Source organism: Balaenoptera acutorostrata, chromosome 6 (assembly GCF_949987535.1).
Source record: "Balaenoptera acutorostrata chromosome 6, mBalAcu1.1, whole genome shotgun sequence".
In the NCBI taxonomy this organism is placed as follows: Eukaryota; Metazoa; Chordata; class Mammalia; order Artiodactyla; family Balaenopteridae; genus Balaenoptera; species Balaenoptera acutorostrata.
This window is the reverse complement of record NC_080069.1, coordinates 84,324,059-84,612,416: the sequence shown is the minus strand read 5'-3', so window position 1 is coordinate 84,612,416 and position 288,358 is coordinate 84,324,059. Positions and strand designations below refer to the sequence as shown.

At 40.8% G+C, this 288,358-nt stretch overlaps 1 protein-coding gene across 6 annotated transcripts; it reads right to left on the bottom strand.

The window, feature by feature from the left end:
* Positions 1-73,737: 73,737 nt before the first annotated feature.
* Positions 73,738-221,956, bottom strand: TLE4 (TLE family member 4, transcriptional corepressor). 6 transcript variants are annotated; one of them, XM_057548757.1, is made up of 20 exons: positions 221,038-221,956; positions 220,108-220,205; positions 218,952-219,015; positions 217,712-217,756; positions 188,349-188,411; positions 175,022-175,096; positions 149,830-150,034; positions 148,549-148,565; positions 101,174-101,293; positions 99,632-99,685; positions 99,018-99,170; positions 97,339-97,471; positions 96,771-96,964; positions 96,184-96,260; positions 81,499-81,748; positions 80,164-80,411; positions 78,209-78,356; positions 77,605-77,755; positions 77,175-77,251; positions 73,738-75,420 (listed from the first exon to the last, which is right to left on the bottom strand). In XM_057548757.1, exons 1-20 carry the CDS (start codon positions 221,080-221,082, stop codon positions 75,313-75,315), a joined length of 2,325 nt encoding a protein of 774 aa, XP_057404740.1. In that variant the 5' UTR covers positions 221,083-221,956; the 3' UTR covers positions 73,738-75,312. The 6 variants fall into 6 exon arrangements, with proteins under 6 accessions (XP_057404740.1, XP_057404741.1, XP_057404742.1 ...); XM_057548758.1 differs by having other exon boundaries at positions 149,830-150,031; XM_057548759.1 differs by lacking the exon at positions 221,038-221,956 and adding an exon at positions 220,512-220,833.
* Between the last annotated feature and the right edge of the window lie 66,402 nt (positions 221,957-288,358).

Here is a 288,358-nt window from a genome sequence, read left to right as displayed (position 1 = left end):
TTCACAGTGAATTAAAGGTATTAATGGTTATAGGGGCACGATGCATGCAAATTATTCTCAAAGGGTTCAGAAAAATTTAATTAGAGAAAAAGGGAACGATAAAGGATTTGTGGCAAAATGTTAAAAGTTAGTGAGTCATCACAGCGAGGCAAAATAATTCTTGTACATAAATTCTGTCAAGTGGAGGTACAGCTGACTTCCTTCCCCCTTTGTGGAAGAAGCCAGTTTTGCATCCATTTGCAAATTTATTTCCATATTTCTGATCTATAAATGAACCTTTGAACCGGTTGTGACATTGCCTTTTTCCCTCATTCATAATGAGTTAAAATATTTAACGTGTTCATTCAAAACAAAATTGGTGAATTTGGGTAAAAGCTATATAGTTCTCTTAACGAAGATTGCAGCACTTCTGTAAGCTTGAAATTTTTGCAAAATAAAAAGTTTCGAAAATCACTATAAACAACAAATGACAGTGGGTGGAAATTGGTGCAAGAATGAACCAATACCTGCTGTGTGCACGTACTAAGCAGAGATGTTCTTTACAGGAGACAGTGTGTTCAATCCAGAATCGCGGCAAGGGTAAGGTTGAGCAAGCCACCATCAGTCTATTTCTACCATTACTCTCTTCACAAATAATGAAGCTCTGTGATTTGTGGCCTCATTGGAACTCTGAGATGTCTGGTTAGATCTCCCTGTATGCTATGCCTTGCTTCGTCTCACATCTTTTATATTTAAGAAACTGGAGTATAGCAGCTTCACATTTGGCAAAAAGATTAAATTTAATCTCAAATGGAGCAAGATATTTTTATCTTGAGGGAGATGAAAAGTCACACTGGGTCTGGCCTCGTGGTCCTCATGGTCCATCTATGGAGGAGGGGTCTTTTGTCGCAAAATACTGGTAGTTGCAGTTACGGAAGAGAAGCATTGGCGGTCGGGGTGAGAGGCAGAGAGAATCAAGCAATAGAGGCGCCAGTCCATGAAGGATTGAAAGCAGGACATCTTATCGGTGATGAAATAAGGACACTGTTCTGTCTTTTAAATGCCACATTTTCCATTTTAAGCAGGAGTACTTTTAATATAACTGCTCAAATATTCCTTCCCCAGTGATTTCCAGCCTTGCTTCCTCTCTAAAGCAATAGGTACGGGTTGAAGTACAGTAATGGCTATTGTGACAATAGCCCATATATTATTTACACTGAGCCTTTATAATTTCCCATACACTCCATACACAATATCACATTATCCCCTTTAACTCTCACAATTCTCTGAGCCAGTTAGTATTAACCCCATTTTACAGATGGGTAAAAAATTCAGGGAGCCGATGTAACTTGTCTAAGGACACCCAAAGATATCTAGTGGCAGAGTCAGATTTCATATCAGGTTAAGTCTGGTTCCAAATCCAGAATGCTTAACCTCTACACTAACAACCTCTAGAGCACAGATTTGATGATAACAAGCTTAGAAATTGCTTTATTAAAAGCTCATTAAAAGAAACAATACAGATTCAGTGTTCACAATATGGTACTGCTCGTGTCATGGCCAAGTGTGATCAATTCTCCTGTGTAGCATCATGCTAATGAAATAACTAGTTTAAATAAAGCACTTAAACTATTTAGAGCAAAAAAATGCAAAGCAGGGTCATTTTCTTAGATTATTTAAAGTTACTAAGAAAAGAAATGAGGAACTAAACTTTAATTTTCCATTTTGAATATTTTAAAACTCTAGTTGGCAAGACCTCATACTTTCTAAGAGTGTAAAACAAAACTGTCTAACTGTGAGAGATCAGAAATGCACGTTTTAAGTAGTATTGTTTTCGTGATGGTAATAAACTATATCAACGTTTTCTCTACTAAAAGCAATAATTTTTCTACTTCAAAACATCTTACTTTAAATGGTTTCTGATAGCCAAATCATAACTAGAAGCATTTGGCATCTGATATTTTAAATAAATCAGTTGTATCTTAAATATTAATCCCCTTCCCCATTTTCTGTGAACTCCAATCTCCCTTAATCACCGGAAAATATCAAGTCTCACTAATGAGGCTTTGAAAAGGTCAAAAAGAACCTTTAGTCCGTTAAAATGGTAACTTTGGGTGCTATTTCATTTGTTATCTGCCTGATAAGTCCTTCACTGGGCTAACATTTATTGAATCAGCTAACATTTATTGAATGTGTGTTGATACTTGCCCTCAAGAAGCTTAGAATTAAAAGGGTAAGATATACTTGAACACTGAGTTACAACAAAGGGTAAAATTAAAATACCCAATAGAGGATGCAATAAAAATCACTTTCCTCTTGACTGCTTCTTTCTCACTCTACAGTATTCTGGTGTATCTGTCCATCACGTGGCTCCACCTCCTTCACCAGAAGGAGCACAAGACTTGGACTGACCAATGAGAGAGCCCAACTTCCCAGAAACAGTGAGAGAGCCCAGGTGGACAAATGACCCAAATAGGGACAATCAGTGTCCGAGGGGGAAGAGGGCTGACATCAGTGCTGTGGAAGAGGGTTTCTCTCCTTCTGAGATTAAGAGCTAAAAATACCACGTAAATCTGGGGCTTCGGAGAACCACTTTCCTATCATGCTGAATGAAGGGTCTCTTGAAGACTAAAATCAACAGGGAGGAAACCAGAGCCAAGAAATGGGACAGATCCCTGAGAACACTAGCTGGGCACTGCATTCAGCCAGCTCCATTTTTGGTTACGTGAACCAATAAATACATCTTTTATTTACCCAAATTTATTTTGTGTTTCTTTCATTGAAAACTAAATAATCTAACACCAAGGTGATTCCTGAATGAAGTTCAATTGAACTGTAAAACTTATTCCACCTCTAATATATTAATTTACTCCAGGTGCTATAGGAGGGTAGCGGAAAGAAGGATTACCTTCAGCTGCGGAAGGTACTCAAGGCTTCATAAAGGGGTGATATTTGAGTTGAGCTAGGGTTTTCCATGTAAAAGCAGAGTAAGGACATTTGGGATGAGGAATCAGTGTGAACAAAGACTTTCACAAAGAAATGTGGAAGCTTCTGGTGCATCTGTGGAACTCACTGATACAAAATATATATATGCATAGACGGAGGAAGGAGAAGTTGAGGCTGGGAAAGTATTTGGGAGCTAGATGATAAAAGATCTTGAAGCAGTTCAGACTTTATTATGTAAGCAAATGAAAACCTGGAAGAAAAAAAAAAAAAACTCATGATTTATCCTATTTCTTCAGAAAATAATCCTTCAGAAAATAATTCCCTGCCTAAGGAAACAATTAAATTAGGAAAGAGTGGAACAGAAGTCAACCCAGGACCCAGTAGCAGGCCTGGTGAGAGGCGTTCAGAACATAAAGACGATGTCTGCGGCAGAGATAAAAGGGGACATATTCAAGAGACATTTTAGAAATAAAATTAATAGGGCAAGGTGACTAATGATAAACTGTTTGAATAGTAATATCTACCAATAGGGAGTTTTAAAAAAGAAATGATGATCTGATAAAGTTTTGATGAAACAGTTTTCAATAGTTCAAAACACCATCTTTGAGGCAAAGTGGAACTAACCTTTGAGAAATGCTTAGAAATGATCCAAAACAGGCAGATGTACTATGCTCACTCTAGTATCAGGAAGTGAAAGAATTTTACTTCTAAGTTTTGACTTTATAACACATTTTAAACTGCAAATGAGCTGGCATAATGATAGAGTTACAAAATGAATTGCAAGTTGAATGTTAAATGATGCTTGCTTCCTTTGGGTTTTTGTGTGGTCGGGCTTAATCTCAGGACAGCAACCAAATGTGAATGCAGACTGTCTTCACTTCCTTCCTTCTCTTTTCTTCCTCTTTCCCTTCCTTTTTTCCCCTTATTTTCTCTTTTCTTTCTCAGTCTTTTTTCTTCTCTTACGCCTCCACTATATAATTAAATTTTTAGCTAGGTTTAGAAGGAAAATTTTCTTTTCGTAATGGAAATAAATCAGTATGCTATTTTAAAATGGCAAGAGAAAAATTAGAAAAGCTTCCTATGGTTTGGGGAGTGGGCTAACTTTTACATTTTAACACGACAAATATTTATTGAGCACTTACCATGTGACAGGCAGAGTGCCAACTGTACTTTTTCATCCAAAGTAGCCATTTTCTCCAGAGATGCAGTGCTCAGAATCTGTGCTTGAGGAACTGTGACTCTTCTAATTTAATAATTAGAAATTTTCTCTTTCAGCCAGATTACACTTCTAATCATAATATGAAATTTTATCATTTCCTTTCCTGGATTGATTATATTATCATTTGAAAACAAATAGGGAGTGTGTAGCTATTCCAAAAATTTCCATAATAATTTTCCCTGAGGTAGATACAAATGTTGATTTTCAAGTTGTAACCCCTGGGGTGGGGAAGGTGAGGCCTCATAGAATGTTTTAACTATCAGATGGATATTGATCACTCATCATTCGTATTTAGTTAGATATTGAACTCAATAGCAACCTATGGTATTCAATGCTGAGTATGAAATAATGTGTGCTCGTGTCAGGGAAGGGAAAGCAGATGGTGACTGCAGGATGATAGGCTTTGAAGATAAGGGGAAGGCAAAAGTGGGTAAAAAATGGAAATCTAGATATAAATGCCAGGGACTTCCCTGGTGGTCCAGTGATAAAGAATCCACCTTCCAATGCAGAGGAAGCGTGTTCGATCCCTAGTCAGGGAACCAAGATCCCACATGCCGCGGGGCAACTAAGCCTGCACGCCACAACTACTGAGCCCACACCCCTCAACTAGAGAGCCTGCCTGCCGCAAACTACAAAGCCCACACGCCCTGGAGCCTGCGTACAACTAGAGAGAGAAAACCCGCGTGCCACAACTAGAGAGAAGCCCACGCGGCACAACTAGAGAGAAGCCTGCATGCCACAACAAAGAGCCCATGCGCTGCAACAAAAGACCCCACATGCCTCAACGAAGATCCTGCATGCCACAACTAAGACCCAACGCACCCAAAAAGATAAAAATTTTAAAAAATAGTTATAAATGCCAGAAACCATTGGCAACAAGAACATGAAGCCCACCATCCAGAGTACCTCATAGACATTTTCTGAAGGTACCCAGATTAAAAACCATTTAAAAGGAAATCAGAATCAAATTTCTCTTAATTTATAGCATCCTTTCATGTAAATACCACATGCCATTATTATTATCCTACATAATAATCTAGGAGTTTCTACAGGTAATGTTTTTTCATCTTCAAAATGCAAAGAGGGGAAAAAAATAAATACTTGTGACCATCTCCAAATCTGCCCCACACAGAGAAAGTAGGAAGTTAGGATATAGGGCATAGAGATATAGGAAAATCTCATTTTATAAACTAAAGATCAAGTGTAAAGGCCAACAGTGAATAAGGCAGCCTTAAGGAGATCTGAGTCTTAGAAACGATTCTGAAGAGCTTGAATATGGTTTTCTTACATATAAAGTTGAACTTGGCTTAGCAAACAAAACTATTAAAGCCACTTCCAGTAAAATATAACTTCTAAATTCTAATAACACACAGACAAATGCATTCATTAAAAAATAAAAGATATAGGGCTTCCCTGGTGGCACAGTGGCTGCGAATCTGCCTGCCAATGCAGGGGACATGGGTTCGAGCCCTGGTCTGGGAAGATCCCACATGCCGCGGAGTAACTAGGCCCGTGAGCCACAACTACTGAGCCTGCGCGTCTGGAGCTTGTGCTCCGCAACAAGAGAGGCCAAGACAGTGAGAGGCCCGCGCACCGCGATGAAGAGTGGCCCCCGCTCGCCGCAACTAGAGAAAGCCCTCGCACAGAAACAAAGACCCAACAGAGCCAAAAATAAATAAATAAAATTTTAAAAAAATAAAAATAAAAGATATATTTCACAGAATCAAGGATACTTGAGTCTTCAGATCTTAAAGAAGAGTATGTTCTTATAATTTCCTTTTTAAGCAATAAAAGGAATTACTGTCGGAACAATAACCAACTAACAATTTAGCAAAAGGGAAAGGGAAAGGGAAAGAGATCTGTAACATATACTAAGCTTTAGCTTTTGATAGCAAAACAAACATCAAGTGAATGTGCTTTTAACACATCTGCTTAACCTTGGAGACGCACGGTTTTGCTCCCTCTTGCTCTGGAAGTTTTAAATGGCAAAAACATTCCTGGTCTCATGTGCAGTCTGAATGCGTAATGCAGTGATAATAGTGATATCTGAAATATTTGTGATTTTGTGTAACATTTTGTCCAAGAATTATAAATAAGCCCAAAACACTGAATAATGCAAAGGGGACCCTCATTGAGAACTATAGAGGAAAACAAGATTCAGTGAAAAAGTCATTTATTTTTGCAGTGTAGCCTCATACATAGTGAAACTCACATGACCCAGACTTGTCTTTTGACCAATTAACTCATTAAAAATAAATTTCATTAAATATCAATAAATTGGCATCTAAGTCTCCACTTCCCAGCTAGTAACAATGTTTATTCAGTAATGGTAGAATTCAGGGTTTGTCTTTTAGATTTAGACTTATGTAGGTTCTACAATATGTTCACAGGATACAAAATGATTATCAAATAAGTTTTTATGTATATATCTTTTATTGTCCCCTAGTTAGCCAACATTTAGGCATAAGGGTTAGGGGGTGGTATGTAATGTTGTTCTAATTTAAAAGATATTTCAATAAACTAAGCCTAAATCCACTCGTGCTGTATGTAGGCATATATTTTATGTGTGCACACAGTATTAGTTAACCTTCCACACTGTATGTTTTCAAATAGTAAGAATTTAAAGTAACTACAAATCTTTTATGAATTAGCCAGGCCATTAGCCACAATGTCAAAACACTTTAAAAGAAATTTCATAAAAATACCAAGCTTAAGTTGTTTCCTTTACTTCTGGCTAAATGAAATAAAAAGGAGATTTGTCCCAAGCCAACACATAGGCAGAAAGCAGAAGACTTCAGAACTCCAAGAGGAATGGCACCATTGGGTTTTAAATTAAAGTCTTAACTAAAGATGGTTCTAAAAATCAATGTGCTTGGGGCTTCCCTGGTGGCGCAGTGGTTAAGAATCTGCCTGCCAATGCAGGGGACACGGGTTCGAGCCCTGGTCTAGGAAGAGCCCACATGCCGCGGAGCAACTAAGCCCATGTGCCACAGCTACTGAGCCTGCGCTCTAGAGCCCACAAGCCACAACTACTGAGGCCCATGCACCTAGAGCCTGTGCTCCGCAACAAGAGAAGCCACCGCAATGAGAAGCCCGCGCACCGCAATGAAGAGTAGCTAGCCCCTGCTCACCGCAACTAGAAAAGCCTGTGCGCAGCAACGAAGACCCAATGCAGCCAATTAATGAATTAATTAATTAAATCTTTTTTAAAAATCAATGTGCTCTGCTTCAGGGCAAGAAAGAAAATTCCAACACAGTTCCAAGTACACAGCAGGTGCTCAATAAATTGTTGATTAACATAAAAGCAGTGACAAGAATCTCATGTTTTGCTAGAAATAGAGGCAGAATCTAGGCTTTCTCTTTGTCTGGAAGTCCACTTTTATTCTGTGTACTGTGGCTGATTCAGAGAGTGTGACTTTATAAGGGCAAGGAAGTAAGGAGACACTCATAAAAAGGTGTGAAAAAGAGACGTTAGGATTGGCAAAGACAAGAAGACCAGCTTCTCATTTTCACACCATCTCAAAAAAAGAATTTTTTTAAACTGAAGGTATTTTTTTCTATTTTCTCCTTAATATGGAGAATAATTCTGGGAAGGGCCTAAGATCTCCCTAATCAACTGGTCCTCATTGTTCTAGGAAGTAGGTGGGATAGAAAGAGATGGCTTCCAATAAAAAAGAATGAAATAATGCCATTTGCAGCAACATGGATGGACCTACAGATTGTCACACTAAGTGAAGTAAGCCATAAGGAGAAAAGACAAATACCATACGATGCCACTTACATGTGGAATCTAAAATATGACACAAATGAACATATCTACAGAAGAGAAACAGACCCACAGACATAGAGAACAGACTTGTGGTTGCCAAGGGGGAGGGGGCGGGAGAGGGATGGAGTGGGAGTTTGGGGTTAGCAGATGCAAACTATTATAACAGGGCTTCCCTGGTGACGTAATGGTTAAGAATCTGCCTGCCAATGCAGGGGACACGGGTTCAAGCCCTGGTCTGGGAAGATCTCACATGCCACAGAGCAACTAAGCCCGTGCACCACAACTACTGAGCCTGCGCTCTAGAGCCTGTGCTCCGCAACAAGAGAAGCCACTGCAATGAGAAGCCCACGCACCGCAATGAAGAGTAGCCCCCGCTCGCCACAACTAGAGAAAGCCCGCATGCAGCAACGAAGACCCAATGCAGCCAAAATAAATAAATAAAATTAAATTTTAAAAAACCCAAAAAACTATTATAACATATAGAATGGATGAACAACAAGGTCCTACTATATAGCACAGGGAACTATATTCAATATCCTGCGATAAACCATAATGGAAAAGAATATGAAAAAGAATGTGTATATATATATATATATATATATATATATATATATATATATATAAGAGAATCACTTTGCTGTACAGTAGAAATTAACACAACATTGTATATCAACTATACTTCAATGAAATAAAATTTAAAAAAGGAAAGAAATGACTTCCAGTTTTGATTAATTATTATTCCTTCATCTCTGCAGCTCCTCCTCCATATCCAAAAAGTAACCAAAATGAGGTGACAGTGGGACGATCTGCGGAACTCTCCCACTGTTCCTGTCACCTCCAACTGAGTGGCATCTTCCACTGCCCAGATATATACCAATGCTCCCTGTGTGTGCTTTGGCTATATGTACAGAAGGTATAACCCTGAAGAGACTAAAGTACAGAGAAGCTAAATGATTACTGTTCTAGACAACACAGAAGATTACAGGTGGTACTTCCATAAAAATTAAGGCATTTTTTCCAAGTGCACTGTTCAAGCAGGTGACATTATGTACACATTCATTAGCTCCTATGCAAAACCACCAGTGTCTCCCTATTTTAAAGCATCCCCATTAAAAGGGAATTAGCTTACTTAGAAAAGAGGGCTGAGTGTATTTAACTTGAAAATGAGATTTGACAAGGTGACCATCTGTTTTCCCTTTCCCACTTAATTACAAAAGGAAAAGTACTTGAAGCTAACCAAAATACCCAAGAAGTAATTGATATTATGACCTACTCATTTTCTCTACAAAGTGCAAAAAAAGGGTCACATTGAGAAGAAGCAGAATTAGTGCCCCAGCAACTGATCTTCCACCCCAACCACCTGGCTTGAAGCCAATCACCCTGAAAACAATGACATTACTCAAGTCATTGGTAAAGGCTCCCTTTGGGAGGGCCAATGCCCATTGGGTGACACCTTATTCTACCAGCTTGCCTGGAATCATCCCCACCCAAAGTCAGAGTTTCTTCCTGCAGAGTCTGTTTGGTGTTTGTGTGTTTTTAAATAAAATATGCTTGAATGCAAAAGTGGAGAAATAGCTCCTAGTATGGAAAGCACAACGGATAAGAAGTCCAAAGATCTAGATACCAACCCCAGGTAAGTCAGTCCTTATCTGGGTGACCCTAGGCAAATCACATAACCTCTCTGAGTCTTAATTTCCTCATCTGTAAAACAGGAATGGTAATACCAATCTACTTACCTTACAGAATGTTTGGGAAAGTTTCATAAGATAACTGGAAACTGGTAGGTAAAATATAAAGTACAGGATTAATAACAACATCAACAAGGGACTTCCCTGGTGGTCCAGTGGTTAAGACCCTGCGCTACCAATGCAGGGCGCCTGGGTTCGATCCCTGGTCAGGGAACTAGATCCCGCGTGCCACAACTAAAAGATCCCATGTGCCTCAACTAAAAGATCCCATATGCCACAATGAAGATCTTGCATGCAGCAACGAAGATCCCGCATGCCACAACTAAGACCCGACACAGCCAAATAAATAAATAAAATATTTAAACTGTAAAAAAAGAAAAAATAACAACATCAACAAAAACACATCACAATAGACCTAAGAAGAATCCCATAAGGGACTTCTCTAGATCATGAGTAAGTAACCCATATAGTGGTAAGATAGTTTTCTAGCTGCCCCTTCTTGTTTAAAATTTGCTGACCAGCTTCCAAAAAGCCATGAGAAAAGTCAAGTTGTCTCAGAGAAGTAATTACTTCCGAATATTTGCAATTGTGGAGACCTGACTTTTGCAAGCACAAAAGTGAACTCTGTGTCCTCAACTCTTTAGAATTATCCTGAGACTATAGTGACCTTCATTCTAGTGTTGCACTCTCCAGTGTGGGAGCCACCAGCCACATGTGCCCATTTAAATTAAAATTAAAGTTAAATAACATTAATTTTAATTGCTCAGTCATACTAACCACATTTCAAATGCTCAATAGCCCCAGGAGGCTAGTGACTGTCATGTTGGACAGCACAGAGAACATTTCCATAATAGAAAGTTCTATTGGACAGTGCTAATAGTGCATAAAAACATAAGGTTTACCAAGAGAGAAGCAGGGAAGTAAAGATTCTATGTGCCTTCAAGTTCAAGCTTTGACTCAATTCTGCCTTTTCCTTAGGCTAATGACTTAAACTCCCCAAGACTCAGTTTTCTTCATCTGTAAAACTGAGACAATAACAGCACTGCTTTATAGGGTAATTATGAAAATTAAGTGAAATAATATAGGTAAGGTATCTAGCATATTACACACAATTGATAAATGTTATTTACTACTGTATTTCATCAAGTCTAAGATGCAGAACTTTTCACATTTTAACATATCTCAAATTTGTATGTAATTTACAGTCAGTGCCAACAGAAACTTGGCAGAGAAGTGAGTTGTGACATAGATGTCAATGCCTGCACATGTGCAAATTAGCACGTGTGTAGAAGGTTATAGATTCATCTCAGTCTCACCTAAGCTGGGAAAGAAGCCTTGTTTGCATGGCATGTAGTTGAACCTTATTTTAAGTTTGGATTCCAACTGTCCTTGAAAATGTCTTCGAAAAAGAATGTATTAAAATTTAACAGAGCAACAAACAATAATTGTCTTTGCAGAATATTGTCAGGCTCTACACAATACAATTAAAGGCAATAGAAATTGCCAAATCTCTTGGAATAGGAATAGGTTTCTCAAAACTATGAAGGTTTGATGATATCTTTTCTTGAATTCTAGTGATCATTCTGGTACCAGTATCCATCTATCAGAAATACCCAGTTGATTCTTAAGAACTGTTTAATGTCCATTAATATATAATTCAGAGGGAAAAGTATAATGATGATTTTAACCACACAGGAATTGTTCATCAAGCCTGAATACTGAGATATGCCTTGAAATGTCCTTTGTTCTTAAATATGCTAAAGAGGAACAGATTATAAAAGATAGGTTTTGAGGTGGGGTGGAGGAGGTCACCATGGTGCTACAGATACTGTCCAAACCAAAATCGACTCAGGAGAACATTCAGACTTTTTTTTTTTTTTTAAAGCTTTTGCCCGAGACTGACTCCACATTATTCTCAGCCTGAATTAAGTCAGCCTTTTGATCTTTTTTTTAAAATCAATTTATTTATTTATTTATCTATTTATTTATTTTATGGCTGTTTTGGGTCTTCGTTTCTGTGCGAGGGCTTTCTCCAGTTGCGGCGAGCGGAGGCCACTCTTCATCGCGGTGTGCGGGCCTCTCACTATCGTGGCCTCTCTTGTTGTGGAGCACAAGCTCCAGACGCGCAGGCTCAGTAGTTGTGGCTCACGGGCCTAGGTGCTCCGCGGCATGTGGGATCTTCCCAGACCAGGGCTCGAACCCGTGTCCCCTGCATTGGCAGGCAGATTCTTAACCACTGCGCCACCAGGGAAGCCCCAACATTCAGACTTCGACTGTGAAAAAAGCTTAGGCTCCAACCAAACTTATATACTGAAGAATGTATGTCTATCAGGAAAAAAAGTTTTGTAATTTTATAGGTGCTTCTTTTTTCTGAAAAGTTGTTATAAAATTCATGATGTATCTAACAACTTATGATACCTGGTATCAAGGAAATATGGGATTATCAGCAAGAAGAGACATATGAGGAGAGAAAAGACAAATCCCCAATCCCCTAAACTCAGCTCTAGAGGACAGAGGTTTTTTTATTTTATTTAATTTTATTAGTTTTATTGTTAGTAATGCATTTCATTGAATCTGGTAACTTAATTGAAAAACACACAATTATTTTCAAAGTGACTAAGAAAAAAAACCCTGCCAATTAAACTGATACAAGTACCTTCTTCCTATCATTTAGAAGTTTTTATTTTACATTTATTGGAATGATTTCTTAAAACTTATTTTTAGAGATTTATATCATTTATCACTCCCATGTAGTATCCACAAAAAGGAAAATATTAGCAAAAATGCCAATGATTAAGATGCTACAAAAAATTCTTCAGCTGAAGAATCCAACAGACCTTTCTGAACTCCAAGATCATCATGAGAACAACATACTTGAGCACTTCGGGCAAAAATTAACAAGGATTGAAGAACATCCCTCACAGACAGCACTGAAACAGTTCCAGGGTCAGGATGGATGGGGCACCTCCCAAGCGGGGAGAAGGCAGTGGTCCATCCACAGAAAGACTGCCAAGAGCCTCCAAGGTCAAGAACTAAAATTCATCTTGCAGCCTACAAGCCTGAGAACCTCACAGCCTCCCTACAGAAGCCATCCCACAATCTGGCTTGTCACTTCTCTGACATGGTGCTTTTACAAGAATAATATTTACTGGGTTTTTTTCCCCTTGATTTTAAAAGGTATTCTTGTTCATTGTAAATAATTCAGGAAAACAACACAATAACAAAATATAAAGGAAAAATGTATGCCCCAGAATCTCATCAATATTGATAGCAATTTGATGTATTTCCTTCCAGTCCTTTTCCTGTGCCTTAATTAGACTAATACTAGTGATGTAATTTTATTAGTTTTGTTTTCACTTAGTATTTCCTGAAGCCAACAGAATATTCTGGAAAAAAAATAATAATCCAACAGAAATCACTTTTATATTCAAAGCCACTGATCTCTGTGTTTTTCCACACTATTTTATTGAAGGATAATATATATCTTGAATAGAACTTTAAAGAGTGCTCCGCTACTGACTATGGAATTTTATTCCAAGGGACTGACGCTCTGTTGGCAAATGCTGATGTTGGTGCTTCCTTGATCCATTTTGGACAACATCAGGACTTCCATTCCTTCTTCAAATGTCCTTATTTGGTTTGCAGCCTGAAACATCAAGGGATTTTAGTGGCCCAGTCATGAATGAATCAAATTTAATCCCTTCTGTTCTGTTTCCGTGTTTTCCTGCACTTGCAGAGACTTTTTCTTTCAATGCAAAATCAAAATGTAATCTTCTTGAAAACAAATTTAAACAGCAATTAAACTCAACACATGTAATAGGAACAATGCACATAATTCAACTGAAGTGATAACAATATAGTCAAGACGAGTTTGCTCATGCTGAAGCAATGACAACAGTATCATAACTGTCACCTGAGAATTTATACAATGCCTTTGATGGTAAGATGCAACTTGATTTCAATGTGTAAATATTGCCATCTTAAAATCAATACTTATCAATTTATATGGAAATATTAGGAAGGTGATAAACTTTAACTCAGGAATCCAATCAGCAAAACTCAGACTGCAGGAAACTCTACAGGTCAAACAAGGTAGCTGTTTCAAATAAATTACAAGGAAGGAAAAAAAGGAGAGAGAAGGGGAAAACAATAGATTAAAAAGGAACTTAGAAGACATTTTAAAATACATGACTACATCTCAATGGATTACTATATTCATGAGACAATTGGAAATTTGAACACTGATTGCATATTTGAAAATATTAGCAAATTATTATTAAATTTTAGGTGTAATAATGGTGCTTTGGTTATGTATTTTTCAAAAGAACCCTTATCTTTTAGGAATACATGTTAAAACAGTTACAGAAGGGATGATATGAAATCTGGGATCTGCTTCAAAATAATCTGGGAGGGTAGAAAGAATGCGAACGTGTATGTGTGATGGGCAGACTCCTAAAACAGTCCCTTGTGGTCCCCACCTTCTGGTAGTTACACCCTTATGTAATACCTTCCCCTTGAGTGTGGGCTGGACTTGGTGACTTACTACTAAAGAACAGACTTCAGCAAGGATGATGGGATACTTCTTTTATGATTAGGTTCAAAAGACTGTGACTTCCCTTCTTGTTCACCCTCTCTTGCTCTCCTTCTTGTGGGCAATCTGATGAAGCAAGCTGCCATGTTGTGAGATGCTCTATAGAGATGTCCATGTGGAAAGGAAGGAGGGAGGCCTCCCATCAACAGCTCTCGTAACTGAATCCTGCCAACGACCACTTGAGTAAGCTTGGAAGAGGACCCTTCAGGTGAGATCTGAGATGACTACAGTCTTGTGAGAGACCCAAAGCCAGAGGATCCAAATAAACCCCATCTAGAGACCTACTCCACAGAAACTGTGAGATAATAAATGTATGTTGTTTTAAACTGCTAAATTTGGGGTAATTCATTTTACCCCAGTAGATAACTAATACAGTATGTGACAAGACTGGCCATGGTTTGATGACTTTTGGGGTGACTAAAAGTGTATGGGGGTTCATTTACCAGGCTTTCTACTTTTGTATATGTTTAAAATTCTCCATGATAAAGAGTACTTGGAAAGCAATCAGTGAAATACGGTAATAACAATTCACGGCCTTCCTGTGCCCCACCACTTCACGGCAGTGTAGTTATCCGCCACGTGGCTGCACTTTTTCTGTATCTTGTGTTTTGCTGTGTTTCCTGCTCTGATTTGTCTACTGGGCTCCATAAGACAGTAAATGTTTACTGAGTATCTGCTAGTGCTAATCAAAAAATGGTCTAATGCACTGACTTAAAAAAAAAAAAAACTAAGAGAAAAGGCTCTTTTTATATTATGTCTATGATCAATTTGGGGAATGGCAACAGAAGAAGTGAAGGTAAACTAAAGTGATGATTAAAAGGATATATAAATAAAGAAGGGGAAAAAAGGACCTCTGACAATGGACTAAGAAAGAATAGATGAGGGCAAATGTGTTAGTTCAGTTTCCAGGCTGTGAATTAATAAGTGTCTCTGCTTTTGTTTCTTTTGGTTTTGTTTTGTTTTGTTCAATCTGCCTGACTTTTGAAAATTTCACTCGTTTTTAAACCTCTACCAGCAGGGCAAGAGAAAAAAAAAGGGATGTAGTAGTCACATATTTCCCCTTGTCAACACATGTAGAAAATGCTAAAGATGATGGAAACAAAAAGAAAAAATTAAACACTGAGTTAATTCACACAAATTAAATACTGAACGTGGATTCAAATTCCCATGGAGCATACAGCCTGCCGAGACATTAGAGCTCTAAGTTTATAAGGTCACATCTCGAGGGACTTCCCTGGTGGTGCAGTGGTTAAGAATCCGCCTCCCAATACAGGGGACACAGGTTCGATCCCTGGTCCGGGAAGATCCCACATGCCATGGAGCAACTAAGCCCGTGTGCCACAACTACTGAGCCTGCACTCTAGAGCCCGCGAGCCACAACTACTGAGCCCTCGTGCCACAACTACTGAAACCTGCATGCCTAGAGCCCGTGCTCTGTAACAGGAGAAGCCACCGCAATGAGAAGCACGTGCATCGCAACGAAGAATAGCCTCCGCTCGCTGCAGCTAGAGAAAGCCCACGCACAGCAACAAAGACCCAACACAGCCAAAAATAAATAATTTAAAAAAAAAATAAGGTCACATCTCGATAAAATTTAACAAGTGTTTTAGAAGAGATATAAAATGTTTTTTATCAAACCCACACGTAATTTTCTTATCTTCTTTTGACAGGGATAATTTTAAATTAGCTATTTGCCACTTCGTTCTTATAAAACGATTATAGGATGTGACTCACTGAGACCTAAATTATGTGAAAGTGCTAGAAAGAAATCTGCTGAGCGTCAGCTGTGGAGGCCCAGCGACCTGTAGTCCCTGGAAGCAGCTGTAATCCAGTCCACAAAGGGAGAAACAATGTATAAGTAGTTCATTTTACAAGTTCTGGGTGGGACCACCTGAATTTAAACACAAACTCTTTTTCTTACTAAGGGTACAAGTTTAGGCAAATTCTTTAAATGCCCCAAGCTTCCCTGTGCTCATCTGATAAGAGAGTATGACAACGTAGTTAACGTAGTTAACGTCTACATTTGTTACAAGGATCAAGTGAAATAGCACATGACTTAGCACAGGGTGGGGTACTGTAATTACCCCTCCGTAAATGAGAGCTATTATTGCTGTTATTATCAAAACCACCAGAAGATAATCTTAGGCCCTTGGCTACCCAAACCCATACTTTTAGGATGTATGAATGTGAATTACTGTACGGAGTGTAATAAAATTCCCGCTCCTTTTCGGTTGATATTTTGATATTAAAACTGGGGAGGTAAAGTTAGGAGGATGGGTTTATGCATGTAATTTGCTCCTTTATGATACTGCAATGTAATATACTTCTAGGAAACCAGTATCCAACTAAGTCAGGGTTTCTCATTCAGGGGCAGTTTTGCCCCCAAGTGAGTTCCAGGGGACGATAGGCAATTTGGGACATCTGGAGACATTTTTTTATTGTCATGACTGGGAAGGTGCTACTGGCATCTAGAGGGTAGAGACTAGGGATGCTGCTAAACATTCCACAGTGCACAGGACAGTCCCCCTCCCCCCAAAGAATTATCCAATCCAAAATGTCAATAGTGTCAAGGTTGAGAAACTCTGCCCAAGCTAAAGCCAAGAACAGAATTCTCCTTTTAGTTGGCCTTTAAAGGTTTGGAGCAAGCATTTAACAACACCTAAGACTGACTTTAAGCTCTCTTACTTTTAGCCAGTGGAACTACTCATGATTCTTTCTTCATACTGACCAAGACTTCAGAAAGCTTCTTCCTGATGCTGTCAGCTAAAACAGACTTCACTTTTTGAGAAGAAAGAACAGATATTCCATGAATAAATAAGAATCTCACATTGTTCCTTAATACTGTGACCCGGAAAACTGATCCGTACTATATTGCATATGATATATAAATATTTGACATATAAGTAAATATGATGCACTACTTTATATTTCCCTATAGCAAGAGTTTGTGGCCCAATGGATCCAACACCAGTATATGTTACGGGTGGGGAGGAGAAGGCAGAAATTGAGCATCTCTACAATTTCTTTAGTGGCTCTGATCTTCCAACCAACCCTCCTCTCCACTCCAATCAAAAAACTTCTAACAGCCTCTGTGGATATTTCCAGTAAAAAGCAACAACAGACCCCCACCACCCTCAGGTACCTTGGCATTTTACACTACCTATTATTATTTGAAGAGCTTGAAACCAGAAGCCCTATTTTTTCCACAGTGAAAATATTTGAACGGGCTGTCAAAAAGCCTCTCAGAAATACGCCCCATCCAACAGCAACAAACCCTGTGCAAACAAATCAAGTGGTGCAGAAATCCTCTGCACGAGATGATAGGGGAGGCCTCCATGCTGACACTGTAGGCGAGCCAAGTTTTCATGTACTTGGATGGCTGACCTCCAACTTCTGACATATTCATTATATTCCAGCATGTCGGTTGCAGATTGCATTGAAGTGATGACAGCTACAAGACAGCCAATGAGGAATATGGCCATTCTGGCAACAGGTGGCCTTTCACTTGCACTGGGAAAGTTAATCTAGTTTATCATCAAAGTATATTATGTTCAAGGAGTGTCATGTTTTGAGAGCTCTAGTGACAGATCAAACAGAGAAAGCATTCTTCCGTGGAACGTGCCATTTCGGGGAGACCAATCCTTTCAAACCACTTCATTGTTTATGCTTGACTCAGGTCTGTTAAGTTACTTTGTTGTCTCAAGGTTTACATTACAGTTCCCAAATTATGGTTTGTGTCCCCTGTCAAAGGCTGACGGAGGTATCTACAATCTCACTTTAAACAATCAAATACCTCTATTGCGAGGAATTTTTAATAGCCCTAATTTGTCAGCACAAAATAACATATTGAAGAATAGGTCAGCAGCTAAAGTATATTCATCTATTCAAATTGACCATCACACTTCTAGATGAATTTTCAAATTATACATGTTCAAAACCAGCTTTGCCTACCCCCATTCAAAATACAATTTTTTAAAATAATCATTGAAATGAAATCATAGCCAAGGCTCATAATGGAGAAAAAATGGCCCCTGGAGGGTACTAACTTCTCTTCGGGTTTAACCTTGGATTCTGGCAGGAAATCCTTCCCCAACCTCTCTCCCATTCGCACTAAAGCCTGAGATAAATGATGCTAGATGGTAATATTTATTCAGTCATCCCATTCCATGGCTGCCTTCCAAGTTGGATGATTATGTTTTGCTGCACTTTGGACCTCATTTGAAGAACTCTTAATAGTTCTAAAACATAGGGAAGCAATCAAAATGCTCATGTGCCTTGTGGAAAATAATTTTAATTTGCTTCAAAATCTTCTAGCCTATTGGATCATTCTTTATGAAGAGCCTTAGAGTAAGAGAAATAGAGTTACACTATTTATATTTTCTTCGTTCTATGTGAACTCCTTTTTGCCCAGGGATAGTCCAAGACATTTAATCTCTAAAAGCAAATCAGTCTCTCTAATCCACAACTACTCTTCTGCACTAGAAAGGATGGCAATAGTCCCATAAACATATATAGAGAAGGTTACCTATTCATAGTACTTCTCTTGTGTTCTTGGTGGGGTTCTACTAAAGACTCTAAGATAGGCATCAGCTGACTCACCTCAGATTTTGATGATTCGGAGTCATTTACGTTTCATCCTAGCAATTTGGCAAGTACCTCCTTGGGGACTGGTCAAATTGAGCACCCTTCAGGCCAACGACCTCAAAGCATGCAGTTCCTCTGGTTACTGAACACTTCAAAGAAAAGGAAATATTACACATGTAAGGAAACAAAAGCGACATGATTTAGTTTTGCTCTGTAACTACTTCACCCACCTATTACTTAAAATATGGATCAGGTATTCTATTCGATTTAAACAATCACACATACAGCACTTGCTAGACATTGTTCTCAGTACTTTTCATACATATTACAATAATTGATCCTCATAAAAATCCCATGGGGTAGATGTTATTATTATATCTCTTTTACAGATGAGAAGACTGAGGCCCCAGAGGATAAGTGACTTTCCAAGGCCACAGAACTAGTGAGTGGCAGTCCAGGTTTGAACCTAGGTAGGCTTACTCCAAAGTCCACGACATTAACCACCATGTTGCGCTATCTCCACCAGCAGCATAATAACACCATAAATAATACCTAAACTTTAATGAGCCAGGCTAGAGACTGTGCAGGGTGTCTGTAATCCCTGCCACAACCCCTGAGAACAGTACAGCCATCATCCCAGTTTTACACAGGAGGAAACTGAGGATTGGAGAGGTTCACCATTTGGCCAAAAACTCACAGCCAGACAGTGGTGGAGCGTGGACTGGATATTGGGGAGATAAAATAGATGAAACAGAAAATAATTCTACTTCTGAAGTTTCTGATAGTTTATAAAAGGAGATGCTCATTGGTCTGAAAGCGTCAGGGACATTTTTCGAAGTACAATTTTTATTCTCCCTAGAAAAGTGAAACTGAAATTCTGGTTAGCTAGTCTTCCTCAGACATTAGAAGTTTATTCCTAAAGAACCTGGAGATTTAGTTGTTACTCCATTAAGTTAATAAGACTCTAAATCTTCAAAAATACCCAAAGCTAATTCACTTATGAAAGGAAGTAAAAGGAAAGTTAAAAAAATTCAATCCTTTCACAAAGGTAAAATTACATTGCATTTAACAATCGCAGCATTCGGGCTTCCCTGGTGGCGCAATGGTTAAGAATCCTCCTGCCAATGCAGGGGACACAGGTTTGAGCCCTAGTCCGGGAAGATCCCACATGCCGCGGAGCAACTAAGCCCGTGCGCCACAACTACTGAGCCTGCGCTCTAGAGCCCACGTGCCACAACTACTGAAGCCCGCACGCCTAGAGCCCGTGCTCCGCAACAAGAGAAGCCACCGTAATGAGAAGCCTGTGCACCGCAACGAAGAGTGGCCCCCGCTCGCCGCAACTAGAGAAAAGCCTGCCTGCAGCAACGAAGACCCAACGCAGCCAAAAAAAAAAAAGAATCCCAGCATTCATAATTCTTCTTTTTAAAAAATAATTATAGTTAGAAATATAAGACATTAACTTGAGAAAATGTAATGATATCAAGAAAAAATAATACTAGCAAATGTCATTGTTTTTTCAGGAAGAAAATGAGGTTTCCAGGAGAAAAAAGAAATAGCACAAATTTTAAAAACAGAATAAAATATTAAGTTGAAAGCACATGTATACTGAAATATTATGCAATCATTTAAAATTGTGTTTATAAAGATTTTTATGAGGTTGGCATAGTATTTATTTGTATTAAGGAACAAAGTAGCATAAAGTCTGAATGTAGAGTATAATCCATTTCTTCTTTAAAAATGTATTCATTTAGTCATTTACATACACATATAAATTTCAGGTAGTAAATGTACCAAAAATTAACAAAGGAATTCCCTAAATGGTAGGATTACAAGTCATATTTATTTTCTTTATACTCTTTATATTTTTTAGACTTGCCACAATTCAGTACATATTTTATGTTATGAAAAAATACCACTAATTAGAAAACTGTGGAATAACTATCTCACTCTGTACAGATCCCCACCTCAGACATCTATCGTCGATATTGTGCTTCCAAAAGCCCAGGTCACAGCTGGACTGGAGACAGGTTCTCAAACCGGATTGAAATCTAACTAAGAGGGCTGTTTAACTGAGGAAACACAGAGGATAAAGGAACAATGGAAATCACTGCCATAAGAGCCAGAAAACAAATGAAGTCAAGTCCATGGATATGGCAAGATCATATTTGGGAGCACAACAGTATCTACCCCACGGGTTATGTGGAGCAAAGTCAGCAGCCTAGAGAGCTAAAGCAAAGTGGGAGGAAGTTCGGAAAGAGGACTAGGCATTGCAGGAACCCAACAGGGCTTCCCTTTGGTGCCTTAGGCCTTACTTCTGAGGTGGTCACATTAGCTTAAGGAAGGCACACAAGGCTAGACCAACTAAATTGTGTTGGGTTCCCTAACACAACCACATGAGCCAGCCACACAGTGGGGAAGTACAGCTCATTGACACCTAGTACAAGGATAACCCAAACTCCCTGTTTCCTGCCATAACATAAAATTCAGAACAGCTCTAACATCCCAAGAGCCACCCAGACTCAGGCCTAATTAGAACAAGCTTGGCCAATCCAATAGCCATAGCTGCTTTCAGGATGCTAAAAAGATAGGGATTTTAGGACAACGGAAGGAAGGAAGGAAGGAAGGAGGGAGGAAGGAAGGAGGGAGGGAAAGGAAGGAAGGAAGGAAGTAGGGAAGGAAGGAAGGAAAGGAAAGGAAGAAAATCCTGAGATTTAGAGATTCCAAGGGAAGAGTCTACCTTTAAGTAAATTTCCCGGATCACAGGAAATCCTAGGAAGTTTCAAAGAAGACCAAAATTAGCCTAGTTCAGCTCCTGACTAAGAACCAGGTAAGATGTAAAAACTGTCCCAGAAGTATAACCAAAGACATTGAGCTTGTCCAGATGTAGCTACAGCTTCTCAGAAATGTAGTATTATTTGTGACTACATGTAATGAATGGTCAGATGGTCCAATTCTGCAATTAAATTGAGGCTCAGATAAAATATTTAACTTTTTATATTTTTATGCTCTGCACTTTTTCATTTAAATTATTCTTTGAATGCAGTGAATTTACTCCGTATTTCTTTGTATTCCACACAACACAGATTATTAAATATTTGATGAGATGTCAAATTAAAACCTAAGAATGATTTACTTTCCCAGTAAATTCCCACTCTCTAGACTTATTATAAGATTTCTCAAAAATTAAGCTAATTATCCATTCTAAATGTAATAGTTTGCATCTACCAACCCCAAACCATAATGGAAAAGAATATTAAAAGAAGAATGTCTACATGTATATAACTGAGTCACTTTGCTGTACAGCAGAGATTGCCACAGCACTGTAAATCAACTACACTTCAATAAAATTAATTAGTTAATTAAGCCAATTTAAAAACCATGTGGGGATTAAAGCATTTATTAGAAATGTTCGTGGATATCAAAAAAAATTGAAGGATAATAATTCTTTTTATTTTATAGATAATTCAAAATAAAATCTTTATTTTTACACAAATTGCTTCATATTTTGTTTTTTGGGTTTTGCTTTTTTTTTTTTTAATGAGATGGTGCTTTTTTTTTTTTTTTTTTTTTTTTTTTTGGCCATGCTGCGTGGCTTGCGGGATCTTAGTTCCCAGACCAGGGATCAAACCCAGGCCCGTGGCAGTGAAAGCACGGAGTCCTAACCACTGGACCACCAGGGAATTCCCAGTTCATATTTTGAAATCACTCATTGGTGTAATCTTTTGGAAGAAATTTTAATATAATACGTATTTGTTAGCAGTTCAGAAAATCTATTCAAGAAAGTAATCACATAATTCAGTTTATTTCTTCAAATTAAGGCATTTCACTATTAAACTGCAATATTATCTGACTAATTTTCAATTAAAAGAATGCACTTTTAATTGAATAAACAAGAAATTCAGTTTCACCAACATGTTGTACTAAATTGTAACATAACACACAAATAGGAAGAAAAGACGGGAGGAATAAGTACATATATATCCTTGGTATTATAATGAAGAAATATTAGTTGGATTATTTTTAATTACACAACACCAAAAAAAGAATTTTGTAGATTTCAAAAAAAAATCAACAAAAAGAAAATGATAAGACTATGTGTTGATAGGGCCTCTTTTTACAGAAAACTTTTTCTTCTAGAATACTACCTTAATCTTAAGTTCAGAAAGCTATATACCAAGTTATTCATGGTAGTCTTATTTATAATAATTTAGTTGACCGCAACCTAAATATTAGCTATGGTTTGAAACATTAAGCAAATTATTTAACACAGATGAATGGGATAGAACCAGAAAAAAATGTTAATTATATACTTCTAATGTATAAAATATTTATGATGAGCATTATATTTGTGGGATAATTATCCTGAATACTCATGCACCCTTTTGCATAATTACCAGTCTAGAGCAGTATTCTAGAACCTCCTATGGCTCGGTAAAATGAGAACTGGTTGGGATAGGCACCCTTCATGGTCTGTCCATGTAGGAAAACTTTGTTCTACAAATACATCTGTAACAATCAGTCCAAAACAGCCAGGACTTAATTAATAACTGACAGCTTCCCTAATTTTTGTCCCTGCTTCCAGCTTAGGATCAACCAGAGAAAGCCAAAAATATACCTCTAACCAGTCACATAGGATACCCTGCTTCTGGTTATCCGACCTCCAGCTTCACCATGCCAACAACCGCCAAGCAGGGCATACCTGAAGCCTTCGCCTTTTTCCACTATAAAGCTTTCCCAGGCCTCTCCCTGCATTTGAGTCTCTGCCAAACACGAGTGATGGTGGCTGACTTCCTTGCTACAGCAAGCTCTAAATAAATATCCTTTGTTTTTCTCATTTGATTGGTTTTATTTCCACACCACGGAAGAACCGAGAAAATGCCATGACAAACTTGTAAAAGAATTCATAAAAAGGCAAAGTCATTTAGTTATTGCAAAGTGTGTATCATGGAATTTATACCTAAATATGACATACAAGGTAAGAAATACATGTAAACCTTTAAGAGTACCCCCTTTGAGAATCTCTGTAACATCTTTTTAATACATTCTCACATACAGTGATCTCCAAGCATTTTTTTTTTTTTTTTTTTTTTTTTTTTTTTTTTTTTTTTTTTTTTTAACAAGGTCCCAGGGCTTTGCTGCTCCCCCTGCTGGCTTTTTTTTTTTTTTTTTTTTTTTTTTTTTTTTTATAGCTACTTTATTTATTTATTTCTTTATTTTTGGCTGTGTTGGGTCTTCAGTTCTTGCGAGGGCTTTCTCTAGTTACGGCAAGTGGGGGCCACTCTTCATCGCGGTGCAGGGACCGCTCTTCATCGCGGTGCGCGGGCCTCTCACTATCGCGGCCCCTCCCGTTGCGGGGCACAGGCTCCAGACGCGCATGCTCAGTAGTTGTGGCTCACGGGCCTAGTTGCTCCGTGGCATGTGGGATCTTCCCAGCCCAGGGCTCGAACCCGTGTCCCCTGCATTGGCAGGCAGATTCTCAACCACTGCGCCACCAGGGAAGCCCCCAAGCATTTTTAATTTTGTACACCATTAATAAATTTTGGCAAGCACTCCCAAAATATAGATACTTATTTATACATTTGTACATGTAACAAATTTAGACAATTTAAAGGATGAGATAAAGTGAAATAAAACTACTTTTAAACATTTGGTGAATCATGATGACTTCACACTATCAGTAGCTAATGCCTTTGTTGTAGGTGTAAATTCACAAAAAGCTTTTTAAATAATTTCCAAGTTTTATGTCTAATAATTCGATGATTAGATTGTTATTGCTTTTGTCTCTTAAATGGCTAAACATGAACTCATATTAGGGGTGGGTAAAATGTCAGCTCTGACATGTTCTAAATGCTTGCCTGTGCTTAATCACTGTTATTATTATATTTTATCTGTGGTGTCTCTGCCAGAATCTTTTTAGTCCACTTTCCATCTAAAGACTGAAATGCAAACAAGATAATATCCTCTATACAACTACTAAAACAGGCCCATATAGTCTATAAAAGTTTGCAGGATGCTGAAAGCAAACAGTCAACTATCTACCAACATCCAGTTTTTTTTGGAACACCCCAAAATAAGTGTCAATCAATAAATTAAATATTAGTAAACTTATTTCTCATTTTAGATAATATATTAATAGCAAATTAATAGATAAATAGAAGTTCTAATATTTTCCTCCCACTGCTCAGTGGATACTTGTGTGGAGATATGCTTTGTAGACCAGTCTACTACTATATGATGTCCCTGAATTTAATCAGCAAACAGGTTTTTTTCTCTCTTTTGAAAATAAAGGTGAAGAGGAAATGAGATGGCAACTGTGTTTACATTTCCTCTTAAATTCACATTAGAAAAGGGATTATGCATAACTTTTTGTGACTAATGACCTTCTGAGCTAACGGAAGGAGAGGTAGATCTGAAGAATAAAACAATAGAGCCTTCAAATATTTGTTATTCCAGCTTTCCTGTTTTCCTTCTTTGAAAATTGGCAGCTCCAGAGTTCAAAGCATTTCAATATTTAGTTCATGTTAAATCCGCACAATTATCTTATAAAAATTATGCATCATAAGTGGCTTGGTAAGCACATTAGCTGATTCTCACATTACCCAAGAGAAGGCATGTCAACCAGATGTGCTGATAAATCTACGTTCAAAATTTCTCAGTAAGAACAGTCACTTATCTGCATTTTTAGTAGCCATGTTTGCGATTCCCGTCATTAGTGCTCTAAACTTCCCTTCTTTATTTCTCTCAGTAATGACAGAATTTAAACACCAATATCTCAGCCATTTTTGAGTCATTCGTATTATGCATATCTCTACTGATTACTGAACTTTTAAAAAACTTTTATCTACTTCTTCCCTGATATATTTGTGAAAGTTCCATTATCATTATCTTTTTCTGCTAAAAAACTCTGTTTGCTCTTTGGCTATTGTCTTTTCCTTGTCAGTCATAACTAATGGGACAGAATCTTGTTTAATTTTTTTCCATCTATTCTATTCCTGTCATGCTTTTATTTCCCCCTACATATAGATCTTAAAATAAGTCAAAGGAACCAGTTCATTAAAAAATTATTTGAATGCCTCTCACAGCACACAGGCTTTCATTGTGGTGTCTGCTCGGATTCTTCATTTCATTCTACTTCTCCCAACTGGTTCTCTCTCCTCGTACAGAATACAAGGAAACTCTTTAAAATCATCTTTCTTAAAGTCTGATACCCAATGTTATGATCTGTGAAACCAATTTGCATGATAGTCAGTCTTCAGTTAGCCATGGCAACTGGGGAAATATTGGCCTGTTATAATTAATTGAAAGCTCTGGAAAGGAACCAGAATTCACGTAAGGCACAGCTCTTCACCTTCCACCAAACCTGCTCCAATATTCGAGTAAATTATATGCATTTGAGAAGTAGAATCCTGAACTTTTCCATCCATTTTCCAGTAGGCATGCTAATAGATATTAAATTAACTAAAGGGAGAAGGTCCAAAACAACAGCCCAAAAGGCAGTATAGACTATTGATACCAATTCTTAAAAGTGATTACTTCTGGGAAGGAATGCATGATTGAGGAGTAGGAAAGACGGTGAATGAACATTCAATTTCTACTGTGTCCCCTTCTGTATCAATTTAATATTTTATAGCAAGCATGTATATTCTATAATTCAAGATGATAAAAAGAAAGTATATGAAAAATAATCACCTGTTTAAATTAACTGCATAAACAACTATAAAAATAAATTAACTAATTGCCTGTGTAAGTAATTAGCTATTTCCAGCAAAGAATATACATTAAAGTTATGGTCAAAGCACTATTTATTTTTGTGAGTGAAATATAGCTACAAATATATCTTAAATATATTAAATTTATATTTTGAACATATTAAGTATACTTAAAATATATCAAAATGTATGTTTATAAGTCAATTATATCTTTTATACATATTGCATATTATATCTTCAGACCTTGTATGGTTGAAGTCTGTATAGGCAGTAGTTAGATCCCCAGATGCCAGTTCTACCCTAGGCATTCAGTTCTCACCTATTCCACCCAGGAAAGAATGAAGAGGTTTATCCCGAGCACTTAAACAAGCGGCTCTGGAGTTACTAGCCAGGCACAGCTGATCACTGGGATCACGAAAAAAGCTGAACAGTGGGAGATTACAGTGAAAATGTACATACTAAACAGTGATCTCCCAGTCCCTTTCCTGGTTGCCTTTCAGAATGATGGCAAGCAGACTCCTAATCCGTCTCACACTAGCAGGAAACTGGAGAAATGTAGGCGACCCAATGACAGTGCCAGAGAAGCCACCAGCAAAGGCCACCAGTTGGCAAAGCTCTATCACACCCCAGAGCTTCCATTCACCTTGAATGCCTTGCTCTTAAACATGATCACCAGGGTTCGCCAACAACAAATATTAAAGTCTAAGATCAAAACAAAAAAATAAGAAAAAATTTGCAGGAAAGTAAGAGAGAAGAACACTTTTAAAATTATAATTAAATTTCCAGGACATTAGGGAAACTCATATCCATGGGACAAGAACAGAACACTATCTATCTATCTATCTATCTATCTATCTATCTATTTATTTATTTATTTATGGCTGTGTTGGGTCTTCGTTTCTGTGCGAGGGCTTTCTCTAGTTGCGGCATGTGGGGGCCACTCTTCATCGCGGTGCGCGGGCCTCTCACTGTCGCGGCCTCTCTTGCTGCGGAGCACAGGCTCCAGACGCACAGGCTCAGCAATTGTGGCTCATGGGCCTAGTCGCTCCATGGTATGTGGGATCTTCCCAGACCAGGGCTCGAACCCATGTCCCTGCATTGGCAGGCAGATTCTCAACCACTGCGCCACCAGGGAAGCCCCCAGAACACTATTTTTAAGAAGGAACATGGAGAGAATAAGAAAAAAAAAAATCTTACAAACTAAAAATATGATAGGAAAAATAAAATGAATGATCTAAAAATAAAACTCCTGTGCTCATTTTCTCAGAAAGCAACTGGATGATATATTCCACCAAAATGAAGAAATAAACTAAAAATGAAGAGCACTTGTCAGATAATTCATTTTTGCCCTAATTTACACCAATCTATTTATCTATCTAGTATTTTATGTACTGTCTTGCAGGGATGATATCACACTTTGTACACCATTTTATAATTAAGCTCTCTCACAGAATTACATATCAACATCCTATCATGGCAATAAATACAGATTTATACATTTCCATCATTATTTTTAAATCCTGTCCAATAAGGCTTATAAACATTATCACTTATTAATCCCAATTTCATTTACATACATGAAAAAACTGTAGCATATACATTATGGAAATGTATTTAATTGGGTGTCCTGGTGGACCTGGATGTTTCGGGACACAGGGATCACTGCAATACCTCTGCTCCATGACTTCTATGGTCCACACGTTGGAAACCACTTCACAGGGAAAAACAAGCCCTTTAGCAACAGGGAGGGATAAAAGTCCCTTCGTCACGTGTGTCATTTACTCATTCAACAAATACTCACTGAAGACCTACTGCGTAGCCAAGCATGGTGCACTTCAAGGTAGTTGGACCTACAGGACAGCAAGGCACCATGAGGAGCTAGGAGCACGTGGAAAATGGGGGTGGGGGTGGGAGTAGGGAAAAAACCCTACAATAACAGCCAAAATATTACTTGTTTCAAACTTCTGTGACTTGGACATTTTACTAAGGGCCAGACCTGCTTGAGACTTGCCACAAAGCCACCCAAAGAGACATTCCCTAGACTTCCTTTCTTCCTCAGAGGAGACAGGCGTATGTTTGGACCAACCCTGGTCAGAGACATGCTACTGCTTGTGTTAAGGAGACCCTGCACATCACGGACTAAGGTCAGGATGTCTACAGCTCCCCTGTGAAGATTTTATGGGCCGTTGGTATAATCAGCAGTATCACAGAAGGAATTTTTTACGCTTCCTCACATACCACTATTCTCTTCTTTGGGAAAACTTTACAAAGTAAATTGGGGTCGGGGGGAGAAAATGAGGGGGGGTTGATAAAAGAAACTCTCCTACTGATGATTGAACTTTTCGAAAATATTGTCAGACCTGATCACAGTCCCCAGACAAAATGCTTTGTACACATACTTCTCAGCAAGATAAAATAACAAGAACAAAGTCTAAGTCAGAAGCACCATGGAGCAAAGAGGGAAGCACTCCTGCCTCGCTCAGAGAGATTAAGTTCTGGCAATTCTGTAAATTCATCCTGAAAATGTCATCTTTATTTTGATGAGGGACAAATAACATCTTGAGTCATAAGATGTATATGTATATGCTCCCAGGATTAAATTGTTAAGGGTAAGGCATTTGAGAATAAAAAAATGTGCATCTCAGCCCCATGCCTCCTAACTGAAGTCTAATCCAGTTGAAATCAAAACTTCAATCCCTCAACCAAGTAACTTCTCCCCTCCTGTACCCTTAATCCTAACCCACAATTTTACAGACCATGAGTGAAGAGGGAGAAGTGGCATGGTCTCGTCTTTTCCTCCTTTTAATCCAAAGCCTTTCTCACCTACTCACGGTCAAGGGCAGTAGGTAGAATAGTGGTAAAGGAGTAAAAGCTTCTTTTCTCAGTTGATGCAGTTCATGGTTCTCTTTTTTTTTTTTTTAATTTTATTTATTTATTTATTTATGGCTGTGTTGGGTCTTCGTTTCTGTGCGAGGGCTTTCTCCAGTTGTGGCAAGTGGGGGCCACTCTTCATCGCGGTGCACGGGCCTCTCACTATCGCGGCCTCTCTTGTTGCGGAGCACAGGCTCCAGACACGCAGGCTCAGTAATTGTGGCTCACGGGCCTAGTTGCTCCGCGGCATGTGGGATCTTCCCAGACCAGGGCTCGAACCCGTGTCCCCTGCACCAGCAGGCAGATTCTCAACCACTGCACCACCAGGGAAGCCCCCATGGTTCTCTTTGATATGACTGATAACCTTTGCAAAGTAGTCATCAAATTGTGGCTCTTCTATGGGGTTCATTGTACATTTTTCCAAGTCCTCCTCAGAGACCTCCCAGTGTACCATTCTCGGGGCAGGGAATGCAATCTCAGGCTGACCTCTTTAATTTCACCTTAATTCCCGCCCTCTCTTTGTACTCTTCATGCAACCTCTTTCTGTCAGGGCTCCCTCACCTCAGCAAACCCCACTCCAGGACAGGTTTCTTCCAGCAGAGTTCACTCCTGGTTGTCCTGTTCATGGTCAACATGGCCTCCAGGAAACATTGTGAACGCCTGCCCGGCAAACCATTAAAGTGCAGGTCTCTCCCTGTCTTAGCCTAAGTGTCCAAAAAGTAGGGCCTAAGATAGAGCTTTGCATACAGGTAGTTTACTTGGGGTAATGATCCCAGGGAGCAAGAGAGCAGGAGAAGAAGACAGAAGCAGAAGGAGGCGAAGCCAATACAGGTACACGTTATCAAGCTGGCCACCATGAAGGACGAGGATGGGGATCCTGTCAGGACAGACTGCAGACCTGTAAGAAATGCATCTGGGGGTGGGGTGAGGGTGGGGAGTTGGAGGTGCTGAGGAAAGTAGGAAGCGTTTATCTACCGTTTCTCCTCCCACATTGATCAAGTGTGGCCCTGCTGGTATTAGCTCCCCACAATTTCAAGTTGAGTATGAATGAATTCAGGGCCACTATATCAGAGAAGCCCTAGGGCAGAAAGGGAAGACTATGCAGTGTGGGCCTGGGGCCAGACCCTCTCTCATTGTACTTACACAAAACACCAGCAGTGACTTCAGTAGGAGGTGAGGGGCCAAGAGAATTGTGAAGTGATGCACAAAAGGTGCCCAACACACTTTCTCTAACACCCTCTCTCTCTTCTCCTGGATGTTAAAAGACAAAGTCATGACTCTTGCGCAAATATAAAATGAATGTTTATCAAAGATGACCTTTAACTTATTAACTAATGAGGGAACCAGTAAGATGTCAGAACCTGTTCAAAGGAGAATTCAAAGTGCAGATACATAGTTAGGCCCTTAGGAATACCAGAATGAAAGGAATTTGCTTAATTGATATAAAACTAGCTTCTCTGGAGAAAAAAGAGGGAGGAATCAATTGCATCTCCCTCAGACAAAATTCACTTGCATCTCTATGAACAGGAATAATTTGCATTACTATCAATTTTCTATAATTTACAGAGTTATAAAGTAACTCAAAGAAAATAAAAGCTGCAGTCCCAGAGAATCACATAACCAAGGAGAGTGTTCTAGACAATGCCTAGCTTCCATTTAAAAAGACCCAGTTATCTTTTTTGCCCACTTCAAAGTCTTTACCCATTTTTCTTGAGAAGGCCATCATGGGATACCCTAGCTTTTATTTTCCCATATGCTCATCAAAAATTCTGCTAGGAATTCACTTGTGATCCAACCCAAAGAACTAAAGGGTGAACCTCTAAGTCAGGGGTCAGCAAACTGTGACCCTCAGGCCAAGTCTGATCAGCAGAATTTTGAAGATAAAGTTTTATTGGAATTCAGCCACACTGACCTATTGCCTAGGACTCCTTTCACTCCACAACAGCACAGTTGAACAGTTGCAACTAGGACTGCATAGCCCACAATGCCTGATATATTTACTATTTGGCTCTTTATAGAAAAAGTTTGCTGACCTCTGCTTTAGGTCATCAAGCAAACAGCAAGATTGTGAAATGTCAATTTTCCTTTCCATCAGATGGCCCCTGTCTCTAACAATGGTTTTCCAGGGTTTGAGGCCAAGAAGGGAGCACAGGAGAAATACCTGGCATTTTCTAATCCTGTTCATACCCTTCAAAGAATCCCCTTGTTCTCTATCACACCATCTAACTTTCTCTGATGTACACTGGAGCTGGGTAATGGGGGCCAAGAGTTCAAAGACTAGTTTTACCACTTCCTAATAAAGTCTACAAAGAAATGTCTAGACCTCTCCTTACAAAGTATAGGCACTTACCACCCATTGTCTTCAATTTATGAGCCTTAATTAAAATTCCAAGATCACAGGAAAGGTCTTGCCCCATCACTATTCCAAGACAAAGCTGCTGGTAAACCACTGGGGCCGAGATTCAAATCCAGGTCTGACCCAACTCAATGCTTGTTCCTGCCCGACTCTCAGGTTATGCATGATTCTTGGGGACTCACCTCACATGAATGCCATCTACTTTCAGAGTCATTTTGTTGTTAGTTTTAAAGACACTGGATGTGGCAAGAGCAATGCGGTGAGAAAAAATGTTTTAGGCAGAATGCTTGATACCTCCTTGCTGCTTCCCCACCATTCAGATGGGGGAGGAAACATGGGTCGGCTTCCACACCAGCCTGGCAGAGGAAACAGACATCTGTCTCAAGACGGTATTTCTTACTCTTGATAGCAGCCAGGAGTGCTTTCTGATCCAAAAGAAAAAGTGTGCCTCAGCTAAGAAATATGAGATTAAAATTCAAGCATATTGAAACTAAACTTTGAATTAAGTTTCTTTCTTTCTTCTTTTTTTTAAAGAACTGCTTAACAACAATGAAAAAAAACTTCATATTTCTAAAGCACCAGGTAGGATGTTTCTAATTAAGACTTGGAGGAAAAACATTCAGAAGTCAATTAGTGGAAGGTAAAGGGTGAACCATGGAAAGGCAGCATCTTCACAGTCGCCTGATCCCTTCCTTTCAACACACAGAAAAACCAGCATAATGCTTCCCTTTTTCTTCGGTTATAACAGGAAAATAAGAGACTCAGGTTTTCATCTCTGATGGTATAGACAGGGATTGTCAATCTGAGTGTCAAGACTGTTTCTTGAGCTGATGTTTGCAGACCGTAAACTGTTTTCCTCATTTTCCGTGAAGGTCATCCCTCTGGTTGTTTTCACTTACGGAGGTCAAGTGTCACATTTCAAGCAATTCTGAGGATGTCTTGGCCCACTCTTTCTTGAGGCATCATGCAATAAAATAGTTGATGGATACCAAATATAGTTTGGTGTTCATAATATATTGGGAAAAAGCAAAGCTTCTGGATTCAAATTTGGGTTCAAATACTGGCTATGTCCTTTACTAGCTGTGTGATCTGGCACCAATGCTTCACATCTTTGAACTTTAGCTTTCTCATCTGTGAGTTAGGGAGAATAATCACTTCCTAATTTTTGTTGTGAAATTTAAACAAGAAAGTGTAGGAAAATCTTAGCACGAAGCCTGACACACGGTAGGTATTTCAATAAGTTTTCACTCCCTCCCACTCTACTCTGCTATACTCAGCAGTTACCATGCTTCAGAGAAATTTTATGAGTTTTGATATTGCAACTACCCAAAGATGCACTCCACTATGTTATTAATTTCTCCTGTCTATTTTCTATCCCATACCTATCACAAATGCACTTGTGTTTCTCCTCAGTTTAACTGGTAACTTCTTGACGAGGCAGAACAAAAGGAAACTCAAACTAGCTGTCTGCAACAAAACCCATCACTAAGGTTGGGTGTGATTTAATAATTGGCCTGTAGGTCTTTGTTACTAAAATATCAGAGTGCACCTCAGGAGACAGCGTGACACAGCTGAAGATAATTAGTAATGACTGGCATTAGAGAACAGTAGAACTTGGATGTAAGAAGAGGGTGCTAAGCTTTGTAAAAGGTAAGCACTCTTTTTGTGTGTAACAGACCACCAGCTGCTTTGGTGGAAGACAGGTTTAGAACAAAGCCCTTTGGTGTCTTGAATTCAAAAGGAAAAGGAGTCCTAAACAGCATTGTAATAAAAAATAAAAAATACCCATAAAGTCTAGGAAAGACGTTGGCTTTTTATTTTGATGTAGATGGACTTTTTTTTTTAATGAACTGTTGTTTTTTTTTTAAACAGTACCAGTGGGATGTGGCTTCGTGTTGACTTTCAAGCTCCTCAATAGATTGAAAGTAAACGTTACATAACAATTTAAAATTTACTTTTCTGCATCTTTCCAAACCAAATAATTTTGCAAATTACATTAGGGTTAGAATTTGCTGGAAGCCAAGAATGTCCTTCTATACAACCCAAAATAAGGCACAGTCTCTGCCCAATATAAATATCACCAGAGATATCTGCTTTCAACTGCATGAATGGTTTTATGGTATTTTCCCTAGTTATTTCTCTGGAAAGTCCCTATTAGTACCATTACCAAATAACTTCAGTCCAAGAAAGAAGTCAATCAGGATAACCTAAAGTCTGGAAGCCTGGCTCACAGTGATCCAGTGCAATCCACAATGTCTGAGAGCCAAGGAGACCAGAGTAAGATGACACTTCCTAAGTAAGATGACTTCTTCCCCTCTTGGCATCTGCCTCAAACAGGCTTTCTGCCATTAATAACTGTCATCATTGAGGACTTCCCAATTGCATCCGACCCAGTGCAATATGTGTCAAAAGGGAAAAGTATTTTCTCATCAATCGTGCTACCTTGATTCCAAGGATAAACAGATACGCTTTCCAAGTTAAGAGGCAGGAAGAGTCTGCTGGCTCAAGCTGCTAACCAGCTACTCATTCTTTCCTAAACGCTCGTCATCTTCAGAACCCATATTTTACGTTAATGTAAATGTATACGATAATATTTGAATTTCTGTGGTGATCACTACCAGTTGAAAATAAAATTCACAAGCATAAAACCACTAAAAATGTTAAGCTATAACCGTATCCCCAGCTCTTAGATGAACGCCTGGCACACAGAAAGCACTCAATAAATGTTTGTGGAGCTAATGACTATCTACAATAAATGGTAGTTTTTAAGCCAAAAGAGGGAATAAGATCATCCCTGAAGATGTGGGGAGGGAGAAAGGAAGGGAGATATGGGAAGAAAAAGGAATAAAAAGGAAGGGAAAGAGGGTCTTGGAAGTAACCGTGGAAACCACCAAAAAGTAAGAGGTGGACAAAGCCAAGGAGGCTACCAAAACACTGAGTAGGAGGAGCCAGAGGGAAAGAGAAAAACCTCAGAAAACATGAGGTTATAGAGGAGTAAACATCAGACTATTTTAGGATAGGTACAACATTCCCTCTTTTTCACCAGTTCTCCTCCTTCTCAAGTCTTCTTAATAAACAAATGGATCCATTTTCAACTTCAACTTTCATTCTGATTCTTTGTATAAACAAATTTCACATATCCATAATTTGACTCCAATATTAAAAGAACAAATAGTAGGATAGAACTAATTGCAATAGAAACATTTTCTCTTGTATTAAGAGAGAAAGATAATAGATGATAGATGATTAGATAGGTAGATAGATGGATCAATAGATGGATAGACAGACATAGATACATGAGAGGGAGAAAAAAGATACATAAACAGCTTAGTTCATCCTTAACAGTATAGATTTCATTTTTATAGAAAGTAGCCTGAATAAAGAAAGAGTGTTCCAGCAAACAATGCTGCCTTGCCTTTTGTGACCGGTCTTGGGAATCACACAGCCGCTCTTTTGCATACTCTATTGGCTGAAGCAATCACAAGTCTGGAAGAAGAATGAGACTCAACCTCCAACCTCTTGACAGGCGAATAGAAGATCACATTGTAGAAGAGCATGGGGACAAAAGATATTGTTGTGGCCATCTTTAGAAAATACCATGTGCTGCAATGACTTTCTGAAGCTCCAAGTGAGGTCCAAGGTCTGGAGCCATCTCCTCTATAAAGCCTTAACTCTACTGCCTTTCCCTGGGAAGGCTCCTTACTCCCAGACCAAGAATTCTTCAATTGCCACAGACTTTCTTGCTCAGCTGGAGTTGTCGTATTCAATACTATCAACATAATTCCTCAATCACTCAGTCTCTTGACCACAGGGGCTGGGGTAAGGGAGGATGGGGAGAGGAGGGACTTCCTTTTTCATATACAGGTCTGTGGAAGAGAAATACTGTCATGGATCAAAACTCCTTCTCCTAAACACAAGAGCTTAAAGTCCTTCCCACTTCCACCCCTGACAGAATTAGGCCTTCCTTAGTGCCTCATTTAATCGCTCTTATTATTGTCCTTACCAAATCTCACTGCAAGGGTTTCATGACTTGTCTGTCTCCCCGCTCCACCTCTCAACTAGCTTTTGGAAATAGGGACAGTGTCATCCATCTTTGCATGCCCTAACCATAACTAATCACTGCTGTCTTGAAAATCATAGTGCTATAATGTAAAAATTCAGGACTTAAAAGACAGCAAACCTGGATTCCTATCCTGGCTCTTCAGTGTACCAGCAGGATGACACTGGTTAATTCACTCAACCTCTCTGAGCCTCAGTTTCCTCATCATTAACATGAGGATGTGACAATCCGACCTGCCTGCTGACAAACCCCTGACAAGGGCTGAGAATCAACTGAGATAACAAATGATAAAGTTACAAGACATTATTTTCTAATAATAGTTTCTAAATGAATAGAGACCTTTACCCTTTACTGCCAAAGCTTATAAAATTTCAGTACTTTGCACTCAATATTCTCTCCGCTCCATCAACCATACCAGACTTGACATGCTGTTGACTTTAAATGTTTAAACAAATCTATGCTGCACGGGAACTCTTAAAAATGCATTTTTATGAACCAAGCAAGAGTTTAAAACATATATAAAGTGGCTGCTCCACAGACTATTTCAATTCAAAGCAGAAAAAAAATTCTAAGTATATACAGAAAGGATTCCTAAAGAGCACGAAAGAAACAGAAGGGCACAGTGGGTCCCTATGAACTTGCTAAAAAAAATTCTCCTTCCCAAGATTTCACTCGGCATTTTGCATTTAGAAACAGTCTTCTTAAAAGGACTTGTCAAGGAAACATATCATCAGCCCTCACTCATTGTATACTACATTTTTTTCAGCGAAATAAAATAATTTACCCTCAAGTCAATGAATTTTTGCTACTTCAAAAGCAAGAAAAATTAAATCATGCTAATAGCAACGCTTTATTTCAATCCTCATATCTTATTTTCACAAAACCAAAAGTTAAATATCAAAAAAACTGTGACGTTACTGCATTGAACAAAAGCAAGGAACCAAATTCTGAATATTACACACTAACACAGAATTGGTACGATATCTCTCTGGGACAATTTGCAACTCAAAAATGTATGAGACTATATGATGAATCAAATATAATTTTTGTATTCACTACCTCTAACGCATAGAAATACTGCTTATAAAATTAACAAGATATAACTGAGAAAAACAGAAATTAACTAATTTTTATGTGCAATTAATTTTCATGCAGGAAGGTTTCCAACCAATTTTAATTCTATCAAGGGGCATCGTCCTGTGCTCTGTGGTGGGGTCAGCCTGCAACCTGGGCTCACTGGACAAAGGATCATGGGAACTGACATAAGCCACTCCAGAGAAAGACCCAGCTCATCCTGTCTTTGGTCCTGTGCAATAGGGTAACACAGAAGGTGAGAAGACCTGAGTGGAAGGAGTTGGAAGGGTGTCACTGGATCCCTACAGGCTGAGGGAGGAGCTACAAATGGCCAGCTGAAATAGCGAAGAATCCGAATAGCTAATGGAAGCTGCAGGAGGAAGACTTCAGCAGAGCACCTCAAAGAGCCCAGAAAAGCAGCCGCGGGGAAAAGGTCTGTCTTAATCATCAGTAACTAATTAGGGACGGCAGCTGTAGGCTCAGGAATAACAAAGTTGCCAGCCTAGTGAAAACCAAAACGTTCCCTTCTCTCTCCTCCTATCTTTGACCTTGGTGAGGAAAAGTGTGCAGAGAGGGCAGGGTGACCAGGGAGGGGCAGGGGAGGAGTGAAGACTTGGAGGACCACCCCTGAAGCAGGTCAGAGCTGAAGGAAGGCAAACTACTGAATGCTGTCACTTTCCAAGTTTTGATTAACATCTTTGCCATGACATTCTAATTACTGAATTGAGCTTGTGTTTGCAACCTAAAGTGACCTTGGAGTATCTTTTCTATAAGACTGGAGGCAAAAGCATAAGATCTGCCAGAGTTGACATCCCGGGGCAGGGGAAAATTAATCCCACTGAATCAAGCTTAAAGGTAAGATGGGTGAAACACTATAATGCTGTGTTTTGTTTATGTCAAAAGTGAGGCTTGTTAAACTCACCAGTTACATACTGTTGAAGCTGCGTTTTAGACTCTTGATGATTGATACACATTTTTTCCAGTGTCTTGCCCACACTTAGGAATAGGTGAAATTCTTCTGCTTTCAGTCACTAGGTCCTGGTCGTGACCAGAGACTGTAGAAGATGAGAATTGTCAGGAATCAAAGAACACTGGAATCTAAGATAGACAAGGTATACTAGAAGGGCTAGGGGACATTTCATGCCTCCTTGCAAGTTTTTACTGACCACGTGGACTGAATGAGATGTGGCCACTCCAGCCACCCGCTTCCAAAGTCCTCTCTTCTCACGTGTCTTCCCTACCCAGATATCCCAGCTGAGTTGCCAGGAGCTGAGGACAAATCCCTTGCCCAGGCCCTCATACTTTTGTCTCCATGTATTTTTATAAGACTTTACCTATCACAAGAATTCTGTTAAATAGCTAAAAGCCAGGCTGTCTTGAGAAAGTAGAGATGGAAATTGGTATCAAGATCTAGAGACTGTCTAATACTTTATTCAGCTGGGGGCCATCACAGGTATAGAATATTTCCTAGGTTTTAAAACAAATGCCCCCGCCAAAAAAAAAATTAAAACGGAGTAAGAGCAGAAGAAAAATCTTTGTATTCACCTTTCATTTTTGAACTATTGGGCCCTGAGCTTAAGATATACAAAAATGATTAGGGATTATTATTTTTAAAACGGCAATGGCAAGCTTTGTTTGGGGCTGGTGAGGCTGCTCCTTGAGCAGCTGATATTAAAGGTAACTTGTTGGTTACATTATCCCATGATCTCCTCAGGCCACACGAGTCCAAGCCTGGTGGTCAGATGGGAGGCGCCCTCACAGGCGGAGTAGGAGTTGGCCTCCCTACTCCAGACTAAGGTTAACAGAGAGGAGAGAGGAGAAGAGAGGAGCACAATGTCCCTACTGGGAACCAGAGAGGTCCTCCCCTCTGCTGACAAACAAAGCTCTCCATAAAAGCAAAGGAGATGCTAGCGAGATCTTTAGAGCATGCCACCGAAAAATAAGGCCATTTAACCTCTGCAAAAGCAAGGACAAAGAGACCACTGGGTAGGCGGGAACAATGAGAAAGATCCGTTGCTTAGGGAGGAAAGCGATCAGGACTGGCTTGGTGCAGAAATACTTGGACCTGCAAATGTCTCCCCTCCCTGGGAGGGCTCACCTGCTGCTGCCTTCATCTGCCACACAAATCTTAGCATTTTTTGGAAATGTCTGATGTTCTCAGTTCAACCTGGACTATGGAAGATTTTTAAACTACTACAATTCAACAAGAAGTTATTAAGCATCCACTTTGTGCAAGGCACTGTGCAAAGTGATATGGAGGCGGCTATGATAAAGAAAACATGAAACCTACCCTCAGGGAGCTTTTGGTAAGGGTAAGACAGGAACAGAAATAATAAAGATAAATACAAGATAGTCTTTGGTGCATGCTATAATACAGGAAGCACAAAGGAGAGAAAGGTTAAAACCAGCTCAAGATAGGAGGAAACAGAATGTTGGGGAAGCCTTAGAGACAAAGCAGCCTCTGAGATGCACACTGAAGTGTATAAAGGATGTCAAGAGACTGGGGAGAGAGGGAAGCAAGATGCAAGAGGTAGTCAGACTGCCAGAGAATATCTGAAATACCAGCACTTCCAACCTGCACTGGACTAACCCATCCTAAGAGGCCAAATGGACAGAATTCCTGAAGATCACAGCATTGGGGGGCGGGGGATGGAAACACATAATGCATTGTCACTAGGTCATGGGGTAAGACTAGAGCAGAGCATCAGGCCCTGCTCCTTCTCCACCCTTAAAGCGGTTGGTTGTTATGCATAACTAAGCATTTCTTTGGCTCATAATGAGCTAGTCCAGTGCCGTTCCGCCTACTTTCCTGGTGGTGCTCCGCCTACCACTACGGTATATGCCAACTACTAGAAAAAAGAATGTGGTGACAGCACCTGGAATTAACAGCCTAAATTGTGAACCACTTGCCTTAATCAATTTCACTTGCCCTCCACATCCTTTCGCTTTACTTCAATTTTCCAATATTGTCTGCCAACAATCCCCCAATAAGCCCAGTTTATCATTATGTATCATACAGTATCCTCGGTGCTTTGATAATACAGTCCCAGTTCAACCAGAGCCTGGCTCTGGGCCTCCTATTTCAGTCACATTTGCAGTCAAATCTCACACCAGATTCTACTGAGTTCCAAGGGCAGGACTGGATCTCAAATGCAGTGTGAGAACTGCTACCATCCTGCCCAAATTATTCCTCATTGCCAATGGAGTAATTTTAGATATTTAATTCCATTCTTAATCTCTCCTTATTTGTTTTAAGGTAACCATGACAGAAGATACAATACGCAATTTGGAATCTGCAAGGGTTATCGAAACCCCTTTAAAGAGTCAGTTCAGAAGGGGTGCAGGTTGATGCCTTTGCTTTGGAAGGAAACGTGAGATGTTTTATAGAACCACAGGCCTAAAGTCAGAGACTGATTAAAGATCTGAAAACTACAGGTGTCTCCTATAAACGCGGTTACCCAGGCCACCCGCTCCGTGGCATGAAAGGGTCTAATATCAGTGATACCTCCCCACAGGGCTCTCCCTGGCCCCGTCTGGTTCGTCTGTCATTGTCTGAAACAAACAGTTGCTTAGTTAGCAAATAGTTCAGGCCAGATCATTTAGGAAAAACTCTCTGGAAATTGCCACCTTCAAGTCAATAACTGTAAAACTAAAACGATTCCTAATAATAGAAGGGCACGAAGACAGCTTCGCCTCCCTCTGCCTCAGTTTCTTCCTTTGTGCAGCGGGGTTAAAATCGGTGCCCACCTCACAGCGGTGCTGCGGGGAAAAAATAAGACCAGCAGAGCGCTTAGAAAACAATACATGGCACATAATAAGGGCTCAGTACGCGTGCACACGGGATGAATGAATAAAAGGTCAGCCATCAATCTCTCCGCGGCAGACTTAGATGCAGAATTAATACCCAGCATCCTGCAGACTGCCCGGCCTGAGCCACACGGGGCGATGGAGGCTGACCAGAATCCGATTTCCACTTCTTTGCAGCCAGCGAAAACCACACACTGAGAGAAACGGGAAGGCTTTCTAAAGAGAGGACCCTCTCCGGTAACAGCTTCGGCCTCACCTTACAGCCACAGCCACCGCTCTGAACCGTTGCGGTCTCAACCACAGTGTCGTTAGAAGGCATCTCCAAGGACCTCAGCCCAGCCAAGACGGTCCCTGCGTGCGCATGCTCCGTGACCTAGCTCGCGACCCGTAAAAAGACACCGGAAGTCTCGAGAAGTCTCGCGTGGATCCACTCACACACTTTGCGGGGAGGGGGGTCAGCCTAGACAGAATTAAGTCGGTGGGATTTAGCTATAGCCTTTCTGTTTGAAGGAACTATATATCACTACTCGCTCTAGGAAGGAAAGCCCGACGTTCCGAATGCCCTGCATGGGGATAGGATACTTTTCACCCCTCTTCCCTGATTTCCTTGGGACTTAACGCCTGGAATCTGGAGATGGAGATGTGACCATCGGGCTCCGCAGAGGACTGCTCTAAGGGAAACCAGAGGAGAACCAGCCTCCTGAAGCTTCCACCACGCGGCCGGCTCCCCCAGCTCTCTTCTGTCAATTAATGCAGCTGAACTTCACAACTGCACATTATTAGAACATCTCTAGATTTTGATACTAATTTCTATTACTGCTTTCTTAAGTGGTCCAGCTTTTAGCTATTAAATAGAACACGTGTGGTGAATCCTTTAAAAACTATACGGAGACTAAGCATGAGGGGGAGCCCCTAGGGAAGGGGTTTCTGTTGGCTCCTGCTGATTCATCAGGGGGACATGTGTATACCCATTTTACAGATGAAACTGAGTCTCAAGGGAATTAAATGACATCTGAAGATCACACAGACACTAAGCTTGCAAACCAGGAGGATTAAAATGACTGGCTTCGAGTTCAAAGCTCTCTCCATTCCACTCCACTGTCCTCCACCCCAAGGGTGTCTATGGTTCATGCAGGAACCAAACAAAAGGCAGAACAGAAAGTGGTTACCAGATCCTTTGCAGGGGTCTGTCAGGCAGAAAAATGCGAGCCGGAAACACCTGGTCTGTGGTTAGATGGAGTTCTGCTGATCATTTATGAAGCATGGAGAGGAGTTGCTTGAATTTTTCTCGTGTCTTCTTTGTCTGGCGTGAAGATAGATGGAGGCCGGAGATGGGCCAGCAACACGGTGGCAAGAAGAAAAAGCAAAGCAAGACTTCAGAAGTGAATCTGAGAGAGTTTTCTCTGCTTCTTTCCTCCAACTGGAGGGCACTGTAGTTCAGCAACAAACATGGGGAAGCCAGAAACCAGGCAAGCAAAAGCCCCAATGCAGATGTCCACTGGAGTCTTGGAGAAGTCTCAGAGGACTCTGGCCAGGTCAGGGCTGGGAGTGTAAACCAGCCTTGGATGGGGCAGCCCTGGAAAGGGAGCCTCCTGCTTCCCAGAGGCAGAGAGTGAGAAGAATGGGCTGTAGAGCAGATATTCTGGGCAGAAAAGAGCCTACAGATGTAAAAGTTGTTTGTATACTCATACATCACTTGTATCTATGTTATGGTTTTCCTCTGCTAATTGCATTTCTTTCTATAAACTTGCATTTATCAGAGTACTGATAAAAGATTTTCTAACCCCTGCCTATCTGGAGAAGATGCTCTCTGGAATGGAAGAGAAGATAATACACCTGAACGTGGACTCCAATAGTGGTTCTGAATGGTCCACTTGTCCTGGCATGATCCAGTAGAGATGGTACTCAACACTCTTTGCAAACGTTGGTTTTCTTGCCTGGTGTGGGAACACAGACATTTGCCAAGGCCTTTCCTACCCCGCAAAGTAGCAGCATGAGTTGCAAATGGGACTAAAGCTGCAAAGCTGATGAGTTATTTGACTTCTCACAAAAGTGGACTTCTGCATAGACTCATGGAAATAGACTTAGAGACTCATGAAATATGCCACATTCAAATACAGAAAATTTTCTTCTTAAAGAAAAGCAAGGGAGTAGATCATTAAAGTAGGTTTTTTGGGGGGTTTGTTTTGTTTTGTTTTTTTAAAGAACTCACAATGAAAAGATAGCTCAGACGAGAGGCTGGCTTCTCCTTGTAGACACTTTTTCTATTTCTCTGTATTATTAGAGGTTAAAGCTGTTAGGTATGAAGACTGGCCTACTTCACAAGCTGGAGGTCTTGCCTTAAGGGATCATATTTATTTTAGTTCCAACCTTCTGTGGTATCATAGCTACAGTGTAAGAAGGGAAAGTGCCTAGACTTGAGATTTTTTTTAATGACATTAAAAATGTACAAGGTATAAACTATAAAGTACACAAGGTATGAATTCTAAAATGTGAGAAAAAAGGATGTGTCAAAACTGTGGTAAAACATAGCAGGAAGAAATGAGGAAGGCTTGATCTTGTGCAAACTGGAACACCATTTTCATTCCTTTATTATTTCTTTAGAAAATATTTCTTGGGGACTTGCCTGGTGGCGCAGTGGTTAAGAATCCGCCAGCCAATACAGGGACACGGGTTCGAGCCCTGGTCCGGGAAGATCCCACATGCCGAGGAGCATCTAAGCCCGTGCACCACGACTACTGAACCTGTGCTGTAGACCCCGCATGCCACAACTACTGAGCCCGAGTTCCACAACTACTGAAGCCCACGCATCTAGAGCCCATGCTCTGCAAGGAAAGGAGCCACGGCAATGAGAAGCCCGTGCACCGCAACAAAGAGTAACCCCCACTCACCGCAACTAGAGAAAGCCCACACACAGCAACAAAGACCCAATGCAGCCAAAAAAAAAAAGTTTAAAAGAAGAAAATATTTCTTTACTATTCTTTCGGTTATTAATACAGTCTGTTAATGTCAAAGCAGAAAACACAATGCTGTATTGATAAAATTCCATCTATTTTATTCAGACCCAGGATGTGTCTTTGAGCCCATGTATCCCACTTTATGTAACAGACAGATTAGGTGAAAATTTGAAGTAATTTGGGCGCAGTATTATAAATGTGTAAGGAAGTGTCACTAAAAGTATTTAGGTATTCAGTAAATTATTAGGTGTTCAGTAAATTATTTTGTAATGAGATCAATCTTATTGTAGAGGCATTATCACTTTAAATGTATCTGAATATTCACACACTGAGATTTCCTACAGTGAGGCAGGACTGTGTTTTATAATCTTATTACCTCTGATTGGCTTGATTTTTTTTTTAAGTCTTGTACAATTTGCACTGCTAGTATAAAACACATGTACAGACCCTGTAAGTGAGAAGAGGATAAACTGGAGGCTACTAGTGTACAATTCGGTACATTAACTCACCCCTGATTTCAATTTTAGCCTAATAGAATGAAGTCACAGCTGGGTGGAGAGAAGAGTGGTTTCCTGCCAGTCTTTGTAGCTGCCGAGTCAGAAGAGAAAGGAACCACTCGCTCCCTCATGGGAAGAAGGGCTAAAGTTCCTTCATGTCACACAGAGCCACAAAGACCCACCTGCACACCAGCCCTATGCATTATTTAAAATATATATACAGTTGTGAATAGCAAAGGTCCAAAATAATAGGGGTTTCAAGAAAGCAATTTATTTCTCACACATAAACAGACAATTCAAAACTCTCTGGAGGCTCCTCATTTATCTGGGAATCAGGATGCTTCTAGACTTTCTCTGCTCTATCACTGGGAAGTGGCTGCCATCCTCGTGGTCCAGCACAGGAGACCAGCAATCATTCCATTTTTCAAAAAGCACTGTATTATAGAAGAAAGACTATGGAAGGAACTTCAGGTTGTTTTCCAATATCTACTCTCCCTTTCCAAGAAATTGGAAGTCACTTGGACGCTTGGGATAAAAATTCCATTCCCAGTCACTGTTGTAGCTAGAACTTCTGGTAACGAGAGGTGAGAGAGGAGAGATTCCTGGCTGTGTCATTAAAGGCAGTGGCAGTGTACCATCTCTTATTCCCTCTTCTCCATCGTAGACAACGAGGTCAAAGGCCACTGGGACACCCAGTGGAGCCACTACACCAGCCTTGCACTGCCTGTTAAGACTTTTACATGAGAGAGAAGTCAACTTTTATCTTTTCAGCCACTGTCATTCCGGTCTCTGTTAAATGCTGCTGAAACTAAGGCCTCCCTAACATATCCATCTTAAGGGATATTTCATAAAGGGGAAAAGGTCACTATTTACCAGCGTCTAAGAGTTAGCCCCAAAGTCTCACCCTAGCCCTTTCATTTGCACATTTAATAAACATTTATCAAGCATCTCCAGTGTTCCAGACAGTGTTCCAAGCCCCTGGGGCAATGCAGCATGAATGTGCCCTGATCCTTCCCCGAAGGAACTTACTATCAAAAGAATTAAGGGAACAAATATGACTGAATGCTGGTAATATGCCAGGCACTGCTGTAGTTGTTTTCACATGTTTTGTCCTTGGCATCTCACAAAATTTCTATGGAATCCTCATTTTATAGATGTGGACATCGTAGCTCCAAAGGGTGATAGAATTTACTCAGGGTGACACCTAAAACAAGTCATGGAATCAACATTTAGGTTTAGATTTCTAACTCCTGAGTCAACCAGTGACCAGGCTGCTTCTTGGACATGCATACAAGAAGCAAGAATTCAAGGCTCCATGTGACAAGGGCCAAGCACTTCAAATGCTTCAGTTGATGTGTCACTAACTCTTCTTGAGAGGTCACCCAGCCATTATAGTTTTCCCAAGGTCACTGTGTGTCCTGGACCAAGCACAAACTTATTCTTCCCCTTCTGTAAGGAATAGTAAACCCACTTAGGGCCACCGCATCTCCATCATGGGCACAAAAGTGTCACTTTATAGCTCCCATCACTGTGACTACAATCTGCATTTTATCTTCTTTTCTCACTGCCAAAAAAACAATTCACTGGGGCTTCCCTGGTGGCGCAGTGGTTGAGAGTCTGCCTGCTAATGCAGGGGATGCGGGTTCGAGCCCTGGTCTGGGAAGATCCCACATGCCGCGGAGCAGCTGGGCCCGTGAGCCACAGCTGCTGAGCCTGCGCGTCTGGAGCCTGTGCCCCGCAACGGGAGGGGCCGCGATAGTGAAAGGCCCGCGCACCGCGATGAAGAGCGGTCCCCGTACCGCGATGAAGAGTGGCCCCCACTTGCCGTAACCAGAGAAAGCCCTCGCACGAACTGAAGACCCAACACAGCCAAAAATAAATAAATAAATAAATAAAGTAGCTATAAAAAAACAATTCACTGGATAACTCCCTTCGTGACCACCATTTTTGTCTGCTCATCTAGTTTGGACTCCAGCCTTTTCCCCTCTGGGCATTTCTCTCTCCATATTCCACATAACATAAAATAGCATTTGGAGCCTGTATCCTCCATCCAAATGGGCTTATTGTTCCCAATTGACCCTAAAGCATATAAAGCAGCCTGTCCAGACATTTATAGAATTATATCATCTCAAATTATATCACACCTTCTGCTAAAAATATCCAGCTCTTATATCATCTGCAGAGGTAATCCAATGTTCAAAATCCCAGACAACCAGAATGTCTAAGTGGGACTGAAATTTTTTGTCAGTTGAAGCATTTATATGTGTTCAAATTATAATACCAGCTCAATGAGCACCCAACACATGGGCAAAGCCTGGCTTGCCTATCCATTTTGAGGGTAGTAAGAAAAGATGACAAGCCCCTCTTATATGACAGGAGGACTTGTCCCAGATAATTATCTGAAGTCATTATGGTCATCAGGTCTGTTCACAAATATTAAGGTTCTCTTTCCAGAGACAGAGTAAGATTGCACTTCCCTAATACCTTTGATGTTAGCAGGGCTTAACCTGGTCAATAAAATGTGAATGGAAGTGACCTACCATTTCCAGGGAGCAATTTGAGGAGCCAGTGCTTGACTTGTCCTGTCCCTTCTCCTCCTTCCCCTCCTCCCCTTAGTGATGATCTGGTGATAATTTTTTCCCACAGGCAGTAGTCCTAGATGCTCTTTTCCATAGAAACTCTGTCAGCCAGTGTCCCTCAGTTACCACAATAATCAGAGGCCCCTGATGACTCTCATTGGACATGTAGCCATGAGAGAAAAATAAACTTTGCTTCATTAAGCCAGTTGGAGATGGTTTGTTACCCAGAATAACCTAATGGGACCCAACAGATAGAGGTCTCACAGTTTGTTTTTAGGACATACTCTTTTTCCATTTACTTTTATTTTGTCATGAATAAGTTCATGCTTGCAAATTGTATATACACCACATCTGTCTGATTTTTTTAAATAGGTGGTACATAACTACCCACGTAACTACCACCCAGCTTCAGAAATAGAACATGACTAGCGCCTCCAGATTCCACTGTGACTCTCCTCCATTGATTGCTCCTCCTTCCCCCCCGAAAGATGACAATTACCTTATTTTCTGTTAAATTCATTTGCATTTCTTAATCATTTTATCTCACATGTATACTGCTTAGTTTTGCACATTATTTAACTTTATTCAAATGAAATCTTATTGTATGTATGTTCCTGGAACTTGCTTTTTTATCTAATTTTATGTTTTTAAGATTCATCTTTGCTGACACATGTGGTTATATTTTATTCACTTTGCTGCAGTTGTATGAATGTAACAATATGAATTTATCCCTTCTCCTATTAGATGGCCACCTGAGTTTCCTATTGGGAATTTTTGCCATTAGAAACTACATTAATAAGAATAGTCTTGTATATAGCCTAATGCACGTATAAAAGAATCTCTGTAGGGTGTACACCTAGGAACAGAAATGCTGCGTTGTAGAGTATTCATATGCTCTACTTTGCTACATAGGGTCAAATTGTTTTCCAAAGCGGCTGTACCAATTCACACTGCCACAAGCTTGTATGAGAGCTCTCTCTGCCTCATGTCCTCATCAGCACTTGCTATTGTCAGCCTTTTCTTGTTTTGCCCCTCTGGTGGGTGTAAGATAGTATCTTATTGTGGTTTTAGTTTGCATTTTCTTTAGGGCATACTTTCATCACATGTGAATTCAAGAAACCAAGGTGAGAAACCATTCAAAATGATTTGCCACAGGTATTTCAAACAGCCAGATAAACTTCACAAGCCAGGGCCCTTCATATAGAAGAGGTCAAATCATTGAAAAAGGCACAATTATTCATTTTTGGACTTAGAAAATACCAAAGGGTTTATGCTACTGTTTGTGTTATAGGTTAACCAACTATTTCATAAATGGCTCCTTTTAGGAGTATTATCTAAAGCCATGGGAAAAGCAAATACATTTCAGGATATTATAAACATTTCTTTTACCTTACCAGATAAAGAGATTCAGTATTAATCCTAATGCACCCACTTGGCTGTACACAATTTATAGCAGATGAAGAGTTTGAAACACTTTCGTGTAAACAATCATAGATTTTTTTTGGAAGGTTGCTAAAAGGCTGTTTGACACTCTTTGTAAGTGGGGAGCATCTCAGGGTAAGAACTCGTTCTGGATAATATCAGAATTCATTTCCCACTGGCAAAGCAGCTCCATTAAGCACTGTTTTCACCTCTGAAGCCTTTACTTTTATGTAATGTTTACATCATTGACACCTTCTGTTACTGATTCCCTAGTATAAACAAGGGATGTAATAAGCCCTAATGTATTTTAACAAAATTTTAAGAGATGTGGCTATGGGATGAGGATAACCAAATGGAGTACAGATTAAAGCAACATTTTTACAACACCTCAGTGTCATGTGATAGTGACAACTCTATAATCAAGTCCAGGAGAGAAACATTCTCCCTGTGTTTATTCATCAATTAGAATGTGATGAACTCCAAATGTCATCTGACCAGCCAAATTCTGTAACACAGCCTTTCAGTAGAAAATTAGAAATTCAGCCCTATGGGAAGAGAGATACAAAAAGAAGTTTACTTTGCTCCATAACATCTACGGACTCATGGCAACTGTGAGTTTCATGAACCACAGCAGTAACACTACATGAAAAGCAAATCTTTGCAATTTACCACCTTAATGCAATAACATAAGAAGGCGATCCATCCATGACCAAACTTTGCCTGATCTAGTTCAGCTGAAATGGGTTATTTGTAAGTGGGTATAGTAACTGTATGACCAAACTAGATAGAAGGGGTGGTTCCTGATTAACTCTCATCTCCATGTCTTTGTTCTCTGTGAGGCTCACCGGTGTTCCGTGGCAAAGATGCATGAGTTCCAGGCAGCAACAGTGATCATTCTGGGCTGAGGAAGGCTGGTGTACCGCAGAACTATGGCTTAGGTAAGTGCTGCTTAGATAAGTGTGGTCCATGGACCGGTGCATCCCATGAACTCATTGTTACCGGTCTCCAATAAGAAAGGTCTACAAGCTGAGAGTAAGTGTTTAAAACTTCTGTACAAGCAAAGGACATTGCTGCAACAGCCCAGGGAACGATTACTGAATTTGTCTCATTGAACAGGATGTTTTACCAAAGAATGAGTTAGCAACAAATTAAAAAAACTAAAACAGAACTTGTCTTTTGCCATAGATAGTTTGAGAAGCACTGGTCTAGGGGTATCGTTAAAATGCATATTCTTGATCACCAATCCCAGAGATGCTGATTCGGTAGATCTGAGGTGAGGTCTGTGAGTTTGCATTTCCACAAAGCTTCCCGGTGATGTCGATGCTGCTGGTCAGAACCACACTTTAAGTAGCAATGGTCTAAGACTCTCCCATGTTATCACCTTCTACCCTCTTGAGGACTGGCACTAGGGTGACATTCTCCTGAATTTTTAGAGCTTCCTCTTTTACTGTTTGAAAACTTTGCCAATGCATTAACAGCCTGCACATGCTGGGTCTCATAACCACAGCAGGCAATGCCTTCTGGAAATAGACATGGATTATAACTGGCATTGGTACTAACCCGAATTTTAAGGCATATTCATAAAAGAGGGGAAAGGCTTGATCCCTGGTACTGAAAACCAACAGTGCAAGCTGCTCAAGTAACTTTCTGACAACTCACCTGAGTTTCTTTGTTGCAGTTTCTGGAACACCAGCCAATCCAAGTTCTCTTCAAAATGAATAAAGCCTTGCACTTAGGAAATTAACTGCCTCTGAATGTAGTAGTCACCTTCACTCCTTCTGTGAATACTTAGGAAGAACAACCCAGCAGTTCCTGGGCCTCCTCAAGACTTCCATCAGCATCACCGCCATAGAAATGCAGAAGATTTCTGCAAGGCAATTCCATTGCTAAGTCAATTATCACAGGATGTGGCAGGCTTTTAGAGAGATTAAACTGCCCTTTCTCCTGAAAGAAAATGACGAATTCTCAAATGGGACCCCTCTAATACCCATTTGCTCAGCTACAGTGTACTCCTGTTGGCCAATTATCTAGTTTGATCCACATTGTTTGAATAAATGCCTTAGAATTCTGGGAAGGGATGCACAATTCAAAGAGCTGCTTGTGCATGGAAAAGGGGCCAGTGTCCTTGGAGGAAAATGTTCTCCAGAGTCTGAGAGATTGAAAACAAATCTCTAAATCGAAGCCATTTAAAGAAAGTTCTGAAAGGGTAAGTTTTAAATTCTGAGTGTATCTTAATGGCAGTGGTTCCATTACTTTGATTTAGCTGCAACTAAATATCTGTGTATGCACTCCTGTGCCTCAGTTTCCTCATCTGTAAAATGGAGATAATCTACCTCATAGAGTTGTGGTGAGGATTAAATATCCTTGAATGTAATAATGTCAAGACTTGAAAATAGTCCCTGTTTCATAGTAAGTGCTACATAAAATTTCACAGGATCTCACAGTTACAAAGGGTCTTTAGTGAGTTGGTGCACACCCATCCCACCTTACACCACTCCACCCCCACTCCTGGTAATTTGCATCCCCTAGCCTTAATACGAATATTATACATGCTGGGGTACACTGGTAAGAGTATATGCCAACTCTGTCCAATAGAAATATGAGTCACATATGTAATGTTAAAAGTTTTTAAAGTAAAAACTAATTTTAATATTTAAAAATTTAACCCATGCATCCAAAATATTATCATTTCAACATTTTATCAATATAAAAATTATGAATGAGATAGTTTACATTATTTTTTTCACAATAAGTCTTCAAAATGTGTTTATTTTTCATTGGGAATATTTAGTAAGTATTTAGAATTCATAAATATTACGTTTGAAAAAATACCTTCAAACATACTTGAAACTCTTCTAATAACTGAAGTGAGTTTTCTAATAACTGAATTTAATTTTTTCAGCTTAAAATTAAATAAAATTATAAATTTGGTTCATCAGTCACACTGGCCACATTCCAGGTACTCAAGAGCCACGTGTGACCAGTGGGCACCATATTGGATAGCACAGGTGCAGACTTTGAAGATAGGCCTGCCACTTAATCATATGGCCCTGGGCAAGCCCCAGTTTTCTGATTTACAATTTACAAATTTAGTAATTGACAACAAAAGAAAATATAATATCTACCATAAATTGTTCTCTTCAGTATTTGTGGTAATACATCAAAAATGCATAGCACGGTGACTAACAGGTTGTAGTAAATCTTCAATGAATTGTGAGTATTTTTTCCTTAACATTTAATTAGGAAAAAATTGAAACATCAAGAAAGCTAAATAATTGTACAGTGAATCCCCATATACTCACTACCTAGATTCTACAATTGTTAACATTTGATTACATTTGCCTTATTGCATTTCTATCTATATATCCATTCATCAGTCCATCTTACTTTCTCATGTATTTCAAAGTAAATTACAAACATCAGTGCAGACACCCCTAAAACTCCAGCATGTATATGATTAACTAATGTTCAATATTTGTCTCTTTTTCTTTCTTTCCTCCTTTTTCTTTCTCTTTGACTTTCTGTCAAAGACAAAATTAAACATGCTTAAAGGTGCCTTATTTATTCCTGCCTTATTTATTTCTAGATGAAATATGTATATAGTGAAATGTACAAATATTAAATGAACCATTGGATGAATGTTGACAATGCATATATCCTATGTAAGCCAAATCTCTATCAAAATAGAGAACGTGTCCATCATCCCAGAAAGTTTCCCTCATACCCCTTCCTCATTAATCTTAGCCCTCACTGCCCTGCTCCCCTCCCCAGGCAATCATTGTTCTGGGTATCTGCTATAGATTAGTTTTGCCTAATCTAGAATTTCAAATAAATGGAATCATACAACATATAGTCTTTTGTGTAAGGCTTCTTTCACTTAGCGTAATGTTTCTGAGATTCATACATGTGGTTGCATGTCTACTCCTCTTTATTACTGAGTAGTAACTGTGGCTACTTTTAATCCAGAGAACCCCTGACCTGACCCACTCCCCTCCTGCTCCAAGCAGCCTATTCCATTCTTTCACAACTCAAAAAATTCTGCTTCCTGTCCATCCAACATGGATCTTACTAAAGCTTCCAGCTTTTGATGCTAGCTCAGCTGCTTAGAATTGATGAAAGAAAGTACTTTTTCATGTGAAATTCTTTAAAATTTATGTAGGTGTTAAGAAGTTCTTCTGAGCCTTCCATGGAGAAGGCCAAACCTTCCTAATTCCTTCAACTCTTCGTACAACCATGTTTTAGGTTCTTTCAACTTCCTAGTCATTCTCTGTGTACATACTTATTTGTTTTCTTGTTTACTGAATATCTCCCCTATTGAACTACAAATTCCATAAGGCAATATCATGTCTATTTTATTCACTAATACACACCCAGCACCTAGTACAATGCCTGGCAATTAGAAGGCTCTTAACAAATATTTGTTGAATGAATAAGTGAATAAAAGAAAGAAGGAACTCACCTTTAAGCATGTTTAATTTTGTCTATATTTTAGTATATATGGGACAGCAGGCAGATGTTGGAGAGAGGCAGATCCAGGAGCTTGAAGAAAACACCAAATTCCAAGAGACACACCTCAGGGAATGCAGCAGCCAAGTACACTGACTTCATTCCTGGCCAGTAGTACAACCTTGAGTCCTTGTCTCCATCGCTTTTCCAGTGAGTTGAATGGATAGCCTAGACCAAAATCTGAAATTTCCCTTAAAAACTAAAATCAATTTGCTATATGGCCCTAGAGAAAGAGAAAGAGGAGGAGAATTCCACCCTCATGCTCCTCTCCATCATGGCTGAGATTGGATTTTCTTGCCATTTGGGAGGGAGGGAGCCTCAGAGATGGATTGGATTTGATTTCACAAAAATAAACAAAAATTGCATTTATTAAGCACTTGAGATGATGCAGTAAGACTTATAAAGCCAAAGAGGAGAGAAGAGAGGAGTAAGAGAGAGAAATAAAGGTGTATCAAAGGGAGGAGAGAGAAAAAGAAGAGAGAGTGAGGAGAATCAAGACAAAATGTGCCAAGTGTTCAAACGGAAACCCACAGGCATAGATCTAAATAATGATAAGACTTAAAACAAGTTAAACTGTTCAATGATACATAGTCCACCCCCTCCCTTGACAAATACGTATTCACAATGATAGAATGAAAAACTTTGTTTAAAACTATGGTTTTCATATGACGGAAAGTCAGCAAACTCTCAAAGATGACTGGATTTAATTATATTGCACATGTCTGAGTGTTTTCTTGATGGGCTAGTGATGTTTGACAAGTAAGATCTCTCTCATTAATTCACAAATATATTCTGTAAAATTTGTTTTTCTTGCCTTTGTTTCAGCAAAACACTAATTATGTTATAATCAACGCTTTCATATATTTTATGTTCTATTGACAGTAATGCTAAAATAGACACATTTCTTGAAATATTATAGTTCTAAGATAATTTTTTTTTTTTTAATTAATTAATTTATTTATTTTTGTCTGTATTGGGTCTTCGGTTCGTGCGAGGGCTTTCTCCAGTTGCGGCAAGCGGGGGCCACTCTTCATCGCGGTGCGGGGACCGCTCTTCATCGCGGTGCGCGGGCCTTTCTCCATCGCGGCCCCTCCCGTTGCGGGGCACAGGCTCCAGACGCGCAGGCTCAGCAATTGTGGCTCACGGGCCCAGCTGCTCCGTGGCATGTGGGATCTTCCCAGACCAGGGCTCGAACCCGTGTCCCCTGCATTAGCAGGCAGATTCTCAACCACTGCGCCACCAGGGAAGCCCTAAGATAATTTTTTAACTATTAATTTCCATGTAGAGAACATTCACTCTGCTAGGGCAGTAGTAATGGGAGTTTTTAATAAAATTCCTTTATATATCATGAGCAAACATTGTATTTGGCTGTGTATAATAGATTATCGTTACCACAAAAAATTACAGAATATTTTAGTTTCAACATATAAATTGTCATATCATGATTTTCACCACCTTTTAAAGCAATGTCTAGAGCCATGTAATAATGTAACACTTCTCCCATTGTAGCTAGATCCACATCTATACAGACTAGTAGTAACTGGGAGTATTTAATTTTGGAAAATGTTCCTCAGACTCCGCACAGCAGTGCTCTGAGCACTGCTCTAATTTGTAAACACCTCTGGAACCACAAAGAGAAATAAGAAAGTGGATGCTCAGCAGTACTGGGAAATGATATCTGATCACACGAGACTCCATCACATTCATGCTATCAGAGAGAAATTATGTGACAAGTTAATTAATTCGTCTTTTCTCTTACCTAAGAGCTTCTGCCGCTCAAATCTTTTCCCACACTCCAAAGTAGTGCTTGTTTCTGATGTAAGTAGCAGTAGTACAGCCGTAAGACTTCATGGCCTTTGGATGGAGTCACCTTTTTTATTTTAAGAACAAAGGGCAAGGAATGAGAAGTAATTCTCTGGAGCCTGAACGGTGTTCGTTCTGAGGGTGGATGTTTAGGTGGTCCCAGCACTGACCACTGGGTCCCAAGAGACAGAGATGCCCACGTGTTCTTGAATGAGTTCATTTATGTCTCTTTGTGATACGTAGGGCCCTCTAAAGTGTGAGGGCAGGGAAGGACCCCTTTTGTCTGGTACAAGCTCAGTACTGAGAAGGGGGAATGAAGAGAAGGAAAACGACTAAAAGAAAACACATGAGAAAGAATCGAAAGCTACCTCTCACACCCCACAAGAAATTAAAGCTTCTGCCCTTAACAGTCTCAGTCAAAAATACCCCGAGGGCTTCCCTGGTGGCGCAGTGGTTGAGAATCTGCCTGCCAGTGCAGGGGACACGGGTTCGAGCCCTAGTCTGGGAAGATCCCACATGCCGTGGAGCAACTGGGCCTGTGAGCCACAATTGCTGAGCCTGCGCGTCTGGAGCCTGTGCTCCGCAACAAGAGAGGCCGCGATAGTGAGAGGCCCGCGCACCGCGATGAAGAGTGGCCCCCACTTGCCACAACTGGAGAAAGCCCTCGCACAGAAACGAAGACCCAACACAGCCATAAATAAATTAACTAATTAATTTAAAAAAAACACCCCGAGGCTCAAGAGCACACAATGAAAAATTGCCAGCTCACCTACATTCAAAGAACTTCTATAAACAAATACATATAAATATGTACATATATAACTTACATAATATATAATTATATTACATCATTTAAATATATAAATATGTAAATATATATTTCCTTTTCTTGTTTTTCTATAGCAAATGGGATTATTTTCTTCTTCCCAATTCCTTCTGCTTTAACCCTCTTAGAAGCTCTCCACTGATGGAGTTTTCGAGGGAGGCAGGTGTAGGATGGTGGAGACACAGACATTATATTTGGCATTACTGGTTCCCAGATTTAGGATTTCAGGGAACAGTAGGAATTTTTTTGGTGGGGGTAATTTTAGGAATCTATATGGAATTAACCATTTGCCAAAGGGGAAGGGTAAAATAGGCCACTGAAAATTGACATCAACCATCTGTGTTTTCCATCAATTCAGGAAAAAGACATTTCTAATACATATACACACAATCATGAAGAACATAAACTTAGATTAAAGACGATTTCTTTAAATTGATTCATTTTTAAAAACTTATTTTTGTATTTATTTATTAATTTGTTTGTTTGTTCATTCACTTGTTGCCAAGATTTAGTGAAAGCCTCATCAGGAACATGGACTTATCCTTGGACCAACTTTCAGGATCCAGTGCCTGGGCATGTTCAACCAGGCTGACCCAGTGGAGCTCTTGCAAGGTCTCTGCTGAAGGACACTGCAGAGCTCCGATACCGCAGGACACATGTTTTTGAGAACAGGTTGGTGAGGAATTTATTACCAAACTGATAGAAGTGTAAAAATCATTGTGTATGCATTAGCTTCAAAACACCCCTGTGATTGCATCAGCTAATCAAGATGGTTTTGGCTTATATAGACATTAAGCATAAGAAAACAGTAGTATATTCATCTAAATTGAACCAGGTGCTAGGGAAGGAAAGAGAAAGGAACACAGATGTTGCTGTGAGAAATATGGCCAAGTGAACAGCACAAACTTTGTGCTCCAAGGGTCCAGATGACAGCTGGATGACAACAGTCCCAGAAGAATGAATAAGGACTTTTTGCTCAGCCTGAAAATTGAAAGGCTCACAGAATGTTGACAAGTGGTTTATAATCCTCTCTATAAAGTAGGTCTGGTGTGGAACTATGTGGCCTCTGGACAGAACTGCCAGAAAGTGGCTGGCCACTGAGCTCCCACTGCTCCTCTGTAGAGGTGTGAAGACCTAAGTCATCCCCAGGTTACAAGGCAGAGGCACACTAGTCTCCTAGGATAATCGGGCTCTCGGTGCAGCCCACAGGTGCGCTTTTGTCAGGGGGAAGAGGTGAAGCAACTGATCACGGGCTGTCAAGGTCAAGTTGGGTAGACTGATCACGCCACTTACTGGTTTTAGACTTTGGGCCAATCCTTTCACTTCCCTGAACCTCCATTTCAACGCATTTAAGTTGGGCTGATGCCACCTGCATAACTGTGTTACTGCAGGAATTAAATAAAATGCTATAAATGCAGTAACCTACTCAGCAGATATTGTTTCTTTTTTAATGATATATATTCCTACCTGAATATGAACATCCCATAATTCTCTCAAAATTTCTATAGGCCCATCATCTCATAAAATGACTAGCACCAGCAAAAAATAAGGAAGAGGAAGTACATGCCCGTCATCTTGAAAGACGAGTTGTCGCCAAACGGCTGTGGGCATCTGTGAAGGCCTGTGAAACTCCAGAACTCCCTCGGCCGCCTCTGTGACACTCCAGCCAGCCCCAGCGTCGTAAGTCAAGCATGAGGATTCCTGCTACAGGAAACATCCCGACTCATCAAGGAGAACATTCAGAGAATGGCTATTTGCTGGGCCCCTTTTTCCCTTCTGTCGCTACTTGCCAGCTCACGACAGCTGAGCGGTCCTATCAAATACACACTAGCTGCCTTCACACACATGCAAAACAATCAAACCGAAGCTCCCACTCTATGGCAGAACCAGATTCCTTCTATTTATAAGCAGCAGCCCAACAGGCAGGCTTCATTCTATAACTTGCATTTCTCAGCAAGCTGCACCAGAATAGAGATGTGTTCATACTTTCCTGTCACCCAGATTGCCACTTCAAAAGGAGAGTGATAGACAAATATGGTGCAACTCGTTTATAACATTTTCCCATGTTTAACTTCCAAATTTGAGAGTCTTAAGCACAGTTGCCAAAAGCAATTTTTTTCTAAATGCAATATTTTTTTTCTTGGTCTCTTAAATGGTAACTGAATTTTTTCCCTTACTGTTTCTTCTTACAGGCCAAGAGTTTTTCACTCCCGGTCTGCAATACCCTGCCTGGGCTATCGCCCAAATGGCTTTCACACTTAAAGTGAGAAAGAATTAAGTGCTTCTGCAATTGAAAAATGGTTCTGTCTGCCTTGGAGTCACAAAGCTCTTTTTCCTGAACTAGTGCTTGGAGACTTCAAAGCTAAGTGTACCAATGAGCCTATGATGGTGCCAAGAAAGTAACTAGAGAACGAAGAAAATCCCATCATTCCTCTTTCAGGAGCACATCCAGGTATATTCACCTAGTTTTTACCCCAAATGTTTTCGGGGAGGGGATTTTCACAGCTGTTTTCCTATGAATTTAATGCAACCTCAAAAATTGCCATTTTTATATCATTTCCACACTAGTAAGCTGGTTGTTGACTACATTTTCATAATACATTAGTTAGAAGATTTCACCTGTGCTTCCAATAGGGTATTGAACTTACCTTAATGCCAGGAAAAGGCTGTTACACTGATCTCTATCATTGATTATTCTTTTGAGAGGGCTAAACGAACCCCTTGCAGGACACCTGGTCCTGTCCAAAATGTCCATTGAGACATTTGGCCCATGATTCATTAAATAATACAAACATTTAATTTTGTTAAAATTTTATTTACATTATTTTTATTGTAATTGGAGAGGAAGTTTGGATTTCACATTCATTCTTGTTCTTCCTCATCATGAAGTTTAGCAAGGTTACTCTTAAATTGATAAGCAATTGCTCTTAAGTATATACCCACCTGATTATTGGCTTTGCGTTTATTTGTTAACAGTTTCAGTTATATGAATTTGATTTTGTCTGTATTGCCGTGAAGTTGGTGGCCATATTTGAGTGCGACCACCAAGAACCTGGGTGATATAAATCGTTCATTGCTTTGCTGTTCACCTTTTAACACTTCAATAAATCTCCAAATGAAGGATGATGTACTACCACCAGCTTCTGAAATGTGGTATGCCAGATTTCCAGTGCATTGTTTGTCCTGTTGCTCAGTACTGATGTATGAACATTCCTAGTTTCTGGTAGAAATCTTGGAGCTTCTGATCTTCTTCTGCCTCTTCCATGCCTTCTATGAACACATATCCTCTCAACATAATCCACTAGGTCATCTAAATTTTCTTCTGCATTCTCCACAATGTACTCAAGAGTTTCATTTACATCTTCTAAAGTACAAATGGAAGTCCAAACAACTTAGATGCACACTTCTGGGTGTTAGTTTCCATTCTCACATACTCGTGTGTTAGACCCAAAGAAGATATTTCTTGCCAGCGTGATGGTGAAAAGTGAAACAAGCATCCTTTTAACTTGTGCATTTGGTAGGAGTAGTCAAATCGCATTCACATTTGCAATCTCAAAACCCATCATGCATATATTTTCTTTTTCAGATTATTTTCCCTTATAGGTTATTACAAAATATTGAGTATGGTTCCCTGTGCTATAAAGTAGGTCCTTGTTGGTTATCTATTTTATTTTTTTAACATCTTTATTGGAGTATAATTGCTTTACAATGTTGTGTTAGTTTCTGCTGTATAACAATGTGTGTGTGTAAATGAATCACTGTGCTATACACCTGAAACTAACACAACATTGTCAATCAACCATATTTCAATAAAAAAAAAACCCATCATGCACAATGAAGGGTTAGTGTCAAGATTTCTTTCCCGTGTAAATGTAAGTACTTTCTCAAATATGTATATCTGTAAGTATCGTCTCGCCTTTTCATTGTTAGTGCATAAATTAATGACATAATATAACCCAATACCACACTGTGCACAGGAAATAACTGAGGGAACTGTGTTGGTTGCCATCTTGAAGGCGCCATCACTGAATAATGTGGAACTGGCACTCATATCAAATATTGTCAAAGCTGTATAAATAAGAATTCTTTTGTCATCTTGAGCACAGGAATTGTGCATAAGAAATGGTTCTCTGCATGTGGTCACTTTATACTCCTCTGAATTTCAATTCCATGCAATGAAGTTGGGTTTGGAGGTTGATGTCTGCTTTGAATTCTATTTACTTGCCTCTTTAATGAATTTCTTTGTGGTAGCATTAATGGGACCTCTTCATCCTGCATGTCATGGAGATTTCTTCAAAGTACCTGCAACGTTGTTGCATTTCATTCTTTCTGTGCATCCTTTTAACCTCTTCTGGGTTTTCCTTACTTCCCCTTCAACACCAACATTGTGTTGATGTTTTTCTGTCCCATCTCGGATGATTATGTTATCCAAATCCTGACAGGTTGTACACTGGGCTCTGCAGATTCTCCTCTCTTCACAGCACCAAGTACCTTTTACTCCTATCTCTGTTAAAGGAATGGAAATGGTAAAAACCATTATAATGCGACACTGGCTTTTCTTCTTGTAAGTATACTATTTCTGCCATATTCTACTGAGAATTTTCAAATAAACATGTCATATTGCAAAGCAACAGAAGAATGTGTGTGTGTGTGTGTGTGTGTTTTCTTTTGTGACTGTCTGACCAGTGGTCACTGCTTTATTGGTAGGGGAAACCTTACTAATGTCTTATGGATTCAACACCTGGTTCGCCGGGCAGGATCAGCCAGTACGTAGGCACCAGCTGAGGGCGTGGGGGCAGCTGAGGGTGCACGCTGATGGGCAGTCACTCCCACTAAAATCTCTCCAAAGAGAGGTACACACTCCTTGAGGTCTACCATGATTGTACCCATCTAGGACATCCATTCAAGGGAAACATTGCCCATTAACCCTGGGTGACAGGATAGCTGTAGGGGGGTTAATTAGATGCCCAATATCCCCCTCGTGGTGGTTCTTACACCGGACAGCTGTGCGGTAGGAGAGCCATACCTGCCCTCACTCCTCCCGAAAAAGCTAGCTTCTCTTAAAGTGTTTATATCAACACGTTCTCTGCCCATTTTACAAAGTGGCTTGACCAAGCTCCTCCTTTCAAGCTTTGCCCTTATTGAGCAAACCAGCCACATCCAACCAAATGCCCATTAGTTAGTACCATTAATGTATTAATAGCAAACGCATTAACGTACCTTTCATCGTGAGATCCATCCTTGACTTGTTGTCCTCTGTGCACTTCTCTAACTTGGGACTCTTCCTCAGTTTCCACAGTTAACATAAATCCCGCTCTTCTACAAGATTTGGACCCTGACCCATCCACCTAGCCCCGTGTGCCATTACCAGCTACACTATGGAGGCAAGAAGCATTATTATTGGCAATACAGTCACAACACAATTACTGGACCAATAAAACATGATAGTATTTTTTATGTATTATTCCTATAAACCAAAGTATAAATAAACATTATGGGATATTTGAACCCAGGGATGTCTTCTAAGCATGGATGTTTTGACAGGACCAAATATCAAGGACCATTTGGCATGAACCAAATATGCTCATGGATGCTTTTGATAGGACCAAATTTCAAGGACCTTTTGTCATGGCCAAGTTTCTCAATGGACGTTTTGGACAGGATCAAATGTCTGCTAATCAACAAATCTCTTTACAGCTCAAAAGTATACATTATCCTGTAATCTGTATCTTTTACAAAGCGAGCTTGCCAAGGGGAAGAAATATTTGAATTAATTTCCTTAAACATCCTTAACTATTTCACTAAGCATTACTTATTGCTTTGCCCCTGTAATGGTAACCTTACGAATTTTAAATTTTGTTTAAGGCCAACCTTAGAGCTGTGGATGGTGGCCTAGTACATCTTTTAGGAGTTTGCCCATTTGTAAGAAATTCCAGATTTTAGTTTTTTGTTACTGTGTTTTCTTTAAAAAAAAAAACAACAACAAAACTGTAAATATTCGAGTCATCATTTCCTTTAAGTGTTTCCCCTTACATAACTTTTAAGCAAGCCTAATGATGTTTTACAAAAGCAATTTAAAAAATTCGACAGGGATCAGTGAGGCCACTAAACAGTAAAAAAGTAGAGATAAGATCTTGTATTTGAAACTGAGAAAGGGACAGCCCTGAAAATCATAGAGTAGTCAATTTAGTTTTCATACCTGGAAAATACTAGAACAAATCATCAAAAAATCAATTTGCAAACACCCATATGCTCACAGAATACTAGGTAATAATCAACATTGCTTTGTGAAGAACAGTCTTGTCAGAACCATCTAATTTCCTTCTAAAACAGAGTGACAGGCCTGGTAGATCAGAGGGATGAAATAGATGTAATAGAGCTTGAATTTTACAAAGCTCTTGATTCTGTCTTCCATGATATGCTTATCAACAGATGACTTCACACCAGAAGAAATTTGCTATACAGGTTTACTGGAAAGCACGGCTCTCAGCGTTCCAGTGTTGTTGGTGGTGGCTGGGTGGGGTTGGGTGAGAGCAATTTGGTGTGATACTTGGCACAGGAATGAGTTGCTCCTGGACCCTTCACTATGCTCACCAGTCCCAAACACAGTCCTAGCCTGTGCTCAACAACACTTGTCCAATGGAGGAATGGCAGGTACGATAGCTGCTGCTTGGTGCATTATCATGACTCTAAGAGGAATGGGTGGTCAGAGACCAGAATGTTGGAGAAGAAGAATATTTTCCCCTCCCTATGAAGAGCCAACTCTCTAAGGACACCTGAGACAATACAGGTATGGAATTTACATTGTTTGGGATAGATTCCGTTACAAATTATTTTGACAGGTTTTATAAATATGCAGAAATGACACTATACATTTTATTTTGGAGAAAATCAAACTTCATAAACTCAAATGTAAAAATTTGAAGAGAAATAACCATGTTTTCTCATTTGCTTGCCATCTTGGCCACACCAATCCATCTAAATTGGGTACTTAGGTCAATAGATGCCAATCATCACCACTGCAATTGACTATTCCATGGATGAGCTTCTGATCCAGACTGAGCCTTCAGAGTCTTTCCATAGAATTGTTCTGAACTAGAACTCATGGAGTTTGAGATCAGTCAGCCTCTCCTTTGTTAAGAACATCCATTGGACCAATGCTTCCCACCGTGAGGAAAAGCCAGGCTGTCCTAGAAATAAAAGAACGCTCAGAGAGCAGCAGATAAGGGTGATAGGACAAGACCTGGCAACATTCAAGCCCTGATTCCAACTGTTCCTGACCCAGCTGCATCTCTGCCCTTCTGCGCTCAGTTCTTCAAACCTTCAGATTCTCCTACCCAATAAACTGCTTTTGCTTATGCCTTTTCAGGTTGGGTTTCTGTCGTTTGTAACCAGATTTCAAAAAAATTACCACAACCAAAATCCTTTTTAAAAAAATCTTTGATCATATCCTCAGATACTTAGAGTAAAATCATAGAAATTGTATTTTTGAGTCAAAGCTAATGTACATTATTAAAACGATTGAAGCACATTTCCCAAGTCTTTCAGAAAAGTTTTATTAATTTCAACTCTCATCTGCAGTACATGAGAATGTACTATTACCTACCTCTCTCTAACACTGGATTTAAAAAATATATTTTCCAGCTTGATAGGTGAAAAATATTATCATCCTTTAATTTTTCTTTATTAGTAATTTGGAGGGAGATCAGAAATGAAAAGTGATGCAAAGAGAACTGAATTAATGGAGGAGGAAAAACATCAAGAAGATCCAAGCTACAGAGAGCCTGCATACTAGGTATTTATTGCTGTAAAACAAACTACCTCGAAAGTAGGTAGTTTAAGGCAGCAAAAATTTATTATCTCAGTTTCTATGGGTCAGAAATCTGGGAGCAGCTGAGCCGGGTGGTGATGGTTCAGGGTCCCTCATGAATCTACAAACAAGATGTGACTGGGGCTGGAGGATCTGCCTCCAGCCCCCTCACAAGGGAGTAGCCAAGGACCTGAGACGCTCATCACATGGGCCTCTCCACGGGGTGCTCACATCATGGCAGCTGGCAGAGTAAGTGGTCCAAAGAGGCAAAGAGAGAGCAAAACAGGAGCCCCCGTGAATTTCATAACCTCCTGTAACCTAATACAACATTACTTCTACACAGTCTATTGGTTACACAGATGGATTCTGGTAGTGGGGGAGGGCGGCTACACACAGGTGTGAATACCAGGAGGTGGGGATCATCGGTGGCCATCTCAGAGCCTGGCGGCTACTGCCTGTGTTCAACTTATTTTAGTCCCCTTTCCTTTTAGATCTACCCATCTTAATTCTGAGAACAGTAAGTCCCCTACATACGAATGAGTTCTGTTCCAAGAGTGCGTTTGTTAAGTCCAATTTGTTCGTTAAGTCCAACAAAGTTAGCCTAGGTACCCAACTAACACAGTCGGCTATATAGTACTGTACTAACTTATGTGACTGGACATGCAAATGCACATTCGCATCTTTGAAAGTTTGCAACTTGAAAGTTTGTATGTAGGGGACCTACTGGATTCTGCCCAAGCCTCTCTTCCCTGCATACTACACACTGTCCTTACACCATCTCCTCCATTCCCATGGATTCTATTACAGTGTGAGTACTGAGGACTATCTCCTCAGCCTAGATATTTCTCTCCTGATTTGAGACTTGTATCTTCACTTTCCGACAAGATCTCTTCATGTGTATGCCCAGTACTAAATGCCACTCCCCACTGCCCCCTTCACACCTGCTCCTTCTCCTCTCTCAGAGGATGGTACCACCATCCACTCAGTCATCCAGGCAAGGGATCAGGGCCTACACCTGACCCCTCCCTCTGCCACCCCCTCGACATCGTTGGGGTTACTGCTTTGGTTGGCCCTGCTCCTCTTCCTTCCACTGTGCCAGTAGCAGAATGTACCAACCCTGGTTGCACAGGGGAATGGGGTGGGTCTAAGCCGGTGCATTCAGATTTTCTCTCCTGAGACTGAATTCTGAGTGAATATATCTGAGAGACAAGAAATGATTAGAACCAACACATTTCATGGCAGCACTCTAGAAAAAATGGCCCCTTGGACTTTTGAAGACTTTGAAGAGATAAAGTTTTCTGCTTTCTGGATCCCAGGTTGTTGTGGCCTATACTGATAGCTTTCCAAGAAATCCCTTTGTTGCTTATGTTAGTCAAGGACACTTTCTGTTGCTTGCTAACCCAACAGAAAAACAAACAACCACCTTAATTCAGTGGGCAATAAATCGCCCAGTCCTGGTCAATTCTATCCCCTTCAATGTCTCTAGGGCCCTTTCGTACCCCCATTGTCACCATCCTTGTTCAGGGCTGGCCTCATGTCTCACCTGAGTTGCTCCTATAGCTTCCTAAGTAGTCCCTGCCTGCAGTCCATTCTCCTTCTGCTCTATTCTTCACATGTACCTGGGTGATCCTCTCAAAATAAATACCTGACAATGCTACGCCTCTGCTTTAAATCCTCTATAGGTCCTCATGGCCCTTAGTGAAAGTCGAAGATCTGTACATGGCTCACAAGGGTCTTAGGGTCTAGCTGTCATTGGTTATTAAGCCCCACCCCCTGCGCCCTAACCACCAGCCAAACCACAGGGCTCCCAAGTTTTTGGAAGTCCCCATGCTCTCTGTTACCTCTGGGTGTTTGCACTTGTTCCCTCTGCATTGAGTATTTTCCCATATACAAAAACTCCCCATTTGACCAATCCTTATGTATTCTTCAGGTTTTGGCTTAGATGTCACTTCCTTCAGAAGCCTCCCCTGACCCAACAAGTCTGGGTTATGTTTCCTTCCATGTGGTCCTATAGAGTCTTGAATTCCCCTGGCGTCCTATGCATCCAACTATGCTGTAATCACTGAATTACCTACATGAAGTCCTATTCTATCCTAGATTCTGTGAAGTCAGGGACTGTCTCTGTTCTGTGTGTATCTGTATCCCCAGCGTCTAGCTCAGCTCTTTAAAATATAGTAGTAATAAACATTTGTTGAATAAATGGATGGGTATTTAACTCTTCTCAGATTTGTTCTCAATTATCTACCAACCTAATCATAGAACCTAATCACTTTCCTAAGTCGCCATGATGGCAAATACATGGGCGATAGGATTTTTACAACTCAGCTTCAGCAAACTTTATGTTTTAAAGTACGAATTTAATTTGAGCCACATGTAGAATGCTAAAAAACAAACTTCTCTCTCATAAAGATATGTAGCAAAAAAGGCCAAGATTTTCCCATCAATATCCTTTTAATATTGGTAGCCACACACATCTGATAGGGTATGTATTTGCTTGGACATTAAGACTTGGTCTTCGAAAACATTGGAATGGAAATTTTTCCTTTAGAAAAGTTTCCTTCATCTGCATCGTAAAAGTTCCACAAATTTTTCTTTTTTGACAGAGTTGCTAACCAGCTTGATTATTGCCACATTTTACATGGAAACTTCTATACACATAGGTTAGTCCTATAATAGTTCAGAGAGCTAATAACACTCACTACTGCCTGCTGTGCCCACCAGTGGCATCGTGTACAATCCCTATCTCCAAAGAGAGGGTGACATAAGGCGTCAGTGTTCGATTCTGGACATAGTGATACCTCTCTGGATGGCTGGAGATTTCAGGAAAGATTTGTCAGGGACCACAGATGAACAGGATTACAATTTTGCAACTTCTCTAAAAGATGACCCTGAAAACACACTTAAAACACTCATAGCTGCCCAATTCTCCTCAAGGAACCAATTACGTACTGTCTAAACAGCTATGCATCTCTGCACTGGCTCTGGCAGCCCTTGTTTTTTCACAGGAAAGCAATTCAGACAGTAACTTAACTGGTCCAAGTTCTGTGATGAGATCTTAATTAAAACTCTACAAAGTCATCTCTTTGAATTCCCTGAGAGTTCCTTTCTTGGCGATGGAGAGAATCAACCTGTTTCATACAGATGTGTGATAGCAAGCACGCAGGGTACATAATCAAACTGTCCCCAAACTATAACATTGGATCAAAACGCCTTTGTGGACCCAGAATAGTGGCTCCCATGATTTCAAGCAACCTCTGTCCTTTGCCTCACAGCTCAGTCTATCCTGTGAGCTGGGCCTCCTGTTATCTCAGTGCAGTAAACAATTTTGTTTTAACCACCATGGTTGGGCTTTTATGAGCTCATGAATCAAAACACGCACTAGTAATCAAAGAAAATCTTCCTGTGTGACCCATCTTTCAAACAAGTCTATTGTACATGCTACAAAGTACTTTTCAAACAAAGCAAAACAAAACAAAAACAAGGCCAAAACAAAACACAGCTTTTTATCAAAAGAGTAATATGGAAAAAAATAAAGAAAAAAGCTAAGCATGTTTGAAGTTTGGAAGAGGAAAACAAAACATGGATTAGGACATTTCCAATCAGAAAATTATTTGAAAGATATTTCGATGCTTCATGTTTTTTGCTGATGTTTTTGTTACCATTGAAGCATATTGCTTTTAACAATGCCTCATGTCTAAAGATCAGACTTTTCATCATATAGAAAATAGCATCAAACCAAGAGGTAAGCTTCTCAGAACTGAGGACACTATAGCAAAGCTCAGGGCCTATTTTCTTCTTTTTAAGGAAAAAGTATGGAATTTTGCTTGGGCATAATGAGAGTAATTTTCAGTGACAGATTAGAAGAAGAGATGCAGAAGATTTGGAATATGGGAGATTTGTATATGGGAGTAAGACACAGCAGTATAAAAGTGAGAGCCAGAAGAACATCTGGGCAACCTCGTTCCAGTCACTGACGGGCTGACACTGGCTCTGGTGCGAGACAGAACAAGCATCTGTCATTCAAGTCACTTGACCTCTGTGGATCTGATTTCTGTTCTATAAAATGGGGACAACACGAGTACCGGTCCACAAATCCCTTATTTCCTATTCCAAGATGGAAAATTTGAAGAATACCAGAAGTTTTTTCATGATGCCTTTGGGGCAAAATTGCCCTGAACTGAGATGTAGAAGTTTATAGTCATCACTACTCCACTTAGTATGAACATTTATGTTTTGCCCCAGAGATATTAATGTGCTTGATTATGGAGTGCCTCTGGGCAGGATGTAATCAAAAAACAATAAAATGCTTAGGAATAAATTTAACCAAGAAGGTGAAAGATCTCTACACTGAAAACTATGATGAAAGAAATTGAAGAGGACACAAATAAATGGAAAGATATCCTGCGTTTGTAGATGAGAAGAATATTGTTAAAAAATCCATACTACCCAAAGTCATCTATAGATTCAATACAATCCCTATTAAAATCTCAATGGCATTTTTCACAGAAATAGAAAAAACAATGCTAAAATTTGTATGGAACCCCAAAAGACCTTGAATAGCCAAATCTTGAGAAAGAATAACAAAGCTGGAAGTATCACACTCCCTGATTTCAAACTATACTACAAAGCTATAGTAATCAAAACAGTATGGTACCAGCATAAAAACAGACACAGGCCAATGGAACAGAATTGAGCCCAGAAATAAATCCATGCCTATATAGCCACATAATATTTGACAAGGGACCTAAGAATACACAATGGGGAAAAGATAGTCTTTTCCATAAATGGTGTTAAAACTGGAAAATCACATGCAAAATAATGAAACTGGACCCTTATCTTATGCCATTCACAAAAATTAACTCAAAACGGATTAAAGACTTAAATGTGAGACCTGAAACTATAAAACTCCTAGAAGAAAATACAGGGGGAAATTTCCTCACAATGGTCTTGGCAATGACCTTTTTGATGTGATACCAAAAGCACAAGTAACAAAATCAAAAATAAACAAGTGGGACTACATCAAACTAAAAAGCTGTCTGCACAGCAAAAGAAAAAAATCAACAAAATGAAGAGGCAACCTATGGAATGGGAGAAAATATTTGCAAATCACATATCAGATAAGGGGTTAATATCCAAAATATTTAAGAAATTCATACAACCTAATAGCAAACAATAATTTTGATTTAAAAATGAGTACAGGACCTAAATATTTTTCCAAAGAACACATACAGATATCTACAGGTAAATGAAAACATGCTCAACATCATTAAACACTAGGGTAATGCAAACCAGAACCACAATGAGACAGCACCTCACACCTGTCAGAATGGTTATGATCAAGAAGACAAGAAATAGATGTTGGTGAGGTTGTAGAGAAAAGGAAACCCTCATGCACTTTTGGTGGGAATGTAAATTGGTGCAGCCACTAAAACAGTACTCCCATGTTCACTGCAGCATTATCCACAACAGCCAAGAAATGGAAACAACCTAAGTGTCCATCAACATGTGGGTTAAAAAAATGTGATACATACACACACACACCACACACACACACACACACAGGAATATGATGCAGCTATGAGAAAGAAGGAAATTCTGCTATTTACAACATGGATGGACCCCCAGGGCATGATGCTAAGTGAAATAAGTCAGACAGAGAAAGACAAACACTCTATGATCCCACTTATATGTGGAATCTAAACAAAGCCAAACTCATAGGAATAGCATAGGATAGTGGTTTCCAGGGGCTTGGGGATAAGGGAAAGGGGATTGCGGGGAAATAGGGGAGACATCAGTCAAAGGATACAAACTTCCAGTTATAAGATACATAAGTTCTGGGGATCTAATGTGCAGCACGGTGACTCTAGGTAACAGTACTGTATTATACACTTGAAAGTTGCTATGACAGTAAACCTTAAATATCCCCACCACACACACAGCGATTAAGTGAAGTGGTGGGTGTGCTAACCTTACTGCGGTAATCATTTCACAGCATTATATGCGTATCAGATCATCACGTTGTACACCTTCAGCTCACACAACGTTACTGTCAATTATATCTCGGTAAAGCTGTGGAAAAAAAAGAGATAAACCTTTATAAGCTTGAACACCACCAACTTGCCTTATCTTATGCACTCCTGCAGGTCTGGGGTCAGGTTCCAAGTTTCTATGAGTTCCACAAATCTAAGAGCATGTATTATGAAAAAGACACCATAGTGCTGTTCTCTGTAACTCATGTGAAAACAAATCTTCGGCGAGAAAAAGACATATTCAAACAAACAGAAGAAGGCTGTGGGATGGAAATGCTGTCAGCTAGACGTCTGAAGGTGTTGAACGCAAGTCTGTTTGGTGCTCCTGGCTCAAAGCTGCACGCACAGCAGGATGTCTGCAAAGCCAGCATCGGCCCAGGGCAACTACCTCGTGCTGAGCCTCTTGATGGCAATGCAAGCCCACAGCCCCTCAGGGATTGAAGCTAAATCCTTCACTTTTAGGCAGCTTGAGTATCACTAAAATTCTCACTAGGGGCACTTTATGCTTTAAGACTGTCACTCAGGAACAGTTGTCTGTGAATCAAGGCCTTTGTCCTCAGAGTAACCTTCATAACCACCACCTTGCGCCCAGGAGGCTGGTCTTGTTCCCACGAAAACTTTGAGGCCTAAAGGTGTGCATGCAGTGGGGCTGACTGACCGTCAGCGTGGAAACCCTAACTTCCCAACCCAGCCATAAAACCTGAAATCACATTTCTTTAACACTGATTGTCTACTTGGGAGAAAAATTAAAGGGGCTATGAGTATCTGCAGGAGATTGACGAACAAAGCTTAACAGATGACTCCTTCAACTAATCCAGAAAGTCTTGTTTTCATTCATCTGGGAAAGATGAACAGACTTTGGGGGGTGGGGGGGGAGGGTGCTTTGTTTTCAGCAGCACCAAGCTTCTCCAAGTTGGATGCATGATGCTAAGACTTGACCCAGTAAAGGTTGAGGCGAGTAGTATGGGTTTCAGCTGAACTCTTTGGGGGCACAGAGGCATCTGACTGAAGTTCTTCAAATAGTGGGTAGTTGTCCTAAGGAAGACTCTGCTCTGCTCGATGCCTGGTGGTCGGGGGGGTCTCACGCCATCCCTCCTGGTGGTTCCTGATGGGGTCGCTTCCTCCATGTGCTGCTGTCCACAGGTGGAAGGGCACATGCTCGCCCTGACGGTTTCCTTTAATTCCCACCACTAACTCATTCTCCTGCTACTTCCCAGACTCCTGGAAGAACAAAAATAGCGAACTCAGCTCATTCTTTCTGCCACATGACACAAGACATGGCCAGGGTACCACCTATGGTAGCTTCTTTTAGAAGTGGCTGTGGAGGCATCTAGTAAAGATTGAGAAATGGCCAACTACTACCTAAGTCTGGGGAGAAATGCTGGGCCACTAGAAACCATTTGGGCATTAGTTTGGACTCCACCTGAAGAGTCCAAAAATTTACTGCCTAAATTCTCAAAACCCAAACACCTCACAAGTACCTTTTAGTGTGGGTACGTTTATTTGCTGCACCCGAGTCTAATAAAGCATGACTTTTATGTGAGTTTAAGTCTTCTGCCAAAATAACAGAAAACTTGTTAGTTCCAAATATTTTCATCAAACTACAGTGTCAGGTTAGCGGGGGAGGCTCCCTGCCGGAGGCAGTGAGATGCCAGGGTCAGGCGTGGGGAATTCTACGAGCCCATCGTGGATCTTTGCCTCATGTACACAGTGAGTACACACATTGCAAGAACTCAAAAGACAATCTGTGACTGATTCAAGGAGTTTTCAAGAGATGCTGTGATGCCAAAGTCTCCAAAGCCAGTTAATTCATGTGAAACTAAGGGGTGAAAGGCAGCAAGGTATAAGCATCTGGAACACTCCCTTCCCAATTTTCTTCTAATCTGCCACGCTGGGCACAGAATTCCAACTGCAAGTCCAGAGCCTTGGGGTTTAGGCTGACTTGTCTTCCCTGGGAGATTAGAGAGTTTGGGAAAATCACTGTTCTCCTCTGATGCTTTGTGCCCTTTAGTGTAAATTCATTATTCTAGTATCCAGCCTGCCTAGGCCTGCTGTGAGATCAGACAGAACAACTTTTGTGAAAGCACTGTGCTCATGGTTTTCCTCTGGACTAAAGGCAGCCCTGTGGGAATTCTCCTTCCCTGTAGGCCAAATACCTAAGATCCCAGCTGAGAACTTCCTTCCCTGGGGAGAGGTAAACTAGAGCCCAGCTCCGCTGCTACTTCCTATTTGGGACCAAAAAATTCTGTCACTTGCTGCCAAAAACCCAAACTAAAACTAAAAGAACTAAAATAAAATGTTAACAGCAGCTTGTAACGAAAGTTAGTTCCTACCACTAGAACAGCATTGGTGTTAAAATGTTCCAACACGAGAGGTTTTCTGATGTGCTTGGGTTGTCAAAAATAAAGTATTTCCATTGTCAGTTCTGAATGGAAGCTTGAACTGAAAGGCAAATAAATGCAATTAGTTAAAAGCAAAAGAAACAAAAGAACAAAAAACAAAACAAAAAAACAAAAAACAGGGATGGCGGTGAGCCACTGCTTCTGCTGCTGATGACCCAGTGGGAAACTGAGGGGTGGCAGGACCAAGAGCTTGTTGCTGATGCCACCCTACAGGTTGCCCAGGAGCTGGTAGCTACAGAAATGTACATCCAAGAGTGTCAAAAGAATTTCTTTTGGTACCCACATCTCTATAATTTTGTAACTGCCTACTTAATGCTGGGCAAGGAATTCCAGTACAAATCTCCTTACAACTGCCAAAAGTATCAGTTGACAAATCCCTTGAGTTATATGATGCCAGTGCAAGAACGTCCAACTGAGGATACAGAAACCGGCCGTATGGACGGCTGAGAGCATCACGGATGGTCTAGCTGCTCAAAGTCTTGCTCGGGGACTGCACCTCCGTCCAGAAATTGGGACATCAATTTCTCCTGCTCTTGGCTGTAGGGTCCCAGGATTTCGTGGCTACGAGAGGGCCTGAAACTGAGTTTCTGGATATCCCATGGCTGCGGAACTCCAACCACTTGCAGGTGTTACAGGGCTGCGGTTCAAGCTTCCACACGCACCATTCCAGGGTAAGACCGGTCTTCTGCAGCTCACTGGCCAAGAAGCCAGTAAGCAGTGACCCACGAGTGAGGTGTGTATCTGCAAAAACTTGAAGAGGTTAGCATCTATCACTGTACATTCGACCTGCCAGTCTTGGAAGGTCTTCAGTCAGGGATTCTTTTTACTTCTTGGTAGTTCTACGTAAGTCAACCTTCCGGTCCTACACACCATTCTCTTCTTTCACTGGAACTAAGTTTTCCCGGGTTCAGGGTGATTCTATCTTTGTCGTTCTTCAGACTCTGCAAGACCATACTTGGAGTAAAAGCTATGGCAGACCATGTTATAATTAAAACAGCGACAACATCTAGACTGCTGTGCACATCAATCCAGGCCTGAGACTGATATCCGAGACATAAAAATCCAATCTGATAAAACCTCAGCAGTGAGAGGAAATAGATGCCCATTTATTTTAAAAAGCTAGGTTTATTCATGCACTCGCCTTGATTTTTAATCCAGTGCAACGGCCAGTGTTTTGGCTCTCTCTAAAGAGAAAACTGAAGGGCATCACAGACTTGACCGACCAGGCACCAAACAAAAATCCTAACTCCTTGAGGCAGGCACTTCCCTTCTTCTGCAAGTGTCAACACAGTATGCCAAGTGTCATAGTCTTTGTGTCAAAATGATTTTTCTTTTACTCCAATTCTCTATTACTTTATAAGAAATGTTAATAAGGATAAACAGAAATTAATTAAGCTAATACTTTAAGAACGTTATCATCTGATGTAGCAGCACTCATAGCACTCACGTTTGAAGTGCTGCTTCCATGATGAACACTGCTGAACTCTTAGCACTTAAAGACTCAATACCTCTCACAGCTGATCACTGGGACACTCCAGACCACCGTGGGGCTCCCAACGCCCAGCCTTCTTTCTACCCAGTGGATGCATAAAATGTCAGGTTTTTGAGTCCCAAAACTTTAGAATTCTTTAAGTGCCTTCTTATGCTGAAGCTTCACAAAGCCAAGCAGTAGCAGCCCGAGGGACCTCAGGCGTTCAAAGACTTCAGTGTATCACGTTGGAAATGTTTCCCAAACCCCAAAGGCTGGAAATGGTATGCATCGGCTAACTCTAAAGCAGCATTGGTCCCACAGAACCTTCTGTGATCTTGGAAATGTTCTATAAATTTATGTAGTCCAACATGCTAGCCATTAGTTGTATGTGGCAAACTGAACATTTGAGATGTAGTTAGTATGAATGATAAACTGAAATTTTAATCAAGTTAAAATTAAACAGCCACAAATGGCTAGTGGTAACTATATTGAACAGCACAGCTCTAAAGCATCAAGGCTTTCAGTAACACGACAATGCTTTCACAAACTAAAGAGTCACGCAATAAATATTTGCCATCATCGATAACCTTTATCCACCCTCCCTTCTAGCTCTTCTCAAGTAAGAACACAGAACTAAAACAGCAACAATAAAAAAGCCCACATGACTTTTCACAGCAATCTCCCTTGAATAAAACTAGTAATTTTTAATATATACGAGTGGCATAGTCAAAGATGAAAAATAAACTAAAGCCAGCAAAACGAAGAATTAGAAATAAGCATACTAGAAGTTATTTATGTTTAATGCTTAAAAGTCTGAATGCACAAACAATCTACCATTATAGAAGTACTGGTGGTCAATACAATGCATTAGAACTATGTACAATGCACAGTTTAGTATCAAAATCTTTCTACACTGTAGAGTTTTACGAAACTGTTAAAGACATCAAACACTAAGCACTTAAGACACCATTTTTTTTTTCCTGCTACCACATTAGGAACGTCAATGGACAATCCATTTCAACTTGCAGCATCCATCCATTTCTAGTATGAAATTAAGTAATTTTCTACTTATACAATAAAGTTTATCTACACAGTTCTCTTGATTTTGATCCATAGCAGCAAAGGCACTGTACATCAGCAGATCCACAGACTTAAAAGATTTTTAAAGCATTCAAACAAAAAATAATAATAAAAAAAAGGAGTCACATATCATAGTTTAACAGCAACAACAACAACATAAAAGATAACAACAATGTTTCTGGCACAATGGCACGGCCTGTGTCCATTTCAGGGACATCCAGCTAAGACATGGAAAGAACCGGAGGTAAAGAAAGCAAGTCCTCATCCCAGGTGAGAGTCCATTCTTTCTGATTTTCACAGGGAGGTCCTTGCAAATCCTCCTCTGCTCCTTGTCTTGTAAAAGACTTGACTTGCACAGTGGGAGGAATCCTCCCCTGAATCTGTGCGGTTCCCAAAGAACATGCCAAAAAATAACCCATCATTTCTCGTAATGACAAAACTGCCCAAAGGTATACATCTCCCTCTGCAAAGAAATGTGGCAAAAATACCCAGAAGGGATTAAGTTCTCCCTTTGAGGCCAAATTTAATTTGTTCATATGTCTATAATACAATAAAAAAAAGGAATTAAAAACATATTACAAAGACACTTGTCAACAAGTCAAAAAAAGAAAAAAAGAAAAAGTCCAATTACTTTTATCGAATATAATCTAAAGCTATAGATATATTGGTTAAAGTTGTCCAAATAGACTCAAATGAATATGACATGGTCTGTCACCTTCTAATTGTTCAAATTTCCAAACATCTTTAAAATAAGTAAAAAACAAAAACATCTAACAACACAGCAACATATTGCTTCCATATGTAATTATACATTTCACATCTCTATACAGTCATTAGTCTACATTTAGTGACATTTTTAATCAGTTATTTTAAACCTTCCTTTCCCCTCCTTTGCCAAAAAAAGGGGGGGAGGGGTATCAAATACAACGCATCTTCATTATCAATGCAGGAGCAGACAGCTTTATTTAGTCAGTCATTGTTAGAAAGCCTTCTTTAAACAAAATAAATATATTACAGATATAATACATAATTAAAGATTCCTTTCACTGTTAAGTAGGGTTATCCGTGTTCTTCCGAGTAGATAGCTGAAGATTTGGTATCACAGGTTCTTAACGAGTATTCACAATTCAACAGCAGGGAGGAAGTGGGGGAAGGTGGGGACTGAGCTCCACGACTGCAATGAGTACTGGAAATCCTTGGTTTCGGATGCGGGGGAACAGAAGGATGACAGAACAAAGTGCTACAAGGAGGAGTCCAGTTTGCATGAAGATTTGTCCTTAATAAATAACTTCATAAACCGTGGCCTTCTTATCCCCAGAGCCAGTGACAATGTATTTGTCATCCACAGAAATGTCACAGCTGAGCACCGATGAGGATTCTTTGGACTGGGAAAGAGACACACAAACACATTAAAGACTGAAAGGAAACCCACGAGTACCGAGAGGCAGGACTGGAGGATCTGGAGCAAAAAGAAGCATAACATGTTCCCTTGACCAAAACAGGAGCCCAAGCGAGGAAAGGCAGTCCCGACAGCTGATGAAGGAAGGCTCTACTTCAAAGCCTAGTCTCCAGCTAAGAGCAGAGGGTTCTCAGTGTGAAAACTCTCGCCTTCACTCAGATGGCCTGGATGCAGACGGAGCTGCAGAATGCTAGACACGTCACTTAACCTGTCGTGGCCCTCACTTTCCTTAGAAGAGGTAATTAGGTAGAGACAGCTTACCTGTCTGCCACGACAGAAGGTGGCCTCAGAGTCCAGGTGAGGTAATAATGGGGAACTGTATTGAAAATACTATAGTTCTTGAGATAGGGAATGCAACAATATTTCTAACATAAAACCTCGTTGTTCCCTATGTAAAAATAGAATGTAAATGTGCAAGTGGGGAGGAGTTCAATAGTTAGGAAGAAAAATGTTACCACTCTTGTTAGAGCTCCAAATACCATGTTCAACTACACCCACTGCAAAGCAGTCACGGTTAACTTTTAACTAAACTGTGCTAAACAAACAAACCCCACAGGATTTTAACTGGGACTTTGAACAGTTAAAAAATAAACGTTTGACATGCAGATGCTAACCCACTACCAGTGTTTCTCAAACTTTTGGAACGCAACCTGTAATAAATACATTTTACTTCACAACCCAGAGACCCGAGACATAATTTTACTTCATAACCCAGAGAAACGAGATATAATACTTATAATACTCACTACAAAAAATATACTCTTAACATTTTTTATTTCATTTTTTAAAAAAGTGCTGGTTGGGACCATCTGCAAGGTTGTGATCGACAATACAAAAACCACTGTATTACATTATAAACTTCATGACAGTAAGAATCTGCTATTTTTGTCCTATTATCTTGCACAGTACTTTCACTCAATATATGCAGTTTTAGATTCAAATGAATTAATCTCCTCTACGACTTAGTACCACATGGTCAAGAAAACTGCAACGCTGTTATGTTATTCCTAAAAAAAAAGACCACCACCTAGAAAATAACATCCTAAATACAGAAGGTTAAAAAGGAAATCTTCTTTAACTTGCCTATGAAATTTTCACCTACTAGCAGGAGAGAAGAGAGAGATTTGTATGTGAGTGTGTATCATGCCTACAATCTGGTTCTCCTGCAAATAATTCCACAAACTACACAAAGTACCACTGAGTTAATAAGAATAAAAGTTCATAAAATTAATCAAGATTTATTACACTTTTCCACAGCACTCTTTTGGGGGCGGGAAATCAGGAATAACAACACGAATGAATATTCAAGCAAAATGCTCAAATTTTAAACAAAAATTTTAAAAGCCATAATTAAAATTAAATAAATAAATAAATTTCACAGAAGACATGAAACTGCTACTCTATCATGTAAAAAGGGATGGGGCGTGAAGAGCTAGTTAGGGCCACAGGCACGGCACCTTGGCTCTGAGCTCAGAGAGAACGGGACACACCTCCTGGCGGCACGGCTTGCAGCTGGGACCCTAGTCTCCCCCTCAGGCACAGTTTTTCTTCTCTGTGCGATGGGAGTGACACTAGCTCCTACCTCCTAGGACACGTCCGTGCGTTATTAACCTGCGAGAACGCACAGAGAACCAAGCAGTGAGCGCACAGTGAGTGAAGGCTACGCAAGTGAAGTGTTACCTGGAATATACTGGCCCCGTAAGGTGTTCTCCAGGCATTCAGAAGGTTGTCCTTTCCCGTGCTTACAAACCATTTGCCTATAGGAACAGGGTTTCAAAAAAGGTAGTGTTTATTCCTTTGTCAGAGTCCCGAGACTTGTGTTACAGAGCATCAAATGATACACGGAAAACTCACCTAAATCTGCAATAAATAAGAGTTTCTTTTCACTGGAAAAATAAAGCCCACTCTCCTAGATTTAATGAGTCATTTATACTTAGGGCAAGGATAAAGTGGATAAACTGCAGAAAATTACATGGTATTAGGGAAGTAGGCATGTGTGAGGAAGTAATATAATTCTGAAGAGGGACACGCCAATGAACTAAAGACCGGACTTGAAATGAATCAGGAGGAAGGAGGAATGACAGGCAGTGGACGCCAGGGGCCTGCTTACCACAGTGGGCGAACTTGAGTGACAGGACGCAGCTCTCGTGGAGATGGAGCTGGTACTTGTCGGGCTTGGTGACGTGCAGCACCTCCACGTTGCTGTTCTCCATCCCCACCGCCAGCCACTCTCCAGTTGGGCAGTAGCCCAGAGAAAAGATCTAGAATTAAAACAGGTGACGGTGATGATGGCTACAGAGGACACACTTCCTTTAAAGGGGAGGCACTGCTTCCTCTGGGGATACTGCTTAAATAATGAAGGAAATCAAGATATTGTGAATTGTACAGGAAGAAATCAAAGTCAAAGGTGTGATCCCAAGTAATGAGTCAGATCTCCACAATCTAACTTACTAATCAATTGTGTGAAATTCAAAGACCTATAGGGTAATGGCCATTGAAATAAAAACCTGCTAAAGCCTGTAATAAATGAAATTTTTTCTGTCCTTCAATAAAATTATATACTGTTGTATTTTGACAGAAAACAACAAAAAAGTTTTAGTTATCTAATTCTGAGTCAAAAGTGACTCTGTCACATGGTCAATGAATTGCCGCTGAAGTCTCTCATATATTTCACAAAACCAGGTCTCTAAAATGTCACGTGCACGAGTGCGCACCTGGGAGGTGAAGTCATGCTGCTGCAGCTGCCGCCCTTCGCGCAGGTCCCAGGACCGGACCGTGTTGTCCAGGCCGCCGGTCCAGAGCTTGGTGCCATCGTTAGAAATGTCAATACAGCTGGCCCCGTCTGTGTGGCCCTGGAACTGCCTGAAGATGTCAACATGGAGAAAAGTCCTTCAACAGGTAATTCTTAGGTGAACTCAGTTTAGAATTCCTCAGCCATCAATTTCATTACAGGCCCTACTGGCAGATTTCCTTTTGGTTTATTATATTTTCTATTATTCAAAGTAATAACAAGGCGTATACGTAGAGAGATGAAAGTTTAATTGAGATGCTGAATCTCCCGCACGTTTATTTTCGAACACTTAGGAAGTCCTCTTCAAATTACTCTTATGCTAAAACACAATTGAAACAACTGATGGAAAAAATATCTCCATCTGAATCAAAAGAAAACACAGCCACATGAAAATGAACTAATCAAAGACACAATCTGAGACCTATTCTGTCAGTGTGATATAAAAGGAGGAGAGAATTTCAGAGGATGTAAGGAGTCGTTTCCCTTCTAAAAGCCCTGGGGATGGGCACAGAGAGCAGCAGAACGAATTCTGCCAGCGAGCAGCAGCGCAGCTGTAGGCGGCTGTGCCAGGTGAAAGGCCGCGCTCTCAAGTAAGGAGTGTGCAAAGAGCCTCCGTGTCACTCAGCTGCCCCAGGAGCAGGCAGAATGTACGAAAGACACGGGGGCTGGGGCTTAGAAGCAGTTCCTCAGAAGAGCCTTACCCAAAAGGGGAAAAAGTGATAACTATTTTGTTTTTGGAAGCATTTATAGAGCTCCGTCCTGCAAAATACGTTACAGACGGACAGCAGGGGCCTCTTCTCCTTCCACCCTCCCCTGAACCTGTAGCTGGGCTCCATCACACCCTCTGCACACCCGTTAGTGGATCACACCTCTGGCTTCCTGCTGTCTCAGGTGCTGACATCTGGAGACACACGTGTTTCAGGGCTTTTCCTATCAGTGCCGATCCTACGCAACCTCATTTCTAAACAGACATAGTTATGTCTATCCATCCTGTAAGGTGGGACAACAGATTACGTAGATCATTTCAGGGTGAGGCGCACCCAACACAATGCCTGGGCCCAGGGTAAGAGCTCAATGATCATTTGTCGGAGGAAAGAATGTGTCAGATACACACAGCACCAAGGACTGCACCACGCACTGTGAACCTTCTCAATGAGTACCTACTGACAACGATGGTTTGTTAGCACAGGTGGCAAACGACATATGTCTAACGAGCTCATGAGGTCATGGGCACCTTATGTGCATTAATTATGTAAAACTGACCTCTTGGGACTTCCCTCGTAGTGCGGTGGTTAAGAATCCGCCTGCCAATGCAAGGGACACGGGTTCAAGCTCTGGTCCGGGAAGATCTCACAAGCCGCGGTGCAACTAAGCCCGTGTGCCACAACTACTGAGCCTGCGCTCTAGAGCTCGCGAGCCACCAACTACTGAGCCCGTGTGCCACAACTACTGAAGCCCGCGTGCCTAGAGCCCGTGCTCCGCAACAAGAGAAGTCACCGCAATGAGAAGCCCGCGCGCTGCAACTAGAGAAAGCCCACGCACAGCAACGAAGCCCCAACACAGCCAAAGATAAATAAGTACATAAATAAATTTATGAAAAAGAAAAATAAATAAAATTGACCTCCTATTTTAAAACCTGAATTGGTGATGCTTCGTATAATTAAAAAAAAAAAAAAAAGAAAGAAAGAAAACAACCCCTCATCCGATAAAAGTTCAAATGGTGCAGAAGACAAGATTTTACAGCATCTTAAAATGGCGCTATTCTTAACAATGTTTAGTAAGACAGCTGTGTTTCATTTTTTTAAAAAGACACACACACAGCTCTCCAGCACAGCACAGGCAAATCCAGTGCCCTGGTCAGGGACCCTGCTGACCCACCTCACCAGCGTCTGGTTGTGCAGGTCCCACACGGCGATGTTGCCGTCGCTGCAGCATGAGAAGCAGACCTTGGAGTCGGGGCTGATGGCCAAGGCGTAGCAGGCGGGGGCCGAGGACGTCAGCTCTGCCTTGATGCGCGGGGTGGGAGCCGCCAGGTCCCAAATGGACAGGGTACTGGCTTCCCCTCCCACAATTAGGGTGCGACCATCAGGGAGTAATCGGCAGGAACGGATGTAGTTATCCCTGTTCTGTACAGACAAAACCCATCAAGAGGTTACTCATGAGGAAAGGAAAACAGCATTAACATGAGAGCAGAAATCCATAAAAGTATTGTGTTCCCTCCTGGTTTCAATGAGCTATTTTCACTTATGACAATGATAAAGTAGATTAATGCTAGTAAATTACATGAAATTAAGGAAGTACTTAAACTTGATCTACAAAATTCAGTACCGAGATATTTAATCTTAATTAGCATGAGAACGCAAAGATCTAGACCCACTCTCGGCACCAGCAAATCACCCAGCCGCCTGAGTCATCTGCACATGCAGACACAGCAGCCCTCACAACCCTGGAGGGGCCACACCGGGAACCGGGTACACTCGGCCTGGCTGCTGAAAGGCCCCGTTTCTGCCACCAAACAAGTGCCAGGGAGTTAGAGACCTTGTGGTCCCTTCCGTTCGCCTGGCCCTGCATTACCTGGCCAAGGGGCAGCACGGGCTTGATTAAGCAGCACCAACTGGAGGCAAGGCTTGACCAAGGCGTGTTACGTGACAGAAGACACCACCTCCTCCCAGCTCGTGAGGTTATGGGAATCTTGTGCAGTTACCTTAAACTGACCTAGCATCGTGCTGCCGCGAAACATTCTACTGCTGGTCCAAGGATGAAAATCAAACTGAAATTTCCTAAACAACCCGAGGACGAATACCCATGAGACAGCTAATGGGGTAGCTAGTGTTTGCCACGTGAAGTATTAAGTTACTCTTGTCTCATAATGTGACAGATTCTGATACTTGGGTGCACTCTCACAGAAACCACCGTGGGCTTGTAGTTTTCTTAAACTCCTTTATCAGATAGGAAAACAAGTGGTCTGCCTGCTCCCATGCACTGGGCAGGGTGAATGAAAACTGCACTGGAGCAAGTGCCACACGTGAAGAACCGGATAAATCCACCTTAAGTAACTGAAAGAAGACACACCTTCTCGTCAGCGCTCCAAGTCAAACAGCACAAACCACTGAAGACAACTACCCACTTGGGATCAATTCTGTGTGTTGCTGGTACATCCAGGTCCTATTTTCTGCATGAAGGCTTAAACCATGTTCATCCACGTTCACTCACCAGACAGTCGAGCTGAGAGACGGGGCTCTTGTTGCCGGGGTGGCTGATGTCCCAGACCTTGACGCAGCCCTTCCCACCCGTGTATACGTGTCGCGTGGGGTTGCTGATGGTCACCGCGCACACCACCTCCCCGTGGTTCAGGGTGTTGATCTGGCGAGCGTGTCGGGGGATGCCGGGGCCAATGAGGGCGTCCGGGGGGAAGGGGACAGGCTGCATCTGACCGTCTGCAGTAACGTGGAAGGAGTATGCTCTAAGGCAGTGGCGAGGAGAAAAGACAGGAAAGGGAGAATGCAAAAAATGTTACTTAACTGATTGATCACTGTAATGAGACGAGAAATAAAACATTTTCAGTGCTACGTATGATTTGCAAACAAGTCAAATTTACTGCATATGGTGGAAAGAACATAACTTTCAGAGCCACAGAGCTAAATCTATGATCAAATATCGTGTCAACTCTTCGCTAGCTGCTGTGTGACATCAGTAGTTACATAATCTCTCTGAACCTTACTTGGTTCTCATCTTTAAAATGGAGTGAATGCTACCTACGCTTCTTAGAGAATTAAATAAGATCACCAAAGCCCAGCATAGTAACTACTCCTCCAGGGCACTTGACAAACTTGCATTGCCTTCTACTTCGGGTGATTCAGAAGGCTGTGATAAGATTTTAACCTACAGATCACTTCACTCCAATCAAGTGACTTACTAATGAAAATCAGTAAGCTAAAATTTTGAAGTTTTAAGATGATAAGAGGATCTAGGCCTAGATACTGAAATGGCATATGACCCACCAAAAAATGAAAAAAAATTTTTGGATTAAGTCCCATCAGACTTGACAATAACAAATCCTAGTAATCCCATTCCCAGTGGAATTAGAACCTAAAAAAAGCATCCTGTGTGACTGCCCCAGAGGCCCACCTGTGAGTTCCTATCAGTACCTCCATCTCCAGGTCATTTCCAGGGAAAACCCTCCAGTTGTGAAAGCACTTGGCTCTAAAATGCAACTTAAGTTAAAGCATCTCCCTCAACAGACACCTGTATTCTTAAGGCACTGAAGTCAGGGAACAGTCAGCAAGTGAGGCCGCTGGGATGCATGCTGGGTTTCAGGAGGCAGGAGATGTCGGTGGTAGGCAGGAGGGAGCAGGGCCTGTCTTGGGGAACCATCACGGGCAGTAGCCCACTTTGGAGATGATGGCATTGTCTTTGGCACGGAGCTTCAGAATGTGCTCCGTTTATGGGAAGAAGTTTATGAAAGACATACCAAGGGAAAACATTTGTGGGTAGACAAAGCACAGGAGCTTGGACCTATCAGGGAAGTTTTAGAATCAAAACAGTTTATAGTTCCTTAACGCAAAAATCTACAGGCTAGCCACACGCATCAAAATTCAGCCCACTATTGAGGGGACATCATCAACAAAGTCCCAAATGTCCCCAGAAAGGATGTGGCTGTGGCAGATTTGGGGACCAGAGGGCAGAGGGCTTTCTCTCTCTGTGTAGATTACGCAGAGAAGTGGGTTAGAACTGGGCTGTAGAAGAGAAGGAGTATGTCGGACTGCTGAGGCGGAGGTGGTGGGAAGCTAGGAAGACAAGAGATATATTCCTGTGGTCGAAGCAACGGACTTGGAGACATGTTGGCTGCGTGGCCTGGGAGAGAGAGATGCGAGCAGGGTTCTCAGGCTCGGAACCCAGGTGGCTAGGTAGGCCACAATACACTAGTGAAGGTGACAGGGAAGCATAACCGAAGGGTACACATGCGGGGAGGTAAATGGTATGGTTTTCTTCAACCTGAGGGCAGGTGAGAGCCCAAACATCTCAACCAGAAGTTGAGCACTCGGATTCACAAGGGAGTTCAGATCAGAAAGATCAATGTGCGCTCATCCACAAAGAAGTGATAGTTGAAGCTAAAGGAGCAGAAAGAATAATCCTGGGGCAGATTATATAATGAGTAGACTAGATGCAAAATTTAAGAAAATGCTTACAACATGTAGGGGACCTCCAGCAAGAGCAGCCAGAGAGGTAGATAATCAGGAGAGACAATAACATGGAAGGGGGAGTAGATGGTCAGTCACATATTTCTTGGGTTATCCCAGTGCGAGAAGCACTTGGGGATGCAACAGAAAGGACTGGGGATACAAGAGAGAAAAAACCCCACCTACCCCCTATTCTCCAAAAGTTACCTTCTGGGGGCTGGGGGTAGGTGGCAGGTGGGCTGAGGGGCTGATTCATTAGTGAGATACTAACATATATAAAGATTAAAATGTCAGATGGTCAATGCTATGAACAATGGACAGGCCACGTACTCTGGGAATCTGACAAAGTGAGAAGAACAGGGAAATTCATGGCAATGGGGCTGCAATATAAAGAACAGGTATTAATTTCCTTGGCCAAGAAAGGAAGATGGTATGAGGAGGAGTATGGTACACTGAAGGCCAGAGGGAGGTAGGACGCTTACACTATTCACTTACTCAGAAAATATTTATTAAATACCCAATATGAGTCAGGTACTATCAGATGCTGGGGAATCAGAGGTGAATAAGATATTCAAAGTCCCTATCCTCCAGAGTCTACATCCTAGAAGGGAAGAGAGCTAATATATAAGCTGATAAATCAGTAACCTCAGACGGCAGTAAATGTGCTCGCTCTCTCTCACACACACACACACACACACACACACAGTTTCAGATAAAAGAGACGGAAGGCACGCAGCAAGGTCCGAGGCGGTGTGCAAGCTGAGAGCTGAGGGAGGACCTAGTCTTGCACGCATAGAGAAGGGAGGGGGCAGTCAATGCAAGTCTTAGAAGCAGCAGCAAGGGAGAAAGCCAGGGGCACTCAGGGGAGAGTGACAGGCTGCAGAGGGGTGCAGCCTGGCCATGTGAAAAAGGGCCTCATAGGCTGTGAGGAGGAGTTTGGGCTGTTATTCCGAGTGGAGTGGGAAGTCACTGGAGACTTGTGTGTGGGGCAGTGAGCGCCATGATTCAGTTCATGTTTTCAAAGGATTGCTCTGGTTGTTGGGGGAAGCATGGATTGTAGGTGGCAGAATGGAAGAGGGAAAACTAGTCAGGGGGCCAGTGCAGCAATCTAGGGGGAAGCTAGTAGCCAGGGCTTGAGAGACAGTTAGAAAACTGGGAACGGATCTGCAATTCAAGATTTCTCTGGGTAGAGGCAGAGAAGGCTGTACTGGATGGCATGCGTGGATCCTGGAGGTGACAGTGAGGGCTGATGACAAGGTCTTCTTTGGGGTCTATAAGTAGGTAACTGAAGTCAAGAAGGGCAGAGGTTCACTAGAGGTGATGTGGCCCAAGCCCTGAGATGATGTTACTGGGGGGCTGACCTTGTGAACAGCAGTGACACCCAGGATGATGGCAGGCTCTGAGTGGACCAAGTGTCAAGTTTTTAATTAATTGGGAAATCTCCCAACAAGGCTGAGGAGGGAGTAGAGACCCATGGCACAGGCCTGAAAGGGGTTGGGTTTTCACAAGAAGGTAGAATGAGTTCAGTTCTGGAAGAGACTGGAAAGGAACAGGAGGTGGGGGAGGGAATCAACTGTAGCCATTATCAGCCCTGCCACTGGCTCCGACTGCTGATGTGAAGTAAATGAAAGGGCACCCCTTGGAGGGCTGCAGGTGAAGGGGTTCCCTTGGGAGAGAGCCAGGCGTCAGTTCAGGCAAGGAGGGGAAGGCAGTAATGCTTGTAGAGAAAGGCTGAGATTCTGAGGGATGACGATGGAGACAAAGGCTAATTGATTTAGCAATTAAGAGGTCATGGACTAAATCTTAAAGAAAGAAAAAGGAAGATTATTCCAAGTTTAGAGATGGTGTTATACATTCTTAATGATAATCTCCTTGAAAAAACATCCCTTCTCTCCCCTCTAGAATAACTAAATGGTTTTTAAAGAGCCTTGAGAATTTAAATAGTTAAGAAATCAGGCACACCATTTCTTTTGAGGTTTTCAATATGACATTATTCAACTCAACCACAACCACTCTGTGAGCACCTACTATGTTCCTGGAACTCCCTTATTAAGAATTTCAAGAGCCTAATTGCATTAAGGATATAATGTAACCCCTTGTTTACTATTAATATATATAAGACACTCAAAACTGGAAGAAAGAAAGCTCTAGTACATACTTATCATCAGATTTCAACAAACTCTTTGATGTGTAGCTAGCAAAGAGTACTGGAATGTGTAATGAAAGCCAACCTTCCTAGAAATTAGGGAGGCCCAGGCTTGAAAAACTTTTCTTTTTCTACCTAATTAAATGCATCAGTACTCCTTATCCACATATTCTGATTTAGACATCATGCTGAGATACAGTATCAGGTAAGACACTTGCCTTGCCCATAAGTGGCTTGTAATCTAGGAAGCATGATGAGAAAAAGTATAGAAGTGATTACAATACCAGGTGCAAGATGGGAAGGATGAAGTTCTGTGGTGGTTCCAAAACCAAAAATAAAGCTTATGTTTCATGAGAGACACGGTACTGGAGATGGGTTTTAGAGAATGGAAGGATTTTACCAAAGAGGGAGGAAGATGGAAAAACCATTCCAGGTGGAGGGAGCAGCTCTAAAAGGAAGAGGTGAAATGATGTGGGAAAGTCCTGGATTGGTTGTTTTTTTTTTTTAAATTTTATTTATTTATTTATTTATTTATTTATTTTTGGCTGTGCTGGGTCTTCGGTTCGTGCGAGGGCTTTCTCTAGTTGCGGCAAGTGGGGGCCACTCTTCATCGCGGTGCGGGGACCGCTCTTCATCGCGGTGCGCGGGCCTTTCACTATCGCGGCCCCTCCCGTTGCGGGGCACAGGCTCCAGACGCGCAGGCTCAGCAGCTGTGGCTCACGGGCCCAGCTTCTCCGTGGCATGTGGGATCTTCCCAGACCAGGGCTCGAACCCGTGTCTCCTGCATTAGCAGGCAGATTCTCAACCACTGCGCCACCAGGGAAGCCCCTGGATTGGTTTTAATTGGGGAATTCATTTATTCAACAATGACCCAACACAGGAAGTGGTTGAAGGAGCTGGCCCGAGCACAGCCTGATAAAATACACTGCGCGCACACGTGCGCGCACACACACACACACAACGTATAAAAGGGAGGGCCTAGAAGGTCAGCCTGAGAATTTCACAAACAGAATTTACTGAAGAGTGTTTTTAGGAGGAGAAGGAGTGGGACGTTACTGGGGCAAAGCCACTCACAGAATAAATTTGGTGGCAAGGAGTACAGTGGATAGGAGGAATAAGAGACAATTATTTGAATAATCTAGACGAGAGGCAATGGGGGCCCTGAACTAGGCACGGAGAAGGATGACACACTAGAAGTAACTGGATATGAAACTGCGTAGGACTCAACTAATGAGATGTGAGGAAGAAGCCAATAATAGCTGAGTTTCTGAACTCAGGGAACAAGGAACGGAGTACTCTGAAAACCAGGCAAATTGGGAGGAACATCTAGTCTGGGGAAGCACTTTGTGAATATGATGAATTTGTAGTGCAAATAATACACACTCAAGATGCCTAGCTGAGATGTCCAACAAATAACCAAAAATACAGGGTTGGAAGGAATAGGTGCAGGGAGCCAGAGAAATTCTCTCTCGGCAGGCAAAGCTACTAAAAGCTAAGAGTGATCTCCAAGGGAGATGGTGAAAAGAAAGGAAGTTTGGACTTTCTGACAGAACTATACTTCAAACAATTCCGACATCTGCAAATCTATGTTTAAAACATGTGTATCGAAGTTGCTGTTTTATTTGGATCATCATCTTTCGATGAAACCCAGGCATAGTCGAGAAGATTCTTGGCCTTCCCACCTCCACCTCCCTCTATGAGAGGCCCACTTCTGTAATGCCATACTCATCATTTCCATGCTTTGCGACACCTTGCCCAAGTTTCCGATGTCTCACGAGATAGAACTAGACCTTGAATTCACAATGAAAGGTCTGGCTGTTGTACTGATACTTCATGCAGGAGGACAGAAGACTGGGTTCTAGTAGCATGTGAACCCACTAGCAGGTTAGCCAGCCAACAAATACTTGAGGGTTTGCTGTGTGTCAGGAATTGTTCCTATTTTGAAAAATCTTGCTTTATAAAAACAAATAAAAACAACAACAGAGAAGAATTTCTGAATTCTGAGCGGCCTAAAACCCATAAATCTGAGATTTTTTGTTATGGCTGAAATCACATGTTATTTCCCATAATATAATTAGTGCAATGGTTTTAATCAAATACTTTTACGCTATTTATAAAAGTCTCATATAAGTAGCAAGTGAGGAAAAAAGTCCACTTTTGGCTTGTGTTGAAATTGAACTCTGCTGTCATTCTAGTTAGTTACTGAGTGGAACCTTTGCTAATTCACCAGCATAACCAAGTGGACCCAATGTGAATTATCAAATAAATGCTATTTTATTAATTAGTTTGGAACATACATTTAATTATAATTTTTGATAATATCTAGCAATTATTCTGTAAAAATAATTAGGACAGAGATGTGCGACTGTTGTAAGTCTTTCTAGAGAAAGGCAGTTACTTTGTGTGTGTGGTGAGTGAGGCCTTTAGGTGATTTATTATGTTTTATGTTCTAGCACAAAAAATAGTTTTCCTGTTGAAAAACATGTAGAAGTTTCACAACTCTGTAAAAATCTTTAATGAAAGTATTTCTCTCTATATGCATAAATGAGTGTGAATTTATATGCCTTGGTGCCTTGGTAAAGACATACCAATGACAGGAACAGAGTCTAATTTACTCAGTCTAATCTCCTTGGGCCATCTCTGCCTCCCACTATGTTCTACTGCATGAGCAGTTGAAAGACGGGTAATGACCTGGGCAAAGCTCAAGGGGAAATGATGCTGCAGTTGACTCAAGAGCCACTGCATATCAAACACTGTGCTAAACATATACCATATCATCTCATCCTCATGCCCTCCTTATCAGGCAGGTGCCAGCCCTGCTTTAAAGATGAGCCAACTGAAGCTCACAATAAAGTCACTTCCTTCCTAGTGTCAACTGGCAGAGTCAGAATTCACACTTGGATCTGTCACACTCCAGAATTCATATTCTGTTGAACACACCACGCTCTCTTTGGGGTTCTTGATGTCATTTGCCAACTGCTTTCGGTGTGTCTCTGTCACTCCAAGAACAAAAATTCTCAGCCATGGAGATTGGTTCAAGATGGCAGATCAGAAGGACGTGCGCTCACTCCCTCTTGTGAGAGCACTGAAATCACAACTAACTGCTGAACAATCGTCGACAGGAAGACACTGGAACTCACCAAAAATGATACCCCACTTCCAAAGACAAAGGAGAAGCCACAGTGAGATGGTAGGAGGGGCGCAATCACAATAAAATCAAATCCCATAACTGCTGGATGGGTGACTCACAAACTGGAGAACACTTATACCACAGAAGTCCACCCACTGGAGTGAAGGTTCTCAGCACCACGTCAGGCTTCCGAACTTAGGGGTCCAGCAATGGGAGGAGGAATTCCTAGAGAATCAGACTTTGAAGGCTAGCGGGATTTGATTGCAGGACTTCGGCAGGACTGGGGGAAACAGAGACTCTACTCTTGGAGGGCACACACAAAGTAGTGTGCGCATCGGGACCCAGGTGAAGGAGCAGTGACCACAGGGGAGACTGAACCAGACCTACCTGCTAGTGTTGGAGGGTCTCCTGCAGAGGCAGGGGGTGGCTGTGGCTCACCATGAGGACAAGGACACTGGCAGCAGACGTTCTGGGAAGTACTCCTTGGCATGAGCCCTCCCAGAGTTTGTCATTAACCCACCAAAGAGCAGGGTAAGCTCCAGTGTTGGGTTGCCTCAGGTCAAACAACCAACAGGGAAGGAACCTGGGTTCCTTCCATACATATCACCCATCAGCAGACAAGCAGATTAAACTTCTACTGAGCTCTGCCCACCAAAGTAACACCCAGCTCTACCCACCACCAGTCCCTCCCATCAGGAAACTTGCACAAGCCTCTTAGATAGCCTCATCCACCAGAGGGCAGACAGCAGAAGCAAGAAGAACTACAATCCTACAGCCTGTGGAACAAAAACCACATTCACAGAAAGAAAGACAAGATGAAAAGGCAGAGGGCTATGTACCAGATGAAGGAACAAGATAAAATCCCAGAAAAACAAATAAATGAAGTGGAGATAGGCAACCTTCCAGAAAAAGAATTCAGAATAATGATAGTGAAGATGATCTAGGACCTCGGAAAAAGCATGGAGGCAAAGATCGAAAATATGCAAGAAACATTTAACAAAGACCTAGAAGAATTGAAGAACAAACACCTAGAAGAATTAAAGAGCAAACAAACAGGGATAAACAATACAGTAACTGAAATGAAAAATACACTAGAAGGAATCAACAGCAGAATAACTGAGGCAGAAGAACGGATAAGTGACGTGGAAGACAGAATAGTGGAATTCACTGCTGTGGAACAGAATAAAGAACAAAGAATGCAAGGAAATAAAGACAGCCTAAGAGACCTCTGGGACAACATTAAATGTAACAACATTCACATTATAGGGGTCCCAGAAGGAGAAGAGAGAGAGAAAGGACCTGAGAAAATATCTGAAGAGATTATAGTCGAAAATTTCCCTGACATGGGAAAGGAAATAGCCACCCAAGTCCAGGAAGCACAGACAGTCCCAGGCAGGATAAACCCAAGGAGAAACATGCTGAGACACATAGTAATCAAACTGACAAAAATTAAAGACAAAGAAAAATTATTGAAAGCACCAAGGAAAAAACAACAAATAACATACAAGGAAACTCCCATATGGTTAACAGCTGATTTCTCAGCAGAAACTCTACAAGCCAGAAGGGAGTGGCATGATATATTTAAAGTGATGAAAGGGAAGAACCTATAACCAAAATTACCCTGCAAGGATCTCACTCAGATTCGACAGAGAAATCAAAAGCTTTACAGACAAGCAAAAGCTAAGAGAATTCAGCACCACCAAACCAGTTCTGCAACAAATGCTAAAGGAACTTCTCTAAGTGGGGAACACAAGAGAAGAAAAGGACCTACAAAAACAAACCCATAACAATTAACAAAATGATAATAGGAACATACATGTCAATAATTACCTTAATTGTGAATGGATTAGATGCTCCAAACAAAAGACACAGGCTCACTGAATGGATACAAAAACAAGACCTGTATATATGCTGTCTACAAGAGACCCACTTCAGACCTAGGGACACATACAGACTGAAAGTGAGTGGAGGGAAAACATATTCCATGCAAATGGAAATCAAAAGAAAGCTGGAGTAGCAATATTCATATCACATAAAATAAACTTTAAAATAAAGAATGTTACAAGAGATAAGGAAGGACACTACATAATGATCAAGGGATCAATCCGAAAAGAAGATATAACAATTATAAATATATATGCACCCAACATAGGAGCACCTCAATACATAAAGCAACTGCTAATGGCTATAAAAGAGGAAATTGACAGTAACACAATAATAGTGGGGGACTTTAACACCTCATTCACACCAATGGACAGATCATCCAAACAGAAAATTAATAAAGAAACACAAGCTTTAAATGACACAATAGACCAGATAGATTTAATTGATATTTATAGGACATTCCATCCAAAAACAGCAGATTACACTTTCTTCTCAAGGGCGCATGGAACATTCTCCAGGATAGATCACATCTTGGGTCACAAATCAAGCCTCAGTAAATTTAAGAAAACTGAAATCATATCAAGCATCTTTTCTGACCACAACACTATGAGATTAGAAATCAATTACAGGGAAAAAAACGTAAAGAACACAAACACATGGAGGCTAAACAAAACGTTACTAAATAACCAAGAGATCACTGAAGAAATCAAAGAGGAAATCAAAAAATACCTAGAGACAAATGACAACAAAAACACGACGATCCAAAACCTATGGGACGCAGCAAAAGCAGTTCTAAGAGGGAAGTTTATAGCGATACAAGCCTACCTCAAGAAACAGGAAAAATCTCAAATAAACAATCTAACCTTACACTTAAAGGAACTAGAGAAAGAAGAACAAAGAAAGCCCAAAGTTAGTAGAAGGAAAGAAATCATAAAGATCAGAGCGGAAATAAATGAAATAGAAACAAAGAAAACAATAGCAAAGATCAATAAAACTAAAAGCTGGTTCTTTGAGAAGATAAACAAATTGATAAACCATTAGCCAGACTCATCAAGAAAAAGAGGGAGAGGACTCAAATCAATAAAACTAGAAATGAAAAAGGAGAAATTACAAGAGAAACCACAGAAATACAAAGAATCTTAAGAGACTATTACAAGCAACTCTATGCCAATAAAATGGATAACCTGGAAGAAATGGACAAATTCTTAGAAAGGTACAACCTTCCAAGACTGAACCAGGAAGAAATAGAAAATATGAACAGACCAATCACAAGTAATGAAATTGAAACCGTGATTGAAAATCTTCCAACAAACAAAAGTCCAGGACTAGACGGCGTCACAGGTGAATTCTATCAAACATTTAGAGAAGAGCTAACACCTATCCTTCTCAAACTCTTCCAAAAAATTGCAGAGGAAGGAATACTCTCAAACTCATTCTGTGAGGCCACCATCACCCTGATACCAAAACCAGATAAAAATACTACAAAAAAGAAAATTATAGACCAGTATCACTGATGAGTATATATGTAAAAATGCTCAACAAAATACTAGCAAACAGAATCCAACAACACATTAAAAGGATCATACACCATGATCAAGTGGGATTTATCCCAGGGATGCAAGGATTCTTCAATATATGCAAATCAATCAATGTGATACACCATATTAACAAATTGAAGAAGAAAAACCATATGATCATCTCAATAGATGCAGAAAAAACTTTTGACAAAATTCTACACCAATTTATGATAAAAACTGTCCAGAAAGTGGACAGAGAGGGAATCTACCTCAACAAAATAAAGGCCATATACGACAAACCCACAGCAAACATCATTCTCAATGGTGAAAAACTGAAAGCATTTCCTCTAAGATCAGGAACAAGACAAGGATGTCCATTCCCACCACTATTATTCAACACAGTTTTGGAAGTCCTAGCCACGGCAATCAGAGAAGAAAAAGAAATAAAAGGAATACAAATTGGAAAAGAAGAAGTAAAACAGTCACTGTTTGCAGATGACATGATACTACACATACAGAATCCTAAAGATGCCACCAGAAAACTACTAGAGCTAATCAATGAATTTGGTAAAGTTGCAGGATACAAAATTAATGCACAGAAATCTCTTGCATTCCTATACACTAATGATGAAAAATCTGAAAGAGAAATTAAGGAAACACTCCCGTTTACCACTGCAACAAAAAGAATAAAACATCTAGGAGTAAACCTACCTAGGGAGACAAAGGACCTGTATGCAGAAAACTATAAGACACTGATGAAAGAAATTAAAGATGATACCAACAGATGGAGAGACATACCTGTTCTTGGATTGGAAGAATCAATATTGTGAAAATGACTATACTACCCAAAGCAATCTACAGATTCAATGCAATCCCTATCAAATTACCAATGGCATTTTTTTACAGAAGTAGAACAAAAAATCTTAAAATTTGTATCGAGACACAAAAGACCCTGAATAGCCAAAGCAGTCTTGAGGGAAAAAAACGTAGCTGGAGAAATCAGACTCCCTGACTTCAGACTGTACTACAAAGCTACAGTAATGAAGACAATATGGTACTGGCACAAAAACAGAAATATAGATCAATGGAACAGGACAGAAAGCCCAGAGATAAACCCATGCACATATGGTCACCTTATCTTTGATAAAGAAGGCAAGAATATACAGTGAAGAAAAGACAGCCTCTTCAATAAGTGGTGCTGGGAAAACTGGACAGCTACATGTAAAAGAATGCAATTAGAACACTCCTCAACACCATACACAAAAATAAACTCAAAATGGATTTGAGACCTAAATGTAAGACTGGACACTATAAAACTCCTAGAGGAAAACATAGGAAGAACACTCTTTGACATAAATCACAGCAAGATCTTTTTTGATCCACCTCCTAGAGTAATGGAAATAAAAACAAAAGTAAACAAATGGGATCTAATGAAACTTAAAAGCTTTTGCACAGCAAAGGAAACCATAAACAAGACGAAAAGACAACCCTCAGAATGGGAGAAAGTATTTGGAAACGAATCAACGGACAAAGGATTAATCTCCAAAATATATATGCAGCTCAATATTAAAAAAACAAACAACCCAATCAAAAAATGGGCAGAAAACCGTAATAGACATTTCTCCAAAGAAGACATACAGATGGCCAAGAAGCACATGAAAAGCTGCTCAACATCACTAATTATTAGAGAAATGCAAATCAAAACTATAATGAGGTATCACCTCACACCAGTTAGAATGGGCATCATCAGAAAATCCATAAACAACAAATGCTGGAGAGGATGTGGAGAAAAGGGAACCCTCTTTCATGGTGGGTGGGAATGAAATTGATACAGCCACTATGGAGAACAGTATGGAGGTTCCTTAAAAAACTAAAACTAGAACTACCATATGACCCAGCAATCCCACTACTCGCCTTATACTGAGAGAAAACCATAATTCAAAAAGACGCATGCACTCCAATGTTCACTGCAGCACTATTTACAATAGCCAGGTTATGGAAGCAAGCTAAATGCCCATCGACAGACGAATGGATAAAGAAGTTGTGGTACATATATACAATGGAATATTACTCAGCCATAAAAAGGAACAAAATTGGGTCATTTGCAGAGACGTGGATGGATCTAGAGAGTGTCATACAGAGTGAAGTAAGTCAGAAAGTGAAAAACAAATATCGTATATTAACGCATACATGTGCAACCTAGAAAAATGGTACAGATGAACCGGTGTGCAGGGCAGAAATAGAGGCACAGATGTAGAGAAAAAACGTATGGACACCAAGTGGGGAAAGTGGTGGTGGGTGGTGGTGGTGGTGGGATGAATTGGGAGATTGGGATTGACATGTATACACTTATGTGTATAAAACGGATGACTAATAAGAACCTGCTGTATAAAAAAATAAATAAAATTCAAAAATTAAAAAAAACAAAATTCCTCAGCCATCCCAAAACCCATCAACCTTCCTCCCAAAAGGATCTCAACAATTTTATAATGCTATGTGTCAAGACTGGGGGAAGGAAGGGAGCCCAGCTCAAGGCTCCGAAGTGCCTCCTGAATCAGACCAGCTGTGATTTTACAGTGGTTCAACTGGCCCAATCCCCACACTGAGACTGTTGTTGTTTCTTTAGATACACCTAACACACTTTCACCCCTCGGGGCCTCTGGGCAGCAGCAGAGACGAGAAGCACCACCTCATCTGGTAGTGGTTACAGTATAGTTCTGGGTGCAACTGCCGGTTAACTAAGTGGTAACTCTACAGTACCTGAAAACGGGATGATACCGCTTCCCTCAAGGAACCTCTCCATCCCCACAGGTTCATATGGTACTTGTAGGTATTCAGTTTATTTGATGAATCCTATGGCCTTGTTATTTAGTCACTGCTTGAAACAGACCAAACTTTCACCTTCAAGTACACCAGGGTTCTTGGTCAACAAGACTTGTCAGTCAACAAGTGTTTGCAGAACACACACAAGTGCACTGAATTTTACAGTAATTGATATTTACACCTTCAACTCTCAAGGAACTCAAAGTCTAATTTGCCTTGCCTCCCTTATTAATCTGTCAAATACTTACTGAGCCCGCACTGTGTTTGGTGCAACAGGGAAGTTTAGGGTAGAGTGTGTAGAGAAGTTACAGAAGGAAGGGCCAAGAACATGATCTATCAGGTGGAAAGTAAAGGAAGGGTCAAGGTCAGGCATGTTTAACACTTGGAGCCAGCAACATGGAGAACAAAGAAGACACACAGGAAACAACAGCGTGACAACTAAGTGCCTGAGTGTATAGCAGTGAATAAATAAGCAATGGGAGGTCAGTGAAGGGAGAGATCGGCACATGTCTTCATTCATTCATTGAACAAGCATAAATTGTGAGCGCCAATTGTGAAGATGAAGCCAAAGAGCCAAGAGAACTGTGCACAGGTAGTAACAGAAAGGTGCACTGGATTAAAATGCAGGATGAGGAATGACATACGGGGAGAGGTTAGAACGTACAAGAAGAGGCTGGAACAACTGATGTGTCTGTCTTGCCTTCATAGCTCCAGGGGGTCATGAAAACAGAGGCTCCAAATACCCAGCTTACAGGACAAGAAGCCAACTGAGCAAGCCACCTTTTCCAGAAACACAAATGAGCGTAAGACCACACTTCTTTCTTTTCAGCCTTTGAAGTTTGGCACGTCTTTTCCTAACATGCTCAAAGTTTGAGCATCTAGGTTTGCACATAAGACGACTTCTTCTTTCCAAGGCAACAAAAAGAATTGCCTTGAAATCAGTAACAGATGTAGAGAAGACCTGACTGCTGGAGATGCCTCAGCAATTTGCATTTCCATATTAGAAGCCTGAGATTTTAGATTGAAAATACAAAACCCCACCTCATTACCTCTTCCCTTGTGCTAAGAGAAAATGAAAAATACTTTGCAAAAAACAGCAACAAAACCACCCCACAAGCCGCAGGCACTTGGCAACACTGTCTAGCAGTGCTCAGAGTCCAAAGGGCCAGCGAGGGCCCAGACACACAGCGAGCACAAAGCACAGAGGCAGGTACTCACGGTTTTCCTCCTGGAATGCCTGTCAGGTTTGGAGGTATTGCTGGCACACGCATGTGATGGTGCGGATCAAATCCAACCTAAAATTTTTCCCAAGCAAGACAACAAAAACAAACATGGTTACATCAACTCACTGCATCCTACTCAGTATCTTTCCAAATCCTAGGAGAACAGATGCTTTAAAAATGTGATTTTAGAGATAAATACACAAGTACTGATTGATGAAATGACAGGATGCTCATGATTTCATGGTAACATACTTGGGGGTGGAACAAACATGAAAAAAACAGTATTACTATTGAAGCTCATGATGGAAATGAAGGGTTCACTATATTTACTATATTATTTGCTCTACTTCTGTAGGTTTAAAAATTTCTTTTAAAAAAGGAACATAAAACAAAGGAATTCCCTCACCTTACAAAAGAAAATAAGTCTCACAATATGATTACATGCAGTTTAATTTATAAATACACACAGGTCCCTCTATAAATCCCTCAAATTTCATAAACTTCCTTAAAAAAAAAAAAAAAAAACGTGTGGCAACCCTGAGCTCTGGAACACTTTTATGCTGTAAAAGTGCACAAACATACCACTGGCGATCTCCCGTAGGCCGCGGCTGCGGCTGCAGCGGCCGCGGCCGCGCTCATCTGCGGGGAGATGTTGTGCAGCCCCGCGTAGGCAGCTCCGGGGCTGGTCAGCTCCCCATTCATCCCAGCGTGAGGCACAATCCCAAAAGGGGTCGGATACGGACAAGGTACTGCCATTGGGGTCCTTAGGCTCGAGGCTACAGACCCAAATGGAAGGAAGGAGAAAAACCAATGATACACACATGAGACAATAATGAAGTATATAATGAATATCAGGAGCAACACATTCTTACGTACGTTAAAAAGTAGGACCCATAGTTCAAATAAGCTTATTTTAATATTCTCAAAAGTCATTCAAGCCTTCATCAGGGTTCATGTCTTCCCCTTATTTTACTGAACACTTACTATGTGTCAGACATGGTAAGTGCCAGGCGCTTGATCTGGATTAAAGAACCTACAGCCAGTCAATGCTGGTCATTACTACTCTTAATGTATTAACACTCTTTAAATTGCTTTGATTTCTTTAAAAACAGGAAGCATAAATATGTAGAGAAACTTTTTTCTCACTAACCCAAGGGGTCGACTCCTGGCGGTTTTCCGGGGACAGGCCTCAATCCGGGAGTGGAATTACTGCCTGGGGTGGGTGCATCGCTTCGTGGAGTAGGGGTATTGGACTTCGACACAGGAGTGGTAGATTTTTCATTCTAACAAGAGATGTAATGGAATACACTGCTAATTAGAACACAATTTTAACAATTATGTTAAACCTTTGAAAAGGTAAGGTAAAAGAAAAGGAAAAAGAAATGGAAAAGATTCTTCAGCATGGGCCTCTATTGTCATTAGTTAAAAAGAGCTATCAAAGAAACAAAAAGTGTTTCCTGAGACCACAAAACCAATGTTCAAGAGGAAATAAATCAAAGCTGAATTTGGGGCAGAGTAGACCATTTCCAGGAAACTGGTCTGAGTTAGACAGACGCTGACAAATCATGACGTCCCGATGTGACTGGCCACTTGCTGGCTGCTTTAATACTGAGTGGTTTGAGTTGGGTTCCTGATGGATTGTTCGTGCCACAAGAGGCTCCCCTGGTTAACAGGTCCCATTAAAAAAGATCCAAGCCTGGGGCTTCCCTGGTGGCGCAGTGGTTGAGAATCTGCCTGCCAATGCAGAGGACACGGGTTCAAGCCCTGGTCTGGGAAGATCCCACACGCTGCAGAGCAACTAGGCCCGTGAGCCACAACTACTGAGCCTGAGCGTCTGGAGCCTGTGCTCCGCAACAAGAGAGGCCGCGATAGTGAGAGGCCCGCGCACCGCGATGAAGAGTGGCCCCCGCTCGCCACAACTAGAGAAAGCCCTCGCACAGAAACGAAGACCCAACACAGTCAAAAATAAATAAATAAATTAATTAATTAAAAAAAAAAAAAAGATCCAAGCCTGAATCATCACAGAGGTCAGCACAGAGGAGCTGCCATTACAAGGCCGGAAGGCCAAGAGAAAACAACAGAAAAAAACTTAATCTAGCCCTGTGCCAGACACATTCTCCAAAACTGCAGACAAGCTGAGGAATTTTCTTTCCCTCAGCTGGGAATTCAAAAGGTTATTTGAAAACGGAATTCGTCTTTTTTTTTTTTTTTTTTTAATGTTATGTTACAAGGACACAACTGGTGAGGAAAAAGGAAGGCACACTACATAAAAATGCAATTAACTACACAGCCACAGAAGAAGGGGGTATGGGGAGATTACCCGGACTTGCAAGCAGTTTTATTTGTGCATTTCTGATTTGTGGTGTGAGTCAAGGTAGACTTTTATAAATGACAGATTACTTTTTAGATAGGAAGGGAAAATTATTGCAATCATATATAGCTTGGTAATTCCAACAAAGCTAGCAACAAAATCACATCCAAGCCAAAAACTAAATTTACCATAAACCACAGGTGACAAAACCATCTCTGTAACCCCAGTATATATTTTTCTTCATCTTCGCTGAGACTTGTTTCACTCAGTTTCCTCATGTCCCTCCCCTATCCTTGCAAAAAGACTCACAAAGCAAACATCCATCATCAACAAAGTCAGTGAACCCACTCTGTTCCAAAAGTACTTTTGTCAGTTCAACTTGAATACTGAACATACACACATGCTTGGTGGTAAAAAAGTCCTATGGAAAAATGTGGAAAATACAAAATTTTAAAAACAATTTAACCTAACCATCTGGAAACGGGCAATGCTAAGAAAGATGGTGAGGAACTGCTTACAAGGCTAAGTTCTTTGGATTTGGAGGAAGGAGTACTGCTGGAGGATGCGATCGAGGCTGGACTGATGGGGGCATCTTTCTTGAGAAGGCGTGTCTTGTCCAGGCCATTCTCTCTTGGGGAATGTGCAGGGCTCCCTCGAGGTGAGGATGGATCCTACAAAGGAACATCAAGGGTATCAAATGCAGCACAGCGCATTCACAGTGCCAGAGTACTTGGTGTGGACGTTTCTAGCCAAAAGTCTTCAACAGCTTAGAAGCAAAAAATGTTCTGGAACAGATCATAAGACTCATCAAGTTGCTGAAGAAAATATTCAGTATAGAGGTCAATGAAAATACTACAAAATTTATAGTACTTATTTAAAACAGAAACAAAAATCAAAACTCTACAAATTTGCAGGTCACTTGCCAAGGGGTGTGCATTCATGGTGGTAACAACACATTTGCACTTCATAGAGTAGAGTAGCAATAAAAAAGGATCAGTAATATAAATTTTTCAGGTAAATAAAACGTGGGCCCCTTCAGAAATTCAGGAAACATTGTGGATACTAATTGTTGGGACACTAATCATTGTTATAACTGGTTAAGAGCAGGAAGTCAAATGAGCCACAAACATACCTCATTGGAAACGTCAACCACCAAGTTGTCATCACTCTTCTCACCATCGCTGTCCTGCATTGACAATTGAGAAGCATTATCTCCTCCCCCAGCCAAAAAAAGAAAAAGAAGAAGAAGAAAAAGGCAGCCAGATTTACCCTAGGTAAGTCCAGAGTCATTAACTCCTCACATTTTATAAAAATGAACTGGGCTTCCCTGGTGGCGCAGTGGTTGAGAGTCTGCCTGCCAATGCAGGGGACACGGGTTCGAGCCCTGGTCTGGGAAGATCCCACGTGACGCGGAGCAGCTGGGCCCGTGAGCCACAATTACTGAGCCTGCGTGCCTGGAGCCTGTGCTCCGCAAGGAGAGGCCGCGATAGTGAGAGGCCTGCGCACCGCGATGAAGAGTGGTCCCCGCTTGCCACAACTAGAGAAAGCCCTCACACAGAAACGAAGACCCAACACAGCCATAAATAAATAAAAAACAAAAAACAAAAAACAAATACTTAAAAAAAAAAAAGTAAAAGTCTATTAACTAAAAAAAAAAAAAAAAAATGAACTGCACCAAACAGTGCTAAACACTCCTCAATGAACTGTGTTCTTTAATCTTCATGACAATGTTACGAGGTAGGTAATAGGAAACACAGGACGATTCCACTGTAGTTTAAAAAATTGAAGCTTATGGCTTATTACTCTAGTATCAGGCGCCAACTGGCAGGCCCACGCTACATAATCCAGCCTACAGAAGGGTGGGATTTGTTCTGTCAGTGTCTTTCAAAGACAGATAAAGAGCGACAATTTTTAAACTGGGACGTTTCACATGCAATTTCAAGTTCTCAGCTTCCTTCGAGGCCTGCAGTCTTGCAGGGCACCACCAGAGGAAGCCGGGTGGAGTCGGCCTGCCTCCACACCAGTGAGTCCCATCCCACTTGCCCCCTTCACTGTGTGATCTGAAGAACCAGCCACCGAAGGAAAATGAGCTTCAACTCATGCTAGGGACACACCTGGATGTTTCTGCAAGTTATATTCCACAAAACGTGCTACATTCCTCAGCACAGGAGGTCACCTAGACATTTTAACAGGTTGTCTGTGATTTCACCTTTTTCCTTAACATTTCTAGCTGGCCACAGAAAATTCGACCACCTTGAAATTTATGGAGGGAAGCAAATACGTCTAATAGAAATAATATGGAACACAAGTCTTCTATCGGTTGCAGGATAAAGCACTGTTCTGCGGCTCACAGACACATGTGCACTCACTTGCAAACACAGACCTTCAGCCAGCCACTTGAGACACAGCTAGAACTGCAATAACTATTTTTCTCTCCTAGGATGTTGGTATCTTGTGTTCTAGTTTTGGTTGGTAATAGTAAGACGGTAAAAAGGCCGCTGATCAAAAAGCAAGGTAGGGCTTCCCTGGTGGCGCAGTGGTTGAGAATCCACCTGCTAATGCAGGGGACATGGGTTCGAGCCCTGGTCCGGGAAGATCCCACATAAAAAAAAAAAAAAAAAAAAAAAAAAGCAAGGTAAACTGCCTCCCCCAAAGCAAAGGTGAGTGAACCTACATAACGAGCTGCGATCTCCTTTTCTTCAGTTTTCTGCTTTTTGCTATCAGAGGAGTAGTCTGTGGAGTTTCTGTGCTTCTCAGCACCTCGGAAACTGGCTGACGGGGATACCGAAGAGCTCTGGAATTAGAAAGGGAAGCGGGACTGAGAGATGACCAGCCATTCAACAATGTCATTTTTAAAAATCACTTGAGACTTGATCTCCTTTTCATTCTTTAGCACACACTCACAGAGCTGTTAAGAGGAGACAGGAGAGAGGGGAGGAGGTGAAAGGAAGATGAGAACAAAGGTATAGAGAAAAAAGAAAAGGGGAAAAAGGAAAGAACAAGACAGAAGAAGTAGAGATGGGACAGAGGGAGCAGAGGAATAAAAAGAGGAGGCAGGGAATAGGTTAAACGCAAAAGGCAGAGGGGGTTTGGTCTAAAGGAGAAGTTTATATTTTATCGAGAAAGGAAGCAGATACAAGAGAAAGAGGAGAAAGAAAAGGCGGCCCCCTGCCCACCCCTAATTTGCCAGCTGATGAGAAGCCAGTATTTCAAGCCTCTATAGAGAAACTGAATAAATTAGAGTCCACCTTGAGAGATAATTACTAATTCTTCAGTGAACAAAGAGAGGTACTCCTTGGGGATTTTAGCACCCAAATATGGTGACACAAAGGTCATGCTTACAGAATTTTGCTTTAGTCCCACAACTTAAGGGCCTGGGAGATGCAGAGTGGCAGGTAAAACAACAACAACACGACAACAACAAAACCACACCTACAAAAATGCACTTTATTATTTTTCTGACTCCTAGAGTTTCCATGATCTGCTCTTTTCTTTAACCTCTGGAAATCCAGGAACCCCACCCATTAGGACCAGGGAATAGAAAGATGGTCCCTCCTTCTTGGAATCACAGTTGGGGGTGATCTGTTTGGGCTCAGGCCATGTCTGTCATCTCTGCTCTTCCAAAGAGCTCTCAGCTGGAGGAGTACCACACACAGAAAACAAACACCAGTGACAGAGAAATTCTCTGAAGCACAGAGAATGAGTCTGCCATCGAGGTCAGGTGGTTACTGGGCACACTGAGATGATATGACAGCTTAAAACCATAGATGAAGAAGAAAGCACTGATGAAAACTGTAACTAACTTCAAGGATTGGCTAGTGACTCAGTCCCACACAGACCAAGGAGAAGCTCTAAAGTAAAGGGGAGGTATAAGGAGAGGGAGCAGGGATGAGTGCAGGCCTAACCTGTTGAGGGTGAACTGAAGGCCTGCAGAGCCAAGTCCCTCCGGGGGGCACCAGGGCAGCACTCCCGAGTACTAGATTAACCCAGTTGGGGTGGGAAAGGGCTGATCTTGGAGGGCAGAGACAAGGAAACTTGGAGATATGGGAAAAAAGTTCTAGCAAGAACAAAGAATCACCACCAGAATCTTTGCCTGGCATCCAAATCAATTCAGAAAACTGTTCAGTAAAGCTTTTCCTCATTTATAACTTTACTCATCTTATATAAAATTTACTCCTTGTACTTTTTTTTCTTTACCTTATTAGTCTGTTAGCAATAATTAAGTCTTTTTTCCACCCCTGTGTCGGTAAAGCTACCAAAAGATCACCCCCTAGTGGTCAGCTGTGGTGATGGCAACTCCTCCACTAGCTCCAAAGGCAGGGGTGCAGGGTGGGAGTTTGGAGGAGGAGGAAGACTAAGAAGGATCAGTGAGTTCCCATTGATAGAGGCTGGAAAACCCTAAACCCTTCCTTCCTGTATCAGTCCCTTAAATGTAGGCACCAAGCCCTCTAACTATCCTTACTCAAACATACACTCTTATGTTTGGTGGCAGAAAAGATGGCAGGCATTATTCATTAAGGCTGAAGACAGAAGCAAAACACTAGAAGCCAAACAATTTTAAAACGCGGATTGATTGCTTCTTGACTTTCATATATGTCCGCTGAGTTCCAATCCTCATTCCCAAGCCATAAGACTTGATTCAATGCTTCTGCTTTGCTTTCCTACCATGACCCAAGGCAATCAGTTTTTTACAACCATTACCTCTCTTTGAAATCATGCACACAAACACCATCTGTGAGCTACTACCTAACATACTTAATGCCAGAGCCTGTATCTAGTTTCTCCCCTCTCCAGTCTATCCTCCACATTTCTGGGATTCGTTTCCCAAACAGAGATTCTCACCCTTCCTTAAAAATGACAAGTGGTGTCCCGTCGTCCACAGGAAAAAAGACCAAACTTCTGAGTATAGCTGTTTTCCAAAGCCCTTCACTCCCTGCCCCAATCCAGGGCCTGGGCCTTGTCTCAGAGCTCTGAGCTTGTTGCTCCCTGGTGCGCCGTCTGTTTTCATTGCATTGGCAGCCTTTTTTCCTGGCTTTCAAGAATGCCCTTTCCCTCAGTATCTTCCTTTTGAAATCCTCCCTCACCATTCTTAAGAACCAGCTCTAAACGTCACTGTTCAAAGCTCTCTCAGACACCGTCAGGCAGAATTAATCACTCTTTGTTCCCTTAACATTTTGTTCACCCAATGAGTGGAGCGCTCCCAATCAATTGATAGCTGTTTGTTTACAAGGTGCTTCCCACTCCAGGCTGTGGGTTCCTGGGGGCGGGGGCACCCACCCAGCGCAGTGAGTGGCACAGAACTGCCAAGAATTTTTTTCGAACTTAAATGACTGAAGAACCCCTCGGCACTCCTCAATCTTAATCCAAAATTCATATGATACATTCCTTTTCAGAGGGCCTCTTGGCCAAACAAATCCACAGGAAACCATTCACTAGAGTAGGATCTGAGGCATTGGCACCCCTTGGATCTGGCAACTTGGCAGCTCTGCCCCCTTCTTCACCTTAATCCTCTACCTACTTCTACATGCCTTCATCCTACTACTGTGATATTTTACAAAAAGAAGAAAAACTGTGTGTACATGTGTATGATTACTGATACTACACACTTAACATTATTTTCACTCTGTCAAAAAGGAAAACTGATTTTTTTTAACATCTTTATTGGAGTATAATTGCTTTACAATGGTGTGTCAGTTTCTGCTTTATAACAAAGTGTATCAGTTATACATATACATACATCCCCATATCTCTTCCCTCTTGCGTCTCCCTCCCTCCCACCCTCCCTATCCCACCCCTCTAGGTGGTCACAAAGCACCGAGCTGATCTCCCTGTGCTATGCAGCTGCTTCCCACTAGCTATCTATTTCACATTTGGTAGTGTGTATATGTCAAGGCGGAAGGGTAAGCTGGGACAAAGTCAGGAAAACTGATTTTTAAACGATGACGAAATATTTTCTTAAAACTTAATACTGAATGGTAATGCTTATTAATTGGCACACATGTACAAAGAGGTTTTTTTTTTTTTTTAAGCCGGCTGTTTCAGGCACTGTGGACAGTATTTTATTTGTGAATTTTACTGCAGAACAGAGTTGCATGTTGGAGTTTCCTGGTAGAATGATCAAGTAGTTAATTATCACTAGCATTTAAAGGTTAAGCTGCACAATAGGCACTGGGGCAATCAGCAATGTTCTAATAACATAATTGCTCTAGAATCAAATTGGACTTGGCACGGACTCTCATCATGAATCTTACAAGTCCACCATTCTGCCACTGGAAGGCCATTTGGATCTTTGCTACTAGACATGCGAACAGGAGGAATGAAATACTGATAAAGACAAAGTCACGCTTTTACAAGAAAAGCTTATTTTTTATTTCTCTACTGTTATTTTAAAAGCTTAGCTAGGTTAGATATTTCCCTAACATTACATAAGAAACTTACTGGAGCTGCATTATTACTCCTTAGAAATCTACAGACTTAGAAACATCAAACATAAATCTTTCTCATTACAGTCTGATCATGTAAATATACTAGCAAATTAGTTATGAACAAAGAGTCACAATCAGAAAGCGGTGGCCGATGTGGAAAGGGCAAAATACCTTAAATGTGAATTGTTAGTAAAAACCTCTCAAAAATAAAGTAATAACCTAGAATTAAAAAACAAAAACTTCTGTATTTTTAAAAAATAAACACATATTGGGATATTGAAAAAACAAGGTAGATGTCTAATAAAAGATAAAGAGGAGGGAAACAGAGCGAAAATAAGAACAAAATAATATATCTTTATGAATCTTACATGGAAATCCTAATTGCTTTGATAATAAAAGATAAGCTTTAAAGTCAGTTAATTCCTAACATTATAAATCATGTTATCTCAAAATAAGAAAAATTCTAGATCCTAGTTTGAAATCCAACCTGGACTTTACTAAAGGCTACTGTTTAAGTCAGCTGCAAAACTGCTACTCTAACAGTAATTCATTCAGTACAGGCATTAGTTTGGGTCAGGGACACTCAGGAGGAGTTTATTTATGGCGGTGGAGGTGGGGAGGATGGAGAAGGCAGGCTTAAAGCCCTGTAAGACCCTTCACTGATGTCACACCAAAGCCCTCCAGCAATCTAAACGGGTGAGCCCACCGTCCCCTTTGCTGTGACTCCTCTGCCACCTCAAGATCAAAGATGACCAGGTATGAGAAAGAGCTCCATAAAGCATTCTCCCGCCCCAAAAGAGGCAGTGCTGTTACAATCAGCTAATTATAATAACAGGTAGCACAGATTTTACTAGCAGGCAAGAGCATCTCTCTGGAGTCCAGACTGCCTGGGTTAAAAATCTTCCACTTAATATCCCTGTAGCCTTGAGGATGTTGCTCAGTCTCAATCAGTCTGGAGTCTGCAGTCAACAACACCCCACCCACTCCGTCAACCAGGCTGCTCTGAGGGCTAAGTGAAAGAAGCCACATAAAGCATAAGGCACAGCCCTTGGCAAATAACTGAGCCCCAGCAATAGCAACTCAGCCCTGTGACTGTGTGCTGCACACTATTTACTTACAGAGCTAGTGTGGATCTTCTATTTTAAGCCTCACATAAGGACTATTCTAGGTGTTTGGGTAGCACTGCCCCTCAGCATAGATATGCAGATAATCCATAATAATGGTTCCAATAGGCTGCTATTACCAAAACACATCTCCTTTCAACAATTACAATAAGGTTTTGGTTCAATACTGCAGTCAAGACTATAAATACCACCTCCACGCTGGACTTTCTAATTTGATTTCAAATGCACATCAAACTAACTCTGCTTTCCACTGGCACAGGTGCAGTGCTCCGATGTCCCTGCCCACTTACAAGATCCCAAACGGCAAGAATATGCTATAAAGGTCGAGTGGACAACCATGATCAAGAACTCTAAAACTCATTGCTCATCAGCTGCGGCCTTCAGACACCCCATCTACCTGGCACCAAAGGGTAAATCCACTTTCAAACAGATAAAGAGGATAAGGACAGGGAAGGGCACCACGAAAATCTGGCCAGGGTGACTGCAAGTCCCGGATTGTCCCCACTTCACAACTGTTGTCCAGGTCTCTTCACCCTCAAAACCAGCCCACTTTAGAAGATGAATACACTGCTACTCTTAACTGTAGTTCTTTCAGTACAGGAATTAGTTTGGGTCAGGGACAATTCAGGGGGACTTTGTTTATGGCAGTTGGGGCAGGGAAGACAGAGAAGGCAGGCCCAAGAGCCCTGTAGACTCTTTTATTGATGTCATAATCAAAGTCCTCAATCATCATTTCCTCTGCAAAAGAGTGATATCTAGAAGAGAAACAGATATTGGTGACTTTCTCGAATACAGAAAGGCCAAGGTACTGCTGGAGATCAGCCAGGGACCCAGCCCACTCCTCCTTCCAAGCGGAGGGCCCTACCATCCTGAGTCACCCGGACTCAATTACAGTCATTAGTCCTCAGGGCATTTCACGGTTGTAAAACACTTTCAACAAGTTGTGAAGGAAAGGTAATATCGTGAATAAACTTCTATACAAAACTAACCATACCATATCCCACAGCATTTCTGATTAAGGTTTTATTGTATAGCATTACATAAAATGTTTATATCCTGTTCACAGAGCTCTTTTTATAATAAAACATTTTAACATTTATTATCTCATTTATAAGGAAATAACCAGGAGAGATGGAGAAAATAATCCTCAATTGGGGAAAATTAAGTATAAAAATTTTAAAATGAAAATTATTTTGTCAAAATGCACACATCTTACATACTGACTCATAACACATGCAAATTTATGTAAATTAGCTTAAAATTTATAGCATGCTGGTGGTGAAAAGCCTGAACATGGTAGGGCTCTGAGCCAGTCACTGGTTGTCAGTTTACTGCTTGTTACAGTAAGACCTTTTTTTTTTTAAAAATAACCTGCTTGATTAAGGAAGTCATTAAAAACACAATCTGTATATAATCCTCACAGAACTTGCTTTTTTCAAATTAACATAAATCAAAATTCACCTTCAAAAATGACTGGGACTTTCTGAAGGCCTGCCCTTGATAAAACAATATTTAATATAATCTCCATATAAAGTAATGAGTCTGTTCTTAATAAATGTTTCACCTTCTATAACATTTTGTGAACAACATGTTCTTTAAAATGGTCTGTTGTCGTCTTTGTCTTTCTGCTTCTCTCTGGGTAAGGAAAACTCAATTCAAGATAAATTTCTTTTGTAGATAGTAATCAAAATTCTATCAAACCAGAGGAATGATTAAGGAGAGACGAAGTATTTACAATGGTCATGCTATGGGTACCCGAGTCAAACAGCTATGGGTTCGAGACCAGTCTGTACCATCTGCTGTGTGACCTTGGACAAGTTAATGAACCTCTCCAAGCTTCCATTTCTCCAGTGGGTGTCGAGGACAACAGGAGTACTTCCTTAGTAGGTGGCTGTGAGGATTAGAGGAGAGTGCGTGTTGTGAAGAACAGTCTGGAGCATCATGAAGAGCTTTACCTCTTTGGCTAATGTGGAAAACATGACATAATCTTAGTCCACTTATGGATACGTACCCACTAAGTATGAAATACAGAGATGAATGAAATATACCCCTTGCCCTCCAGTAGGGCTCCGTGAGTTAAATATACTTAGAATACACAAAAGTCCTACATATTTTTTTCCTTCATGCAGTAGAATCTACAGCACTTCAATATTTAGTCATTCATGTTTTGCTTCCAAGGCTTCAGTGCTATCTATTACTTGGTCAGGAAAAAATGCCATAATAATTTATAAGGTATCAATAAAATTGATTTTAAATTAGAACATTATCTTAATGTCCTCTTGAGGTTTCTTGACTGTTATTTCCTCTTCCTGGAATAAAGCTGTTGGCTCCACCCCAGAAATTTCATTAAATACAGCTCCTTTAGCTGGCAAGCTAAGCTGCGGGAGCACGATGCTTTGACACTAAAGGTACAGGTTTGCTTCTTATGTAGGCACCTGAGCTTCCTCTCTTGACAGCCACAGTCTGCATGTGGTCCAAAGTGTGGGTCACATGAGGAACCAACTGGGGGGATGAGGGGGCCAAGTACATCCCATGACCACTGATGGAGACAGCCCAAAGCACAGGCTGAATTAACCAAGTAGCCTCACTCCTGATCATCAGAGATGACATAGTATGAACAGTCTCCCAGAAACTGTAATAAAAATTACCAAGTGCACACAAATATTGCACAGAAGTCACTTATATATCTTTTAAACTGTCTAATCACCCCAAAGTCACTTCATGCCCTTCAGTCCAATGAATATCCTCAAAGTTTGCAAGACCTAACATTCCTATGTGCATTTGTCCTCCACCCAGAATTTCCTTCCCCTCATTTCTACAGATTCTATAAATCTTATATGCAGACACTATGTAAATTATAGTCACATGCACCGGCCACCTTCTTCCGAGATTTTTTTTTCAGTATGGTACCTATAAAATATATCTTAAATCATTCATTCTCCTAATGCCTTATAATCAATGTTACTAAGTCTTACTAACAAATATAATCAATGTTACTAAGTCTTACTGACACATCAGATGTGGTACACTGAGGCTGACTGCCCTACAAACAAATGGGGGAAAGCGGCTGGCAAAATTTTCCTTCCTGCATTTTCTGGGAAGGGTGAATTGGCTTTAGACTCATTCTTGTGCTGTGCTCTGTTCTTGAATCAAAATATCAACATACTTCTAACAGCTGCTTGGAAAGAAGCTGAAGTAGGGTAGGTGCTCAGAGAAAAAAGTGACTCAGCTTTAAGACTTGGCAAGCTGTATCTTAATGGACCAGAACCCTCATTTTAGTAACTATTAAAACTTATTGGAAAAGAAAATCTTTTCGTGTTGCTATATTTTTTTTCCAGTAAACTGTTTTAATCTATTTGAAAGGCTAAACATTTTTTTTTCCCAAGAGTGTTAACTCCACAGAGCCTCATATATATTCTTATGCATTATGTATGCAAGTATACTCTATACAATATCAGAGGGTAATTCAGCAGGAACAGAGAAGGAAACAAGAGTGTATCAATTTAAAGGTAGGCTTCCTAACAGTTTTAATGTCGCTAATCAGAAATGCAAACTCTAGGTCTTCTTCATACCACCTCAAAAGGGCAAAACAGTTTTCAGTGTTCACTCAGCCAATTTGGTTACTGTCATTCATTAAAATATCAAAGTGAATTGTATTCCAGAACAGAACTGACAAACTGAAATATAACGTGAGCCATATATGTATTTAAATTTTTTCTAGTAGCCAGACTTTTACAAAATTTAAAAGAAACAGGTAAGGTGAATTTTAATTGTATATTAATTTAACCCAATGTATCAAAAAGTATCGTGTCAACATATAATCAATATCAAAATTATTAATGAAACATTTTATTTTTTTTCATTTTTATTTTTTTTAAGTACTGAGTCTTTAAAATCTGGTTTGCATTTTACACTTACAGCACATCTCAATTTGGACTGGCTACATTTCTGGTGCTCAGTAACCACATGTGGTGTCTGGCTACCATATTAGATGACACAGGTCTAAAATTTCTTGAAGTCACAGTAGGAATCAACAGGAATTAACACAAGCATCTGACACTTTACAGACACTGTCTACCCTCTCTAATCCAGTTGCAAGTCTCTTTCTCAGAGCGCTGGACACCCCCTACTCTTTCACCCCTCAGTGCAGGCTTCTGCCAAGAACGCCCTTCCCTGGCCTCTGAGCAGCTAGCATCTTTTCGCCTTTTATTCCTCAGCTGCTTAAATGCCACCTTCTCAGAAAGATCTTGACGGTGATGCTATCCAACGTGATCCCTCCCGGAAATCCCTACCACAGTCCCTTGTTTACTTCCTTCCTAGCCAGTATTTTGATTATTTGCTAGTCTCTTCTACTTGACTAGAAATTCTACGAAGACTTGGTCTGCTGCCTCAATTAAGGGCTGCTGTACAAATCAATGAATACAAAACTTGATCTGCTCATGTATCGATACTCATGTATACGTCTTACTTGTTCCCATCACATTTTTACTATCTAGAGAGTAGAGATTATACACTCCTAAAGGGCGTGTGCCCTTGGGCTAAGTATTTCTTTGTGTTCCCAGCCCCCCCTATGACGCCCGCCATGGTCAGAAGAACAGCTGGAGTTGGGGGTGGGAGGCCTGGTGCAAGCACATGCAGCAGGCACATCCAAAGGAGGGAGGGAGCGGGGCAGCCCTCAAAAGTGGTAATTTGGAAAGTGATGTAGTGACAAGACAATTTTCAGGACAATGTTAAAAAGACAGCAAGAGGAAGCAGAGTAAAAAATACAATGGAAACAAAAGTCACAATGGTGGCAGGCAGAGAATATGGTCAAAGGCGGTGCCTTTTCCCTGTTTGCTCCCCAACCAATCAAGGGCACAGGCCCCCTCCCCCAAGGTCAGCACCAGGCTTGACCCCTGGGTGGGCAAGCAAGAAATATTTGTTGTTGTAAATGTATCAAGTCCGCCAATTTTTCTTATTCTAAAAGAGATACATCTTCAGCATAAGGGAGACATTTTTCAACTGGCTCCCCTCTTCCTCGGCTCTCATCATGTACTCAGCAGCTGTCTGCAGCCAGGGAGAAACAAATCTTACTCAAGTCTGACCACTGAAAAGGCAGGACCTAAATGAACCCTGCCTCACAGACCCACCAGTGAAGAATGCAGGCGTCAGCAGTTCTTTCTGAGGCCACTCATTCAGAGAACAGTGATCCCTGGGGATCTCCTTGAAATGTTTATCTCCCAAGGAGGTTATGTGGTCAAGGAAAAAAATCCTTAGCGCTCCCATTTCTTTTTTTTTTTCCGGAGAGGAAGTCACCACACACAGGTGATGAAAGAAAAAGCCAAATATAGGGCAGACAGATAGCATACTTGTTTTTTTAAAAAAGAGCTTTACATTGGTTGATTTTTAAGTCAAAGATGACTATCTCGAGTTTTATGTAAATTTTTAGTACGTAAAGCAACATAAAGCATATTAATATCAGTCAGTTCAAGAAAGTGACTTCAGTATACTGAGGACTAAAAACAAATGAGACACAGATACTCAGAGACACAATTTCAAATCTGTCCAAAGAAGTGATTTCAAGCAGTGGCTTTTATTTGACAACTAGGTCTAAAGATGCAAGGGTTGATTAAGTATGTAAAATACTGGAAGAACAAGCATGAGCTAAGCTGAGACTACTCTAGGCTAAACAGGAAAACAGCATTCCACTAACTGGGGCTGAGATGTTGAAAGGGGGTTCAGGTCACAGTCTAATCCCACCCTGTCCCCCATCTCAAACGATCGGAGGTCAGAGAGCTAAATTATAAGGGAACTACAGAGAAGGTCTCAGAGCTCTGCTTGCCACCCCTGACAGCTGTGAGTGCTGCTGTGTGCTCCTGCTGACCTTGCTTCCCTCCTGCCCTTCTCTTCCCCGACCACCCAGCCCTGCCCCACCAGCAGTATCTCTATCAATACTGTCTTCCCCGTCGCACTACGGGCTAAGGAGGTTGTTGACCCTTATTCTAACATGTCCTTTTACGTTAATTACTTTTGTATACTCGGTGTACCCAGTGACATTTAATCACTACAGCGCTACTTGGGTAAACAGAACTGAATGGAGCCAACTGCAATTTGGCATCGAGCTTAAATGGTGCGGTAATAGCAGCATGCTGAACACCGGAAGAAAATATTCTCCCTCATCACCCTGAGAAATGAGGGGGATACCATTCCATCAATCACTATTGTATTAAAAAGGAGGAACCCTAGAGCTCAGTAGTATGCTTCTGCTATTTAATACTAGATATGGCTTGAAAGAATCCTGCACTTTGCAATGTAAGGACAGTAAAGTTTTTGCTGAATGAATGAATGAAGATCAAAATAACTCAGTGTAGGTACGACTTCTGTGGTATGAGTGTCTCCCCTCTGACAGCCTCTCTCTTCACACGGGTACGCACACAAGCACACAAAGTCCATCTCAGGACAGCCCTCTGCTAACAGCCAGCACTCTATCATCCTGCTAGTCTTTTGGTTTGTAAGCATCCAGGGCACAGGAATCTAGATGCAGAAGATCCCACAATCTAGTGTGTACAAGAAAGCATCCAGGAGCAGGGGATTAATCAAAGGTCACGGCACAGACCTCTGAGCCACTGAGAAGCTTTGCTCAAACACACAGCCATGAGCCTCCTTCCAGCGGGAAGGGAGAGTGGGGCAGAGCCAGCCAGACCCCACCGGAAGCAGAAGTGCTTTCAACACCAGCTGGTGGAATGAGGCTTTACTCCTCTGTCAGAAGGGCTAACAAAGACTTCGCAAGCAGGGCCTGGTGTTGTGACTCCGTCGCAATCCTATGACTTGAGCTGATTGGCTACTCTGTGTTGGCTGTTCTAGACACTGGGGACACAAGGGGAATAAGGCACCGTTTTGCAGCGCAGTGGAGTCTGCAGGGAAGGGGTGGGGGGATGAAATAATCACAGGCTGCAGCGTGAGAGTGCTCTGGTTTCAAGTCTCAGCTCCAACACACACATATCCAACACGTGTGTGATTCCAGCACTTTAACCCCTCCAGGCCTCAATTTTCATGCCTGTAAAACGGCGACAAGGATATCTGTCCCACAGGATTGTAACAGAGATTAGATGAGCTAACTAGGAGAAGTGGCAGGTATACACTGCCCTTTCTTTCACGCTTATTTCTGGAATCTGCCCTAGAGGGCCAAGGCCAAGCCTTTATCAGCAACCCAATCCGGGCAAGTCTCCTCTTGCCTTCCTTTGAAAGAGAGTCATGGGCAGTTAGTTTCTCAAGTCTCAGATTCTGGGGAAAAGCCACCCTATTTGTCCGTATTCAAACATTTCAGACAGCCTATTCTCCAGTCTGGGCACCTACCTGCCCCCTTGGCTTGGTGCCCTCTTCAGACGTTCTACTCTTTTTCCTTATTTGTAGAATTCATGCCAAAGGTGTCAGCGTGGCCTTGAGTCAGGGTAACAGAGTGAAGACTAGACGTGCACATCAACTTCACTGGAGCGTCACAAACGACTCTACAGTGAGTGAGGTGTGAGGACTAACGGGGTGGTGGGAACACAGCACAAACCCCCTGGTTAATAACAGAATACCATCAGCTACTGACTCGAGAACCAACTAGGTGCCAGGCACCCTGCTGGGCCCCACGGCAGTGACTTGGATCACAACAGAAAGTGAGGATGAGGACCCTGTCCTCAGAGAGCACTCTTTCCAAGTAAGGGACATAAAATAAAGTAAATTAAGTTATTATTAAGAAATTAATAAATCAATAATACAGTAAGTGCAAATGGCAACATGCTACAAAGGAGATAAACCGGATGCTGAGACTAATGACAGGTGCTCAGGGACGGCCTCTTCAAAGAGAGGACACACTCAGGCCGACGTGGGAACTGGAGCCCAGCACGTGAACAGCCAGGAGAACGCTGCTGCAGACAAGGAGAGCACGTGCACAGGCCCCAAAAAGGAACAGAAGGGCTGGGCGTCTGCTGGGGAGGGAGCGCGTGAAGGGGCCGTGTTGCGAGGAAGGAGGGCCGGGCTCTGCGGGCCCAGCAGGCCATGGTGAAGTCTGTGTTTTATTCTAAGTGCCCTTGAAGGGGACTAATGAGATGGCACATACGTTCTAAACATTGTTCAGGAGATCCTTGAAAAGTTCTATGTTAGAGGGGGCCAGAGTCAGAGTTAAGACTTTTAGAAGCACTTAAGAGCAGAAAAGATTATGCTGCCTACTTCCACGCTTGGTAATTAAAAATGAAAACAATACTAAGTGTACAATATAAACCTCACATGAATGCTAAATTTAAAAGAGCAAAATTCTGGGCTTCCCTGGTGGCGCAGTGGTTGAGAGTCTGCCTGCCAATGCAGGGGACACGGGTTCGAGCCCTGGTCTGGGAAGATCCCACATGCCGCGGAGCAACTAGGCCCGTGAGCCACAATTACTGAGCCTGCGCGTCTGGAGCCTGTGCTCCGCAACAGGAGGCCGCGATAGTGAGAGGCCCACGCACTGCGATGAAGAGTGGCCCCCGCTTGCCGCAACTAGAGAAAGCCCTCGCACAGAAACGAAGACCCAGCACAGCCATAAATAAGTAAATAAATAAATAAAAATTAAAAGAGCAAAATTCTGAATCAGATCATCAAAGCTGAGCTTTCATCATTTTTGGTGTCCTTGCTTTACTAGTGCTGTTAGTGTGGGCTTAAGTGAGCCTGCCAGCTAGTAGAGCTTTGGAGGGGAAACAGTGGTCCAGGGGGAGATGCTGGTGGCTCGGACTGGAGGGAGTGCTGGAGAAGGGGAAAAGAGGATGGATTTCAGAGAGATGTAGAGGTATAACCCAGTGTCTTACTTCATATTAACATATATGTGTGTGTGTGTGTGCACGCGCACATGCAAGTAAGGATGCATGTATTCCTGAGTGTATGTAGGTAGAGACGCCTGTATATAATTAGAATGGAATCAAGTTTGTCAACATACTGGTGTCGTCTTTATGCATCTGCAGTCCGATCTAGGTTTGTCCTGGAAAAAGAAAGGCGTAAGCCTTAGGTGTCCCACAGGAACACTCCCGACCTTAAGGGGCTCATGGGACCACGTGGCGCATGTGAGCAGCATCTTCCAGGCTTATCACGGAATGGGGGGGAGGAGAGGGTTGGAAACAACTGATCTCACCAACCAGAACTAAATTCCTATAAGGTGGCATATCAGGTATTTAAGACAGATGCTAAAGAATAAATGCTGATTCTTTTTTTTTTTTAAAGGCATGATGGCATATTTATTTGAAAATTTCAAGACAGGGTACAATGGCGACGTAAAAACCTCACCTTGTGCTGTCAGCATGTTAGTTAGCCACAAGCCATATGTGGCTATGTAAAAATTTACATTAGTAAAATTAAAACTAAACTTTCCAAGTTGCACTATCCATGTTTCAAATACTTAATAAATGCTGATTCTTACTCAAAGAAACTTAGAAGGAAGGAAGGTAAGACCCATTTCTGTGATCATCAGAAAACTGGATGATAAGAGTACACTGACCGTTTCAGAAGGGGCGGGATTTACCCACTGAGACGTCCCATGGGAGAGGCAGGCTAGGCACTACTTGGGAAGGAGGAACAAGCACTGTTAGGGTTCAAACCTGCACTGGGGCCACTTCAGGCGTGTGAGGAGGCTAGGCTAAGTCTGGGAGGAAATGGAAAAGAACAAGGCACAGTGCAGCCAAGACCCCAAAAGGTGTCCTTTCTCTGGGATGATGTCATGGGCTGGGATGAGACAAGTGGCAGGGAGCAACCAATTCAAGGACTGGTCGGCGGTTCTCCACCCTGGCTGCCATCACCAGCGTCAGAATCACCTGTGGAGCTTAAAAACAAAGCCCCACCTGGGCCCCACCCCAAAGCAATGAGGCAGCTTCCGTCAGAGGGGTGCGACTAGGCAATTTTAAAAGCCCCCAGGTGATTCTAATGTTGAGACCTACGGCATATTCAGAGAATCAGCTACTCCTGTGATCCGAACTCTTAATCCACTAGACCCGCCTGCCAATTAGTGCCAGTCACCTCCAGCCCTTTCAGAGAGCACAATTAAACTAGCGGCAGTGACGGCAGCCCAGACTTTATCTCCCTGTGGCCGTTCTCCCCAGGAAGAACCACATTTAACTGTAAAAAACCATGTCTTTCAAAATCACAGTTTGGAGTTGAGAGAGAGAAAAACCACGACCACGACCATGTCACTAGATGAACCTAGATGCTCTAACACATCTCTGAACGCCTGAATGTGGTGTTCCCACACACGGCTCTACAATGCTGACAAAGTGATGTATTTTGAGTGCCGTAATTAAAACAGTAATCTCAATAAAGTGCGTATTATGAGATAATTGGCCATCCTCAGGTATTAAGCAAACTGTGGTAAAAGCCAAGGATACTCATCACTGAGGTCAATTACAATAATTGCTTATCTGAATTACATTATTGCTATTGTAAACCCCGCTTCATTTTTAAAAAACAATAAAAACTGATATAGCACACACTACAGGGAAATGACCCAAGAAGGGGTTCTTATTGCTCCTGTTGTTTGACTGCTGCAATGTCGCTCGGTCATTTGAGAATTCACATAACCAGCTTCTCGGCGCCTCCACTTACACCTTATCCCTTTAAAACAGGTATGTGTCCTCAGCTTTGCAGTCGTAGCTCATTAAGGAAATATGCCTGTCAGACACTGGAGAAGTGGCTCAGAAGGGCAACATATGGTTAACATATAGGAAAACGGAGTGGCTCTAAATCAATAACAAAATTAGAGAGTACAAGAGAAAACCAAGTACCCATTTCTCTGTGAGTTGCATTTTCCCTCATCAACAGATTACAGAAGTCTTCACTGCCTTTTGCAGAAACTGAGTCTCTCAGTTCTGCCGGTTTATAGCTTGTGGGAAGAGATTTCACCCTCCACATGCCGCTGTCAGCTTGTCTAGATTAGTACTTGGGCTCAAGTAACCAGTAACCAACCATCAACCAGAAAAGAGTCAGGAAAAGCTTTGAAGACCAGAGGAGGGAAAACAGAATTTCTGACCTTCCTTCAGTTAATTGAAATGTGTTTGACAATTGAAGAGTATAAAACTTCTTTTTCGAGCTGTGATTAAACATCAACACTTTGAAGTTTTATACAGTATTCTTCCCCAGTAATTAACTGCACTAATGAAGTTAATCAGTAGGGAAGAATGCCGTATAAAACATCAAAGTCTCGATGTTTAGTGTCACCATCAGTTCAACTAAACAGTAATAAAGAAATCATTTCTTAAAGCACATTTATGCATGCTCAGCACTTCTATTTACAAGCTCAAATTGTATGATAGGAACATTTTTCAAAATATCCAAAGATGTTTATCCACAATGCAATCCAACTGCACTGACAGCAGCAACATACCATTTAATGTAGTGTAATTAAGTGGCCAAGAACACCACATAAAGCACAGGAACTGAGACATTTAATCACAGTTATGAGGATGGTTATAAATCTACCATTACCGTGAGAGGAAGGAATGGGGGAAACCCAAGGCAAACAGCCACAAAAAGAACTATGTAACCTGAAGGCTAATGCTAATTATGCATTAGATAGTGGGTTTATCTTCAGTCTGAGAAAAAAAAAAAAGGGCCAAGCTATAAACAAGAACTCCAGACATCAGGCCCTTTCAGGCACTACCAGACAGCACCGAGTGTGTCCCTTGCCCTTTCCATCGGAACACAGTGTGCAGGGGTGGTAAAAATACTGGGAGGCAAGATCAGCGGTGGCCTTTTTGATGTGAGCTCATAGGTACAAACAGGCTCTCCTGAACGAGGCAGGAAAGCTCCCATCTTGAGCTGGGAGGGACCCGAGAAGTCAGCTAGTCCCCTGTTACTCAAGGTATGGTCCACTGTCCAGCAGCAGTGAGATCTCCTGAGAGCTTGTGAGAAATGCAGCATCTCAGGCCCACCCCATACCTACTGAATCAGAACCTGCATTGTAACCAACATCTGTGCTTTTTATGCTCGTTACAAGTTTTGAGAAGCACCTGTCTACTTCAACCATCTCACTTATACAGGAAGAAACCTGAATCCCGAGGGCTGAAGTAACTCGGGCAAGCTAATACAGGGCAGATGATACTAGAAGATGATCTTCTGATTTTAATAAGAGGCACAGGAAATGATACCTGCATACTGTGAAAACAAAACAAACCTGTATACAGGGCAGCAAGGCATCATCAATAAAAGAGGACACAAAAGGGGTCAAGGGAATGACAAAGGGGCTTGCTTCATTAGGTCTGACAGATCTGGATGGCTTTAAAACCTATATGACTTAGGCCAAGAATTCCATCAAACACGTATGAAGTGAAAACTTAAATTCTGTAAATAGGAAAGATGAAAAGGACATTAAAACGTGTAAAAACAAAACAAAACCCACAACCCAGAGAAGGAAAAGCTCTGAGGTCTCCACTCTATTTTTCTGAAGGGCGATGGAAAACAAGAGAGAAAAACGTCGCATCTACGGGGCCACCACATGTGACTGCAGAGGATGTGGACTGCACAAGTCCAGGGAGTATAAATCGCACTTCTGCACAACCATGCGTGGCCAGGCTAACCCAAGCCCACAAGGAAGTGAGAAGCATGGGCAGGCTTGTTGGATCACATAAGGTTGGATCCAAAGGTCAATTAGGATTCCAGAGGACGAAAAAAGGGGAACAAGAATGTAGGCTACATAAAAGCCACTGAAGCAATTTCATCAGAACTGTTAATCGTGTAACAAATGTCTCTCCCCCAATGAAATATGAGCCCTGGGAGGGCAGACATTTTTTATCCTGTTCACCACTATATTCCCAGAGCCTAAATACTGTGCCTGTACTGGGCTAGCCACTGCATAACAAAATTTTAAAAACATTTAACAGATAAATTTTGTGGCTTATTATATGTAGATTGGCACTGTATTAAGCATCATACAGCAATTACTAATGACACTGATGATGAAACAGAACTGACATAAATTTAACTCTTGGGAGCTACATTAGTTACCTAGGGCTGCCAAACAAATTCCCACAAACCAGGTGGCTTAAACAACGGAAACTTATTCTCTCACAGGTCTGGAGGCTGAGATCAAGGTGTTGGCAGGGCCATGCTCCCTTTGAAGGCTCTAGGGAAGAATCCTTCCTTGCCTCTCCAGCTTCTGGTGGTTGCTGGCAATCCTTGGTATTGCTTGGTTTGTGGCAGCATAGCTCCAATCTCTGCTTCTGTCTTTACATGGCCTCTCTCTCTCTCAGTTTATGTACTTCCCTGGCCCCAATAATGATGACAACATCACTGAAGTGTCTCAGGAACTATTTCTTCTAGATGACCTTCCCACCACATCCATGTGGCTTCAGTGTTAAGGCAGAGGCACTGGCTTTTTTAAAGCTAGGATCTCCATACAAAAGTTCCCCCAACTCCCTTCTCATTTCTTTCAGAGTCCTGCCTCATCCCCACCTTTGGAAGTACTAAGGAATTCAACCTGTAGCACTTCTCCAGAGGAGTAATATTTATGATGCAAAATGATGAACCTGACCCTCCAAAACATTCTCTGACTCAAGACCTTGAATGAGTGAGGGCAGCAGCAGACAAGATGTGACAGACCCACAAAAACACACCTTATGTAGTGGATGGCCCCTCGAGACACAGGGCTACTGGGATGGGGATGAGCTAAGAACACATGTACTTTTTCTTTAAAAAAAAAAAAAAAAAAAAGTTTTTAAAAGGTTAGTAATATGCCTAAAAGATGTGACTGATACATACATACATTTCCTTAACTGTACATATCTGAAATCAATAAAAGTCTCCACCATGATGTTACTTCCAACTTGAAAATACCTTTTCGATAAGTAATAAGCAAACTCAAGACATTTTTAATTCAAGCCAAAGTAGCTAAAAAGCAGAAATCACACTCTCTTACATCCTAATATTCTGCCAAGTAGTTAAGTGTGATAAGTGACATTCAGACATATGACCTTCTGTTCAATTCAAATGAGTTATCTTTAGATATTCTGTGACGACTCTTCTTTTGATTTAAGTACCTCGTAATACAATCCATCCTTCGCTTTGCTGTTGTTTAGGAAAGGCTTGAATAATCACCCTACAACAGTGTTCTGGCAAACACTCTTAAGTTATGTAATTCACCAGGTTCAAGTCTGCTGGTACAATCACATTCAAAGAAGATGGTTATAATACATTATCGTCCAGCTATACAATCCAAGTTGAATTTTCCTTGGCTGAATTTCTAACATTTTAATGCTGAAACTGATCTGTTTTAAAAACATCATGTGAAGGGTTTTTAAATACCATACATGCCCAAGCTCTTTATTTTAAATGCTTTAGAAATGAGCTTGCATAAACAGAAAAAAAAAAAAATCTGCTCTTTAATCTAGCATTAACCATATTTTAAAGAACAACAGGCATGTTTTCAAACAAACTACTGAAGTATACAAATTACCCAGCAAGAGATAAGGATAGCAATGCTTCTTATGTGGGTTTCGAGCCTAGAGAAAGCTGACATTTCATCAAAGTTGTCTTGGAAACAATATTCTTTGTATTATTTAAAACACAAGAGGTGCATATTTGCACGTGGGCTACTCCTTGCAAAACAGGCAGATCGTAAGGCTGCTATGGTTCTGGTATAGTGATGGGGAATGGGAGTGTGTAAGCGCTGAAATTATGCAAGGTGTTTTCAAGAACAGAGGACCACCAGCACTCACATGCCAGGTTACAATCTGGTTCCCACTTGGGCTGATTTTCCTTTACCTCTAAGACCATTGTGTAGACTGACTACAATAGTGGCCACAGTTTTCACATGTCCCTGTAGCCACATTTGGTCATGTGACTTGCTCTGGCCAACAGTACAGTAGCAAACTCGATGCAAACAGAGGCTCTCTTGGACTCTGCTGCTGCCAAAAGAACAAGCCTTAGCCTGTCGGAGGGGTGGGTACAAGAGATACGTGGGGAAGAGCCAGATCGCCTGAGCTGAAGACATTCTAGACTACCCAGCCGACTGTAGACACATGAGCAAATTCAGCCAAGATCAGCCAAGCCCAGCTCAGGTAGGAGAACTCTCCCCAGCCCTGCAGCCAACACAAAGACTAATGAGATATAACAAATAGTTTTCACTTTATACCACTAAGTTTTGGAAAGTCTATTACACAGCAATTGCTAACTGATATAATCATTTAACTGAGTATATGCACTATAGGAAAATATGTCCCTTCCCCTTCTTAAGCCACCCATGTTAGGAATACATGAAAATAATGTAAATTAAAAAGCAAACTCATTCCTTTCTGGTTCTCATCCTGATGACTTCTAATGCTTAAGAAATGAGTCGACATGTATAAACAGTAAACTATCATAAACTTGTTACTGCTTCACCAGCCCCACTAACATATTAAAAGCACTCTATAATTTTCAAATCATTTCTACTTATATCATCGTATCTGCCCTCCCCCAAACTTTGTTAGGATAGTATTAACACCACCATGTTAGCGATGAGAAAATAGAACTCGAGCGAGGTTAAGTGACTACTTAAGGTCACACCGCTATAGAGAAATAGAGCTGGTATTAGAATACAGGACTTCTGACTCAAGACCTCAAATGATTTTCACTAGTACTCTGACCCAAAATAAGGAGGATATGACAAGGTCAGTGAGATTACTCACACTTTATCAATTCATGGAGTAAAAAGGCAAGATATAAAAAACTGTGTATTGATGTAACTGAAATAATTTAGAAAAAAATAGAATGGCTCGCAGTTGGAATCCTAAGTTACATTGATATTCCAGTATTACATAATTTAGATATGGTTATTTTTACAATATCATATCTTTAAAAAGCAATAAATATTTTCCCAAGTCTATATTTTTGAAATCATTCTCGGTATTCAAATTATGTACACAATTTTGTGAATCAAAGGAATTTTGAAGATAAAAGGACCAGAGAAATGATACCTTCATGAAATTAGTCAGGACAGGCACCATGGAAGCTCCGTAATTGGTTCTCTCCACATGTGAGTATTAAAACAACTCTCAACTTCATGTTTATTTATGCTTAGCTTAATTCTACATCTCATCTTCATCTAAATTTCCTCCTGAGGAGATTTTAAAAGGGGGATAAAAACCATCTTTAAAGGTTATCATTTCATGAACAAAAGTACCATGTCAGACCTAGAAGAACGACCATAGAGTCAGTAGATGCTTGAAGGGAGAATAGGGAAGAGAAGGAAAGAATTCTTCCTAAAGATAGGGAGAAGTAAATTGGGAGTTAAACTAATGGTCTATATCAAAGGTTAGTCAACTTTTTCTGGAAAGGGCTTGACAGCAATTGATTTATTAGGCTTTGCAGGCCACATAAGGTGTCTACTGCATATTCTTTGTTTACAACCCTTTAAAATGTAAATACCAGTCTTAGCTCACAGGCCACACACACACACACACACACACACACACACCCCAGGAAATGGATTTGGCCTGTGGGCGAAAGCTTGCCCACCCCTTCAGGTCTGGTCTATATAACTGCAAGAGAATGTGCTGTATTCCCATACTTTTTATAATCTAAAGACTATCACCACAACAATCACATCAAGTTTGCGGCATTCTCTCCTCAGGGTGCACTCAACAGGAGCAGGAGAGGAGAGAGGAGGGTCTGCGTGGTGGGATCTGCAGCTCCACCTGCGAGGCAGTGCACCACTCTCAGACGCTGGAGCGTTTTAACTGTCATGATTTTAAGTGCAAGAGAAAGGTCATAAGTTGTCATCTGATAAATTCAGTTATCAGTCGGCTCAGTTTCACGACTTAACTTGCGCCTAGGACACTGGACAAGAAATTGCTAGCTGACTGATTTGGCGGAGAATGGGCTAAAGTTGTCTGAACATTCTTCTCTCCCTTCCCTGATTTACTCTAGAGTGTAACAAATGACTACTGTAACAGAGGCACCCTGACAGGAATACAGGAATGTTCAAAGCTGAAAAGGACAAGGTCTTTGCCCTCCAAGCATTCTGTCCATGAAAAAGTCAGAGATAAGATAAGTACACAAGTTCCAAGGCTGCACTTAGAGACTGCACGTCAGAAGATACTTCGGGGCCAGATGTGCTTCGGAATTTAGTATTTTGGGAATTTGAGAAAGGCAGTAAGATACATTTACTGTAGCAGGGTCTGGGATAACAGCCCATAATCAAACATTAGTATTTCCATAGTCAATTCTGTTGTTACCAAATGAGATACCAAAAGAAACAAAACAAAACAAAACACCCCCAAAACAAAAACTCACTTTATTTCCATACATTTTTGGATTTCAGAGTAGTGGACAGGGGAATGTGGGCCTGCCTAATCTTACAAGAGTCTGAAAGTTCATTATACCTTTCGCTCTTGTTTAAAATAAAGTTTTAACTTAAGAAAAACCATAGACTATGATGATTCCCCATCCAAACTAAGCAACTGCCAACTTCTGCTGCACTAGGATGGCCTCCTGTACAGCACCAGGTCTTTACAACAACAGGTTACCTGAGATGCAGGTGGGGTGAGTTCAAGCTAACCAAGATCTGACACTTAATAACATTTTCTTATACCACCCAAAAGTCATATAAAAATCAAATTTAAAAAATACATAAAATAATCCCTAGTAGGCAGTTAATGAATCCTTGGAAAGTATGTAGCATGACTTTCTTAATAAATTACCCATCAAATCACTAAATACCTGTGGCTATGTGGCTAGAAAAGGCAATGTGCTTTTAGAAGGGCCACCTTAACATGGACATTACATCTTCAATTCCCAAGAGAACATGCTCCAACACCTCATAATATGAAAGCTAGAGATCTTCTTGTGTATGTCCTATCACTTGGAGGAAAGAGTCTGTGCCCAATTGACCTTTGCTTCTGCTGCAGCACGCTGTATGAAGCAAGCACTTTATCTAACAAATACCTAAAAATCTAACAAGTATACAAAAGCTATTTTCATTTGTACACCTCAACATGAAAAACAATATAATGTTTATCAGATTGGCAGATGGAGAGTTCCTTTCACCACAGTGGATAAAGTGTACTTAAAGACTCCTTCTAACTCATCAATACATAATTTTCCCCAGATTAAATCTGAATTTTTACATATAGACACACGCTTGGAGAGCTCCTGGTCCAACTACTTTGATGTTAATACTAAGTAAAAAAGCAGGTGAGGGACTTGTCCGAGGTTCTGCAGCTAATAAGAGAAGCTAGGATTAGAACAAGGTCTGCAGATGGTTTCCAATTCAAGTTTGTAATGGAATTCTGCTGATAAATAAGTATGTTTACCCAAGACAATGTATACAGATTAAAGCCTACATATTATTTTTGGCCTTACTATATTAGGCGCAGAGTCAGGATTATAAGGAAACAAAGGTTCTAATCATCAAAGAGCCAGGTGCACACACATAAGTCGATGAAAGTGATCATCCCTGGACCCAAGTGTCCTGGATCCTTGGTAAGGCTGTGCATGATTTCTTCTCTGCCTCATTTTTCATGTGTTTCAGAATATAGTTCACATATTTCCTACTAATTTCTATAACAGACACAGGGACTGTATACAGTATAAAACAGCTCTCTAACTTGTGTAACAATTGCATCCTCACTACTTGCTTTGCTCACAAGTTACTGATTCGATACTCACCTTTATATACACAAACAGGAATTCAAAAGAGAAGTTTTACTAAGAGCACCCGGTTAGGTTAATCTTTCAGTAATCTTCCCTCTGAAGTTTCTGAGTTTGGTAAATGTAAAGAACCTCTTACATTGCCCACTTCTGATTCTACAGGCAAAAGACCATCCACAATTGCACTACAACTATACAGGTGTGAAATTAATGACAAGCCTACAAAACTCAGAAGCAGGATAATTACAAGGATGCCTCATCTGTAAACTTCTGGGATAGTACAGGCTCCACGTAAATTTGTTTCCAGAAAAGAAAATAAAAAGTTAAATCTATCACTAGTTACATATAAGTTCAAAATACAGAAGGGTCTTACAAAAAGCCTAATGAAGGTATAACTATACGACAGGTTATCAGGACCTGTGATCATCAATTTAAAAAGTTCCCACCATGTCATCTTGTCCCATGCTGTTCATCACAGTCCAGTACTTACAGGTAATTAAAATGAACATCTTGAAGGAAAAGGAAAGGACACCCTAAAATGAGGAAAGGCATGGAAATAACATGGACCCAATGCTGGCCCACAACATGTGCTCCAGATGCTCTAGTGGTCTAACTTACTACTATTATTTCCACTGTGGTTATTTTTCAAAAAATGCAACAAACTTAATTAATTCTAGGCACTACAGCTGTAGCATGCAAGCAGTGTTCTGAATTAGCCAGAATACCATTTTGAATACAAGATACCAGCGTTTACTGAGAATTGACTAGAAGCCAAGCACTCTGCAAGGCAGTTTACACACACTGTCTCATATAATCTTGTAATAACCCAATGATATGGATAATATTATTACTGTTGTTATTATTATTATGAAGAATCTAATTGGGAGAAAGTGAGTTAAACTTGCTAGTCTAAGAAAGACTCTGATTTGAACCTAGATCTATCCAATTTCAAACCCACTCTCCTTCCATTATACCATTGTTTGACTCATGGCTGAAACCATCAGTCACATGGATTTAGGGTGGGAAATGTACCTTCAAACATAGGAAGTAAATTAAAATACTGAACAAGTCTTTGATCTTCAAGTCTGAGGCAGCTCCAATGTTTCATTTAGAATACCTGAAGGTATAGGAGAATAACAGCTAGCTCCAATAACACACTGAGGCTTCTGCACACGAAAGTACCGCTATTAAATATTAAATAAACAAAATACTTCATAGGGCGTACCATACAATACACCATAGACTCTAGGTTCAGAAGAACCTGAGTGGTCACGCAATCCGATGAGAAACCTGAGGCGGAGAGAGGATAGAGGGCATGTCCAAGGTCAGAGGACGGTGCCAGATCTCCTGCATCTGGTGCTCTTTCTACTGTATCCCTAGTTGGCTTTCCCCCCTCCTTCTATATACTTTAATTTAAAAAATAATAAAAAACACTCAATGAGTTAGACTACTGACCCAAAATAGTTTCTGTGGTAACAATAATTTATTTACTTTTTTTGTTGTGTCCTTTGCTAGAAAGACCTTGGGGTACAAAAACAGTGAAGAGTCCCATTGACTAGACTATCTAAAACAAACATCAGTGGCAATTAACAGACTATCAAATATGACAGTAGAATAAAATGAGCATAAAATAGTGTTCCCTTCCTGCCAGTCTACCAGGGCAATCTAGGTTTAAGCATCTTGCATGATGCCTGTGATCCAATCAGATCAAAGTGGCTGGTATAGGAGTCTAAGATACCATCTCTCTCACCTCACCTTAGCTCTCTAATGTAAAGCTGAGAATCGTGTTTAAAAGAGAAGCAAATGACTAATCAGGATGGCACTGACATTGCTTGGTGAATGAAAGAGGGATCTTGAAAATGATTAAAGCCCCCAGTCACAAACAGCTGTTAATGACTATACACTCTGAATTTACAGGATAGCCTGATATCATGCTTTATTTTCATTTTAAATAAAAGTGCTTTGTTAAATGTAGGATAAATGAGATTCAATTTCTATGTCTTAATTCTTTTCAAGTAGATTAACAAATCAGCACAAAAAATGTTTCTGTCAAACCATGGGCCTCAATTTGGTATTCTAAAAGATATGCAGCCCTCAACTTAAGTTTCAGGTTAAATTGATATAGCACTGGAATCAAGCACTCATTCCTCTGTGATATCCATCCAACTACCCCACCTGTTCTTTTCTAAAGGTATAAGGGGTGGGGGGGGGGGATAGCAGCAGAGGGAGGGAATGGAAGAACTGGAAAGGAAAACTCAGCACAGTCCAAAGGGGCCTCTGAGTTATGAAACACAAGAGGTCCCTCCTCAACCCTTCCTAAAGTTCCAAAAGGCAGCTGATAGGAACAACAGCCAAAACACAGAAAGCATGAGCATTTGTTTGTTCATCAATTAAGGAAGAGCAGCAAGCATAAATAGACATAAACATTATAAATGATTACAGACACTTAAGTTAGAAAGTATTATCACTAAATGCAGTGATTATAAAAAAACAAACAGGGACTTCCCTGGTGGCGCAGTGGTTTAGAATACGCTTGCCAGTACAGGGGACATGGGTTCAATCCCTGGTCCTGGAAGATGCCACATGCCGCAGAGCAACTAAGTCCATGCACCACAACTACTGAGCTTGCACTCTAGAGCCGTGAGCCACAACTACTGACCCACGCGCCACAACTACTGAGTGCGTGCCTAGAGCCCGTGCTCCGCAACATGAGAAGCCACCGCAATGAGAAGCCCGCGCACTGCAATGAAGGGTAGCTCCTGTTCTCCGCAACTAGAGAAAGCCCGCGTGCAGCAACGAAGACCCAACGCAGCCATAGATAAATAAATTTATTAAAAAATAAATAAATAAAACAAAACAAAAACCCCACTCTTGCTTCTCCATGAAATGATAATGATATCAAACTATAAAACCCAAATTAGGGAATTCTGTTACTGTAAGAGTATTCTTATTAACCTCCAGCCAAGTGGATGAAGATGCAAGTTAAAGTCTTTGTCAGACTTTTCATCTGCATAAATATTAATCAATCAGACAACAGATTTTGAGTTGTAAGAGGAGAAGGATACAACTGTTGGATATGAGAAATTTAACACAAAAACACACACAGGACTGTGTGATGACATTCCAAAATGCTGTGAAATAAAAATGGCCTCGAATCATCATTGTGAAGGTCCACAAAATGTGAAATATGAAAAACACACACCTCGCCCTGTGAAGAGCTCAGGACACATGACATGTGACAGGTAAGTCACACAAAGGAACACATCACAACAGCATTATTACAGATACACAAAATCAGCATCTACTGAGTTTGGATTTTTGTGGATTTGACAGACAAGAAAGATAAGAAGCTCATGTACAATTTATTAAGTGTATTTCCTAAGTGGCAGACACTTTGCTGGGTCTCCTCATACATGACTCTCATCCTCACTCTTAAAACCCTACACCAAGTAAGGTACACATCCAGATGAACTTTACACTGACCCTAGGGTAGAGATGAAGAGGATGGGCTCTAGGGACTAACTTGGTTCTAATCAGCTCATCTGACAGATTACCTTCTGGATGACCGTGGGCAAGTCATTTAGTCAACTGAGTCCCACATTCCTCAAGCTAACTTGGAGATACTAGTAAACTCCACCTTAGTAAGAGGTTTTGATTAAACAGAAGGATGGCTATAAGGACCTGGCCAGCACAGAGTAAATGCATCCTCTGTGCTGATTATTTTTATTATTATTGTCCAAGATCACAAAGCTAAGCAGGTGGCACAGTTGTCTCTAGAACCCATGACGACAGTGGTTACAAAGTGCATGTTTTCACTCTATACTAAGCTGCCTTCTAGCGATTTTCATCAACGTCCAGAAAAGCAGCAGACCACCTCTCAATTCTTCTCTGGGGAGGGAAGCCTGAGGCATGTGTCATACAAGAGGACTGCAGAAGGTGAGGGCAATTCAGAGGAAGATTCCAGGGTGTTGGGCCCAGGGACAGCCAGAGGCAGGAGCCGCCAACCAGAACTGCCCAGTCTACAAAGCCATCCCTCTGAGGAAGGCAACACAGCCAGGATTGGAAGCAACTGTCAACCAGGGCTCAGAGGCAAACACTACTCACAGGCGACAATGGCCAATCACTATAAATTCTGAGTCTGTGGTTTTGGTCGCTGACAATAAGTAAAATGTAGATTATACTCGAATTTTAATTTTTTTTAGGGGAAAGTTATACATGAAAAACTTTCTAGATATAAAAATAAGAGAAACTAAAATATGCAAAGTAGGGAATCAGACAGAAACATTTCATTTGGGGTGGATCCCTCCCACCTTAAAAGCAAATACTTCAGGGACTTGCCTGGTGGCGCAGTGGTTAAGAATCTGCCTGCCAATGCAGGGGACTCGGGTTCGAGCCCTGGTCCGGGAAGATCCCACATGCCAAGGAGCAACTAAGCCCGTGCACCACAACTACTGAGCCCGCACGCCTAGAGCCCGCGAGCCACAACTACTGAAGCCCGCGCACCTAGAGCCCGTGCTCCGCAACAAGAGAAGCCACCGCAATGAGAAGCCTGCGAACCGCGATGATGAATAGCCCCGGATCTCCGCAACTAGAGAAAGCCTGCACGCAGCAACAAAGACCCAATGCAGCCAAAATAAATAAATAAATAAATAAATTTATAAAAAGAAAAAGAAATTTTAAAAAAATTTTAATAAAAACAAATACTTCAATATGGACTTCTACAGAAAATAATTTGAAAAGGAAACAACACTTTAAAAATCATATAATATATTCCAAACGTAAACAAATATTTCTGAAATCACTTACTGCCAATCCATGTATATGGATTCCAGGAGGTTAAGTAAATCATGAAGGAAAAACCTCCAAGACTAACCCACATTATTTTGCCTTAATGAGATTGGGTTACATTCAATATTGTTTTAAGTAAGTGGGTTTTTGGTTGGGGTCTAGAAACTGTGTGGTTATAGGGATATTTTTGTTGTAGTGGTATTTGTTATAATCAGATTTGATTTGTACATCTCCCAAAACAAATGTTGTGACAACCAGAAAAAAATTTCCAGATCTTAGGCCAAACAAAACTAGCTCTTTAAAACTTTCATTGCTTGTAGGATGCAAAGACTGTACAATTCTCTCTGATATTTATTCTGAATATCAGTGATGTATCCTCTACATTTTTGAAAGCCAAAGGCACATAATTTATAGCAGCGTTTCTGAAACTGTGCCCTTTTCACTAGTTGCTGGCATTTAAGGCATGTTTTCACACATCTTGCAATGTTCTAAGACCACCCAAATTGATTGGAATTACATTTTTAAAGCATTTTTAATTGAGTCCCTGCCCTGAGAGTGCTCTGTACGCCCTCCTGCCCTCACTTGTTCTTGTTTCTGTAACAGAACTCTAACTGTGGCTGTAGAAACTTTCCACTTAATCTAGACCTTCTTTTTAGGGTTTTCTGAGCTAGAGAATTGCATATTCCTTTTCCTTAACTTTTAAATAAAATAAATCTCTACAAAGAAGCAGTTGGGGTTTAGTTTTGGTAACCAGAGAAATGTGAGTTTCCAAACCTGAGCTAATATGCTCTCAAAGTGGCGTCTCAGGTAGGAGAAAGGAAAAAGAAACAAAGACTCGAGAATTCTCAAGCATAGCTGACCCCACAAAAGCTTCTTGTGCCTTCAGTGGAGATGTCACTTTTCTAAAAACAAAGGTTTGGTGATTGGTAAAAATGGGATGCCCCAAATAGAGGCCCTGTGGTTCTCAGGTCCTCTCTCTCAGAGAAACAGATCATCCAGGAGGATGGCTCTAAACATCCGGATGAAGCAATTCTCAGAGAACAGCCATCCGCAAGACCCCTCAAAGGCTTTGCCAGACAGGCCCCGGCCCCCGCGGGGAGCTGCAACCCTACCTGCACAGGGGCCCTCACTGCCCAGTGCCCACGGGAAGCCTGGCGGTGGCAGCACTCTCCCCAGGAGGGCGAGCACCCCCCTACGCCCAGTGTGTTATCCTGCTTTCCAGACCTCTGGCCCTTCTTTCATTCCTATTAAGAAAATATGGAATTTGCCTGAACCCTGTTGGTACTGACTCTTCGAGTAATCTGAATTTGCATTCTGGGCACCCTCTCCCCACAATGGGAGGGGTTCCTCATTTTTGTAAGCTCTGGAAGACAGCTTTGTGGCAACACACTTATCACCCCAGAAAGCATAGGCCGTATGAAATCTTCCAGGTTGACACTTTTATAGAGAAACTGAGGCTAATCCCTCTACTGGAAACACAGCAAACAGGTAGCACTCTGAGAGAATACTTCTTTTGTCAACATTCACCTTCAGGAGAGCACGCTCAAACAGGGGTGGGGCACAGACCTCCGCCTGCCCCGCGGGACCCAGGCCTGCGCGCCCCCAGCACCCCAGATGTTGCAAGCGTCCTTTTCCCCTCGGATGCACCTCTGCCAAAGCCCAGACATACCAAGACTGACTTTCACCTCGCGAGACTGCTCTGTGAACTCAGTCCGAAGAGAAGGAGCTGCAAATAAGCAGTATTACCGTGCGGGGATGTATGCTCCTTCCCCAAACAGCCAACCTTACTGACAGGCATTAGGTGCATGAGCAGTAAAATAATGAAAAGCACCGAGAATCTCGGCTGTTCGACAAGCACCTGTTGGGTATATCCTTCTCCCCAAACAATGAGAGGAACGCCGGAATTGTGACGGTTTACGATCCTGGAGGGAGAAGTCCATTTTACAGATAATCTGACGTGAGAGTAAAAGAGGCTCCCTGCGAAACGCAAGGTAAAGCGCGGGCCTCGGTGCTCAGGCCACTCCTTTGGCACCCGTCAGGCTAGTCAGCAGCTTCTCCTACCAGCAGAAGCACACAGCCCAGCACAACAGGGGAATGGCTTTTAAAACCGGAACACGGGCTGACAGGAACCCACAAGGTTCTTCCTGTTTGGTCTCCAATTTCAACTATTATGAGTGGCAAGTGGTTTTGGCTGTAAAACATAAAAGCCACGTTTCTCAGCCGAGGTTGAACTATCCGGAATCACAAAATCCCCTTTGGACTTAAATATGTGCTCAGATCAGGTAAAGCTAATTCTCAACCATCTGCACGTACAAGATTCATTCTGTAGATTTTTTGCAGCAAAATTTTAATCCCAGAATAATTTCCCCCACAGCCTGGCACATTTCTAATTTGCTCCTTTCTGCTATCAGCCTGGTGTTTGCTTGTGGAATTCAAGTTAGTTTAAATATTAAACCCCCCAAGAATAAATGGAACCAAATTACTTTCAAATTATCTATACTGTACACTAAAAAAATAGTAAGATTCATTGAGCACTTACTAACTGTCAGGCACCTTTGAACATTTACCTTTACCACTCCCCCCTGACAGAAAACAGAACAGGAGGGACGTAGCTTGCCCGGGGCCACAAAGCTGGTGAATGGCAAGAATGCAGGGTTTGAACCCAGGCCGCCGGACTCCAGAGCTTGCGTTTCTAACCAGCATCCCTGCACTGCCTTGCACCTGCCGGCTGGCTGGGATTCACAGCGTGTCACGTGCACAGATATGGACAGGTCCCAACACCCACCAGCTTCCCAATATTGAGAAGTGTGGTTCAAACTGAGTGTACAAAGAGCCGCATTGAGTCACCCTTTACAAGGGTGTTAATTTTAGCTTTAAGAGCACAGCAAACATGAATACTGCTCCAGTAGTAAGTGGGAAAGGAGGACGGAAGAGATTTGTCTGTAAAACCGGTCTCTTCCAAAATATGTTCACTCTTGTGGCCCTGGCCACGGCCTGAGGGGTGCAGCGGGCCGATCTATTTGTCTTGGCCTAAGTGAATTTCTCTGGAACTCATTCCTTTCACTGGTAAGCCTTTTACTGTATTTTTGCCCAAGGTCTCTTATAATTTTGGATTCATGCTGAGTCAAGTCTGTGGAGTCGTAGTCTCTCTCACTTCTTCTTCTTGCTTGTTAACAATGAAAACTTCTTGCCTTACTGTCTTTCCACGTTTTCTAACTTGCATGATTTCCCCACCTCCTTCCTCCCTTGAAGACCAACCTCTGTCAGAAACATCACCTACTCGGTCACACAGATGCATTTATCCCCACTCAGTACAGTCTTTTCAGGGATTTCTTCCTTATGAACTTCAGATCTAGGTCCCTACACCTGACTGCCTAGTGATGAAATAAACAAAATACCACCCCAAGTTGCTGCCCGGGGAGCATTCGGATTGCAGTCCTTTTCAACCAATTTGCCCATGAAGTCACCCCCCCACCTCCCAACTGATTACTAGTCTCTAGGACTAGAGATGCTGCAAAGATTAAAACAATCTAACATTCCCACTTTTAACATAAACTCAGTAAATTCCTATTCTTCTCCACTTTAATTCCTTAAGATTTGGTCATATGAGGTACTGGAACCAAAGAACAACTACATAAAGGTAGGTCTATTCTTTCTGTCACTGGCAGAGGAGGAGAGTCCGACAGATAATGTTGGAGAACAGAACACACTGAAGAAGAAGCACCCGCCGCCTCCCTGCCTTGACACCGGGTGAAGCAGTACCAACAAAAGAACATCTTACTGACGGCACCCAGAGTGCTCCGGACCAAAACTGGAGACCAAACACACAGACATGGCTTAACAGAACCACTCCAATACATTTTCAGTAAACTTTCCATTATCATATCACGGAAACACGTTGTCCCAAAGGGTATTTCAACTTCCTAAATACAGTTTCTGTTTATCCTTGCCCTAAACATTTTTCTGGCCCTTACTATGTATTCCAAATCCTTTACTTGCCAGGAAGGCAAATTCTGTGACAGTTATCCACCTCCTGCATTGTGGTAAGGTTTCTGGTTGGTGTTTTTAGACAACTCCCGGAGACGTATTCAGATGAATTCTTCAGAGGGACCTTTCTCCAAAGCCCACCCACCTCCACTAACCATCTGTGCACTGAAAACACACTCTGCAGCCTTTCAGTCAACACTCAAAAGAGAACGTTCACTCCGAGGCATTTTGGGGGGGGGGGGTGGAATATGCATACAACTCTCAGCCAAGAAGACCTTATATTCTGGTTTGCGATAGGGAAAATATATGCACAAATGAAGCCCGAGGAAGACCAAATGCAAAATGAAATCATCGTGCGGAAGGACAGTGGCTTCTCTGACACTCAATCATTTTCAGTCACACTATGTTGTCCAGTAACCTGCACTGATAATTTCTCATGAATAAAATGCCAGCATTATCATCTGCAGCTATGTTGTTGACATGCTTTTGCTATTTCACTAAAAATACCATTAATTTTCTGGCTTCACAACAGCTGAGCTACTCCCCATCTGAATATACAAAAGAGTATTTTGTTTAAACCAAATTAAAAGCGTTCCAGTAAGTGACTTCCATTTTGCTAGCTATACTATTTTAGCATATACTGTTTTTCTTAATCCTCCCTACCTCAACGTCATGCCTGTCATCTCCCCAATCCAAAATACTTCCATTATTTAAAAAAAATTTTTTTTAAGCTGGGGAGGGGGAATCCAGAAACCATTTCTGTTATAGCATTCCTGGCCAGCAACACACCTGAAGGGCGTAAGTACAGAGTGGCTTTTTTTTAAGATTACAAGACATGGTGGCCTCTTAATTCTCTCACCTCTGTGAGTCAAGGTACATAAACAGCAAACGATTTTCCAGGTGCCTGTAAAGAAAACAGTTCTACACACACACACCACCTTCCATTTCCCATCCAGATAAGTTCTGACATCCCCCATTTAAGTCAGAATGAAAACCACTACTACTGCCAAGCCCTCCTGGCATCTCACCACTTTATTTGTTCCCATTTGTATCTAATGCTTTTGTCAACAGTTCAACAAAAGTCAAAGCAAACAACCCACTGCAAACACTGGGGGTAACAGCAACAAGCATGAATCCTTCACAATTACCCAGCCCAGCTGCTCCGAGCTCGTCAGGGCCGCTTTCATTTACAACAATGTCAACAAAAGGCTGAAACCCAATAACTAGATGGGTCAATACGGCCACTGTATACCCTCCCCAGGAGGAGACGCTGTGCTCCTCCTTCCCTGCTTCAGCAAACATGTAGAATAACTCAGTCAGATGGACAAGTGCTTGCCTAATCATTTGTTGTGTGAATTATTCAGCGACTTGCCATGTAAACTACGGAACAGGGCTCTTCAAATATTTCCGTGGCACTTCCAGCTGTCCAACCATGGAAGCACGTGAAAGGGACAAAAGCAGATGAAAACAGAAATCAGGACCTAAGTTACTTCCAAGTGATAATCTTTGGTCTAAGAAAGCAGAGTCTTTACAAGTAATCCTTTTAGGTCTAACTTTGCTGGGCATTGTCACTACAGGCCCACACTTGCTTCCCTGTGGCCCAGACTGGGGCGGGGGGCGGGCGGCCAGGGGAAAGCCCCTCGGCCATTCAGGGCAACCCATGATTATGGTGCTCCACTGTCTTTTACCTTCCTCAGCTTTAAAAGTTTCCCCCTGCCTTTCTCATGCACTGTGAACAGGTATGATATGCATTTATGATTTTTAATGGAGTATTTTAAAAGCAGAGTTAGGCACGCGTTAACCACCCACAAAGCACAGTTTAAAAGTACAAAGCATGTAGTTAACCACCTACAAAGCATAGATTGTATTTGACAATGTCAATTTCCTGGCCTAATTTTGAATAAAATGTTGATGTTTATTTAACAAAGAATTACTTTGAGATGTAACAGTTCCAAATCCCCACTTCCCTTTCTTTCCTCTTAAATGTACAGGCTTGTGCAATCATATACAAACCAAACGGCTTGATAAGAGGGGCCTGACCTGGGGTCGGGGCCCTCATCCCGCAGAGCCCCTCCCTCAGGACCGAGGGGACGTGCCCATCCACGCCCTCTGCTTACCCGCCTCTAAACCATGAGCTGGGTACCAGGACCCTGACATTTCCTGCCCAAAGGCTCACGGTCAGGGTCAACTCAGTTCTTTTTCCTGGAGCCTCCCAGAGGCAGACATAACTGTTGGTGTGGGCACACCTAGACGCGAGGAGGTCACTGGGGTGTAATGAAGCTTGACGTGAGAGCTGGGGCATCTACAAGAAAGTATGTGAAGGCCCATGTCGTCTAGCAATGAACTCCTAAGGAGCCTGAGAACTGTAAATTCAAACCTGGCCTTTCAGAAAATTATGAAGGTTATTTATTAACTGAATTTATAACTTTAAAATACTTAAACATATGGTAGGAGAGCCTCTATTTGTAATCTTTACCAGGCCCCACAAAGGCTAGGGGTTGGCCCAACAGGAAGGTATTGTGTACAGTTTTGGGAACCCCAACTTTTGAGACCACTCCTACCACCAACCGTTCCACTGCAATACTGTGTATAAGAAAATCACGTGAGAATTTTTTCCCATTTGTTTTTATAAATCCACATACCTACAACAGTAATGAAAGTATGATTTTATTTCTATAAGTATTTTAAAAACACAATAAGAGTTAAAAAGTTAAAAATAAAATTCAAGGATTATTCCCGTTTGCTGGGCCAGTACATACAGTAAGGATAAAATATCAGAATGCTGGAAACCTTTTCCTTTCTATATTATTTGTGTTCTCTTTCCTTTTCCAGCCTTCAAACATCCAGATTACAAAATTACTGCTTTTAACACACTTTGTCAAACACAGATGAAGGAAAGAGCAGAGATTCAAACTCATTCAAACTCTTTTCCTCTCCTCACTATAGCCAGCTTACTCACTGCCATTTATTACTGTGGAATTTTCACTTCTTACCACGAGTGTATAAGAATTTTTAGTTTGGGGCATAACGAATTGTGCTTGCAAAAAACAAATACTTGTCCAGGACACAAAAAACACAAGTTGAGAATTCTACTTCCTTCTAAAAGTCTTTAATATTCCCTGTAACTGTTGTTATTTCTGAGGCTGCATTCAGGTAACAACTACAAAGTTGGTAACTTTAAAAAAGACTCTTGAAAGAAGAAAATTCCATCTGAATGGAAAAGAGGCTATTTACTGGGAGCAGCAACAGAAAACTTTTTTTTTTTCCTCATTCAGAGAAACTACCTGAAAAGCAAGTGAGTGGGCTGAAACACCCAGAAGTCTGATGATAATATTTCAGCTCTGTGGTCCAATTGTTTCACTGATTCCTACAAAACAGAATCTGAATGAGAGTAAAAGGCACCATCAAGACTGGGAGGCTACAGAACGTTGCCACTGGCATTGCTGTTGGTGTTTGCTAAAGGTTCCCTGTTTGCATGTATTTGCACGTCAGCCCGGGCAGCTTCCTGGGAAGACCGCCTTCAGAAGCTAGTCCTCCAATCAGCATAGACTCGTTCTATATGCACATTTTAAGAGAATTCAGGACTAACTGGAAGCTCAGAGAAATGAAGGCGAACAATCCACTAATGTATTTTATTCTACTCAGAAGACATTATATCTCAGTTCCATACTTTAATAGGAAAACGATTTGAGGAAACGGATTGCATCTAATCTTTACTATGCACCCCCAATGACTCAGTGCAGGCCTATTTGCCCTCCAGCTGCCAATCAATACCTACTGACTAACTTTAAATAGTTTATTCAAACTGCCTTGCTCAATTTTCAAGTTCATCTATCAATACCAACAGGTTGCGAAGTCAGAAACCATTAAAATAATAATTTTTGCTCAGTTGTCTAACAGGAAATCAGGAAAATCTCTCAGCTACAGAGGTACAGCTGTGTCTTTTTAATGTGCAAAGGAAAACATACAAATTGACAAATAGTTCTTCCTACTTAAAAGCCCCTCAATATTAATGACAATCAAGCAAATCGAATGGACTAGCACAAAGCACAGAGTTTCGTCTTCATACATTTATTAACAAAATTTCTCACCCTACAGGTTAAACAGAACAGACTACATCCAACGTGAGACATTTCATACGTAATATTCTTCTTTCCTCCCCAGGAAAGAGGGTCAACCCATAAGGGAGAAAGGAGGCTGAGAAAAAAGGGTAGAAGGAGAAAAAAGGAAGGGAAGGAAACTGAAAATGACAAGGGTGAGCGAATGATTTAACAAGGCAGCATCTGGCGCCGACAGGAGGAACGGGACACACACAGTACGTGGAGGGTACTGCAGGCTGAGGGAGGGGTGCCCGTCTGAAAACTGTGCTGGGGGCAAGAATTGAAGACAATCCCGTTGGGAGTGGGGGAGTAACTCCTAATCAAACAATTCCAAAGTATTGTTCCTGGATGTGTCTCTATTTAGTCATAGCTTGCTCTCTTCTCCCAAGGGCAAAACTGTCACCAGCTCAGTTTAAAATTTCTCTAAATAAGGTCAGACTAGGTTACTGCAAGATTTTCTTATCAAAACAGATTCCAGCCTAAGCTTCAGGAGTCTCATTCTGACTAGTCCCATATGGTTTGGTTATAATCCCTGGTGCAGGACTGGGGCTGGGGCAAAGGGTGTGGAATAACTCAGACACCTTTCAAGTCCTGATAACTGTGGTATAAACACAAGTGATTATTTCAATTTTCTCTAAAGATTATTTTTTCAGGGCAGCCCAATAAACCCAATAGTGCCCAGATTTACTAGGAATTTTTTTATTCATTTCCCCATGCACCAGAAAGTAAGCTAATAACGTCCCACTGAGAGTGCTGTCAAGCCAAATCCCTGCACTGCTGGATGCACCACCGGGATAAATCTCCCTTCACTTGCTGTTCCAGCATCCACTTGAGGGCTAGGTCCTGGGGACTGCTCCAGATTACCCCTCCACACACAGTGTCACAGGCACAAGCCTGAGTGGCCCAATCAGTGCCAAGAAAAGAACAAACCAAAAAAGATTAATTCACAGATGTTCATGCATTGCACATACACAGTGCCCCATGGTCCGTTGCTAGGGCAACGGGAGACCACCAGTGCGCGCTTTATTGGCTTTATGAAGTGTGTCTCGGGGACTATAGTCCGAGAAATGCTGCATAATAATAGTGTGGCTTTTCTGAAGCCTTGTTTTCAGTGTTTATCCACATTTAACCTTCTGAGTTTTATAAAGAGCATCGTTATGCATAGCCTTCAAACCCCCCACCGCCACCAAACTGCCTCAACTTCCTATCTAGAAACATTAAAATGCATCTCCTGGGGGTCCACTTTGGGAAGATCCATGTTAAAGTGCTCAACCAATTCCACCGGTGGGGGGGGGGGGAGGGAAGGCCTACAACCATTTAAAAGATCACTGTATTAGTACAGTCGACCATATCAACCACTTCGGAACAGTAAAGAAGCTACAAAACCAGAACACACACACACACACGTCCCTTATTTTCTGTGCATCAGGAGGAACCTTGCTTTTGACTACCAGGGGTCGGTTTTCACCAGACGGAAGAGCAGAACCAGCAAGCCTTACCAGGCCAAAGTCTCTCCCTATACGACAGAACGTTCTGTGATGATGGCTCTCTTCCACGCCTGCACTGGTAGGGCAGTTATGACAGACAGCCACACGCAGCTACCGAGGACTCGAAGTGTGGCCGGTGCAACCGAGAAACTAGATTTTTAAATTTTATTTCATGTTAGCTATCTTAAATTTAATAGCTTTCTGTGGCTAGTGGCAACCATACTGGACAGCGCAGTTTCATTGGCTTAGCAGACAACTACATACGTTTTGAAAAGTTCATAAAAACACTGTCTCTTCATGCTTTTAGTTTCTGCTTAATTCATGAAACTCTAACTCCGAGTACATGTACACAGAACAGTCTTCAGGACCGTGGCCGCCTCTTGCTGTGTGATTCCTAACAGCCCCCGGGGCTCGGTCTAACCAGCCTGCGTCTTGGTCCAACAGGCCCCGGGATGAAGAGTGACTTTCCTCCCTCCCCCACTCAGGGTGGGAGGTTAAAATCACAAATGTCACAACTCTCAGAGCAGTAGCACAGATCAAGTGTTAACCTAAAGGGAAGGGGTGGGTGAAGGGGAGAATACAGAATACAGGCTGGCGGGGACGAGGGAGGATCTGGAATGAAGAGGAGAAAAATAAAGCCAGTGAATAGATCAATAGAAGCAACAGCTTACATTCAGATTCACAGGAGAAAGAACACACCGAGACAATCATTTCCTGGGAAAAGCTCAAGCCTAATGAGAATTTACTCTGCTCCTTTATGTGACAACCAGCCCTTTTGTGGCACGGGCTTCCTGACTGACAGGAACCCAGGGCCCCTTAATAGGATTTCCATATTATTTCCAACACCTGCCCAGAAGTTATTTGTTTACACTGAAGGAGGCAAGATTCTCAAATCAGACATCTGCTTCTAGTTCAGGCATATCTTAGGAAACCATCTAGAAAGCAGCTTTGTTACCATGGTGACATTTTTATTTTCCTCCTTTGGTTGGCTCAAAACATTAGCATTTCCAATTTTATTTTGTTGTTCAAAAGGCCAAATGTCGCTCAAGAAAACAGAAGTTTAAAGAAAGATAAATGAATACTCAAAAATTTCTAGAATAATTAAAATGACCATGAGGAAGAATAAATAAAAATGAGGTATTATTATATTGCCTACTGGCTTCTCTCATTGGGTGGCATCACTAACCTACTTACCTTTCCTCCCCCTCCCCTCTCCTTTTTCCCTTAAATATCAACACTCAGCAACTTGAAAAGTACCAATTTGGGGGGGGGGGGGGGAAGATTCATGAATCCTTAGGGTGTGATACAATTATAAATAATGAGTCCATTTTCATGAAAAAGAATTCAAGCTCACCCTACAGCCATGGTGAGGGACCGGAAAGTGTAAGCTTTTCATGAACATTAGTGGTTGAAGAAGGGATGGAATAACAAACAGTGTGAGGGAAGAAAGGCAGACTGCACTTGAGTAGATTTCATGCATGTGTATGTTGCTGTTTTCCCGTTACGGATGGGGGGAGAAGGGTACTTAGCCACCAATTACAACTATCACACATAAACAGAAATTAAAGTGACAATACTAGTAGTTGACACTTAAAATGCTTTTTTAAAGTGTTAAAATTTATTACATAACTGAAATATTTGGACTGGTTCTGAATAATGAATCTGATAAAGTCATATTACTTACTTTGTTCAGTTTTTAGATTCAAAGTAGAACAACCAAGTATTCAAACTCTAAGATTTAGTTTTGATTTGCCAGGTCTAAGCAGCATTTAGTCTTGAAATATGATTTCATTAGTTTCATCTAACAGCAAGTTTATTTAAAAGGATCCAAAACTCTTAGAGCAGGTATTAGTCAGCCCTCAGCGAACTTCCTTTCCAGTCCTCTTTCATGAAGCCCGAATTCTGTTCAACCCTGTCCCAAGGCAGCTGCCATGGTAATTACTAGATATGATTCCTCTTCACATCCAAAATTACAGCCCTTGTTAGTGGGTGGCCCCCAGGTGTACAGAGTCTTTAACCCAGAAGATATTTGAAGCACTTCAAAAGCACCATAAAACAAAATATAAAAGTTGGGTAGAGTTAAGTGTTGTAGCAGAAATAATTCAAGAAATAGAGAAGTGACGATACTGAGCATCCCCCTGGGTAATTTTATGATTTTTCCAGAGTGGGTTATGGTAAGTGTTACTATATAAGAATATAAAAAAGATTATGAACCATTCTTTCAAATAATTCTTCTGGAAGAATTATCTACATTTTGAGAAACAAATGCTTTTGAAATTCAAACGCCAGTTTAAACAAATAAATATTGAGCCCCTTTAAAATTGAAAAAAAAAACATGTTGAATAAAAACTTTATGATGTAATATTTTTGCAAGAGATGAAATGCATTCTAATTAAGAACATTAGAGACATTAAACATGGGGATGAAAATGTCTGGTAACTAAGAGGGTTGGTTTATGGAGGAAAAGAATTAAACTGCCCTTGCCAAAAATCAGCTGGGGAAGGCAGGCCCCACAACCAGCCCCGCCCCTGCTAATTAATATTTGTTCTGCCTCAGTGATTGGTGGAGACAGCCCCACCCCCCCATCACTAATCCATTCATGCTCACCACCTGAGGACCAGCTATGCCCTAAAGATATTTATTCATCTGTTCGACAAACAAACGATTATAACATATTTTCTGGAATTAGGGCACCTGTTACATTTCACACAGCTTACACGCCTAGAGGCAGGTATCAATTAATACCGAACAAATTACTGCATCATAAACCCATAGAACAAAATTCCTCATTATTCTGTGATAAGGTAACTCTAAATAGGAAAATACATGGCAGAAACAAATACCTCTACAATGAAATAAAAAAGCAAGCATAATGCTGAAACACTTAATTTTAAATTACCATCTTATTTTGGAAAATTCAAAGAGTTAAACATTAAATCCTTGAAAGGTATACTTTAGAACATTAAACTATTCCCCTACCACTCAAAACCCAAAATGATATATAATCACCACTGTGTTTATTTGGCTAATGGTATGGCCAACTTTATTGCTGAAACATACCCTATGGTGTAAGATGTGTACTGTAAAATTCATTTATAGGACAGGACTGAATAACATAAGAAAACATCTACATTCCAAATGCCTGGGAAAAAATGCCTGGAGTAGTAGCTTTGAGATCCAGGGAAGTTAAATGACTTGCCCGTTGACACACAGCTGACCTAGAGAGAGAAGAGAATCCTAATTCTATTACAATTCCCTTCTTACTCATCCTTGATTTGTCCTCCTGTACAGTTCCACCAAGAAGATAAGATTCTTGCCCTCAAGGAGCTAAGAATTTAGTGGGAGAGACCGATGTTGTGCTGGAGCACGGGGCATCTAGGACACTACACCCTTAAGGAAATAGATGTACTTAATATATTTTAAAAACCCTACTTGGAAATGTATTTTTAAAAGCCTAGCTTAAGCAATATGTATGTTTGGAAAGTGAAGTTGGATTGCAAATACATCACAGTCTGTGTTTGAAGGTAAAAGGATACAAATAGAATTCTATTTATTGATGATCAGCATACATTTCTAAAAATTTTACTCCCCGATTATTGGTAAACTTCACTGAACTGTTTATCACCAACATGTACATGCAAACCTAGACGTCATTCTTCTACCCATTCTCTCATGATAAGAAAAAGACTCTTCCTAGTACGATTCAGCAGAGAGTCCTCTTGACACCACTGGGAAGCATGCAGAGACATCCAGAATATGGGCCATTCGTAGGAAGGCTGGCCCAGGTTCTTCAACAAATCAGTGACACAGGAAAAATTTTAAAAGGAGGGAAACTCTTGCAAACCAATTATTTGAAATAATCGAAGAAGTCTGCTTATAGGCTCGATATTAGAAGCTATCAAGGCATTATGTTTATTAAGTGATTAAAGGCATTATGGTTACTAAAAAAATGTCCATTGTTTAGAGAAATGTGTTCATTTTAGGTAATGAAGTACATAAGGGTAAAACGCATGCTGGAATTTGCTTCAGAATATTTTAGCAAAGAAAGAAAGGAATCGATTAAAATGTGACTAAAAATCGATAGCTCTTATACCTTGATGTGAAGGATATGGAGGACCTTGGCACTATTATTTCTACTGCCAAGTATGTTTCAAATTTTTAATAACACAGGAGGAGACTGAGCCACCCAGAAAGCTTTCCTTTGAGGATGGCAATGGCTGTGTGACCTTGGGCAAGGCCTCAACACCTCTAAACCTTTCCTCATATGCGATATGAATAATAAATCAATAAACCTTTCCTCACCACCTACCTTCACAATGAAATCTGAACTATGAGCTATACATGCTCAGAGATCAGTGGGGTTGACTAGGCAACTAGGGTCCACAGAGGTTAGAGTGGATAAACTGGAGTGTCCGAGTCACAGCCCTTAATGGCATACCTTCTTTTCTCAGATTACTGATGACTAAGGGGAAAATAGGAGATAGTGCAAGCCCCACTACAGTTTAGTTTGTCGGTAGTGTTCGGGGTTTTTTGTTTTTTGGGGGTTTTTTGATTATACCTTCTCTTTATAGTATTTTATGGATTTCAACTCTAGGCCTTTGTCTTTATATAATGTGTCCTTCTAAAGTCTCTAGGCAATTAATCCCCACCAAGCTTTCTCACCAAGGGTTAAGATTACAAACCTTCCTATCTCACACAGTTGTTATGGAGGAAAGGGAGTGAGTGTTAAAACCGAAACTGCCTGGGCCAGTTATCCTCTCTTCTACTGGCCAACCTCTCCTCCTTCAAGTGGTTTCTTCTCTGCTTTCTCCCACACAGGACATGCAAGGGGTTAAACATATTAAAAGGCACACTCTTTTCAGACTGATATTCCTTTGCAACAGGAAAAAGAGGCAGAGGGGAACAAAAGCCAAGTCACACAGGTCACACAAGATCCTGGAACAGAACCCTTCACCATTAAGTCTTGATGTACAAAGTGAAGCGGCAAATAGAAGTAATCATTCTGTTAATGCAAGCTAAAAACCCACCTTCACCTGTAACACCCAACTAACGAGGCAAAAGTGCTTTCTTGGCCCGAATCATACACTTCAATTTGAACATAAAAGGAGCCTTAGTCTAATTTTCATTGATAAACCTTTATTGCCAACAGAGAATAATAACTGGAGAGACAAGAAGAAAAGCACCGTATCATGTTTTAGTTATCTACATAGAATAAACACCAAAATATAGCTACGACAGAATAAACAGACATTGCCATAGATACAACTAATAAGCAGATCATTATGAAAACCCTTAAACAAAAACAAAGAATCCATGCAGGACAGGGTTGGGGGGAGGGGGGGATATAGTATATATACCCACAGAAGAGCATTTAGCCTGAAAAATATCTATATGTAAATTTTTTTTAAAAAGTGCACTATCCATACTTATACCAGCAAAAATTACAAAAGCTATAAAGTTCAGTATTGGTGGATTGTGTGGAAACATACTCAAATACTGCATATGGCATTTTTAAATGTTGCAGCGCTCTGGAGATTAATTTGGCAATGTACAAATCACTAAAAATGATCATACTCTTCGATGATGCATATGGCACTTTGGGGAAGACAATCCAACGAAGTAATAAAAATAAAAACACCACCACTTAGAGGAAAAAAAATGGACTCATGCTATATTTTACAAATAAAAAATGGCAAATCCCTCACAGGACTGACTTGAGGTTACTGCATTCAGGATAAAAAACAGGATACATAATATACATAAGAAGGACTTAGGAGGTAATAATAAGCACAATAATACCAACTTGGGAGAGGCCATGGAGCTAATCAATAGTTGGTGATAGTGAATTCTGTCATTTATATTCAAGTTGGTCTTGATTTTGGTGGCTAGTTTTTGCTAGAAGGTGTAGACATTTGGGGTGTAATGAGACTAATTTCTCAATCTCAGATTCCTACTAAGTTTTAGGCAATCTGGCCTTCACAGCTCTGAATCATGTCAGCCAATCAGGTGGAAACGGAGAGTGATGTGAGGAACCTAATGACCCCTCTTCACGAACTGGGACCTCCAGCAACTAGGAAACTCCTGGCAGCACGTGGGAATGTCTGCTCTCTCACCACCTGGGAGCCAACCCATTTCTACCCCTCAGCCCACAGGAGGGATAGGCAGTGGAAGCTTTCATTACCTCAGAAAATGCTTCCTTGGTTTCACTTATATCCTTTCAAAAGAAACTATAGAAGAAGTTAGAAAGTCCCCACTCAGGAAAGAGATGTAGGAACCTATTTTCGGCTTTCCACCCTATCAGCTAAGGGTGAGAGTGGACCGTGGTCTGAGTTTCCTGCCATTTTCGGCCCCAAATCCGAGGCTTAGTGTGGGCACACGTATGGGGACACTGGATGGCCGAGTAACAAGCAGGCGCCTCGGATCCTTACTTTAACAGCCCTAGAGCACACACCATTCTGGTTTCTCCTCACTAAATAAAACGATTCTTGGGCTCCTACAGTGCTTGTTCCTGTAGGTCCATATTTACATTCTCCATCCTTGTTGAAAAGCTTCATATACAGGTCTGTAAATAACAGGCTTAGGAATTAACTTGGCTACTGGAGCTATAGAAAACAAAGTAAATAAAGCCAATAGCATTTGGTTTAGTGGTCACAGAACTTCCGAGAAAAGAAAAGGAAGAAAAAGGCCCAACATTTTAACAAGGGAATTTCTTTCATTTTTACTTGATACCTAAAGGTAAAGCATCTTAATTACCTGAATCTTTACAGTAAGTTTAAATTTATATTTTATAAGCTATTCTGAAATCTGCCCTGTTTAATAATCTGTAACGTCAAAAAAAACATTTTAAAGTGTCTCTCACAATTAAACCCATCCACAACCTTGCATAAATCAAAATTTTGCTACCATAACAAAATGTTACACTGGGGCTGTATAACATTGCCCACATCCTCATTACATGCAACACTAATTACTACCAGCAGATTCAGAATTTTCTGCACATTAGAGGCTTTTAGAGGAGCTATAAAAAATTTCAGGCACCATTAATTTAAATTTGTATTGAAATTTCCTTTTGACAGATGGCCAAAAATTACTTATTATTTAGAGTACCAGAGCTGCCTGTTTGCACATTAGAAGAGGAAAGGGAAAAATTAAAAGCAAGAAGGAAATTTATGTCACGTTCATTACCTGTTAAATGTTAAGGAGCATTATCCTGCATGAATAAATTATTTCATACAAGCCCGACTCCAGCTGCAGGCAACTGGCATGCTCCGGATGATAAAAACCATCTCTAGTCACACAGCAGACAATCATAAAAAGCCCCTCTTAACCAGGAACCACTTACGGGAGGATGAGGACGATCGATGGAACAGGCAACTAACTGCTTCTCTGAGCATCACAGAACACATTTACAAAAATTAGTGAACTATTTCACCTTGCAAAGCCACAGGACAGCCCCAAACCTGACACAACACGACTTCAAATTCAAGAACGGTACCCAAAAAAATATCTATTTATAGCTACCAATCCATAATAAATCAAGGCAAAATCATCCATCTCCATTTCCTTTTGTTTTTCCCCTGGATTCCAAGCTATATAGATACTCACTCCCAGACTCATCCTGAATGATTATAGATGATTTCAAAATATACCCTACTCTGACGTTGAGGGACTATAAAATGTAATTGACACAAAAGTGTGCACTGGAGTATAAATATTTTCACAGTCTTCTGGGAGTGGGGCATGAGAGGAGGCTTTTGTTTAGTTCGCTGGCCTGCCTGAAGGTATGTATTTATCATATGAAGCAGGGAATGTTTATGTTATTGGCCTCAGAATAACTAGACAGGCTTTCCAAGGGCTGCTACCAGCAAATCTTGGTCAATGCATCTACTTACTACTTCCTAAGTACATCTGTGTGGAATACTTACTACACTCTGATTAAGAATGCTTTTTAATTTAGGTACTGATGTTCATATTATACAACAAAGTACACAGCTGTAAATGCATAATTAAATAATTCAATGTGTGCAGTTCCAATTGTAAACGTTGACATTTCTATGGGTGTGCAGATACCCTTTCAAATTACAAAGATTCTTGAAGGGTAAAATAGATACATTTTATTTTCCACCATTTAATGACTTTGGGGAAAAAAAACCCCTACTTCCCTTGTATTATAAAAGGATGAGGAATAAAGAGGCATTCAAAGTGACAGCACAGGTGGTTTCAGGGGAAGATTTTAGTCTCTGTATACGTAACTTCATTAAAAACTGCAAGAGAGGACTTCCCTGGTGGCGCAGTGGTTAAGAATCCACCTGCCAATGCAGGGGACACGGGTTCGAGCCCTGGTCCGGGAAGATCCCACATGCCGCGGAGCAGCTAAGCCTGTGTGCCACACCTGTTGAGCCTGTGCTCTAGAGCCCACGAGCCACAACTACTGAACCCGTATGCCACAACTACTGAAGCCTGCGCACCTAGAGCCCGTGCTCTGCAACAAGAGAAGCCACCGCCATGAGAAGCCCGCGCACCACACCAAAGAGTAGCCCCCGCTCGCAGCAACTAGAGAAAGTCCGCGCACAGCAACGAAGAACCAATGCAACCAAAAATAAATAAATAAATAAATAAATTTAACAAACCAAAAAAAACTGCAAGAGATGTAACTGCCTATGCTCAAAAACATTCAACTGTTGTAAAATACAAGAAAAGGAACTGACAGCATCTGTGCTTTGGCCAATGCTTGAGAACTGCCCTTGCTTTCTAATCTATACAAAATACAACAGCATGTGTAATACAATTATCCACAATACAGTAGCATATTTACATTGTGCCTGGCTCAAAAGTTACCAGGCAATTTCATATTTTACTCATTTTCTGCCGTGGTAGCCTGTTTTTCTTGTTTGCTTACTATATAAATTCAGGCATCCTTAGCATATACCCCATTATGGTATTACACAAGCACATCCAAATCATCAGGCCCTAACTACTTTTCCTCCTTCCCTACAACTTCTCTATAAAGAGATAGAGAAGGCAGATAAGACAAATGCAAAACCTAAGGAGAATAACTTGCTATACTGGAAAACAAGATGTCATTAAATTAAAAAAAAAAAAATCTTTCTGGTGAAGAAAAATGCTCTTAAATGTTTTGATAAAGAGTTTTGTAGGATGGAACTGTTTCCCAAAATGTTTATTTCCTTAAAAACCAATTTTTTCCCATTATTATTCATCTTATAGCCAAAGCTTAACTGAAGAAAAGCCGTTATTCTTTTTCACATGGCAAAGACATAATAAAAAGAGCAATGCAAGCCAGACCTTATAACTCAATCTTGGTCTATAAATCTGATTCTGATAGAGAAATGGGACCAATAGCTTAAAAAATCTCAAATGCACAACTGAAAGCAATACAAAAACGCAGTTTACCACTATTTGGTACAGCCCACCAAATCATCCTGTAAATCTCAAAGAATCCATTGCTACATTTATTCAAATCATTGAGAGCCCCCTTTTAAGCCATTCCTTCATCTGTAATTTTGAGTCCTACCTTGATGGAATCTCTGTCTACAGGCAAAACAGCAGCAAAGGCAGAGCAAATGGGAAGAAGGAAAAAAAGAAAAGTACCAGTTAGTTTACATAAAATCATACATTTGTCAAATTTGATCTCTGCTAAATAGTAAATGGCATAGTTGTCAACTTTGCTGTAAAGTTAATTATTAATATTACTTGACCAGATCCACAAAGCACCAATTTACCTTTGACACAATTTCAGAAACCAAAGCTGTATATTTGTGTTATTTATACTCCTTACTGACTTTTCCACTTATAGAAGTGTTTATAGACATGCCTCAGCTCTGGACCATAGCACTAAGATAACTGAATGATGCATAGTTCAGTGTTTCCAACATCAGAGATGGGAAATTTATGTTTATGTGATAAAAATCATCTACCCAAGATTATAATTCATGGTAATGACACTGAAACAAGAACAGATATGAGGTTTTAATTATAACCACACCCTTTTGACCAATGAACCACCCATGTACTACGTCAATTCCCACAAAGGAATGCTGGGAGAGACTTTCATTTGTTTTTCTGCCATTAACTAATAAAAACTACTAATAAGCACCATACAAACGTAAGAGTCACATCAAAATGTCTCTGCACCATCATCTATTTTAGTGGAGGGAAGAAACCAACCTAGAAGGAGCACAACTGGCCTTACAATCAATTATTTACGTAAACAGCTGTTGTTCTTACAGGCAGAGATGAGTTCATTTCATGCTTCTAAACAGACTGGGTGAAAGAGGTAGTTAAACCAACAGATTTCATTAATTTGGGCTGTACTTTCTCAATTACTAAGACCACTGAAATTGTTTTCTTACCTGCAAGATTCTCACTGCATTATATGTGATTTATAAATAATAATTGAGTCTGTCAAATGAGTAAATGATCAGTAAAATCCTTCCCCAAAATAGATTTGGTCAAAATTAGCTATTACTGCCAGTCACTACTTCAAACACAGGGCACTGTGGCACTTCATTACTGATTTAGACTTGGGGAACTTAGGGGGTAGCAAGGGATCAGAGGCAATAACCAGGAAATGCGTCCCCCCCCTTGCCTTTGGGAAGCACGTTAACTCTTGCCAACCACTACGGTATCACTTGGCAAAAGACTGCTTCCAATCATTAATTTACCTTCCAGGCGAAATCCTTTGTTTAGTTGCTGGTAAAACGAAATCCAGAAACAAGAATAAACAATGACATCCAGACCTACCCTCAGCAACAGGCAGGTAATGTCAGACTGACATCCCGAGAAAACTGCTTACCTCTTTGGTGATCATTGTCATGGTGCTTCTTCTCATCTTTAATTGGAAGGTGAGACTGGCCTCCCAGGGCACTGGAGAGGGCCAGAAGGCCGGCACTGCTACCAATGGGCGGGATGGCAGGGGGCTGCAGCCCCGAAGGGTGCGGGGTCAGAGGCACTGGCAGACCATGTCCATGTGATAAATGCTGGGCCTGGAGTTGTTGCTGCTGTGAGAAACGAGACAAAGATATTGAACTTGTTCCCTATATCCGAGACAGCCCCCAACAACAAAAGGAGAGGAAAGAGGTGCAAAAAATCCTGGAAAGCCCAGCACCCGTGAAGGAAAGATTTATTCTTTACATATATATATATATATATATATATATATATATATATATATATATAAAAGGGGAGGAGATGAATAATAGAGAAATGCTATCTTTTTTACTTGGATTTGGTGGTTTTGCAATGCACTGTAAATAACCTAATTTTTAAATAGTGAAACTAAGTTACTTTTAATAGATGAAATTAGATTTAACAAAGCATCTGTATTTTGGTCTCCAAAACATAATGCCTCACTATCATACAACTCTAATCAAAACATATACGTGACTAACTGTTAAAGCAGTTATATTGAAGAAAAAAAGCTTGAAAATTGAGAAAATTAGTGTTAAACAGTTCTCCCAGAACCACTACACAGCATGCGGCGACAGTTAATTTGAAAGAGAAAACCTGAATTAACAACCCAGAAAAGGAAACTGGTTGCAGCCACCGTTTTAAGCCCTTTAAGTGTCCTCAGCGGTACTTGAGCAAATTACTAAAGAAAATCTAATGTAGCAAGGCTTGGGTCCTCCTGTAGGCTTGCTCAATAATGCTGAAATAATTGGGCACTCTGTGCACGTTTAGTGATGCTCGAATGGAAAGCCAGAGGCCTGCCCTTGTACTCTTCTCCAGCGGCCGCCTCTGTGTTGTGACAGGTTTATCTGAGTGGGACTGTGACGCATGCACCAGTAACTGTACCGACAAGAGTTTAAAGTCATTTTTACCAGCACACTGGCAGCACATGGAGAAAGCCCTCGAGAGGCCGGAAGGGGAGTGCATGACCTCAGCCGAGGCCGCAGCAAGCTGGGCTCCAGGGAGCGAGGTGGGCAGGCCTTGCTGCCTCTTCCGGGTCGGGGGGGGGCGGCGGGGAGGGGTGGTGATGGGAGGGTATTCTGTTAAATATATCCCTCAACAGGGGCCCCACGCCAACCAAGACCCTGCTTAACGATGTTCCGTGAGAGCAAGTGTTGAGAAATGCTCAGACCAACTTCTGTAGTGATTACATTTTAATTAATACCTTTAGAATCACTTTTTAGGCCTATCCTGGGATAGCTAAACAGTCCCTTCTATAATCTTCTTTCCAAGTAGGACGGCACAAAATAGCTTTCTCAAAAATGTGTGGGGTGGCACGTTCTGCTCCCCTTCACTGGTAAGAAGCATCTTGAAAAAGATTTCAAAGAAAAACGTGAGGTTTTTTTTTCCTCCTCCCCAAATTACTTTTACTTCCCTTCTCTACCCCTCTGTATCTCTTCCTGTGTCTGACAATAAACGTCCAAAGGTAGCACTACTTAGTTCTTCTCTCCAATTGACCTGCACCTACTTTCTGGCTACATGCACTTAAAGTACAGTCAATAAAATAGTACTAACACTTTTAAGACAACTTTACATACATAAAATGGCAAATCGGAGCAGTAATAAAGACACTCCACCAACCAATGCCCACCCTAAAGTCCTGCCAACGTGCTACCTAAATGGAGAGTTCAAAATAATGTCGTCCTTCATTTGAGTGGCCAAAATCATGTTCGTTAATTCTTTATGTACTGTTACTTAGTTGTGACCAAAACACACGAGCACACAATAGTTTCTAAACATATAGAAAATAGGTCTATGAAGAAACAAGGCCTTCAGCTAAATATATGGCAAATTTATTTCAAGTCCTTGTTCTACTGAAATAGCCAGAAAAGTGCTCCAATTCTCCTTCTACTCTATATCCCCTAATACTTCATGTGCATGGGTCGGGCACGTAGCCACTTTCTATCTCAGATCAGAGTTCAACCAGCAAGCATTTATTAAGAGTCTGCATATGTCCCTCTTACCACCTTTCCTAGACTCTAAGCTCTGTGAGAGTCTGCAGCCGACACACACCCTAGCTAACTGCAGGCACTGAGACACTCATATAATATCTGAGCAATTAAAAAATATGTCTATTTCATTAGATATGAAAAAAAACCCCTCAGCCAAAAGCAATACTTTCAGTGGCCCAGGTGTTTCTTTTATTTTTGTCTCACAGGACCAAAAATAAGCACTAACAGCCTCATTTTCCTGTCCATCCAGAACTTTCCAAAGGCAAAAAACATACCCCTAGTCTGTAGCACATGCCATTCATAGTGAAGATGTCCTGGGTTCCTTACTTGTACTCTGTTCTACCTCAAAATAGCTCTAACACTAATCTTCTCCTATTCTCCATTGTGCCCGTCTTAAAGGAGGATCCCTTTCCCTTCTAAGGACCAGACTCCTCCCCCCGCATCATCTTTTCTTCCCTTCTCCCTTCGTTGCTCCACCAATTCTCCAACTTCCGGTCACCCCCACGTCCACCAGACAGGTGGTTCTGTCACTGATTTTGCTCTTCTGCTTGCAAGCCTAATTCCAGCATCTCTAGCACTGTGTTTAAGACGAATTGCCTACCTAACACTAAGAGAACTTGAGGTAGCACTTTTTCAGGAGGGGAAAAAAACCACTATATTTTAATCACATTTTGTGTCCTCCACTGCCCCTAACACAGTGCCTTGGCACATAATTGGCACTTGATAAATGTTTGTTAAATTTAATTAAATTAACCTTCTTTTGCCCTCTTCAGTTACTGGTCTGTGTGTGTGTATGTCTCTCTCTCTCTCTCTATATATATACATATCTCCTGTCTATGGAGAGCCAAATTTCTTTAAAAACTAGTGTAAATTTGCAGTCCCCAGTTCTTTTTTTTTTTTTTTAATTTTTATTTATTTATTTATGGCTGTGTTGGGTCTTCGTTTCTGTGCGAGGGCTTTCTCTACTTGCGGCAAGTGGGGGCCACTCTTCCTTGCGGTGCGCGGGCCTCTCATTATCGCGGCCTCTCATTGCGGAGCACAGGCTCCAGATGCGCAGGCTGAGTAATTGTGGCTCACGGGCCTAGTTGCTCCACGGCATGTGGGATCTTCCCAGACCAGGGCTTGAACCCGTGTCCCCTGCATTGGCAGGCAGACTCTCAACCACTGCGCCACCAGGGAAGCCCGCAGTCCCCAGTTCTTAACAACCCCCTCCTGTAGACAGACAGACAGACACAGACACACCCACACACCCACCTTACTCCTTAACCCCCTGTCATCTGGACTCCAGGCCCACCAATCTCAAAAAAACTGATGATGATTCAGATAGCTATTTTTTCAAGATGTCACAGTCATCTTTCTGATACACCTCAGCCAGAGCCAGCATATCCTCCTTAGGAAACTCTCCTCCACCTGCTTCAGGAACACTACAGTGATCGCCACAGCCTCTCTTTAGTTCTCTCTCTGAATGCTGCTGTTAGATTTCCTTCTCGGCTTTTCCTTGTTTGCTACAGAGGTAGAGTCCTAAACCTTTTGCTCCTTTCCCATGCTCCAGTAGCCCTGGTCTAACTTCTTGCCAGACAAGTCTACTTGGCAGTTCAGCATTACCTGAAAATGAAATGCTTAACACAAACCCTTAAGTAACTTCCACTGGCTCAAGTTATCAGTCACCACTGATTTGTTTTCCTTCTGTGCTCCTATATCCATCATCACCAGATCCTGTCAAATCTCAATTCCAGCATATTAGTCAGACCCTCATCATCCCATACTTTGATTAGCGCAAGTCTCCATTAGCTCATTTTGACTGTAATGAACCCACCCTGCATCATCACTGCCAGTATTTTTTCCTCAATTCATGGCCTCTCCTGTCTCTTAGAACAACCTCTCCATTACTTATCTAAGTTGTACTCACCCATCCTGCTCAGCTCATGTTTCACCTGTTCTGCAAAGGCCTCTCCAAACGTGCCATGTGTCTACTTACAGGACGCCCTGGATCATTCATTGGCACAGGCTGCCTCATAAAGGTACTGTTAACTCATCTTTTTACGGATAAGAAGACCTTGACCTGCCAAAAAGATTGTGACATTCTGGAGAGAAGAGACCACCCTCAGGACTCTTTGTACCCCTGGCACCTGGCTCACCACTATTTAGTCATATGGCCATATATTTAAAGCTTTTGGTAAATTAAATTTCTACTAAATAAAAGAGAGTTCCTATATATTCTTTACCCAACTTCCACTAATGTTAAAATGTCTTACCTACCCATAGAATTTATCAAAACTAAAAAAAAAAAAAAAAAAAAAACTTACATACCCAATTTACCAAAACTGAAAAATTAACATTGTACATTACTATTAATCAAACACAGATTTCATTCAGACTTCTCTTGTTTTCCATTAATGTCATTCTTCTGTTCCAGAATGCCACACTGCACTGAGAGGTTTTAATTTTTCACTTGCTTTTATACCAAAATTATAAAGCCCTTCCAATGATTTTATGAATAACAACATCCAAATTACAATAGTATCGTTAAACAGAATATGCCTTGAACTTAGGAGAGAGAGAGAAAACAAATGAGAGGGGACAACCATAAACCCATTTTACAAGTCATCCACTATACGTACAAAGTATCAAACAAAAAAGCACACTCAGGGCATCCTGTAGAAAGGAGCAATTTTTAGCAAGTGTTTAAAATATAAAACTTTCAGATAAAAATGAGATTAAGTAAGTTACCAAAAGGTAGATGATAAAAATATAAGACAGATATACTGAAATACTTGAGTAGGTTTTTAAATGTTTACATCAAGCAAATCGCTTTCTGTATTTAGTGGTCATTTTTAAATTTCTTTGTAAGTTTTCTCCTTAGAAACTGTCCTAGCAGCACAGTGACAGGTATAATTGATAATGATTACTGGTTAGTCAATAAAACCAATGTATTAGAGACCATCTTCTTTACATAAAAACAGTAAGTCACCAACAGCTAAACTGAACTTTACCCTTTACTCCATCAAAAAAAAAAAAAAAAGGCTTTATCAAATTACAAATAACATTCAAGAATTCAAAATTAAAAAGAATCTCTATCAAGGACTCTCATCAATAGAGAAAAACTTATAGCAGATTCCCTGGAAAAGGACTCAGGTTTCTCTGGATATTATGCAAGGAGCTGGGGTAGCATAATCTAATGGACTTCCCTATAGTACAGCAAAAGCTCGTGGATGTTTCCCAATGGCTTACTGTCCTCTGATCTCCACCCTGTCTGTGTTAATTACACAGCAATTAACCTGCAAAGGTTTACTTTATCCTATAGTCACCAAAGAAACATAAAACCTCTTGCTTTCTGAAGACAGAGAGAAAGGAAATGGATCTTAAGAGTACACCAGTTCAACACTGATTTATTATTAAAATAATTTAAGATAAATCACCACTCTAATCACAAAGCAGCAGGTTAAAAAATGCTTACCTTACAAGGAAAAAAGAAAACGATCAAGCCAAAAAAATAAAAAGAGGAGAGCATAGACTGCAGTACCACTTAAACATTAAAATAAAATACACTCTATGTAACCATAACTGAAAAAAAACCTACTGAGAAAGATACATATCTTGAAAAATTTCTTCTGACTGGGCTTCCTAGGTCATTACTATCTTGGGTGCCTTATTTAAAAAAAAAAAAAAGAAAGAAAAAGAAAAGAAAGAAAACACTCTCATATCAAACCAGGATACAAAATAAAAATCTTTTTTTCTTTTCCCTTGATGGGCCATTCAAGAGAATAAACATTAAAATGGAGTGAACTTTAAACTTAGGCAAATAAGTACTCCATTAAGGTAATTAATTTAATTCTGAAAAATAGCCAGTAATTAGTTCTGAAAATACACAGCAGTGAGGTAGTAAATGCAGCTTCAATTCTGTTAATAGCTTTTTACTGGAGATTCTGTAACAAAGAATTATCTCCTCACAGTTTCAAGTTTGGAATGAAGGGAGAAAAGAACCACTAGAGAATCAAGTTCATAGGAAATGTCTTTTGAAATGTCTGTCTGCCAGCAAAAACAGAAATTCTTTTTAATCAAATGTCCCCAACTGCTTGATGACGAGGGCTTGACTGGTCAATGACCAAGCAGGAAGCAGGGTGAGTGCAGAAGCTTAATCCACACAAATCCCTAGCAACTCTGCACAACTCCAACTGGAAACCAAGCAGAGGTTTTCTTGTCCACCACCCTTCATTTCTACTATGCTATCAACAGAAGCCTCCAAAAAAAAACAAAAAAAAACAAAAAAGCTTCATTCTTTGAAGCAATGACACCCGAGGAGCCATGAGCACACTTACTAACAGGGTGTGACAAATAGGACAATGGGCCCACTTGAAGGGGTCCTCACTGGCAAAACTTGAGACAATTCAAGCATCGTAAAGAACAGTAACTGTAGTAGATTACAACATAATTTTAAACCCAGTTGCCAGGAGTGGAGTCCACGGTACCACAAGAAAACAGGTGGAGCTGTGGGACATGCCACGAGGCCAAGGACTAGAAAATGGCTCTTCCAACCAGCTGGCCAAGCTAGGTGCACTGAACACGTGTGCCTTGATCCAAGCAGGAGACATTATTCTAGGGGACGAGTAAGGGCGGGAGCAACAGACCCAGGAGCTGGGCAAGAGAAGGCAGCAGACTCTGAAATGAAGCAGCAAGCACAGAAAAGGGCCCGGAACTGGGCTGGTAACTACACTCCTCGGACCGTGAGGGTGCGCGTTAGGAGGGACCCTGTCTGTGTGGGCTGGGCTGAGTCTGAGAAAGGAGATCCTGGATGATACGTGGGGATGCAACATCGTGAAGTGACATCAGAGCTACTGTCTGGAATCCTTACCATCTCTGTGAGCAAGAGCAGGTCACTTTACGATTTCAGACCTCAGTTCCTTCATGTAAAAAGTGGAAAGGGTTATAAAATCTACCTCCCCAAGGCTGTTGGGAAAATTATGAGATCGTGCATATAAAACCCTTAGCGCAGTGCCTGGCAAATAATAAACACTCAATAAATGGTTGCTGCTATTATTGGAAAAAGGTATCCAGAAGTCTATACCCACACACACACTCACTCATGGAAAACGAGGGGAAGGAGGAAGGGAGGAAGGCAGGAAAAGCTCTTCTTTACAGAAGAACATTAATTTAAAAGGAAAAAGAATTTAGAATTTACCACTTCATTACTCCAAATGTATTAACAGCGTCAACAGATATTAAAACCACTGGGTAAAATGTTGTTGGGGAACAGGTTATTCACATTGTCAAAGTATCATCCCAGATTACTAGCTTCGCCAACAATGTGATACAACTGGGAAACACACAGCATCACCCAGGTACACAACATCACCAAGGTCGTGTTTTTACTAAAAATACTTAACCTGAATCTAAACATCAGAAAACAATCAGACGAGTCCAGGTTGTAGGGCAGTCCCCCAGGCTGGCCTGGAATCTTCAAAATGCCAAAGTCATAAAGTGAAATCGCTTGGGGACTGTTTCTTGGGGGTGTGAGGGAAGACTGAAGAGACAGCACAACAAAGCCACTCTTGAATGTGAGTACCAGATTAGGTGACAACTGCTACGAAGAAAGACGAGCTCTCAAGGACTTTCTGTGGACAACTAGAGAAATACGAATATGAACTATACACTGGATATATAGAGGTCGTTAACTGTATCATGCTTATACTGGAAAACTGTTTATAGAAGATGCACACTGATACTTTAAGGGGTGAAATATCATGTCTCCCTGCCTCTTACTTTCAAACAATTTGGCACACACACAGAGTGTATATCTGTCTGTCTGTATGTATACACATTACAAAGCAAAAGTGACAAAATATTAACTGGTGAATCTAGGTGATGAGTACGCAGTGTTTGTTTTACTATTCTTTCCACTTCCCTGTAGCTGTAGAGGTGGGGAAAATAGGATGTGCCCGTCTAGACAGAAGATTGGGAGCTCTTGCTTTGAACAAATATCTCTAGCAAAAGCTAAAAGTTAAGTGGAGCCATAGAAAGAAGCAAGAATATAAAAAAGAACAAAGGAAGGAACTTTACAACCTAAGCTTATCTGTAATCCATTCCTGATGACTTACAACATGAGATTTACTGCAGGGGAAAGACCAGCATTTATAGCAACCCAACAAAGATTATCACTGCAAGGATGAGTTCCTCACACTAAAACCACAGATCTCTATGGTCCTCAAGATCTCTGGACTGGTCTTTAAGGGGAAGACAGGTAACAAGCGAAGAAGCAAATTCCATGAGTCCTGTGCCAAGGATTCCACAGTCTTAACTTGCGGTTTAACTCACAAAGTAATAACAGCAAGAAAAGGAAAGGACAAAAGTCCCCCAAACCTGAGTTATTATATTAACATTCCCATCAGAAATCCTATTAGAATTTTTTCTGAAATGGTCCATAGTTTACTAGGAGAAGTATTTCTAAGCAAATTAATAATAGAAATACATTTTCCTGGAGGCTTGTTTAAATTATTTAATGAATTTTTTGAAGAGATTTTAACACATTATCTTACTGAAACCAAGGCTTCTATTTTGTGTTGTAGTCGTTAAAGTTACCAAGCTAAGGGATCCTGCTCAGAAAAGCTTTCTTTAGTTACTTCACGGTATTCTTTAAAAGTAAAGCTGCATCTAAAAAGCCTATCTACTTCAAATTCTTCAGTAACCCTGCAGTTGACCTTAGAACTTTAGAAGTAGAATGCATCTCAGATGACAGCTAGATGAGTTGCTTTCCAACATTTCGACCACAACTCCTGTGTGTGAATGTTGTATATCTGCATAGAATAGACGTGTAAATGAAACAAAAGTTTAACAAATACCAAATACTATGTGCGGCACATTTTTATATTTTCTATTCTCTTCTTTTTTAAAATAAAAAATGTTGACTATTGATTTCACTGCATAGTCATGAATCTCAGGAACTGCAATTTGAAAAACACTGAACCAGGCTGTGATACTGTGATTTACAATAAGAAATATATATTTGGTCTTAGTTCACAGTTCCGGGCACAGGGCTCCAAAAATTCTAGGAATTTCCTAAGTGAAGAGAGCAATAAAAGGTGTCTTTTGTTATGTTAATGACGTGACTTTTGGAGGGCACTTGTGGTTGGGAGCCAGTTGCTAGGAGAACCAACCACGTGACCAGAAGGTTGGACCTTTCAGTCCCACGCATCAGACCTTCAGGGAGGGAGGGGAGAGTGGCTGGAGAGTTGAGTTCAATCACCAATGGCCACTGTTTTAGTCAATCATGCATATGTAACAACCCAAAGGACAGGGTTTGGAAAGCTTCCAGGTCGGTGAACACAGGGAGATTTGGGGAGAGTAGCGCACTTGGAGAGGTTGTGGAAGCTCTGCACCCTTTCCCCATACCTTGCCCTATGTATCTCTTCCATGTGACTGTCCCCAAGTTACATCCTTTTATTAAAAAACAGGTAATTTGGTAAGTTACATGCTTCTCTGAGCTCTGTGAGCTGCTCTAGCAAATTAATCAAACTCAAGGAGGAGGTTGTTAAAAACACAGATGATAACCTGTATTTGGGATTGGTGTCTGACGTGCAGGGAGGGGCGGCATTCCTGTGGAGCTGAGCCCTTAACCTGTGGGATCTGATGCTATCTCCAGCTGAATTGTACGACACACCCAGCTGGTGTCAGAGAATTGCCTGGCGATCTGGCAAACTATACCACATTGGAATTGGGTGCAGAATTTTACAGGTCAACAACTGCATATGTGAGGCGCAAAGTGGAAGTCAGTGGGAAATTTTATCCGCATCAAGAATGGAACCCAAGTCCTCACCATCCAGCCCAGTGAAGTACCTGCTGCCCCATCAGGACCTTTCTTAACTAGGGAGGTCTTAACACAATTGGTAAGTAATCGTTCATTCTTAAGAATCAAGAGACAGCACCTCTGAAGAAGTGACCTCTGAACTAAGACCTGAAGGATGAGAATGAGAGCACCTAGAGCTGCGAGAAGAGAATCGGAGATGAGAGAAAAGCAGGTGCAAAGGCCCAGATAGGGAAAGGAGCCTGCAGTGACCAAGGAAGAAAAAGAAATCTGGTGGGAACCCAGTGAACAAGGAGGAAGTGGGGTCAGATGCAACATTATGGGAATCAGATCATAGACAGAAAGGGCTTTACACTTTCACTTAAGAATAATGAGCGCTTTAGGCAGTGGTGAGTTTGTTGTTGTTAAGTTTGAACTTTTAGTCTGTACAAAACTGGTAAAATCTGGATAATTATTTGTTGGCTATATGTGTTAACAAATACCTTCTCTCAGTTTCTGGCTTATCTTTTCATTTTCTTTAAGATATCTTCTGATGAACAGACTCTTTTAATTTTAACTGAGTAATATCTTTTTCTTATGGTTTGAGCTTTCTGTGACCCATTAAGAAATACTTCTCTATCCCAAGATAAAAAGTCTTCTTGGTTGTTTTTCTTCTCTGAAAGTTTTAAAGTTCTGTCTTTTTATACTTTTCAGAATGACTTCTGCATATGATGAGCTAGGTGGATCCAATTTCATTTTTTTCCACAAAAATAACCTACTACCCCTCCAGTGTCCATCTTTTTCCACACTGATCTGCCTGCCCCTCTGACATACATAAGTCGATCAATTTCTGAGTACTTTATTCTATTTCATTGGCCTATATAAAGACATTATAGTAAGTAATTTGAGCTAGAGTATTACATAATCTAAACATTTTTAAAGTTCACATGGTATGTGGAGACTGGATCTGAGAACGGCCAGGATGAAAGGAGAGACCAGCGAGAAGGTAATACAGGGATTCAAACCAAAAAATAATGACTTGGATTAGGGCTGTGGCAGTACAAGTTGCAAAGAGTAGAAGGAGTTAAGACCTATTTCGGAGATGGCACCGAAAGACGTGGTTATGGAAGGAGAAGGGGGTGAGAATAACTGGAAAAATCGAGATACCTTGCAAAGATGGGCCCCAAGCAACTGGGTAGATGGTTGTACTACTTACTCAGATGGGTCAGAAGAGAGGAGAAGTAGGCCTACAAATACAATCTTGTTTTACAATTTTTTAATTAATATTTTTATAGAGTAGTTTTAGGTTCACATTTATAGCTTTTTTAAGATTAGAAAAGTTTTATGAATAACGAAGACAAGCAGAATGGAAAGAAATTGAAAGTTACACATAATCCTACCAGCCAAACAAAACTATAATGTTGATGAGCCCATCCAGCATTTTTTCAATGCATATATAAGCATTTTTAAACAAAAATAACATCATGCTGTCTTGTTAAATGCTTCCTTTCCTATTCAGCATATCAAAGAACATTTTCCCATATCCCTAAATAATGCTTTGACTATATCACTCCTAATGGCTGTACAATACATGCCATTGTATAGATATGAGAATTCACTTAACAAGTCTCCCAACTGGTTTAAGGTTTAGGTTGTTTCCAATTTTGAGATATGTATGGAGAGTCACCATGGTTTAGCAATATATCACTTAAGACAGTTCCCCTGCAAGTTACAGAAACCCAAATAAAAGTGGCCTAAATAACAGGGGTTTTTATTACTCACATGACAAGTCCAGGCTCGGCTGGATGGCGGCAGTATCAAGGCTCTGGGTCAGCATCTCTGGTTCTCCTGACCTCTCTCATATCCCATGTCCCCCAGGATGGCTGCTGCAGAACTGAACATTAACTCATCCTCACACAACCATGGTCAAGCACGGAAAGAGAGCAATTTTCTCTTTATGGGTCTTTCGTTAAAGAGAAAAAGGCATTTCTTTACATCTCCTTGACCTGGACAGGGTCACATGCCCACCGCTCATCTGTGAGGAAGGCTGGACAGAGCACCTGGACGTTTTAGCCACAGTAGGAGGTAGGTTCAGCCTGCAAGAAACAACCAACAAAGCCTGCCTTGACATTACCTTTGCTCGTGGGCCATCTGAGGATATGAGCTGAAAGGAACCCCAAAACAGCCTCTGAGTTTTCAATCCAGGTAGACAGCAGCTTCAATTGTTCTCCTGCCCTCAACAGTTTCTTTTCCCAGATATTAACTTATACAGAGCTGTGTCTATAAATTGCTTTGGATCAACCCAGAAACATCTGGGAAAATAAAAAAAAATACATGACTGCCACTTTGCTTCGGGATCACAGTGGCACTGTCCCTGTTAAGTCACAGAAGACAACCTGAGCACCAAGATAAACTCTCCCCCTTTATCGGAATCTACCAAGGGGAAAAAAATGCATGAGAATCACAAAGGCAGAATAGCCACGGAGCTGCCTTCAAAAGGATTCAAGAACGTGCCATTAAGTTTTACTTAAAGGTCTGGGGGACGGGGTTAGCTCTAGCTCTTGCTTATTAGGTCAACAGCACTATTTAAGTTTGCAATATTAATATATCCCATGAAGTAGTGTTATTCACAAGTAGGATGGACAAGATTTTCTCAAGATGGGGAAATGAAGAAAAAGTAGTTTATCATAAGAGAATAAGATAATTTATAATTTCAAAAACAGGACTCCCCCAAATGTATTGGCAATCCCTGTGCTTTATGTCCCCCCTTACTGGTCCCCGCCCTTTGTGTGGTCCTCCAGCAGCTATCCCCCTCTGTCACCCACTACTGCCTATAATTAGCTTACCCTCAGGCTTTTGCTTTCAATGGGTAACTGCTACCCCGTCCGGTGTCCCCATGTGCTTGGTTCATAACTTTGTATAAACACGATTCATCCATCTATGGATCCACCTCTCCCACGAAATCATGAACACAGGGACCAAGAGGCAGGGACCAGTTCTTAGTCATCATTGTGCCCCAGGCCTTTAAAAGGTACATGTATGAACAGGAGACTAACAAAAGTATTCTGAAATACTTACTTGCCTGTATTTTCTTTTGATACAACTATGTGAAGGCAGCTGCTAGCTCCAGTTAATACCTCTTAATACAAAAAATATCCCAAGCTGGGCTTCCCTGGTGGCGCAGTGGTTGAGAATCTGTCTGCCAATGCAGGGGACACGGGTTCGAGCCCTGGTCTGGGAAGATCCCACATGCCACAGAGCAACTGGGCCCGTGAGCCACAATTACTGAGCCCGCGCGTCTGGAGCCTGTGCTCCGCAACAAGAGAGGCCGCGATGGTGAGAGGCCCGCGCACCGCGATGAAGAGTGGCCCCCGCTTGCCGCAACTAGAGAAAGCCCTCGCACAGAAACGAAGACTCAACACAGTCATAAATAAATAAATAAATAAATAAAAGAACGTGAATTTCTTTAAAAAAAAAAAAAAAAACCCAAGCAATCATTATCATTAGTTGTTCAAGATTAAATGTTTAATGTGGTTAACTTATTTTCCGTAATACCTATGACAGTATCAACATAATGCAGTTTTTTGTTGTTGTTGTTTTTTTTAACCCGCCAACAGTTCAAGAAACTCCCTCATCCCCGGGGCACTATTTAGAAACAAATTCAGCGTAAACTTCTGATTTCCAGGTTTCTGAACAATTATGCAGCAATGTCTCCTTATAATGCTATAGACAACTGCCTTCTGTCTACACACATTCCAACAAGGATCGTACTATGTCAGGATCTTGTGCAGTTCGATTCTTGGTAAGGTGCAGGCGCAAACATTTTTTGTCATGAGACCTTTTGTGAACCTAAGACCAGAATTTCTCCTCTGGACAATGTACATCCTCCACACACCCCCAACACACACAATTCTGCCAACATTTCAGGGAGCTAATGGACAGCCTGATAACCAAGCATGAAACCCAAGAAGATCCAAGGACCCAGGTTAAAAATACCTGTCTTGGTACTGGTGTTCATGACAACTTCTGATTCTTACATATGACAGTAAGTTACAAAAAGCAGGAAGAAACACAGTATGAGTCAGGAGTATCCAACTGATAGGTGGAGCTAGTATACACTTCAACTTAGGCTAACCAATTACTGTGTGCATCAGGCACAACCAATTTCACTTCCCTTATTGAGCTCTGGACCCTAAACACTGTACAATACTATAATGGATCTCAGGATAAACAGCCTATTGATCCCAGTGTAAAAGAAAGAACAGAGTCAAGGGAACAAATAAGGGACAAGTGTAACAGAATGGTTAAATGTGTGAGCTCTGAAGTCGGTCTAAGTTTGGTTCCCAGTTCTGTCACTTCCTCCCTGTGTGGCCTTCAGAAAACTACTTACCCCTTCAGAGGCTTGGTTTCATTATTGGTAAAGCTGGGACAATAATACTCCCTTCCTCATGGGGTTGATATGAAGCTTAAACAAAATAATGTCTACAAATGCTAAGCACAGTACTAACACAAAGCAAATAGTCGATAAATGCTTGCTATTTTTAATTACTCCCTTAGGGAAAAGAATATAAGGCTAGGGATGTAAACCTAGAGAAATAACTGTGACACAAAAGGCCCCCAAGTTTTAAAATAAAAATTCCAGAGTCATCAAAACAAATAGGTTTACAAACCATACAATATTAGAAAACTGGATAGCACTTTAGCGGCTATCAGCTCCAGTCCTGCATTCTACAGGTGAAAAAACTTTTAAATGAAATTCCTAAGATCACACTACAAGTGACACCCAGGATCGTGTATGTATTTCCTACCAGTCCACGCTTCCTTCCTCTCAACCTTGGCTCAAAATTGTGGGACAAAAAATCAAAATGCAAAAATAGGTCAAAATAGAATATTTGTTCATTTAACAAATATTTATTAAATATAATAAATTATTGCATGTTTACTGAACAGTTACTGAGTATTTATTATACAAATATTTATTGAAAATGATGAGCTACATATTGTTCTAGGCACCACGGCTATAAAAGGGAACAAGATCCCACCTGCTAGTGAAGGGAAATTAACACACACATAAACAAATAAATGGTAAATGCTCTGAGGAAAATAAAACAGGCTACTGTACAGAGAATGAACTGGGTGAAAGAGCTACTAAAATCTGCCAGCCAGGGAAGTCCTTTCTCAGGAGATAACATCTGAGCTAAGATCTTAATTTTTTTTTTTTAACATCTTTGTTGGAGTATAATTGCTTTACAATGGTGTGTTAGTTTGTGCTGTATAACAAAGTGAATCAGCTATACGTATACATATATCCCCATATCCCCTCCCTCTTGTGTCTCCCTCCCTCCCACCCTCCCTATCCCACCCCTCTAGGTGGTCACAAAGCACCGAGCTGATCTCCCTGTGATCTCCCTGTGCTGTGCGGCTGCTTCCCACTAGCTATCTATTTTACATTTGGTAGTGTTTATATGTCCATGCCACTCTCTCACTTTGTCCCAGCTTACCCTTCCCTCTCCCCGTGTCCTCAAGTCCATTCTCTATATCTGTGTCTTTATTCCTGTCCTGCCCCCAGGTTCTTCAGAACCTTTTTTTTTTTAGATCCCATATATATGTGTTAGCATATGGTATTTGTTTTTCTCTTTCTGACTTACTTCACTCTGTATGACAGTCTCTAGGTCCATCTACCTCATTATAAATAATTCAATTTCGTTTCTTTTTATGGCTGAGTAATATTCCATTGTACATATGTGCCACATCTTCTTTATCCATTCATCTGTCGACGGACACTTAGGTTGCTTCCATGTCCTGGCTACTGTGAACAGTGAGCTGAGATTTTAAAGAGGCGCATGAGGAAGACCATGTCAAGACATGGAGGATGGGGTTTCTAGAAGGTAGAAGAGCTGGTGCACGATCCCTCAGTCAGGAAGATGCCTGGGATATCCAGGGACAGAAGAAAGAGACCAATGTAGCTAAAAGTCACATGAATCGAGTGCGGGGTATGTGAAATCAGAGAGGTGGGTGAAGGGTCAGCACACACAAGAGACTTGTGGGCCGTGGTAAGAAATTCAGACTTCATTCTAAGCAAAATGGGCAGCCATCAGAGACAGGCTTTAAGCCGGGGACCAAACAGATCCAATTTATAGTTTAGAAGAAGATCATTCTGGCTGCTGTGCACAGAATGAAGAACAGAAAGACAAATGCACAAACAAGAAACTCTACCAGGAGGAAGCTGCTGGAGACCAGCAGAAGGAGTACCTGGGACCAGGGGGAGATGGCAGAAGCAGTCACCCTTAAGAGAACAGTCTAGAGGCACAACAGACACCATTTTTTAAATGAGAGAAAGTTGTTCTATTGAGCTTGGATTCTTCCCCTTCCTCCATCAGCCAGTCTCTTGGATACTGACAGTTAAGGACCTGAGTTCTGAGGGGTACTGGAAAGAAAGCAACCAAGAAAAGAAAAACAAACAAAAAAACCCGCAAAATGGAATGGGGAATAGCAATAATGAAAGCTACAAAAATCAAGACAGCGTGTCATTACCAAAAAAACAGACACCCAGTTTAATGGAACAAAATAAAGTCCAGAAAATGGACCCCACACAATATAGTCAATAGATTTTCGACAATGATGCACAACAATTGAATGGAGAAAAGGCAGTCTTTTCAACAAACGGTGCTGGAACAACTGAATCGAATGTCCATCTGGTGGGGGAGAAAAAAAAAAAAGGAAAGAAAAAGAAAAGAAACTCAACCCATATCCCCGTATCTCACACCGTAAACAAAAATTAACTCAAACTGGATCATGGGTCTAAACATAAAGCTTTTAGAAGAAAACCTAAGAGAAAATATTTGTGGTTGTGGGTGAGGCAGAGATTACTGAGAACCAACAGGAGTCAAAAGTTAGGGCTCTAAAGAAAAAAAATTCATAAATTAGACTTCATCAATGTTCAAAACTTCTGCTCGTCAAAAGACATTATCAAAAAAAAAAAAATTAAAGGATGACTACAGATTGGGAGAAAATATTTGCAAAATAAAGTACATACGTCCAGAATATTTTTTAAAAATTTCAAAATACTTGATAAAAAAAAAATAACTGACTCAAGAAAAATAGGCAAAGATTTGAGCAGATACTTACCGAAGAAGATACAGAGATGGCAAAGAAGCACATAAAAAGACACTCAACATCACTTGCTATTATGGAAATGCACAAAAACACAAGTACCACTATACACGTATCAGAAATGGCTAAAAACTCCCAAAACCTATCATTCCAAGTGCTAGTGAGGATGTGGAAAAAAGGTTCTCTCATACATATTAGTGAGACTGAAAAACAGTACGGTCATTTTGGGAAACAGTGTGTCAGTTACTTTAAACATACACTAACCATACAACTCAGCAATCCCACTTCTAGGGGAAAACTTACAAAATTTACAAAAATCTGTATGTTAATATTTACCCAGGCTTTATTCACAAACACCAAAACCTGGAGACAACCCAACCGTCCTTGAAGGGGTGAATGGCTACATAAACTGGTATATCCATACTGGAATATTATTCAGCTATACAAAGGCACTAACTGCTGATACAGGCAACCACATAGACAAACCTCAAATGCATCATGCTAACTGAAGATGAAAACGCAAAAGGCTACATAGTGCATAATTCCATTTATATGACAGTCTCAAAAAGGCTCACATTGGGAGAAAAAACATCATGGGCAGTTGCCAGGGACTGGGGTAGGGAAAAGGACTGACTACAAAGAACAAAGGAATTTGGGGAGGCAGGGCAAGGCAGGAGAGAAAACTTCTGTACCTTGATAGTGGTGGCAGTCACATGACTTATACTGGGTTGTCAAACTCACAGAAGTATAAGCTAGAAAGAGTAAATTTTACTTTATGTAAATTATACCTTGATAAATCTTTAAAAATATATAGAATATTAATAATGAATATGTATTGCTCCCAATTCCAAATAAAAAAAAATACAAATTTATAAATGCATGCAGCCTCATTTTTACCACGTTTTCTATTACCTGTTTCTCCTTATTCTGCTATCCTTGGACACTAAAGTTTTATTGAAATTAAAATGTGCTAACTAAGGTTGATTTATGTGTAGTAAAATGTAAAACCAGAAAGCTTACAAACACCAAAACCTTAGTAAGATGATTTAAATGTAATCGGAGGATCATTTCAGAATATGTTTCAGAAAACACTAAAAAATATTTAAATGTGCCCCTTTAATGGGCTGCAATGAATGAATGAACGAATGAATGAGTAGATGTAATCATTAAATCATTCTTAGTATTCTTTAAAAGTTTCTAACCTTTTCACAAAAGTCCTTAGGAGATAAGATCACAAATGCATTTTTAGGGAGACTGATATGCTAGGGAGCTTTGAGGAGAACACACACCAACAGTCCTTAAAACGTAGCCTAAGTCATCAATCCTTTAATTGCCTGTTTGGTGGGGAGCCTGCCTCCTCTCTCCCAGCTTTGAGGGACACAAGGCAGGCTGGGTCCACGCGGGAAAAGGTCTGGCTAGATGGGAGTTGGTGATGTTGCTTGTAGAAACATTACTGGGAAGAAGTCAGTAAGAGAACTAGAAAAGGGGAAGCAAAATGGGAACAAATAAAAAAAACAAAAAACCACCACACTAACCAATAAAAAAGGGATAACAACGTGCAAACTTGCAAGCTGCCTTGAGTGAAACCTGCTTTTCTGTGTTAACACTTCCCAACCAGTCCTCTGGACCCCTACACAGGCTCCGCCTGCTGTGCACTGGTGTGAATGAAATGCAGATGCACAGCTCTGGGAAACTCCACTTTCTTCTTAGTGGAAGCCCAAAGCCCACGTGCTTTAAGCTAAGTCAGATGCACCCACCCAGACACATTGTGCAACTCCCGTTAACACTGTGCGCTTAAATCTACCAGGAGCTATGGAAATGCATTTATTAGGGGGAAGGAGGGAAAAGAGGGCTCCCCCTTCAACAGGAGCAGAACAGCAGCACTTCAGGTTGGCAACAGTTAAGAACAAACAAAACTGACTAGCTTCTAGAAATTTCTTCTAGAGAAGCTCTGTAACAGAAATTAACAGAGTGTACAAAGTAAGCACAAATTAGAAATCCTGTTCTTTATCTAGGTTTATTAGGGAGTTCTGAAGTAGAGACAGGGTTTAAAAATTACTTAAGTATATGAGAGTCTCTGATATGAGAGAAGGGAAATTACTGCCTCTTAGAGCCTCATCAAATTATAGCACAAAGATAAGATTATGACTACATCACTCAATAACACAGTCCCCTGATCCACAGTAAATGAACAAGTTAAAAAAATAAAAATAAAAAAACAACCAAAAGTGAGGGGCACACATACCAATATAAGATAGAGGAATGTGTAGAACGACGTTAAAACTGCTTTCTTTGGCTTAGATGAGCAGGTAAGCAAAGCTCTACAACTGCAGAAAGCCAGCCTCCGCTCTCCACCCCCAACCCTTATCCCACCACTCTATGTACATCATGTAGTCAGTGGCCGGCATATTTTATAAAGTCTTTAAGCTCCAGGTACACTGTTGAGTAAAGACAGTAACAAAGCTGGAATAAGAATCTCTGATATAACAGAAATCTATTTTAAAGCTTGTTTTTAAGTTTATTCCATATAATACACATTTAGAAAATACCGATAGTAATCAGAACAAGAGAGGGAAGCTCACCTGTAAGTTCACTGAAAAGTAGTCATTTAAAAAACAATGTAGGGCTTCCCTGGTGGCGCAGTGGTTGAGAATCTGCCTGCTAATGCAGGAGACACGGGTTCGAGCCCTGGTCTGGGAAGATCCCACATGCCACGGAGCAGCTGGGCCCGTGAGCCACAGCTGCTGAGCCTGCGCGTCTGGAGCCTGTGCCCCGCAACGGGAGGGGCCGCGATAGTGAAAGGCCCGCGCACCGCGATGAAGAGAGGTCCCCGCACCGCGATGAAGAGTGGCCCCCACTTGCCGCAACTAGAGAAAGCCCTCGCACGAACCGAAGACCCAGCACAGCCAAAAAATAAATAAATAAATAAATAATAAAATTAAAAAAAAAAAAAAAAAAAGAATGAGATAAACAAAGCTTCAGATATAACTTAGGTCCAATTCCCCATGGGTTAGTGAAAGTCAACCTAGATTTAAAAAAAAAAAAAAAAAAAAAAAAAACAATGTAAAAGCTGAGACGTTAAAGAAAATGTTTTATGCACAGAACTCACAACAAACTATGATTGCAGCACATGAGTTCAATTGCCTACCTACACCAGAAAGTCCCCTTAAGAGGTCAAGGCCTATGAGGTCAAATACTGAGCGTCTCAGATTCTCCAGGAAAGCGGAGGGACGGGGCTTGGCTGCAGTTAATCGGGAAAAATGATTCCAAAACAGGAGTGGGGCCTGAAGAAAGTGATCAGGGAAGGAGGGAAAAACTCAAAACAAGGTAGCTGATCACTACTTTAGGCAACTGAACTCCATCCTGCGGGGACCCCTCTGTGAAGGACTGTATACGGAAAGCATCTCAAAGTCGCCCGCCAAAGGGTCCGGAGGGGGGTGCTCCACTGACTGTTTACGTATGAGCCCAGGACGACCCCATGGAGAGGAGAAACTCCCTCACCCCTCTACGCTGCACACGCCGAAGTGAGCGGTGGATTCCCCACAAAACGCACTGGGGAAATGAAAGAGCTTCCCAGTGCAGCTGAGGGGAGGCGTTGTCAAGCCACAGAAAACATGTTGTAGTGGTGATGACTAGAGAGAAAGGCAGATAAGGAGGGTATGAGGTGGGCCAGGGAAGGACAACACCGTTTCTGCACTGCAGGATATCTGTGCCCAAAAGGGGTGAAGAGTACAACTTCTGCAAAATTAAGAATACCTCTGGAAAGCCCTTTATTAGCAAACACAGAAGAGATAAAATACGGCTCTCAGATACTTCACACATTTTTGCTTTTGTCAAAAAAGTGAAGTTGTATTTTTATTTCAAACTTTGTGCTATTAGAGGCTGTGATGTAATGGTGGGGAAAACACATATACACACACGTTTTAATATATACACATATTTATATCTTTCAGCTTTTTTGCCTAATGGCTAATTAGTTTATAAAGATAACAAGGGAAATTATCACGATGGTGGATCTAAATGCCTCTGAAACTTAAAATGGCTGTTTTTAAATCTATAATGGAAAAAGAGGGACGTACCATTTTAAAACTGTCATACTGCAAGACCTTGTGCCAGAATGCCAATCTAAAATGCATATATGTGTACACACACACACAATTTAAGGGCCAATCATAGGACAAGGACAATAAAACAAAATGCTAAGAGGAAGGAAAAAAACCCCAAGGGTATTGTCTTTCTTTTTTTAAACTAGCTCAAACACATAGAATGGTAAAGGCATAGTCATTTAAATCATTGCCTTAGTAATACAAGTAATATTTAAATAGATTTAATAGTGCTGCTCCAAACCAATGAATTATGGGTTTAAAACCTATTAAAATGTAATGTTTTTTTCCTGAGCTGAGACGAGAGAGATTTAAATCCACTGAATTTTAATATTTCAGCTTGAGCTGCAGGAGGTAGAGAAAGTCCAAATGAACTATTCCATCAGCACCATTCAAGCATGAACATTTTAATCAGTTTTACTTCCTTGGAGTTCTCTAACACAGTTTACGCTGTCATTCTGAAAGCACTTAACACAGAGAGTGTGAAAAACCACCAAGGCTTGTTATTGCCTTTACAATTGATGGCAAATAATTCTGCAGACTTCCTATCATTAAAATGTCACTGCTAAAAATTGAGGTTCAGCATTTCTTGTGCTAAACTGCATTTTCCTACAACACCATGGCATACCTGTTCTTAAGGATTTTTTTAAGGGGGTGTGCTTTTTTAAAAAATGCACATTTCTATCATTTCTTTCCTCAAAGAGGTTAAAAAAGAGGGGGAAGGAATCCAAAGGAACCCCATTTTCTATTTTTACAAGCCAAACATTTTCTTTTCCGATGTTTGTACCAACAGAACTTTTTTCTTAATGGTAGTTTCTTTGGTGAAATTTTTATGAGGTTCCAACTTAGCCTCCTTTATTAAACATAACCACATTCACACAGCATGTGCTGATTATATAGTGTAACGGATTTAAAAAGCATTTTAAGGTAGTCAGATGACTCAATTTAATAATACAGGAAATGAAAACATCATTTCTAATTAGATCATATTACTGATTTAAAACTACAATTTGTGTGTTGTTCCAACAGTGTGATCTTACAGAGATTCTAATTTAAAAACACAGTGGCTAGCAGGACACATGACAAGATCTAACTAGATGCATAACGCTCCCACAGCCCATTTCGGGGAACTCCGGGAAAGCTTCAAGGAAATGTGAACTACGAACAATTCAAAACAAAACACAAAATATTAACTATAGAAAACAACACAGGCATTTTCCTGGGGCTTTTTCCCCTATAAATAAAAGATAAATGATATTTAACTTATTTCAATCTATCAACAGTTTTAAACTGAACATGACCTGTGAAAGAAATCATTGTAACTGTGTTTCATTCCATTAAACACAACTAGCTTACTGTCAAGAGAACAAGCCGCCTCTCCAGGTTTCGGGCTCACTTCAGCTTTTTGCATTTAAACTGCATGGATCACTGGTTGGGCTCATTTACCAATGAAGGTAGAATAATACTGCAGAGTTAAAAAGGTGCTTCATCAGATTTCATTAAATTTGGGAACATCTGCGCTTGTCTGGATGGTGTGCATACATATAAAACAGACACATATGCAGTGAGAAATAAATGAAGGTCTGCAGGGGCTTAGGTGGGTCTTTGCCACTCAGGAGGAAAACTTTCATTCCCTGGGTGCAGAAAATCACTGACGACTACCTAAAAATCAAGTCACAAAAATCTAAAATTGACCTCTCATCACTTTTGGAAGCAGGTCAAAATACCACCACCTCACAACACAGCCATGCCTAACCAGACACAGAACAGCAGGTGCATTTAAAGTTCCACAATGTTACAACTGAAAACTGCTGGACACAAGGCACTAAGCAGGGCTGAAACAGACAGAGACCGAGAACAGCAGCCACAGAAATGCATCAAGCGAGTTGGGTGCAATGGGGCTCTTTCCTTCTCACTTGGTTTGTGGCTCCCTAAATCTGCTGGGTTTGTTCTTTCTGTTTCTGCAATCTGTTTTGCAGAACAGTCAGATTATGTGATTTTGATTCCATTTACTGCTCAGATACAAATAATCTGCAACTGCCACCAGATCCACCAACTACAGCACACGCTGCTTTGATAGCATGCAGCTCTAAGTTAGTTCTTCAAATAAGTTTTTAGGTCACCAAATTAAATTAGCTTTGTTTTAATAATTAAATCCATATATACACAATATGTCTGTCAGTTACTCGGCTACAGTCTAATAAATCATCTTCTCCCTGAGAAAAGGCCATCTGCCATCCCATTCAAAACAAAGTATGTAAATGAAATAGATATAAAACAGTATTAAAAATATACTTGATGTGATCAAAGGGAACTTGTTCTGCTTATACATCTTCCCTCATATTTTTAAGCAACATTCAACACAAAACAATGTGTTTTTGATTTAGATTAATCTCACCACTGTACCGACAGTAACTAATAAGACTCAAAAAAGAAACATAAAAGCATTCTGTTTTCCTAGAAAGGGCTGCCAACCAGACATAAGGTAGGACGGCTACGTGTATTTTAGCAGTTCATACAAAAATAAACACCAAGCCAGAAATGACCCAGGCAGCTCTTCTATAGGTCCTCGCCCACGTATTCTCTCCTTCGACAGCAGACTGTATAGCGGGTGAGGAAAGGAGGTCCTATCCCTAGTGACCTTGGGAGGTTCGGTAATCGAAGTATATCCCAAAAGGAATACAACATGTGCTTCAAGCAAACACAGCTGGTATATACATATACACTAACTTTAAAATTAAAGCTTTCTCAACGTTAAAAAAAGAAATTTTTATACTGCGATTTTCTGGAATTTTTGGAAATAAAAACTAATTGTGAAATGTATTCATCTCTCATCTCTCCACCACCCCCTGAACACAGAAAATATACAACAAACGAGTCTCTACATGGCTTGTTCTGATTCTGCCTCTTCTTTCCAAGGGGCACTTCTGAGGAAATAAAGGTTACTCTTTTCCATTTATTATGTCTTCTAATTTACTACTGGTATTTTCTTGTGGTCAGAGGGACACAAAATAGAGCTCAAAATAGCCCATTAAAAACAAGCTGCAATCAGACTATTGCTCCACCACCATCGGCAGCCATCCCAGAGTTCTGATTTCCTTGTTAAAAGACAGAGGCATAATTGAAGCAATATCTTCACTTCAGATTGATTATCAGGCGACCCTTATCCGCATCTTCACTCAGCAATTTGAATTTTAATGAAAGTAAATGGAATAATTAGCATTTCAAAGTGTGTTTGATACACTGAGGGAGAAAAAAGGGAGAAGACTTTTGTGTATAATCTATATACAAAAGAAAGTATTTGGGAGGGGGCAGAAAGAGGAAAGTACAGTTGTAGTGTCTTCATTAGAATAACCTAAGGAACTGCTCCTAACAGCTGCATAAACAGAGATGTGAATATTGTGCTTTTCTCAGCTAAGATTTTTTGCCTTTATTATTTCTAAGTTTTAGCATCTTATTTTATTACTGGTTACCTTAATCAGGAAGAACAAAAATGTAAGTGGAGTTGGAGTGATTGCTCAAACCTATGAATTCCAGCAGGATTTCTATGCAATGTTAACGGTACTAGGAAGGATTTTCTAACTGGGCCGCTGATTTTGCAAAAAGGTGTAGTTCATCTATTATTTCTACTACCAATGGACACTAGTCCTTAAAGAACCACTCATCACAGGGGAGGAAGAGTAGCAGGGAGATGCGAAAATGTACATTTTATTTCACTAAAAATGGTATTAAGATACTCTATATTTGAGGAAAGATAAAAGAAATCAGGTCATTTTAACATCAGGGCAATGTGTCTTTTTACTGGCAATAGGCTAGCAACAGATGCTGATTGCAAAGGAAAGAAATATTATGAAAAAGAACTACCCAGTCTTCTTAGGGGGAAACTTTTCAGGAACACTGTCAACTTGAATTGATGAGAGTATGTCCACAGTTTCTGACAAACTTCATGTGAGACTGAAGGCAAAGTGCTTCATTTCACTTTGTGGTCCTCTATTGCCTTTTGCCCCTTTGGTTGAACAAAATTTAAAAAGAGAGCGAGAGAGAGCTGGTAACAAACACTAAGATGATGAGAGCTAAAATGGAAAGGCCACGTACCCCAATGATGGCGTTCAGTTCTGCCATGGTCACCTGCTTGGCCCGTTCCACAGCCTGCACCACTTGTTGCTGGTGCTATAAATGAAGATCAGAAACAGAATACAATTATTTGTTTTCTAGTCAGTCAAGAACAGCTTTTCCTAACATGTCCTCTAACTTTAATTACATGCAAAACAGGATTCAGGGGTCTCCATATTTCAAATAAAAGCTCTTGGGTGGTGGATGACTAAATGTCTAGGGTACCTCTGTGTCTACAGTGCTGAGAAGTAACTGGACATCCAACTGCAGGGATCATCCCTGCGCCCCCATGAAAGATGCTCCCTTACAACTGATAGAAGAAGCAACTTAAATTTTACTTTCAAGTCAGTGGTGCACTTTGACCCAACATCTTTCACAAATACTAACAAAACAACACAATCCATCTCACCTGCTCTCTTTGTCTTTTTCTCTGCCACTTACATGAGACATGTTTTGAAAATATTTCCTACAAGTACTTATTAAGTTTCCACCTGGTATTTGTTAGAGAAGACACTAGAAGGACATATAGAATTGTGTTTACGTTTCTTCTGTAAATGTGAAAAAAGCGCTCATATTTTCATTCCTGTCATGAAGGGCTGCATATTTAAAAGATATTAAAAATGTACAACTCTTGCCAGCAGTAAAGTTTAAGGACTTCAGGTATTTTTTTAAAATGCAATAGGAAAACTAAAACCTACAAGTTTAAGTTGTTTTTCTTTTGAAAACTTAGGATGGACAGCATAGGAAAATCCCTCTGACCACAATTAAGTTCTAAAGAGAATAAGCAAGATCTGATTTTAATAATTTTAGGAATATTAGAAAAATTAAATAGCACAGAAGTCTCTGCATGAAGGCACTCACATCTGGACACACACGAGTGCTTATACAGTACCCCCAAAATGTAAATATTATTCCCAACTAAATACACTTGAACACTCTAGTACATACACACTCAAATTCAGTCTAAAATAGGTCTCTTCTGTACTCTTTTCAACTTGGTTTAGTGAATGAAGAGCCAAAGAGACTGTGCTGTGAAACAGGTACTCCTCACTGTGGTTGGGAAGAGTCTTGTTTTGGTTGATTCCAGCTGAGAAATGTACTAACATTCTCTACTGATCTGAAGTGAGTACGAAGCTCAACTATCATACTGCTTAATACATAGAAAGAGCTAAGCCATCAGTTATATGTGAAATTCCCCTTGACATACCTGGTACTACACTGAAAAGCCCCCAAATATATAGTTACTGGGATTAACTAGGGTGGCCACTATTTCCACTTCCCAGCTCTGTAGGGGTAGTGGGGGAGGTGATACGGGAAAGGAAACTGCTTTAAGTTAGTTTATCTACATGCGGTGTTTTCACCCTTGATTTCCTAATAGAAATGTGTATTTTATGCCTATTAATAATGCAAGGAAAACTGTCAAATAATAACAGATCCCTGCATTTTACACTTTTAATGGACTCTGATCATTAAACTATACACCTTTTAAGAGTCTGTTTCAAAACAAGGGCTTCAGAAGCAATCCCCAAAACCTTTATAATAGATATCTCCAACCATCCTTACTCTTTAATAAAATATTTACCGAAGTGAAATAATTCATTTTCCTCTTTCTCTGAAAGTAAAAATTGTAAAGTATTCATGAAAACACTAGAAGGAACAGAGAGGTATAGTCGATAAAACAGCCAGTAATAGCTGTTCTCTCTTGAAGCCAACCTGACCATGTATGTTTATTGAGCATCTACCATGTGCCAAGCATAGAGCTCGTATTTAGATTTAGGACAAATCTGGTTGTCAGGGCAGTGAAAACTAGCAGTACTTGGAAAGCAGAAAAAACAAACAAACAAACAAACAAACAAAAAACATGTAGGACGACTCTGGGAATTATCTAATACTCAAAGTGAGTTTATGGACAAAATTTTTTATGGAATTTTCTACCTTTTACTTTCCAACACTCAACAATGGCTGCTCAAAACTTCCATGAAACTGAAAGCCAAAGGAACACATGTACACTTATCCAACATGCATACCTCTCATTCCATTCACGCATCCATTCATTCAACTAAAGTTTTTAAAAGCTCTTACTCTCCGCCATTTCTGTATATTACTTAAATACCTCTCCATATTACTGAAATATCATCTACTTTACATTACGTATTCAAAGAACAGTTCCATGAGACAGAAATGCAGAAAATACATCTAGTTAGGGCCTTTCTACCATGAAGATCGTTCAATTCTTGCTTCATAAACTGGATTCCAACTGCCAAGATGAGCAAAGATGCCTTAGGCAGTGGGGACAGCTTTCTGACTTGGCATTAAAATCAGGTACATTTACTGAGAAAACCAGAAACACACCAGTGAACCGTTAACACTGACATCAGATGCTTTTATAGAAACTCTTGCTAAAAAGCTAAAATGACAATGGAAGTCATGATTCAGCTCCTTCCTTTTCTCTCATGGCAATGGCCATGGGCTAATACCATATCTGAACTTTACCTGTAGTTCAGGATTTTACTTCCCTATTTCTGCTTACAACCGTGAATCATGTGGTGCTTAAGGACTTTTTGAACAGAAGCTCCCTAAGGCAAAGAATGCCTCCTCCCCCCTTGTGCTCTGACAGCACCAGAAACACTCAGACATTGTTCACTCAGCCACAAGTAACACTGTACCACACACTGAAGAAGCATGAAGAAGGGCAAATGATCACAAAAGAAAAAAATGAACACTAGGCGAAGAAGCCCTAAAGTACTCTCGCAATAGGACCCAAAGAGGCATTGTTTTTCCATTTTCAAATTTCAACATATAAACTCTCTGACTCAGAAAATATGGCAAGTTTTTCACATCTTCTTAGAACCGTGAAGGCTTTCCTATTATGTCTGCCATCTCTTCCCCTTCTCTTCCCCTTCCCCATCTGCTCCTCTCCTCCCACTCCACCCACATCTCATTTCCTCTCCCACTTCCTGCTGGTCTCCTCTGTGGCCTCACCGCAAGTGGTGACAGCCACTCTAGCCCCAGTAAATCTGCAGGAGGAAGAGTCCTGTGGCCCCTCTCATTGCTCAAGCTGCTCACTCAGATACGAGCTCCCAGTCTGAGCTTTCTACCAGCACTACCAAATAAAGTGCCAGTAGGAATACATTAATAAGCCAAGGGTCTCTGAGAGAGGGGCCTCTAACTGGGATTTGGAGGAGAGAGCGAAAAAAATAAATAAAACCTCAAATATGTATTCTTTAAAATACTGTGACCTGTAATTTTTAAAAATCCAAACAAACAAACAAAAAACCTAGATTCTGATTATGGTTTCACGACTCTGTAAATTTACTAAAAATTACTGAATTGTACACCTAAAAAATGAGTGAATTTCATGATGCGTAAATTACATCTCAATAAAATACTGTGATTTAAGGAATACAAGCATGGTTGTAAAAAAAAGACCAGTAAAATGAAATTCTATACATTAAATCACTTGCCTACTTACTTTCATCATCATAAAATTACTTTTTACACTTGTTCAAGGTATTGAAAATATTTTTTTCCACAAGAAAGAGACTAAAACAATATAAGCTTATGATAAGTCCAACAAAGCCTGCTGAGAAACTGGCATTAATAAACCACTAGAATATATACCTTACATGTTGAACGTATGTTTCTCAGAAGAGACTACAAGGACAGTATCTGCCATGCCAATACTTTGAGGCATGGCAATAGATCTGGTACCTGTAATAAAAACTTTAATTTAAAACTATTATCACAACTTACAATTTTTTTTAATATCCCTCTTATTGATAGGGGTAGTATAGGGGTAGTAAGGACAGATATGTGAAATGAACTAAAATTCTTATCCTGACATGTGGAGATGCAAAAGTGAGCAAGAGATAATGGCCCCCCTCCTCACACGATTCACACAGAGCATCTTACAATACAGGAACGTAGGATTTAAAGTACTAGGGAAGATTATTGGCAGGAATGGTCAGCACATCTCCTGGGGCATCAAGGAAAGGCTTTGTTTTCTTATTCATTCATTCATTCAATTATTTATTAAGCACCTACTGTGTGCCAAGCACTGTGGTAGGAACTGGGATTAATGAACAAGACAGTGAATTAATAATATTCAAGAGGCTTTGTAATTACAGTTGCAGGATAGTTTCCATGAAGACAATGACAGGATGCTACGAAATCACTCATCAGAGAAATATCTAATCAAATCTTAGGGTTGGAGGAAGATTCCGTAAGCAAGTGGACCGGACAACTGAGACCAGAAGAATGTGCAAGAGTTCCGCGAGTGAAAAGCAGGGAGAAAAGAACTGGAGGCAAAGGGAACAGCCTGGATAAGGTTCCTGAAGGATAAAGAAGCTTGTCTATCAAGGGAGAGAAAGAATGCGTGGCTGGAGGAGGAGAGAAGACTGCTCCCTAACTACTTCCCACACGATTCTGTCTCTAAATTCTCCTCCACAGTAGTGCACCCTCAGGTGTTTAAAAATGGCATAATGCATGTTTTCAACTTTCTCTATTCCAGGTCAAATATCCCCAGGTCACTGGCTTTAAGAGACTCACTCATCCTTCTGGCTACTCCTCTGGTTGTGTTCAATGTGACTAGACACAATTTGATCCTGAGCAGATCAAATCCAAGTAAAAGTGTCACTCCACATCCATTAAGTCAGAGCCTTTTCCAGCAAGTCTACCAAGTTTATTAACACAAATGAGCTATAAATTTAACCAAAACTCTTTTAGTCAGTCTTTCCTAAATGGTATCCCAAGAAATGTTATTTAGGCCCACAAGAAATTAGGTTATTACTTATACAAAACACGATTTTAAAATTCACAAGGTGTAATTTGGCTAATGCCTGGCAAACTGCTTGTCTTCTCAGAGCTTCAAATCTCAAAAGAGGGTGAATATGTACGTAGGCCTTTCCAAACAATTTTGGCTATGGAGCTTGGGATTAACGCTCTCAGGAGACACCTTGGGAAATGTTGCCCAAGTCTTCTTGTACTGACCATTTGGCCTTGTCTTCTTCATTCTCATTCATATGCAGGCAAGGCATTCTTCACTGATATGTCCAATAAGCTCTACGAGTCCAGAGCTTTCCAACAGAACTTTCTGCAATGCTGGAAATGTTCTAGATCTGTGCTCTAGCCACATATGGGTGGATATTGAACACCTAAAGTGTGGCTAGTGTGACTGAGAAACTGGGTTTTTAACCACATTTAACTTTAATTAATTTTAATTTAAATCTAGATAGCTACTTATGGCTATGGCTACTGTACTGGACAATGAAGCTCTAACTTAAGGTACCTTAAAGCTTAAGTCTAGTAATAATAATCCAACCGCTACCTAACTGAAAGTCAAAGAAATGAGTCACTTTCTCAAATACACACTAATTTTTTTAGACACATACAGATAAGAGGTGGCATTGCTGCCTTTGGAAGGAGGCCCACATTTAAACCTGCAGAAAAAAGTTCTCCTTCCTGAGAACCATCTTTCATCTCCTGAGGGGAAGCAGGCCATAAGGATCTCACCAAATATCCAACTGTCAACCAAACACACAGCCATGCAGAACAAGTCAATCTGTCAACCATGGAACTTGGGACAGGATTATGCTCTCTGATGCCTCACTCAGTATTGTGAGAAAAAACATATTTTAAAGGAAAGGCCGCCCAATGTAAAAATTAGAAAACTGGTCCAAATCCTCTAAAGCCCCAATCCAGGTGTATTGGTCACTTTAGGACATTCCTTAGATACACAACATTAATGTGTCAGAACACATTACCAACACTGATAAAATGGCCCTGGCTGGGAAGCAGACGTGTCCTGTAAAGGCTGCTGGCACTTAATGAACGATCTCAGGTCTTATGGGTGTCACTGCATACATATCAGGGGATCTCTGGTGATTTCAGCCAAGCTCTCCTACATCAAACCATGTTATCACAAGCCATCGACTCCTTACAAAGTTAACAAGCAGGAAGACAAGTTAACCTGGTGCTGTTATGAGGCGAGAACACTACCACCAGACTGTACTTTGTTCATTTCCTCCCTAAGGCACAGTATGAAAGTGACTGATCACATTTTTCAACTTCCATTTCATGATTATTCTACACATGCAAAATGTGGTTCAGAATAATTCAGTACCATATTAAGCCAGGTGCCAAATAAACAGCACTTGACATAAAACCATATCTCATAACACAGCAAAAGGGTTTGTTTTCCATCAAATTAAAAGGACCAAATTTATGGAAAGCCCAAAATAGAAATTCAGTGATTTGACTGGCTATCTTAGCCTACTGGAACTTAAATGAATGTTATCACTACTATGTAATTGTGTATTATTTTCTACTATTTAAATGCAATGTAGAACATCCAAATAAATCTACAGAATTCTGGAGAAAACACAACTACTACTCATTAGAAAAGCTAACAAGGCAATAAAAACACAGTTTTGAGTTAGTTAAAATTAAAAATTAAATTTGCACCAGAAAGAATTTAAGTTGGAATGTTCCCTTTTCTCTGGGTAAATATAAGAATAAAAGTAGAAAGAAGGCTTAAAATTTTCACTCCTAAAAATTCTAATGATCAGAGAACTTTGGTTAAACGTGCTCAAAAGAATGATTTGAATTCTTTTTTTTCATTTGTTAATATTCACAGATGCAAGGCAAAAAGAGCTGCTCACTCCAATCTGGGCTCCTCCACAGCCTCCACGCAGCCTGCTTCTGCCTGCAGAACTCAAGGAACAAGAAAATTTAGCTTTGGAATTGCAGAGGACTAGGGGAGGAGGGCAATATCCATCACCTCCTCGGCACTGAATGACTAGAAACTAGTTGTAACGACCTGCTGAAAACAAGGTTAAAGATGGATAATGCCATTTCTCCAAATCTAACGATGACCATGGGTTTAATAAATGGGAATTAGGAAGCCATTGGTCATAAGGAACTACTTTCTGTTCTCTCACCCCATCCAGTAAGGTACATACGTTTCAGGTTACTTCAGGCTGTGGCTGGAAATGGTTTGAGGCCCAAGACATTAAAAATGGATCAAGTTTGATGCTGCAAAGCAATCAACCTGAGCTACTTTTTCTGAGATGTCTTAAAATTCCACAAAACCAAGAGTGACTTATCCAATATATCTTTCATGATTTGGAGGGGAGGCAGACTATCGAAAATTTTGATCCCACTTTCTCCAGTTTGAGGACAAGACACATGCACAAAAGAGTATGTCTGAGATAGATGAGGGGAAAAGAACTATAATTCAAGGACTCACAAATGTCCCACTTATGAGAAGCAGTTTCCTTAACAATAACTTTTTCAGCTTCAAGCAGCATGTTCCTTCCAGCAAGTCTACTACAAAATATGGCAGCCCTATGAGTGATCTCCTATATCCCATCCTTCAATTGAGAGGGGTCTTCAAAAATCTTTGTGCTTTTAAAAATATGGGCATAAACATAAGCTGTGTATCTAGACCTAGATGGCCCATGGGGCCTATCACTGTTCATGGGGGTTCCTTTTCACCCCCTGTGCATGTATGAATGATAAAGAATGCCTGATGGGTGACTCTTTTTCCCTACAATTCAGACCTTGGAGGAGACTTCTATAACAAGAACTTTGCATTATTTTATATTTTATGTGATAGATTAAAATACAAGTTGTGCTGATTATATAGTCAGAGCTAGAGCCTGTCACATAAAGATACACCACTGGTTCAGTGTGACTTCCCTTCAGATCAACACTTGTAATAATAATAATAATGCTCACTATTTTTATTTTGTGCACAGCACTGTTAGTCTAGAAGCAATTGCTAGCTGTCCCTTGATATCCCTTCTCTTACATTAGTTTAAGTTTTAGGTGGGCATACTCAGCTAAGACTACATTTCCAAGTCTCCCTTGCAGCTAGCCATGGGCAAGTAACCAGGCACTGGCCACTGCGAAGTGAGCAAACATGTGAGTATCACCCACACCACGACCTTAAAAGAAAAGGCACAAGTTCTCTCATCCTTCCTGCTGGCGGGGGCAGGACACGGTGACGCTGGGGACGACGAACATCAATATATAAGGAACTTGAGTTACAACATTGTGGAGTCACCAAATTAGCTACAGCTGCTTCTATGCAAACTGTGATGTGAGAGAAAAACAAACTTTTATTTTGCCTAAACCACTGTTCCTTTAATCTCGGTTAAAGCAGCCTGATACCCAGCTAGGTCTTTCACGTTATCACTAGTCCTCATATAACAACCCTATGGTGCAGGTATCCCATTTTTCAGATGAGGAAACTGCAGCCCAGAAAAATAAAGTATTGTGTTCAATATGATAAAAGAAGCAAGTGGCTAAGCCAGGATTTGGTCCCAAATCTGCCTGACCTCAGGCTCTTATCACACTGCCTCACATAACATAACTCTTCCAATGGACTCTGCTCCTTGTTAGGGGAGCAGCAAGTTTCTGAAAAATACAAATGGTACTCTGAGGAAAGAAGACTTTAAATTATCACGTAATACGTCACCATCATGTAATACATTACTGACCTACAGCCTATTAGGGGCTTGAAGTTCTCAAACGTCTTAAGAAAACCTTGTTAGTCACCACAAACCATACCCTGCCTATCTCAAAAATAAACTATTTTATAACCCAAGGGAAAAAAAGTACAAAAAGCACAACTGTCCTCTAAGTAAGACCCTCAGCTAGTGCCCAACATTTAGTTAATGCTTAATCGAGCAGGATAAGACAATACTTACAGGCTTTCCAAAAAAATAAAATATTCCCACCCTTCTGAAAGATCATCTGTGTGGAGCTAACCGCGCACTGTTGCAAGCATCCCCTGGAGCTGCGAGCCTAGCTTATTTCACAGGAAGACCGAGCCTAGCTTATTTCACAGGAAGACCGCCAGCCAGCCCGCCCATTCACAAATATTACCTTCAACTCTTCCCAGTTTTTTTACCGACTCCCTCCCTCCTCTCCAGATGTCTTGGGACCCAAAATAAGCTGGAATAAAATTCATTTCCCAGAAAAGGTTAAAAACAACAACAACAAAAACTGGCATTTACTATCCAAAGTGCTTTACATTTTAAAACATATAGTACACATTGTAAAAATGGGGATACTCTCACCATCTACAGGAATATTACAACTCAGAGATCAACCTTCCCAATATAAAGCCAGTAAGATATAGAGTTGGTCTGATTCCAAGTTAGCAGGAACACTTGTGCCTTGCTGCCAGGGTGTAACAAGTGGTGCATAGTTTTCAATCTACATTAGAATCACCCTAGAGGTATGTTCCTGGAAAGGGGGGTTAGGGGGCACTGGAGATAAGTCAGTACTTACTGCCATCCTTCAATTCTGCTGAGTGCTCACTAAGGTCTAAGCGTCTACACGCTATATCCTGAAATCGCTGACAGAGAGCCCATCCACAGAAACTACTTGTAAAAACAAAACTAACTCCAACTAAGCCACCAGGTATTTTGAAAACAGCCAGTCCCCCAACTAGACTGAGAAATTTGTGTTTTTAGATCACAGTGTGTGTAGAACACAGACCCCATCCAAAATCATGGTGTCTTCTGAGGCGAACTCTACAGCGTGAACACCTTGAAGAGTTGTCATGTTTTGGATCTTTTGCTTGCTGGTTGGGGAGAGACGGGCGTTTGCTAAATTGGAAAATTAATTTTGGGAGCTAGAAGAGAATCACCCTTGAGGCTACCTAATATGCCTCATGGAGATTTTTAGCTAGTTCACGGCCCTGGGTTGTTTTAATTGATACTTTTTCCCCCTATAAGCACATCAGAGAGGAAGGTAAACAATACACGCTCTTCCAAAGGGCAATGACTAGAAAGGGGAGGGAGGGCTGGCTCCAGGTCCTCTCAGAAGGGAACTCTGGGCTTCTCAGCTGCTGCTGCAGCTAGTACTACTGCCAGCCAACCTCAGGAGCCGCTCACTGCTACGTGCTAAGCTGCACCAGACAATCCCAGGGAATCCTCACAGCAATCATATGCATTCCATGCTATTATTTACTTCATCCTACAGATGAGGAAACTGAGGCTTAAAGAGGCAAATCACTTGCTAAAGGTCACCCAGCTTAAGCAGGTTACAGTAAGCCATGCAAACTGTAACAGGGAAGCCAGGACTCGACCCAGATGTGACCGTCATCATCCCTGGCCATCTCTTGCTTAGGGAACTGCCAACAGGAAGTTGGTTATAGTTCCTCCTCAGCAAACGAGACCTGAAGTGAGACAGAGAAGAACTTCCCATTTACTACTTTGAGATTTGCCTTTTACAGAAGAAATCTGAGGGCAGCAGAATTCCAAAAAGTCTAACCCATCCCTAGAAGCCAAAAGAAAGTGGGAGAAAAGAACAGCTTCAGACAGGTGAGGACTCACTCACTAGGTTTCTCTAAATTCTGATTTTAAGGATCTTGTGAAATTTTAAGAACTGTTAAGTGACAGCTACTCACTTAATGAAAAGAGTTGGCAATATCTTTGTTTAATGCCTGGGACTTTGGAAGTAGTTGTACACAAGTGCAATAAGCACATCACTAAAATAGATATTGGCTATAATTTTTTAAAGTGTTTTGGTGAAATCTAATAGGAAAATACTTTTCTCTGATGTTACATACATAGACGCACTTCGAGTCCTTGAGCTACAATTATACAACTTACTTCCCAAAAAAATGTCTTGCAGTTAAAACTAAATTTATTCAACAGTTGTCATGCAGTACATATTTTTTTAATTTTACAAATTGTGGTACACTAGACACAAGCTATATTAAGCAGGTACATTAATCAGCACATGGGAGCTAAATTAAAAATAGACTTATCTAGATGTCTGTAAATTTACTTCTTGTTCCTGCCAAACTCCAAAAAACCCCTCCGACCACTGTCCTGTAGCTTATGCACTAGTCTTCAGGAAATGTTTTTCTTTTTTTCTAAATACAATCATTTAGTTTTTAAATAAAAATATTTTAAAATAAGTTCTAATGCCGCAGCTGCCCTCCTGGCAGTGAGACTGTCACACAGAGAGCCGGTGTTAAAAGATCAGATTAAGAGCCTTCAGTCCTAGCACCAAGTGACGCTTGCAGCCATGCAACAGTGATTTTGCATGTCTCTGACGAGACAGGAAATAGAATGCATCCTCCTCTAATAACCTGCCTCCTGCCCTCCCTCCAGACTACAGTCCATCTGCCTCAGGGTAGAAGCAAGTAGTGCGATGCTCACAGAATGCCCAGAAGAGGAAACAAGGTGGGCCGCGTGCAGACACAAAACATCCGAGAGGCCCGGACTGGACGGCAACTAACGTGTCTGTGGCCCGCACATTAAAAGATATACACACACCTTAGGAAACTAAAAAATAGAAGAGCCAGTTAAATCCAAAGCAAGCAGAAGAAAAGATATACACAGCATCAGGATTTAGCAAACCATGACACAGGTCATCCATTACACACGTCAGGGACTTCAACCAGGAAACGTCAAAAGTATCGGGGAAGTAAACAGTAAGTAGTGAGATTATGATGCCTACCCTCCCAGCTTAAGGCAGAAAAGGAGTTGCCCGTGTCTCCCCACGGCTTTCCTCTACAGGGTATGACCTCCTTAGCCAATTAATTCCAGTCCTACCTTGCTCAGCACCACTACCATTACACAGTCTGTTCCTACCCGGCCTGCTCACACAAACAACATAACTCAGGTGGGAAAACGACCTACTGGCAAATCAGCTAGCTCCACCGACACCCCAAGATCTCCTCCCACATCTGAACATTACCCCACAGATCCTGCAAAAATGCCGTGGGAATAAGCTGTACTGGTGATTATGTGTAGGAGTCTGTGTCTTCAGAAGCCTAAAATCTAATACCACCCCAGAGAAAATTCAAACTTTTCCTTTTCCTTCTGCCTTGGGGAACAACACCTCAGCCTGGTCACAGCATGGTGGGTTACACATCCTTCCCATTCACCACCCCCATAAAGCAGAGCTGCTTAAAGTAAGAAGAAATACACGCTGGTCTGGATCAGGCAAAGGGCAGCCAGACTTCCTAAAGAAATGCAAACAGGCCCCTTGCCTTCAGCACTCCATGTAATCTAGTCAACAAGCAAATCCTGAGTAGAAACAGGTAAATGGGAATATAGTGGGTGGTGGTTTTGTGGTCACAGCTAAAGGACGAGAAAGACATCCTTTGTTGTTAGTGATCCAGAAGAGCATCTGAGTTCAGGATATTAACTTAGGTCCGTGGTTTGTGAATATGAGCGCCCCCAAAGGATATATTCCCATGAAAGTTCCTCATGGTTACTGAGGTCCAACCCAGCTCAGACCAAATAAGAAGTCAGACAGGGATCCACATATCTATAACACACATGAACGCTCAAACACCGGCTGCATGCTAACCTCAGCGCATGCCCACTGGCAGGCAGGCGGGTGAACTGTTCTCCTGAAAAGCAGTGACACAACTGAAGGGAAGGAGGGAAATGCCTCGGTGCCTTCCAGCCCACAACACCAAGCACTGTGGCTGCAAGACGTGCAGCTATTCCATTTATTAGCTTCTTCCTTCTCACGGCTGATCTTACCTGAGCAAATGAAGGATTCAGTAGTCCAGAAGCAAAAACTCTCTCCAGCTGGTGCACCTAAACTTTGTAACTACTAAAAGCAAGCAAGCAAGCAAGCAAGCAGAGGAGGAAAAAAAAAAAAAAAACCCACCATGCACTAGAAATGCACCTCCTCATTCCACCATGTGTGCACCTGTGGGCAGCGTGCACACTTCCACTAGTGGGAGCAGAAGAAAGCAAAGTGAGCGGCACGTGGGGGCTTGGCGAGACGTGAAGTCCGTGGTACTTGGAGAAATGAGTCCACTGAGTCCATCTTTTGTGTCTTTTTCCCAAATGCACCCACAATATAAAGACTTCATCAGGTAATAAGTAACTTTTTAGAAGTTGCTAACCAAAAGTTACATCAGTTTGTTTACTATGTAAAGGCTTTCTGTTTGATATACCTTCTGGCAACTCTTAATGCCCAGTGACAAAAGTATAGAACAAGCTCTTGTCTTCTGGGCAATTTTTCAATCTCCCCTATTAGATGCCATTATGACAAAGTCGTAATTCTGAGCAACACTACATAGTCTAATGACAGCAAAAGATTTAACAACTGAATTTTGCTTAGCACATTAGAAAATACTCCATTATGTAAACACAATTATATTCCACTGAATGTTAATAAGGTGTAGAAGTTGGAATGCGAACACTGTATCTTAGAAATGTGCAACACAAACACCAAGAGACAGACAAGGCCAAGGAGTCAGTTTTATCTGCAAAACCACTAAAATGGTACCTTCCAGCCCAATGCTTGAAACCAACTGCCTTACCTCTTGGGACAGGAAAGGAATGACTTGTGCACAGATAGCATTCAGCCTCTTGACAATCTCTGCCTGCAAAGAAAAGAAAAGAAAAAAAAAAAAAGGAAAGGAAAGCAATAAAGAGAACAGTCAGCTGGTTACAAATTCCCGAAATATTAACAGGATGATATTAAAACACACTTTATATTCTGGCTGGCGGATTTCCTAAGGAAGAGGAAAACTCTCATCAGCAAGCCCATTAAAAGGAGGCAGTGACAACAGTGCCACATTAATAGCACAATTTATTAACCAGCATTCATCTTAAAAAGTCAACCTTCAAGCACCAGGACAACATAAAAAGGAATTTAATTTTCATGACTGGAAATCTGTTTTCAGAAGCCTTCAACGGGACCCTTGTTCATTATAATGTGGTTTTACATAAAACCTTGCGTTTTTTAAGTTTAGATTGTAAAGATACATTCTTCCCTACACCCCAACTTCCCTCACCTAATAACTCACTGGAGTTCGACATTTGCCGCCTTTGCTTTAAACACAGGCACTGAGATTTCATGAGTGAGTCCCCAACCTCCTTAAAGAACAGCACCCAACCAACTCAGGTGAGCTGACTACTTCAGATCCTTAGTTATAAATTGTTGGGAAATGGCATGTTTTTGTTAACCATTAAAATTTCCAAATGTGTCCCACCAGGGTTTTCAGTGTGCAGAGGTTTAGAACATGCTAAAATCCTCCTATAGTTAGCAGAAAGCAATTATTTATATGCGGTGACTAACCTTGGGAACATTAATTACCGTTGTACTATAGATCTGCAAAAGTCCCAATAATGTCAGATAATAGAGCTTATTCTCTATTAATTGGTAAGTGTTGAAATTTTAGACAAATAGGATTCTACAGTAAGTTAAAAAAAAAAAAAAAAGAAACACCACCACTATGTTTTCTTTAAAAAGCTACCCAGAACTTCACTGATCTTCACCGTAATTTACATTATCAGGTGGCTCCTTATATACTTCAGTACGTGACACGCAGACAACAAGGTTTTTACACGCATACACACAAAAAAACTTTTTTTCCAGTTTTATTGATATAATTGACATATGGCACTCTGTAAGGTTAAGGTGTACAGCGTAATGATTTGACTTACATATATACCGTGAAATGATTACTGCAGTAAGTTTAGTTAACATCCATCAAAACAGCTTATTTTTTAATGATGGAGTGGGAAAAAGGAGAGGCGAGAAGTGATGGGAGACAGAAAACATAAAGCAATTACTATTCCTGAGACATTCTTAATGTAAATTCCACCCAGGGTCAGTTCCTCATTTTACAGGAGGACAAAAATTCTCCTTTTCTTGCCAAGTCATTACCAGAATGACAGCGACACGCCACTTGCGCAATCTAGATTTCCTTCTTTCATCAGCAACCCTTCTGACTTTGTGGCTATGCAATCTTTTAAATACCAGCACCTTAAAAACTTTGCCAGCCAAGAGAAAACACAAATTCACCATGAAGTTTCAAACCTAAGCTTTCCCTTCCAGCCTGCATTCCTAACAGGATGGACAAAAACCCAGTACCAATAAGCAGCAGTGAATAAGGACCCAACTGTGCTGACCTGATTTAATTTACTGCCCTGGCCCCGTGGAGCATTTAGCTATCCTTTAAGAATGCTCAAACCACCATGAAAAGCTGCAATGGGAATCACCAAACCACTCTCCACCTGGACCGAACATACCACAGTGGTTACAGGGTGAAATTCCAGTGCGAGCTGAGAAAATAGAGCAGCATGCACCAGGCTGAAAGCACCAGTCTCAGAGGCATTTGGTTGTTAAGCTTTTTGTAGGCAGAGGTGGAGGGGGAGAGAATAAAAGATAATGAGACACTTTGGGGCAAACCAAACTGATGATTCTAATGCTTAGAACCATCTGCCAAGCATATTTCCCTCATTATGTTGTTTACATAAATAAAATAGTCCCTTGCTAGGAGGGCTGAAAAATGTGTGGGCACATAAGAAAACTGAGTTCTCTAGTTTGCCTACATAACCCAGGCAACAAAAACTACTCTAAGGAAACTCACTCATCTGTCAAAATAAAGACCAAGAGGTACTTATTTGACTCCTTTAATGTGCGGCCTAGGCCATGTTAAGTCTGAGCAACTATGAAAAAAAAAACTACATTTCCTTAAAAATAAATGTAGAAAAGCCAAAAAGTCATTTTATTGATTCATGTATGTTAAGATACATACATAACAGAAAAAAGGGGGTAGAAACCTTCCAAACTTTTTCTTTAAAGGTCTCCTTTTGTCTAAAAGACTTCTTAATTTCTTTAAGTTGTCACACCAACGGATTTTCCTGGTCAGGCTAATTGGCAGCAGGGGGGTAGGATGTGTGTGTGTGTGTGATTTCATAAAATTAAGCGGGTCATTCCTCACTTTGAAAGCTAAAGTTGCCTCGGAAACACTGCTGCTTCCATGGGCATCTAATTTTGCCTCTTTTGTCCCATAGGACCCAGCTTTAGGGAGGCATCATTTATTTACAGGCCTTTCCACTGGGCTTCAGCGATCAGCCAATAATACTGTGGACACACACTTCTAATGGCCTATGTTTTGAAACTGAGTCTAATCTAATGGCTGGGGCCCAAACTACTTTTCCAGCACAGCCATTAAAGGATGTAGGTTATTGCTGTTGTCACCACTGATATTTGTCATTGTAATGTAATTAGGGCCCTAAAATGATGCATTACAGCCCTTGGCACAGCTTCTATTAAAATCTTTTCTTCTGCTCACTGAACTGCGACCTGCTTTCTGATGAATAACAGACAGACAGCTTTAGGGTAAGGAGCAGATTCATCAAAGAAGTATTTTTCAGCTTTGGGGAAAGAGTGGGGGGAAAAAAGGCAACCTAGGAGGAAAAGCACCAGGGGAGGAAAAGCCACAATGCACATTTGAATTTCATCTGACCACTTGAAATTCTGATTGCATCTGATGAATCTTGCTTAGACAATGTATTTCCCAGTCTTCGAATCACATGGTTAATCAGGGCTCTAATCTGCTATCCATCAGCCTACGCCAGTGCTGTAGCTTCCAATCAAATTTATAGGCGATGTGGCTCATGCATCCCTGAGCAAGTACATTCACAGCCCATTTAAACAGGCAGAGATCCTGAAATACTGCTGTGAGGGTTACTGGATGTTATCACGGTTTTCAGTGCTTTATGGAACCGCTAACTATTGCCTTCAGATGCCCATGATATTCCAAAATAGGATTAATGGCCTCCATAAAAGAACAACTGTTCATGCCAAAATATAACAAAATGATTGTTTTTGCAGCCATCGTTTGTTAAATACATTAACAATTTTGACACTTCTATTACGTTTTCTTCGATCCATCAATATATTCACTAAAAAGAAAAAAGTCCCACACGTAATATTTTCCTACCCTCAAGGCACTACCATTCTATTTCCTCCTTCTATAATGTCCCTCCTTTATGCCACCCTCCAATAAAAAGAACCAATAAAAATAATGACCATTACACTTAAAAAACAAAAAACTTGTTTGGGCAAAATTTTTTAGAAAAAGGCAACTTAACAAAAAAGGCGTTCTATGAAATCCCTTGGTTATGCACTTGACACCCGGCACATGAACGCTGACAGACTCACCAACCCCGAAGTGGTGACGGCCAGCGGACTAGCGGCACGACCAGTCAAGTGGTGAAACGGAGAAACAGCGAGAAAAACCATTTACCCCTTCTTTCTTCACACCCCAACTCAAGAATCATGGCAAAATTGATTAACTACCTTGCATTGTGGGAAAGTAATGTCACACACTGAAAAGAATGCCACAGTTCAATCCCTTCATTAAAAAGTAACAAAAACTAAAGCACACAATATCGGATATTTTCTTTATTACTTGTAACAAATTAGTTATTTAAGTAAGACAAAAAACTAGTTAAGCCTACACTTTTATTTAATTACATCCCCTCAAATAGTCCTAATATAATAAAAAATCTAATTTTTATTTTGATTATTTCCACCTATGATTTCCTTAAAAAATAAATTTTATTTTAATGACATAATAAACTTGAGAGAAAGTACAGATTACTTTATCAAAGACAAGTATCAAAAGCAATTGTTCGTTTAAAAAGTGTTTGCGTTTTTGTTCTCTCATCAAAATAGGAACAACACTACTATATAGTATTGTTGAAATAAAACAGAGTAACAAAACATTACTAGGAAACCATTTCAGTAGCCAATGGGGTGGGAGGGAGGGGCAAAAAACCTATTATAGTTTCAGTAAAACTTTCTTGAAGAATAACATTTCACAACTGATTTGTTCTTATACAGCAGTTTCTTTGCCAGAAAAATGTTTTAAGATGAATCTATTTATTGTATTAAGTGTTTTATCAAGAATATACACCCATTTATTATATTTAAACACCAAAAAGTGAAGAAACACCAAACACCAAAAACTTCCCACTTATTCTGAAATGCTTTTCAGAATAAGTACAAATAAATCTTGCAACCCTCTCCTTCAACCCCCTTTTACCACTACAGAACCAAGACTGCAATTTTTTGTTTCAATCCAAAAACATCTTGATTTGTTATTGATTTGTTCCAAATTATCTGAGAAACAGTACAACTTCTGGAACCGTTCCTGCCTGTCCAGAGATTAAAAAGTCACAAGACTAATGAGAAATTCTTCCCAACTTAATAAAAATCCAGACTACACACAGGAAAAAATATTCAAGTAGTACTATTTCTCTAAACTGAGAACTCAGTTTTTATCTTGTCATCAAATTTCAACTTGACAAAAGAGGTAAGAACATGTAATAAATAAAATTAATTGTATGTATTTTTTTAAAAAGCCAGACTGGAATAAGGCTTAGAGATTTAGATCAAAGGTATTGTCAAGCATTGCCAGGAAGCTGGTAAACCAGATGCCTAAGTTATTTTGGTACAGGTGATTATTTTGCACAAAATATTTTATACTGCTTAATAAAGCAATAAAATGAAGTAGTAACATTGTAAGAATCAATGTAATAGGACATCTATGAGTTCCCTAAAGGACTGATTCAAACTACTAAGACTTTTTTTTTTGCGATTTATTAAGACAATCTGTAAGAGCTCTCATCATCCCACTTCCTCTCACAAGAAAGAGGTACTGTCTCGGAGTACTCAATTAGTATTACCTTGAATGATATGAAAGTGCCAATGTTCAACCATTTTTTTTAATCCACTCCCACTCCCCTGGTGAGTTGAACTAAAGCAATGATTCTACTGATTGTAATATCTCAAGCAATGTCAATCTGCTTTGTGTTCTGAACTCATGTTTATGCTACTTTACTGCATGCCAATTGTGCTTTTAAAGTGCCCAGCATGCAGTTATTAACCGCATATACTGAGGTATCCCACTTGTTTGTCCTAACAAGATATTCAGGTGCTACTGTTCGTGGTGCTACTGTAGGAACACGCAGGATGATGTCTTTCCCAAAGAGTATCACAGAATACCTACATTTCATGAAACTATTTCCATCTATCCCCAAAGGTGAAGCTGTATTTTACTGAAGCATTTTTGCAATGGTTAGAAAACAGGGTCCCTTCCTCTCACCTCTTGAGCTTTCTAGAAGGTCTTTAAGGGAATTCCCAGATATTTGCCTATTATCCTACCTACATCTTCCGGGCTCTGGTCATTGTGTTTAACTACTGTTCCAAATGTTAAGAGTGATATTTTATCACGGTTGAGAATGACAGTAATTTTGCCTGACAGACAACCAATTAATACCCCAAGGTCAAATCATTTTGGTTCTCAAGTCTGAAAAACACTGGAACCAATGGTAAGGTTATACTCAGCTCTACCAGAGGGGTGGGGCAAGGAAAATCGAAAAAAGGATGCGAGGGAAAAGTGGGATGTCAGGAGTAGGGAAAGCAAACGCCTTTCTCTAGTGGACTTAACCCCAGCCTCCGCAGAACCAGGTGGAGCTGGTCAGAGAACCTGATGACCGAATACCAAGACACTCAGGGCTCTGCACATGCTCATTTCCTCAGCACTCCTGGGCCAGTGTATCACCCAGCAAGCCCTGCCAGCTATTTTCTGATTTCTCTTCTCTCTCTCCCTGTCTCTGAATCGCTTTCTTCTTTTTTTTTTTCTCTGCCCTACTCTTTCCCACTGACATAAATGTACAGGTGCCTTGAATGAGGATTTACAATTAAGCATTTTCATTCTCAGCAATGGTTGGAGGGCACAAATATTCCTTGTGCCCATAGTAGGCGAAGATCATTCACCTTGATTTCCCCCCAGAATGATGTATAATGATTTAAATGTACGTGAGAAAAATCTGAAAACAGAGGAATGTGAATATTGGAATAAAACCAAAAAGAAAACAAAAACAATAAAGGGTCTTACCAAGTTCTCATCAAGGACACGTATTCTCCAGGAAAGCAACGAGCCACCTTTCATACACTGAGAGCCATGCTCTACTTTTCAGTCTATACTCTTAGGTTGGGCTAAAGGCTTCCTTGTCTACTTCCTTCTTGTTTATCTCCATTTTTCAACAAACCTTCATCTATATCCATATTCCTCAGCACTTCCTTTTCTCTCGTCCTTTCAATTCTAGAATGACCTCTACTGTTTCCTCTTCCTCCTCCCAATTATATAAAATGTCACCTCTTTGAAGCCATCACTGCCAAGGTACCCTTCCATCCCCTTCAACTGTTTTCTCTGTTTAATAAAACAGTCAGCTCTTTTCAAAAGCAAAGTTTTGCTCTTCTGCTGTTTGCACTTACACCGCCCTGCCCAACATGTGCCCTACCATACAGGTCCTGGCACAGCAGGCAAGTGCATCCACAGGGCCTGCCAGAGATCTGACCCTGGCATCCAAAAATGGGGGTGAACGAAGCCTGGCAAGGATAAGGGAGAGTCCCTCTGCCCGGAGCCACCTCCCCAACACCTCCTCATGGCTCACTGCCTACTCATCATTTCAGGCTCAGTCCACAGGACCCCTCCTCAGACAACTTCACGCACCATCCTCTGGGACTCCTTCCTTCTCCCTGTCACTCTCCAGCCCATTACAGTCTTCCTCACAACATTCATAATCACCTGAAATTACCTCACCTATATTTTTGTTTACATGTACTAGCGTAGTGCTCCTCAAACTTCAGTGTGCATGCTAATCACTTGGGAATCTGGTTAAAAATCCAGCCTAGAGTGGGGCCTAAGAGTCTACACTTCTAACAAACTCCAAAGTGACACTGGCACTAGGGGTCTGCAGACCAACATTAGGTCTGCAGCAAGGTTACAGAGAATGGAGGCTCAATGAGGGCAGAGATAGATTTGTCTATACCCCAGTCCTGCTATGTAGAAGACACTCAAAAATATTTGTTGAATGACCAGAAGAAACTGCAGTCCAGGTTCGGTGGTTGGAATCTCTTGAAATCTTTTGCAAGCATGCTAAAACTGTTTGGGAATAGTTATAGCACTTCACCCATAAAGGAATACCTATCTAGAAGACCTGCTTATACTGATTTGGTTTGCTTACCTGTCCAACAACATCTTTTCTAGCATTTAGGATGCCATACTGCTCAAAAAGAATAATAAGTAATTACAGTGGGCCACAAAAGCAAATGCAAATCCACTCTGGACAATTCTTGACTGATAAGTAAATGATTAAAGCTTCCATTCTGAAACCATGGCAGGACGTATATTTTAAAAGATCATTTGCGAAATACAAAGGAGATGCCACTCAACCTCCTTCCCAAGATTATTCACCAGACTGTGATCACCTGACCCACTGGAATTGGGGTATTTGTTAGCAGGCACACTGGGAGGGCACCTTGTATGGTGAGTCATGATAAATCTCCCCAACGGGATCTCCAGAGTGAATTAGTAACGGCCGAAGAGCAGGCCCTAGCCAGGGACCAGCACCCCTCACAGGTCTCACGGGAAGAGCAATTCCTGACAATTCCAGGTGTAGTGGGTCACAGGGGTTACACACATGAGCTCAAGTGTAGACCAGCTCGGGCATATCAACCCTGCTCAAAACCTGGACATTTAGTGGCAGGCTTGGGGAGCGACAGGCACAGCCACAGAAGGAGGACCCCTAGGGAGAATATGCCACTGGAATCCCTTCCAAACAAGGTCCAGGAATCGCTGCAGCACCACACTCATGGGATCCCACGTATGGATTTAGATACGCAAATCCACTCCCCACAACCCCAGACAAACCTGCGTGAATACGCTCACTGTAAGAGGGTTCTAATAATTAGGAAGCCTTTACTTAGAATATACTACTTCCTTGCCTGTTTCTGTGGAGTTTTTCTGTCATGGGTGCAGTGTACGCCCCACAAAAGTCCACTATCACTCACTGACTCCTCACCCAAACTCTTTAGTGACTCACACAGGTACGACTCCTATACACTGGGAGAAGCTGCCTGTCACAGGCTGCTTAAGAAATTAAAAAAGAAATCCCATACCACAGACTAAGAGCTCTCTATAATCAGAAAAATAATAGCATTTTCCCTATCATCAGGCTCACATCTACCTCTGCTTGTTTTCTTCTTTAATATTTTATTAGGCAGTTGAGAAATTTAAAGGTGTAGAACACTACTGTCATCTATTTGTGCTCCTATATTCCTAGTTACTTTTAAAATGTATATCAAGCTGCTTTTTATTGTGCAGGCAGTTTAAAAATTTTCAACGTGTGAACCTTAGGAAAAGCCAAAACCACAAACATAATACTGCCTTTCTGTCCAGTCAACAAATATTTATCAGGCACCTACTATCTGTCAGGCCTACTTTAGGTGCTGACACAGGGACTGGAGACACAGGAGTGAACAAGACGAGTAAGTTCCTGCTGTCATGGAGTTCACACTGTAGGGGCAAGGAGACAGAAGCAAACATACACATATATGAAGAGGAATTTCAGATGCTGAAAGGTGCTATGAAAAAGATAAAATGGAGGGTTGAAGAGAAAAGCCTGGGGCAGAGAGGAGATCTGGTTTGGATGAGATGATCAAGGAAAGACAAATAAAGAAGCGACTTAAAAGCTGAAATGTGGCTGGAAGCAGCAGCACCCAAAGCAGGTTCTATACCAAGTTCTGCAGAGGTCATTAACAAGTATTATATACATAAAGAGCTCCTTGGTCAGATGACCTCGCAGAGTTTAAACAAAGTGAAACACGATTCTTTTGCTGCTGACATCCCACAGCCTCTCAATTGACAATGTAATACATCTTTGAAGAAGTGTACATAAAAATGCAGTACTAATCAAACTTCTCTGACTATGGAATCCCTTCTTCTCAACGCTCTTAGAGGAGATTATATTTATGGGAAACACTGAGCTGGTCAATGGTTTCCAGCCCTGGCTTTACACTAACATTAGTAGTGAATCCTTCCCAAACACCAACGCCCAGGCCTCACCCCAAGCCAATGAACTCATACTCTCTCCAAGGGTAGAACCCACACGTCAGCATTTTATTTTAAAGCTCCCCAGGTGATTCTAATGTACAGGCAGGATTGAAAGCCATTAAGATGGAGCACAGGGTGCATGCAATGAAAAAACAGAGTGGAAAATAAGGACAGAAAGGGTTCACAGGGCTCATACGGTGGAAGGTCTTGAATGCCACACTAGAGAGCTTGAACTTTATTTGGAAGGCAGCAAGGACCTATCAAGGACAATTCCTAGGAAAGCTATGATAAATACCAGATAGGAGGTCAAGACACTCCAGGGCATTTCTGCTCTCCACCTCCTTCTTGCCACTGACTGTATTTGAGTGGCTGTGGAAGGGCAGAAGAGATTTATAACCACAAAACATACCGCAAGAGGAAAGATGGAGGATGAAAGATAATTTCAGAATAGGAACAATATGAATTCCCATAGCACCACAAACGTAGGAAATTCAACAAGACATTTTCAGATATCAGCTCATTCATTCACTCCGACTCTAAGCTAGGAGCTACGGTAGAATCAGAGGTGAATGCCAAATTAATCTGGACCCTTTGAAGTTTTTATAATCTGGTATAGCGGAAGACTAAATGGAAATAAACACAATAACGGACAGCACGTGGTACCTAGGTGGTACACAGAGGAGCCCGAGCAATGCAAGGGGGAGAGTGGAAGAAACCCCTTCTTGCTGAAGTCATTACAGGGCTCTGGGGAGAGAGCAACATCATGTTAGCCATATTAACTCCACAGTTTTTCAATACTTTTCTCTATACTGCCAGGCACTATGTTACCCTCTGAGAAAAGAGTAGGGGAACACGACAGGATTTATAGAGCCCATAATCTAACAAATGAGACAGACACTGAAAAAAACAAAATGCAAGGTATTTTTAAATGCTTAACAGGAGACACTGTTTCCCTGAGTAACTGAGGGTGAAGTGAGTCTGCTAGACAAAGGAGAGAGCGGCAGGGGAAAGGGCAAGAACATTCCAAAAAAGGATCAGCCTGCTACAACAGCGTGGGACATTCAGATTCTACAAATGGGACATCTGTCATCACCATGTCTCACCACGTGGTGGCTAAAGGTACCACTCGTGACCATGATGAGTATCATCCTCCGCAACCTAACGTTCACGGATGGTTACCTCTGGGCCAGATATTTCACTTAAGTGTAGAACAATTTTAAGAGGATGACTTCTGTCCCCATATTAAAGCCACAGAAGAGTAAACTGGTTAAGCCATTCACCATGATCAGAAAGCTGGAGGAGCAACTGAGAATAGATTCCAAGAGACCAGAAGACTGACTGGGTGTGGCTAATAAGCGAGAGGGAAAGGCAATCACAACCTCCCTCTGGGTTTCTGGCTTGCTTGGGAAATCAGGTGGATGCTGCTGGCATTTCCTGAGATAAAGATCTCTGGACCACAAGCAGACTTGTGGGGGAGGATGTCATTTGGGGACATGTTGAGTTTAAGTACTTGTGAGACATTCAAGGGAAAGGAGGACTTCGTTACATGCAATGGTCTCAGAGGAAAGATCCAGGCTGCAGAAAAAAATGGGGATTCATCTACTTAGCAGAGTGGTCAAGATCACCTAGGTCAAGGGTAAAAGAAGAAGAGGAGAGAGCCTTGTTGGAAATACTGGCTAGATTTCCTGGAGTGGAGAAGGGCCCTTGAAGAATGACCCAATACAGATAGATACAGAAGTGTACCCAGAGCTCCCATAAGCCCAGATAAGGGAGCAGAGAAGGCAAAGGCTGCAGACACAGCAATCAGCCAGGAGGCCAGCACAGCCATCCCAGCATGACCACAAGGGTCTGATGGGAAGTGATGGGGAGTGATGGGGAGGGCAAGGAAAGGAGACAGGCTGCACACGGAGAACCAGCAGCATGCTGTGACGTCAACAGATTTGGACAATGAAAGGAAGTAAGGAATCCATGATTCCATCCAACATGTAAAGCTTGGACATGGCACTACCATTCATTAAGATAGGGACGTCACAAGGCTGATTTCAAGGTTTACTTGGGGGGACAGTTATGGAAAGGCAAGGAAAGAATCCAGACTTAAGTGGCAGACCATTCTGCAAAGCACACCAGATATTGTGAATGATAAACTGTGCAGTGCCAGATCCCAGGTTAACTCTAATTACTAATCCAGCGGAACCATGACTTTAAAGCAAACCCTAAGTGATTTGGGACTCCATTTCTACAACCATGAAATGGGAAGAATAATGCTGCCCCACATCCCACTGGCAGAAATATTTATGAGAGTAGACTTATTAATATAATCCCTTAAGGTAAGTAGTACTGTTTGGTTTAAGACAGACTGAGATTAGATAGTGCTACAAATTGAGTAGCTGTATTGTTAGGTATCGATTGACGCTTAGGGCTCTTCCTGTCTCTCAATTAAGAAGACATCCCTCACTAATTTATACTACATGGGGGAAGGGCTGCAGATCTAAAGCGGGGTGGGAGGACAGACTCACCAGCACAGTAATAATAAAGGACAGTGCCTCCCGACTGATGGAAAAGAGGAATGAGGTCAAAGGCCTGGCCCCAGAGATTTTGCTGTTTCTCCAGTTTCGTGCACTGTGACCCAGAAAAGACATTCTCAGTATTTATGTTTCGCTACTGGCAAAGGATCTCTCTTCCTCTTTTCTTGGTAAACAGATACTTGCCCTGGATGCAGTAAATTTTATATACAGTAGTAAAGAGTAAAGAATAGGAGGCTGGGGGCAGAGGAGGAGAGGGAGAGGGGAAGTCGGGCTCAACTTCAAAGCTTCTTGCAATTTAAGGCCACAGGTAACAGTTAAGTGAGGCTTACAGAAAACACATTCTTTCTATTAGGAAGATGGTGAAAATGAAAAACAAAACTTCTCTCTAAAGCAAGTTACTAAATTAAGAAGTCAGAAGTACTCAGAAGAATTTAAACGAGTTTTGCATTAACCAAAACACAAAAGGCGGTGCCTCTCAGCTTTCTTCTTGCGACTGTGTCAAACTCCTTGACTTAATATTTTACACACGTCGAACTTGATCTTACCTTTCACCTAACTTGCTTTTACTTTTTTATTTTGGGGGTTACACTTTCCTTCATTTTATGAACTTCAATTTGTCTATTCCTAATCTATAAAACAACCCTGATAAACTTTTTTTTTTTTAAACGTGATGATCCATTTATTTATATATTTATTTATTTATTTATTTATGGCTGTGTTGGGTCTTCGTTTCTGTGCGAGGGCTTTCTCTAGTTGCGGCAAGCGGGGGCCACTCTTCATCGCAGTGCGCGGGCCTCTCACTATCGCGGCCTCTCACTATCGCGGCCTCTCTTGTTGCGGAGCACAAGCTCCAGACGCGCAGGCTCAGTAATTGTGGCTCACGGGCCTAGATGCTCCGTGGCATGTGGGATCTTCCCAGACCAGGGCTCGAACCCGTGTCCCCTGCATTGGCAGGCAGACTCTCAACCACTGCGCCACCAGGGAAGCCCTGATAAACCTTTTGATTAAAGATTCTAAAGCAGTGCTACTGAAAGTAGTCAGTCCCCAAACTGTTATCCATCAGCAAGATAATAGGCTCATGCCAGAATTAAGTCAACTACTGTTTACTTCAGCTAGATAGGTTTTTTTGGTTGTTGTTCCTCAGTTTTGTTTTTTCAACAATAAAGACATTCCTGACGAAGGGAGTAGTGCATTGATTTATAGTCTGGTACAAGCTCCCTACCATAACGCCCACCTTTAGCAAACAGTGCACGGACCTGCCCCAGTCCATGGACCACACTGAGTAGCACTGCTCCAGAGCAACATTCCTACGATACAAACTGTAACTTCGCACTGCCTGGTAGTTTAGGTGATAGATATTTTCCCTCAACGCAACAGCACTCTCCAACACAGCTCCAATAAGTGGAGCATTCCCTGATCCCCTGCCTGGTTTGTGTAGAGACGCAAGTGTCCACAGTAACACTTAACTACGTAAGGGGTAGGTGATGGTCTAGAAATCAGTTCTGCAGACACCCCAGCCACAGGGTCTTCCCACAAGATCATGCTGCCTCCTAGTCTGACGCTGTGCAACAACAAACAAAAATAAAATACCACAATTATATACTGTATTCTTATTTCTAAATGACAGGGTTAAAGGACAGCATGACAAATGTTACAGCTTAAGAATGTTTTCACATCTTTCACAACAAAATACACTCCAAAATTGGAGTTCTCCTTGCTTTAACTTGTTTCTTTTTCTGCAAGGAATGTGCCAACATGAGAAACCAAATTACAACAAAATATACTACTTCATGATTCTGTTTGCCCATTTACCCAAAATATTGCTCAGGAATTAGAGGACAATATGAGCAGGGCAGCCATTGAAGGATGAGAAGAAAGGAGCCAAAATTTGAAAGCATAAGTACCTATCAGACTGGGGTCTCAGTGCAGAGATGGAGAGAAATGAGAAATGCCCCTCATCTCTGTAGCAATGAAACAACCCCCAAACATCAGCTGGAGCTCAGCCAGGCTACCTAACCAAGATACCATTAAAATTACTTCCATCTGCTGAACTGTTCCAAAGATGCTTGTCTGGAACTTAAGCAAAGAGAGGTTACGCAGAGATACCACACTACCTATCAATCTTGACATCCTAAGTGGAGAGTCTCATTCAAACAGCACACAGACTCCCATGTACTACAAAAACTACACCATGGAAATAAAAAAATAACAGATTCGGAAGAAATTTTGGAGATTCTGGAGAGTCTCTGGCTCCTTGCTACTAAAACATGGTCAGTGGACCAGAAGCATGGGCATCAATGGGGCATGAGAAATGGACAACATCAGGTACCACTCCAGACTTGCAGCAACAATCTGATTTTATCATGATCCCCAGTGATTTGTAGGTACATCAAAGTTTGAGAAGCACTGCTCTGGTTCACTGGTTCTCAACCCAGCTGCACAACAGAATCACCCCTGGAACTTTTAGAAAAATACTGATGCCCAGGCCCCAGGCTGGGGAGCCCGGGACCCAGCATCTTATAAAACATACTGATCCAGTTCTATTCCCTTGTTTTATGGATATAGATGAGGAACTAACTCAGAAAAGTTAGATGATTTACCAAGATTACAGGAAGTTAGTGGCTGAAATAGGAGTAGATCTAAAAAATATCTAGGATTGTGTTGCCCGTAAAAAAAAGTTGAAGAAACTGTAAAGTTACCAATAAATCAAGCTAATTTTAAAGATCTAAGGTTTCATTTTAGTATATACTTTTTTATACTTTTAAATGAAACCAAAACATACTTATGTTTATTTTATGTATTACCCCTTGAACCCTGACCAGTTTTTTTCGACGCTGGGGGTGGCAGGGGGCATAATTCTCCATCAGCCACAACACCATTGGTGGGGACACAGTGAAGACTCAGCCTTCGGCTTCTGCCTAGGTCATAGTGGCAGGATTGTGGGTGACTCTTTTTCTTTCTTTATTTCTAAAATCTCTTTAATGTGAATATACTATTTTTTTAGGAAAGAAAAAAAAAGAAAAAAGCATTCCAAACCACCTTTTAAAGATCTCAATTTAACTTAGATCGAAGAGTCCAAAAACAAGGACAATTGCTGTGTTCTGGTAAAAGTGTCCAAAAGTACAGAAGTGATACTTAGCATACCTAAGACAAAAAACTTCTGCCACAACTGCTGACCCTTTTGGTGTTGATGTCATTACATTTAAAATGCCCATAAATTAGCACTAGATACAGGGGGGTGAGGTGGGAGGTGTGGGTGGAGTGAAGGAAATTAAAAGCTGCGGTCAGACTTGAAAAAAATACCCCATAAAGCAACGTATGTTTCTGACAGTTGAAACAGACTGCATGACAGACAGCAAAACCACATTTCCGCATGTTTTTTTTTTTTTTTCTGGAATGGATCTGTGGCTTTATGCCACCAAGCAGTATTTTGGTTTACCAAAATGTACTCTATGGCCTTTTTAATTTCATGTTTACTTAACTTTCCTTACTATCACTGTTGTTCTCACTCAACTACAGCAGCTTAAGACAAGTGTCTTAAAGGAGGAAAAAGTTTAAAACACAGAATATGCCTCACATTAGGAAAAAAAGAAAATTAACCACACACATGTAATTCACATTGACTAAAGCATCCATTGTAATTTTGGTATATAGCTCATACATAATGGACAATGGGAGTAATTATTGAAATATAGTAGTTTCTCAAGACAATTACAGACTCAGCCTCGTGCTTACATAAAATTTCTCAACACAAAAAGGATAAAGAATCACTGACCTATTCACAGTTGTTGGCCAAATGATAGAAAATAAAAAGCAACAGAAGAAGAGAATGACTGGAGCAGAATTTCCATAGCTGATGAATAATTTAAAGGATTCTGTACCTATTTTTAATGTCAAAAAAAACTTTAAAAGGAAAAAAGCCAAAATCAGATAATTTGCAAACTCCCACTATTATATCTATATAAAGGTAATGGCAGTAATCAAGCAAAATGATGAAGAAAATCTCTCTCATACACTGACACAAAGGTCAAACACCTTCCTTAAAATGGTAAGTTCCTAAAACCACTGCCCACAAAGGGCTGCCTGGCAAAGTCCACTGTGGTCTGGGTATAGAATTAAGGCACGAATACAAATCTTGCTGAAAAAGAATACCTGAAGTTCTTGGTAAGAAAACAGATTTGGCAGGAGATGAAGGGAAGGTGCTGATATGAAGGCAGGGGAGAAGCAACAAACTCCCTGTCCTTCCCTCTTCTTCCTCTTATCACTCTTCCTCCTCCCTAGCACCTCATCCCCTAGCATAATCAAGACCAAGTTTCCCCTCCAAGGTCTCTTTTTCTATTAATGGTACCTTGATTCTGAGAGTCTGCAGAGGTCAGTGTCTTAGGCCCTTCTCTGTTCATTTCCACACCCCTCATTCAATGAACTGCGGGGGTCACTTGGGTTCCTCCTTTCCAGTACATGTCACCTCTTCAACCCAGCCTCTCTCCTTCATGTCCCTCTCTCCACTCAAATCATTTCAACCACCATTTACTGAACATTTGCTGCCAGGCCCCATGCTACTTGCTGAGAATACAGCAAATAAGGAAAACCGACACAGTCCCTGCCCTACTGTCTTCCCTATGCTTTCCCTCAATAGCCCATGTAATAGAACCAGCATTTAAGGCCTTCCATAATGTTTCCCAAACCCACCTCCTCAACCATTCTCTCCTCTGTCAACCAACCAAGCTGGAAATGGTAACCACCACCTGAACGTGGGCAACACTTTCCTGTCTCTGTGCCTTCCACCTGGAATCCTCCCCTTGCCCTTCTTCCTGCCGAAGAGACCTCCTCCTCTGAGGTCCCGCTAAAATGTCCCTACATCCTCTGTAACAGGATTCTTGATCACTCCCAAGCCAGAAACACCTCCTCCTCTTCTGCCTGTGTCACAAGTGTGCCATCACCACACGCTGCCATGCACTGTCCACACTGGTCCAAAGGCCATTAAAAGACTAGAATCCATGGAGGCAAGAGTTCTGCCTCCCCTAACTCCCTAACCCTCAAAGCACCCTGCACGAAGTCTGAGGCCAATTAGCATTTGCTGAATGAACGATTATAAGCCACCATAGCCTTTGCCCTCCATCTCAGGTATCCAACACTACCAACTCCTAACCATGCAACTCTCCCAGTGAAGAAAGAATAAACAACCTCATGAGGATTCAGTTCTTTTTCAGGTTTAAGTCTTTAGGTTATAATCTTAATCTCTGTAGGTCTAGTTCTAAATATCTCAATTTGAGAAGCTAAAAATTTCGATTTAGAAAGTTTATTTTTTGCACGAGATTCAAACAAACAAACAAAAATGACAAATGCATGCCCCCAAACTGTAAAATCAAATATCAAAGAAAAAGTGGAATTTATAAATCTTGGGAAGTTGGCATGAATCCCATCTCACAATACAAATCCAACAAAGATCTTACCAAATTTTTTTTTATATACATCCTAAACTGATGCAAAATATCCTAAATTCTTGCTTAGATTTTAAGAAAATCCTATTGGCTATGCTTAGATCTGATTAAAGTATGTCTTAACAATGGGTCTCCTTCCTAAGGTCAGCCATATCAAGCATTTGAAAGTGAGCTGCCGTTTAAAAAGGTTGTTGTACATAAATGTACTATGTCTGACCCAGTCTCCCAAATCTGAAACCTCAAAAATGTAAACAATTTTTTAAAAAAATTTTGAAGGCTTACAAGGAAGTAGAGCTGTCATCTCCACATTCCTGGAACGTACATAAAGGAGAAAGTTTAAGGACACTCTGGAATAGTGCAGGACACAATTTTTCCATTAAAAAGCCCAAACATGCACTCTGTCTTCCCCAACTGGGCCAAAAATTGCTTAAGCAAGTAACTGTGGAAATGCCACCACGTTTTTTATTGGCCACTTTAGGTGAACTATAATATTTTTTGAGGTTAACCAAGGTAGACATACTTAGAGGTAATAAGCCAAACTCTCAAACAGTTCTACATCCTCCCCAAAATCAAAAGCCTTTAGAACAGTCACCTACATTCATAGCACGGCACAATGGAATATGCAAAGGGAAAAATTAAGCCCAAATAAAACATGTTCACTGAACAGTGCCCAAATATTCAAAAATAGAATAAACCCATGTGAGTAGGCTCACAGGCTACTTAGAAAACTCAAGACTCCATTTTCTTTATCACAATGTGGTCAGGACTAGACAAACACAAGCACAATGCACTTCGACCTAATCAAGAAGCTAAGTGAAACAGCAGAAGGACTATTTGGTAGCAAGATCTGCCCTGATTTTTCAGCTGGGGTAGATCAGGCCAAGGTGTTATGCTGAATTCTCAGGTGGCCCAAGATATTATCCTATCTTGGTAATAACCAAACAGGTATCCCAGAGAATGGCTGAAATACTGGGACTGTTCAGCATGGACAAAGGAAGGCTAATGAAGGACAATACTTTTGAAAAACTGTTACCTAGAAAGGAACTAAGAAGTAAGACTGGGACTTCCCCGGCAGTCCAGTGGTTAAGACTTTGCCTCGCCCTTCCAATGCAGGGGATGCGGGTTCAATCCCTGGTCAGGGAGCTAAGATCCCACATGCCTCACCGCCAAAAAACCAAGACATAGAACAGAAGCAGTATTGTAACAAATTCAATAAAATCTTTAAAAATGGTCCACATCAAAAAAACTTAAAAAAAAAAAAAAAGAATTAAGACTAATTCTGGGACCCTCAATGGGTAGCCAAGACAAATGGGCCTCACTTAAAACAAGAAATTTCCAACGAAAAAGATGATTACAGAAGATCATGTAACACCCTCATTCTGAACCTGAAATAAGAACCCACCACCAACAACCCTACTTTGCTAATCATCATGAGAACAGCATAAGAAAACGTGAAAATACAAGTATGGTTTGACAGGTTCTCTCAAAATTATGTAATTAACTAGAGAAGCCAGACAAGGCTGATGCTTGGCCTCTACCCATTAGATGCCAGTAGCACCTCTGAGTTGTGACAACCAGAGATACCTGCAGATACTGTCAAATGTCCTTGGGAGAAAGGAACTGCCCTGTTTGACACCACTGCTCTAGAGAAATAGTTCCCAAACTCCTCCATTTGGGTCCAGGTTTCCTCACTGGATCAATGAGTGCTATGAACTCTTCTCCCACAGAATAAGGCATACAATTTTGCATATAAGTTCAAGGACTTTGTGGATACTTTAAAACCCAGCCAAGGACCCCCCCATCTGGACCTCCATTCATCTGGAGATGAATCCAATCCTAAATTTTAAAACTGCCCAACTGCCAGCTCAAGGGCCTGTGGCAGAACTGCAATGAGAACTCCTAACCTCGGATTGCCTATTGAGGCCATCGTTACTCTTCCTAAGAGTCCTGCCTAAGAGCTCAGAAACAAAGCTTATATACTGGTGGTTGACACTCTACTACAGGAAATGCAGTGCAATGAAAAATTAAAGCATCCCTTCAGTTGCTCCAGCGTTTCCTCTGTTTAGTTCCAAAGACTGTTTCAGATGCCAGAAATACAGGAGTAACACGACACATTCTTCTCTTTTGGAGCTTATACCTTAGCGATGGATCTCTACTATGATCTCTACTATGATCACTACTGATCTCTACTATGTCCTTGATTCATCAAAGGTCAAGATTATACATTTCCCCCTTCTTTTATTTAATTACAGTTAACTTATTATAAACCAAGTTGAAAAGTCCAAACCTTCTCTAAGTAAAGGACAATGTGAGAAACCCAAGGACTTAAGATCTCAAGTTCATTGTAAGCCAGTTTACAGGCCTGCAGTGTCATCAGGGTAAACCTTAGCTAAAGAAACTGACATCGGCACTGGATTCTGGAAGGGTAACTAATCCCAGGAGCTAATTACACAACAGGTAATAAACTACTACATATACACCCCCCCCCTTAACACTTTGGGAGAAAATTACTGGATCACATTATAATTCATGTTATTTCAGAAGTTGTATGATTAAATTTTTTAACACTATATATGCCAAATGAAAAACATAAAAACTAATCACTTTAAAGCAGCACTGGAATTATATCATATACATATAAAATACATATAACTTTTGGGAATTCCCTGGTGGTCCAGTGGTTAGGACTCACCGCTGTCACTGCCGGGGCCAGGTTCTATCCCTAGTCAGGGAACTAAGATCCCGACAACCGCGGCGTGAACAAAAAAAAAAAAACAACTCTTAAAATAGGTGTTAAAACGGACTTTCTGAGACTAAAAAGAAGTCTCACTTCTGTTCATTGGGTCATAGAAAATAACCAAAACCAAATGGTCATTTTAGACCAAAGGAACTAAAAGAGATCTCAGTGTTCACTTACACTCCAATTTTAAGCTGAGAAAAGTACAGTCTTGAGAAGTTAAGGTACTCAGCAATAACACACAACTGGTTACTGGCAAGGTCAGAACTAGAATCTGAATCTCCTGACTCAGTCCAGTTCTTTGGGGGAAGTAGTAGAGTATTCCAAACACAGCATCTGAAATGTCTGGAGAATTGACAGAAGTATCTATCATACCAGTGATCTGAAATTGAGCCAAACCCAGGATCTATTTTACTGGTTGGCTGATCTCAAGAACTTACTTAATTTCTATGTGTCTCAGCCTCCTCATATACAAAATGGAAATAATAATACACAGTAATAACCTCATAAGGTTATTGTGAGAATAAGTAAAATATTATCTGCACAGCAAGCTCTCTAAAATCACTTACCGTTATGATTACTACTCTTTTAACGACACAGTACCATCTCCACCAATAAAAAACTAAGATATATTCAAAGTTCCTTGTCCCTTGAAAAGAACCAGAAGCCTGCATTTTTACTGATTTGGAAAGAAGTTAGCTAAACACATCACAGTATGGCTAAGATCAATATCTCCCCACACTCACTCAAACCACATGTACACAGACCTATTAATAGTAAAAGAATTCTTCAGATACACAGCGACTAGTGATAGAGTGATGTCCAAACTGAATTTTAAATTCAGTTAGGAAAGATTCATGTTTTCATCTTTAAGAAGGCAAATTCCACATGCTAAAACACATATATTCTACTTTAACTAGCCTAACTCACTCCTGAAAAGCAAACTGAGCTCAGTTGCTTTTACTTTGTCTTTCCACTTGTCATTTTTCCACAAATTTAACAAGTAGGCACCACAGGCCTAATGAGGCTTGGAAGCTCAGCGTTTGTTATCCTACAACCACAATATGCCCTTAAAAATATTAAATCATGCATATTCTTGGCTAGCTCGATCTGAATGCAGGGATTCCCTCACTCACCAAATATTTCATGACCACCTACTATGTGACAGGCAGTTCTCAGCACTGGGGACACAGCAGAGAACAATAAACACCCCTGTTCCCACAGAGCCTTACCTTCTAGTGGGAGAGAGGAGACTGGCAAGAAACAAGTTCACATCTAGTGTTTGCACAGTATACTTTAGGAATGCAGAAACAGCCAGTTTCATTAAGCGCTCTGCTCCAAGTGGATCCAGGCTCTGTATTTTAATTTGTGATCCCAAGCCTCCCTTTCGGCGGGGCCTGGACTCTGGAAGGATAGCAGGGAGGAGAGGGAGGCTCTGTGCTCACACACAAACACACAGATCAGGTCTCTAGCTAGAGTGACACTCTAACACTTCTTGGACGGCTGGGAGCGTCCCCATCCTCTCGTGTTGCATGCAGCCGAGGACATCCCAGAAACAGGCGCACTATTTGCTGATTGGAAACAGCGCGGTCAGTGAAGGGAGTCCTGGAAGTGAAGTCAAGAAACCTACTGTTTCCTTTTCTGCCAACAACTCTCGCTGTGCCACCTCGGGTGTCCGCTGACCCGCGTGAACCCTGGTCTCCCCGCCCGCAGGCTGATCCTCCTGTACCGTGACACTGGGCTAGTCTCTTAAGCCCTTAAGCCTCGGTGTCATCTGTTCAAGGAGGGCAGTGGAATGACACTGCTTGGCAAACTGTCGGGCACTCCACTGACAGAAGCTATTTAAATAAATACACGGATCCAAGCTTGCTACTTGCTCTACAGGAACATCAGGAAGATTAAGGAGAACATATAAAACGCCTTAAGCTCTCTGTAAAGAAAGGGTGTTACAGGGTACTAGTGCTCGTAATTTCTACAATTCTTTCCAGTTATATTTCCTTGCATTCTCAAATTCTTTAACCAAAATAACCCACAGACCTTCAGAAGCAGAATACATATGTAGAAAATAAGAACAGAATCCTAATTAGAATAATAACAATTAAGTGAAATAAGCTTGCTAGGAAACCAGAAAGTCAATATCCATCTTCCTTGCCTCAGCCTCTCATGCCTAAGCTGCCGGGGCTGAGACGCAGCGGGCTGGCCAGGTTTTATGTGGAGCCCAGTAGAGCAGCCAGCTTTCTCTCCATCCATCACAGAAACTCCCTCCACAATACAACCGTGAAGTATTTGTGGGTAAAATCCTCAAAAATGATGACAAAGTGACCCATGCACCAGACAGCAGAGGACCTGAGAGGTGTCTGCGGGTATTTTTCTTCCACTTCTTTGACAAACCAGCTAAGAAAACCCACACCTTCCCTTTGTCCCCCTGGACAGAGTACTGTCACACACGGCAGCTCTTTGAGGAAAGGTGGGCTCAGTGGTAGAGAAACAGCAAAAGCTTGGCATAAATGCTGGGTCAAGGCCAACGAAAACAGAGAGGGCATACAGATTTGCGTTGATGAATGCCAGCTAAATCCCTCTTTACAGATAGAAAGCAGCTACCACTGACAGCTGTTGCTAAGGCAGAGTCACAACGACTCTAATTTTCGCTTCTGACCAGAAGTTCTCAGGCCCGTCCCCCTTAGAGTGAGTAATTTGGTGAGCTCTGTTTGCAGTGAACTTCCTCTGAACAAGTCAAGTCCTAAGTCTCGCAACCCATCATTATCAGTATAAATTACTCAGTTGCCCACACCTACACATGCTGCCTCCAGCTTTTCTCCCACAGCCCAGCTCACAAAACTGATCGTAACTTAGCCACAGGACCACTGGATCCGCCACCGCAGCTAAAGAGCTCGAGTTTTTTAAGAGGAGGTATGGGGAGGGATCAAAGGAAAATACCTTCTAAAAATCACATCCTTTTCACCAGCTCTGCAGCCATCAAATATATTACTGTCCTGGAGTGTTAAGCCTGTCTATCCAGTCATGTCAAATAAAAATGTTCTCACTAAAAACAAACACAAATTACTTCTCAGTACACATTTGAAACATTTAATTCCCAATTGACTTTATCTATTCTATAGTACAAAAAGAAAAAGTAAAAAAAAAAAAAAAGAAGTAAAATCTAGGAAAGACAAAACGAAGAATGTGAGAACAATGGGCCAGTGCCTGCACCATCTCGGCTTCACCGAGGCTGGAACTGCACCTAAAAAGATGCATCTTATCCCTCAGTCCACTAGTCTAACCTGGCTCAAAATGATATTATTCAGGATACAAAGAATTTTGCCCAGCAAATAAAATAAGCTAAACAAAAATAAGCAATATCCAGTAGGGATTAAGGGGCAGTGAGAAAGGAAATATCCCTTTGTTTGAATGCTGCAAAGAAAGTCTTTTAACAGTATAAGCAAAACATTTGCCTTCATTTAAAAGTTTGAGTTGTGTGCAATTTCCTGCATCTAAGAACCTCTTTCTGAACTACAAAGAGGCCACAAAACATCACATTTTCCCCTCCCAGCTTCCCCCTTCAAAAACCCACAAGATGGTGATTAACAAACAGCCCCGTTGTCCTCAGGCAGTTTTAAAAGCCACAAGGAAAAGATAAAAGTTAAATGGAAAAGCAAGTTTGTAAACAAATGAGAAATAGGTTACCCAGGGAGGAAGTAAACTCATCTTGATAAACAAGCAGCTCTCCTCACCCCGTTTGTGGGAGACTCCAAGAGAAAGCGACCCTCGCCCTCTTACCCACTGAAAGCAGTATGGATGGAGAGAGAGTCCAGGCCAAGCCTTCTGCAGAGCCCTGACTCTAGGCAGAGCTGCAGGGGTCTGGGTATAAGCCTGAAGTTCAGTGGTTCAAGGACAAACCGAAGCACTAGCCCAGCCTCCCAGGGGCTCTCCACTCCAGAAATGAGCTGGGGCCTGAATCTCCAACCCAGGGCAGACCCATCTCCCAGCAAACACCCTCCCAGGCAAATTCATCTGAAGTCCTGAATCCACTACCTAATAACTGTATCACCTTGCGCAGATCTGATTCTGTTTAATCATCCTTTGATGGGACATAATCCCTTTCTTAGGATCTTTGTGAGAATTACAGAATTTTGGCAATGAGCCCAGATCAGTGGTAAGCACAACCCAGATATGTAATGAACATTTACGTCCACTGAAAGGAAATTCCAATTCCACTCAACAAACACTGCTTCAGGTGAAAAATCTTCAGGTATTCTATAAAACCTCAGAAAGAAAATTAAGAACCCAACATGGAAGAAGAGAAAAAGGGGAAACCCATGTGACCCAGAAAATGATCCTAATTATGCACATGCCCTGACAGGTTAAATTTCCTCCTCCAGATCTACTTCTCTTGAAGGTCCTGTGACATGTAAAATGACAGCTCCATGGGTCCCGCCCAAGCCACTGCCCCTTGGTATCAACTGTCCTAATGCTAGAACCTCTGTTTTGGAAAAAAATTAATTAAAATCTACATATACCTAGACTTACAAAATAGGACTTAAGTTGGCCCTCATCCCAAAATGTTCAAATCAGAGAGGCAGGGGAAAATTTACCACCAATAACCTCCATTTGGTTAATTACAGAATACTACTGAAGGATAAGTAATCTTAAATTAGAAAAGGTGGCTTTAAACCTTAATGAAAAACAAATAAAAACACAACCCCCTCCCCATGCTCTAACTGTATCTGGAGTTTTTTGCACAATCATCAAGATTTCACTTGTAATCTCTCTTTGAGAATTTCCAGTCCAGCAGTGTCCACCACTGTTCAGCCTCTCTAGATTATTATTTCCTAATTTTATACAGCAAAAGAAAGTTCTGTCAGCAGAATTTTCACTGGTTTATTAGTTACTTTCAGCTAGAACTTCCCACCTTCGATAATTCACTTTCATTATCACACAAGAGTTCAATCACATCCATTCCTGAAAAAAATAGTCACTGCCTAAGAATACCACAGTCACCTTTTTGCCTATATTCTCAAACACCTACTCCTACATCTACTCCTCCATATCCAAGCATACACAATCTAAGACAAGAGATGTGTAAGAAATTAGTAATGCTCCAAAAAAAAGTTTTCTTATGGGAAATCTGGTCTAAACACAACTCTAAACAAATTGACTTCCACTGCAAGCACTGTCCCCAAATAAATTTACTGCACCCTAGAATCAAGTACACTCAAGGCTGGAATGCCATGCCAGTCGTATATTACTTCAACCTCAATAAATCTCTTTTTACTCTCCAAATCCTCGGCTGCTTTCTAAAATAGTTCACGAAAAAGCACCAACCTCATTAACAACAGCTTCCTCTGCAACTGTGGCCTTGATTTCACTTATTTACACATTAACTGGAGCCTCCTTTTGGCCAATCCAGTCTATTCTCTGTACCATGCCGAGCCTTTTATCTGCCCTGGACAGCATTTTCTCCAGCAGATGAAGTAGATGCCGATTGATTTGCTGTCGAGCATGGTAAATTAATAGCAACAAATTGCTGAGGGCCCCTCTCGCTGCTCCACCATGCTACGGCAGTTTTGCTTTATTTGCTCCATGATGGGCAGCAGTCGGCCTCTTCAAGTCAATTTCTTCTTAACAACCTGCAATACTTTTCAATGGTGAAAATAGAGCTGTTCCTTGTAAGTCAGAAATCGATATCCTATTGCCCTTAGAAAATGCTAAACAAGCAGTATTGGCAATCCACTTGGTACTAGAGGGTATCAGATATAATGCAAATCCATACTGCTTCCCTCCTTGTAGTTATTACAGTTTGCTAAAAGGTTCCTAATGTCATTTATCATCATTTACCATCGACCAGAGAGGCTATGATTATGATATCCTGTCAGTTGGCAAGGCCCTTTCATTTCTATTCAATTAATATTTTAGCAGCACTCAAACGGTTGTGGCCCAAGTCTCATAATAAAATTTACATGGCTTGTAGTGAAACAGGAGTTCTCTTGCTCTGATTTGAAAAAAAAATAATAATTGTATATATACACTTATAGGTCGAATTTACATACCCATTGTTCCTAATCTACATCCAATATTCACTTTTTAAAGTGGTAACTGCCGCTGCCAGATTAAATCAAATTAAATCAGGGCAGTCTTCTTTAATTACAGCATTACGAGTGAAGGATGGGAACAAGCAGCACTTAGCAATGTTATCAACTGCATGCATCACCCTGTTCTGCCCACGGTCACTGACCCACTTAGAAGCCACACTGTATTTATAAAGAACAATCAGCAGAGGGGGAAAAAAAAAAAGTAACAACTAAACCACGGGCCACCTGTCCCATCCAAAACAAAAAACAAAAAAACCCAACTTAGGGATATCCTTAAGGAATAAAGGCCAATGTTCTTTCATTTTAAAAAATTCCATTATGAAGATATCACAATGAAACACATGCCATTTCTAACCATGTCCCATTTGTCATCTTCACTTTCATGCTAGAACTTAAGACAGTGGCAAAGCATTAATTCACTTTATAGCCTAGAACACTCCACTTTAACCTTTCTGGGTTTTTTCCCAGCTTTATCTGCTCAGCTCTATCGATCCTACTAAAGATTACCAGAAATTATATTCATATTTTACGCTCTAATTCCATGTCATGTCACTGAGTTCCCCTTTAAAAAAAAAATCAACTAATTCTACCAGACTAATGCTATTTACTCAGTTACCAAAATTTAAATTAATTATGTTCTCAAACATAATTGTTAAAAATTGGCAACATTATGCAGGCTTAATTAAGATTAAATCCAATTTACTGAATGTACTTTAATTGGTACTAATTACATTAGCTTTCATTTCAGAATGACAAATTCCCCATAGGTTTCACTTTATAGTCCTCTAACAGAACCAGCACAGGGTGACTGACAACGAGTATCATACAGAAAGGGGAGGGACCATAATACTAGACCCCCCCCCCAGCCTGCTTGTCACTGCTGTGTGCTTCTGTCCTTTTATCAATTTGCTAAGTCACAGAGTCATGACTCCATCACAGCCATCATTTTCTGTTCCAATGAAAAATTTCTCTAAAAATAAATACTCTGTGGCTGGCAGCAGCCAAGAACAGAAGCATTAACCAAAAAATATACAAAGGTTTCAAATATCAGGGCCACCAATTACTAGGGTACTTCCAAGGACTCCGGGGACTCCTACTCTTGAACCCTTCAGAGACACAAATCTAATAAGTGAATAAGCCTAACCCGATCTTGAGAACTAGGCCCAATTATGCCGCAGGGCAACTTCTCTGCATTATTGCTGCTTTCCATTATGAGGGTATCCAGCAAGTGCATCTGGAAGAGAGGCCAAGAGGAACCAAGGCTGTCTGCCTAGGAAAACAAATAAAGACAGATATGCCTCTGTGCTTAAGGGGGGAAAGAAAGAAAATATAATAAGTAGGTGGTTTGCAGGGCTGTCTGTATTTCATAATGTGATAAACTGCCCTCAGGATTCTTGATATGATTGAATTTAAAAGCAAGAGAAAAAAAGGGAAAATGTACTCCATTCTCAATTTCCAATGGATGGCATTTGAGGCCAGCTGGACAAGAAGATGACAGAATTACAGAAGAATAAAATGTGTAAAATTAAGGGATCTCACATACCGCCCCCTGCCCCCTAAAAGAAATACATACAAGCTCTGTGTCTCTGAGAACTGTAAACAGTATACAGAGATCTGGAAACTAAGTGGTTATGGTAAATAATAAGATACAGGAGAAGAAATAAAGGGACATTAATCATCTGGTCCAATCTTTAAAAAGACACTAATTAGTACTGGGTGGTAGATGAAGACAAAAAAAAAAAAAAAGACATGTACAAGATCCAGACCTAAAATGACATGTATTGAGGATAATTAACAAACAATATCTCTCATGTAATTTATTCCTATAAGGTGGAGCTAAGGGGAGCCCATCCATAAGTTTGATGGATTTTGTTTAAGCAGGAGGTATTTACATTACTTATCTAAACAGAAATGGCAAGGATGCCAAAATAAGAATTTTAACACACGGCAAATGATACTGTAATGTTAATACTGACATAACCAAATAGTACATGAAGTAAAAAAAAGTATCTGAAATGAAGTCTTCAGTGTGACGACTCTTTTTTTTTTTTCCAACTTTTTGTTTTCAAATACTGTCTATCTGATAGCTTTTACTGTCTAATTGTCATCTTTTAAAGATCTGAGTATGTTTCGCGTATGTGATAATTAACCATATCCAAAAAGGAATCCATAAGTAGTAAGAGCCTAATAATATGTGATCATTTCATATTTTTTAAACTTAGAAGGTAATGACATCCACCATGAGTATAAATAAGAGATGAAAAGCACTAAGCTTTCCCTCATCTTTTCCCAGCAGGTAAACACATAAACACAACTATTCTGAAATGGTTGATAAGACAGATCTGAAGCACTTTCACTAGATGACTAAAAATAAATGCCTCCTAGAGGGATTATTATTGCCAAACAATGTTTATACATATATGCTATTTTTCTTTCTAGGAAACTTAAACCAAACCATTTTATTCAGTCTCCTGCAAAAAAAAAAGTCTGGTTCAGTCATACCTCTCAACGCTTTCTGACTAATCATTATCTTTTTTCTTTCTTTCTTTTTTTTTTCTTTGGGCTGAACTAACTGCTAGACTTCAAGACCCAAGACCCAGTGTTGAACCTTATCACATCCTCCTATCAGGCTCATGTACTCTGTACAAATTCTGGAAGGAACAGTTACAGTTCCTGGTAAAACCCAAGCTAAGTAGCCTCAGGGGACCAGTACAAGGAATTTACATCAATTTCTTTTGTAGCTCCACAGATTTCATTTTGATCCTCCCAGCTCACCATCTATCCATTCTTTCACACCAATCCAAGGAAAGCTCCACACAATTTACAATTTTACTTCTTAATATTTTCCAAAAAAAGCTTTCATAAGACAAGTTTGCAATGCCCAAAATAAATTCTTTCAAAAGAAAAAAACATATTTTAAAACTTTAGCATCCTGCTTTTGAAAGTGTACAAAGTTTAATATGCATTCAGACACTTTATATCACATTCTTAAATGATTAAAATGCGGATAATACGCAAAAAAGATGGGGAACCACACCTGAAAAAATAGCATTCTCTCCAGTACACGGTCTTGTAAAATACAGATGGCCACAAAAAATGTGCAGAATAAAACTGCAAAACATACAATTTCCTTTCTAAAGTGCACAGTATTACTGTCATTTAAAATGCTTATAAAGAAATGATAGCTTACCTGCTTGTGCATTTCTATATTCAACCCATAGGACATCTCATAATACTGTCAAAGAAGGAAAAGCAATTAATCTCATGCCTTTCATCAAACAATCTCCCTAGTTTGTTCAAAAAGTCCCCAAGCAAACATTAAAGCCTCACCTAAACCAAAATATCCATTCCTATTAATGCTGCTACATCAGGAAGAACACTCTACCGCTATCTTTAGCCTAATAAACTAGAAGCCACCTTAACACACAGCATCTAAGACAATAACTCCCAAAACTAAGAAAATCAAGTTCAAACATAGCACTCTTAACATCTCCAGTGGCCTTTATACATCACAAGCAGATGACTCACAAAGGTCTGATGAAAAGTTGGTACCCTATGGACTCCAATTCCTAGCCACAGCGGGCAAATAAATAACAAAAACAATGTGTCTCATACAAATGCTGATGCTTTGACAAGAACTGTTCAAAAAGGTGATGCTACTTCAGACTTCCGTTTCTCATTTTTAGCATACTGTTCATGTTCATGCATTCAAAGGAAAAAGGCTTGATAGGAAATGAATGAGTTACTCTGGAGCCTTTATGAACAAACATAAGAATACACTTGGTAATACTTCTGAAAAAACAGATCTGAATGTTTTAAACATATAGTATAACTGGCATTACAGAAATTCTGGCAGAACAAATCGGTTATACAGGAGACTACAACACTCCTCAAACCAACGTAACACTATAGAAATTGAAAACACACAAATACACACACTAGGAACATACAGAGCGGCAGGAGGAGGGAGGGAAAATTTGAAAAGATGTCTGGTGTCTTTCCTTACCCATCATTCTTTAAAAGAAATAAAATACATTAAAATTTTAACAGTTTACTGAAAAATTATCTGGTTAAAATTGTTTGGAGCGAGAGCAATAAAACAACAAAGAAAACCACTAACACAAAAACATTCTTCCTGTGACTAAACAAAATGTAAATCAGGTGGTTGTTTTTTCAATGTGTAAAAACAAAGCACAGAAAATTATACCCCATGCAGCTAAAGTTTTTGAAAATTCAAATCAAAGCTGGTTGTCAGAGACAAGTTAACACATCCTGGAATTACAGGTTGCTAATGGTCACATTCCCACAACTTTAACTGCGCTAGCACTGTGACTGCGCTCTATCCTGCAGCCTGTAGCAATCTGAACATACTCTTGCTTTTGGTAGCCCAAACTAATAGGCACTTTGAATCTGTGATACAGTTTTCTTACCATCACATAATGCCGCTGCATCTCTGTCTTCTCACTAGCAAGTTTCTCACATTCCAGCTTCAGGCTGTTTAAGAAATAAGGAAATCTAAGTACAACGCAGACCTTGACTTAACATCTTCCGAAGACACACTCCCTCCTCTAAATCATCACCTACAAAACGCCAAATCAACTATCTTAAATACCACCCTCATTACTGAAAAACAGGCAGGAGAGAAAAGGGTGAGTGGAACCAGCCTGGGCTTGCCCTTGCAACAAGGATCAAATGTGGGGTTTTTGTTTGTTTTAAGAAAAAACCCTCTAGCCAATTTAACTCCATAATCTCATCCAGAATTGAATATGCACTAAATTCACTTAAGAACGAGGAAATAAACATCAATAATGTCTACATCTCCAAACACTAATAAGTCCCCCAAAATGTCAAATAAGTTTTTTTCTTTAATGTTCCACGAAGAGATTAATAAAAATATGAATCAAGCATGTCTTATGAACGATGTCTTATTTTTTTCCCTCCAAAACACAGAGACAAGTTGAATACCACCACCCAGGGGCAAGGCGTAGATGGGGTTCAGTGCCTTGTTTTGGTTCCGGCATTTATGAAGTAAGAATTACACGTCATTGAAAATCCAGGGAAAGAAAAATATTTCAAAGGCACTCTAAGGTCTAATGATTGTCTCTTAAGAAGAAAACATCTTTTCAGCATAAAAGTAATGAAATCGCCCACTTGGCGACTTCCCACGGCTCTGGGCTCTTGGAATTTCAGCGGAAGGGCAGAAAGAAGAAAGAAGGAATCAAGCCCGTTGTAATAAAGAACCAAGGAAGCCAAAAGGCCCCAGAACCTTCCCAACCTTCCATTCTCCTGGCCCCAATAAATCAATATCGAAAGTTTGGCCTCAGCGTTTTCCAAGTCTCCCCAGTTTCGATTGCTCGGCCTTTTTTTTTTTTTTAATTTACAGGAAAAGGAGGAAACGCTTAATTTCTTTACACCTGCCTGAGGAAAAGAGGCCTTGACTTGCCCTTTCTGCCCACAAGGAAAAACGATAATACCTTTGTGGTGGCCAAAAAAAAAAAAAAAAAAAAGGAGGGGGGCTGTGTGTGTATGTGGGGGGAAGACAAGAGCTAAGCAAATAGGAGGATCAGCTAAAGTCAATATCGTTACCTGTGGTATTGAGCCTGTAAAAACTGAAACTCTTCCTTAATCCGATCACAGGACTCGGAAATTGTAAATTTAAAGGGTTGAGCAGGCTGATGCGGTGCCTAAAGAACAACAATAAAATATTTGATTAGCCCACAGCACAGGCGAGGCGGAGAGATGGAGAGAAAACCACGCGGCGCTGGGGGAGGAGGAGGGGGGGTCATGGCGCAGGCAGGCAAAGAGCGATTAAAACTCTCCTCCCGCCCCCTCCCCCGGCCGCACAGCCCGGCGGAAGCCGCTTGCGGGCTAGCCCCGGGCCCCCGCGTCCCCGTGCCCGCCCCGGACCCCGCAAGTTCGAGACCCCGCTCCCCTCCCATGTCAACGGCGGGCGCCCAGGAGCCGGCGCGCCTCGCCCACTGTCTCCCCACCCGGAATCGAAACTGGCCCGTCGGGGGGACGCGCGCCATGGCGTCGGGCCGCGGACAGGTCGGGGGAGGGGGCACGGTTGGCCGGCTGGTTCGCTGATCCCCGGGGCCCGCGGCGCGAGGGGCCGGCGTCCCGCACTCCCGAGCCGCCGCCGGACCCGCCGCGCCGCCGCCGAGGGCGCCCTCCCCGCCCCGGCACGGAGTCGCGCCTCCTCCATCGCTCGCCACCCCTCCTCCAGGAGTCGCGGCGCGGGGACGACGAACGGCTCCGCGCGGCTTCCAGGGGCTTCAAAGACAACAATAAGAAAATGGCTACAACTCAACTGCTTCTCCGCACCCCCTCTCCGAAAGTGCCCCAGTGCCTGGGAGGAGTGGAGGCGGAGGAGTGGCGGGCGACTCCCCGAGCGGGGCACGGGGCTCGGGCCGACCTCCACGCCCCTCCGGCCGAAGACACAACTCGGCGCGCAGAAGGCGACGCGGAGAATCCCCCGGCGCCGGGCGAGCCAGCGCCCCCGCCGCCCGCACTCACCGGGTGTCTGGTCTGCGGGTACATCTTGCTCAGGTCGCGAATCATCCAAACCGATTTAGTTGGCTGCGCTGGGCAGAGGCGCGCGGCTCATTGGCTTTAATGGCCCCGAGAAGGAGGAGGCGGAGGCGGCGGTGGCGGAGGCGGCCGGCCGGGTCCGAGGGGCGGCTCGGGCGGTCCCGGCCCCCGCCGGGTCTCGCGTGACGCGGACGGCAGAAACGCGCGGCGGCGGCGGCGGCGGCGGCTGGGTGCGGGAAGCCGGGCCGCTCCGCATTCCCCGCGGGCGTCACTGGCCCACCGCGGGCATTGTCCGGCGCGCGTCTCCCGCGGCAACGCTCCGACGTTCGCTCCGCCGAGGCGTGCCCGCCGAGCCCGGCGCCGCGGCCGCGCCGCTCACCCGGGCGGGGAAAGTGCGAGCTCCGCGCCCCAGCGCCCGCCGGCAGCGCCACCCGCTCGCTCGCTGGCTCGCTCGGCGTCCCACTCCAAACTTTATTTGCCTTTTAATTGGTTGTTATTCCTCCAAATGAATGATCTCTCTCTTCTTTCCTAAAAGCAAACACAAACTCCTTTGGTTCGGAAGAGGTCTCGGCGGTGCTTTTTGGTTTCTCTGGAGATTTTTTTTCACCTCACAGCAACGATCTTTAAAAAGGCACCTTTTAGCTTCTTTTACCACATCTCATTTCCTTATTTTTCTTCCTTCCTGTTTTCTCGTCTTTTTTTTTAACCCCAAATTGAAGGGGATTATAAAAATAAAAGAGAGTGGAACGCTTGCGGCTTTTTTTTTTTTAAATTCTCTCTCCTTTCAAACTCTGCGAACAGCACCTCAAAATAATATACAAGTGTGTGAGAGAGGGGAAAGAAAGCAGCCAACAGCTCAAACACCCGCTCAGAACAGCTCTAACAACACGCTCTGTGTAGGTGACTTCTTTGACCAAATTTAGCAGCGGCTAATCATTAACATTCTGATACATATTCACAACCGTCCGTGGAGGGACCGCGGAGCATCCCGGGAGATGTAGTCCACCCCCGGCAACCGCGGCTGAGGATTCGGCCAGATTGACTACAATCACCGGCCGGCCACGCGACCGCTCTGGGGCGATCTTCAAGCGCCCCGCCCACCCCCGGCGCAGTAGGCGTCTCCAGCAACCAATCAGAGATGGCTGAACATTAATCGCCGTTCTGTGTTACTGCCCATCATTTCATTGCTGACAAATGGCGAGCTAGCGGGGAGGAGCCGGCCGGGCTGGAACCCACGTGGGGACCGGGCGTCGTCGGTGGCTCGGACCAATGAATGGAACAAGATGGGGTTAGCGGAGGCGGGGCGGAGATGGCCCGCCCAAGGCGGAGCTTCGCCTTGGCTGAAGTTCCTTAGCGCGAGCGTTCGAACCTGGGAAACATTTGTTCGGCTGTCAATCAAAGTAACGTGGGCATGGGAGCAGCGGTGACTGCTGCTGCTGTTGCTGCTGCCCTGGCTGCATCTTCAGAACTGGGTGTAGGCGGCGATGGTGGCGGCAAAATAAAGGGGGGAGGGGGGGGCGGTGAGACTAGAGGCTAGTCAGAAGATCTCCTTCCGAGTCTCGTCCTCCCAGCCGCTCCCCTCCGACCCAAGCACCCTCGGCCCCTTGCTCCGGGCCGCGCCAGGAATGCGGACTAATTAGGGTCCAATGTCTCCTTAAAGAGACAAGCTCGGCCTTGTGTAACGCTGCGAAACCCCTGTTGAGACAAGAAAGGGAGGATCACGCCGATCCCACTTCGGTTCACATGAATTTTACGCGCCGCTGGAGCCGGCATAATTTTCCGTGTGAACGCGGATTCGGGCCCCTGTTCTTGTTTAGAGCCGGAGACTGAGCTGCGAGACGCTGACCCGGGTGAGGGGCGGGGACGCGGGGGTGGGGGTGGGGCGCCTCTCCGAGCCCAGAGGGGGCTGTGATTGCAGTTTAACCCCAAAGCGGGACCGCCTCCCCCGAGCAACTCTGCATGGAAGCTCCCCAAGACGCTCTGACCCGGGGTCGCGGGGGCGTAACCTTGGAGTTTCGGGGTGGGGCTGGCGGCCCGTGGGGCAGGGGTCTGAAACTTTGTCGAGAGAGCCACCTGCACCCCAGAGACTGTCAGTCGCTCCGCACGAAAACAGTATCATCTAGGTGCTGGCCCCCCGCACAGGGAAGAAAACGGCCCTCCACACCCCGAGATGCTCCCTCTCCCGTATCAGTAGGACGAAGACCGCCCCTCATTTTCCCGCTTTTTGGAGGAGCAAGTCGAGTTTGTCGCGGTTGAAACTGGCAGGAAGCCACGCGGGGCACGAGAGATGGCGGGTCGGCCACGGCGGGGGGCTAGGGCTGGAAAGGTGGGGGCGGTCCGGGGGGCAGAGCCTGAGGGAGGGACATCCCTGTGGTAGTGGCTAAAGAGGTGAGAGTGGACTTAGTGGCATGAAAGAATAGCCTGGGGCAGGCAGCGTATCCACCCCTAGTCCTCGTCCAGCCGGGGGCAGCTCCTCGGTTTAAGGGGAAGCTGCACGGCTCGGCTTGCAACTTTCCTAGCTTGCCTCTCACCATTTTGGGGCGGGGGGGGGAGCGGGCAGGAGGAATTCAGATAAAGTGGGGGGTTGGCTAACCTAATGGTCTGAGTTTTGGATGTGTATTTATGAGTGTCTTTTGCCTACTCTAACTTGAGACGTTGGCCGAGATGTCTCAGCATTCGTGGAAAACCCTTCTTAATGATAACCCTTGCCTCAGTGGACGAATCGAACAATGACTTACTGTACAGCCTAGCACATTCTATGGGCCTCTCTCTGTGCTGGGCACTTTGAAGGGCTGGTTCTAAGGACGGCTCTGATGGTCTTCACCTTCCTCTAATTTGTTTACTAAAATCCTGGAACTGGAGTTCACAGAATGTTTCAGTTCAGCATATATCTTCCCCTCCATCCCCAAAATAAGAGAATGAAAGACTCCACGGGCAGTTTTCTGAACTTCCTCTGTCCAATACCTAGACACACATGGCTTTTTGGCACTTGAAATGTGGCCAGTCCAAAATGAGATGCACTGTAAGTACACATACACACCGACTTTGAAGAGTGAGTACAAAAAAAGAAAAGTGAAATAGCTCAACAATTAATAATATCATGTTGAAATTCCAATATTTTGAATATAATTGGTTAGACAAAATATATTACTAAAATTAATTTTGTCTCTTTCTTTTTACCTTTTTAACCCAGATGCTAGAAAATTTTAAGTTACCTTATGTCGCTCACATATTTGCATTGGACTGCACTGTTTTGAAACATTCCCAGAAACCAAAAGTTAGAAGACTTGGGCGATACAGTTTCTACACTAGGACAGTGAATCTTCTAAGAACACCAGCAACTATTCTAGGGTTGGCTATTTGCTCCCACTGGAGCTTTTCAATAGTTTGTTAAATTACCCACCGCGCCTCTGTAGGAGGTTCTATGTTACCCGTTCTGGCCAGAATGTTAGCAAGTTCCATGAGAACAGGGACCTGGTTATGTTCACAGCCTCACTCCAAATGCCTAGAATGATGTCTGACACATACTTGGTGCTCAGTAAATATTTGTTGGCGGCATTAATGAGTGAAAGCCATGCTGTGTCAATACAGAAAGCTTCAGCATCATTTGGGCCATATTTATGGAAATGCTATGCAGTTATTTCCCAGGACAGGGAATGAGAATCCTGATAATAGAACCTGAAGAGCTATTGAAAGGGTCAGTGGACAAAGGGGAAACTATGCTCTGTTAGGAAGTATCAAATACTTGTATTAGGGGCCTTTCTTCCTAATCTCTCTTGACAGTTTGTGTCAACAGAAGAGTGGTTGGAGAAATAAGGTTGTTTATTTTTTATTGAGTACAATTTTAAAATACAGCACTTGGATATGTTTCACATTTTGACCATGTAGCAGATCTACATAATTCAAGGGATGTCTCGGAAGGATGCCAAGTGAAGCAACCCATAGCCCAGCCCGGTGTCCCAACACAGAAAGTGTCTTCTCTTCTCTCATTGCAGTTCTCCCAAACTGTTGAGCAAAGCTGTGACGTCACTTGAGGGCTTGTCTTATCCCTACCTCACTGTTGGGCCTTGGGGGCGGCCGTGGGGGTGGGGGGCGGACTCCAAAGCAGCATTCAGGTTGGAAACTAAGCCTGGGGCTTTCAATCTTAAAGTGACATGCAAAGCAAACATATTGTTTCCCCTTAGGTTATATGCTGTAAATAATTTATTCTTCCATCAAATATTTATTGAACACCTAATATGTGCCAGGATAAGGGAATTTAGCAGCAAATGTGGCTATTTTTGATTTATTGCCTCTCAGTTCCAAATGTTTCCATGCTATTTGCCTGCTCTGTGAAAATGGATCTGGGCCCTTTAAGCGCGAGTCCTTTTACTTTTCACAACAGCAGGGTTCACACCTATTCAGCTGCTCTTGCCACACCTTCACACAGGCTCCCACTCATGCTAACTATCACAACAGCTTGCAGGCTAGATATTACAGGAGAAAAACTACGGATTTACTTTCTGAAATGGGTGGCATGGGAATGGGGTAGGTGTAGGAAAGTATAACTAAATACCATACTGCTTTGTATGAGAAAATAATTCATGAAAGTCTAGTATTACTTTCACTGGAACTGTGAAAATTCACAATTAACCATGATCTCATTAACTTTGCCTACTCTTTTAACCTTTCTGATTTCTCCTCCATAAAGGAGGTATGATCCCTCCGTTCTAAATGCAAACATTTGCAGCTCGAAAAATATTTTATAATTTGGGACTTGCATTGGTCATATAGAATAGATTTGGATTCAGGATCATCTGCTAAGCTTGATCACCTTTTCTTTCCCTCTTCCAAAGAAATGAACTTCTGGAATGAATATTATTTGGGGGAAGTGGAAGCAGACACATTTTGTTGAAAATTGATCAGTTGTCTTGTAAAGTGAGCAAAACCATAAGGGTCTATAATCTTAATGCTAGTCTGTGGGCTCCCACTGCTATAATTCAATTCAGGACTTGTCTTCAACGTTATGTTGCCTGGAACACTTCTGGTAAATCACATGACCCTCTTTTTACAAGAAATCCTTGTAAAATAGTGTGAATGAGCCATCATTCACAGTGTAATATCTGATCCAATGCACTACTACTTTTAGAAAAGACTATGATATTCTGGGAAATTTTCATTCATGGAGACACCCCCGCCTTCGCTGCTTGGTTTGATATAGAACAAGATTTGAATGATTTAATTATAGAGTTTTATTAAATAGCTCCATAAGAGAGACCATCTGATACCTTATCTCTGTATGGACCACAGGGGTTTACCTAGGGCTGCCACATATTATTACATCTGGTAGTATGCAAAGGTAGCGAGAGATAGGATGGATGGGTATTAAAATCCCATTTTACGGACCAGGAAACTGATGTTCAGAGAAACCAATGGCCTCTTGAAAGTTATACAGCTAGTAAACAAGCAAGTTGGGAATCAAACCTGAGCTTTCAGATTCCACTTGTTTCCACTCCACTAGAGCTGCCCCTTGAACTGCTCAATCGTAGACGCCACCCAGCCATTGTTCAGTCTAGCCACGTTCCTTGCTCATCTCCCCTCATATCACAGCAAAGTTACCAATAGCATGATTGGCATACCTTTCCCCAGCACAGTTACTACTGTGCAGTGTTTTTGTAGCTTAGGGTTGATTTCTGAATCTGACAATTTTTGCTCACTCGTTCTCCATTCTAAGTTTATAATCCAAACTGAGGCACTTTTTAGAATTTATCCAGAGAGAATTTAAAAGAGAAATTAAGGCTTTTAAAAGGGAAGCCATGCTGGAAATAATCTTATAATCTCCAGGAATGACGTTCATTAAGGATTTAAACAGCAGCATAGACTATTTTTCCTTTACAGGCTTAAGCAATTTGGTGCTTATGCTTTCTTGAAAGGAAACAGTTTGTTTTTAAGTCCTGGGAGGATTTCATATTCTTTGAAAATTTTAAGACATATACTTTATCGTGTAGAAAATGATTTATTATGATGGTAATTGTCATGTATATTTTAATAAGACATTGAAAATGTGAAATAAAGAATTGTCAAATATTTATTGCAAATTGTATCTAGAAACATTTTTATAACATTTAGATTGCTATGCAGCAATCAGTGTTCTCTAACAACTTGCTCCAAAAACAGTAAACATGTGAATCATCTTGTAAGAATTAGTCAGATTCAGAAATCTACTCAAAGATATAAAAACGCTAGATAGTAAAAACTGCACTGGCAAAAAATAGCCTAACTGTACATTTTCTATCTGTTTGAGGGCAGGGTGTTTACAATAGCCTAACACAAACAACCATATTTGACACTTAGTTTTGAAAATTCACTTTTTGTTGAATGAAGTATGTTAGTCACATACATTTTTGAATTATTTATGCAATGCTTAGGAAAACTTATAATCAAAGTTACATCAAAGTAAATTTAATTAAATTTTTATTATCTGTAAAGCTACTGCATGCACAACTAGAACTTTACTAATTATTAAAACCAGATATATACAAAGTCATAGCTTAGGGAGAAGGAATTGCCAAATAAAGTACTAATTAGTCAATTCAACTGGAAATTTAAATAGTGATAAAAAGGGATGTGTAACTTTGTTTTTAACATTTTGAGGGTCAAGACTTAGGGGGCTAGAAAGCCTGTAATTTCTCTTCTGAACCTTGCCTCATGGCCTTCTAGTATGTCCTAGGAAGGACCTGTATTTATTTCACAGTTAGGTTCATGTAATCAAGCCCACTGGTAGCTAACATTTACTAAGTGTGCCAGACATTGTCATATAAATAATCTACCTCGATGCCTTAATCTCCATCTCATCTTCATCTTAAAGGTGAGCCCACGGACTATTGGACAGGTTCCCAGACTTGCATAAATCCACCCAGCCTGCAAATTGCAGAGTAATATTCAAATCCAGGACTGTTTCTCTAGAAGTGTTGTTTTGTTTTCTGCTGTTTTCAAACCATCCTTTTCTAGGTCAGAAAGGAGTAAGACATTTATACTCCTATATCAAAAGTATGATACATAATTTTGATATAAAATATCTTTTGTTTTTTTTTCATTTTGTTTTCTTCATTTTGTTTTCAGGGAGTAAGTTGTGGCTAATAATAAATTTTATAAACCTCGCTATGCTATGGGATCTTCTTTAGGAGAATTTTGATAGGAACAAGTGAATCAGCAAATGGTTGCTAAATTTATATTTCCTCCATTGAGCAGATTAAATCCTAATTCATTCAAATTGTTTTCATGTTCTGATGAATAATCAAATGACCCAGTCTCTAAGTCCATCTTTTTATTTCATATCTTTTATTTTTTAATTCTCACCAGAGGAAATAGTCACTAAAATTAATGTTTAAAATATAGAACAAGGAACCATACTCAAGTAACTATCCAGAGTCTATTGTAAACATACTACCCTGGGAATTTAGAAATATTTGAAGTTTCAGGCATGGTAACATGCAAAAACTCTAATCATAAAGGAAGTTATCATGAATAGCGGATACACACACACATACACACACCGTGAGTATCAACAGTTGATTTCATAGATAATTTCCTGTCCACTGATGGCTGCTCCCAAATCTTTCTTTAATTACAGAGGAAAATTGATAATACCTAATAATATAGTTTAATTAGCTATATTTCTTATGTTTAGGCCAATAAACAATGTTCTAATGTACTTGTTTTGATTAGATGAAAAATACGTGAAGTAAGAACAGGGCACTGTATTGTTTGAGAAGATCCATGATACATTTTAGGTTGACTCTTTCATAAAGATTCTTTTTTCTCAGCAAGGTTCACTTGAGATAGTAGTCTTATGTAAACACACACACACACACACACACACACACACACACACACATACCATATTCAGAACTGTTTTTTGCTAGCAAACTTAGATTTATGAGAGCTTTGAATGCCAGAAAAAAATCAAAATTTCATATCAAAGTCAAAGACAGAAATAAGCCAAATTCGTTTGTTTTCTGAAGCACTGCTGAATACATTGTCCGTATTGTACCACGGAAGGCTGAAAGCAAAACACGGGTGGGTCTATCAAACAATCCCTGACTCTGTTTATAACAACTGAAGCTGTGCCTTTCATATCAGAGTCCCATCAGAACGGGGAGGGGGTGGGAAGAGATAAGCTCATCAGTGAAATAGTAGCCTTTAACAACAACCAGTCACTTCCTGCAATCAAAACCATGCTAGCATGTGGCTTGTTCAAATAAAAATTACTGGACTGGAGCCAAACAAGGAAAAAGTAATTGATAATGTGGTTTTTCAGAAACCATCCATCCATCAAATGTGTCAGTCCTTCATAATACTTTATTTCCCTTCTGAACAAAGATCTTTAAAATTCATTGTGTGCACTTAAAAACAAAGTGTCCTTGTGCTGGTTTATAAAGATTCTCTTTTAGTTTGGGTTTGTTTTGTTATTTGATTACATTCCCTCCCATCCTGCATTTTTTTTTTTTTCCAGATAGTTGCTGGAAATTTCTGCCATTCTTAAACAAAGCATCTTTGTGCTGTATCAGCTTGCATTTTCCTTGATTGTATTTGGATGATGCCTTTTCACTGACTTCAGCACTGGAGTATTGTAGCCACAGCTTTAGTAAGTAGACTGTAACAAACAGATTCATTGGCCCTTTTTGTGTGTTGCAGCCTATTAACCTGCTGGGGTGAAATTCTACTCAGGGTAAGGCATAGGAGTGATCGCAAACAGAAGGAAAAACTGATGAGGAAACATTGTTTCATACTTGCAGCTAGAGAAAGCTGTTAATAGTTACTATTTTAAAAAAATGTTCACTTTCAGTAATCCCTCCAATACATGCAAATATCTTTTAACTAAAAACGTTTCATTCACTTTAGGGCCCTAAAGATCAGTTTGCAAAACTGATCATAGCTAAAGCTCACCATCAGTATCCAAAAGAAACTTCTGTAATCTGAATTTCAGGAACACTCACTCACTTCCACTTTTGATGACTTCCATATTAAAGTCAAGTGTACTAGAGATTTAGTGCTACACACACACACACACACACACACACACAGTTTTGCCATGAATACAGTAAAAAATCACACTTCAAAATGCGTATTTAAAAAAATATGATGGTTTCCCTTAAATCATATTTTAAATGACAGTTATGTGATTACAACACTGCAACTGAAAAAAGAGAAATAATGAGGTTTTGGTGAACAAAATGATGAAGGAAAAAGTCCAGGTGATTCTGTAAATTTTTCACTTCTTTCAACTGCTTATTTCCAAGTAAATGCAATCATATCGTGATCTCGTTTGTATTTTTCTAGTACTATCAACTCTTGACCTGCCAATTACTTTATGTTTATATTTAGATCTGTTGGCAGTGTCTTGGGACAGGCTAGCCAGGAGAAGGGCCCTTAGAGATGGTTGTTCCTTGTACAGCCAGCTAAGACCTGGCCAGAGAAACCACTCCTATTACCTCACCAGCCATCTCAATAAAGTTTCTTGTTAAAGAAAGCCAGGAAGAAAAAGCTTCAATAGTAGCACAAAACCCCTACATTACAGCAGGTCCTGCCCCTGGAATTTCTCTTTTGGCCTGCTCTGAAATAATACTAAAAAAGTCACATTTATACAAGATAATAACAATTTTCACGTGTAACCTCTTTTCCGTGTATGAGATACTAACACCAGAATAGCAAAAAGAAGCAAATATTCACTCTTCATCCAAAGATTGCAACACAAAGAAGTACAGAAGTGTACTAGGCTCCAGGATTATTTTTGGTAGGGGAGAGATTATCAATTTGGAAATGGCAAAGAGGTCAACTACTAAGTCAGCATCCATGGTGTGTCTCTTGAAAAGTGATCTAATTTAGTTTTTTGATGGGAAATTGCCCCAAAAATCAATGATACAAATTCTACCTTCAGAGGTATTCACAAGAAGGGGCTGTGGGAACAAGTAAAATACCTTCATTCTTTGTTTTTCTACTAGAATTTACTGCATATTCAATTTTGCTCATTGCTTCATGCTAGGCCTTATGGGAAGATGAAAATGAAACAGGTTAATTTATAGTAATATTTTGATGTGCTTGATTTTATTTGTTCTGTATTTTCTTAAACTGAGCTCCTCCCCATTCTGGCACGGGCATCCAAAAAGCATGCCTCCCAGAAGTAGAGGATTTTTATAGAAATGGTTCGGGCTTCCCTGGTGGGGCAGTGGTTGAGAATCTGCCTGCCATGGGGCCAACGTTCTTTGGACAGGAACCTATGTTACACACATAAATCATTCGCTCATTTCATGTACACATATTTTCACGCTTTCTCATGTCTGAAATCAGAATGCATCAGGATGTGTACATGGATCTTGCTAGGCACTTATTTTCTTTTTTTAGCAGCATACAGAACAGTGGTATATCTTAAAAGCAATGGCATCTTAGATTCAGTAAAATGTGCCAAGTTGGGGGAAAAGGTGAAGAGAGGGGTTTCTGTCCTCCTTTTCTACTCGGGGCTCTGTGAGGACAGAACCCTTCAGCCCACCCTTGGCAACCAAGAATGACCATAGCAAAGTAAACTCACAGATCCCCCCAAATGAGGCAGAAGGCGGACCTCCTGAACTGCTCTCTGCTTCTCCGTGGCATGGATGAGACCCAGAAGAACCAAGGAGAGTCTGGAAAGTTAAAGGAGAGTCTGGCAGGAACTTTCTGGAAGGCAGGCAGTCACTGTGCTGGGTCAGCAATGAGGACTTCTGGGCAGACTGGCTGGATGAGTTTCCATTTGGAGTCCTCAGCACCAGCAAGGGCAGTGTGGGACTAAGTCACCAGGGAAATGACCAGCTCCAGATCAAGATGGAAGAGTAACCTGACCATCAATCCCACTATCCCCAGGCTCCAGGATCAGTTCTCAGCAGAACCTTCTATAAGGAGAGCCACTAATCCTCTGTGGTCATCAGTTCCTGAGCAGCCCAGTCCAGTGTCTCTGCAGCAGACCTCATGGGAATCCAGGGTAGACTCTGCTGACCTGAAGACCCTGTCACCCCACTACCACCACGAAGTCACAAAGCCCCACCTCTTCCCATGTTCTACCCAGAGGCCATCCCAGGGAAAACAGGGAGAGAAAGCAGAAATCTGAAAGATGGAGCATTTCTTCCAAAATAGGCTGAGCATTTAGGTAGAGAAAGTGTGAAAATTAATCAAGAGGATGAAATTTTCTGGGTTGTTAAAAGAAATTTAGTTTTTTTCTTTTCCCCTTGCTGCTGAATTAGGCATTTATAAAAGGGATCTGTTAATAGAAAAATGAAAGAAACTGTGCTTTCTGTTAACATCAGATTTGTACTATAAGTGAATATGGGACTCTAGGACCCTAGAATAACAAAGTCTAGACTCTATAGAGAGATAATATGAGAACCTACACAAATATAACATAAGGTACCCATTAACATAACATAAGAGTCTGTGAGAGAAAGACCATCTTTCAATTATACATAAATTAGCAAATTGTGATTCTATGACCTATATTGTAATATTAATGGTGCTTTAATTGAACCAAAGGATGCTGTCATTATTAACATCGTTTCTATATCTGGATAGTATTTCTTGATCCTGGTTAAAAAAGAAGCAGATCCTATGGGTGGATTAGGAGCCTTTAATATAACAGTCAAATACATGGGAAAACTGAAATCTCAACATTGGGATAAATTATTGTCTACTTGTTGAGGGGCACTTTCAAGAAACAATACAAAATAGTACAAGAAAAAAAGGGTGAGCAGATGTTAGGGACATATGGGCAAGTGGTTTTGAGGGCCTGACAAAAAGACAAGCACAGAATGACTTTATCAGAGGAGATAAGCAGGATTGGGAGGGGGATAGAAATGGTACCCTGGTTCCTTTCTGGATGTGTCAGCTCAGTGATCTACCCCTGGCATCTTAAGTCCCCACCTGTATCCTCCCTCACAGCTGTGTTTCAAGGAGAGGAAGGCAGTGGCTCCTACTCTTGATCTGGGGTTCAATTATCAGAATCTCCCCACCCTCAGCAGAGTCTCATTGGCTACTGGGAAATGCTTCTTTGGATGCTGAATACAATCTGCTTTATTCTTCCTTCAGCCTAGAACTCAGGATTCCTACAGCCCTCCTGCCACCCCAAAATATGGGAGGACAGAGTAGACAACAAGTGATGGACCATTCTGTCATGAGACAGAGTGCACTGAACATCCCTTCTGATGCAAATGAGTCCCCTCTTTAGAAAGCTGGGCTTATTGACTAAAGACCATTATCACAGTGAGACTCAATGTGAGGAAGCGGTTAAACATGTTCTTTCCCCCCTTTTGTGTTTATAGCTGCCCAGAAGTGAACATCAATATTTAAATGTCAGGATTATCTTAGGCTTGTAAAAAACCAATTAGCCGCTCCCTGGGCCCAGTGTTTGGGGCCTCTGCAGGGCATAGTATGGGACTGTTTAGTTCTTGCGGTCAGAGGCAGGGAACTCCAGGAGAGGTCAGAGTGACAAAGGTCATTGCTGGGTTAGTAGGGTCTCCTGGGACCATCTATCCTGAAAGAACAGGAGTCTGCAGCAGCCCTTTAAGGCCATCAGAAAGGACTCAGCAGGAATGTTGGCAGCACAAAGAACACTTGGCCAGGATAGCTGCATCACAGAAAACACATCAGACTAGAGCCTTTGATTCTGAGCAGTTTAGGGTCATCTCTGCTGACAGGTAGAAACCTCTAGACTTATAAGACCTTGGTCAGCTATAGTGATTCTGGTTCCTCTGAAGAAATAAGTCCTCCTCTCCAGCCAGAGCTTACATGTTTGTATCTGAAAGTAGGGCCCCATCTTTAGACTTAGCGCAACCTCTGCAGGGACATTTTGCTTGGCCTGGAGCAGAGAGGGTGGACCCTGGGGACCAGGGGTCATGTTCGTTAGGAAGGTTTCCCATTTCCTTAGTGGTCCAGATTCCCACGGTTTCTAACTCTCAGTGGGCCAGGATTATTATCTCTTTGGTATTTGATTTTTTTCTGGCAGACATCATTTGTTGCCTACCCAGTATCTGGTCACCCATTTCTTCCTTACTGACAGAACCACATGTCTGTGGTAACACAGTTCCCAGCCTCAGGTGGGATACATGATTTCCCACCTTCCGTGGCAGCCGGGGATGCTGAAAGTGAAGTAAGCAGGAGATTTCAGGATGATGGTTTGTGGGAAAGATTTACCTCCCTCATCAAAGAGAACAGATGCAGGGCTTCCCTGGTGGCGCAGTGGTTGAGGATCTGCCTGCCAATGCAGGGGACACGGGTTCAAGCCCTGGTCTGGGAAGATCCCACATGCCGCGGAGCGACTGGGCCCGTGAGCCACAACTGTTGAGCCTGCTCGTCTGGAGCCTGTGCTCCGCAACAAGAGAGGCCGCGATAGTGAGAGGCCTGCACACTGCGATGAAGAGTGGCCCCTGCTTGCCGCAACTGGAGAAAGCCCTCGCATGAAACGAAGACCCTACACAGCCAAAAATAAATAAATAAATAAATAAATAAATAAATAAATAAAGTAGCTATTAAAAAAAAAAAGAGGACAGATGCAGCCGGCTTGGCTCTTTCCCCCTTGATCTCAGACACGTTGTCTAGAGCAACACTGGGATCAGCATGTGGCTGATTAGAGTACAGAGGTCAGAGGTCGGTTGTATCCCATCCTTTCACTTATTTGACACTTATTTATTGAGCACTTGCTACCTTTCAGGCTCAGTGAACAAGACACTGACAGGTGTCTGAGGTCCACATTTATTGCTCCTATCAGGTGCTGCATCACCCGTGGCTCCTTTTTGCAATAGAAATGAATACGTACATGAAAATGTAAAATAAAATGAGGAGGGAATTCATAGAAGATATTAGATTTCGAGAGTTTAACTGGGACACTGGAAAATGTGACTTGGAAAATGGACAGAAGACAAGGAGGGAGGCTGGGCCTCAGGAGCCATGGCCATGGTCACCCCCAAGAACGGTCAAGTCAGAATCAGGCCACGGTCTCCATCACAGCCTCCACTAGGGCTGTGACCACATCTACCGTGCCTGCTGACTTCCGCCCATATTCTAGAGCCGACATCTCAGAAGTAAGCATCCGATTCTGCTGAGCTTCCTCAGATGCCTGCATGTTGGCAATTTCAGAACTGAGTGCTGCCTCCACTCTCGCCCAGTTTTGTGTGGATGGGGGAGAACTAGAATCACCCTCCTGTCAAGGGTACACTCACGGTGCCTGAAGGCTACCCCAAAAGGAGATTGGAACACTCTAGGAGGAAGGACGAATGCTAGGTAGCCAAAATTTAAAAGTTCATGATGGTAAAAATAATTTACAATAGAGTATCCCAGTTTTCAAGGTAGAAAACAGTAAAAATAACTTTCATACAGTATTTTAAGTTATTCAAAGTACATCTGATCATCACAATACAAGATTCAGGCAGAACAGGTGTTATATCTGGGCCTCAAAAAGATGAGATTATTTTAATAGAATATAAGGTGTTCAGTGATTATCTGACTTTTTATTTAAAAAGAAAGAAATGTGTAACCTTTAGTATGTGACAGTTTCAATTGGGGATGACATTAGCATATTTGAAGTGCAAACAAATCTTCTGTAGACAATGTTGATTTATATATACACATGAACTAGTTTTCCAAAAAGTGAAGGTATTCTGTCTGGAAGTTAAGGTGATTATTTTTCATATTAGACTCTTCTCAAATTTTATCTCAAATGCTTATCAAATTTTTAAATTCTTATCTTGTAAAGACAAAGCCACATAGCAGACCTGATCTTACATTTAATTGGCGTAGAACAAGAACGGCAAAAAGTGACATACGTCTTGTTACTCGCCTATCTCTTGACCTTCCCAGAGTCCAGACATGGCCTCAGAATCCCTCTCTATGCAGCGCTGAAAGCAGCCCCTACAAATCAATCAGAGTTGGCAACCCTAGAGGAGCGGTATTCAGTACGGAGTTGTAGTAGTCAAGGATTTCTTTCTTCCTTTCTCCCTTCCTCCCTCCCTCCCTCCCTCCCTTCCTTCCTTTTTGGCTGCATTGAGTCTTTGTTGCTGGGTGCGCGGGCTTTCTCTAGTTGCAGAGAGCGGGGGCTACTCTTGGTTGCCGTGCGCGGGCTCTAGAGCGCAGGCTCAGTAGTTGTGGGGCAAAGGCTTAGTTGCTCCAAGACATGTGGGATGTTCCCGGACCAGGGATCCAACCCGTGTCCCCTGCATTGGCAGGCGATTCTTAACCACTGCGCCACCAGGGAAGTCCCAGTCAAGGATTTCTTTTGTTTGCCCAGTATGTTGAAGTTCTGGGAAGAGCACCCTTCTTCCTCTGGAAAAGTCTTCTTCCAAGCATGTGGTCTAAATCCTGTGCTGTTAAGCAGATTTGAAGCTATTGGTTAAACTGTAGCTGTGGTCTTTTGGAATTCAAACCCCATCTCCACAAGACAAAAGTTTTGGAAGATGTGGTAGAAAATGTCATGATGGTGGAGTGTGAGGGCGGCCTCTTAGGACACTCAGTATGGTGCTGCAAAAGAAAGACATGCTTTGTCTCTGTTGAGGGCAGACCAGCAGAAGAGAGAAATGGTGGTGTTAAACCAATTCCTTTCTGTCCTTCCGCAGTGGTCCTATACTGCTGAAGGGGTGGTATCCCGGCATGGGCAAATTGCAAAAGTCTATTTCTCAGCCCAAGCTAAAGTGACATACGGGGGAAACCCCAGGGGCATTAGGAAGTCTGATCTCCCAGGCCGCTCCCAAGCATTAGCTGGGGTTAGGAGAGAGATTAGTTTTGCCTCCCTTCTCCACCCACCCTTCCAAACACAAGACAGAGGCAGAGATCTAATTCTTCAATCTAAGGCCTAGGCACATAGAGGCTGGGGGAAAGAAGTGAAGTTGATGTTCAGTTCAGATATCAAGATGGACCACATTTCTGGCGCTGGTGACTAGGCAGTTATGATGATGTTGCCAGAGAAATCTCAAATCTGGACACAGGAGCCAGAGATCGCTTAAGCCCCAAGGAAATCCTTGCACCTCTAGGTCTGCACCCATTGTAGGTGAGCTGGATGGTTGAGGTGTTCAAACTTCCCAAAGCCTCTCTCCCTTCTCTTGGGGTTGCTGCTGATGGAAATGGAGGAGGAAAGTCACCCAGCTGGCAGAACCTGAGCCACCAGATTGGCCAATTAAAGAACTCAATATACTGCCAGGGAAATGATTCAATACAGAGATGCCAATGAAACCTACTAAGGTCATCATTTATCTTATTATCCCTGACCAGCAGGACATTTGTGTGTGTGTGTGTGTGGATGGGGGATACTGGAATCACCCTCCTGCCAAGGCCACATGCATACAATGCCTGAGGGCAACTTTCAAAGGAAACTGAGCATTCTGGGCAAGGATCAATAAGAAGACTCAATGCTAGAGTAGCATTTGCCCTACATGTGACTTCTCCATCCCCCATTTCTAAGTGGCAAGTTTTGATTGGCATTATCCTAATTTTCTGACACCATTAAATATTAATGTCTTAAAAGTCACATCTACACCTAATGGACAGGAACAGACATCACTCTGTGATACTGGACATTCAGGTATTTGCATTTAGGTGAGCTGAATAACATTTGTGTTTATATGTGGGATTATTGCATTTGTAAACTGGTGGCTATATTGGTTATCTCTTTCCACTACAATTCTGTTAACATGCAACCACAAAATCCAGTGGCTTAAAACAACAACCATTTATTTAGCTCCTGAGTTTGTGGGTTGGTTGGGCAGTTCTTCAGTCTTGGCTAGGCTCAACTGATCCTGGCTGAACTTATTCATGTGTCTGTGACTCAGCTGGTGGGTTGAGGGGAGAGGGGAGCTTGCCGGGTAAAATGGCCTCACCTAGAATGATCTGGCTCTGCCTCCAGAGTCTTTCATCCTCCATCAGACTAGACTGGGCTTGTTCTAATGTTGGTGGCAGGGTTCTAATTGAAAAGCAGAAGCACACAGGGCCTTTTCAAACCTAGGCTCAGAACAAGCCCATTGTCACTTCTGTCCTATTCAATTGGCCATAGTAAGTCATAGGCCAGCCTGGATTCAAAGGATGGGGAAATATATTCTACCTATTAATGGAAGTTGTTGCAAAGTCATATTGCAAAGGGCATAGGTAGAGGGCAAAGAGGGGAATTGGAGCCATTTTGGCAATCAGTTAACCACAGGGACTTTGGGGAAATTATTTAAATAGGAAGAAGAAGGTATATGAGAGAGCTAGGTGGCCAAGAGATGGACAGTGGTAGAGATTTATCTATACGATCTGCCCAGGACTCTTCTGTTCTTTTACAAGTAGCACTCACCCCCTGTCTTCTAAGAAATGTTTATTTTCACCACTGGCCTTACTTAAAAGGAAACTGACATCTTCTTATTGATTCTGTTTCCTTGGCCATAGTGACCAGACAGAGATGGGCACCTGACCCACCTAGGTTAATCAGAGAACCCCATATCTTGCCTTAGTCCTTTGTTTAGTTGTGTACAAAGCCTAATTCAGGCCACTTAAAATGCTTCCACAGGTGGGAGAGCTGAGAACTTGTGAATCCAGGAATTGACGTCAGCCATGGCAGCCTGAACAAAGCAAGCCTGCAACTATGAAACTGACATCCAGAGAGAAGCAGAGAGGAACGGAGGAGGAGAGAGTCACGGGGGAAATCCCACTTCCTGGTACAGTTATCCCCAAATTGTCTCACACTCATCCTTCCTATGAGTTGGTTTTGAAAGCAACTCTTGCTCTCTTTTCAGAAAAAATAACTCAAGTTGGAGTTGGTCCATTGCAACAAAAGTAGTCTACTGTAGGGCTTCCCTGGTGGCGCAGTGGTTGAGAATCTGCCAATGCAGGGGACGCGGGTTCGAGCCCTGGTCTGGGAAGATCCCACATGCCGCGGAGCGACTAGGCCCGTGAGCCACAACTACTGAGCCTGCGCGTCTGGAGCCTGTGCTCCACAACAAGAGAGGCCACAATAGTGAGAGGCCCGTGCACCGTGATGAAGAGTGGTCCCCACTTGCCACAACTAGAGAAAGCCCTCACAGAAACAAAGACCCAACACAGCCATAAATAAAAAAAAAAAAAAAAAAAAAAAGTAGTCTACTGTAGCTGTGATTTGGGACAATAGTCCTCCTGCCCCAAAACATGCTCTCATCCTCTCACGACTAAGACCTAGGCAGACAGAGTTGCCATTTTCTCTAGTAGCAGTTCATTTTTTGCCTTAGGAAGGTGTATGAATTGGAATAAGCCATGGACTTTGACACCTCTTTATATGGCCACGAAAGCTTTCCCACCCCTGACCTTGCAAACCTGTTTTCACCTTTCAACACTCAGCCCAATGTCACCGACACTCTGAGGCTTCTTTTCCTCTTCTTTTTCTGCCACTTCTAAATTGGGGGGCTTTTCCCCTTCCTGCTCCAAAATACTTTAGACATAGTTCTAGAATACTACTCACATATCATATTCTATGCTCACAGTGCTCAGGCACCTCCTTAGTTAAATTATGATTCCTTCCTTTAGGTTAAACATTTTTAAAAAATATTATTTACCTTTGTATTCTTGGGACACAGGACTGCTTTGCTTTTAATAAAAATGCAAGTCTTTTAAAGGTTAATCTATTAAAACTTTAAGCCATTAATATCTTAGCTTGAATTCATTGATAAACATTATTTAAGAACATACTTATTCAACCATCAGTTCTAAATCTTGGCTGCACGTTAGAATCACCTAGGGAGCTTTTTAAACATTTTGATGCTTGAGCCTCACCTCAGACCAATTAAATCAGAATTTCTGGGATAGGGGCCCAGGCATCAATATTTTTTAACAGATTTCCAAGTGGTTCTAATATGCAGCCAGGATTAAGAACTCCTGCCCTATATGAAGCAAGTTTCTATCTCTTACAAAAAGCTAGAGCCAAAGGAAAGATTCTATCTAGTTGGAAGGAAGCCTTCATGAAAGCAATGACTTTTGAATTAAATTTTAATGGATGGGTAGAATTTCAGGAGGGAAACATAAGGGAAGAAAATGGAACGTGTAAAGATGGGGAGCACCAGCTATGTATAGGAAATGGTATATCCAGCTTATCTGCAGTGTAGGGGTATAATGAGAGATAGCATGTAGAGTATTTCTCTGTGCGAAGCATTTTTACACGTTTTTCAATGAAGCTTCACAATTGCCTTCTGAGGGAAGAACTACTATTTTGTGGATGAGAAGGCTGAGGCATAGACAATTTAAACGCTTGCTTAAGGTTTTACCTCTAGCTGGTGGTGGATCTGGGACTTAAGCCCAGGTCTGAGTTGCTCTGCAAGCCAATGCACACAACTCCACCCCGGGGGCTGGAAGGCCGGCTGCACCTGTTGGCAGCTACTTTGCTTCCCGGCCTCTGTTTTCTCCAGCTGAAGCTTCTGACGGGCTCATGGGGCGGGCTCCGGACCATCTGACTTCTCAAGTGACTATCAACAGGGTGAGCGCATTTGGTAGTGGCCTGTGTTCCCCTGCCAGGTGAGGCTCAGCACGGTCGCTGTCCAGAGTGAGCTCTGGTGGCCCAACCACATGGCTAGTTGCCTGCCTGCAGCCAGGCAGAACCAGTGGACTGAGGGAAACTCACCTAGCCCTTGAGCTGCAGTGTCACTGCTATTCCTTTTGGGGACGGAGACTTCCCAGAATGACGTCTCTGAGATATTTGTTTTATGTCTCCAATTGTCCATATTTATTTTACTCCTGATTTTAGAAATGACCACAGGGCACTGTTCCCAGACACCACAACTGTCCTCTCCCAAGCAGGCTATGGCCCCCCGACTATTTGCCATCAAGTCCTATTTGTTCTTTCTCCCAACTGGCCTCATGCTGCTAAGCCACATGCCTGAGTCAGCCAAGGAAAAGCCTAAACCAGATCCAGCCTGTCGGGCTAAGCACTGAAGAGTCATTGTTAAACTTTCTTTAATGGGGGAGTGCTAGATCAAGTAGTGGGATTTTTCTAGAAGAACTAGAAGGTAAGACTAAATGTAGTTAGGAGGTATATTATTTAGAACTCTCTTGTTGCATGTGACAGAAACCTCAATTCAAACTAACTTCAGCAAAAAGAAGGATAAATTAACTAACATCACTGGAAGTCCAATACTCATATCTTCAGGCACGTTTTGATCCAGGGGCTCAAACAACATGATCAGGTATCAGATTCTTCACTTTTTCTGCATTATGTTCATGGGTTTCATTCCTGAACTCCATACAGGTGCCCTATAGCCCTAAGATTATATCACTGTTTGTGCTAGTCATCCTAGCAGAAAATACTTTTTTGGGGGGTGTACCTTCTCAAGCCTGAATTGACCATGGTTGGATTAACTTGGGTTTATGCTCATCTCTCTGAACCAATCAGTATGCCTAGAGGGATGGAATTTTGATGCTAGGGCAGGCCCAGTTTATGAGCCCACCTTTGAATGAATCAACACAACTAAGGAAATTCAGTGCTTTTGGTAGCTGAAATGTGGGTCATATTGATCCATCTCAAACCACGTGATTTGAGATTGGGCATGGAGTAGCTTCCCAAAGGAAATTTGAAATATTGTAACTTGGGGAAAAAGAGAATAGATACCAGTGAGGCAAAAACAACAAACAGCTACCCGAAGCTGTTCAGAAGTTCAGGTCTGGCCCAGATAAAGTCTTCTCTAGCCTGTCGTAAAAAACAAGGTATACAACAGAATCGTCTTTGGTAGCCTTCAGTTCACACCTCTGCACTAGCACAGACTGGCACACAGCCACAAGGTAAATCAGATCAGTTTGGAGCCAATGAATTCTTTCTCATCTCTTCTGCAAGATATGGCTTAAGCTATGGGGCAGTCCAAGCTTTAGGAAATTTACAGCAACTTCTCAACCTTCCATGTTAATGGATATCATGGATAATTGAATCCCACTGTTAACCTCAATATGTCATTTTACATTAATATTTTAATTTCATCACCAACTTTTTGTCAAAGTTGTTAACAAGTCATTAAATTGGCTTACTGAAGAGTTCCATTTTTATACCTTTTTCTGGGCTATCATATGATAGAGAAATGGGCCAAGTTATCCAGAGTTGGAGAAGTATCAAGCCTCAATAATCTATAATTGTCTATTTATCCTTGATATTCCAAAGTAGAGTGAGAATTATTATTTATTTCTTTAAAATGTTTTAATATTCTGAGCACTGAAGTCTATGAAGTAACATGGATAACGTTTGGCTCTCCATATTTGGTTTGGTTGATCAGTATGTTTTATAAAAGCAGCTTAACATGTTAGTAAAGCTGGTTTACACTGACAGATGCAATGTGGCCATATGCACATTACACGATTCTATCACATTTCTCAGAATTTCATTGAACAAAGCTGACATGGGATAAGTTTAAGGCCTACAGCAAAACCATTCTATTAAAGCTTTGTAGGACTTTAATATAGATTCAATGAAATGATCAAACTTAGCTACCAGTGTTCACAGCAATCATTTAGGAAAGGGGAGGACAAATATTCCAGTTTAGATGGAAAGGCACAGAACAGAGAACATTCGTGAATGGCAGGTGCTTGCAAGGAGACTGAGATCAATTTAGAACCTTCTTTAGTCGACATTTCCCCTTAGTTCACCCTGCCTCTGATGTCTTTTCTCTTGCTTTCCTCCATCTTTGGCAGTCTTGCATTTTATGTGATTAGCTTTCAAGTAAAAGTTTATTTGTTTTTTTAAAAATAAATGTATTTATTTATTTTGGCTGTGTTGGGTCTTCGTTGCTGCACGCAGGCTTTCTCTAGTTGCAGTGAGCGGGGGCTACTCTTTCGTTGTAGTGCGCGGGCTTTTCATTGAGGTGGCTTCTCTTGTTGCGGAGCACGGGCTCTAGGTGCGTGGGCTTCGGTAGTTGTGGAACGTGGGCTCAGTGGTTGTGGCTCGCAGGCTCTAGAGTACAGGCTCAGTAGCTGTAGTGCATGGGCTTAGTTGCTCCGTGGCATGTGGGATTTTCCTGGACCAGGGCTCAAACCCGTGTCCCTGCATTGGCAGGCAGATTCTTAACCACTGCGCCACCAGGGAAGTCCCTCAAGCAAAAGTTTTAAATAACATCAATCATCTTTTTCAATATTAAAAAAAATGTATAAAGCACTGTTTCCAGAGAAAGAGGCAAAAGAGTGTTTAAAATCTTGAGCTCTGTAGTCTGACGGCCCCCAAAACCCTAGTCATTTATTTCTGGTCATGTGACTTGAAGAAGTTAATGAACTTCCTTTAGCCTCAATTCTCAAATCCATATGATGCTAAAATAGAGATAATAATAGTAACTACCCTGTAGGTGATTTGGCACATAGGAAGCTTCAATAAGTGATAGCTATCATCATCATCATCATCACCATCATCATTAATTTACACTTCTAGCAAAAAAAAATTTAAAAAGTATCTTTGGGGGAGAAATTTGGAAGTCAAGAGAAGTCTCAGTGAGGGAATAAGAGTGATTTATTAATTTTATATAATATATTTTTATGTGTATATATACATATATAATCTGCTATGAGTGTGTGATCAGGAGAGATTTTTAAACAAAGGTCTGAGTGAGAGGCTTCTTATTTTAAGATCCATTAGCTCTTGCTATTAATGCAAAGGAGAGTGCAGGATGTCTTAGAACATTTTATTTCAGCCAAGCAAACACAGCACGGGCACTCTTGCACATAAGGAGAAGCAAACATGTTTATGCAATGCTCCAGGTTTTCAGAAATGGCTTTAGCCATATTTTTCTTCACAAGCATTGGCCTGAAGCACTTAGCATGAGCCCTTGTGTGAACCCGTGTGTAAATAGACAGACCCCATTCCTGCCCTGCTGTATGGCCCCTTGTTCTGCTTCTCCTCCACTTATACCTCCAGATCCATGGTCCATCCTTCTTGCTCTGGGCCCAGGAAGCTGACCTGCACCAACCAACTCCCTTGTCCTTTGGCTTTGGTTGGGATCTATGATTAGGATACATCAGCAGGAGATGAGAGGGCAGGAGGAACGGGATGTTGGGGTATCTATTCCCTGGGTTCCTACTGCCAGAATCGGGACTGTGCTTTAGCTGCCATCCTCCTTCAGTAACCCCTTTCCATTCAGCCACCCAGCCTCGTCCCAGTGACTACTCCATCCTTGATCCTTCAAGCCCAGTGGTGAAAACAGTTCCCTGCCTGCTACCCCCCGCCACCCCAAGGAACTGCCCTAAACCTTGTTGGTTTCCCAAAACCCTGACAGACCGCACCTTTGTAAACAGTCTATTAAACTCAACGGTTCACTTTGGGTATGCCATCTATTTTCTGCTGAGTTTCTTATCTATTCCCTATGTATAGCTTAGTCTTATACACTACAGTGACAGAAAGTTCTGATCAATCAAATTTCTCCCACTCTATGTTAAAAAACTTAACAAAACAAATAGTGTTTTTCCAAGTCCCATTAACATAATTAATACTGTTTTCACAGATCCATCAGCAAAAGCTGTCTTAATAAACTTATTTTAAATAACATCATGTCTACTAATAGTGGAAATCCAATATTAACAGAAAGCCAAGTGAAAGAAAAATTCACTCATGATTTTTATACTAAACTGCTATCATTTTCTTATTGTCTACTTACAGGAACAATGTACTTTCTTTTTTATTCTTATTTCATGTAATATCATGAATTTTCCGAGATCCTTTTAAATGTTTTTTTTTAAATTATTTTTTCCATTGAGAGCATGCAGTGTACCTTCTTTGACATTTTTCCTCTCACTATCATGAAGGTGGCAAATTATTTTTACTTAGAGATTGGGATGAAATTTTATTATAGAACCAAATATGTTACTTCGGAAACAGGTTCAAAGAATTCATTATTGGACTCAGATCTCATAATTGGAAACAAATTCACACATATCAAATTCCTTAATTAACACATGCCAAACTTTCTCTCGTTTTCATTGTTGGAAGTAACTTCACTGATGGTAAATTTTTATGCTCCTGTAAGCTCATCTCCTTATAACTTTTCTACATGATCTCACATGCCTTGCCTTTATATTTTGTTTAAAAAATTCCGTTCTAGAGCTGTTAGAGCAGAGTGGGGAAATTGATTCTTGAAACATAGGTCAACAACGTTCAAATCTGAGCTAGGAGAAAACAAAAAAAAGAAAAAAAATTTGGGGGGGAAAAGATTTTAGTCATCTTTAATCCAGAGCATATAGGTTAAAATATGGCCAGATTAATCCCTCCTCCTGGGTTGAATCATAAATTATTTGTCAGTGTCTTTACTGTAGAGCCTGAGTCTGTGTTCAAACTTCTAAATTGGGAATAGGCTACACAATGATGCAGAACCACACACTGATACATACCTTATTCTAGTAAGTAAACATGTCCCTAAATTAATCAGGTAATTTTGAGAAATTCTGAAATCACCCCTAAGTCGTCTAATATGAAGCCACAAGTGTGGACCATTTTTCTTTAAACATATAGTAAAAATCTGCAGTAACATAGCCTTATCTGCCAATTTGCTAATGTCTTAATCATCATAAGTTATGACGATTATTTTTTAGATCTTGTATTGCTAGATCCTTGCTACTCAAAGAATGGTCTGTGGACCAGCGGCAGTGAGATCACCTGGGAACTTGTTAGAAATCCAGAATATCAGGTCCTACACAGACCTTTTGAATCAGAATCTGCATTTTAACAGGATTCCCAGGGATACATTAAAGTTTAAGAAGCACTGAGTGTACTCACGTTCGTCTAAAACATGAAAAAATGTGTTTCTTACTTATTTTCAGACATTTGAATCATAGATGTATAAAGGGATTTTAGAAATGATCTAGCCCTGCATTTCCCCTCTGTGTATTCCATGGAATACTCATTTCATAGAATGTCAATAGAGGTTATGCTGAAAAAATTTAGAAAATACTGCTGGTTAAATAATGCAAATAATTTTCTTTACTACAGGATTTCTCTGAGTCTTTAATAAACTTATGTGCATTGTGACTCTCCAGGGAGGGAGGGGGAATAAAATTGAAACTGTGAGTGCATTGCATACATATTTGAATATAGTGCATTATTTTCAGCAAGATATCGGATAGGACTAGTGTATACTTGAACACATTTTGAAAATATTTACCTAATTCAATCCTTCATCTAACAGATCATATCCTTTATTTTCATCATCTTATTTGACTACAGATAATTTACTCTAAGTTCTTATTGATTTTTCAATAGGAAAGTGACTGCTGCTGTATTAGTTAAAACTATAAAAACAGACCTGAAATGTAATGGCTTGCTCACATAAGAGTCCAGGGTTTTTCTAAGGTGGGTGGGTATCAAAAACTGTGAACATCTGAGATCTTACCCTACTCACTAGCTGATGAGTTAGCCTACCACAGTTTCCTGGAAGCTGGCAGAAGACACGAAACTTCCGGGTCAGAGACAAATGACTTGATTACTTATGCCACAGAAAGCTTCATGTCTGTGTCATTTTTCCATGTTCCCCAAGTCCCACAGGGGTGATGTGAAGTGTCCCAAGTGAACATTGCACATAGAGTGGGTTTGAGTCAAAGCTAAGAAGCCATAAGCTTAGGGGACGTGCATCTTTCATAGTGAGCTGTAAGCGAGGATGCCCTTTGTCCCAGAGGGAGATATTATCTTGATTATACTGGACAATAAAGCAACCTGTGCTTTGCTTCTAAGGGAGACACTATCTCTGTCTTCCAAGGCTGTTCACATCTTTGAAAACATAGCCTGAAACAAAGGCAGCCAATGCCTCTGCTCACAGGACTCACAGAAACATGAGAGACCCATGGAGAACTGTCTCCCAACATTTCAGGGTGAGAGAGTGAGTAGGTGTTCTATTCAACACAGTTATTCAGAGAGCAGACTGATGGTGACTCTACACGTGGCTTCTAAGGCACTCTAGGGGGTGGGGACGTCACCATCCTGGACAGCAGGAAGGGGAAGGGTGTGGAGGAGCATACACGGAAGGTTTTTCTGAGCCACGCTTCAAAGCGGTGCACACCACTGCCTAATATTCCATCCCTAGAACTTGGACACATGGCCACACCACACTGCAGAGGAGGATGGGAAATGCAGTCTAACTCTGTGCCCAGGAAGAAGGGGAGAACAGGTTTGGGGGACACCCAGAAGTCTCCATTGCCAGTTTTGACAGTGATTTAGCTACAAGTTTCCCTGTTTTTATCTCAAAGAAAAATGAGTAAACCTACACATAAATGCCTTAGAGATGGACCTTTATAACTCACAGCATCATAGAATTTTAGAATTGTAAGAGCCCTCAGAATCATTAGCTCCAGCCAGTACCCCCTTCATTTTCGGGGTGAAGAAACTGAAATCAGAGAAGGTAAATGGCTTAACTGTGTGACTTACTAAACATAGTTAGTTAGCTGAGTTGACATTTCCAGACCTCCATGCCATTGCACTTGACCTGTGCCAAAGTTGCAAGCTCACAGGACTTTTTGTATATTAAATTATCATTCCCTAATGACCTATTTTTTAATTATTTAATTTGTAAAATTATTTATTTATCTATTTATTTTGGCTGCGTTGGGTCTTCGTTGCTGCACGTGGGCTTTCTCTAGTTGTGGCGAGCAGGGGCTACTCTTCATTTCGGTGTGCAGGCTTCTTATTGCTGTGGCTTCTCTTCTTACACAGCACAGGCTCTAGGTGCAGGGGCTTCAGTAGTTGCAGCACACAGGCTCAGTAGCTGTGGCGCACGGGCTTAGTTGCTCCACGGCATGTGGGCTCTTCCCGGACCAGGGATCGAACCTGTGTCCCCTTCACTGGCAGGCTGATTCTTAACCACTGTGACACCAGGGAAGTCCCCTAATTACCTATTTTTATATTTGGTATTTTGATGATTGGGATTTCTTTTTTATATATAATTTTATTGAAGTATAGTTGATTTACAATGTTGTGTTAATTTCTGCTGTACAGCAAAGTGACTCAGTTATACATATATATATATATTCTTTTTCATGTTCTTTTCCATTATGGCTTATCACAGGATATTGAATATAGCTCCTTGTGCTATACAGTAGGACCTTATTGTTTAACCATTCAATATATAATAGTTTGCATCTGCTAATCCCAAACTCTCGATGATTGGGATTTCTTAAATCACTGAGTGTCTATGGGAATTATTCATTCATTTATATTCATTTAAGAAATATTTACTGAGCCCTGCAATGGCAAACACTGCTCTAGTTACTGGGAATGCAGCTGTGAATGGCCCAGGCAAGGTCTTGCTCTCACAGACCTAATATGGAGATGATATTCCATGATATTTAGAATATGGTTGAGTCTACAGCATGAGAGACACTATGGCTAGTTTATGATATAAACCATTATGTATGGATTCCAAACAATTTTCACTGCTTATTGCCAGCTTAAATAAGACTGCACAGAATTTACAGCTTTTTAAGTTTTTTCTTTACAATTAGTTTAGAGCAAGATTCCCTTTGTATTTATATAACAACTAACCTTTTAAAATAAGCCTATGCATTACTTCTATAACAAATAAGTTATTATTTTGTTGTTGCCTTTGGGTTAATGGTTTTTATTATGTTAAAGACAGCTTTATTTCAAGTCTCAAAACTGACTGGAACATTTTTAACAGAAATCTTATTCACATGTTTTGATTTATAAAAGCATTTTATGTTTACTTAAAAAATTTCTTTCTGTTCCCTAGAGAAGTCCGTAATGTACTCAGTACAAATTGAACATCAGAAATATAATGTAGTCAAATGACAGAATAAAATTCAGGAGAAACTGCTGAAGCTTTGCTCTTTAAAAGAAAAATCTATGTTCCTATATTACATTGTGCATATGTATTATGGAAATATCTGAAAGATATACAGCACCCCATGCACAAAACTAGTGTTTATGAACAAGTTTATATAATGCAGTTTATTGAAAAAAGGTTCAATTTAAAGTAATAGTACAGGGGCTTCCCTGGTGGCGCAGTGGTTGAGAATCTGCCTGCTAATGCAGGGGACACGGGTTCGAGCCCTGGTCTGGGAAGATCCCACATGCCGCGGAGCAGCTGGGCCCGTGAGCCACAATTACTGAGCCTGTGCATCTGGAGCCTGTGCTCCACAGCAAGAGAGGCCGCGATAGTGAGAGGCCCGCGCACCGTGATGAAGCGTGGCCTCCGCTTGCCACAGCTAGAGAAAGCCCTCGCACAGAAACGAAGACCCAACACAGCCATAAATTAATTAATTAATTAAAAAAAAAAAAGTGGGACTCCTGATATTCATCCCACTTTAAAAAAAAAAAAGATGTTAAATGCCATAGAGCAGTAAAGCAGGATGAGGATTTAAAATAAATAAATAAATACATAAAATAAAGTAATAGTACATGAAATAAGCATAATGTGGCATGTTGCAAAGAGGTCTAGATTGCGATCCTGAAGAATCAGGATCTAATCGTGATGGTGTTTAAAATAAACTATACAGTATAAATATTTGTATAGCATTTTATGGTTGACACAGCTTTTTTAAAAAATTTAACAATAGGTAATATTTACTGAGCACTTACCATGTGCCGGATGTGGTGACGTCATTCATTTAATTCTCTCAACACTTCTATGAGGTAAGTGTTGACTACCTCTTCAACACCCCACTCTCCAACCTCAACCTCCTGGGTGATTGTAAGGTCAAGTTGACACGATCCACTGACCGCTTGGACACCTCTCATCCTGGACTGGGATACTAGGGAGAGCCGTTGCTTCCTTTTGGAAACAGCGTTCCCTCCTTTTGGGATTCAGATTTGGTACATGGTGCTGATTAGTTGGTGGAATAGGGGAGGTAACCTGAATATATAACCACATTATTTTTCAATTTCTGTATCTCACGAGGGTCAATGGGAAAAGTAAACAGGCCCACAGTTCTCTCAGGCATTCATGTTTAGATTTACCTGTTTTACAGACCTCACAAAACTCCCTTCTTACTTTGTTGCTCCTTTGACTTCACCCACGTGCTGGCCCAGAGGCAGTCTCTACCACCACCTCGCCTGGGTGGTCCCCGGTGTTGCCGACTGCTTTGTGTCCAACTTAGAATTGCACATCTGCCACCTCCCGTTAACATGTCATTATTAAACAGGGAATGGGTTTCAGTTCTTGGCCAAATTATCTGACAACAGTGCATGTCTTCCTAGGAAGTACTCCAATTCTATTTTGTTTATGTTTTTTTGTTTACTTCCCAGTGTGTGCAAACTGTCTATGCTTTCTTGATCCAAATTGTATAAAGATTGAGGTATTTACTTCCCATTATATCTTCATGTTGTTTCTTCCCCCACCCCCATCCTTGTAATGTTTTTAAATGCCAGCCTAATCTTCTTCACTTATGTCCAGTTATTTCTCAGTTACCAATGGACAATGTTTTATATTATATATCTTTTCCCTTTGGTAAATTCTATCCTATTACATTGATTCTAAGATGTATATTTTTTTTCACATTTTAACATGTCTGAAATCAGCATGCACCTCACAGTGGCTGCCATGTTACAATTAATTGTAGCACTTTTTAAATTTCTTGACAGAACATAAAATAGTGGTGCATTTTAAACAATCTAAGCCTTCTTAGATTTGATGAAATAAAGCTACTACAGTCATAACAAATGAAGAGTCTGCAATTTATACAATGAGGTACCACCTCACACTGGTCAGGATGGCCATCATTAAAAAATCTGCAAATAACAAATGCTGAAGAGGTTGTGGAGAAAAGGGAACCCTCCTACACTGTTGCAGGGAATGTAAATTGGTACAGCTGCTATGGAAAACAGTATGGAGGTTCCTCAAAAAACTAAAAATAGAGTTGCCATATGATCCAGCAATCCCACTGGGGATTAATCCCACTGTGGGATGTATCTCACACCTGAGCATATATCTGGACAAAATTGTAATTCAAAAAGATACATGCACCCCTATGTTCATAGCAGCACTATTTACAATAGCCAAGACATGGATGCAACCTAAATGTCCATTGACAGATGAATGGATAAAGAAGATGTGGTACATATACACAATGGAATACTACTCAGCCATAAAAAGAATGAAATAATGCCATTTGCAGCAACATGGATGGACCTAGAGATTACCATGCTAAGTGAGGTAAGTCAGAGAAAGACAAATACCATATGATATCATTTATATGTAGAACTTAAAATATGACACAAATGAACTTATCTACGAAACAGGAACAGACTCACATAGAGAACAGACTTGTGGTTGCCAAGGGGTGGGCAGGGGAGCGATGAATTGGGAGTTTGGGATTAGCAAATGCAAACTATTATATATAGAGTGGATAAACAACAAGGTCCTACTGTCTGGCACAGGGAACTATATTCAATAGGCTTAGATAAACCATAATGGAAAAGAATGTATATATATGTATAACTGAATCACTGGGCTGTACAGCAGAAACTAACACAACATTGTAAATCAACTATACTTCAATAAAACAAATTAGAAAAAAAAGAAAATTGATACAAAAAAAGAAAAAAAAAGAGTCTGCAGTTTAGAGAGGCCAGTTGACTTGCCCAAGATCCTGTGCTGTGACAGGTGAACCTGGGCAGGACTTGTTCCTGAGCAACCTGCCGTCCCCCTGCCACCACCTGGCTTCATGCTCTGTGCTGTGGTGGAGGAAATGGAGGTTCGGAGAGGTAAGTGACTTGCCCAAGGGCAAGAAGCAGGATTTGAATCCAGAGCCCTTTTTCTTTCCACTGTCACACGCTAATTGGTTCTATGACCTTGAAAGTCACTTAACTTCTCTAGTCCTCAGATGCACCATCTTAAATTCAGGAATTTGGCTAGAAAAATCTCTAAGGTCTCGGCCACCTCTAATATTCAGATTTGAAATAGATCCAGTTTTATTTTTTAAATGTCTAAAAATTTTAAAAATATCATCTAGGGCTTCCCTGGTGGCGCAGTGGTTGAGAATCTGCCTGCTAATGCAGGGGACACGGGTTCGAGCCCTGGTCTGGGAAGATCCCACATGCCACGGAGCAGCTGGGCCCGTGAGCCACAATTGCTGAGCCTGCGCGTCTGGAGCCTGTGCCCCGCGACGGGAGGGGCCGCGATAGAGAAAGGCCCGCGCACCGCGATGAAGAGCGGTCCCCGCACCGCGATGAAGAGTGGCCCCCGCTTGCCGCAACTGGAGAAAGCCCTCGCACGAACCGAAGACCCAACACAGCCAAAAATAAATAAATAAATAAATAAATAAATAAATAAGAAAAAAAAATCCTTTAAAAAAAAAAAAAAAATATCATCTAGTGCAGGTAACATGAGCACGTGGCATAACATTTAAAATGTAGCAAAGTAAATATAAAGAAAAGTAGTTTTTCCATCTCTTGCCCCAGCCACTCACTTCTGCTCCCTAAGGTACACACTGCTACACTTTCTTGTGCATATTCCAGTGATAGTCTATGCATATAAAGCAAATATATATCACATTTTCAAATTATCAACTATGAATTCACACTTGTATCTCCAATTCCAATCCCACAATACAGGACTCATTCTGGTTTTCTCCTTTTCAAATTTGTAGCTCCCATCTACAATATCATCCTCAAGATATTTCCTTAATAAGCAATCCCCTGGGCCATCTTCCTTCTACTTTAGGGGTATTCTTGTCATCCCACTTGGCTCTGACACCCTGTTCTAAGCTGCCGTCCCTACTGCCCCCTCCGCCACATGGATGCCCTTCTCATCTAGTCTGTGTGGTGCTCCAAGGACAATGGTGCTTCAAGGACAAAGGACAACCCTGCCTGAAAAAGTTTCGGCGTTACACACCCTACCGCACTCTCATCACCCTCCCCGCCACGTTGCGATGCGTACATAGAAATTCCTGAGCCTACCTGGGCGACGGGACCTGTTCCTCTCTCGTCCCAAATAAGGAAAAGTATCTGTCCTGTCCCACTCCCACCCTATAGAAGGAAGGTATATGTGCCTCGACCAATTAGTAAACGAAATTTTCACCTCGGACCATTCCTTTGTTCTCTGGCTATAAAAACTGACTAATAGCCCATGTTCGGGGTCGGCTCTCCCAGACTACTAGGAAGTTGGCCCGTTGTTCTGGCAGCGACCATTCCCTCTAATAAATTCCATCCTCTTCACATTCTGCCTTGGGTCTGGAAATTCTTTTCCAACCCGCGTTCGGACCATGACAGTCGGGGCTCTGACAACCCACACCAGTAGGGTTGGCAGATAAAATAAAGGACATCCAGTTAAATTTCAATTTTAGGTAAACAATAATATTTTTAGTGTATGTCCTAAATATTGTGTGAAATATGCTTATATTAAAAAAGAATTCATAGTTTAACTGAAATTTAAATTTAACTGGGCTTCCTGTTTTATTGTTTGCTAAATTTGGCAACCTCACATGCTGGGCCACCCATCAGGACCCAGTGTGGAACTTTCCTCATTTCACTGGAGTTTTAACATCCCAAGCTGAGCTGACTCCCTCCCCCACTGTGTCTGCCTTGCCCAGCTCTACCTAATGGGAAAGGAAGGGAAGGGATGGAAAGGGAGAAGGGAAAAGAAGAAAGAGGGAAAAGCAGAGGAGACAGGGAGAGGAAGAGGAAGAATACAATAGGTTTATAAATTTATATTTATGAAAATAAACTTTTCACTTACCTAAACTGTATACAGTCTGATAATTAAAATAAACAAACAAACAAAACACATGGACAAAAATGCCACCTAGATTCAAGGAATACTAAACTATGTCAATAAGAACTATACTGAGATATAGAACTGAATCTTTGCTGTACACCTGAAACTAACGCAACATTATAAATCAACTATACTCCCATTTTAAAAAAGAAAACTACACTGAGGAGGTAGTTTTGGAAGTTCAGGAGGGTTATCAAGTCCTGTTTTGGGCAAAATTTATTGTTGGTGCTTACCATCTCTCCATTCAGGGAAAAAAAAAAAATCTAATTCAGAAAAATAATTTCAGGGCAAGGAGCCTTCTTTATTGTTACAATGAGGGAACATATGCATTGTAAATAACACAGAAAGAAAGAATTTATAAAATTCCTCAAACAAACCTTGCCTACTTTACAGGTTGAATATTACATTGGAAAACAACGGCAACAATGAAACATTGGGTTAGAATATTTTCTTTGGCCAAAAACAAAGGTCTTGGCTTTTTACAGACTTACTACCTGTAGAGCCTATCATTAATTCCAAAGCACAGAGATGATCAGAGTGAATGCTTTTCTGGGTGTTTTTTTCCCCTAGTCCAAAGTGGACAACCAGCAAGTGAAGAGGCTCCGAAAAATGATCCAAAGTCAGAAATAGGGTTTGGCAGGACATCCATAGCATGTGGAAATATTTAGAAAGAATAAAGGGGAAAGGCCCACAGAGAGAACCGGTGGGCGATTCCATACAGAATCACCCGGTTGTGTCTGCGCTTAGGGGAAATAGCACAAGCATGGGAGAGGCGCGAACTTACTGGAACGGGCATTAAGGGCAAGATGCACGTGGGCGGATCGCAGACTTCCAATCATTATGCTGCACGTGGAACAGAAGGATGCTCATTGTGTACCTCCGTCTCAGGCAGTGTTCTACGAGCAACGCAATGCAGGGTCTGTGTATCAGCCTCTGGCCAGAGTGAGGAACCACAGCTCGTGGAATTGACACGGTTTTTGGACATAAAGAAACGCTCAGGGGCTTCCCTGGTGGCGCAGTGGTTGAGAATCTGCCTGCTAATGCAGGGGACACGGGTTCGAGCCCTGGTCTGGGAAGATCCCACATGCCACGGAGCGGCTGGGCCCGTGAGCCACAGCTGCTGAGCCTGCGCGTCTGGAGCCTGTGCCCCGCGGCGGGAGGGGCCGCGATAGTGAAAGGCCCGCGCACCGCGATGAAGAGCGGTCCCCGCACCGCGATGAAGAGTGGCCCCCACTTGCCGCAACTAGAGAAAGCCCTTGCACGAACCGAAGACCCAGCACAGCCAAAAATAAATAAATAAATAAATAAATAAATAAAATTTAAAAAAAAAAAAAAAGAAACGCTCAGGAGTTCCATATATTCCTTTAAGCTCCACCCTCACACGTAACAGCTGTGGGCAACTGGGGCACCAATGGAAAGAAAATAGCTGGGAGCTCCCTCTGCCCTGCATAAGTTCTCAGGATGGCTTGTAGAGGAAAGGGGAACATGAAGGGGGGTGGGGGGGAAATGTGGGCTTTTAAGCCAAACACAATCTGGCTCCGCAGTTTTGTTTTCTACTTATTACCTAGGGCAGAGGACAGGTTACTTAGTCTTCCAATAACTGTTTCTTCTTCTGTTAAAATAATAGCATCACGCAGGTTATTGGGGGGGGAATCAAAGGAATAAAATAGACCAGTGGTTCTCAAAGTGTGGTCCCTAGACCAGCAGCATCCGCATCACGCGAGATCGTGTTAGAATTGCAAATTATTGGCCCCATGCCACACCTTCAGAATCCGAACTGCTGAGTCTACGGTGTAATGAGCCCTCCAGGTGATTACGGTGCACGTTAAAATTTGAGAACCCCTGAAATAGGAAAAGACCCTATTTGCACGGAGTCCATGTACAAAGTGGTAACTAGCTTTATAAGCATGCTCCTTCTTTATCTGCCATCTTCCCCTGTATCTCCAACTCTGTATTTTTTCATTATTAGAATATATGTGTTGCCTCTGTCTTCTCTGTTAAAAGGAGAGCAGAGCTTGGGGAGAAGCTGCGCTGCTACAGTCTGACTCACGCTTCAGGGATCCTGACACCCACCCCCTGATGCTCTGTAAGTCTCCTAAAGTCCTGTCAAATGCCACCTCACTGTGCCCATATAGCAACCAACCAACTCCTGTGAAACCCGAAGGAGAGGAGAAGGAAACTTGCAGGGAGAATTGTTCTCATGGTCCTATCTGTATTTGTGATACCTCCCCACCTCTCCAAGCTACCCTCCTCACTGCAGCCAGGTCATCTTCCTAAATAAAAATATCAGATCCGGGCTTCCCTGGTGGAGCAGTGGTTGAGGATCTGCCTGCCAATGCAGGGGACACGGGTTCGAGCCCTGGTCTGGGAAGATCCCACATGCCGCGGAGCGACTGGGCCCGTGAGCCACAACTGTTGAGCCTGCGCGACTGGAGCCTGTGCTCCGCAACAAGAGAGGCCGCGATAGTGAGAGGCCCACGCACCGCGATGAAGAGTGGCCCCCGCTTGCCGCAACTAGAGAAAGCCCTCGCACAGAAACGAAGACCCAACACAGCCATAAAAAAAAATATATACATATATATATATATATATATATATATATATATATATATATATATATCAGATCCCGCCACTGTTCTACTAAAACCCTTTGTAGCCTCCATAAGATTTTACCCTAAAGATTTGGCCAAACTCCTTAGCATAACATGTAAGGCAATTCCCAGTCCGACCCCAGATTATTTCTGAAGTTTAAATTACTAGGGGAAGTGTAGGGACAGGTGAGGCAGGAAAAGCAGGCTCAGGGCAACTCTTTAATGACATGCTAACTAAGGTGCCCAACAAATATCAAACTGCACATTCATATGCAAATTTCAGACAGGCTACTAGTTAGGTTAGGTTGTTTTCTTTAGGTCTTAGATAAAAGTAGGCATTATTATCTCCATCAAATAGCTGAAGAAACTAAGACTCCCAGAAGGTATATCACTGGCCCATGGGATACTCACACTATAAAATACTGAGGCTATGCTTCCAAGCCATTGTCACGCTCCCGACCACTACACCTGGGGCTTTGCCTGGCCCTTTAAAAACCAGAGCTTGACTTCAGATTTGGACTACAGCTCTAGATCCAACTCAAAACCTTTACACTGAGGTCCTCAATTTAGAGTAATTACTTTTTTGACCTTAAGAGCTTTATTTCCTTGTAATTGGAGGCTTAATTGTTTGTTATTATTTATTCCTTAACAATGCTGGTTAGGAATAGTCTGAGATTTGCACAATTATTTATTTTGTGAATCTCCTTGATAAATTCTTGATGGAGAGGCTCCTCTGTCTGCACAGCTGGTATCAATATCCATAAAAGGCCATTTATGCAATTTGTCAGCTCTGTGTCAATTTCCTAGAGTGGTGTCTTTAGTGGCCTCCACTTATGTTTGAAACATTTTTATGAATGTATTTACTTCTGAATTCTTTTCTGAAAAGATGTGGAAAAAACAACCTTGAAAATAGTATTTTGTTCTTGAAGAGATGGCCTACCGTTCTCCATCTTTCAGGAGCGGGTTAACAAAACTTATACCTAAGGAAACACAGTGAAAACTTAAGGTGTAGGAAACAAAGACAGAGAAATTTGAGTGTTAAACTGCTAACTGAATTTATATGAAATGACTGTAACAATGACTATTAATTAATATAATATTAATAGCAGCACGGCTGAAAAGTAATTTTAGTAAAGTATCTAAAATTTTTAAAGGGTTTTCTTTCCACATTGGCAAAAATTTTCTATACACCTTAGGGGCAAAAAAGGTTATTAATTCTTTTTTTCTTCCATTAAAAAATTATCAGGGCTTCCCTGGTGGCGCAGTGGTTAGAGTCCGCCTGCTAATGCAGGGGACACGTGTTCGAGCCCTGGTCTGGGAAGATCCCACATGCCGTGGAGCAACTGGGCCCGTGAGCCACAACTGCTGAGCCTGCGTGTCTGGAGCCTGTGCTCCACAACAAGAGAGGCCGCGACGGTGAGAGGCCCGCGCACCGCGATGAAGAGTGGCCCCCGCTTGCCACAACTAGAGAAAGCCCTCGCACAGAAAAGAAGACTCAACACAGCCAAAAATAAATAAATAAATAAATTAATTAATTAATTTAAAAAATTATCAATATAAAGACTTATCTTAAATTGGAAAATTTTTTAAATTAATGAAATTTAGCCTGCTAAATCTCTCAAATTTTCATGCCGTTTGAAGGTAAAAGATTGTGGTTGTTTCTAGAATACAGAGCTTATTCTACAGTAGTGAACCAAAAATATTTATTGAAAAAATGAATGAAAATATTACTAAATCAAATCAATTGGCCTAAAATACATTTAGCGAATACTTCATCATTTTGCATTGTGCACTATATATCTTAGAACATGGTTTCCATTTAAAATCGGTTAAAATAATTGCTACTTCTAGATATTTATTTTACAGATAAAGTGACACGTGCAAAATAGTATTAGAAGTATTCACTGCAGCATAGGATGTAATCACCTCAGATTGAAGCAATCTAAATGTCTGTCATTAGAAACCTAGTCACATCCCTATAATGGAATACTATGCAGCCATTACAAAGAATTGGCATCTCTATATATCATTAAGTGAAAACAAAAGAAGAGTGGTTTTATTTTGAAACAGTCTCAAACTTATAGAAAGCTTGCAAAGATAATATGAAAATCTTATTTTTTTCTGAACCTTTTGAGAATTTGTTGCTGATGTAATGCTCCATCACTTTTAAATACTTTTAGCGTGTATTTCCTACCCCCCCAAAAGGGCATTCTCCTGCATACCATTAATACAAACATCAAAATCAGGAAATTAACATCAGTATGTTCCAGCCACCTACTCCCCAGCCTCCTTTCCAGTTTTGTTAATTGTTCTAATAATGTTCTTTACAGAAAAAGGATTCAGTCCAGAATCATGCATTGTAATTAGCTGTCACTGAGTTTTAGTCTCTGCCTCACTCTGGAACAGTTCCTCATTGTCCTTTCTTAACTTTTACGACCTTGACACTTTTGATGGTTGCAAGCCAGTCAATGTGCAGAATATCTCTTATTTGGGCTTGTCTGATGTTTCCTCATGATTAGATATAGGTTATACATATTTGGCAAGTTACTGTGCTCATTGCATCCTATCAGGTGGCACAAGGTTTCAATTTATCTCATTATTAATGATGTTAACTTTGATCCCTTGATTAAGGTGATGTCTGCCAGATTTCTCTACTGTAAAGTTAATCATTTTCCCTTTGTAGTTAGAACATATTAAGAAGGATAGAGCTAGGTTATGTATATATTTATTTAATCTACATTGATTGTGTAGTTTGGGATAGCCTTAAGAGAGCACAGGTTTTGTATTCTGACATACCCTCAATCTAGCCAGGTATAGAAGCCCTGTCTTCCTTTCCTCTCCTCACAGGCAGTAAAAGAAATTAATTCCCACCCCCCCCATTTTTTTCTTTTTCTTGTTCTCATGTAATTTTCCTCTTAATTTTTTTATCTATGTCCTTGAAAGAATGTATTAAAGCAAGGATACCTAATGAAACAATGGGTGGGTTGTAAGAAGATGTAATATACCTTCATCAGCTAATGGAACCCTCATACTTCTTAAGATAAAATATATTGTACAAGTAGTGAGTACTAGTGATAGATATTGGCTGTTGCCCACCTAATAATCATTCTTGACCCTTTTATTTCTTGCTAAAAGAGCCTTGTTTTATTCAGGTAGAGGGAAAAAATTCCCTGGATCTCTGGGAGGATAGGATCCCAGCATTAGCCCTTAGAACTGATGGGTTTATATGGGCCAAGGTGACATTATTATTCTTGGCCTTTGATTGGTCTAGGAGTGGGCATGTGACTCAGTTTTGGCCAATCAGTTCTGGGGTATAATGGGAGCCCTGGCAGAGAGTCTTTCCTTCCTGAAAGCTGCTTCAGAAAGAGGCCTTTAATCCCCCTCCCCCCAATGTAGATAATGCCTAAAGGTGCAATAGCTTTTTATTGATACAATCGCAAAGCATCAGCAAGAGGATAAAAGCCAACTTTCAAGAATGGTAGCATGAAAAAACAAGATCCAGGTCCCTGATTCATTTCTGAGCTACTGACTCAATGCCAGCAACCACCTACCTCGGGAGTTCTTGTTATAAGAGAAGAATAAAATGCCTGTTTGTTTGAGTCCCTGTAAGTCAGGTTTCCGTTATCTGCAATCAAACTGCAGCCTTTCTAACTGAAACTGTGATTAAAGAATTCTTCCACAGTCCCAATCTCTGCTAAGAAATGATCACTGCTAGCATTATGTCCTTCACTGCAAGATTGGAACTGGAGAAGTTAGGGGACTAGGTAGGGATCTCTTTTAAAAAGACAACTAGGTGAACAAAAGTACAGAATGGCGTCCATATGTTGCTTTTGTGTTTAAAAGGGATTGAATAATGTATTCATACTTTCCTGTATTTACATGAAGAAAATCCTAAAGGATACACACACACACACACACACACACACACACACACACACACAAGCCACCACCACCACATAACTAACGGCCAAGGCAGGGAGAAATAGTGTGATTTGGGGATGGTGTGGGAATAAGGAATAAAAATTAAACAGGAAATAGGAGAGTAAACTTGTTACAGAAAATTTGAAAATTGTGTTTACAAAAAAGACTTTTTTTGATGAAACTATGTTTTGGTTCTATGCCATTTAATGGCTGAGTGATTTTGGGCAAATCCCTTAAACTCTCAGCATCTGGTTTTCCTACCTGTGGGATGAGCAGTCAACAGTTTTCTAATTAAACCGTTTCATTTCCAAAACTTTGCAATTCTATAATGTATCATTGGATTATATCATAATATACAAAGTTAAATTATTAAATTTAATAATTTAAATGATTCCAATTAAATTACTCCAACTGGAAATTCTCATCTGGACAACTTTACAATGCGTTACTGGCAGCACATTTGGAGATAGCCTGGGAATGGGTCAGATTAAACAATTCTGACTTGTTCCCATTGCTAAACATGAAAACGATTCATACTATTTAGTACTGCAACCTTCCCTTTGTCTCTAATTCCTGTTTCTTTTTACTCTGCTCTACTTTTTCTGTTCTCCATAGCAGTTGTGCTTTCTAACATCCCCAATAATTAACTTATTAATTATACACTGAGTTAATGATCTCTCTCCCCATGCTACAAACTTTGTTCACAGTATGTATCAACTACTTGATAAGGAGTAAGCACTCAACAAATGTTTGCTGAATGAGTGAAAGAATGAAGTCATGGTAGTATACCAGATGCATTTAAACGTCTAAACAAAATTTTACCTATATTTGGGTAAAAAAAAAGCATGAAAGATAGCAAATCATCAGTTTTCACATTTAGATGGTTGGATGGTTTGTCAGGAAAACATACAGGCTCATAATTTGCTTGTTCATTCCCGGATCATCTTTATAGCAGAAAATTATGAAGTAAAAGTAGGGATCTTAAGAACTCAATAATAGAAAGAAAACCTAATAGACTAGTCTGCTTCATATTAGTGCTAACCCAAATGTCCTCGGGTGCCAAGAGCGTGTGGATCTGAAAACAAGTCACTTTAAGACTTTATTCCTAAGGCTCAGAACTCCAGAACTCCTGCCCCTCAGAGAGAGGAACTCAGGCCTTCTGCTTTCTTGGGTATCGCTTCAGGCTCCAAGAAAGGTTTCCTCCCGTGAAGGGTGCCGGGCAGCCCACCTGCTCCTCGGCTGCCCTTCCTGTAGCCTTGCTCGGCCTGCCCCACTTGGCGGCTGAGTGCTGGGTTGCTCTGACGCCATCTGGCTGCTGGTCACCTTACGCTGTCCAGACAGTGGTGTTGATCCATCCTCTACCTCGAACGCGATGGGGTCACTGCTCTCCCCACTGTCCTCTGCGAGTGCCTGTCCCCTCTCACGTCCCCCCTCTTCAGTTGCAATGGGCATGGGAGAAGGCCACCTGGCAGAGTTGCTTGAACTCTCAGTTGCGTTTCTTTCTTCTTTTGGTTTTGCAGTTTAGTCTTCATCTTCCCAGGGCAGAGACATCTCCCTGACTTGAAGTTAGGGTGGATTCCAGGACAGGGTCCTTTGTATCTTGAAGCACTGCTCCCTTTCCCTTCAAGCAGTTATTGAGTCTGCCCTCATTTATGAATCTCAATCTCTCTCTGTCTCTCTCTCTTTCATTCACACACACACACACACACACACACACACACACACACAGAGGCTTCTTGGTTGCTACCTACAATCTTGCTTCCATTGTCCCCTTGCCTCAGAACAGTGTCAGACATGTCTATAAATCTGAACTACAATAGTGGACAGGCTTAAAATTCTTTCCCATTCAACTCCTGGGTTCCATGAAAATTCAGGAAATCTAGCAGGTGTGTGTTGTTACAGGGAACCAGAACTCATAATTCAACATGTTGAGGTGAAAGGGACCTACTGACCTGGGTTTGGAGTCTGGCTCCAAATTTTATTGGTTCTGTGACCTCTGGCAACTTACCTGTTTCTTCATTTGTAGAGTGGGCATAGTGATAATACCTACCTCACATGGTTATTTTAAAGACTTCAATGTGTATTTCCTAAAACACTCTCCCACTTAATCATAGTCAAATCTTTAAATTTAGGGAATTGACACAGATAAAGTATTACCATCTAATTTATGGCTTATTCAAATATGTCAAGGGCATGTAAGACATTCAAAGGAGGGCCTAAGTAAGTTCTCAAATGTTAGCACTTATAATAATTATCATCATCATTTTATCTCCTCCTTCCTCTTTCACCAACACCATCACCATCACCATCACCACCACTATCACCATCACCATCATCATCATCATCACCATCATCATCATCATCATCTTGAATCTAGTTGGGACCTCCATAACAACAGATTTCTACCAATACTCAATGACTTTATCTTCCCAACACAACAAACATACTATTTAGTTTCTTCTGAAGGAGACGTTTTTAACTTCCTAAAACACAGTTTCTAAGTTAATTGATCAAGAATTTGGAAACTTAGTAGAATGTGACACAGAGAAAGTACTGCTTGTTGTAGTTTATAACACAAATAAAATTAAGATTTACTAAGATTCCCTTGAAAAAGAATCATACTTAGAAGATCTAAACTTTAATCATGAAACTCAATATTTAGAATTAGAGAAAATCAGAGAGAAAACATGAAATTGGCTGTATTACAAAATTTCTATCTTGTAAAGAAATGGAGGGTGTAGATACACAATATCTACTCAATATCTTTGTTGCCTACCATCTAAGGTTCCCTGCTTTAAGTCCAAAATCCAGGGGAGAAAAGAGATAATTTTTAGGTACAATACCTCAAATTAAAGTACTAGGTATTGTTTAGAAATTGTCTAGGAATTTAGAAATCTCTTTATTTTCCTACAGGAGAGAGAAAGGATATGTGGTCATTTTGAGAACATTTATAAAACTTTAGAAGAATACCTGGAAGGTGGCCTCACTGAGAAATACTAGAAAGGGATGAAATCTGCCAAAGTGAATCTTTGAGAAACTAGAAATCAATAAACTGAAATAGAGAAAAGTGGACATAAATTTGGAACCCAAATTTTGATATCCATCTCCTGGGAGACAGAACTGGGTGAAATAGACACTTTTTTCCCTTGTTATATTTTGATAGGTTGATACTATCCTGAATCATTTTTGTAGACTCTCTGGACCATTGCTTCTTGTATTTGTGTGTGTTTGTGTCTTTCTGCTTTTTTAAAATCATGATTTCACGCCTTTTATTAAAGAGTGGGGATAATTGAGTTTTTTCTTAACTTTTCATTTTGAAATAATTTAAACTTACAGAAAAGATGCAAAAAACAGTACAAAAATCTCTAGTATATCCTTCAATCAGGTTCCTAAATATTGACGTTTTAGTACATTTATTTTACCATTCTCTCTCTCTCATTCACACACACACACACACACACACACACAAAGAGGACGTGCATATTACATTTTATTTTTCTGAGGCATTTGAGAGTAATTTTCAGACATGTTACCCTATTGCTCTTTAATACTTCAATGTGTATTTCCTAAAACACTCTCCCACTTAATCATAGTCAAATCTTTAAATTCGGGGAATTGACACAGATAAAGTATTACCATCTAATCTATGGCCTATTCAAATTTTGCCAATTTGCCTACTAATTTCCTTTATAAAGTCGAAGATCTAATCCTAAACCACACATTGCATTTAGTTGTCATATTTCTTCATTCCTCTTCAATCTGGAACAGTTCATCAGTCTTTCCTTGTCTTTCATGACACTGATATATTTGAAGAGTACAAGCCAATTATTTTGTAGAATGTCCCACGATTATGATTTGTTTGATGTTTTCTTGTGCATTTTTGGCAGAAGTATCATAGAAGTGAAGTGTGTTCTTCTCAGTGCATCATTTCTGCAGGTACAAGATATCCATATTCTTGGTGCCATTAACTTTTATAACTTACTTTAGACAATATTTTCCAGGTTTCTTCATTGTAAGTTTAGTTAATATGTGTTTTGTACCTATTAACTGATGAGTAACTGAGCAATTTGTGGAGAAAAGTTTGAGACTATGTAAATATCCTGTTCTTCATCAGACTTTTACCCACCAGTTTTAGCATTCTTCGATGACTCTTGCCTGAATCAATTATTTCTATAATGGCTGGCAAATGGTGATTCCATAAATTCCATCATTCCTTTTACATGTATAGCATTCTACCGTAAGATAGTTTTCCCTTCACTGTAGGAGAAGCTTGCCATATCTAACTATCTATCTATCTATCTATCTGTCTATCTATCATCATTTATCTGTTTACATACCTACCATCTATACCAGTTTTGACAAGTTTTATAAAATTCTGTTGACAGATTTGTATTTAGGTGTTCATAGTCCTTAACAACAGACTCCTTGACAATCTGATTCTAAAATTTATATGGAAGTGAAAATGGCCAAAATTAGCAAAGATAACCTTAAAGAAGAGGAAAGAAAGGTCTTATATAGGCATTTATTAAGACCACATAAACTAAACTATTGATGGTATTGATGCAAATATGAACAAACAGCAATGATAAGAATAGAGTCCAGAAACAAATTCATATAAATATGTATTTACAACAAATGTGCCACTTCAAGGCAATGTAAAACAAGGTTCTTTAAAAAAAAAGTTGCAGGGCACAGAACTAATACACAGAAATCAGCTGCATTTCTATATATTAACAACAAATGATCAGAAATAGAAATTAAGGAAATAATACCATTTACCATTGCATCAAAAAGAATAAAATATCTAGGAATAAACCTACTTAAGGAGGTAAAAGACTTATACTTGGAAAATGATAAGGCACTGGTGAAAGAAATTGAAGATGACACAGTTATAAAGATATACCGTGTTCATGGATTAGAAGAACTAATATAGTTAAAATGACCATACTACCCAAGGCAATCTACAAATTCAGTGCAATCCCTATCAAAATACCAAGGGCAGTTTTCATGGAACTAGAACAAGTAATTTTAAAATTTGTATGGAAACACAAAAGACCTCAAATAGCCAAAACAATCTTGAGAAAGAAGAACAGAGCAGGAGGAATCATGTTCCCTGACTTCAGACTATACTACAAAGCTACAGTAATCAAAACAGTATGGTACTGGCACAAAAATAGACACGTAGATCAATAGAAGAGAATAGAGAGCCCAGAAATAAACCTATGCAATTATGGTTAATTAATCTACAACAAAGGAGGCAAGAATATACAATGGAGAAAAGACAGTTTTTTCAATAAGTAGTGCTGGGAAAACTGGACAGTTACATGTAAAAGAATGAAATAACATTTTCTCACACCATATACAAAAATAAACTCAAAATGGATTAAAGACCTAAAGGTAAGACCAGAAACCTTAAAACTCCTAGAAGAAAACATAGGCAGAACACTCTTTGACATAAATCATAGCAGTATTTTTTTTGGATCTGTCTCCTAAAGCAAGGAAATAAGGCAAAAATAAACAAATGGGACCTAATTAAACTTAAAAGCCTTTGTACAGCAAAGGAAACCATCAACAAAATGAAAAGACAACCTACTGAATGGGAGAAAATATTTGCTAATGATATGACTGATAAGGGGTTAATATCCAACATGTATAAACAGCTTATACAACTCAACATCAAAGAAACAGACAACCCAATTAAAAAATGGGCAGAAGATCTGAATAGACATTTTCCCAAAAAAGACATACAGATGGCCAACAGGCACATGAAAACATGTTCAACATTGTTAATCATCAGAGAAATGCAAATTAAAACCACAATGAGATGTCACCTCACACCTGTCAGAATGGCCATCATCAAAAAGAACACAAAAAACAAATGTTAGCAAGGATGTGGAGACAAAGGAACCCTTGTACACTGTTGATGGGAATGTAAATTGGTGTAGCCACTGTGGAAAACAGTATGGAAGTCTCCCAAAAACTAAAAATAGAACTACCATAGGAGCCAGCAATTCCACACATGGGTATATATCTGAAAAAACAAAAACATTAATTCAAAAAGATACATGCAACCCAGTGTTTATAGCAGCATTATTTACAATTGCCAAGTTATGGAAGCAACCCAAGTGTCCATGGATGGATGAATGGATAAAGAAGGTGTGGTATATATATATACAATGGAATGCTACTCAGCCACAAAAAAGGATGAAAATTTGCCATCTGCAGCAACATGGATGGACTTGGAGGGTATTATGCTAAATGAAATAAGTTTGACAGAGAAAGACAAATACTGTATGATATCACTTATATGTGGAATCTAAAAAATAAACTAGTAAATATAACAAAAATATTCACAAATATAGAGAACAAACTAGTGGTTACCAGTGGGGAGAGGGAATGTGGGAGGGGCAAAATAGGGGTAAGGGATTAAGAGGTACATTAACTATTATGTATAAAATAAATAAGCAACAATGATATATTGTAAAACACAGGTAAATAACAGATATTTTATAATAACTATAAATGGAATATAATCTTTAAAAATTGTGAATCACTATTTTGTGCACCTATAACTTGTAATATTGCATGTCAACTATATCTTAATTTAAAAAATTTTCATTATAAAAAATTGTAAAAATATCAAAACAAAAGAAACACCAGTGCCAAATCAAGATGATATCCCTATTAAAATAAATGAATATTGATCCCTCATGCATACCATACACAAAAATCAATTCCAGAGCATTATAGAACTAAATGGACAAGTTAAAACGATATAGCTTCTTAGAAGATGTAGAAGAAATTTTTTAACCTTGAGTTAGGCAATTTTCTTAAATAGAATGCAAATAACACTAGCCATAAAAGGAAAGATTGATTACTTGGACTGCATTAAAAGTCAGAACTTCAGTTCATCAGATGACATCTTCAAGTAGTGAAAAGACTAGAGAGAGATTGGAAGATGATACTTGCTCTATGTGTATCTCCAACAAAAAACTCCTATCATATATATATATAATATATATAACACATCGTATTACATATATAACATATATATAACTTCTGTATATCAAAAAAAAGACAACATATAAATGTGCAATAATTTGAACAAACATTTTATGAAAAAGTATATCTAAATGATCAATAGACATATGAAAAGATATGCAAGATCATTAGGTATCTAGGAAATGCAAATAGAGCCACACATCCACAAGAATGACTAAAATAAACCCAAACCAAAAAACTCCAAAATATATCAAATGTTTTATGTGTGTAGGGTAATTGGAATTCTCATACAACTTGAGAAACTGTATAGGATACCTTCTAAAAATTAATAATTTGCTTATCCTGTTACTTGATAATTTTCCTCCTAGATATATACCCAATAGGAATGTTACATACGTGCACCAAAACACATACAAGAATGTTCGTAACAGCCCCAAATTAGGAAAAAAATCCAAATGTCTATTAAAAATGAATGGATAAATTTTGATTTACTAATACAATGGAACACTATACAGCAATGAGAATGAATGAATTACAGCTACCTGCAACAATGTGGATGAATCTCACAGAAAAAGGACTGAATGAAAGAAGATAGACACAGATGAATCTACCCTATATAACACATTTACAAGAAGTAAAAAATAGGCAAACTGATCTTTGGTAATTGATTCCAGACTTCCTTTGCTGAGAATGAGGTAAGTAATGACTGGAAGGAGGTAGGTGGGAAGCTTCTGGTTTGTTAATAGTGATCAATATCTGGGTTGTGTGATGGCTAGTTTTTCTGTAAAATTCATTAAAATTTATATTTCAGATTTGTACACTTTATGATATGAGTTAAAAAAGAGTAAAACAAATCTGTTGTTTTCTTTTTCTTTTTTGATGTGGACCATTTTTAAAGTCTTTATTGAATTTGTTACAATATTGCTTCTGCTTTATGTTTTGTTTTTTTGGCCCCAAGGCATGTGGGATCTTAGCTCCCTGACCAGGGATTGAACCTGCACCCCCTGCATTAGAAGGCAAAGTCTTAACCACTGGACTGCCAGGGAAGTCCCAAATCTGTTGTTTTCTAAGTAGAATGCAGCTGTGTATTTAGGAATCCCTTCTATACCACTGATCTGCTTTATTACTCTTTGTCTCTGAAATACTTTTATTGAAGACATATATACTGAATAAGGTAAATAATATCTAAATTTCTTATGACAGGGCCGCTGGTACAGAAGACAGCATTGGATGCCAGGCCCCACCCATGACTGGTGACAGACATGAGATACTGGGTTCAGTTTGAATAAGGCTTGTCAGTCAGTTTATTTACTCTCTTGACTCTCTGAGTCTGCTGTTGCTTCATGTTCGGCTGAACTACTTTGACTCACAGCAGCTAATAATAAGTGTGTCTGTAAATATGCCAGAGGTGGGGCAACAGTACAAATAAGACTACCAAGCGGGATTTTCAAATGTGAGGGTGACAGCGGCTTGAGGTGCCTTCAAGAGACAAGCTTGCAGGTGGGGTAACAGGGTAAAAAGATCAACCCACAACCAGGTTGCACGGAAGCCCTCAGCCAGATAACCATCTCTGCAGACAGGGAGACGGGCTGCAGTGGTGTGGCTAGTACCCAGAAGAAACAATGTTGAAAGGCATGTGATGACTTCAGGGATGCTGAAGAGAATGGATAAACCATTCATTCATTCAACAAATATTTATTGAGTGTCTGCTCTTGAACAAGGGCTATTTTAGGCACTGTTAGTGATTGAACAAATGCCACGTGGGGACCACATCCTCACATTATGGCTATGCCATAATGAACGGATGGTACTGATTCACTTAGCATTCCCATTTCTGGGAATGCATTTCCTGTGCTAACAAGGATATGCCTATATTTACCTTAAAAAAAAGTCCAGTCCTTATCTTTAAACACCATCTATTGCTGACTTGTACAGAAGACATGGTCAGGGAGTAAGTGAGTCTGGATTGATTCATTCACATCCTTATCTGGCCCCTCTATAAGCAACATTATGTATTTGTAAGAAATTTGGACAATAAATAGTGGCCATGAGTTATAGTAAAATGCATCATCTTATACGTGACCTGTACCAATCCCAACTGAATGCAGGATTTGCCTATATAGCACACAATGAATTATTCAACAATTCTGTGTTAAATGGCGGCTTTTGGAATCTAGACTATATATTTGAGGTTTTTGTATTTTAAGTGGTAAATTTAATTCGTGCTTATCCTGAAATTATGTGTCATTCTGATGTGCTGCCTTTAGCAAAGCATGTATTCTGATGTATGGAAGATATATTTTTGAATGATAGAATGACTCTTTTAAACACACACACACACCACACTAATTATAACCATTGCAGTGGCAGTCCTGTGCATACTGCATATTCTGAAGTTTTCATCTTGCCAGAGATTTTGCAAGTAAAACATAGGCTATGGTTGGTGGTTTTTCATTACAATATAAAATAAGTGTTTGTGCAAGAGATGTGTAGAAGGGACTCCCAACCAAAAGAACCGGAAACTAGCACTATAAAGTGACCACAGGCTCGGCTTGCTGTCAGGCAGAGCTGAGTATGGCATGGACTCAGCCACTCATGAGCTGTGTGGTCTCCACCAATTTATGGAACCTTGCTCAGTTAGGCTCAGAAAGAAGCCTCGGTTTTCTTCTATGTAAAATGGGGATTATAATAGTACTCACTTCGTAGGATTACCATGAAACATAAATGAGATAAAGTATACAGAATTCCTATCTTATGATATGAATTTTTTTAAAAAGTACTTTCCTTTAATTTTTAGGAGAAACTTCTGTGCCAATCATCTATTTTAATACTGTCTGCTGATTTTAAGTGTCTCTCCTTATTTAAGGTTCAGTTATGATAAAACACTTCTAAAATGCTTTGGGATCTCTTCACATTTTCCCCCAGAGGATGGAAGTTCCTACTGTTACATCCCCACTCCTAACCTGTATTATCTTGGGTGTCTCTTAGAGGTTTAAATGAAAGAGAAGTTACTTTATGCCATAATATAATTTATTTAATCATCAAGTGAACTGATAAAATAGATTGAAAGGGGTAGAGGCATTGTCAACTACAGTTAATCAAAATATACAGGCTTTGGTAGTCAAGCCTGAAACGTTTCAGGAACCAATTTTATATATATATTTTAAACTTAACAAGTTATTTCTGATTCGGGGTTCACAGTTGAGCATATATGTAAAATTTAATCAGATCCTTTTTTCTGGGGCTAAACTGTGTAGCTCCAATACTCCACCCAAGCCCATGCTCTTCATCCATTTCTCATGTATCATTTGAATTATTGTACCTAAGATGAATATTTGGATCCTAAATGAAAAGAGGAGTAGAAGTCTGTTTTTTAAATGAATTCTCCTAAATTTGTGTAAATTCTTCTATCTATATACTTTCTGTTCAGTCTTTTCAAGCTAATTCCTCTGTTTTCCTGCTATAGTAATTCAGACAAAGCTTTCTTTTCCAAAGTGAAGACTGTTCTTCATAAAGAGTTCTTAGTGCTCCTGGTCATTGGTTGAAATCTGGAAACATTACAGAATCTTTCATCCAATCAAAAAAAAAGGTGGGGGGTGCAATTCAGCAATTCATTTCTGGCTTATCTGAGAGTATTTCTGTGCCAACAAATGTACTATCATTAGGAACTTAGTTCATGTCTTAGTTCATGCTGCTATATCAAAAATACTGCATGGCTTAAATGATGAACATTTACTTCTCACAGTTTCGGAGGCTGGGAATTCCAAGATCAAGGTGAGGCAGATCTGATGTCTGGCAAGGACAACTTCCTGCTGTATCCTCACCATGTGAGAGGAAGACGCTGGGAGAGGAAGAGGAGGGAGAGAGGAAAAGGGAAGGGAAGAGGAGGAGGATGTGTCTTCTTCTAAGGGCACTAATGTCATCATAAGGGTTCCACCTTATAAACTTATTATCTCCCCAAGACCCCATCTCCAAATATATTACATTGGGGACTTAGCTTCAACATATGAATTTGGCAGGACACAAACATGCAGCCCATAAAAGGAACATTACCACCCTGCCTGCTTTTCTCAATTTTCTACTTCTTTCTGGTAAAACAACCAAGATTTTAAGCTACTCCACCCCTACTACCACCCATCGCATGACAAAAAGTGGTGATACAGTTATTAGCAACAGCTGCTTTCTCTTTACTGTTCCACTTGTTGGAAAGTAGGGAAAGCAGGAGACACAGAGAAGTAAATTATGTTTGAAATAAAACTGACTTGCATCTAGCCAAGGTTTGTCCAATTTCGTATAATCTTCCTCTTGCTCTTACTCTCCCAGAGTTGTCTTGGCAGTCTGAAGATACCATCTGAAATGCTCTTTGAGTGATGTGAAGTCAACCCTGGGATCCAAAGTAGCTTTGATGTTTGTCAGGAAAATGTTGGCCTGCTGGAGTTCTAGTACACCATGATTGCCACAGAACGTGAACAACTTAACTCCAGGTAACCTTTGCAAAAACTCAGAGAGAAATTAAATATAAAAAGAGATACCTTTGATAACAGGAAAGAATTAGTATCTTTCTTAAAGGTTCCTCTGGAAGATATTTCAATCTTTCTTCCTTAAGAAATATGTAGGCATTAAATTCAGTTCTTATTTCAAACAGAACATTTATATGTCAATTGCAAGAAAAATGTAGAAGGGGGCAGCTGACTTTAATACCTTATTGAACAATGTGACAAGAATTTTTAAATGTACAAACTAACCACGGGATGACCTTTCGAAACTGAAATGCATAGGTGTGGATGACATTTTCTCATTCAGTTACTTATTTTGAAATCTAAATTAAAGCACACACAGCACCAAATTAAATATCTCCTCCCCAGAGTGAACAGCCCAATCATTTATAACTAAGCAACTTAAACAGCCAGTAATCAACAAACATTTACATGTAAATACTTTGTTTTAATAAGCCATAAACATTAATAAGCACATGGCTGAAATTACTCCTGCTGAAATCATTCATCTGCAGCCTGAAATATCAAATAAGGGCTGGAGAGAAATATAACTGTTAAATTTGATTCTGAAAACATTCATGTGAGTTTGCATAAATCCTCTTTATTTTCTAGTGGGTTTTTTTTCAAGAATTTTTTTTTTCCTCCCCCTGCCAAGAGACTTATGAAACTGAAATGTCAAGTGAGGGTTGCTTTATATCATGTTCTGTCAATCAAAGGAAGGGAAGCTTTATGCATCTGTTGCTGGTATATTGGCACTTTTCGAAGAGAGTTTCGGTGGGAGTGAGAATAAATAAAGATCCTTCAGGCACTTTCTCGTTTATGGATGAGGAATCAAAGCAGTCTGAAACTTCGTTTTCCGCCTGATACCCTGAAGATTGTTGGCTGATAATTCTGGATGGAACAGCTTATCTTGGAGGATTAGGGAGAACACGGCCTTGCTATTACTTCTGGCTTCAGTCTATTCAGCTGGGGAGGCTTTGTCACACAGTATCTGGGCCTTTACATATGTCACTAATCTTATCTATATCTTTTCAGCTCCTTCTGTTGGAGCTGTGGTTTCCTGTGCCTAAACCTCCCATTTCTTCATTACACCATCTGTATGGGCATTAGCCCTCACTAACAGCCTTTCTACACCATGTCATTCAGTAATGGCAAATTTTGTAGATGTGGTGCTTTCATGAGCAGTTTGGGGTAGGATTTTATCCCGAATCCAGAGACTCTCAGCATCGGTTGTATTAAAAAACTCCCAGTAGTCCCCAAACAAACTCATTTTCCCCTTTTCCAAATCCGCTTAACTAAACAAAATAATCTCCACAATACATTATCTTTGCAACCATCAAAGATAACGTGGATGTCTCCCTGTGTGCCTGTGTATCTCTGCCAGGCTGTCACTTCTTACCCACAGGTATGAGACTGTCGTTCACCCATGAAACAAATATTTGAACCCCTGGTGTATGCAGGACATAAAGAGGCCACAGACATGATTTCAAAATTGACTCCATCCTTGAGACATCTACAGTCTAGTGGGGTATATGTGAACTCACAGAAATAGCTATGAAGCAAGGTAAAAATCGTGCATGCCCAAGAAAGGAACATAAAGTGCTTGGGTAGTGCCTGAGGAGCAGACAAGTGAGAAGAAGAACCTGAGAAAGCTGGGTGAAGCAGGTGGCATTAAAAACAACAAAGGTTTGAATTGCTTCTACCTAAGGAGGAATACAACCCATAACATCATAGGAGTTGAGAGGAGACAGCAAGCTCTTAAAGCTGGGGTAGGTAGGGCTGCCAGATAAAATATAGGATTCCCAGCTAAAATTGAATTTCAGATTAAAAAAAATGAATACTTTTGTACATGTATAACTGAATCACTTTGCTGTACACCTGAAACTAACACAACATTGTTAACTATACGCCAGTATAAAATAAAAATTTTAAAAAGATGAATACTTTTTAGTATAAATCGATTTCAAATATCACATGGGACACACATAGTAAAAATTGTTTGGTATTTATTTGAAATTCAAGCCCCCAATTCAAACTAAATTCTGAATTTCAATTGTCTAAAATATTGCCTGGGATATACTTACAATAAAAAATTATTATTTTTCTGAAATTTAGATTTAACCAGGCATCCTGTATTTTTATTTGTTTAATCTGGCAACCCTTAGGGACAGCTTTGGTGATGTATTCACAGAAGAGGTGGGAACTGAGTTGAAGGATGACTGGAATCAATGGAGAGGCCGGGAAGGGGCCATGCTTTTCAACGCTTGGTGCACCACCAGGGGCCAGAGCCCAAGCCAGGGCATCCGAAAAACACGACCCCATTTTTTTTCAGTGTCAGTTTTACTCAAAGGAAAAAAACCATGTAAAATAATATTATTACCAACATGGAGTGGAGTGCAAAATTTGCATGAATTTTAATGTAAGGCAGGGCTTTTCAACTTCGGCACGATTGACATTTTGGGCTGGATAACTTATTTGTTGTGGAGGACTGTCCTGTACATTGTAGCGTGTTTAGCAGCAACCCTGGCCTCTATTCACCAGATGCATGCCCTTCCCAGCTGTAACAACCAAAAATGTTTCCAGACATTGCCAGATATCCTGTGGGTGTGGGGAACAAAAATCCCACTTGGTTGAAAACCACTAATATATGGCATGACGTTTCCAAAAATTTGGGGTGGTGATGGGTTATTTGGGGCTTTGTCCCCACAGTGTCAGTCATATACATTCATTCTCCTCATCACTGAGGTTCTTTTGTGGACAATTTTGAGATACATCCCAAAAGGTGACAGAGATAAATGACTGAGTGCCAATTTAAGCCAGCATGTTCCTTTTCTAATTTATTTTTTTAATCTAATTTTCCAGATTGTAAACTTCTTCATGTAAGTACAGTTCATCTCCCAAAGCGCCAAATAACCTGCCACATGACACACAGTCCCTCGATGTGAACTAATTTGTGGAAGAAAAGTTTTACCTTCTGTTTAGAAAATCCTGGGTATCAATGAATGGGGTGGGATGGGGGTGGGAGAATGGCCTTTCAAATGACCTCAGGTAATATGCCAGGTGAGGACAACACAGTCAATATTAGCAACGTGCAGGATGAATTTCAGCAGCGGGACTTTAACAGCAACCTTGCATATAGATACTTTGACACTTGCTGAAGTCATTATCCATTGTCTGCACTTCCTATTTCCACCAGAAAATTCTAGCCTCTCCCCACCTGGTCAGGAGCAATATTCTCTCTAAGCCATGAGCCACTGTGCTTGCACCAGCCCTCAATTACCACTGCCTAAGGCCTCTATTTGTAATCTGCTGCCCACTCAGCTCTCCTGGCAACACGCATACCTAAAATGAAAATAAGCCTCTAGGCCAGTACAGCATACTGATAAGAAAACAGCCGAGTTTTCAGCTCTGGGGCTGCACAAGCAATTCGTCCATGGTGACAGGAGAATCCAAGAGAAGGATAATGCTCCTAAGAAGGGTGAAGATCCAAGGAGAAGCAGGGTGAATGATGGAAAAACATAAGACTCTGTGTGTGTGTGTGTGTGTGTGTGTGTGTGTGTAGGACTGTTCTCACACACATTGAGGGAATGGTACAGTCACTAGATACTTTTTTCCTTAGACCTGGTTTATTTAAGAGCTGTTCCCGTAACGATTATGGGCGTAGAGAATGGATTTTGCAGGCATGAGATGCTGTGCCTGAAAATAGTCCCTTCTGCTCCAATGGTTCTCTCACTCTTTGCTCTTCTTTCTCAAGTCCATTCTTTCTGTGTCAATTCCTGCTGCCCACGCTGGCTTTCAGCCCATAATTTGGCCGTCGTCTCTCTCTTTCTTACTGCAGACTGAAAGAATGTCCTTGCTGGCCTGGGCCACCGCAGTCTCATGCCCCTTAGTCTTTGCTGTCTTAAGTCCTGCAGTGACTGTGACGCTGAGGGCAGAGCCTCCTTAGGTATGGGAAGGATGAAGCAATACCTCCTAAGAACTGCTGAAGCTAAGACAGACAGACACCTGGCTCTCTTTATGTCCCATGCTCACAACTTCTCCAAACAGAGCTTCTCTAACCACCACTGCAGTTGAGTTGGAGTTGGCGCCCCAGATCAGACTCCTTTGTCATCCTTGTCTGAGGTCATGGGAAATGGGGAGGAGTGGGAAGGGTGGGAGAAGTAACCAAGAGTATGAGGGGTGGGTAGATCAAGGGGCCTTAGCCCTGAGGCTAAGAGGGTAGAGCATATAGAAAACTTCAGCTATGAAGGAAACAGACCTCAGACATTTGTCTGTGGATAAGCGTGCATGTCTCTTGGTATGAACTGTGCAATGTGAGTACATGTGTCCGTAGATGTGATGGGGATCAAACTACACAAAATGTTAGCAAAAGTAATAAACACTGATGTGGTTATAGAAAATGGCAAGCTAATAAAGGAGAGGTAAATTGCGAAACCTTAGCTTTGCTACCTAAGATGAAAAATAATTATAACCGAGAATATGAAACCGCTTACTAACTTTGTCTTTTTATCCATGTGGCATGACAAAAAGTAAGCATATTATTGGTGTAGTAGGTTAACTTTGCTGTACCTTCTATTTGTTGACAATATTAAACTCACACAATACATGATGTCAAAAATTAGAAACAGAGGCATTTTTGGTTCTCCTTGCTAGTGACAAAGTTTTGCATGCCTTACTCACTGGGGTGCTGCCATATGCTCGGAGAACATGGCCACCAATTTACCAGTTAGAAGAGACTATAACACATTATAATGTATCACTCATAAAATGAGGGAGCAGAAGATGAAAAAGCTAATTTTCTGCAGTTGGAATCTTAGCCTCCAATTTTTACCGGTGAAGTACCCATACTATGAGTCCATCATCTCATTTTTACTGACATTTCTTTTACATTTTTTCAGATTTTCCTTGGTCCAATTCTCAGTGGGGCACCAATAACTTTTTTGGCTAACTGACTGTGATGCAAAAAGACTGGATCTAGTCTTTTCCATTGTACTGAGGATGCACCAGGAAGCCATGGGAAGGAGCATATATTCCTGCCGGGGGTAGGGGAGATCAGTCTTTCCCATGGCGAAAATAGAGTTAAGGTCACATAAGCTTCAATTCAGGACCATTCCTTTTCCTTATTTCCATTTCTTCTTCTTCCTCCCAATTCAGACTCCTTTTTTTTTTTTACTGGAGGATTTCTTTAACTCTGTCTGCAAGCTCTAACATTTCAATTTGGCAAGTATTCTCAACGTCTACCAAACTGCAGGCATGTGCCAGACACTGAGAGCACCATAATGAATAAAGCATGGTCCTGGCCTTCAGCAATCTTATGGTTGATTTAGAAAATGGAAGTATGTATTATTACTTTGCATATTACATGGTAAGGAGTAAGAGAGAATTTTGCGGGGACACAGACATTGCATCCTACTTCAGCTTGGCTTCTAGCTCAATTTCCCATAAGACACTGCTTCTTTCATTGAGGCACACACTGTCAGTGGCATATCCAGCAGTCATCACTCCACTTCCTCCTTGCTAATGGAATCCTAATTTTGCCTGGGCTAAAGTGATAAATGATTGCTATGGACTGAAGATTTGTCCCCACCCAACCCCCTATTCATAGGTTAAAGCTTAAATTTCCAGTGTGGTGGTGTCTGGAGGTGGAGCCTTTGGGAAGTAAGTATGTCATGAGAGTGGAGCCCTCAGGAATGAGATTAGTGTCCTTATAAGAAGATCCATGAGAGAGATGCTCAACATCTGCAAAGCAGGAAAAGGGTCTTCACCAGTCAATGGATCTGCTGGCACTGTGACCTTGGACCTCCTAACCTCTCCAGCTGTGAGAAATAAATTTCTGCTGTTTAAGACACCCAGTCTATGGTATTCTGTTATAGGAGCAGAAACAGACTAAGGCAAATGATGATTGATGTAAGCCAGTCATGCCAATTTGCATTTTCCTTTGCAATTCAAAGATGTGGCCATGTGGGCCAATTTTAGCCAAAGGGTATTCTGCTGAAGGGCTTCTGGGAAAGCATTTGCTTTCTGACAAAAGACACTGATATGGGAGGAGAGTTTGTTGGAAAATAATCTTCCCCTTCTTTCATGCTGGGGATGCTATTGTGAGGACATGAGGCTTGGAGCCATAGCAGCAATCTTAAGAGTGTGAAGGAGGAAGCATAAGTATGGAAAGCTAACATGCTGAGAATAGGGGAGCAAAGGATGAAAAGAGTTTGGGTCACCGATGACACGGTGAAATGTCTGAACAGGCCCTGGAATCTCTACATTCAGATTTCTTGTTAACTATACTATAAAATTCTTTGTAGTTCAATCTGATATTAGTCAACTTTTTTGGTTTCTTGCAGCCCAAAGCACTCCAAACTAATACAGTCTTGTAATCCTCTTGCTAATGAACTTTAGTGATATTGTGTGGCCTATCAAACATTATACAGATGAGTCAGCCACTTCATTAGTTTTTTGCTCTGTAGCAAGGATCTGCAAACTATGTCCTGTGGGCCTGCTGCCTGTTTTTGGATGGCCTGCAAGGTAAAAAATGGCTTTTACATTTTTAAACGATTGAAATAAAATTCAAAACAAGAATAATATTTTGTGATAAGTGAAAATTATATAAAAATCCAATGTCAGTATCCATAAGTAAAGTTTTATGGGAATTCAGTCATGCTTATTTATTTACATATTGTCCATGGCTGCTTTCATGCAGAGAGGAGTATTTGAGTCAGAACAGATGAGCCACAAAGCCTAAAATTTACTCCTGGACCTTTTATAGAAAAAATTTGCAGACCCCTCCTCATGAAGCCCCATTCAAGTCAGTGTGATTTGATTGTATATTAGTCATGTCATGCTCTCTTCCCTCCATGCCCTTGACCATGGGGTTTTCTCTGTTGGAACTGTCCTTCTCTAGTCTTTCTGAATATATCACTACATTGAGTTTATAAACACTTTCACAAATATCATTTTACTTGAATAAAAAGTTATTTGAGAAGATAAAGCAGAGATTATTATTATTGAGAGGAAACTGATGCCAGGGTGCATGCAGTCCAGTAGCAAGGATTTTGGAGCTAGATTGATCTCAGTCAAATGTCCAAAACTCCACTCAGTAGCTTTGTGACTTTGGACAAATCACTTAATTTTTCTGAGCCTCAGATTTTCATCAGTCGTATGTAGATAAAATACTTCATGTACTCTATGTTAGACCATTACGTGGCTGGCATGGATTCCCAGAACTAGAAGGAGCTAAGGCTAGAAGTTGGAATCCAGTTGATAATCTCAAGCGATGTACAAATTCACAGCTGGTTCTGAGAAACAACATTAGGAAGATAAATACTTGTTCAAAGACGAGTCGGAAAATATCTCAGAATTTCCATTTCTTAGACTGGAACTGATAAAGCAGTTAGGAGGCTATCTGATTGCCTAGAAAAATAGCATCTTAAGAAAAAGAGAGAAAGGGAGAGAGGAAGGAGAATACCATGCTCTCTTTCAACCAAAGTATACATGCCTCACATAAATTAATCAGTGGTCTTTAGTGGGTTTCAAAATGGTGTGCATGCAAGACCCTCTGCAGCTCTCAACATTCCTTCTTATGTGGTATTCTAGTTACAAATATAGCAAAATAAAAGAGCCAACTTTTCCACTGAACTCCTTGGCCCTGAAACCTCTTTTTTTCTTGCCCAAACTACCTCTCTGTCAGCCTCTGGCTCTCTCCTAGCTCCCACAGCATATTTGGAAATTGCATATTTCAATCACCTATATGTGCTAACTGAAGCTGAGTAATGAGTGTCTGGAAGGTTTGCACAAGGTTATTAAAAGTTTCTTAATCTGCCACCAACTTCTCTTTTAATATTGTTTGTAGATTTCCTAAAGCACAGGAATAAATTCCCTTGACCCCCTTACTCATTAACTTGGAGTCTGTGGCAGAAAATCAAAGGTACAAGGCTGTGAGGGTATTTGGTGCCTTTTAATAACCTCATGACTGTAGCATTGAAAAGATAAGGCTATCAGGGCTGTTGATCAAAAAGACAAGAAAAGGCAACTACAGCAACAGACATATCGTTATGCAAACAGTGGTTTTAAAACCATTGCCTTTCAATTCACTTCCTAATAGTACTTTTCTAATTAGGGGGCATTTTAATCACAAAACGACGATGGAGAAAATGGCAACTTTAGAATGTCTTCATAGTACGAATTTGAGTTGACAGTCTAGTTGGGGAGTGGTGACAAGGGGTGGATTCATCTTAAAGCTGTGAGTATAGAGCAAGCACAGAGTTTTTACTTCGGTTGTTTCTATTACATGAGGAAAATAGGAAGAGGTGAATTTTATTGCATAAGAATAGGGTTCATTTCTAAACTCTTCACTGGTCAGCTGGGAGTAATTGGACAGGTCATTTAATTTCTTTGGGATTCGATTTTCTCATTTGTAAATTGAAAATAACACCAAAATTAAAATGGTATCCATCTTTCCTTGAATACCTACCAGGTACTTTCAATAATTTAATCCTTTCAATGTGATTTTGAACTACTATCCCCATTTTACAGGTGAGAAAAATGAAGCTCAGAGACTTCAGCTATTGTGTCCAAGTTTTTACAGCCAGTAAGTGCTGGAGTGAAGACAAAAACTCCTGAGCCTGTAAAACAGGGCTGCCAGGAGGGTCTGGTGAAAAAAAAAGTGTGCTTTTCCAAACCGAAATGCCAGCCCATAGACCCTTTTTTCAGAAGCACAATCCAGAGGGTTTTGCCTAGAATGTTCAAAGGGAAGGTGGTTAAAAAGTACTTTCTAAACACATTCATGTTTTGGGGAGTGACAGAAGGGAGGTCTGTGTGTTCTTTTAAATGTGTAAGTAATAGAGAATAAATAGAACATGTCCTTTTGGTTTGTTTAGTTTTCTAATCATTCCAGTGCAATTTGCAGTAAAAACTGCTTTCATTTTTAAGTGATCAAAGCAGTGCATGATCCAATCAGGTCAACAACTGCAACAAGCCAGAACAATGCAAACATGCCTAAGCTCCCTGTTTACTAAAGATGTCCACAGAAGATAATAATGTGCACGTCCCAGGATATTTAAAGAAAAATAAATATATACTGAGGAAACCAGTTCCAAGATGACTCTGAGGCAGGCGAACGTCTGAAATGAGCAGTTGTCATTTACTGCCCTCGTTGTTTTTAATTATAATTGAGAGAAGTAGTTGACATTTATTCTTTCTTTTTTCCTTCCCTCCTCTGGAATTTCTCTTCCTTTTCCCCAAAGGGCAGTTTACTGCTGAGGAGCCTAATTTTCTTTGAGTCATAGAGGCCTTTCGTGGCCCTCAGAGGGAACCTCTGCATATTAACAAAATGCTCTGGCTTCTCACGTGTCCATTGGGGTGTCAGCAGGGCAAGAGGACTCAGCCAAAGGTTAAGCAGGCCACCAAGAGCTCAGCTCTCGGCATTTGATTTCTTAGTCACACCACATCTATTGGTTACTGCCCTGAACCAGGATAATGGCCGCAGTGTGTCTGCTTGCCAAGTACAAACAATGCCGCCCTGTGGAGAATAGAAGTAAAAATTAACTTTGGGGTGGGGGGGACTGTATTATTTGGAATTTTTAATCCAACTCTTTCAAGCAGTTGCATTTTCATATTCTCACATGTCCCTTTCAAAAACATTTTAATTCATAGGAAGCCTGTAATCACAGAAGGTTTAGACCTAAAAAGGCATAAGTGATTGCTTAGAGTCAATGGATGTAAAAGGCCAGTATAATGCCCAGTGCACAGTAGGTCCTCAATCAATGGCCGCCATTATTGGTATACTCTACAACAGCCTCTTCTGTTTGCAGTGGAGGAAACTGAGACTGAGAGAGGAAAGTTGACCAAGGTTACAGAATTTAACCATGGAAGAACCACTGAGTCTGTCTTTGATGTGGGCATCACATCTCCTATTATATTTTTTAACATGTAAATTTTTTATTTTAAAATTGTTCTCTGTAGGTGCCATAAAGGACCCACTTTATGGATGAACTTCCTGGGAAAAATGAGTACGAGGGCCTATCATCGATTCCCATTCTTGATGGTTTGTGAAACTTCACTACAAAGATATCCTCCAGGAAGTACTCTTGATAAGTAGGAGAGAACAGTGGTTAGGGCCACAGGGTCTGGAGTCTGATCTGATTCTCAATCCTACCACTTTCTGCTAGCTTTGTTACTACAGGTAAGTTGTGGAACCTCTCTCTGTCTCTGTTTCCTCCTCCATAAAGTAGGACAATTAGGACTACAATACAGAGTTGGTGGAAGCATTAAATGAGACAATACAGAGAGCACTTAACATAGTATGTGAAAAGCAGTAAAGTGCTAATCAAGGATAGGTGCTATTAATATTAGTTTTGTTGTTATTTTAGTCATTATTGTAGAATAGCATTTGGTTAAGGTGGGTTTTTCCCAGGGTTTGGTTAGGTGACTGCCAAGACCCCTTCTTTATAGGGTGTTTCACCTATAACCTGATTCATGGCATCAATTTACCCCTGGTTGTCAGGGTATCCAGCGACCAGTAGGAAATATTTTCAAATGTTACTAAAGCAGATGAACAAATGAAATCAAGAGGGGAATCAAGAGTATAATTTGAGAAGACAATGGTCAATGTAAGTATCCAGAATTAAGAGGAATTATTTTATTTAGGGACAGATTGAGGTGGTGAGTCCAAAGTTGATGTTTCTATTACTCAAGACTCTCTGTATTGTAAAACTTTTTTGGTCTTTTTTTTTTTTATGGTGGTATCTTGGAATTTATTGTCTCATGGAAGTGGGGAATCCCAGATTTAGGCAGGACTAGGTCTGAGTGATCAAATGATACCATTAGGTCCTGGATCCTTTCTCTCCATCTCTCGGTTTATTTTATTCTGTGTATTGGTTTCTATTTCATGCATCCTGTTTATGGCAGCTCAGGCTTACATACTCATAGCCCCACGTCCAGCAGAAATAAAACATGTCTCTCTCCTGTTTGTTCCAGCAAAATCCTGGCATCAGTTTGACTCTGACTGGGGCATGTGCCCATTGCTGATCTATTCACTGAGGCCTAGGGGAATCGAGATTGTCATGGGTCAGGCCTGTGTTTCATGCCTATCCTTGGAGCCAGGTACATGGACCAAGAGTGTAAGAAAGATGGTTCCCCAAGGAAAATGTAGGTTTTGTTCTGAAAAGATGTATTCTGGACAGACAAAAATAACATATGTCTTCTCTAGCATCCAAGTTGGGGACAGATATATCAGTGGACCTATCCCAAATGGGCACCATGTCTATATATTTTGTTTCCATTCATAGTCATTCTCATCTTTAAGGAAATAAGCTCTTCAATTTCCCTGCCTGTCAGGACCTTAATCTTCCCAACTGTCAACTCTTTAGCATCCACTGCTGTAACCATCACCATTTCAACTCTTCGTTAGCAGAGCTGGTATGAGGAGGGCAGAGCTGTAGCTAGTCAGTAAACCCAGCTGGCCATTAAGCATCTGTATTGCATGTTGTCTTCATTATATAATGTTGGAGCTTGAGGGAGCCCCCCAAATAGTAACTTTTCATACCCAAGTTTAGAAAGAACTAAAAGAGAGATTCAGGACTTGAGCAGAAAGAGATTAAAATGTCTCCCTTTTTAGCTAATGAGGTGTAGGGACCACAGATATATGGGCTTGCTATCACTCCCCTGAGTAGAGCATACACCCCCAAACTGCAGGTCTGCCCTGTGGGTGGCAGATCCTGTCCCACTAAACTTACCCCACGGAATACTGCAGACAGATGGAAATGTGTCTTCTCTGTAAGAGGCAAATCATGAAGAGGAAAAGAAAGGAGGAACTAGTTGAAGAATCCTCAACTACTCCTTAGCTTCACGTTATTCTAACTCTCCCTAGATCAAGATTTTTCATGCTTGTCACGAGTGACATTTTTGGATCAGATAATTCTGCGTCATGACAGGCTGTCCTAGTAGCATCCCTGGCCTCTACCCACTAGGGGCCAGTTACATCCCTCCTACCTCCAGTAGTGACACATGTCTCCAGATGTGATTTGGCCAAGGCAAAATTACCCCTGGTTGAGAACCACCACCCTAGAATAAAAGGGAGAGGCCAAAAGTGTGTTATTCCATTAGGGCTTCCACATGGAAGGAAACATCAGAGTGGGAATGCTTACAGTAACTTTCATGAAATTAATAAAGCAAAACAAAACAAAGAAACAAACCCAGTTTGTTTCTTTGTGGAAAAATTATCTCTCCCCCATATCCAACAATTAGTACTGGTATGGAAGTGAAGAAGTATAAGAAAGCATTCAGCAAATAAATATTTATTGACCACACTTGCTATATGCCTGACAGTTTTAACAGGTCTCAGGGTTGCAGTAATTGCAAAAAAGAAGAAAGAGAGAAAAAGAGGAGGAGAGAGAGAGAGAAAGAAAGGGAAAAAATAATGGGTTCTTGGACAAAAACTAGGAGTTTTAGGAAAAAAAATAAATGCAATATCTATTTGTCAGTGACTTGAGTAAATAAGCTAGACAAGAGATCATTAACTCTATCTGGAAACCAGGAAAGTAGATTCATGGAACTGTTCAGAAAAATGTGCCAGCCACTGCCAAGATTACTAGGATCTAAATTTCAAAGTTTGAAAGAGTGGTTAATTTGATATGAAGATATGTTCAAGAAATGTGTGACTCTCAACAGAAATGCCTGTACTAATATTTCTGAATTCACAAATTTGGGATTTCAAAGGTCTCAGTCTGTATCCCTCATGAATGTCAAGTGCCTACTCTAATTACATATAATTACCACTGTATTTTCATTAATTTATTATTTAGGTCTGCAACACTGCTGTTATTTCCCCTTCACCTTTATTCATGTTGCTTTTTAATTAGATTTCAAAGCATTTAACCAGATCATGTCTGATTAAAACCTAATAAAACTAGTACCAGGAAAAAGTCTAGGATAAAAGAGATACCATATAAGCCCATTTGTCAACAATGCAAAGTCAGCAAATTACTCTGAGGTCTGCTCCTCCTAGCAACTTCTGAAGAATCTGGAAACCCCAGCATGAGGGAAGACTTTTGTTCTTTTAGGGAAAACACTGGTGTTGTCTCTAGGTCTGCCACCTGAAGGAAAATGAATGCCTAGGGCTTCCATTACTTTTTCTCTTTAATCTACAAACTCCTAACACTTCATTCTCCAGACTTTCTTACTGTTTGGGATGGGTACCATAGAGTTGGTAAAAATAATAATTACACCTCATATTTTCAATGTGGTATTAACTTGTCAAAGTGTTTTTGTATCTATTTGAGCTTCCAGACACCCAGGAAAGGGTATTATTAACAGTATTTTGATAAGAAGAAATGGAAACTCAGAGAAGGCTAAGATTTCCTGAAGAGACCCTACAGCCAGCAAATGGCTTGTAGCTCCCAAGGCCTGCTGCTCACATCACCCTTTCAATAAGCATTTTCAAGTAGCTCAACAACTTCCTGTTGGCCCTATTTAAGTTCGATGCCAAACTGGATCATCCATGGTGCAGAGCATTGGCTAAGTGTTCTATGGTGAGGTCTGTGGTGAGGGCATAATCGGTGAATTAGGGGCTATTTCAAGATAGCTGGTTAGAAGGAAACATTTTGTAGGTATATGGGTGTACAGTCATGCGTTTAATCATTCCTTCACTTGGTAAATGTACACTGACCACATGTCAGCAACTTTCTAGGTATCTCAAAATACGACACAATCTTCAGCCCTTTTATAAACAGCAGAAAAGAATCTCAGCCTCCAATCTGAGTGTATGATAGTCAGTAGCTCACTTCGCAGCTCATAAAATTGATGCCTCGCAGGGCACATCCATCGAGAGTATAACAGTATATGCACTTAGTACAGTGTGGAACTATATTGCTGATTGTATATTGGATGGTTTTCTCAACCATACCCAGATCCAAGAGCAGCAGTCATCATCCGTATTCTCATAATCAACTCTGTGGATTGCTGTTATACTTGCCAAAAGGATATTTAATACACCGGTGAAGCAACTGGAGAGCAAATTTAGCAATATGTATCAAAGACCTTAAAAATACACAAACTGTTCCACTTGTTTTATTTTGTTTTAAGTTCTGTGGATTAATCCTTAGGAAATAATTCTAAATATGAAAAAATCTGTTTGTGTATAATGTTAAATTCTTTATTATTTATTATAGTAAAACATTTCTTACAACCTAGCTATCCAAAAACAAGGAAATGGTTAAACCGTTGTTTTCCAAAGTATGCTCTGGGGAACAACACTGTACAATGCTCCATGGTGAAAATAGTTCCATGTTTAATTACGTTTGAGAAATGAGCACTCTAATCTTCTCTCCTGGAGCTTCACAGTACAAAATAATGCAGGGGGGCTTCCCTGGTGGTGCAGTGGTTGAGAATCTGCCTGCCAATGCAGGGGACACGGGTTCGAGCCTTGGTCTGGGAAGATCCCACATGCTGCGGAGCAACTGGGCCCGTGAGCCACAACTACTGAGCCTGCGCGTCTGGAGCCTGTGCTCCGCAAAAAGAGAGGCCGCGACAGTGAGAGGCCCGCACACCGCGATGAAGAGTGGACCCCGCTCGCCGCAACTAGAGAAAGCCCTCGCACGGAAACGAAGACCCAACACAGCCAAAAATAAATAAATAAATAAATTAATAAATTAATAATAATTAAAAAAAAGCAAAAGGCATATGCCAACATTCTTATGGTGAACATGGGGTTGGTTATATTCTGGATACTTTTTTGTTCTCATTTTCACTACTTTGCAAACTTTTAGTTACATGGTTAAATTACTTTTATGAGAAAAAATTTCTTTTAGACTCAGGAATAAAGGAAAATATACAGCTACAATAAATGCCTTGGTCAAGCTCAAAAAGAGCAATTTTGTGAAGTTAATTTAGCTTCCAGTATGTGTGGATAATAAACAAATCACGTATGCCCATCTAGGCATGATACATCATTTTGCTTATCCCTGATTGAAGATCTTTCTGATTTCAACAGATGAAATTTAGTATGATGTATACATAAAGCATAGTTGACCAGCTCTAAGTGGAGCTGAAGAGTGCTTTATTCACTCCCGCACAAGAGGCTAGGTCCTTAAGTGTTTATTTTATTCTCGCTTCTCTCTCTGCCCCTCCCCCTCTTCTTTATCCACCTCTCCTCCACTTCTTTCGGAATCCACAAGCATGCGTTACCGAATTCCCACACCATGTCATTCCCATTAGGGTCCACTTGACTGTATTTGTCCAGTTCCTTGGAAATGTGCAGCCTTTGTTTTAATTTTGCACATGCTTGGTACTTAGAAAGAGACAGGAACAAAGATGTTTGCTTTTTCTGGTGAGAGAAAATAAAACAAGAAGACAATCCAAAGGAAGCCATAGTGAGATCACCAGTAGATAAATATTTCACAAGAGAAATGATAACCACTATTATGAGAAGCAAATGCAGCTTTTTTTTTCTTGGCCATAGAACTTTAAAACAGTCTCTGAAAACATCCCGTTATCCCTCAGCTAGCAGACACACATCTTCCAATATTTGACAAATACCATCTTGAATCTTTCTTAGTGCAGGTGGTTCTAACTATGTCATGCTGTTCCTCTCTTCTCAGTTAAAGTCACATTTCTTTTTCAAATTCCTTCTGCACAGCAGAAGAAAACCTTAGCAGATGGATTAGGGTAAAGGAAATGGTACATAATGAATCACATATGAAACCTCAGCATGCAGATCAATATATAAATATATACAGTCCTCCTCCTCTCTGTGTTCTGTGAATTTGAGTGTTTCAGAGACTCAGGAGGCCAGAATCCTGCTATGTGTTGAGAAAACTTCTCACTGCAGCTATGCCTCTCTCCTTCAGATTGACTTCTTTATACCCCCTGCCACTGCACAAGAAATGCAATAGTATCCTAGACCAAGCATTCTGAGCACTTGCAGATATCAAGGCCAGAATTCTCATCTTCTGCAACTCCAGGGAAATTTTCCAATGAGCATTCATTGTAGACTGAATGTTTGTGTTCCTCCCTTCCCCCCCCCCCCACCAAACTCATATGTTGAAACCTAATCCACAATGTGATGGTATTGGGAAGTGGGGGTCTTTGGGAGGTGATTAGGTTATGAGGGTGGAGTCCTCATGAATGGAATTAGTGCTCTTATAAGAAGAGAGCCCAGAAACTCCTTACTTCTTGTACCCTGTGAGGGCACAGTAAAAAAGATGGCCCTTTATAAACTAGGAAGCAGATCTTGGACTTCTAGCTTGGTAGAAATGTGAGGAAAAACATATCTGTTGTTTAAAAGTCACTTAGGTATTCTGTCATAGCATATAAGTCACATATGGTATTTAGGTATAAAAGCTTGAACAGACTAAGAAAATATTATTGCCCCCGTTTCACCAAAGGTATGACAGCGGGCAAGCTCAAGTGACATTGTTAAAGTTGCAGAACATTCTAGCAATCTAAGGCAAAACTCCAGAATACAAATTGCTCATTCAACCAAATTGGATTATACCAAAGTACACTGTTAACATTTTTTTCTCCTAAAGTTTAACTGTACATAATAATTGTTATTTTTTATTCCAGTTCAACCCCAAGGTAGGTTAGCTAGAAGCTTTCCTTAATAAAATAGGATGGAATAGGTCAAATCTTCAGGCCCCTT

What these genes read in the sequence shown, in the direction of transcription:
- TLE4 (XM_057548757.1), bottom strand. Translation starts at nt 221,082, where the DNA reads ATGATTCGCGACCTGAGCAAGATGTACCCGCAGACCAGACACCCG. An exon ending in GCCAGGAGTCGACCCCTTGG is followed by an intron (nt 96,965 to 97,338) that starts GTTAGTGAGAAA and finishes TTGGGTCTGTAG; the next exon opens with CCTCGAGCCTAAGGACCCCA. An exon ending in CACAACCAGACGCTGGTGAG is followed by an intron (nt 78,357 to 80,163) that starts GTGGGTCAGCAG and finishes TGACATCTTCAG; the next exon opens with GCAGTTCCAGGGCCACACAG.